The sequence below is a fragment of the Bos javanicus genome, chromosome 12 (genome assembly GCF_032452875.1).
Source record: "Bos javanicus breed banteng chromosome 12, ARS-OSU_banteng_1.0, whole genome shotgun sequence".
In the NCBI taxonomy this organism is placed as follows: domain Eukaryota; kingdom Metazoa; phylum Chordata; class Mammalia; order Artiodactyla; family Bovidae; genus Bos; species Bos javanicus.
In genome coordinates, this window is record NC_083879.1 from 31,857,479 (window position 1) to 32,145,836 (window position 288,358).

At 42.3% G+C, this 288,358-nt stretch overlaps 5 protein-coding genes and 1 pseudogene across 16 annotated transcripts in view; 4 read left to right on the forward strand and 2 right to left on the reverse strand.

Moving 5' to 3' along the window:
• Positions 1-1,050: 1,050 nt before the first annotated feature.
• Positions 1,051-124,133, reverse strand: PAN3 (poly(A) specific ribonuclease subunit PAN3). 10 transcript variants are annotated; one of them, XM_061434875.1, is made up of 21 exons: positions 123,531-124,128; positions 106,816-106,937; positions 106,019-106,085; positions 104,110-104,180; positions 79,547-79,708; positions 61,619-61,766; positions 32,683-32,930; positions 31,399-31,455; positions 30,083-30,187; positions 29,258-29,315; positions 25,990-26,151; positions 25,136-25,252; positions 24,947-25,048; positions 21,389-21,554; positions 19,900-19,990; positions 15,342-15,481; positions 12,715-12,844; positions 11,965-12,029; positions 6,430-6,568; positions 3,887-4,016; positions 1,051-2,552 (listed from the first exon to the last, which is right to left on the reverse strand). In XM_061434875.1, the coding sequence occupies exons 1-21, from the start codon at positions 123,982-123,984 to the stop codon at positions 2,416-2,418; spliced, it is 2,871 nt and encodes a 956-aa protein (XP_061290859.1). In that variant the 5' UTR covers positions 123,985-124,128; the 3' UTR covers positions 1,051-2,415. The 10 variants fall into 10 exon arrangements, 8 of the variants coding, with proteins under 8 accessions (XP_061290859.1, XP_061290860.1, XP_061290862.1 ...); XM_061434876.1 differs by lacking the exon at positions 31,399-31,455; XM_061434878.1 differs by having other exon boundaries at positions 1,051-4,016.
• On the forward strand, positions 84,911-87,193 carry LOC133258370 (centromere-associated protein E-like; annotated as a pseudogene).
• A 32,382-nt stretch (positions 124,134-156,515) lies between the features above and the next one.
• FLT3 (fms related receptor tyrosine kinase 3) lies at positions 156,516-226,534 on the forward strand. 3 transcript variants are annotated; one of them, XM_061434889.1, is made up of 24 exons: positions 156,516-156,674; positions 173,461-173,582; positions 179,107-179,309; positions 182,966-183,081; positions 187,998-188,127; positions 191,214-191,341; positions 192,027-192,166; positions 192,264-192,417; positions 193,674-193,842; positions 203,691-203,794; positions 204,766-204,874; positions 205,137-205,315; positions 206,810-206,916; positions 207,011-207,143; positions 207,226-207,330; positions 211,680-211,790; positions 213,493-213,646; positions 215,422-215,504; positions 217,086-217,213; positions 220,436-220,558; positions 223,179-223,290; positions 223,600-223,699; positions 224,126-224,231; positions 225,966-226,534. In XM_061434889.1, exons 2-24 carry the CDS (start codon positions 173,475-173,477, stop codon positions 226,086-226,088), a joined length of 2,925 nt encoding a protein of 974 aa, XP_061290873.1. In that variant the 5' UTR covers positions 156,516-156,674; positions 173,461-173,474; the 3' UTR covers positions 226,089-226,534. The 3 variants fall into 3 exon arrangements, with proteins under 3 accessions (XP_061290873.1, XP_061290874.1, XP_061290872.1); XM_061434888.1 differs by lacking the exon at positions 156,516-156,674 and adding an exon at positions 157,526-157,662; XM_061434890.1 differs by lacking the exons at positions 156,516-156,674; positions 207,226-207,330 and adding an exon at positions 157,525-157,662.
• A 6,538-nt stretch (positions 226,535-233,072) lies between these two features.
• On the forward strand, positions 233,073-242,415 carry URAD (ureidoimidazoline (2-oxo-4-hydroxy-4-carboxy-5-) decarboxylase). Its single transcript, XM_061434891.1, has 2 exons — positions 233,073-233,401; positions 241,703-242,415. Exons 1-2 carry the CDS (start codon positions 233,227-233,229, stop codon positions 242,038-242,040), a joined length of 513 nt encoding a protein of 170 aa, XP_061290875.1. The 5' UTR covers positions 233,073-233,226; the 3' UTR covers positions 242,041-242,415.
• Positions 242,416-250,084: 7,669 nt separating this feature from the next.
• On the forward strand, positions 250,085-257,710 carry CDX2 (caudal type homeobox 2). Its single transcript, XM_061434892.1, has 3 exons — positions 250,085-250,816; positions 254,309-254,454; positions 255,384-257,710. Exons 1-3 carry the CDS (start codon positions 250,276-250,278, stop codon positions 255,615-255,617), a joined length of 921 nt encoding a protein of 306 aa, XP_061290876.1. The 5' UTR covers positions 250,085-250,275; the 3' UTR covers positions 255,618-257,710.
• A 26,621-nt stretch (positions 257,711-284,331) lies between these two features.
• Positions 284,332-288,358, reverse strand: part of PDX1 (pancreatic and duodenal homeobox 1) — a 6,004-nt gene continuing 1,977 nt past the window's right edge. Inside the window, exon 2 of the mRNA XM_061434893.1 lies at positions 284,332-285,757. Within this exon, the coding sequence (XP_061290877.1) occupies positions 285,312-285,757 (446 nt within the window). The 3' untranslated portion in view covers positions 284,332-285,311. The remainder of the gene's footprint in view (positions 285,758-288,358) is intronic.

Sequence of the window (288,358 nt, forward strand, 5' to 3'; positions counted from 1 at the left end):
ATAACAATCCTAAGTAGTACAACGAATCCTGGATCAAACTTCATTGTACAACTATGTAACAGTGTTAACTGCATCACTCTCTTCAAAAAAAAAGTATTGATACGTTTCTGGTCAATAATGTCTGAGCAACAAAAGACATATTAATACATCTTTGGTTAATAATGTGATAACAGGCATTCAATAAAATACAGACAGGCCTCACAGTTACTGTGCTTTCTACAAACTTGAAGTTTGTGTGGCAACTTTGCATCAAATTAAGTCTAAAGGCACCGTTTTTCAACAGCAGTTGCTCACTTCATGGTTTGTGTTGGTAATTCTCTTAGCACTTCAAACTTTTTCATTCTTGCTCTATTTGTTATAGTGATCAGGAATCTCTGCTGTTACTACTGCAAAAAGACAACTTGCTGAAGGCTCAGATGATGTCTAGCAAGATTTTTAAATCAAGGTATATACATTTTTTTAGACATAAAGCTATTGATAGCGTAAATATAACTTTTATATGCAAGGGGAAACCAAAAAAATCATGCAACTCACTTTATTGCATTATTGCAGAGGTCTGAACCCACAGTCTCTCTGAAGTATGCTTATATTTAGTGAACAAGTATCCAGTTTCGATGAGTATTAACGTTTTGCCGTATTTTCATTCTCTACCCTTATATGATGTTTCTGGAGGATGTGGGGGGAAGGGCACCTGCATCTACACAGTAGACTGAGTCTGAATCAATAATGAGCTAGGTGTCATTCCTTTCACAGAAGCAGGTCCTCTCCCTTTCACAGAAGCATGTGCCATGTACTATTTAGAAACATTTGGGTGTAACTATACATTCTGTAAATAACAAATACTCATATCTGCATTTTTAGTGTCTAGAACAGGTCCAAGTTAAGCATTTAACAGATACTTGGTAAATAAATCTGCCAACATTTTATCCAAAGACCAAAAATTCCTCCAAAACACATATGAAATATTCAGCCTTTTAAGTCCTGATCGTAAGACAAACATCATCTTGTTAAATGCACTGGTACCAAAAAGGGAAAAAAAAAAGGACAATCTTCTCTCTGTAATTCTTTATTAAAAATACTGCTGTACACATAGAGACTGAAAACAGGATTAAAGATGAAATAACCCAGACCGGGGTCATGACATTAGAACTTAACACATTGGTGCTTTTCAGGGAAGTTGCTGACATCCAAATCACAGAACCAAGGTTGAAGGCAAAAACACAAAGGTGCCCTCAAAAATATTTACAATGAAGTAAACGCACTGACAGAATTTAAAATAGGTACAAAAAGCTGAAATGACCAATGTTACATGATTTCAAGGGTTGTCCTTTCTGTGCTTTTATATCTGTCATAACAGGAAGGTGTGGGAAGTTTACATCCTTAATTTGAGTACTCTCAGATATTAAAATCTTCCTATGAATTAAAAAGACTAACTTTTAGACAACCTCTTAAGTGGAATTACACTATGGAAAAGAGGGCTCCCCCAAAAAACACCTAAGCAGAACTAATAAGAGTGCTATTGAAAACCATTCCCAATAAAAACTAAATGAAAAATAAATATAAAACAAAGCTTAAAAAAAAAAAAAAGTTTACCTGACACCAGCTGTTTCTGGCTGACAATATTTTACTCGTGAAAACATATCAGTTGTCTACCTTTTATATTCAAACCAAGTCCTGAGGTTACTAGGGGCTGAAGCAAACTAGCGTTTTATGACGCCAACACTCTTGGGTGTGTGATTTGAGCCTGCCTTGCAGAGGGAAGTTTGCTGGTCTGTACAGAATGAGAAAATCAAGCCCTATTTTACCCCTGCCCTTCCTTAGCTTTCACATAACATTGGTCCACAAATTAAATTTTCAAAAAGTTCCCAGACCCCGAAACTAAAATAGATGATCCCCTTTCATTTTCAAAGAAAACAATATTGGAAAAAATCTCCAGCCCGCTTATAAATTAAGCATTTCATATTTCTTCTAGAATACAAGTAGTTCTTTTTTGTACAAAAGAATTACAATATGATTTGTCAAAAAACATATAAAAAGACAGCTGCTCTTCCTCAAATACATGAGCTAATAATGATAAAAGACCTTTGCATGTTAATGTCTCCAAGTTCTTGTTCCTTTTACATAAAAAAAGAACATTATGGTGGCAAATGTTAATTATCCTTTGAATAGTGAACATTATGTTCTTTTTAAAATCCATCCTGATCAAATGCAATAATTGATTTCCTTTTTAACTCAACAACTGATGCTACCAAACGTGGACTCAAACACACTTGTTAAAACATGTAAAGCATGTCTCTAGTCTTCAAAGCTTTTGGGTGAAGAGGTGCTTTTTCTTGATGCAAATCTCAAGGCAGAGAAAATCATTTTAAAGCTTATAAAAAGTGGACAGAGAAATATTAAAAACTTCTCTGAAAACTACAAATAGGAATAGTTATTAAAATTGAAGACTGTCACATCAGTTGCAAGTGCCTGAAGTCCCTCCCGACCTTCTGAGTTTCCACATTTCTTCATCGTTGTGTGGTGAGCACCCAGTGCTAGTAAAACATTCAGTGCTGGGAAAGGAGATAAGAGTCTTCATTACTGGTTTTTATGAAAGAAAATTCCTATGTATTTGGCAGTCTTCAGTATCTAAGTACAGGTATTTCATTGACTAGAAATTCCATGAATACCCAAGTTTGGCGACAACTGCACGTCCAAATGTTAAGAAAGTTAAGAGGAGGATAATTCCAAACTTTTGAGATTGACTGACTCAGGAATACCCCACAAAGTTATTATTATCAAAAGCACTATGACTTTGGGCTAAGCAGTGACTGCAAAGGCACAGCAGACTGTGATCCTTCCAGATCCAGGCTGTAAGACTTCAGAAAGCTCTCGACGCCAGACCACTGCTGTGTGCAGTTTGTCTTCTGAACAGTGTCTCTGCATCTGTGTCCAGTGTAAAGTACCATAGTAAAGCTGTGGTTCAAAGAACAGAACTTTATACAAAAAAAAGCAAACTGGAAAGAACCTAAAGCAACAGACTCCTGACCTTCAGGCCTTTAACACAATTTCTTAATGTTCTTTTTCTATTTAAAAAAAATGGCATAAATGTATCTGATTAGCAGGGGAACACTTTTTTTTTTTTTTTTAAAGGCTCTGGTTTAATCTGGAGCGAAGAGTTCTATATGCTCCTTCAGTGTCTGTCTATCCTCATTCAGAAAGGATTTAAATCAGCTGAGAGGGGAATTCATGCCCAATAATTCACTGATATTTTTCTGTGTTCTTAAAAACAAAACAAAACACACCAAAAAACTCTCAATCTGAACAAACAGTGGATGGCATACAGAGCTTGCATACAATACTCTTACAAGAACTATGCACTATACTGTACTTCCATGAAATCACTGACCTGGTCCGTTATGTTATTCAGGGCAACCCCTCCCCAAAAGAGCAAATTCTGCACCCCTCAGTGAACAAAAATGTTGCCCAGCATGGTTTCCCAAAAGTGTCCTTGCAAATAGTTTCCCTTAATAAGTATACAACATGGCAAAAATTCAAAGATCAGAAAAAAGTCTTTAAAAAATTAAAATTAGTGCATATACAAGTGGGGAAAAAAAACAAAAGCTGGAACATCATTCACCTAATGGTGCTCCTTGATCTAAAATAAATTCTTCACAGGTGTGGCCCCGCCGGCAGCCACAGCTCGGGGCTGAGGGAGACATTCTTTCTTTCAAGTAACAGCGCACCTGACCCAAGTGCAAGCAGCTCTGCTCATCTTCTGCGTGCTTCCCCAACGTGAGATGAGACGCTGACAACAGTTCAGCTGTAGTGCAATTTGCTATTGGTTAAGCTCCTTGGCCATATCCCGCCTATTTTTTTTTTTTTTTAAGCAAATACTACAACTGACCATTCGCAGCTGCAATCAGTTCTTGAAAAGTATTTTCAAAGCATCGCTTTAAGTCACTGTAAGTCACCACAAGTACACTCTTCTCGTCTCTGGAAATGAGGCTTATTTTTTCTGGCACACCAGCATCTAACTGAAACAGACAGACACACAACATGTGAAGTGCAAGCCTATTTTAGGACAACACGTGCAACAGTAATATATGAAAAATTTTTTAAATTGTGTCACATCCCCCTCTAAATAATCATAAATGTTTTAACATCACTAGTCAGTGTGCACACACTTTTCAACTCAGGTGTGTTTTTTAAAAATGTTGCCCTGTGTTGCTGCCTGTCTGTCTGTCACGCTTAACACTTGGGTGCAATACTTTCCATCCAGCTGATACTCCATAAAATGCAGACTTCAATTATTCCCCCAATATCTTCCAGTCTTTTGGCATCATGAATTACAGTGCAATGAACATATTTGGCTACTTAATTTTTTTCTTCTGTAGAATTACTTCCCTAGGAGAGATGGAATCAAGAAGTCTGAGGAATTTTATAGCTTAATACATACAGCCAAAATGATTTCCAAAGGACATCAAACAGCACAAATTTATGATCTGTACCAATGTACCAGTAACACCACATCAAATGAGTGCCTTGCTATTTTAATTTACCTTTTTTAATGTTTTTTTTTTTTTTTTACCTTTTTAACTAATGTTACCAAATGTTTTCATACGTTTACTTGTGTTATTTCCACTTGTGTGAATGCCAGTATGTGATCATTATCAAATCCCTATCTATCAGGATCTGGCAATAATATTTTAATGAGGCCTTTATAAAGCATTAGTAAGAATCCTGAGTTCACCAAATAACTTCTGTTAGGATTTTCACTTTACTTTTGTTAGTTTTCAATGTACATTTTTCCTTTCATTTTCATTAATTCATCAAAATGTTTAACACTAATTCTGAAGACAATAGCCTTTCAAATCATTTTACCATCTAATTTCTGTCATTTCCACCAAAATAATCTATGTAAAATTTAATTTTTGTATCACCAAAATGACCATCCATCCCTTTTAATTTATTACACTTTTTCTAAACAAAAAATTGTCACATTTTCAGATTTAGGATAAACTTATTTACTCCTCTTTTATTTACCCTGAGTTATTTATTTACTCCCAGTTATTTTATGAAATGAAACAGAATTTTCTCCAAAGCTTCAGTTATCCTAAGACTCAATAAGTAACCTTCATCTACAATGTCTGTTCGTGGCTTATTCCACAGACTCTCCCTGTCAGTATTTATTCCAATTTTACGTATTTTTACCCGCTGGTGCTTTGATACTATAGACTCTTGTTTTCTAAAATCTGGTGGCCTTATTCTCCACTTGGTGCTTAAGAAAAAATGTTTTCTCCGAAAGAAAAAGGACAAATGAATATATAAATCGTACCAGATTAGCTAAATTATACATACAGTCTTGTTCTGTCTTAATGTAGGTTACTGACAATACTCTAAAGAGTTTTAAGGAAATTCAAACATGGCAAAGTATGCTTAAAAATAAAACCCATTTTATCTGGGGATGAGCATACTGTAGCCAACAGATCTAAATCATGGGCCACAGTGGCTAGTTTCTGCTCTAATCGTTGCAACTTAGGGACAGCTTAGACCAGGGTCAGCAGAAAAGGGCTGGACAGTAAATGCTTTCAATTTCAGGGCCATATACAAGCCTCTGTTTCATATTGTTCGTTGTAGTTTTTACAATCTTTTTAAAATGTGAGAAAAAATTCTTAGCTTGTAGGTTGTCTAAAAACAGGCAAAGGATTTGGTCCACAGGCCACAGGTGGCCAACCCCTGTTTCACATACAAACCTAAACAAAGGCGAGGGTTTACCTCTGGAGACCCATTTCTCTCCATGATTACAAGTAGTTCACAAGGAAAATGCATTCCTCCCTTCCTCTGTAAATCCCATCCCTCCTAGCCCTCTCTAAAACACAAAGCTCGCCTCTTAAATAAACTTATGACATGCCTCTACCAACATGGTTCATCTAACCACCTACCCCCCCATTTATCACAGCGGGCTCTGCTGGCATGCCCTGCACTGGGCTCTCAGTTTTAACACTTGAATGACACCCTGAGCTGAGAGCACTCAATGTGACTCATGGCTGCAAAGAAAGGAATTCAACTTTTAAAGATATTTAAACACAAAAGTATTTTTGTCTTTCCCACTCATGGCCTCATATGTTGAAACAAACTACAGCTGGTAAATAAAAGACAGTGGGGGTGGGTTGGGGGAGAAGAGGCAGTCATTTTGTGACATTTGATCATAACAAAAAGGACCACCGTGAAAAATTCTGAAATTATTCATGCAGGTTTTAAAAAATACTCCCATTCTAGAAACTGCTACTTAAGTGGGAGCAGCTAATAATTATGAATAACATGCCCTGTATACTACAGCAGAGTACAGAGATGTAATTCCTTACGTCTCTCAGTATTTGTACAAGATGCAGCTCTATAAACTGGAGATCATAGCATCATAATCTTCAAACTTCAGACCCAGATTACCTTGTTAAGACAAGAAATGATATGACTGAGGTCAATCCAAGGAGCACCCGCTTCTGTCACCTGATGAAAAAGATGATCCCTAAAGAGCTTCAACAGGTACCGGTCTCCCGTCTCCGACCAGGTAGGATCCTTCTGAAACCTGAGGGAAGGGAATATTAACCTCAATAACTCATGCTTATACCACAAAGCTGTATGTTTATACTTCAGACTCAAAACCAGTTTTACTGTTGTCTACAATCAACCAGAAAGTAGGGTCTGTGTGTAGCTGTTTTAAATCAAATTTTATGTCCAGAGTGCCCATAGATTTTAAAAAGTAATCTCACTGAACATGGAAGTACATGACTACCATTTTCTACTTCTCAAAGCAATCACCCCCTTACATACTCCTACTTCACAATCCCTTCCTCACTTAGGCCCCTACCCTTAGATAAAATGGGGAAGAAAGCAAATGACCTCTTTATATAGGGTAGAGAGAGATGTCAGACATGTCTTCTGCTTTTCTGGGGGCATAAAACAGGGAAATGTCTAGGGCTGAACCAAATGGGGTAGACACTGGTTTCCTACCAACATGTGATGATGTGAAAGTGAGTGGCAAAGAGCTGGAAAACTGTCCAGATGGTCACTGTTAGTTTTCAGTGACCTATGAAACATACAGGTTACAGAAAGCTGCAATTGGATATGGAGAGAATGCTAGTTAAAAACAGGGACACAGTATAGACCAGAAACAAGAATTCACCTGGGAAGCCAAGGAAGGCTTTCCAGAGAGGGAATGGGTGCTCTCCCCAAGGAAGCATGCCTCCTGGTCAGAGGCCTCAGTATGTGCAAGGGATAGAGAAAGGAGCACCTAAACAAGAAAAGACAAGTGAGGCTGGATGGCGCTGGGGGAGAAAAGAGGATCAGAGTGCAGGACCTGAGTGAGGACAAGGAGGGGTACAAGAAAAGACAGGCAGACAGCACAAGAGGCAAGGAGGAAATTAAAAGGAAAAAAAGGCAGATCTGAAGCAAGGATGAAAAGGGAGAGGTCAGGCCATGCAGCCTTAGATCACATGTAAAAATGAGGTCTGCATTCTGAGAACAAAGAGGGAAGCCCCCACAGTCATGTGTCTGCTTTATTAAGATTACTCCAGGGTTTTTCAATTAAAAGCTGATTAAACACACCCATTTATCTCTGTTCCTTTTCAAAATCCCAGCCAACTGACAGTGTCTAAAAAAGTGTATAGACAGACAAGGACAAAGGGATCAGAAACAATAGGAGACAAAAAATAGTCACAAAAATTAAAAACGTGAAAAGCAGTCAGGTAAGCAGCATGACTTAGCAGATCCGAAAAAACCAAAAAAACAAACAAACAAAAAAAACTGAGCTCTAATGCTTTGTGGGGTGCTTGAAGGTGAAGTCAGTAGTGGGATTTCCTGTGAGATACTTCAGGGGACAAAATAAAAGTTAAATAAAAAATTTAAAAACCCACTGAGTAAAAATCTATAATTGACAGCCTCAGAGAAAAATGAATTAAATGCTGTAAGACAGAAATATTCAGAAAGCAGAAAGTTGTTGGAAATTTAAAATATCGCAGAAATTCAAAAAATTTAAAGGATTAGGGGAAAAACTCTTTAATTTTAGACCAAGTAAGTTGAGATTATTGCCTAGAAAGTACAAATTTAAAGCATTAGGAAAAAACGCTTTAACTTCAGACAAAATAAGTTGAGATTTTTGGCTACGAAGCACAACACTAAGACACAATATGGAAAACAGAAGAGAATATTAGAAAATCAATTGCAAAGGTCTAACATCTAAGCAGCGTGAATGCCAGAAAGAGGTCTGCAAAGAAACAGTAAGACAACTTCCAAGAACTAAAAGATATAAATTCCCAAGGTTAAAAGGCCCATCTGTTGATTCATCAGAATGAATCAAAAACTCACCATCACAGCACATCATTGTGAATTTCTGCACATCAATGATTTAAAAAAAGAGCGGGGGTTGTCCTAAAAGCACAGGGATGAAGAAAAACTTGGAAAGAAAATGGCTTTGAGTCTGTCTATAAGTTAAAAGACAATAAATGGAGCAGTGCTTCAAATTCTGAAAGAAACTATCATTACTAGTACTGAACTATGCATTAGAGGTACTAACACAGTCACTCAAGAGACATCAAAAGTACAGAAATGAGAAGGGAGGAAATATGACTATCATTATATGAAGACACGACTGAGAAACCCAGAAGAATCTACTGAAAAACTACCCAAACACTAGAAGTCCCATGCTACAAAATTGATAGAAATCAATCATTTTCATATATACTGGATAACAAAGAATCTAAGAAGACAGAATGGAGGAAATTCCCATTGATAACAGCAACAAGAAAAAACACCTAAGAATAAACTTAGTGTACTGTAACTAAATGAAGAACATCGTAAACTCTGAAGGATACTAAAGCAGACATCAGCAAATACAGTGACATGCCATTATCCTGGTGAAGGTAACTCCACATCTAAAAAACACAACTGCTCCTTAAGCTTACTAATAAATTTAATAAAAGAGATAAGAAAGAGCTAACACTAGTAGATTTTAAATGTCACTCATTAACATAGTGTGAAAGAGCTGCTGCCTTAATAAACCAGTGGGAAAAGCTAGACTATGCAATAAATAGCTTTTGGACTTCTGTGGGTGGTGGGGGTGGTGGTGAATTCACACCTTACATCCTATATAAATTCCAAATATATAAAAAATTTTAATATGAAAAAAAATGAAACCTTCAGTATTCTAGAAAATTCTTGATGATCCCTTCATAAGATCTTAAGAGTAGAAATGCTAACTTTCTGACCGTGACTCAAAATCCAGAAGCAAAAAGTAAATTTGATCAATTCGACTACTATAAAAATGTCTGTATTGGAAAAAACTGAGCAGAGTCAAAAGAAAGATGACAAACTTAAAAGAAAGGATCACAAAGGTCAGATCCCTCTGGCTCCTACACAGCAAAAAGACAAAGTGCAGCTGGAAATAAAGATGCGCAAAGGATTAGACAGACAGAAAAGGAAACAGAATTGAATCAGAAAGACAGGCAACGTGCTCATTGTGAGTAAATACCAAAAAACCTGTACTGAGATTCCATTTTTCATCTATCAGGTTGTCAAAAACCCAGAAGTTCGCAAAAAGTATTGCTAGTGAAAGACTCTCACGCACTGTACACTGGCAAATCCTTCTAACAGCTGCCAAATTCCAGTCACAAATTCCAGCAGGTACTGACTTCATAATCAGAGTTGGACCTATACTTGTACACACACAAAATTAAGTATGCTTAAGTCAGTCCCTGCAGAACTGCTTACACTAGCAAAAAGGCTGAGAACAACTCAAAAGGCCATTGATAAGGAACTGGAGGGACAAATTACAGAGCACCCACAGGATGGACTATTACACGGCCACTGACCACGGCTCTGTGGTTAAGACAGCACAGACTCTGGAACCACATGTTGTCTGGACTCGAGTCCTGACTTTATGCGTGACCCCAGAGGCTTTTAACCTATGCTTCAATTTCTCTATTAACAGGGAATACTGAAGTATCTGCACTACGGGCTGTTACTAGGATTCAGTTAGGTCATGTTTGTTAACTACTGAGAAGACTGCTGTGCGTACACTAAACGTTATCTGTACAAAGATTTCCAAAACACACTGTTATGAGAAAACACACTGTCGTGCAATATACAGACCCCTGTACGTAACTTACCGTTTGTACATATTTTAAAGTAGAGGGGTGATAAGAATATACAGTTGTTAACTCAGGGAACATGTACAAGAGACTAATAAAGGCTGGTAGGAGGAGTGGAGAGACTGGGGGTGTCACGTATGAAAGGTTTTTCACTGCAAACCTTTTCTACTTTTAAAGAAACTGGTCCATACGCACTATACTCAAAAGATTCCATTAATAAAAAGAATTTTCTGAGGGCATATACCCAATCGTATTATCAATAAAGTATGAAAGCAGAATAAAGATATTTTTAGACTTCCAAACACTGGGGAAAACTCCCCTTTCTCAGGAAGCTACAGAAGGATGTGATTTATTAAAGCAGAAGAGTAAACCAATGCAAAAAGCAAGAAACAGGGTGTGCAACACAGAGAGGGGACAACAAGAGGGAGAGCTCCCAGGGCAAGAGTGCAGGGAAGCCCGGGGTCTCAGCTGAGGGCGTGAGCAGGCTGGAAGGCAACCAGCCACGAGCGGGGCAGAGGGCAGAGGCCCTGGGGTAATTTTTCTAATGTGGAGGAAAAAGGGAACTGAGAGGTTATTACTCATTTGAGGCCATATGGAAGAATGTTTTATATCCGGCGGGGAGTTTAGAATGAACTGGTGGTAAATATTTTTCACTTGCTTATTTTTCTACATAAGACAAGTATTCACACCAGGAAAACAAAAAACAAAATACAAAACAAAGGAAATGTAGTCATGATTTACTGTGTGGTGAAGCTACAAACAGTATTTACCTTGCTCTAATAATGTCAACACTGAATACTCATCTCAAAATTCAGGGGTTAAGTGGTACAGTGTGTGTATGTGTCTTTAGTTAAAGGAAGGGTGTACGAGAAATACAGCCTCACCTGCCATAGGACAGTCATTAGCTGAGCTATATACACTGAAGAAAAACTGAAACACTGAAGAAAAATCAAGAAACAGCACTTAAGCACATATTTTTAAATAAAGAGATAAATGCCAGAAGAAGCAATTAAAAACTTTTAAAATGGTTCAACATATGACCACATTTTATTTAGAAAAATCGCTAGGGAAAATGCTAACTGAATCTTTTAACTTTGAAGAAAGGTATGTGAATTTAAATTTTGTCATCAAAAAAACTCCCTCAAGCAATGGTATTTATCTACCACCTATCTCTATGAACAGCAGTTAACAATCCTGAAGGGTAACTTCTACCACAGTCACCACAGCTACTGTTTCACCTTGTCTTTGGGACAGGTATGAAGCATAAACATCAACCTTGCTTCTTTGTTGAACATATAAATAACTTTAACTCACAAACAAGGCAGAACTAAACAAATGTAAGATGGTGATGCCTCCTTTCCAGTGTCACTCATGTGACAGCTGTAACAATGCACTTTAATAGAAGATAAGAGGCATGAAACAATCAGAAATATCAAAAAGATCCAATCTGACCATGGTAAAAGGAACAGGCTTCAAAAAGCAGAGAGGCAGTACTGACAGGCAGAAAATGTTCCCTTATAGGCAAACCACAACAGAGGTTTTTAACACAGTGTAGTGTGTGTGTGTGTGTGTGTGTGTGTGTGTGTGTGTGTGTGTGTGTGTGTCTCTCTCTCTCTCTCTCTCTCTCTGTGCATGTGTAATCCCTAAGGACAACCACAACCAGGGCTGTGGTTAAAAACACCACCCTAATGGCTAACAACAGGCTTAAAAGGTCACTTCACATGAGAATTCTTCTCTTTTCCCAAATAAAATCAGTAACAATAAGGTATACTCATTCTGGTTATGCAAAACAGTGCCCTTGATTGAAAACATGATGTAAAATACTGTAAATCCTTACTCCGGCCTCTCATTGATTGTTCCCAATTTTGCTAGAAGCCTAAACAGTCTTCCATTTTGAACCTCCTATAAAACATTTTAAAAAGAGAGAGAATATTAATGTTCCAGCTAACTGAATATAAAAGCAATTAAGTTTATAAAACTGGTATCCTGTACCAATATTTGCTTTAAACCATAAACCCTAATATCCCCACCTTTTGGTTACACTTTTGAATATAACATGTTCTTTTTACATACTGTAATACTCAAGAAGATTATGCAATTGTCCCTTTTATTGGATTATAGTTTTTGTGTTACTTTCAGTGTATAGCAAAGTGATTCAGTTACACATATACATGTATTCCTTCTTTTTTCAGATTTTCCTCATATAGGTTATCACAGACGAGTTTCCTGTGCTATACAGTAGGACCCTGTTGGTTATCTGTCTTATATACAGTAGGGTGGATGTAGTAATCACAAGCCTGTGATGTATTCTTCCCCCACTGTAGCTGTCTACTACTAAGACTGCATATTAAAAAAAAAAAAAAATCAAGATTGTATCTCAAGACTATAGCAAAACCATGAATGAAAAAAAATAAGACAAATGCCCAGAGGACCTGAGAAATCAAAATACTGAACACTAAGTTTGGACAAAAATATCTGCAGTCTTAGCCAGCTGCGTACTATATCCAGCACAGTAATTACTCTGTTTTACATCTACTGATACACACAGATGCAGGTGCGTACACACTCCTTTAACTACACACTTTACCTTTGCAAGGTCTTCCTCTATGACATCATTTCTCATTTGAGCAGCATCCAATTGAGTATAAAATCGAGCACCAATCATGGGCATGATGTCATTTACACTTCGCATCCTGTTTTGGTCAGTCAACAAATATCTAACCAAAATAGAGAAGGATCACTTGAATGCCAAACACGCAGTTTACAGAACAACACAACCCACAAGCACACAGGGACTGCTGCCACCAGCATGTTAGTGTGCGCAATTTCAAATTTTTTTTTCATGCAAGTCGAGTTCATTTTTAAAGCTTAATGATTGTATTTCTTTTCTCTGGAAAACTTTAAGAGCCAATGGAAAAAACTGTAAAAACGTCTCTTTCTCTCAATCTTTTACTACTATGAAAATGAGAAAGGAAAGCTGGGTATAGAGTTACACTTACCATATTTCCATTCTCAAACCCTTCTTTACAATAGTGGGAGATGAAAAGATCCAAAGGTTTTGGGAGGGGTGGTTGTAGGTGGGGAAATTTTTCCATTGGTCTTTAAAAATAGTTTTTAAACTAAAACTCAGACTTTTATTTTGGTAAGGGAAACAAGCTTCAGTGTTTTAGGAAGCTGTCTCCTGCTCTGTGACTTCATTTACCAGCTGTCATGGTATTTTTATTTCTGAGAAATCTCCATGCACTAACACACATCAGGAAAAAGAACAGTTTCTTCTATCATCATAACTAAGGCAGAAAAATACTACACGTCTCAAACGGCTACCTGTCAGAACACGATGATTATTGATCATTTAGTTTTAGTATTCTGACAGGTCAACCGTGTCCTAACCATTCCTAACAAAGCAGCTTCTAACTCTTCTGTGCTCTGCTTATAATTATACCTATTTTCTCCATAGGACTTATCTCTGTCCTGCAAACATGTTACTTGTTGATGAGTTTATTAACTCCTCCCCAGTATAATGGGGGAAGCTCCAGAAGATGGGGGATTCTACTCATCTTATATAAAGTAGCTTCAGCATATGACACAGAGTTAGGCATTCTTTTGTTGAATAAATGAACAGTTATAAATTCATGTGGACAATCTACGTCTTAGCCATTCATCTGTAATTACTGACATATTTATATCTAACTACTCACACTTAAAGTTATTGTAAGCTATGTCACTTTGGCAAGTTATTTTATATCTCCCAGCCTCAGTTTTGACATCTTTAAAATGGAGCTAGTTATGGTACCTAATTTAAAGGGTTATTGGGAGAATTAGGTGAATTAATTCATAATTCACATCAATCAGCTCAAAAGTACATGATACATAGTTTACTGCTCTGTAAATTTTGATTACTGATTAGTATGAAAGTATGACTTTCTTGTTTATTCATTTTTTATTAAGGAAAATTTCAAACATTTATAGAAGGAGAGAGAAGAGTATGATGAATCTTCATGTACCCATTACCCAGTTTCAGTAATTATTAACTTATGGCCAATTTATTACACTTATATCCTTTACTCTCACTTTTATAAAAAGGGAAAATTATAACTTGAGATTACTTAAAACACCCTAGGTGTTGCAAGCTATGGCTAGAAATCACTGCTGTGATAGTATATGAAACAAATATTTTTATTTAAGAGAAATCATCTTAGTTGATCATCAAAGGAACCAGGTAACCACTGGCTCCAGTGCTCTGTCACAAGCAGGACACTTAGGCCAGTGTAACAAAGCACAGGTGGGCAGCCCCATCCTCCGTCCCTCAGTTCCATACCACAGGGCTAGTCCAAAAAGAAACTGGATCATCCAGGGTTACACAGAAAGATCAGAAGGAACAGCTGGAAGCTAAAAGAGACTGAAAAGGATCAATAAGCTCTAATTGCTTCTAGAACATCATAGAAAAAAAATTTCAAAGGAGACTTTCTAGCATCTATTCTCCTGAATCATTTAAAATAAGAGTTCTGGTTGTCCCCCCTCCAGAATCCCCGATGTCAGACGCATCTTATAGACCATCGTGACAGCAGTCCACAGTGGACTGGGCTTCTCTTAAGCCCCAGTCATTTTAGACTTACAATCAAGGATTTCCTGGAGTATAAAGACACTGGGGGAGAAGCACAGGGACCCTGACACACATACTCTCTGAAACAGGGGTGTGGGCCACACACCACACAACTGGGCTGCAGATGGGGTTATTTCTGACAGTTCTTACAAAGATACTGACCACTCTGGAGAGTAGCACTGTCTAATGGACTTTCTGAGATGATGCAAATGTTCCATGTCCACACTGTCCACTATATGAGCCAGAAGGTACATGCAGCTTCTAAGCTCTTAAGATGTACATGGTGCTACTGAGGAACTGAATCATTTCAATTTTATTTAACTGTAATTCATTTAAATGTAAAAGGTCATATGTAGCTCGCAGATACCAATGCAGCTCTAGGGGGTCTACCCTTTGGCCAAATGTTTAAAACATTAATAACTAATTTAAACACACTGGTTTATGAACTTATTTCAAGAAATACATACTTAGCAATAAAAATAAATTAAAAATTGTTTAATTATGTTTTGCCTGATTTTAAATAGTGGAAACTAAAAATCAATAGAATCACTGTTAAAAGACTCTCATGAAAAATCTGTCTTATCTCATAAGATCATTATATTAAAACTTACAAAATCAGATTCTTCAGGTCAGAGGAGTAGTTGATTGTCACCAGTTCCATGGCTTTCTGTAAATTCTCTCGCTGAATTCCTGCCAAAGAGTTGCAAGCCAAAGCCAACACAACTTTTCCTAATGATATCAGATCTGCTTGCTGACATGAAAGAATAAATATAACTTTTAATTTTTCTTTCATAGATACAAATTTAATACACTGACACTATTGCCTGCATGGAAAAAGCATCTTTACAAAGAAGCTGAAGAACTAGGTACATGGTTCCTAGATATTGGTGTTCATCAGAATTACCTGGGAGCTTCATTAAAAAGACTCTTTCTGAGCAGCTCCACCCCAGATTCTCAGTAGGTCTGGGAACAGGCCCAACATTTTTAAAGTACCTAGGTAATTCTAATGAAAGTAGTTCTAGGGGCTACTTTAAGAAACATTCAAAACAATTCATATGCCACCTACAGAACTGCTGCTTTACTGTCCTTTTTTTTCCCCGAAATGTTTATACTTAAATAAAGCTCATATTCTTACTATGGCAGGACATTTGAGGCTGGTTACCAAACAGCTGCTTCACAGTGATCATTACATTGATGACAGGCACTTTCTTCATTCTCCATGATGCACAAAAGTGAGAGTGTATTTGAAAAGGAAGTAATTCCCTTATTCCAAACACAATGTCCGCAATACCTGATTTCAGAGCACATTCTCTAGACATCAACAATGCTGCAAACCTCCATGACAGTCCATCTGCCCTTGTTTCCAAGCAGACAGGTTTTTACACTATAGTCGATCTCTGAGCTCTGTAACCACCTCACTTCCTACCTGTTTTGTTTCTTTGTTTTAAAGATTTCTCCCTTTGAGGCCTTTCTTCCAAAAGAATGTTTAAAAGACAGCTGACTGAATAATAATAACTCCTAGAAACAGAATGGTCACCTAAGTGGCCCTGCTTGGCAGGTTAACTATCAGTAATCATGTACCTCCAAGACAATGGAACAGTTTAGAGTTCAAGGAAATCATTTTAAGTAATTTCTACAGAAAATTCACATAAATCTTCACAATCTGAGATCTCATCTGAATTACTGGACATGTTTATTTATGGAATAAATAAGTATTCCATAGAGCTTTCAAACTTAGCTTTACAATAAAATTCACCTGAGAAGCTAAAAAAAAAAAAGAAAATCACCCGGTGGCTATCCTTCCATCCTATTTTGGTGTTGTTAGTCTATAAGATCTACATATTGGTATTTTTCAAAACTTTGTAAGAGATTCAGATATGCAGCCAGGGTTGAGAGCCACTGGTTTTGTAAAAGTTTATAAATGGTGTTATTTGCAAATCAGGTTGAGTATTTCATGGCAATTGCTAGGAAACTTTAGGACTACATAGCTATCCTTAACAACATCCTTCCCAAAGAGTAAAAAATAAAAAGAAATCAAAGTCAATGACTAAAATAACATTAAAAAGTTCAAATCTAGCATTGGTGAATCTGATACTCTGAACCTAAGATCCTATAATATAATCAGTGGAAAAATTAATTTTAAGACAACTCTGAATCAATCAGGAAGAGATGCCAAGGATTCATGTCAGAGAAACTGTGTAAAACTCCGTCAGTGGCCGAGTTCGGAGATCAGGCTGGGAAGGCAGGTGCCACAGGAAGGGGCATGAATGCTGTGGCATTGTCCTTGCTCTCTGGACCCACAGCCATGACTGAACTCAGGCAGGACTCCTCTCAGTCTCTTAGATAAAGGAAATCATAAACATGCTAATTGAGAGAAATCAGTACATGGAAAAGAAAACTGTAAAAGTCCACAAGTGCTTCAATTCAGTGTCATCAGCAAAGCAAACTTAAGCTTGTTATTGTTTATTAAGTATTTCAGCAGCATGTAGCAACACATAACATCCCCACCCTCAAACAGCAAAATCTTAAGTTTAGCTCCACCCTGAATCAATGCTATAACTAAATCTCCCCCCTAGAGGATCCCCTATTACAAGACAGGAAAACAGGAAAACAAAAGCACAAAATAGCTGAAGGACCATATGGGTTTAGGAAGTCAGTCCATCTGATTCTGAGTACATCTGCCACCTTTCTGAAGCTGACTCAAGGTGGGAATACCCACCTAGAAATGAAGTATACACATCACATAATCCAGACTAAATCAGAACTGATTTTTTCAAATAAAAGAGGTTAATGAAGTCCTGCTGGACAGAGACACTGTAATGTCATTAAGCGCTCAGTAACTCTCCTTTCCTTATTCTCAGCTAAATAGTGTTCCATTTGTTATTTTTGCTTCTTACCTCCATCTGGCTTTTCCCCCCATTTGTTGAATTCTGGAGGCTTTCCCCCCAACTCATTTTCAGTTTCTTCCTGATTCTTGACTTCTTGATTTTTCTCTGATTCTATCTATGGCTCTACTTATGTCCATTTTACTGAAAGTCAGTCTCTATTCACGTGTCTGAAACAGACTATGAAAAATAGACTACAAGAAACAATACACTCCTTTCTCATGTACCCTCTTCTCTGTAAAATCATAACCCCCCCCCACTAGAAACTACCATTAATTCTCTCCTTTACCTTACTTATATAAGCTCTATGGAAAATCCATATATACACCCACTCCAAAAAAAAAGAAAGGAAACCTGATACAATCTTTGCCTTTGAAAAATAAAGGGACGCTGACAATTGGTTGAAAGTAGCCCAAGTTTATGAATGGGGGCAGCTCCTAACCTACCAATCAGTTGGCCCAAATGCTTACTTTACAGTTGTTTGTTTTGAAACTCTGGAATTGTTTTTTCTTATGAAGTGTGGTTTTTCAAGGTAACTAACGATATAATCCAAAACATAAATAAAGGACATTCGAAAATAAATGGAAAACACCCCTGCTGTGATAATTACAGAAAAACAAAATCAAACTAGTCTTATCTTTCACTAGAAATTAAAAAGAAAAAGGAACTACTCAGAATAGAGAGGAATGAAGAGGTACCATGAGGCTGCACATAAACAACACAACACCAGTTCTGTGGACAGAGGGTTTCCTAATACTTGCAATAGAGGCTGATGGCACTGATTCTAAATAATGTCTAATTTCTCTCCCAAAGTTTAGTATTATTTTCTTGAATATATAAAGATCACTAGTATTTTAACAGTCAATAATCAGTCACTTTCAGAAACTCAAAGAATATGAAGGAAAATTTTCAGAGCCAATTAGTTAGGCACTAAGTGTAAAACAGATGATAAGCAGGAAAGTAGCTAAGAAAAACCAACCAGGATAAGAAAGAGGGAGCAAATTGCCCTCTGCAGAAGAAAGCTGCTAGCGGTGGGGGCTGGGTGAGGATTGGGGGACTGGAGGGTAGCCAGATTCTTCCACATAGAGCCCACTAGATGGCACTACCAACCAGAACAGCTTGGCAGCTGCTGGGGTAGGGGGGCCAGAGCAGAGGGGAAGGAAGCTATGAAGAGCCTGCAAACAACTGAACATGACAAGAGGAGTCACTCTAAGTCTGGGTACCATGCTGTCCACTGTCCAGCAGCAAAGGAAGAGGTTTAAGCATGAACTAACCAGAATATCACACACTACTTACACTTTAATTCTCATCCTGGACTTTCCTTTTTGTTCTAAATTTGTCTCAATTTTAATAAAGCAAACTAAAATCTTTCAAAGATTTATTAAAGAAAAGAAAATGAAATGAGAAGGGCAATGGGAAGGTAAGGTATTTTCCTTGTTTCTCCATGTAAATAAGGGATTTTGCCTTACATCAAATCTCTCTAAATTAATAAATGTTCAGAAACACCAAAAACTCCTTACATGAAAACAAACAAACAAATACTGTCTTAAAATGACAACTGCACATCCTCCAAAAAATATGAATACAAACACAATGACATGAAATACTGACTTTAAATAGCTATATCACTTGCACAGAGTAAAAAGGCAAAAGCAGTCACACTGCAAGCTCCTTGCAGAGGTGGATTCTTACCTATGCCTTTCATTAATCAAGAAGTATGAATGAAATAGCTAAGAACACAATGCAACCTCAGTCCACAATATTACGATAAAGTCAGACTATAACTGAATTCTAATGTACAAGAAGTGAGTGATAGGTTTTTATTAAGGAAAAGAAAATGAATCCTTTAGAAAATAGCTATACAACACCTTTCCTTTGAAAATAAAAGTTTTGGAGTGACAGTGGGACAACTGTAAAAGTAAATACAACAGGTGTGATTTTAACATACTAAAAGTGAAAACTAAGTAAAATGTCATATACTGTATTTCATTCAGCTAGTTAGGGCTCTAATCTATGCTGAGGAGAAATTTCCTAGTCATATAAATGTATTGTCATTTGAACAACTAGTCTCTGACACTGTCACTAATTCTGTATATTACAACTTCTAAGGGCGCTACACTGAACACACCATAGTGATTAAGAAATGCACGTTCCAAGTCTGCATAGAGACCACCCCCAGAATAAACTGAAATCTACATTTAAAACTGAAATGCTTTTAAAATAAAAAAATTTATCTTAAAAAAATTCAAGCCATAAGTTATTAAATATGTTAATTCTTACTCACCTGGTATTGAGCCATTAATGCCAATGGATTATTATTCTGACTGTTATCAAATGTTAAAACATCAAAAACTCCAACACAATTTACTCGCAACCTTTAAAGATCAGAAAATTTAGAGAGAATAATTAAAATGAGACTTTTGAAAACTTACATACTAGTGGAAACTGAACATTTCTTATGATACTGGGAAGGATCTCAGCATCCTGGCCAGTCCCTCAACCTGCCCTACCCCCATGTAACCCCTGCCAGTCACCACGTTAGAGATAACGTCACAGACTTCAAGTGACAGGCCTTTGGTTGTGAAAGCCAGGAATGGATAAAGCCAGGACTGCAACTTGCACTTTTTGAGTACCAGGTCACTGCTTCTTTTCCCAAAACCTAGCTGCTTCTTTACTAGTTACGCGTGAAAAGAGAACCAGTTAGCTTCTTAACAGGTGATGAAGATATGCTAGGCACGTTCAAAGTATTTTACATGTATTAATTAATTTGGTCCTCTCAATAATCTTATGAGGCAGGTACCTTACAAATATGGAAAATGGAGATAACAATAGCACCTGTCTCATAGACTGCTGAACACACAAGTAACTTGCTGTTAGTTAAGTAACCAGCAGAGCCAGGACATGAAACCAGGTAACCTGGTACTAAGACCTTGAGCTCCTGATGCTATGCTGCCCAAGACAAGTCTCAAAATTTCAACAACTCAAATCAAACACTGATAAAGTTAAGGTCTCTGTAAAATCACTGATTCTCAAAGCATGAAACCCAATCAGCAGCAACAGCATCAATCGCCTGCTAGTTAGAAATGCAAACTCCCAGGCCTCGCTCCAGACTTCATGAATGGGAACTCTGGGGGTGTAGCCCAACAGGCTGTGCTGAATAAGCCTCTCGAGATTATGGGGACTCATGTCAAAATCTGAGACTGACAGTTCTACATATGAAACTTGTACTGACACTGCCTGATATACCCACCAACCCTAACCATACACAGAGAAGGCAATGGCACTCCACTCCAGTACTCTTGCCTAGAAAATCCCCTGGATGGAGGAGCCTGGTAGGCTGCAGTCCATGGGGTCACTAAGAGTTGGACACGACTGAGCGACTTCATTTTCACTTTTCACTTTCATGCACTGGAGAAGGAAATGGCAACCCACTCCAGTGTTCTTGCCTGGAGAATCCCAGGGATGGGGGAGCCTGGTGGGCTGCCTTCTATGCGCTCGCACAGAGTTGGACACCACTGAAGTGACTTAGCAGCAGCTAACCATACATACCTCCCAAACCCCTACAAGATCTTGGTTAATAACAAGGCATTTTATTACAAACTCAGCATGTAAAAAAAAAAAAAAAAAACTTACAAATGAACTCAAAAGTCACAGTAGTTCTTCTGGATGGAATATATGAAAATGCAGAATTACAACAAATCGTCATGCTATGTTTACTAAGCTGTTACAGGTTAGATGATTGATAAAGAAGCCAGAGTTCAAAACGCCAGTACCTTGTTTTGCCAGTTATCAGAATCTTTGTTGGGTCCATAACGCGACATGCCAAACCTGCTGTATGAATGGTACGCAGTGCAGAACTCAGCTGGACAATATATGCCCAAATAAGAGATTCTGGCAACAATCCAGCATGCTGTCTGGGCAACGGGCCATCATGTTGACCTATAAACACACAAAAAATGGCACCTTCATGTAATTAACTAAAAGACTAAAACATGCAGATCAAAAAGAATTCAAGAAACAAACCCAGATTTTCTTATGTATGATATTACACCTCAGTACTCTACTGCCAGCAGTAGCAGCGCTCTCACTGAGCTCTTTTCTGTGACCACTATAATTATTGCACAGCAGACAAAAATTATTAAAGTAAGAACTTCTTCTTAATTGTGAACCAAGTTCTAATTAAAAACAGGAACCGAAGGGATTATTTTTCTTAAACTGTGGTTAAACCTTGTCTCTATTACTGCTCAGGTGTGTGGGAACTATTCTTTCCATGGCTTGAGGGAAACAAAAGTCGCCACCAACATCTCTGTGGAGTGTTTTCTTATTGTCCTTACGCTGCCCAGCCTCTACTATTACAACCACATCCAATTAACAGAAAACATAAATGTAAAATACTGAACGTCACTTATGCCACTTATGGGTAGTAATGCTGAAACATAAAAATAATCCAGTCTACCATGAAAAGTAATCCTTTTGATTCTATCAACCTTGTAAGGGCTTCTTGATACAATTTTCTGGGTCACTGTTAATCAAGAGAAAAGGGGCCTCATAAATGTAATCTAGATTCTGTAGTTATTTCAGGGAACATGACCTTATAAATCCAAGTATTCAAATGGTTGTAAACAAACTTTTTCTGAATCAGTTACAAAAACAACAAAGTTAAATGGTTAACTGTGATGCTAATAAACAGCTCTTATGTCTTGAGACAAAATTTCCAGGGAAGAACACAATACAAAATTCAAAAACTGCTAGCCCTCAGATTTAGACAGAATTGAAGATAATACCATCTGGAAAACCATGTTAAATGACTCAAAAAGTAGCTCTAGTAATATATGTCAAGACAATGTCAAAGACAACCAGGAAGCAGTTAAATAAAGCTATTTACTAAGTGTGGTTTTTTGGGTTCCAAAATCACTGCAGATGGTGACTGCAGCCATGAAATTAAAAGACGTTTACTCCTTGGAAGGAAAAGTTATGACCAACCTAGATAGCATATTAAAAAGCAGAAACATTACTTTGTCAACAAAGGTCCATCTAGTCACAGCTATGGTTTTTCCAGTAATTATGTATGGATGTAAGAGTTGGACTATAAAGAAGGCTGAGCACCAAAGAAATGATGCTTTTGAACTGTGGTGTTGCAGAGACTCTTGAGAGTCCCTTGGACTGCAAGGAGATCCAACCAGTCCATCCTAAACGAGATCAGTCCTGGGTGTTCACTGGAAGGACTGATGTTGAAGCTGAAACTCCAATACTTTGGCTACCTGATGCGAAGAGCTGACTCAGCGGAAAAGACCCTGATGCTGGGAAAGATTGAGGGCAGGAGGAGAAGGGGACAACAGAGGATGAGATGGTTGGATGGCATCACCGACTCAATGGACATGGGTTTGGGTAGACTCTGGGAGTTGGTGATGGACAGGGAGGCCTGGTGTGCTGTGGTTCATGGAATCGCAAAGAGTCAGATACGACTGAGCAACTGAACTGAACTGAATAGGGGAAAAAATATTTGTAGCAAATATACTGCATACTTTATGCCAGATTCAATCTAGTTACTTTACCCACATTATGTCATTTTAAACCTTTTACCACAATCCCTATAAGGTATGCTATTATTATTCCCACTCTCTTATTAGTATTACTAATCTCTTTTAACATGCTATCTTTTATTTTGTTTTAAATTAACAAATTACATAGTATAAGAAAGCATTATACTTCCATCTATGTCTCTACAAATTTATACAAACATTGGCTCTTTTTTCCTTCATTTTCAATATTCATACTGGGAAAACAGAGAGTATAAATTGCTATAAAGTATATATGGTACATTTAAAGGAGTTAATACCATCAAACAATACTTTCAAATACTAGAAAATGAACTGATTTCTAAGAAAATGTAAACATACCAAATAATCAAACACCAAAAGCAGAATTAAGATTAAAAAAAAGAAAAAACTAAAAAGGAGTGCTATAAATCAGTGGTTCTCAACAGGGGTCAATTTTGCCACCTCAGAGACATTTGGCAGTGTCTGAAGATATTTTTGGTGTCACAAAGGGAGGAGGGGGTTGCTACTGGTATCTAGCGGGTACACGGTAGGGATGCTGCTAAACACCCAGCAAGGCAGAGAATGTCCCTACAAAAATAATTAATCCAGCCCCAAATGTCAACAGTGCTGAGGCTGAGAAACCCAGCTATAAATTAAAGCCAACAGTCATTTCACAGCTGTTGTTACTAAAATAAACGAACAACTACAGCTATATTTCTCTATAGGAAAAGTTATACCACATCCCTTTCAACAAAATTATGTGTGTGCTACAGATGACATGGCAAAAGGAAAAAAATGACCACACTCTGAGACCAGATTTTTAATGCAAAACAGCCATGTAACCACAGCTTGCTTCTTTCAACTGTCAGAAAGCAAAGTTACAAGCAAACAGAAATAATATATTTTATCTATAATGCCAGGCAGACTCCAGTCTTCTCTCTCCTTGCTTTCTCTCAGGATACATTCAGGAAAATCTTTAACAAAAACCTCAGCATAAAGGGTAACACTTTCCTGCCCCCAAACAAGAAAATGATACATACATTTTCCTTCCCCCAAAACAAACTAATTAATAGACATTGCAAAATGAATTTACTTTAACTCTGAAATGATTTACCCTTCAATAAGCATTTGTTAGAATGTAATTACAATGTTTTAGTTCTTTGCAATATATGAACAATAAAACAATTCTTTAAATACTAAACAATGAAAATAGTCCCCATTTAAGTAAAAGTTACCTGAAAATTTATTTTGAAGTCCCTTTAGTAACACAGAATCCTACCTTAAAGCAAAATATTTGTTCAGGGAAATAATTACATAAATAACAGAGAGTCACACTGGACTATGTAAGAGAGACAAAACAAACCAAAACAAAAAACCAAGACAAGAAAGAAATGCCAAGAGACTCATAATGATGATGCTTTGGGTGGTGAAGTTACAGGAATTATTTTTCAATTTAACGCATTTTCCAAACCATTTTACTCAGAAAGCATTACATTTTTTAAAGAAAAAACAAGAGGAAAAAAACTTTTATCATATTCTCAGCTACTTACATTTCAGATATTTACATCAGTCTTTCGTAACCCATCTTCATCTCCATCTACAGGTAACACATTATTTCCTAACTTGTTACACACTGACTCCATTTCTTTAAAGTATTTCTTTTTAAAATGCAATATGGTCTTTAAACTGAATGATTATAGGGCTAAACTTACAAGTACTTTAAAACACAAAAGTACTCTTTCACAGAGCAAAGGCTTTGTCAAACCCAGCTTTCTTGCATCGTCTCCTTACCCCACTTTCTCTTTGTGAAATAGGCATCCGCGTTGGGGTCATTGAAGTGTCTGCTCATCATGGTCTCTCCTCCAGCATGGAAATCATATGCAAACACAAGAGCTTGAAATAAAACACAAACGCTCATTACTGTAACCTGGCTTCCAACAATGAAGCCCACCAGCAGAGAGACAATTACAAGTCACTCACAAGGCTCTGAGAAAGCTTTAGTGGTAAACACTTCACGCAAGGTTACAATATTTGAGTGCTGAATTTTTTTCCACATATCAACTAATACCATGCACTTTGTGTTAACAAGACGGAAACCTGAAAAAGAGAACATTTTCTGCTTAACAGGAAATGACATCTCCCCCTTATTTCCCCAAAACGTGCCAAAAGAGCCATGTTATACATCCCTTGTTGTTTTTTAGTTGCTAAATCGTGTCCAACTCTTTTGGGACCCCATGGACTACAGCCAATCAGGCTCCTCTGTCCATTGAATTCTCCCAGCAAGACTGCTGGAATGGGTTGCCATTTCCTTCTCCAGAGGATCTTTCCAACCCAAGGATCAAACCCAAGCCTCCTGCACTGACAGGCAGATTCTTTACCACTGAGCCACCTGGGAAGCCCAATATATCCCTTGCTGCTGCAGCTGCTGCTAAGTCGCTTCAGTCATGTCCAACTCTGTGCAACCCCATAGACAGCAGCCCACCAGGCTCCCTGTCCCTGGGATTCTCCAGGCAAGAACACTGGAGTGGGCTGCCATTTCCTTCTCCAATGCAGGAAAGTGAAAAGTGAAAGTGAAGTCGCTCAGTCGTGTCCGACTCTTAGCGACCCCATGGACTGCAGCCTTCCAGGCTCCTCCATCCATGGGATTTGCCAGGCAAGAGTACTGGAGTGGGGTACTGAATATATCCCTTATGAGATACTAATTTCCAAATGAAACGATAAATGTATTTATTATCCTTTAAATTCATGTTAATTAAAAAAACTCATTCAGGAATACCTGAATAATCTCAGCCTCAATAATATGCTCCTAAAAGAGGATAAATTATCTTCCTTACCATGTATCCTCCGAAGGCAATAAGGCAGATCATCTTTGCTATTTACAGCTTTGTAGCAGGATGTAATGTATCCAAAATTACTTGATTTCTGTATCCGGTTGGGTGGTGGCAGTGGTTCTAGAGGAAACAGGCTATGGTAGCTGTCAACTTCTGTTGGGACTGCTAGAGTAATTCATAAGAAGATGACTTTAGCTTGCAGACACTCATAAATCTCTCAGATCTCAAAGAAATAAAGAAGAAACCAAATTCACAAACGACTGATATCAAACACTCTGTATTCTAGAAGAGTGTCAAGATTCATAGTGTGTCCATTCTATAGGGCACACCAGTCTCACAATCAATAAAAATAGACATAACACAACAAAAGAACTAGATTTCATGAACTCAAAAATATTTATCTTTGGTAACAGCACAACTCTTGTTTCTCAGCTCTTAGAAACAATTTGGATTATCACTTATCAATATTAAACTTTCCAATGGTATCTTATTTGTCTTTCCCTAATCATCAGTGATGTTCAACGTTTCTTCATAATTTTTGGTTGTATAAATTTCCACTTTCTTGAAATGCCTATTCCTATTTTTGGCCACTTTTCAGTTTTGTTTTTAAGGCTCTTACTAATTTGTGGCTTTAATTTTCTTTTCTTTGTCAAACATGTAAACATCTTCTAAGCTTTTTCTCTACTATAGATATCTTTGGGTTGTTTTTAACTGTAATTCAATAAAATTTATCAGTATTTGAAGAGTCAACAAACTTTGCCTCCAGTATAGGAAATCTTTCCCTACTGAAACATTAAATTTATTCATATATATTTCATAGCATGAGTTTTAAAGCTTTGTATTATCATTTAGAGATATTACACATTTTGTTTTAGACATCTTAATCTATCTGGAGTCAGTTTTTGCATGTGGTTTGAGATGATACAACTGTAATAATACAATCTTCTACCATAAAGAAAACCATTTTTCCCAGTGCTTTCCAGCCATCTGTGTCACTTCTCCCTAGCCTGTTCCAGTAGTTAATCTGTCTAGCCCAGTGCCATTACCACACCACTGCAGGGACTACAGACTCAAGCCAAGCCTGCCCTCCCCACACACCAGAACCCTAATCACAATCTTCAGAGTGTTGCAGGGAGTCTTCGACCTTCACTTTCTGATAAATTCTATCATATACTATGAAAAGCTCTGTTATGTTCAATATAATTTAAAAAAAAGAAAGACACAAAGACCAAACCTTGATTAGAAGTGGAACTTTCAGCCAATCTCCCAACCTTTCAGGGACGGGAGAAAAGCTGAAGACTGAATTAACTGCCAAGAGCCAAAGATGTAACCAACATGCCCCGACAACAAAACATCCATAAAGACTCCTCAGCAGCGGGATTCAGAGAGCTCACAGTTGGTGGGCACGATGCGGCACTGAGAGGGTGGCACACTGGGGAGGGCAAGGAGGTCCCCACCCCCATACCCAGCCCCCACATGTCTCTTGCGTGTGGCTGTTCCCTGAGTTGTACCCTTTACAATAAGCCAGTAATAGTTCATACAGTGTCTTCCTGAGTTCTGTGAGTCATCCCAGCTTATTACTAAACCTGAGGGCATCCAGTAGAAACCCCCAAATTTGTAGTTGCCCAGACAGAAGTTTGAGCAGCTTAGGTACCCCATTTCAGCTGACCTCTGAGGCAGGTGTGGTCTTATGGGATTGAACCCTTCCTTAACAATTAAACTCTTGGAACATGAAGCAGGTGTTAGTACTGTGAGTAAAAATAACTCATGTGCTTTGACTAAAATTGTCCTGAATCTATAGATTACAAAAATTGATTATCATTATGTCTTCCTATTCATGAGTATAGTATTTCACTCTATATATTTACCCTCACTTTCATGCATTATCTTGCCTGGAGAATCCCAGCAACGGGGGAGCCTGGTAGGCTGCCGTCTATGGGACTGCACAGAGTCGGACACGACTGAAGCAACTTAGCAGCAGTAGCAGCAGCAGCAGTAAATCTCCCTCACTGAGATGTTACATATCTTTTATTGTATTTATTTCTAGGTATTGATTCTCTGAAACTACTGTAAATAGCATCTTCATTTTATTTATTTTTTATTTTTTACCCTGACTAGGGCCTCAAAGACAATGCTTGATAATAAGGAAAATTCTAATATGAACATTTCAAAGGCCATGACAGAAAAGTTTCCTGCCCATCTAAAGGGGAAAAGATCAGTCTTGAAACATAACAACCAGACATACTCCTTTGAATTCTTTAGCAGTCAAGAAGATACACAGGTGACTGTGCTGAGTCCTTGATTACAACCAGGTATACTGAGATTCAGAGAAGGCAATGGCACCCCACTCCAGTACTCTTGCCTGGAAAATCCCATGGACGGAGCAGCCTGGATGGCTGCAGTCCATGGGGTCGCTGAGGGTCAGACATGACTGAGCAACTTCACTTTCACTTTTCACTTTCATGCATTGGAGAAGGAAATGGCAACCCACTGCAGTGTTCTTGCCTGGAGAATCCCAGGGACCGGGGAGCCTGGTAGGTTGCCATCTATGGGGTCATACAGAGTCGGACACGACTGAAACGACTTAGCAGCAGCAGCAGCATACTGAGACTACTGCTACAGTAAATGTATTCCTGCTGTATTATTTATAAAGTTTTGCTAAAATAAACCACATTTAATCTTGCCTTTACAGAATAAGCTAGGGAAAGAGATTTTAATGCTCTCTGAGAAACACTACAATTCAGCCAAAAAGAATATAGGTTTAAACCCTGATTTGGTCAGACAATTACTAGTCACTGACCTTAGAGGCAAGCTACTTAACCCGGCTGTTACCTTCAGTTTCCTCACAAGCGAAACAGAGGTGATAATATTAGCAAGTACACCACAGGAGCTTTGCAAAGAAAAAACTTACACACAGAAAGCCTTAGTACAGGGGCATGCCACAGTCTCAATAATAACTACAACAATCACTCCTACTTAAGTACCTATACTTTGTCAGGTTTCAAAAGATAACATTCTAGTACACAGTGAGATAAATCACAGTGGAAATTCTAAAACTGCCTATTTTTTGGATAAACTAGAATCTTGTCACATGTAGAATTATTTGAAAAACTCTAGATGACCAATGGCATCTTGCAATTCTTAACTAGATTTCAAACAAATATATTCATTAAAGAGTAATTAATTAGCTGGCTTAAAGCATAAAAACTGTGGGACTACGTAAGGATTATACTCTCCTTTAAAAGGAAGGATCAATCAACTTGCATTTTACCTGGCATATCAGCTTGATCAATTTGAGCCATTGTTATTAAATGTCTGTTTATCAGCTCCTAAGAAAAGAAAATAAGTTCATTTACATCTAAACACAGCTTCTGAAATATGGACTTTTTATTGTAACTGACTACCATAACCATTAATAGTTCTGGCATGTGCACTTTTCAATACTAATATAATGAAATAACATTTCCAATACTGGTAAAATGTCTAAATTCCAGTCCCAGGTAGACCTGCCCATAACTCTAGCTGGTTTCAAGTAGCAGTGTCACAACCCAGAGCCTACAGCTAGATCTGTGGTCAATAGTTCACTCCACAAACAATATTCTGAAATAAAAACATTTCTGAGGATTTAAGAGTAAAATAAAATCCTACATATTAAATAATACCTGTTTAACAACAACAAAATTAAATTATTTTATAAAACCTACTTTGTAGAAAATTTTGAGCTTTCTTAAAATGTTCTTTTCTAGGCCAAATTATTTATTAGCTAACAACTACAGATATTAGCAAAAATCTGTTTAGAGATCAGAAATCATTTAAATTATTTTACACACTTCAAAGGCTTTTCAATGCACAGGATGTGAGGTGCAAAATGGTGGTCCATTTAAATAGCTATTCTATGTTTTGTATTACCTGCAATTGTCTTGAAAAACACGTTTCCTTAAATAAATACATCAATTAGAATTCATAAACTCTACCTGCTTCAGTACAGCATATCTAATTAAATAATACGATTTGAAAGGAGCTCTGTTGTTTCTCCAGTTCTTTGCTAAAGAATGACAGACATCAAGTGTTTCCACTCTGAACTCTGAAAGCATACCTGTCGCAGTTCATCAGCCATGAAGAAGGAAGGTGCATTCGCTTTTGGCTGCATATAAGCAACGTGAGGTGCAGTTGGAGGATAGATGTGGTAGTTAGGAAATACCTAAGAGATAGGGAAGGGGAAAATAGAATGATCAATTTTTCTCAACTGATAAGCTTTATCATTACTGTGATAAAGTTCTAATCTTTAAATGACAATGATAAATTGATACTTTTAATCTTTATATGACAGTGAATTAAAGAGAATTCACTCAGAGAATAGCTATTATCAGCACACTTTCTAAATGAATTCAGTTTTAAAATCTTTATTGGAATAATCTATTTTTTAAACTCTAATAAGAAAGGAGACATTTCTTCAGATATGGTAAAATTTTACCTCCAATGAGAGGCACAAGTAGTTTTTTGGAAGTATTTTTAAACGGTAATTGGAAGAGAAGAAGAAAGTAGATACTAAAGGTGCTTGGGAACAGTCAGAGCATGGAGTAACTCTGCCCTGGCCGCCCAGAGAACTGCCCTCTGGAAGGGTCTCCTGCAGCCAAACTGAACAAAGTTGTTATCTAGATGCTTGTTAACACCTCAGACTAGAACAGGAAAGAGGACCAGCATCCTCTGGGTCAGCAGTGGAGGTGAACAGAAGGATGCGACAGAGTATGTACCTTCCAATCGAACTACAACAAAGCCACTAAACTCTACTGCCAGCCTCATGTCTTTGATCCTTTCATCTGGGCTCTTCCCACCACCCTGCTTTCTTCCCATCTTCCTCTGCCTCTCCTTCCCTTCACTGGTCCACAGCACAAAATCAAAGTACACCCTAAAATATCTTCTATTTTATCCTTTCATATTTAAAGCTGAAACAAACCCTTTTTTTCTCTTTTAAAAATGAATTCAGCTGATTTCCGCTGCCCTCAGATGATTGTTCTGCTCTGGATCTCAAGCAGGAAGTGGTTTTGCAATACTTGAAAGGTTTCCTTTAACTACACCTGCAAGGAGAACAGCGCCTCCTTTCCCTGGCCGTGGTTTCCTTACATCAGGTAGTACAGTTGGGCTGAACTACCTCAGGTTTACCAAGAGTGTATTTTTAAGAGCTGTGTGAAGGGTAAAAACATTGTGAAAATGTGCCATGTATAATATCCACAGAAACAGCTGAGACAGTTTTGTTACAAAAGAATCTCTTTATAGGTTAAACTGAACTTTTTTCTACAAATGTGATAAAATAAAAATGTATGTAATTACAAAATATAATAACCCCCTCCCCAAAAGCAAAACATTGATGGAATTCTTACTTGAAAGAACCAAGGAAAGTCTCTACTCTACCTCAATTATTTGACCTTCTGCTCGGCAAGCTGTTCTGTGATAATTTTTGAAAGATCTCTGACCAAAAACAAAAACAGAACAAAAAACTATTAGCTGCTTAATTATTTTTTAGAAAGCATTTCACATGATTCACAAGTATTTCCATAAATGTTTTCACATTTATTTCTCAGACGGTGGTCACTTACAGTTGGGGGATCAGTCTCAGAGACACTAAGATTCAAGAGTCACAACACGAAGGCAGAACTAGGACTCTTAAAAGAGGAAAAATAAAAATCTGTTCTCTTTCCACTCAAACTGTCTTTCAGTAAAATATGAAATGTAATCAACCAAAAATAAATCATTAATTTAATTTACGGGATCAAAATCTGCTTGCTTACTAAAATCCAAATACACTTTTCATATAAGCCTATCAGCTATGATTTTGTCCAATGTTTACGGTATAGACCATCTTTCATCTTTTAATGGAATCTGGCATTCTTATTCATGAGAGCTTCATCTACTACTTACTTTTCTATGGGTAAATAATTTCTGAACATGGACAAAATTACAAAACTGCAAAGGTACACCTTATGGAACATGACCTTCCCTCTCTGCCCGCTCCCCCCTTCTCACTGCAGTCCTTGGTGGCCCTTTGCCTACCTCTAACCAGGGCTCCCGGAACTCCTCCTTCGACCAGTGAGTGACCCACATTGGAGGCCTCCTATTGCCATGTGCTCCATCACCCAGAGTTCCAGCTATTAAATCACTGCCTCACCTGGCAAGTGTTGACCATCAGTTTGCTTTCAGTCACTACTGTTAAGAAACCATCGACTTCTCTAACTTCTCACCAGAGGTGAGTCTACCTACACTTACAAACAAGTGTCAGCAAATGGCAATCACAGCTGGCACAAGTACTAGGGGATCCCTACAGCAAGACGTGCTGTAAAGTATTAAACTAGAGTGTGAATATACAACCAGATTTGTCCAAACCTAGAGTTATTATTGGGATTCCCTGGGGGGCTCAGATGGTAAAGAATCTGCCTACAGTGCAGGAGACCTGGGTTTAATCCCTAGGTCAGGAAGATCCCCTGGAGAAGCGAATGCAAACCCAAGAGGTTTTATTACTGTAGAAACAGATTACTTTGAAGAAATAAGAGGAGATTAGAATTATCATCTGAGTTAGAAATGAGTTACCTTTCCACATCACAGTAAAAAGATACAAGAGGGGGTAACCTCCTTGTCTCTCTCATTAATAAGGAGCTGCTCTAAGGGCCCTCTCTTCTCCCTTGTTTAAAGCACACGCACCATTCCACTCAAAGGTGCTGGAGTCGTGTCTGTATAAAAGTACGTCGTCCCACCAACGGTTTCCTTTTGGATCACTTGACCAGAAGATGGTGTCTGAGAAACAGGATTATTCCCGGGCGTAGAGGCACTAGAAGGCACCATATAATTTGCTGGATTTGGAGTGTGGCTTCTTCTTCTGGGGGCAGGAGAAGTATGTGGAGTGATCTTGGGGGAATGAAGAGGAGAGGATCCAGCAGACAATGACATTCCTAAAGTAGACGGAAGAGTGAAAATTGGTTTTAGAGAAAAAAATCTGAAAACTAAAATGCAAATACTCATTTGGAAGAAAACATATTTAGCAAAATTCTTTAAGTGCAAGGAAAAAGACAATTTTATCTTATCCTAGAGAAAGCTCTGATTAATGCAAATATAAAGAATTTCTTTTTTTCAAAAACAGTCAATTCCAAATAAATTAGGAAATTTACTGTAAGAATAAGTCTCCTCCATATCAAGGTTTACATGAGAAACAATAAAAATTATTAACTTAATAAATGAATTTAATTGAAAAATGAGAAATAACTGTGGCTATAAAATTATGCCTTTTATGAAAGTCTTTCTTTTATAAAAGGCAAAATCCTTTTTTTGGTAAAGAATCATTTAAAACTGTGGTTATTAACAATACAATTACCACATTTCCTAAAACATGATTTACTATCAAAAAATCAAACTACTTAATGAGATTTATTAGATTTCTTTGGGCCAAATACATTTAACAGAATGGTTTGCAAAAGCAAAAGAAAACTTAGTCCTAGTTGAAATACATGGCAGCTTAAATACTGTATTTTTTTAAATCAAGAAGTATACTATTTTGATGCCTTTTGTCTTTAAATAGGCATACACTATAGTAGACAAATAAAATTTCTGCAGATGCATACTTAGGCCAACTGGTATTACTGTTCTTGAAAGTTTTACCTAAACACAACTAGTAAGAAAGCAATGTATGCACAGTATCCTCTATCAGGAATTTACAGTGAAGAAAGGGGAAGGACAACTGTCTTCACCCTTGAGGAAACTCCGGGCTAGCTGAGGAAGCAAGACCAGGTCACATGAGGAAGACACAAAATGACTCACAGAAACACTCAAAATATAAACCAATATACCGCAAACTACATGCATAAATGCAGATGGAATGCAAATTAAGTAAAACCAGGTAGAGTTCATCAAAGGCTTAATGGAGGTGATCAGTTCTGAGCAGACTGAAAATAGTTTCTAGAGCTACAGTTACACTTTCTGGTGGAAAAAAAAAAGTTTATCCAGAAATGATTTTCTGGCTATTTGGGGAATGATTGAAAACCTTCTTCACCTTTGGGATAATAGGCCATCTCATAATTCAAGAAAAAAGTTACCAAAATGCCTCTGGTCACAAAAATATGACTCATTAAGCAGGAGTATGAATTTAAAATACCAAGAATTCATAAAACATCAACACTGTTCTTTGAAAAGATGTAGGTAAACAAAAATAAAGTGAAAACTGAGATAATATTTATCCTTATTCTAGATAGCCCTCTGTACTTCCTACACAGTCCTGACATAATTATGTCACCTGCTTTTCTGAGCAACTAAGTGAGGTACGTCAGGTCACAAGCACCACAGTAGAGATTAGAATTTAGACATAGGGGGCTTTTTACCTGACCAAGGACAAATGTACGTAGCCAATAGCGAAGCCAGGCCTCAAACCCAAGTCTCCACACTTTCAACTTAACTCTTTCTGCTATTAACACAATGTCTACTGTACTGACATTATAACTGGTCAAGAATTTGCAAATATGTCTTAACGTCTAAAACCCTTAAAAACGTATTTATAAGGAAACCAAGCTATTAAGATACAGGCTTAATTTAGGAGGGAAAAAAAAAAACTGTTCCAGAGTTTTGCGTTTTCTTCTAACTCTGTATATTATACATTTAACTGTAGGTTAATCCATACTGTAAAAATTGGGAGGATTATTTTCAAAAGATAACTACTCCCCAATTATCGAGTATGAAACACATCTAGATAGGTTTCCTAAAGCTAATCTCTAAGCCTTTCCTAGATAATAAAGCTGGCCAAGTCACCAAAGAGTAAATTTGTTTACTACCTTTGAATTAAATAAACAGCAACAAATACAGCTACCAATTCTTAAGCACTTTTCTTGTGTCAGGCACTAAACAAAGTGCTTCACAAATACCAGCCTATTTAATCCTCACAAAGGTCCTGTGAGGTAGGTATATCATAGTCACCTCGCAGAGGAAGAAAATAACTTTTAAAAATTTATTGTAAAGGCAAATATAGATTATTAAACAAAAGAATTAAGATTCAACCTCAGGTCGATCTGATTCCAAAGCTGAACTCTTAGCCAATATCCAATACAGGTGCCCAACACCTAAGTCTTATATAGGGGTACAAGTGAAACAAAAGGTAGACTCTCTCTTTAAGGCTAAATACGTGGAAAAAGATTTCCAAAAACAAACTAGTAGAATTTACCAGTTGTAAGCAACAAGCTTTCTCTTAATCTTGTGGCTTTCTACTACAAAGTTTCAGCTCTGAAATTTGAGTTCATGTATCTGACCAGAAGCTGACTGGAATTATTTAAACACACACAAAACACAACATGCACAAATAGTAACAAGTATCACAGCCCATAAGCAGAACAAGATAACTAAATTGTATGGGAAGCGAGAAATGAAATTTAACTTCTAAACTATAGAAACATCAAATCTAGTCGCAAAGGGCAAAGCTTTGTGGCACCAAAGTGTTTTACCAACATGTTACAGAACTGAGTAAAATATGCATATTATCTGCTTGATGAGAGTTTTTCTGTCTGGTATTGTGAAGACAATAACCACAACACAATATTAACTACCCACATACAGGACTATGAAAGAAAGTGAAGTCGCTCAGTTGTGTCTGACTCTGAGACCCCCATGGACTGCAGCCTGCAAGGCTCCTCCATCTATGGGATTTTCCAGGCAAGAATACTGGAGTGGGTTGCATTTCGTTCTCCAATACAACACTATAGATGGCACAATGCAACAGAACATTACTACAGAAATGAGCAGTTAAAAATAGAGGTGAAACGAACAGATTTCATCTCTCACATGTAAATGTTCCTTTGTAAGTTCCATCTATCCTTATACGGCGGGGTAGAGGCAGGGTGCTACTTGTGGCTATTACAAGTCTGCTAATAATTAGTACTCAGTCACTGGAACACTTAGGCAAATACAGCAAAAGAGTGAGGATACCATGAGAGACAATCCGGAAGAATGAAAATCTTGATTTAAAACAATAAGCTAATTAAAAAATATTTCATTTGTGTATTTATTTTTTGCATTACTTTTGTAATTCACTCCTAAAATGATATTTTGGTGACATTATATATAATAATTACACTATAATTTCTTATTAAGTGAATATACAAACTTAGATATTTAAGTTATGCTATGATAAGCTAACTGCTTTAGAACATTTGAAAAAAATCCTTCTTAAAAGTACCAAATTCAAATAAAAGAAAGAAACAAAACAGAAATGCTCACTGGATGGATTAACTAGAGCAATTAACAAAACAAAGGGAGATATAAAAAGTTCAAGCATAACTTATGAAGGTAAAAGTATCAGTGTTTCTGGAGGACATTATTCTATACCTGAAAATTCAAAAAAAAACAAAAAGACTTTTGTAAATAATGACAGAATGCATTAAGTAAATGGCTCCAATATTAATATATACCAAACGAATATTTGGTCTTAAATACATCCATTTAAGATAATGCTAAAATAAGCATTATCTTTCCTCAACCCCAACCAAAATTATGAACACACAATATTGTGAGATAAAATATAATATCCACATTTTAAAACACAGCTGAAATAAAAAGAATAAAAACAGTAACTCCAAGAGCAAAAAATTAAGGCAAAATTATGAACTACAGGTTGTATCGTGGGAACTCTGGAAAATCACATCCTAGGCCAGATCCAGACTCTACAAGTTGAGGCTTTAATGTTCACAATGGCATATGAAACATGGCCTTCAGCACATAAAACGTGGAGAATGAAATTCAAATTCCAGTGTAAAGCTAGGAGTCTGGAAAAGCTGTACCATCAGTCCTGCTGGAGGAGAAAACGTCTACCCACCTGCCCACAGAGGCAAAAGGTAGTCTTGTCTGAGGAGAAGGCTGGGGTGGTGTCAAGAGAAATGAAAACCCAATCCCTGTACCCTGCACTGGGGCAGGAGAGAAAATTCCCAGGAGATTCCATGTTGGGGATCCTGGTGAGGGATGAGTATAAAATTTAAATTGCACTGGCAATGGACACCTGGATAAAGCACACACCAACTATTTCAAAAAACACATCTACAGTGCGTAACACACAGAGATCGATCGATCTCTGGAAAATAACTCCACGTGAAGGAACTCCAAGAATCACGTGTGTACAATACTTGATCAACGCACTGAGAATCAGAACACACAGAACAATGAATCCCAGATAACAGAAACCTATAAAGGAGATTTTTTAAAATCTACAGCTAAAATGACTAAGGTCATGAAAAAAGTGACAAACATCTCACTCACAGACACATACACACACACACACACACATCCTTGTTATTTGTTCTTCTTAAACAGAACTAGACTCGATAAGAGCAAAAAACATAACTATTAAAGGGAGAAAAAAAATTTAAGATGAGTTAAATAGAAAAGTAGACATAATCAAAGACAAGAAAAGTAAACCAGACAAGAATCTAGAAATAAAGGTTAGAAAATATAGAAGACTGGTTAAGATACACAAAAGGTAGAATGAGTTGGTGAGTTTCCAGGACAAAAAAGACCAAGAATACTGAAGAAGCAACATTCAAAGAAAAGCTTTGGGATTTTCAAGAACTAAGAAATCCTCACTCAAGAAGTACTCAACAAGAGTTCTGAACAGAATAAGTAAAGACAAACCTACTGCAACCAATCAGGTGGAACTGTTGCATGCAAAAGACAGAGAAAAAACCCTAAAAATTATAAAACTTTGTGGAAAAAAGTGAAAGTCCCTCAGTGGTGCCCAACTCTTTGCAACCCCAAGGACTATACAGTCCATGGAATTCTCTAGGCCAGAATACTGGAGTGGGTAGCCGTTCCCTTCTCCAGGGATCTTCCCAACCCAGGGACTGAACCTAGGTGTCTTGCACTGCAGGTGGATTATTTACCAGCTGAGGGTATTTTAAAAGGCCTGCAAAAAAGAACTGGAGAGAGAGCCCATGGTCATGGATAGAAAGACTATACTGAAATCTTAACGACCCTCTTCGATTCACCTAAAGATTCAATACAACTTCCCTGAAGGTGCTTCACGGATCCACAGTCTTCAAGGCTTTCCCCTCCTCTGGTACCCTCATCAACATCACTCCTTGTCATCGATGAGTTCTCTAGACCCCATCCTCACAGCAAGTTCTAGGTCAACTTTCTGAAAAATTTTCTTACTCTATAAAAATTCTCTGGATGCTCGTATTTAAAAATTATTCCCAGCATTTTGTACTTTATCTTTCGCTGCCAGGAGCACACAATTCAAACTGTCTCTGTGTAAGGAAGAACTGTGCCTCAATCCTCTCTGCATTCCCAACTACACCCTCAATGGCACGGTGTTGGCACATAATACATTTGTCAAAAAGAAAGAGGTGAAAGTTTCATCTTCTTGGTACAGTGATAGCTATGACCAGGAAATGAAGAGTGCCACCACCAGAATTATCCGAGCGTAACAAGAAGTCGGGAGGAGAAAGCAAGAGTTCATGCTGTCAAGTGGCATAGATGCCAGTCGTCCCTATTTAAAAGTAAACATCAAAAACGCAAATGCAAAAGAGAAAGAAGAATTTGAAAGAATTTGAGATGAAGGGCATTCTTCTGACGCAGCTGTCTGAGTATCTTCACACTACTCTTTGCAGATCTATGCAGCCTGGGTAAATCCAGATTACACCAGCATTTTAACTAAAATTGTAGATGCCGTTGTAACTCAAGTTGTTAACTTTAGCAAAGTTCCAATAACCAAACTAAATCCTCAGCAATAAATTGTCATGTGTGGCTACACAAAGGAGAATGGTTTAGATTAGAAATCACCAAACTATATCTCCTATTGAACAGATGAATGAATTAAAGACAGAGGAAGCATCATCTTCTTAACAAGAGGGCCAACTCTAACCCCACACAGGGCCTCATTTAAGAGAAAATCAGAATAAGGAATTTACAAGATCATAACCAGGAATATAAAAACCAAAGCAACTACTAAAGATATAATTCTTACTTAATGGATTTTTTTAAACCTAAGTCCCCAATCACACCCCCTCCCAAATAAGACAATGCACAGTGACAGCTCAAATAACAGACATTAAGTTTATATTCTAACAGGACCTTAAACATGCAACAAGTTAATAAATCCTTTTCCTTGATATTGCTTATGATGACTTAAAAGATGGGTATAAAAGGTCAACTCCAAAATTGAGCTCAGGGCGCTTTTTGCCCCTCCTGCCCCGACTTGCTCTTCAGTGATTTAGAAACAAGCTTTACTTCTTAGTCCATTTCTATCACTAGCTGCTCTTAGTAGAAGGAGAAAGTGAGTTTAAAATAAGTGTTTAATTGTAATTATTGACAGTAAAAAGTCTGGAGTTATCTGCAATTCATACACCCTGTCAAACCTCCAGGATACTCTAGGTAGCTATACTATATGCGGGACAGATTTCTACTGAATATTTCAGTAGGATATTTCTATTCTACTGAATAGAACTTCTAAAATAAAATGTTAAAAAGCTACAGAATAATGTCAGAAATGCGCTAAATTCTCCACGTGATGTCAACGACAATTGCATAAATAAACTGGTCTAAAATGTAATCCCTACAGTTTCTAAGTAAATTCAGAACAAAGTTTCTTGACTGGGGATCAGTAAGACCACGCCCATGTTCAGAAACAGATTGAAACTGGAAAGACTTGTCTCAGAGTTGCGCTCATGACCATGACTGACCACAGCAGCATGTGCATGTCCAGATCACAAGAGAACAGGGTCTAGGGGGGTTACCAGGGGCTTCCTTACACGTTCTTCTTCATGAGGCGTCACTCTTCCTCCAGGAACACACATGCAATGATCTACTCAGGGAGGGCCACCAGAGACTCCAAGGTCCACCAGGCAACCAATGTCCTCGTAGGTGACTGGTCACCCAAACACCCTCTGCCTAGCACCCACCAGAATCCCACATGCCCGGAAGGAAAGCGCATGTGTAGCACAAACCACAGTGTTTGCACAAAGGATCTAGGCACAGGAAACCACCCTAATCAGTTAGGGAACAGCAGGAACACGCCAACTCCAAGGTCCCAGACGTCAGCCTAGGGCCAACCTTGCAGGCAGGCTGTGTTAAGGACAGCAGTCTTCAGCCTGCTATGTTACCTCACTTCTGCACAGATACCCTGAGTTGTCTACCACAGTACAGTCACCACTTTTCTGTGGTAAACACTGTTATAGAGAAATATCAGGGAAAATGTGTTTCTCACATCTGAACATATGCCTCAAGGAAAAACAAGTAAGCTTTAAGTTAGGGCAATGGACTTATATTGATTCCACTATGTATGGCTCATACATACTGAGAGAAATTATATAACTAGCGATGTACACTCATGGCTAGGAAATACAGCAAAGAAAAATTAAATTTAGCTCATATAAAAAGGAGCTGAACCTATGTGTTTTATCAGCTCTTTTCTTCAGTACCTGAACTATCTAAACATACACAGTAAAAGAAAACATGTATGTTGTGGCTTATAATGAGACTTCAGCTACTAATAAATAGAAAAGGGTGCATGATATCATTAGTTGGCACATTTGTCTAGTACACTAAAACTATAGAAGCGATTCAAAAGTTTACTTATTTAAAAATTAGAGGTATATGAAACAAAACTTTATTCTCAGTAAATAACTGCTAGACTTCTAGAGTAACCCTGGGTACCACCCAGACCATGGTTTGATGCACACATTAAAAAAACAGCTGCTTTCAACAAAAACTACACACAGCTTTTGCCCCAAAAATTCTAGTTCTGGAAAGCAGCCTAAAGAAATAGTCTTAAATCCTGAAAGATATTTATAGCTACAATAAATGTATATATACACAGAGCACATACATATATAATGACCATTAAATGGTAACACTGTAATTCAACATCTTAATAGATAAGTTTCTAAAAATTGAATGGCAATTTGAAGGTCAGAGAAAACACTATCAATCAATTGAAGTTTATTAAGGTGATAAGAGTGATTTTAGGGGAAAACAGCTCTTTAACAGTGAAGTTCTCTGATATACACTAAATTTTCCCCATGACACAGTATTTAATTAAGAAACAAAGAAAAGCTGTTTGAGTACTTAATAACTTTACCTTAAAAAGCTTCTTTTAACTTTATGTTTTGAATAACCTTGAGCATGTTTATTTACATCAATATTAAAGTTATTGTTTTCATTGCCTTATAAATAAAAAATACATCATTAAAAATCCTAAACTCAAAAATCCTTAGTATTTTTGCTTAATGATAATCACTCCATTAAGTCACACTTAAACAACTATTTAAATTAAAGATAAAAAGGAATCTACTTCATAAACTGCCAGTGGTTTGAGGAGAATGTTTTACAATTTCCAATTTTTAAGCCAGAAGTAGACCAAGCTTTTCCCCTCTTTCTACAAACTAAATAACTGGTGCCTGACAGAGCTTGGGCACATAAACTCAGAGAAGGTAGAAATGAAGCTAGACTCTAGGTCCCTTGAACACTATTACAACCCACTGTAGCACTCCACACTGTTGAGTTTAACCCAAATTTAAATCCCTAAAAGTCATAAAAAAATAATACACCTAGAAGAAAAAGTTATGAGGAGGAAATGTGATTCAAGGCAGAAGAACTGCCAAATATCAGAACACATAAAATATTAAAGAAGAGGAGGATGGTACACCAGGTTTAAAGCATTCATCTGTGCAAAGCTTCTGGATTCCTAGGGTAAGCCTCTAAATTCTACCATCAATCCTAAAGAGTTAGGTACTGTAAGAAGAAACAAGTCATACGAAGCTGTGCAGAACTGCTGAGGACAAGGGTGACTCAGAAAACCTCTGAGTTTAAAGACAATTAGAATTAAAGACCTGATTAGTGTTTTGGAAGAATCCTAGCAATACAGAAGTTTAAATTTTTTTTCTTTATTAAAGTTTTTTAAAATTTCTAATGATACAAATTTCTCTTCCCTTCCTTCAAAAGGCTATTATTACACTGACAGGGTGCATTTTATGAGACATGGCATCTAAGAATCCAGAGACTACCTGGCAATAAATAATCCTTCAAGATGTTGCCAGTAAGTTCTTAAAAAGTAAATATTGCTAAATTCTGTTTTGGGAACATTTTACCATCAATTTTAAGTTACAAACTCAGGTAAGAAAACTTTAAAAGTGGACCTAAGTAAATATTTAACCGAGACAACCATCACCTAGGCATGTCTGTATGTTAAATATGGATCTAATCCTCCAACACACTGTACAAAATACAACAAACCCCACTATCCAAAAAGCAACAGGATTAGGACATGAAAGCCAAGATAATAATAGTCTGTACAGTCTTTACTTCTTTCCCCATAAAAACTCCATCATTCAGTCAAATTCAGCTTTGCAGATAATTATCAAAACTGATTAAAAATTTTATTAATCCAAAGTACCAGACTTAAGGTAGTAATACTCATGCAACTAATGAACCTAAAGCTAAAATGTGTGAAAGCTCACTTAGCTAAAGCCCAATTTTTCACTCAGACATGATCAATGATCACTTGCATTTCTACCCTAAACAATCAAAGATATTTTACAATCAATTTAAATACTAAGTAATATGCCTCTTATTTCAAATCAAACTATCAAATGATTAAAATAAAATTAACATTTATAATCCTTTAACTCTCAAACCACAGAAGTTATTTGTTACCACATGGATCATACACCTCTGGTTGAAGTATTTCCTTTATCACACCACACCCTGTTTTTAAAAGCCTCCCAAAAGACAATTCGCAGTATTCCTGTGTAATTCATAAGGGCCCAGAATATTAGGATATGAGAAATTTCTTCTCTGTAATGTTTCATTAAAACATTAAAACTTTCATGTTTCATTTAAAAAAAAAAAACCATTTAATTCAACATTATAATTATTCTCATTTCCTTGAAGATTGAGACTAAAAAATAACAATAACCTTTTAAGGTTAAACATTGCTAATTATCAAGATCACATTACAATATTAGCCATGAGCCACAATAAAAATTATTAACTAATCTAATAAAACAGATGCTAATCAAATTAAGTTCAATTTAATCCTCAGAGTTTTAAGCCACAAATGCAAACTACCTTTGCAAAGATGAAACAACCCAAATGCCAAAAGGTTTAAAGGCAAGAAATGTGTATGAACCCCACAATAAGGATAACTTGAATTCATAAACAGATTGCAAAGGCCCTCTGTGGACCACTCAGGGGCATACTAATTCTTGATGGCAACAAATAGCAGTAAAATTTCTACACTTTTAAAGAATTGTTTCATTAAGTGTGGTGATAAAACGAAAACAAAGTCAAAAAGAATACTGACGTTAACTGCCAGAACTGATTCCTTCAGAAACCCTGTTTTCACAACAGCAACCCCTCATGATTAGGGGAATTAAAAGTTGCTGAACTCAACAATCCCTTCAGTTAAACAAACAGACCCCTCAGAGCTGTCCAACGCTGCCCAAACTATCCATCCTTTAGTCGAATCAGTCAGTTTCATGAATTGTAGGATTTATCTTCAAGTCCAGTGCTGACTCAGAGGGTAGCTTGTTCCCTAGAGAAAACAACCAACAACAATCAGAACAGCTACTGCTCATAAGCTCTTTCAACAACCAAGTGGAAAGGACAACTTAATGGGTCCAAAAAAACAGTTCAACTTCCTTTCAGCTACAAGAGTAGCTGATAAACTGAAGGCATCTATATGCCATAGGCAGTTCTTGGTTAAAGCATTAACTTGGTTACAATAAGAAACGTTAAAACTAGAAAGCTTACCAGAAGAGCTACCACTCATATCAGAGGATTTCTCACCCAACAAGAAATTTGCAGGGACTGTAGGTGGAAAGTATTTCAAGAGCCAAAGCTATTACTGTGTTTTATTTAAACTTTGAAAAGCTGCCTTCCGTATGCATGTGTGCACGTGTGTGTTTGTGTGCATGTGTGTATGTGAGTGGGGGGATTAAATACATCCACCCAGAAGTCGTCTATATGTCTAGGGCAGCTTTGCTTACAGCCATACATAAAAAGCTAGTGAAATGTTACTTAATTCCCTAACACAAGGTCCTCATATTCACAGGTCAGAGAAAATATTCTGAATTAAAAGAAAAAGAGTAACATGTTCTGTCAAGACCTGCAAAGGTGAACTGCCTTCCCTATTATTTCTAAAATCAAAACTCAATATGTACAACCTGTGAACCTCAAAATATACCACAACAAAGCTAGGGGGCTTTTCCACTTCATGAGTTAGGGGGTTCTGTTTACAATAATTATGTTGTAACGCAGAAGAGAGGGAAAAACCCTCTGTAAGGCTGTAAGAAAGACAACCAAAGAACTCAAGCTACCTTCAGAAACATCATTTGTCCTTTCACATGAATTAGGTTAAAAGCTTTTCATAAAACAAACACATAACTCAAGACTGACTCCAGAGGAGGCATGAAGATGGCCACTGCACACTGTCTTGAAAACTGTATTCCTTCCTGAATACATGCATTTGACAGGTGGTGGTGGGGGGTTTTTGGTTTGGTCTTAAACCTTCCTCATTCCTCAATTCCCCAGCCTTTCTCAGAGAAAGCAGAGCTAAGTCCTAAGACACCCACTGTATGTAATGCTACTTGTCACATAGTATCCTTGGGAGAATTCACCAGATAGCAACTCAAATCATTCCTCTGTTCTGTGGTTCAGGTGAGAAGGGCAACCCTTCCAGCTTTCCTATCTTGAGTACCAGCAGACTGCTTCCCGTCAAGAAGCAGACCTTTGTGCCAGTGGTTTTCAAACTGCATTAAGCAGAACCCTAAGCTTCCAAAATTGCTCAGGGCTCTGTGAATTCTTGATTTGAATTTCATCTATTTTTTTTTTTTTTTTACTTTTAGTAAATCAACAATAAAATCACAAAAGCAGGTCCAAACTAGCATACATTCATTTTTCAAAACACTAGAGATCATCACTGACATACTTGTGCTGCGTTAAAGTATTTTCATGGAGACTACAAAATAGAGACCCTCTCTCCTGTCACTCCTGTGTATATACATGGATCTTTGATTAAGAAGCTAGTAATTGCAATAAACTTTATTTGAATGCACATGCACTCAGAAAAAGATTGAAAAAATGGGTGCACAACTTATTCATGCAAGTCATGATTTTTTTTTGTTACTGTATGATAGAAAACACACAAAAGGAGACTGAGAAATGTTTAAGACTAATTACTGTCCTTTCCCCACCAGTTTCAACTTACTATGTTCACCAAAATACCAGACTTTCTCTTCTCACTGAGTAAGTTCACGAGTAAGTTTAATAAACCTGATCTCTTTTTTTTTTTAATTTAACTTTTTTTTGGGGGGACCACATGGCAAGAGGGATCTTAGTTCCTTGACCAGGGATCAAACCTGTGTCCCCTGCACTGAAAGTGCAGTCCCAGCCACTGAACCACCAGAGAAGTCTGATCTTGTAAATGCCAGTTTTATCTGCTTTACATAATTTTAGGTTTGGGGACTATATACAGACTTCACGAGTTCTGCTGCTTTAAAACAAAAAAAGTTTGAAAGCCACTGTTCTAAGCTCTAATTAAGTTCTGGTATTCTTGGCTCATGGGTCCTCTAGGGGCAGAAATGGTAATTAAGTCTTAGGTTTCTGACGCCTGCTAAGCTCCAGCTGCCTGCTATCGGATGTGCTCCGAACCACCTGTCCAGTCCTGTCTCCTCTCCCCACATCCTGACAGCCCTCAAGAAACAATGTGCCAACCTTGGGGGTGCTAATGGAAAATAAAATTGGTAACGATTTTAAGAGAGAAGTACCAGGTACTTCAAAGACATGACGTGTTATCTCAGTGCCATTTTTCATTCATTTTCCCAAGTTCCTGCCCAATCTAACCTTTTTCGAACCTTGCCCAGTAATTTTAACTTTAAAACAAAATTCCATTCCTCTGATATTTTAGAGATAGCTGGCTCTCCACATCACACAAATGGCAAACTTCAAAAATACTTGAAAAAGATAAATGAAAAAGAAACTCCCCATAACAAAAGCAGTGACTGAGAGCCAAAGGTACAGAAATGGAACTATCCATGTGAGCTAATTAATGACAGTAGTTTCAACTCTCACGAGGAATCACTGCACATGAACACCAAGAGTTTGTTTAAAAAAAAAAAAAAATGCCAGGCTGCAAAAGATCTACCCCATCCTAGTCCCTCCAAGAGGTCTTGGAGTGCTCCCCCACAGTCAGCACTGGAGGGTGACACCTCTTCCAGCAGGAGCCTGCTCCAAGCCTACAGCTCAGCACCACACCTGAGGTTTTTTTACATTTTTTTTTACATTTTACACTTTTTTACATTTGTTCAGTTTTTACCTAACTCAGGTGGAATTACTTTTTGAAAGTTCATTGAGTGAAAAAATTCTCTATTATGGTAATAAACTGGTTAAAACAAATAGGAAACAAAAAATAAACTTCACAGGTTCTCAACTGCCTGTGTTACAAATGTTTAAAGAAATCCTATCTATCCTTTAAAACCCACCTTTTGGGTGTTTCATGAACCTTCATTCTGGATACCCTCATTCAAATCAGATAAAATCTCACCTTCCTTCAAATTTTCTGGAATTTTGAACTTTTATTTTCCTCTCAAAGTAAAGGGTAGATGTCAGAATCTCCTGTGAAATTTGTAAACATGCAGGCAATGGCAGTGCTCCAAAAATGGAGTTTCTGACCCTGCAGGTCTTCAATGGGGACACAGGAAGCTATACATTTAAAGCTCCACGGGCTAATCTGTAACTACTGATACATACGAAAGCTTACTGGAACCACTGCATGAGGTCAGGCACTGAGCAAGGTTCCAGGAATTCAGGAAATAAGATTCAGTTCTGATCGAGTGAAGTTCGTACTATACACGTAAAGCCACTACAGTGCCGAAAACTCTTCAGCTTCAGTGTTTACTCTAGCTCTCCATGTGCAATCACAATAGTGAATAAAGTGATAGAAATGCCTCCAGAAGCATTTAACTTTGGTGAAGGAAATAAATACGTATAAAACATACAGACAGAAATTTAAAAACATTAAGAGATACTGAAAACATAGAAGCACAGAGATAGAAGACAGTAATGACGACTAGCAAAACAGAAATGGCTTTGATGGGGGCAGGGGAAAAAGAAAAAAAAAAAAGAGGCATTTGATCTAATCAATGAAAACTAGGAAAAATCTCAAGAAACGGAAGGGCCATCTAAGTAGAAGAAAGCTTAGAGATGGGGGGAAAGCTGGCCATTTTCAAATACATAATCTCAACAGGATACATATTTCATATCAGAGGAGGTCCTCCACTTAGAAAAGAAAGCTGGTGGCCATTTAATAGTCATTTTCAATTTTTTCCATTCTAAAAATATTTAATAAGCTTTTAGACACAGTTCCTTCCACAAGGCAGCTTATATCCCAGTGGGCATGAAGAAGATTGTTCATTCTAATATAAAGAAGAACACAAGTTCAAACTGTGCTAAATTCTAAAAAGGAAACAAACAGGAGAACACAATGAAAGATAACGATGGGAAATTTTCCTTCTCATTAGTCAAAGGTCTTTTTCTCTGTGACACTTTAAGTCATTCTGTAAGTGACGCCTAAGAGAAGGCAAGGAACCATCCATGGAAAGAACAAAGTGAAACAATGTACACAAAGAACATGAGCCAAAAAGAAGCTGGACATATGTGAGGAAGACCAGTATGGCTGGACCTGAGCACACAATGGAAAGAGAGAAAAGATGAGATAGAAGACACAAATTATACACCACAGGAAGGCGGATTTTATTCCAATGACAATTAGTAAGCCATAAACCGATGACTTCTGCTTTTAACATGGAAAAAGAAACGCAGGGTAGGATCAATCAGACAAAACAAGTATATAAAAGAAGCAAAGATGGGTTGGTCTAAGATGGAGGCAATATATATTTGAAATATATAAATAATATGAAAGTTGAATTGACAGGATTACTAACAGACTAGCTGTAAAGATGAAGGAAAATGAGCAAAGATTAGTCTTAAATTTCTTGCTCAAGCATCTTTCTAAGCATTACAGGAGGTTTACTCAACTTCGTAAAAGCTCAGACAAGGAAAAAACCTTAACCCAGCATGTGAAATGCAGAATAATAATTAACAAATTCTGAAATGAACTGACATACCAACTGAAGTTAGGACATATTCTTCTAAAGTAATTAGGAAATTTTCATATGGCTTAACCAGCTTAGAGGGAACTGAAGCTGGGAAAATGAATTACATAGTTTAGGATCCTGGAGAAGGCAATGGCACCCCACTCCAGTACTCTTGCCTGGAAAATCCCATGGATGGAGGAGCCTGGTAGGCTGCAGTCCATGGGGTCGAGAAGAGTCGGACACAACTGAGCAACTTGACTCTCGCTTTTCACTTTCATGCACTGGAGAAGAAAATGGCAACCCGCTCCAGTGTTCTTGCCTGGAGAATCCCGGGGACGGGGAGCCTGGTGGGCTGCCGTCTATGGGGTCGCACAGAGTCGGACACGACTGAAGCAACTTAGCAGCAGCAGCAGCAGTTTAGGATCCTTGATATCTATAATTTTTTTTACTAATGTAGAAACTATACATTCTTGTGCACACAGACAATAGCTCCGTAATAATCATACCAAAACTCAAAAAAAAATGAAACCTTTTAAGACAACATATGAACATTTTCTTTTAATTATAAACATTTGGAATGGAAAGTTACTGGAGGAGGGGAGGGGACTCCTCTTTCACTTCACTGTAACAAGACCAGTGCTTCTCCACTGCCCCAAACATTCTAAAACACTGGTTCTTAACCAGAAATGGACATCAGAATTACCAGAAAGGCTTTCTAAAACAGCTCTCTGCAGAACTCTTCCCTTTTGAGGGAAAAGGAAAGAAGGATCTGAGTGAGAAATTGGAATGGCAGGTTTAGGATGGGCCCTGGTGAGAAAGACATACATTTTAAGAGCACCCTGAGAAATGCTGGTACATATCTTTCGTTCATCTTTAAAAGGTTAACACCGAACCAAGATAATTTGCAAATAATTTTAATTAGTAGTTTTTTTTAAGCACTAATATTTCAAGCCATGAGATAAATCTGTTATGGTTAGAAACATTTCATGAATGTAAGCAATAGTACATTATCTTATTATACATTAGTGTTTAAAGTCAAAATTATGAAAGCAAAAAAAAAAAAGATTACACAATTATGTTTCTTACAACATTTCTTTTTTTAGGGGGTGGGTCATGTTCTCCACTGATTTTCATTTAAATACAGTATTACTTAAATGATTTAAAAGCTTCTCTGAACATTTCCCACATGAGGCACTAATGTTATTGCCCGCAAATATTAAGTGTACACAAAATTATTTCCAGGAGTTAAGTACCAGAAACAAAACCCCTCAATAAAACAGATATGTGCAGAACTGGAGGGAAAAGGAAGGATCTGAGTGAGAAATTGGAATGGCAGGCTTAGGATAGGTCCTGGTCAGAAACACATATATTTTAAAAGTATTCAGGGAAATGTTGGTACAGACCCTTTGCCATCCTTCAATGTGTACCTTAAACCCTGTTAGTATATTAGCGAGTAGAAGAAACTTGATTCTTGTTTTTAAAGCCCCTATCAAAAGAAAAAATTGAACTAAAAATTACTTGAATAGGACCATGAAGATATCACAAATATTCTTTCTCATTCTTCTAAGAAGCGTAAAGAATCAGCATATTTTTAATTTTAGGAAAATATAAAGTAAAAAATGTTCACTGATTTACAGTAACATTTCAATTATTAAAAACTGTATTTGATTAGAGTACAAATATTCTCTATTACATAACAAAAACGGCAAGTTTCAATATACTCCAAAATATTTTTTTAAAAACATACTCTTTTTAAAAAAAAGCTATGTGGACCTAACCTATATAAATGCAACTCAGTTTCCATCTCTGATTTCCCGTCAATATCTAAAGAATTTCAGCAACTGACAATGTAATCATACTTCATTTTAGTTGAATACCTATCTGTGATAAAAGGGTATTTAGACTACCTGGATATTAGAAACACTGTAGGCATTAATAAAACTATCAAGTGCCCTAAAGCTTCCTCACAAAGTTTATTTAATCTCGTTGACCAAATTTAAGCAAATATTCTGAGTTCATGAATTTAACCTGAGTTTTATCAATCACATGCTGCTGCTGCTGCTGCTGCTGCTAAGTCACTTCAGTCATGTCCCACTCTGTGCGACCCCATAGAACCCATAGACGGCAGCCCACCAGGCTCCCCCGTCCCTGGGATTCTCCAGGCAAGAACACTGGAGCGGGTTGCCATTGCCTTCTCCAATGCATGAAAGTGAAAAGTGAAAGTGCAGTCGCTCAGTCGTGTCCGACTCTTCATGATCCCACGGACTGCAGCCTACCAGGCTCCTCCATCCATGGGATTTTCCAGGCAAGAGTACTGGAGTGGGTTGCCATTGCCTTGTCCGATCAGTCACATACTCTTACATAATATCTGATAGAGACTACAGCCTGCACAACTATTTGGCTTTCCATGTCTACACACAGTAATCTTTCATTTGGCCAACTTCAACCTTACCTTCAAGAGCCTCATTTGCATATGAGTTTTCAACAAGTAATTCAATAAATATTAGATGTGTAAACTACAGTGCCTAAATTCTAACAATGTGAATAACTTATCCAGATTTCTGCCTTGAAAACAACTGAATTACAATTTTCAGAATTATACCCTCTGGCCTGCACACTGGGTAATTTACCGGGATCACTGAAATATTTGAAAACACAGAAAAGTGACTTGCTTGCTCCCAAACTTGATAAAATTACCTGATAAAATGAACAGATAATTTAATTCAGATAAATTAGCCTCTGCAATGGTGGCGAGCTTTTAAATCCAAATACTTATATTATTTAAACAGAGTAGAACAAAATGGGAGGTTAGTGACGAAGTTAGCAACTAAACATAACTCATCTGGATCAAGAGAACCGTTTTTCCTTTTCAAGTGACCGTGACTGTTTATGACTAAATGGCATGCTTCATTCATAATGATAAATTATCTTGTACTGTTTATGAACAATAAACTTACTCCAAGATGACCATGTCTGATTATAAAAAATTATATTCACAAAAAATAAGATTAATATTAGTTAACAATGTAATTTTAACTTTAAATTTCTTTCCAATGAATAAAAACCAGTACCAGATTAAAAAGAAAAATTAAAGTCTGACTTCAAGACTGCTGCTATTGAATCAATAAACACTTATTTCTTTAACATTAATAATTTAGTTGATCTTTACATATTAAAATATAACATGCAAATAGAAGATATTTGACTACTAGTTCTAGATCCAAAGGGTTTAAAATTTTAAACAGCCACAGTACTTGTGCTATTCATTTTTCAGGTATTCTGAATAATTAATTTGCATTAGTTGTGCCCATTAGCATTACTAAGGTAGAAGAACTCCCTGTTGCCTGCTTTTACTTAGATGGTATTTGTGATCTTGGCTGAGCTTTAGGAACCCCTGTAACAATTAATTCAGCAGTTACTTATCTGATAACTTCAGTTACTCACAAGACTTGATCCAGAAAAGTAAAGTTAACCTCAGCTAAAGAATAACTTAGAGCCCCATGTACCTTATTCACAGGCAACAATTCAAGTCCTGGACTCAAAGTCTTTTTCTTATTTAAAGAAAGCAGAAGGTCAGGAGAAGAAAAGGGTTGTAAGAAGAAAGCGGATGGAAAGTAGCTCAGAGCGTAAAGTAGAGCTGCTAACTTGCTTCAGTCGTGTCCAACTCTGTGCGACCCCATAGATGGCAGCCCACCAGGCTCCCCCATCCCTGGGATTCTCCAGGCAAGAATACTGGAGTGGGTTGCCATTTCCTTCTCCAATGCATGAAAGTGAAATGTGAAAGTGAAGTTGCTCAGTCGTGTCCGACTCCTAGAGACCCCATGGACTGCAGCCTACCAGGCTCCTCTGTCCATGGGATTTTCCAGGCAAGAGTACTGGAGTGGGTTGCCATTGCCCTCTCCGTAAAGTGGAGCAGTGGTTCTCCAAGTGGAGTTCCCGGAAAAGTAATCAGCATCACCTGCAAACAACTCCCTGGCTCACTGAGACCAACCGATGAACTCAGCAGCTCTGGGGGCCGGACCCAGGGAGCACTGGGTTTTAACGGGTACTCCAGGTGATTCTGATGTGACTTCCTGGTGGCTCAAACAGTAAAGCGTCTGTCTACAATGTGGGAGACCTGGGTTCGATCCCTGGGTCGGGAAGTTCCCTGGAGAAGGAAATGGCAACCCACTCCAGTACTCTTGCCTGGAAAATCCCATGGACAGAGGAGCCTTGTGTCCATGGGGTCGCAAAGAGTCGGACACGACTGAGTGGCTTCACTTTCACTTTCTTTTCTTTCCTAGATGATTCTGGTGTGACTCAAGGACCACTGTCCTAGAGAGAAGAATACTAACAGCACAGCAGAGGCTTCAGTAAAAAGCCAGTAAGACCGTACTAAAATGGCTCAAATAAACTTGTGTCTGAGTCTGTCCAGGCACTCTAAAAGATTTGGAGAGCAGGAGAAATTACCTCCAAGGAGTCAGAGGCTAACTAGGCAGGAGGACAATGGAATGGGTGAAAAACCCAAGTACTATGTACCACTGCAACAAACTGCTCTTCACACTCTAATACACCTAAAGGGTAGCAAATGTATTCAGGTTCAGTACAACCAGTTGAGGCCCATCAAGTTGAGTATCAGTCACAACAGAAAAGGTAGCTGTGTTTGAAGAAACAGAAACTACAAGTTTTGGAAATCTTTCTTTGAAAAATTCCTGAGAATATAGTGTTTTGACAGCAAGAGCCATAAAGCTTCTTATATTCAAAAATCCAAGTATGATGGAAAGCTTTATTTCCCATGATGCAAGATAAGCCAGTTACTGCAGCTGTTTTGGTGATTTCTCTAAAGTAGATACAAATGATGCAAATAAGATAATCCCCCAAAATGTGTTTATATGAGATAACCAGAATCAACTTAAAATTCTGCATCCAAATTAGACTGGTGAATGAGTCTTCTCCAGAGAAGGAAGGCCAGCTACTTTAAAAAAAAAAAAAAAGAAAAGTCTGGATTTTGGTGGACAGTCACAGTGGAGATAGTTTTTGGATAATTTCCAGGTTTGTCTGTAACAACTTCCCACTCAGGCTTCTCCATGCTTTCCCACTTTCAGCTGACTGAAGACCAGATGCCTAAAAGCCACTTGACCTGGGTCCTTATCTACATGGAGGAGGGCACCCCACAAAACCTGAACCATCTGTCCCAGACTGTTATAAAATCAAGAAATAAATTTTTGTCATGTGAAGTCATCACATTTTGGATCACCATGTTTCAGCAGTTTACCTACCACATCACAACAGTAGGCAATAAGATTATGGCCCAGAGTAACTATGGCTGAGGGAGCATTCTGGTGACATTTTTATTAATATCCTACTCATCTGTGCTGTGCTTAGTCATTGAATTGTGTCCAACCCTTTGGACTACAGCCCGCCAAATTCCTCTGTCCATGGGATTTTTCAGGCAAGAATACTTGGAGTGGGTTGCTATTTCCTTCTCTAGGGGATCTTCCTGATCCACGGATTGAACCCGTTTCCTGTGTCTTCTGTATTGCAGGCAGATTCTTTACCCACTAAGCCATCGGGAACTGTTTTCTAAAAGGTACACCCTGCCAAGGGACTGTTAGTTACTAGTTATCATTTATAGAATTATCAGTCTAAAATCTGGACAATTACATCTCAAATATGGGAAGATGTTTATGAAATCATAAGAGAACGCCTCATTTTAGACATATCCAAGTGTACAAGATTCATGGCTGAAAAATCCAGGAGTAAACATGACCACCATCAACACATACTCCATACTTGAGTGTCTGCTAGTACTCACAGCTAGATTTTACACGCCTGTGTGCACGGGGGTTTAAAGGGATACACCACTGATTCCTCTCCTTTTACTTAGACCTTGCCCACGTGCCCTACTCTAGGGTAACTGCACATCCAAAAGGCGAAAAGAGTTCAGAAAAAAGATGACTTTACTCGTGAATATGATCAGTCAGGCTGAGAAGAATCGGGGAAAATTCAATCAAAGTGGCTGCCACCATTCCACTCCTTCCTAAAGAACGGAGGACTGCTCTTATCTGTACACGTTACACACAGCACAGTACTTCTGTCCACACTCCCACTCTCTCTTCACTGAGTGTCTATAGTGCACCATTAAGCCAAACGGTTAGACTTCCACAAGACCGGGGAAACAGAAAAAATGATCCCTGAAGCTCCCAACCTATTTGACTCAAAGGAAATCAAAAGACGGGCTTCCAACTCCCCACCTCCAGCTGAGAACCATTAATGTTTCTGGGCAGCTAGTGACACACCCTCTCTTCCCACCTCTCAGTTCATTTCAAACCTCTACAACACTTGATTCACCCCAGACCCTAACCTTTCACTGCTGAAACAAACCCTTCCCTCCACCTTGCTCCATTTGTGAGACACAGGATTTTCTATTTACACCTACTACATCAAGGAAATCCACATGCCTCTAAGAGTCCTTTGAAGTCTAGCACAAAAATCAAACGCTTCTCTCCCTTTTGCTACCTCTCATCACTGTCTTCATTTCTGTCTCTCTTTTAGTGTACCTATCTCCCAGTGATCAACATGTCACAAAACAATAACAGAATTTTAGATTAGAAAGACTTTTTAAATTATATAATATTATCTTCTTATAGAAAGGAAGATGCTAAGGGTCAAACAATATGCTGAAAGCTACACAGCTACTTTGGTAGAAGATTTGGTACCATGTTCCAAAGACAATCGAGTCCCAGTCCAACGAAAACACCCTCCCCACCACTCCCCCCAAAATAAAAAAACAGCAGGAGACGCTGCTGCAGTTGTAGATCACTGAGCCTACAGCTGACGGGAAGCCCTACCCACTCCCATTCCAGCCTTACCTCTCAGAGTTAAGGAACACATTAGTCAATACATAAGATGAAAATAGGAGGTCCACAATAAGAAACTCTCAAAGCTAACGGGGCACATGAACCAGGGATTCTCCAAGCAGTAGAGCAGTATCTACTGGCAGCTATTTTCAGCCTTACCTGACAGGTCTCCAAGCCAGCTGCAGCAGCCACATCCCCCTCTGCGCCATTAACGTCTTGCCTCAGTTTCCTGAAATTCCCAACTGGGAAGGAAATAGAGCCAGCAGGCACTCCCCACCCAGTTACGGTTCTACAGTTCTACTGTTAGTCATCGTCCCTGGGACATCACCATCTGTACCCACACACATGCACACGCAGGGCAGCCCCCACTCAGGACGGGCTCAACAGTACAGGGCAATGGACAGGCCTTTCCCAAAAAAACCTTAGGGACCCCTGACTTTTAATGGTAAACTTTTATTTTTTTAATGTAGAACACAATCCCCATTAGAAAACATGGACAGGTTTGAGTGATTCTGCTGAATAGACCTGAAAAACAAAGTAGTTACAAAAAAATGGAAACATGCAATTTAAAAATAATACAAATACTTTAACTGGTTTTTAAAATGTTTTAGCACCTCAAAACACACGGAGACTCTAGCTCTAATCAAGTTAAACGTTCAACAAACATACTCTGTTGTTCATGAGACTGTTCACCTACACTATCATGAACATACGCAGGATTTAGGAGTTCTTCAAAGACATTTACGGAATCATTAAAATTCACTGTCATTAAGAGATACCCACTAATTAAAAAATTTTTTTCTGAGATAAAAATGAAGCTTAGTTAAATAAGCATTTATTAGGCACCATCTTTAGGCTGAAATTTGTGCCAGATAAGAAATGGCAGAGTCTTCTTAAGGAATATTGTAATATGCTTAGAAAATCAAGATTGATATTTAAAACTGGTTAGAAGAATATTTTAACGGTAAACTACCTCTAATGCTATTAAGTATAAAAATAATTTTAAAAAAATCAATTCAGATGGATATATCAAAACAAACTCATGGTAGGATTATTTGACTGTCCCACAAAAATTCATTAATGAAAAATAATTACAAGGAAAATCTGTTTAGTTACATCATACAAAATATGGCAATGTTTTAGAATTACTTAAGTATTTTGTACAATTTGTATTGTCAAGTTATACTACTTAGTAAAACATAGATTTTATGCACTATGTGATTTTAATGTAGAGCTTAAAATCCACAGTGAAATTTGAAATAATGAACTTAAGATATTTACCATCTGCAAAACCATAGCTTCAATCTATTAGCAACCTATTTTCCCAATGGTACATATCCTCCCCCTAGGTGAATATCAGACAGTACAACAGGTAGGTAGACAGATCTACAGATTTAATTTACTCACACTACGTTACAGCATTATGACTTATAAGAAGTTCATGACTTTTGACCTAGACAATTTATTAATTTTAACAGGGTTTCCCCAGTTTCTCTCTTGTTGAGTCACATGAACAGATCAGTGTATGGATACACACATACAACTAGTCTAAAAAAATAACAGAAAGGGCTATAATGGAGGAAAGATTTTAAGTTATTCCATTCAACAAAAGTGAAAGACCTAGGACTAGCGGATAAAATAAGACAGAGTTTAGCTCAGCAAAAGATCTAATTGTCTTTGTTAATCAAATTATTAAAATATATACTGGGCTGCCTTGGTTAGCTAATTAATTCCTTATTATTCTAAGCGAAAAAGCAGAAGCTAGATGATAATCTCTCATGAATGCCACCTCTCAACTGGCACAAGGCTGAAACATGTAAACCCCAGAAGTTCCACCTAAACCAATGATCAAAGTCATATTATGGCATAAGTCAACTATTAATACTATGTAACTGAAATGAATTAAGACTCCATCTATTATGATATAAAACATTATAAAGTTAATGAATCACAGAACTTTATTGTAGCATAGAACTTTAAAACTAAAAAACGGAAAAAAAGATCACCTTTTGACATTATAATTATACATTATATATATTAAAAATTTAATATTTTTGAACAAGAATGATGGATATTTATTTCCCCTTGTCTTTTCCATTCCTCTTTTCCCGATACCTTGCCCAAACCAAGTAATAAGGAATATTAGCCAATTTTATCTATCAATTTGGCGCTCTTAGGAATATATAAGACACAATTAAGTATTTCAAAACACTGGATCTAAAAATATACTTTAAAATTTTTCTAAAATAATACAACTGAATTTTAATAAAGGAATACAATTATTTAATAATGATAGCTCTAGTATAATAATTAAATGCTTCTCCTAAAGTCAATCACCCACGATTCATCATAATTTACAATAAAATACATTCACAGTCCAAAAACCTGTACCATTCTCATCTTGAAGGGATGAATATTTTAAAACGCTACAAAGTCACTTATATCTCTCTTTCTCATTTCTAAATCAATAATGGCATTTTCAAATTCAAGAATTTCCTCTACCTCTCCCAAGTGTCCACACACAATTAAGCAGAACAAGAGATGCTCAATTGTGCATTAAACCACCCCATGATATATTACAGAACACTACCCAGAAATATATATACATTCCTGTCAATACCTCTATTAAAATCACCTTCAAACAAACTGTGACCAAGACTGAGGTAACTAAGTTTAAAGTCTACTATCAACTTGAAATACTCAAAGGAAAAAATCTGACAGAAATCATTCAGCAATTAGTTCACATAATAAAAATTCTTTTTCATGGCACAAAAAATTAAAGTATAAACTGTCTTCAGTATAGTCATATTTTCATTTCTAAAGGCTATTCTAAAAATGGATTGCCTAAAGCTAGTGCTCAGTGGCTCAGACCTGTCCGACTCTTTGTGACCCTATGGACCACAGCCTGTCAGGTTCTTCCGTCTATGGGATTTTCCAGGCAAGAATACTGGAGTGGGTTGCCATTTCCTCCTCCAGGGGATCTTCCCGACCCAGGGATGGAACCGGTGTCTCCTGCATCTCCTGCACTGCAGGCAGATTCTTTACCACTGAGCCATTGGGGAAGCCTCAAGCTAAACCTATTAGAAAAATTTATCTTTAAACATTACTTTAGAAGTATTCTTACTGTATCGTACTTGAGAAATAAAATTTTGCCAAGGGTGTGTTAAACCAGTGATTCTTAACTTTAGAAGGCTGTGAACCTCCAGGAGGACAATAAAAGCTGTGAACAGAGAAAATCACATATTTACAAATAAAAAATATGTATTTAATTGTTGTTCAGTCACTAAGTTGTGTCCGACTCTTTGCAGCATACCAAGCTTTCTTGTCCTTCACTATCTCCTGGAGTTTGCTCAAACTCATGTCCATTGTGTCACTGATGCCATCCAACTATCTCATCCCCTGTCAACCCCTTCTCCTCTTGCCCTCAATCTTTCCCAGCATCAGGCTTTTCCAATGAGTTGGCTTTTCCCATCAGGTGGCCAAAGTATTGGAGCTTCAGTGCCAATATAACTTGAAGAAGTTCTTGAAGACAATAAGTCAAGTGCCATATCCCAAATATTCTTATGATTACCTTTGTAGAAGATACTTAGAAATGTATCGACTGTTCTCAGGTTATATGTGCAGAAAACAACTAAACCTATAGCTCCTTCATTTCTTAAAATAAAATGTATATACAAGTCAATGGAAACTTAACATGTGCTGCATATTTTGAACACTTTTAAATACATTTAAATTTAATTCAATTTTAATTTAAACCTATTTTAAATTTTAAATTAAAATTAATTTATTGTAAATAACAAATCTATTTTAATTCAAATAACTTTTGTATAAAGTTTTACTTCTTGCATTAAAACTTTTTAAAAATACAAATTATGTTTTTAAAATGATCAAAACAAGCTTTAAAAGAACTCAATTCACTCAGGATCTTTTACTTTGTTCCAGGCATTATGTTTTTTGTTCCTTACAATATGAGGAAATACAAAATCTTAACATCTACTCAACTTTGCTCAAATATTTTTACATTTTTTGGTCAAAAAATGTATTTAAATATGTATTTTTTCATACAATAAAAATGATATTGCTCTAGCTTATGTCTGAGTGCCAAAATATTTAAGGTTTCATATTTTTTAGTAAAACAGTAATTTGACATATTTTCAAGGATAATTTCTGGAATAGAAATTGAAGAAAAGAGAAAATGAAACTTTATAACTGAAAATTATCACTAAGACGAGGAGGATTAAAGATCAATTAAATCACCACTAACACAGGTAAATGAATTCCTACGACCTTTCTTACTGTACAACCTAAAAGTGAAAATTCCAAGAACCTTTCTTAGACCTTGAAAAAAAATAGTATTTATGAGTAAGAAGTAACAGAAAACACTGAAGGGATAAAATGTTTTGCAGAAAGTACACATTTTTTTTCCTTTGTTCATCTTCACAGTGTTACGCCATTAACTAAAAAGAGAAAATATGAAGAAATAGTAAATGTAAAACCATCATCACTCCAGTATTTCGGGGAAATATTTTAGTCTAGTTGAATGTCATCTGAATAAAGGACAATTTTTATATAGTCAGTATAAAGAATTCAGGAATACCTTTAATAAAACATACTGACCTATTCCCAGTGGTTTCGGACAGTAATTATCAATCCTTTCTTAAAAGAAGCAGAATGACTATTTTAATGTTAGAGCTATGCAGAAGAGTTTTAAATTCATTTCATCCTAAACTGTGAAACCCAACTGGGACCAATGAAACACCTACCTACACACAAATTAATACCAACTGGAAAGCTTAAACAAGTATCACAGCACTGTAATTAAATGTTTTCAATATCTAAAATTCCCTTTGACATTTTACATTCATCCAATATTTTAAAAACGTAACTTTTAGCTTAAATTAGCCTGATCAAAGATGTGAACAAAATGTTTACTTATTAAACAAGGGAAGAGGTGCTGTTAGGTCAAAATAAATTGGAACTTAATTAAGAAAGCCAAAGTTTTCTGAGTGGCATATGGATTCCATTACCGTGGGTGTTTTATAAACACTGCTCAGATGTCTGGAGAATCTCTAAGAAATTTTAGCTGACATGCAGCCTATGCTCATGTAAACAATGCAAACACATCTCAATGGGAGACAAATCACAGTAGCATATTACTTACAAGTAAAACTTTAAGGCTACCAGGGATATTCAATTCTGACACTGCTCTCTAAGGAAAAAGGGAAAAGGTTTACAATTTTACCTGAATCTGAAAAGAGCCAAAGTAGAAGAAAAGGGTAAAAAGGCATAAGCAAGGAGGAAGGAGTTGCAAGGTGTATCTCAAAGACCTGCACACAAAACTACCTTCAAAGTCTCACCAGAGAGGGATACAATTCTTAGCTTACATTTAGTTAATAAAATGATCAAATGCTCATTGGGGGAAAAAAAGATGAGTAGGAAATGCGTGGGAAGGGAGGGAGGGAGAAAGAGGGAAAGAGGGGAAGGTGAGGGGAAGGAGGTATTGACAAAATCCTTGGCAACACAAGGTTACTAAGCCTCTGAATACACTTGATGTGTAACACACTAAACCTGTTCCATAAAGTTATCGTTATTTTCTTTCATTCTTATTCCAAAAACAGTCCTTGATTTCAGTATCAGTATCAAAGCCAATCATTTAGCACCACTACTGATTAGATTAAGACCTGGAGACAGGACTAGTTCCAAGCTAATCCAGATGGATCTTTTGGCTTCATTTAGCGTGTAGTATTTCACTTTGTTTCTGGTTTTGCTTTTTAACATTCAAGAATCAACAGATGACTATCCGTTAAAGGTTCTAGAAACATCATCTGGGTGGGCAGCTCAACCATTGAACAGACTTAAGATAACCCACTCAGCACTTACTATGAATTCAATATAATTCTCATACCTTACTTTTCTAATTAAGGTTCACAGCAATAGGAATGGGTAACGCTAATTATCTAAGAAAATTTCCATATTTTTATAGGACTGTTTATGCTAGGAAGCAGAATGCAAAATGTGCATGAATTTTTAGATAAAAGAGAGGACCTTCTAAGAAAATAGGGCTACTCTGAACTATGCCTCAGGACCCCTGATGTACAAGTGCACTTCTTCAAATTCCTCCGCTGCCATTTGGGGTAAACTTGGAAGAAAGTGTTGAGATGACCCCTAACCCTTCACACTGCTTTCCTGCCACTGTTTATAACACTTTACTACTACTACAGATTTATAATCAAACACCCAAAAGGCAATACATCTAAACTTTAATTTAGAATGATACAAATTATTCTTCTAGAAATTTATTTCAAAAGCAGGACCTTGTAGCACATCAATATTCAAGTTTTGATGCTCTTATTCAAGTTTCTGAGTGAAACAGCATTAGCATGCTAATAAAAAACAAGGAAATATTATGATCTGGATATTTTTTCCTCAGTAACCATTTTCTCCTTTAAATTTTGTCCTTTTAAACACAAAGTTATATTTCACTTTTATTCATTAAATTTAAATTCTGCTTTAAAATTTTTAACTACACACTTGGTCTATGGTACCAAAACCTAGAACATAAAACTCATAATGTGCTCAGATATGAACCGCTGAAGAATACAATTTCAGGTCTGGTAAACTAACAGCAAATGGTGCTTAGAGATTTGCTACCTGGGACTCACTGGAAACAGGTATTCAACTTACCTGGTGCTAATCCAGCAGCAGCAGGAGTCCCCATGGACGGGTGAGAGAACACTTGAGAGAAGGCAGACGCGTGTGACTGGGACGTGTTACTCAGCCTGGAGGTTGATCCTCCTTTGGGAATAAACTCACTTGCAGTAGGATTTGGTGTCTATTTGAAAATCAAATATAGTAAGTTAACACATTTTAAGCCCAAAAAAGACTGAATTTACTAGGTATTATTCCACAGTACTCTATTTACCAAGTAAAATATTTTACTGAAAGGATTTACAGTGCTTTTTAGTTTCCACATTTTGCAGTGGGATAATTAAATTTCTGGAAGAAAAATTTCCCATCAAATTTGAAGGTTTTAATCATTTCACTTGGGGAATTTAACTTTGAAACAAGAAAATCTGCCTTTACTGTCAAATATACATCATTATCCAACCATCCTAATACTATATTTTAGAGAACTGGGAAGTTAAAACTACCTCAAAACTGAGCAAAAAGTTTCAAATTTAATATCTTTAAACCACTTCTACCAGGATAAAGGTCAAAACTGCCTTTATTCCAAAATTAATCACCTCCTCCTTTATAAGCACTTAAGACATCTCCCCAATAATATGGTGCCACTATTTAAATAACAGTAAAGATGAGAAAAACACTTAAATGTAAGGCAAACGTGAGAGGAATCAAGATATAAGAAAAATATAATAGAGTCCCCAATGTCTGCAAGGTATGGCATGTAACTTCTGCTTTATTAAAAATATTTTACAATGAGATTACATGAGAAAACCTTCCTCCCAGTTGTACGAAGGCACATTTTACCTAGTTAAGTGGCATGGTGCCTTTGGCATGAAGAACTACTAGCACATTATGAAACTGTAACTCAAATCCATAAATGGACTATATTTCACCCATCTGAAACAAATGAATATCCTAAATATTTTTCAGAAATAGTGATCCACATGTTTAAGTATAATGAAGATTCAATGACCATCGACATTGATATTTGAATTCAACTTCCAAAAGGGTTAACCAAAGAGATAATTTAATATGTTCATACTTTAGCCCACATTTTCAGTATGTGTACACACATACACATACATATATACAAACTAAATTTAAAATACACTGAACCACAATGAAAAAAATTAATCACTTAAAGTATTTCAGAACTGATCATTAGAATGGAAAAACACATTTCCATAGAAGGCATAAAATAAAAAGATGGACTAATCACTGTACAATCCAAGGACAACTTCCTTATTTGAAATGAATGACATTTAAAATTGCCAAGTTAGAGTTCAAAATACGAGATTTGGAAAACAGCAAGTCTACAGGCTAATAACTCCATTGTAAACTCTAAAGCAAATGATATTTTACTAGTTATGTTCCAGCAAAAATTAAATACAAAGTGACAAAGTACAGAAAAAATGCTAATTTTTTATTAAAATATACTAGACAGAACCGGACACGACTGAAGCAACTTAGCAGCAGCAGCAGATAAACAGAGAACTTCTTTTACTGCCATATCTAAAATGTGAAATTCTGAAGAAAAAAAAGAATCCGAACTAAATCAAAATATATTTTCCAAAGGAAAAAAAAGTTCTCTCCTGTCAGTTATGTCTATTTTAAAATCTTCCAAATGCTCAAGTTTTCAAAAACACTGGCATCTTCTTTAAAAGTGTGGCCAATGAGCCCATGCATTTTATTGACGTAGTAATCCCTAGATATAAATGGTTATCAACAGGATCACTTCAGAGCTAAACCAGTGTGCACCAGTGAGTGCTAAAACTATTTTAGAAGAAGAAAGTCAAAAAAAATCAATCAGGTCACTTGGTTACAAGAGCTCAGAATGCCTAGGAGAGATGAGGACTTCAGGATTACAAGACTACTAGGAAACAGTCAATTTAGACAAAGAAATTTAAAGCTAATCTAATCCTGACACACAGAGATTATCTAGTTTCCATTTCATTTATACCTTACATTTACCATGAACAGGAGACTAATTACAAAGCTGAGTTTCTCTAAATCAAATCTATTTTAAATTCATCTTAAAGAGTATTTTTAAGGGATCCTATAAAGGAGAAAAAGGAGGGGAGTCTGTTTTACTTTCTCCAAATAAATTATATATAAAATGTCATTATAACAAATTATAGAGGGCCTTCAAATGTATTACAATAGAGATTATTAAAATTAACTATGAAAATTTATACTAAACTATAACTTTCAGGGATTCAACAACCAAAGATCCAAAAAACTCACCTGCAGTGAATTTTACTTAAAAAGTAAAAAGAAGGACCTAAAGACCTCCCTCCTTTTTTCCCTGATTTAAGATGGCGAGGCCTTTATTTCTCTTGGGTAGGTAGTTTGCAAGTTTATTTCAGATGAGTTTATTTGAGATGTGAGAAAAGGCTAAAGGATTTAAATGGCAGAAAAAAGAATTACACAGTATATAACACACACACACACAAAAACAAAATCTAGGAATAAGAGAGCAGACTACTATTATTAACAGATAATACAAAGTCCTCTAGCCAGATGAGAGAACTATCAAAAATACTTAATGAGAAATTACTGTAGAAAGGAGAATACTTTTTCATGATAAAATTAGTTAAAATAATAAGTGCAATAAAAAGATGTATTCTTAAAACCACTTTAATATAACTGGTTTATAACAGAAATAAGTTTTATAAAATAACAAAATAGCATAGGCACACACCTTTAACACATTAAAAAGAATATTTTTTTAGAGCTAAAGCAAAACTGGTAACTAAAACTAGTATCTTGTTAAAATGTAATCTCTGTTAACCAGAAAATAAGCAATTTATTTCAGCTTTAGGAAGTGAAGGTTATGTAAAAGAAGACTCAAGGATTTGGGTTATATAAATTTGTCTAACTTCAACAACACTAAAGAGAATGGAATAAATGAGAAGCGTAATAGTAGGGGAAAAATCAAGGTTTTATTATTCCTGCCTGATGATTTAGACAAGCCTGTCATAACTCTCCAAACGTGCTCCTATTATATTAAACTTGTGGGTTTTCTAACATACATATATTTCCATTCATAATTTATAATTTCTATTCATATTTTAAATCCTAATTTTCATTCATATCTTACACAGCTCTAAGTGTACATTTGAGGGGGAAAAAAATCAATGTTTATATAAGTCAAATAGCAAACATTCGTGCAGTAAGAATTTATCAATAGAGTTTTGGGTTCTCACACACTTAAATTCACACTGCAACTCTCACACCCAAAACAACCAAGTGCATTTAGTGAGTTCTTCAAACTGGGACCACCCCCAACATCTGGATATGACCCCTGCCTATACTCTTCAGACAGAAGTATACGAAGAGGCCTGACCTCTAGCTTGAAAAGCAATGTTGCAGTTATTAGCATTATATATATTTTAAATGAAATAATAATGCTTCAATTCACAGATCCCAACCAAAATGATAGAATATGTCCTATTTTACAAATGATGGATAAAGTTATTTTTGTTTTTTAACAAATGAAGCAATTCTTTTTTTAATTTGGCTGTACCAGGCAGGTCCTAGTTGTGGAATGTGAACTCTGGGTTGCAGCATGCGAACCCTAGGGTGCGGCATACAAACTCTTGGTTGCAGCATGTGGGATCTAGTTCCCTGACCAGAGATTAACCCAGGCCCCCTGCATTGGGAGCTCAGAATCTTAACCACTGGACCACCAGGGAAGTCCCACAGATGAAGTAATTTTTTGATGATGTTTCTAGTTTATAACTTTATGCTTTCCTACTATCATATTATTTCATGGAAACTGTTCCTTTTAAAGTATAATTCAGTATTTAATAGTCTGTTGCACTCCACTACAAACAAGAGTACTTACCAAGAACACAATAAATTAGTCCCATGAACTAAGAGACTAATTTAATAAATAGTGAAACAATAAAAAGTTCAGCCATTAATTTTTTTTATTAGAATGACAGGAAGAGGTTTATACTGAATAAAAACACAACATAAAATATTACTTAATATTTCACTGCAAACCTACCAAAAGATCTGTTGAATAAAGAAAGTTGTCTTAAGGTGATGTGATGAATGATTGAGAAATCACCACTATTTCTGAATACTGGTCAGGCTTTTTAAAAACACAATAAACTCATAAAACTGTAAAATGCCTTCCACAATGCTGCTCCTTGTAATGAACTCCATTTGCTTTACCACTTATTGGCTTCACAAGCTCCTCTCAGTAATCTTTCTACTCTCCGAATGAAATATAAATGAACTGGTAAAAGTTTCTCAACAGCTTTATTTAAATATAATGGACAGAGGATAAATCACACATATTTCAGGGTAAACTCTGTTAACTCTTGACATCGGTGGACCACCGTTACCCAAATCGAGGAGGACTGCATCCATCACGCCCAAAAAAGCTCCCGTATGTCTGTATGAAACCCATCCCTCCTGTTCCTCTCTGCTCCGCTGCTCTCAACTCCAGGCAACCTCTGATAAGCTTTTTGTCACTAAAGACTAGTCTGGATGTTCTAGAATTTAGTATGAATGAATCTTACATATGTACATATGTACTCAGTTTTTACTACCTTCTTTCACTTCACATCATTAAGATTCATCCTTTCTATGCTTTCTTTGGATTTAATTTGTTCTTCTCTTTCCAGTTTCTTAAGCTGAGATCACTCTTTCGAGAACCTTTCCAACACAGGCATTTAGTGCTATAAATTTCCCTCCCATTGCCGCTTCAGTGACACCCACACCAGTTGGCATGTTTTTATTTTCATTAAATTCAAAACACTTTAAAATTTCCCTTCCTAATTCTTCTTTGACACATGTCAAAGAAGTGTGTTATTCAGTCTCTGGATACTTGAAGATTCTCCAAAGATCTGTTGGTGGTGGTGGTAGTTTAGTCACTAAATACTATCTAACTCTTGGGACCCCATGGACGGTAGGCCACCAGGCTCCTCTGTCCATGAGATTCTCCAGGCAAGAATACTGGAGTGGGTTGCCATTTCCTTCTTCAGGGGATCTTCCCGACCCAGGAAATGAACCCAGGTCTCCTGCATTGCAGGCAGATTCTTTCCCAACTGAGCTATAAGGAAAGCCCCCAAAGATCTGTAACTGGCTTCTAATTTAATTCTACTGTGGTCAGAGAACACATTAGCATGACCTGAACCCTTTTAAATTTACTGAGATTTGTTCCAATTGGTTGTTCTATCTTGGTCAGTATTCTGTGGTCACTTGAAAAGAATATTCATTATGCTGTTGCTGGACAGAGCGTCCTACAAATAAACTGATAAGAGTTGTTAAGGTCTCCCATCTTCTTACTGATTTTCTTTCTCTTCCATCATTGACAGAGAACTGAAGCCTCTACCATTATGTATTACAGATGTGACAGTACAAATACATAACCTACCACTGCCTATCTTAGTCCGCTAGGCCCACAACAGAACAGCACACACTGAGCGGCCTGAACAACAGAAACTTATCTTCTCACAGTTCTAGAAAACCAGAGTCCAAGATGAAGGAGCCAAGAGGGTCAGTTTCTCCTGAGGTCACTCTCCTTGGTTTTCAGAAAGCCATCCTTTCACAGTGTCCTCACTGAGACAAGTGTTTCCTGTGTGTGTGAAAGCCTGGTATTTCTGCATCTACTTACAAGAACACCAATCATACTAGATTGCGGCCCATCCCTACAACCACATTTAACCTTACTTAAATCTTTAAAAGCCCATTTCCAAATACTGTCACATTAAGGGAACTTAAAAAAAAAAAAAAACAGTGAGGGCTTAAAAATGAGAATTTGGGGAAGACGTGATTCGGTACATAACAACTACTTAATACTTTTGAGTTTTAAACTACTTCAGATATAGTATAACATGGTAACAATATTAAACTTCCATTTCTCCGCTCCCAGACTCTGCTATAATCATCATATATTTTACTTCTACATATACCATAAACCCTACAGTACACTATTACCATTTTTGCTTTCAATGGTCAATTATCTTTCAAAGAAACTTACAGAATAAGGGGGAAGTTCCTTACGTTTACTTATGTAGTTACTATTTCCAGTTTTCTTCATTTCTTTGTACAGATCCAGATTGCTGAGTATTTTCTTCCTTCTATCTGAAGTACTGGGTTGGAGAATAAAGTCATTTGAGATGTTCCATAAAAGGAAAAACTGAATGAACTTTTTGGCCAACCCAATACTTTAACGTCTATTAAAGTACACATCTATTGCTGATGAATCTTTTCAAGTCTTGCATGTTTAAAAAGGTACTTATTTTGCTTTTTAAGAAATTGTAATTTTGAAGTAATTCCATCTTTCCCCAAAGATATCATCCTACATAACCAGAGTATATTTTCAAAATCATAAAATTAACAACATGTAACTGTGGAAAGTGTAACTAAGCTGCACATTTTATTCAAAATTTCACATCTTTAAATGCACTCATGGGATTGCATTCTCATATTTTTCCCAGGAATAGAATTCTAAGTTGACATTTTTTTATCTTCCTGTATTTTAATTGCTCCACTGTCTTATGGCTCACATTGTTTCCAACAGGAAATATGCTGTTATTTATATCTTTCTTCCTAAAAAGTGAGTATCTTTTCCCCGCTGGCTGCTCATATGGTGTACCTTAGTGCAGGGTGCACTTTCCCCTGTCTCCCCTGTTTGTTTTGTGCCTGTGTTCACTGAGCTCATGGATCCGTAGGCTTACCATTTTCATCCAATTTGGATGATATCTGTCCTTTTTTTTTGGCCCACTATTTCTCAAAGTATCTTTTCTGTGTGCCCTATGCTGCTTCAGGGAGTAAAACAGTGTGTCAGCTTCATGTTCTCCCATGGCTCATTTTTTCTCTGTTTTTTGGACAGTTTCTAGCACTATGTCTTTCAGTTCACTAATCTTTTTTTATACAATATCCAATCTGTCACTGCTGCTGCTGCTAAGTCAACTTCAGTCATGTCCTACTCTGTGTGACCCCATAGACGGCAGCCCACCAGGCACCCCCGTCCCTGGGATTCTCCAGGCAAGAACACTGGAGTGGCTTGCCATTGCCTTCTCCAAGGCATGAAAGTGAAAGTGAAGTCGCCCAGTCGTGTCCGACTCTTAGCGACCCCATGGACTGCAGCCTACCAGGCTCCTCCATCCATGGGATTTTCCAGGCAAGAGTACTGGAGTGGGGTGCCACTGCCTTCTCCGAATCTGTCACTAATTACATCAAATACATTTTTCATTTCAGACACTGTAGTTTTAAATTTTAGAAGTATGATTTTAATTTTTTAAAATGTTTTTCATGTCTGTACTAACATGTTTAATCTTTTCCCCAGTTTCCTGAACACATGAAATATAGTTATAAACTATTTATGTATTATGATTTTGATTTCTCAAATTTTGTTGTGCTTTCTACTAAACAGATAAATTATTTCACAACCATCCTTTTGATAATGGCAGGTATCTTTGAAGCATCAAGTCATAGAGTCTATTCTACATCCTAAATATTTCTCAAATTCAACTACAGCCCCCCATGTCACTGTCAGTACCCCAGTCTAGGCCACCATCATTCCAATGAACCAACTTGACTCCAGTCTTACTCAATTCCAATTCATTTTCTACTTTTAGCCAGGATAAAAGAAGTATAGAAAAGCAGAAAAAGAAAAGAAGAGGGGGAAAAGGAAGGAAAAATGGGAAGAAAGAGAAGGAACGGTTTTATTAATAACTTAACTGCTGAAATCCAATCAGGCTGATCAGATAAAGTCTCCACAATCTTTGACTGAATTAAATCATTAAAAGAGAAACTGAGCTAAAATGCTGATATTAATCTCAGCCATATCTACTTTTCTCAAAAACCTATGAAACTCCAGGAGATAGTGAAGGACAGGGAAGCCTGGCATACTGCAGTCCATAGGGTCAGAAAGAGTCGGACACAACTTGGTAACTGAACATCGTCATGATTCCAATCGCCCATCTTTACTATTCTTCCCTCCTTAGCGTGACAAAGGGGCCCAGGTGGAACTAATTCAAAAGATTAAAGCCTAAGGTAGAAGAGAGTGTATGTGTGTGTTGCAGGACACAGAAAAATGAATTAGGTGGAAAGGTAGAAGAGGGGATACTGATAAAGAGAGCAAAAGGCAAAAATAGGCAAGAATTTTGCCTTGATAAAATTATCTAAAAGGTATAAAAAGATGAGACCTATAGACATAAAGAGAAGCACTATTCAGAGTTATTTTTACCTGTCTTCAGTGTTCATAAATAACACAGAAGAAAGAGGAACAGGGTGAGACAGAAAGGAGAAGTCAATGGCTAACCAGAACCTCCATGTTCACATTTCTGCAAGTTTTTTTTTTTTTTTGCCTTAATGGGTTATTTCTCCATATTTCAAGCATATCCAAATATGGTCAATTTAAAATTTATCAAAATAAACAACTTCTGGGTGATTCAGAAACTGATCTATTTAAGAGCCAAGTTGCATCTTTAAAGTTAGAAGTTAACATATAACACTACTACTATTGTGAAAAATAGTCTAGAGTCACAATTTACAAATTTCCTGAAGCAAACTGGGCCTTCTGATAAAAGACCTCAATAGAGGACATATGATCTTCTAAATAAGTCAGATTCAAATTGGTGGGGACAGTGAAGGACAGTTGGTTACTAGTGCCTCCAAGAGATTCATGCCATTCTTCTTTTAAGTATAAGTTCTCCTACTAATAATTTGACTATCTTAAGGGGAAAGTTGGTAAAGAATCTGCCTGCAATTCAGGAGACCTGGGTTAGATTCCTGGGTTGGGAAGATCCTCTGGAGAAAGAAACGGCAACCCACTCCAGTATTCCTGACTGGAGAATTCCATGGACAGAGAAGCCTGGCAGACTACAGTCCATGGGGTTGCAAAGAGTAAGACACGACTTAGCGACTAAACCACCACCACCACCACCAAGGGGAAAGTAGCAGGTGTATGTCAGAACCTCAACTAGTAATAAGCCTTATGTATGAGGCAGTTAAATTAAAAAATTTCCATGAATCAGCTTACAGTCATTCTCCCTATATAAGAGTGTGAAACTACAGGCACATAGATTTCCAAAGGGGCTCACTAGTTCATCTTTCACAACCTCTGTCAGAAATGGTTAACACTGTTCTTGAGAATAGTTTGATACTATGAATCAAAATAAAACACAAACAGGAAAAAAAATCACACAAGCAGAAAAGATTCCAGTTAGCACATTTTTAAAAATGATTTTTAAAAAGGGGTGGGGGGAGGTATAACTAAAATATCTCTCAAAAAAGATCTAATTATGTACATTATGATACATACAGATTATGGTACCCATGTGTGCAGCCATTAGAAGTCATGGGAAATGATACATTTTTATTTACCATGAAAAGAAGCCCATACCACTATTGAGAAAAGATAAAATAAAATTAGGCTACAATACAGCAATTATGCTAAGTTGCTGTTTGTAACATGGTATGCATATGCCTAAAAGAAAGGGCGGGGGAGGGAGCAGGAAGGGAGGATGTTTCTATGTGCATGGGCACAGGTGTGTAAAAGGATTCTAACAATACATGCTCACTAAAATAACAAAAGAGACTGTATCTCTAGGTGGTGAGGAAACTTGGGACATTTTTGTTTCCTCCTTTGTACCTCTCTGTAGTATCTGAAGTTTTTTCAATAAGCATATATAATTTTTACAAAAACGTTTTAAGAAAGCTTAAGAGTTATAAATTATGAAGCCACATATACCATTTCCTTTTCTTTACGTATCATCATCTCTGAATCTTCAGAATTCACAGAGAATATGCAATATTCAAATTGAGACCAGGAGAACCAATGGATATAAAAAAGCAAAATCTTCATCCGGAGGACAGAAGGCATTTAAAGACAAAAATGAATGAAACGTTCCTCTTCCATTAAGTCATTTACTCGTCAGAGTTCTCCAATGACAGTAATCATTAACCACCATAGAGGCATTCTCAATATTCTATACCTAGTTAATTCTTAATACTACTCTTCCTGTTTGTCAATTATCTCAATAAAGTTGGAAAAAAATAGCATTCTCCCTAAAAGAGCCAAAAATGTCCACTTAGGTCAGTTAATGAATAGTCCAGAAGAGAGTGAGATCATCGCCACATTCCATGGAGGCAGTAATTACTCTACACAGCTATAACCATCTTGTGCACTTACGTACATCTTCTATCCAGGACTAGGTAAAAGGAAAATCTGTCACATTTCATAGAAAGATTTACTTAGAGGCATTCTCTCTAACCAAGAATCCTGCCATATTTAATAACAAAATTTAACATATATTAAGACTTTGCAAAGATTTTTCCATAATAGTATTTTATGTCATGAAACTATATATTTATCTCACCAGATAATCTTTAATTCAGGTTAATTTATTCAGTTAGCCGAATAATAAAAAACACTCGACACTGTGCTGGGCACTGTACGAGGCACTGTAGAGAACAAAATACCTGAAACACAGGCTCTATGTTCTAGAAGTTCACAGGCTGGCATTCCACAGGTACAGAATGTACCAGAACCCAACATTCACAAGAGGTCAGAACATCCATGTATCTAAAAAGATGGTAAGTACCTACACAATGCCATTCACTGCTAGCCTGTAAGTTATACATACACTAATGACCACGATGTGAAGTGCTATGGAAAAGAGCACAAATGCTTCATGCTGTCTAATTAGGTCCTAAGACCATACGTTTGAATCGAATCCTAAAAGACAAGTTTGCTGAGTCAAGACAGATAGAGGGCACTCACAGCAAGCAGAGAGCACGTTCGAAGGCAGAGGTAGGAAGCGCATGCTTCTCTCCATGGCACCGCAACCAGTTCAGGAGGTCTGCAGGGGTGACCTACCTTTCTGAGAGATTCTGATCGGACAAGAAACAAGACCAGATAGTCACCCAGGTAGTGCTTTGAAAGAAAAGAAATCGGGAATCAGGAATCAGGAAACCAGGTAAGAGATTACAACAGTAACAGTCCAGGTAACAGGTGAAAGTGAGCCTAAACTGTACCGTGCCAACACTAACAGGGAAGAGAATGTCAAGGCAGCACAATCAACAGACCTTAGTGGCCAAAGAGTGGGAGCTATGAAGACAGAAGAATCAAGGAGAGCTCACAAATTAGACAACTGGGTGAAATCAACAATCAAGACAGAGCAGACAGTGTGTACACGTGTGTGAGTGCAAGAACAGGTGTGAAGTAAAAGATTAAAAAGTATTCAATTTAGACTCAGTGACTGTTCAGTGTTACGCCATAGAGATGAGGATGTTCAGAAGCAGCTAATATTCACAGTAAGTGCGGAGGACTGAGAGGATACACACACACACAAGTCAGGTGTGACGGAGGCACTGGAGATCGCCATGTGCAGAGAAAGGAAGAGGGTTAAGAAAAGAAAGACAGAGCCAGGGAGAGCTCCTGAGGGCATGGCAAAGGACACGAGGTCCCTGGAAGACACTAATAAAGGATAGTTTCAGAGTGGAGACAACGACAGTTGCAAAGAAAGAGAATGAATGACAATGTCAGATGTGACAGAGGTCAAGTAAGTGCTGTGACTTCTGGTCACTATATACACTTACCAAAAAAGAGTCTCAACAGTGATAAAAGGGAAAGATAAAACACTGAGAATTAAGGGATGAATGCCAGGTGAAAAAGTAACAGCAATAAGTAGGAAGCAGCTCTCAAACTCTATCACACAGTTTCCCAAACGTACTGACAACAGAATATTTCCTCATGTAGCATTCCTTGGTCCTGGAAGACCAAGCTAGGAAGAAATCAATGTCAAGAAATCACTGTCCAAAACTGAAGAGGGATAAATAATGAAATAAACTGCTAAGGGGGCTAAAGACAGGTTCTGAAGGAGACAGTCAAGGAACACTTCTTTCTCTACAACAGAAGGAAAAATTGTAAGAAAGGGTATAAGTGAAAGTGTTTTCCATAGGTAGAAAGCCAACATACGAAGCAATTCACTCTCAATGACCTCTTTTTTCCCTTCTCTGAAGAACACAAGTCATTTATTCAAAAGTGATAGAGAGGATGAATGGGTGTGAGGTGAATGATAAAGGTTTAGAATAGCAGCTGAAGAGAAGAAGAGGAAAAAAGAAGAGGATCTGAGATGGGCTGTGGGTCAGAAAGCAGAACATATACTGTCATGTCATTTCAGCTATCTCACAGTTCTATAACTTTTCAAAGTCCTGAGGAATCCTGATTAGATAGACTGAAGCCTCACTCATAAATATCAATCCACTCCATCTAAAGCCCAAAGAATCCCATTTCCTGGGCATGAGACTAGAAATCTCCTGAAATAACACCAAACTCAGTAACTAAAGACTGAAGCACATGCAGTAAGTTACCAAACCTCCCTGGGTTGTAAAAGCATCAGTAACAAGCAACTAGAGTTCACAGCAGAACTTGAAGGCCAAGAGATTTTAATGTAAGCATTCTTACAAACTAAACACAAGAAATAAATACCATTCAATCCGACCACAAGGGAAAAAACACCATCAAAAGAGACACTGACAAGTATGAATCTACTAATATACCCAACAGTCCCACAGTTTTCATTCATTTCCATCACTTCAGGGGTAAGGCTAAAATAACAATAATATTAATAATTTTTGATTCATAACCCCACTATTTCCAAAAGTCAAAGACAAAATGAGTATGACTTTATGTAACACATCGTTACTTTTAGGTAAATCTTAGCATGCAATACCCTGAGAAATTTATAAAATCACACCTTTCCCATCCTTTCATTCAAGTTGACATCTAATAATATGAAGGCTGGGAACACACTGTTACCCTTCAAAAAAGCATTTTTAAAGGAATTACTTTAACTATTCAAGTGTATCAGCATCAAAATAACTCTTAAAAGACACAATATCACAGCCTCTTTCCATATATACCATAAGGCCATGCACATCTGAATATAAGCGACAAATACCACCATAAATAAATAGAAACAAACACCAAATTTAGAAGTGATGAGGTCAAACTGGAGGAATGAACACTTATTTAATATCTACTATACAAACCATAGATTCAAATAGAAATTTGAATCCTCACAACAATTCTATAAGGTAGGTGATAAAATATTTCAATCCTGAACAATGGCCTTTGAACTGTGTAATCATACTGCAAACAAAAAAAATCTCGATTTCACATACAGATTGGTCAGGCAGAGGAATGGGCAATCAACCTGGACAGAGACTAAGGAAAGATGAAAGTGAACTTGCACTTCAGTGAAATAAACAACTGCTGATGCCGAGTCTCGGTTGACCCTCCATCTACAACACCTGTTTGGTGTTCAAGCTGAGGCCATAAGAAAAACACAGAGTTTTGTCAACAACGTTGTCAAGAAATAAGACCACTACCAGGTTGAAAGACTGAAAACTATCAAGAATATACCAATAATGTTAAATTTTTAATTAAAAAAATAAAAGATCCTCTAAGATAGTAAAAGAAATCACCACCCTATGTTCTAAATCAATTATGATAATTAAATAATAGTAACATACAGTGGCTATAAATCCCAGACAACCGATGATCAATTTTTCAAAACACATAAAATTCTCAAACTACTACAAATTTCACATATTGCCTAAGAAAGGAAAATTAAACGTGACACTTAGAATCAAGCAGAATACCTTAAGGGTACAAAAATAAACATATGCCTAATCACACATACTTATAATTCAGTTGGAAAAGACAAACAGATGAAGAAGTTTAAAACAGAACGAAATAGCAGTTAAATAACATCAAGTACTGTGAAAACAGTAAAAAAAAAAAAAAAAAAAAACCACTTTTTTTTTTTTTTTAACGTGTTTGAGCAAGTATTTACAGAAAAGGTAGCATTTGAGATACTTTAAAAGGAAAAGGGAGGAAAGTTTTTTTAGGCTCAACTAACGGCAATACAGAGATAAAAAGGAACTGAGAACTGGCTGTGTATTTTGTATTATATGAGGTATGAAAGATTTCATATGATTAGAATTTCAGTGTATGTGGACAGTAAAGAGAGACAGCCCAGAAAGACAGAATAGATCCTGAAGGGATTTAAAAAAATTATCCAGAAAATAGACTGAGGGTATTAAACTATGTTAGCTGTGTTAAAGTAAAAGTAAAAAAAAAAAAAAAAGGCAAGGAAGAAAAAGATACTGTGGAATTTTAAGGAATGGGGATTACAGGCAGACAACATAGCAGGAAAATATCAGGAGTTAAAATTTAATAGATCTGGGCAAGAATCCCAAGTGTTATCACTTACAGTAAGAACAATAAGCCTTTTCTAAGTTGCAATTTACATATTTTTTAAATGGGGGATAATATGTCATTATTGTGGTAAAGCCTTAATATGATGGCAAATGTAAATTGTCCAATGTATCATCCTTCAATTAATGGGTAGTCAAACCTCAGAGGAGTCTCCTCATTATAAATGGTAGAAATGGGAAATGACAGGGTAGAAATGAAGCTATGTACTCTCAATGACTGGGATGATGATAAAGTCACTGACTCAAGAAGGAATATAAAAAGAATATAAAGCAGCAGTATATGTGAAGAAGAAAAAAACACACTTGGTTTTAGGCAGGCCGAATCTTCAGTGACAAAGGGGTACACCTCTACATGCAAAGATACCAGAAGGCACCAAGATGTGGGTCTTGAACTGAGAAGTCCAGTTATAATACAAATAAAAATTTAAGAATCTTAAATACAGGGCAGAGCAGAGAACAAGTGAGCCGAGAACAGGAGCTCATAAAGAGCAAGGATGAAAGAGAGTCAAGCATGCACAAGGGAAAGAGACTGAAATGAAAAGGTGGCCTGCAGTACAAAGTACTGGGTGAGACCGCTGGGGGTGGTGACTAAGGAGACCTCTGAAACTTTGAGGGTGTCTTGATGCCTTCTGGTATCTTTGCATGTAGACGTGTATCCCTCTGTCACTGAAGATTTGGCCTGCCTACAACCAAGTGTTTTTCTCTTCTCCACATATAAAAATTTCTGGCAAAATTTTGATCCACCAAACTACAAGCATGGAAGGGATAAATGGGTTTCAAAGAAATCAGAGAAAAGACTAGACTCTATTTCAACCCCACAGAAGCAGTAGTGGAGATCAGATAGATATTATCAATATTTCAAACAGCCATGTGAAAAATAAATATAGCCTCCACCATAGCTCCCTATTAGCTACCTCCACAGTATACGAAATTTTCAGTTTCTTTGATCCTCTAGTTAGTATAATCTGTATTTTAGAAGAATCACTGTTTAACAAATGTTGTGTGTTCAGTAGAGTCTTTAATATCACAAGATTCTGGGTAGAAAATAAAATATATAAGTAGCAAAAGGCTGGAAAATCACAGGACTCGAATTGGAGAACAAATGCAATTATGAATGATCCAGGAAGAAACTTTCAGAGGAAGTTTTCGTTGTCACTTTAGGTTTTTGTTTAGTTTGGGGTTTGGTTTGGTTTTTTGTTTTGTTTTCAGAAGTAAAAAAACTTCTTTTTCCAAAATCTGTCTTCCAAAAAGATGTTGGGTCAAGATTAAGAAAATGTAAAGAAATATCTAAAGTTCCAGAAAGAAAGGCAGTGAAGTTAACTGTCACCGAGAAAAAAAGAGATGAATCATGAGGGAAAAAAGACAAACCTTACAAATACGGTGGAGTCACACATAAGCTACATTCCGTGCCTACACGCAGTAGAGCTAGAACTATGTTACACATATGTGAAGAGATTCTGAAGCCTGACACACATGGCTTCAAATTTCTGCTTCTCCACTGACCATTGTTTAACCTTAACATTACTTAGCTTCTCTAAAAATATTTAACTTAACAATAACAACTGTCCAATAAGAGACCAAAAGAGACAAAATACATAAAGAGCTCAGTGCAGTGTCTGGCACAAGGTAACCATTTAAGAAACACAACTATAATTCTAAAATAAAATACAAATAAATATTTTTCTGACCTTAGGATTGGAAGACTTAAGCTTTGAAAGAAAGGAAACAAATGAAACAGGAAAGATGAATATATCTATAAAGATTTTTATATGTGAAAAATCTAAACTACCTAAAAGTAAACAAACATACAAAATTAAAAAGAATCCATATAGAACTGATTTATGTAAACTACTTTTCTTATAGAACAAAAAAAGATAAAGACTCCAATGGAAAAGAAAACTTCACTGACATACTCTTTGCTCTCTGAATAAACAGTACCAGGTACTCAATCTAGGAATCCACAAAGACAGTAATAGACACCACATGACTAATACTGTAAGGTACCACTGTCCCTCCAACATCAGACTAAGCTAATAAGGCATTCCTCATGTCCCTTAAAAGTGGAAAAAAAAAAGAAAAAGAACTATTTTAACTATTTGAAGCACAAAGTACTATTAGTATTTGAAGTATTAGATTCAGATAACATCAATTCAGTCTTTAACACACTGAATGCAAATCTATAACTGTGTGTTAGTTGCTCAGTCATGTCTGATTCTTCGCAACCCCATCGGGTGTTGCCCACCAGGCTCCTCCATCCATATGATTCTCCAAGCAAGAATACTGGAGTGGGTTGCCATTTCCTTCTCCAAAATCTATCACCAGCTTTTTAAATTAAAAATAAAGCATAACTCTAGCTAGCACATATTCTTATACTAACCTAATGATTTTTCAAGCTATGCTAAAAAGAGGTACCTCAAAACTACCACTGAGATAAGGGGGAAGGACAGCCGTGGGCAGATGGGGCAGTCAAGTGGCCGTGCCTCTGCATTATCCATGTGTCCCCTGAAACCAACATAAATTGGGACCCAATTTATTTTCAGGCTTTCTTTTTAAAACTGAAGACTAATTCTAACACTAACCACATCAAATCCTCTCCTGATCTCAAAAACAAAAATTCAGTAAACTATATTCTTATTCACAATTGACATATCCCAAACTTTCCACTGAAGATTTTAAGTATTTGATTATGTGGACCCCCCTGCCACTTCCCTATTTTTCCTTATATTTAAAAAAACACTACCAAAGTATCAGTGACATGTGCAGTATTTTCAGGATAACTTTTATTTCTGTGCCCAAGGCAGTACAGACACTGATATGGTATTAACATTAAACAGACCAAAGTACTATGAAACCTCTTCATAATACAAAGCTGGTGACAGAAATAAAACCAAGTTGTTAACTTTGTAATACCCTTTCTGAGTGTGATGTGTATATGTGGAGTTACAGACTTTTGGCTAGCAATATATGAAAAACAATACACTTACTCAGGGAGTTTGGGATGAAAGATATTCTACTTCCAGCCAAACTGAAATTTTGATTAGTAGAGCTATCCATTTTATACAATTACCAATGTCTTTAAATGAGACTATAATCCAAATTAAAATGGAATATGATCCAAGCTATTCAGTGGGTACTTCAGATTCACTCATATGAGAACTAGCCTGTGAGTTATAAAAATTCATTTTCATTAGCACAGAAAATGCAAAGACTGAAATGCATCTATGACAACATACTGTTGAAGTTGGTTTCAGAGCCAACACTTGACAAGCTTGTGTAGACACAATTTTTAATCTAGTTAAAAATGTACAAAAAGACAACACATAGAGCTTTCTGTTATTCGGATTCCAAATAAATGAGATTTTCTGTAATCAGTTTTATAATATGACTTTTTAATGTAGTACCCTGAACAACTTTGTGTATTAAAAATAAACTGCATTGTTAACAAAATCCAACAGGAAAAACTAAATTTAATAAAAGAACAGGAACATAAAAGCAGAGAAAGTGCAAAAAAGCCACAAAACAAAATCATAGTTAATGGGCCACTAATTTTACTTCAGTCAAAAAAAAACACCTAAGTATATCAGCTAAGCCATCCAATCTCATACCCACCACCCCACACAGACACAGAAAGCAGCCAAAATATTCACTTTCAAAAATGTCTAAAAAAAGTATTTTTACCTGTAAATTGTTTTCTGTGACTCTGTTCCACCAAACCATATTGATGGGTACTCCTGATTTACACCTGTCAGCAAGGCAGCCAATAGGGTTCTTTGCTTTTCGTGCCTTTGATCCCATCGGAACTAGCCTCTCCTCCAGCATCCCCAGGCGATACTTCCTTGGCTAGGAAAAAGAAGGAAAGAAACCAAGCCACTCCTAACAACCCCCACACTAATCTAAGCTAGTAACTAACACACAGAAGGTATCAGGAATGGTGGACTAGGAAACAAGTACAATTACTGAGACACTCCCTCTAACGTCCTTATAAGCCCCACCCACCATTCCCCATCCCCACCCCAGAACACACATCTCCAAAAGAACCCACAGTCCTAACAACAATATTACAGAAAACAACAGATGTTTTAGTGAAATCCATTATAATCTGAGTTTATTAAGACTTTAATGAACAGAAATTAACTTATCAGCAAAGTAAATGCTTTCCAAATTTTTTCCACTGGCACTTACCTATGCTCAATGCAATATGAAGAAATGGCTTCAAGGGCACAAAATACAGTCAAAAAAGTTCTTCATGCTGTATCTTTTTCTACTCCCCATCTCACTACCTTATTTCCTACTGAGAATCACTCACTTAAAAGAAGCAGCCAATTTCTAAGGAATGGACTTTTTGGGTTTTTTTTAATTTTTAAAAATAAAACTAGGGCAGAGTACCAATTGATCTGTTATAAGGCGTTCTTCAACTTGTACTCAATGAAAAGAAATGATCTCAGACCTTAAAAAAATACACAAATTTCAGTGGTCTTATAAATCTCAGTAATTTGAACAGATTGATACTAAATAAACCATCTAATAAGGGCAAGAGTCATTAGATAATATTATAATAAAGGTAGTAAATAATTTTAATAGTGGTTGGCAGGGTTTTTTATATAGTTAATAACAGTTTCCACCATCTTCCCTCTTTTAATTATAGCAGATCTATACTAAATTGCATCTTAAAGAGAAACTGCCATTTTTTTTCCTTTAAGGAAAAAAACATATATTCTTGGGAAGGTATCTAATTTAAAACTTAAAATCTGTCTTTACTCATTGTTCTGTCTCAAGACTGCAGAAGTAAATAGTTAAAATTAATTTTCTTCAAAAATTAAACTTAGAAAAGCAACTAGACTACCCATCTACCCAATAATTACAGCAGTGGGTAAAGTTTCATGAAGCCACAGTACTTCCACCTCTGTGCAATCTTGAGCCAATTCAATTACTCTCTGTGTTGACATCACAGACAACTTTTGTGAATGAGAATAGAAATATACTCTTCAGAACCAAATTACAAATGAAAGAATTTTAAAGCAAGTTACTTCTAATAACATCGCTCACAACAAATAAGGCTTTGACATACAGCAAAAATAATACAGCCTTAATTAAGCCTTCTAAATTAAGCCACTAATTTAAAATTTGTATTTTAGAAATTGGGCTAAAAAGTACCTGATCAAAAAAGTTCAACATATCAAAGAATATTTATTTAAACAAAATCACAACCCGTCAAGCAGGATCTATATAAGGACACCCAAATTCCAGTCACACATTTGAAAGCAAGAGAATTATTGCTTTATATGTTCTTTTGTTATTTAGATCCTTCATAAATCCAGACTTGTTTTTGATCCAGTTACTACTTTAGTGAAATTTATTCTTACGGTAGTTCATTAAGCAATATAGAAAAAAGGTTTAAATGAATCCGATGTATGATTCTCCCTCCCCAACAGCTCTCATATGTTTATTTTTCCAAAGAGGAATTCATTATTCCTCTCCCTCCATCCCATCACGCCCAAAACTTTTAATTAGCCCAAGGCCTTTTCTCTTAGGTAGAAGAAATCACCAAACTTGTGTCATTACAGATTTAAGTTCTTCCATAAATAGCCAGGGATTAAAGGGCTTCCCTGGTGGCTCAGAGGTTAAAGCAGTCTGCCCGCAATGCGGGAGACCAGGGTTCAATCCCTGGGTCCGGAAGATCCCCTGGAGAAGGAAATGGCAACCCACTCCAGTATTCTTGCCTGGAGAATCCCGTGGACGGAGGAGCCTGGTAGGCTACGGTCCATGGGGTCACAAAGAGACGGACATGACTGAGTGACTTCACATACAAAGTCTAATTCAAAAGTAAACTTTCCATGTGATACTGAATGAAAAGATCTAGGGTACTGATACCATTTAAATACCATTATAAGCAACAAAAGACAAAAGACACCTGAAAGAGATGGCAGCAATACAAAGCACAAAGTCAAGAAACACAATACAAAAGCAGTAACATTACAGACAGAAGTCCCATCACAGATAACATAAATTATGGTAAAGTCCCATCTATTTCCAAAGTATCTGAACTATTACTTATCCCTTGAAGGAAAATGTATTTTCAACAAAGCATGTTGAGAGCCTACTTTGTATCAAGAACTATTCCAAGTACTTGGAATACAAGGATGACTACAACACACACCTTTCCCTCCAAAAGAGGACATAACCTAGTAGGTAACAAAGTTGTGCAAACTGAACACTCACTGTGATATTAAAAATGCACATGTAATCAAGGTACCAAAAGAAGAGAGACAAAGAAGCCGTCACAGAGAGGATGAATGCCTGAGCAGTGTTGGAGGAGGAGTGTGTCTAGATAGGAAAAAAAAAAACAAAACAAAACAGAGTGAGCTAGGGAAAAAGATGTATTATAGGCTGGGAAAAATGCACTTGAGGAAGCATATAGGAACTGTGTTGTTAATTAAGAGAAAACTACAAGTTTTCAATCTATCATTAATAAAGGGCCAACCATGAGAGCAAAAGATGAGGCTTGAAAGCAATTTTTAAAACAATTATGAATTGTTTTGTATCACTTGCCAAGGAGTTTGGACTTCATTCCATGGGGGAACTCTTGAAAGCTTGTGAATGAGAATTAAAAAGGCACAGACAAATTCATGGACTCCGGCTATAATCCAGGTTAGGGTTTCCCAAACTCAGCAATACAGACTTTGGGTAATTTTCTGCTGCGGAGGGCTGTCCTGGACCACTGTAGGCCTTTTACCAGCATCTACCCTAGTCGTGACCAAAAATATCTCAGATGTTCCATAGGAGCAGGGGGACAAAACTGTCCACATCTGAGGACCACTGATGTAGGACCACGGGAGCTAAAGGAAACTGCAATGGAAACAGAGGTGAAGGGTTGGCTGGGGAAAGGGCTGCTAGCTTAAAAGCAACTATAGGGATTAAATGAAAGTTAAGGGGCTACGGGAAATAGAAAAGACTAATGGAAGATGAGGAAATAAAGGCCAAACACAATTTTATGGGAAACATTATTTTGCCCCTTAAGTGTCCTACAAGATCCAAACCCCTCCCCCAGAGCAAACAGAAGCACAACTCCCCTTCTCTTTCCCTTAGGTTCCAGTAATCCTTTCCCAAACCAATCTTGAGAACGTGATGGTCAAATAAAAAGGTATGCTTCCTGGTTGATCTCCACTCTTGACAGCCTCCTGCCAGTCCAGTCTGCTAGTTACTATGAAAGGGAAGCACTCTGAAATGTCATGTGCTATTGTTAAGTAAGTAGCTTTGCTGCTTTACCTCCTAGTAGGTCAACATTTGGAGAAGGGAAAGGCTACCCACTCCAGTATTCTTGCCTGGAGAATCCCCATGGACAAAAGTGCTTGGCGGACTTCAGTCCACGGGGTAGCAAAGAGTCGGACATGACTGAGCCACTAAGCACAGGTCAACATTTAAACATCAAAATTCCCAATCTCTTTTTGTTCCTACGATAAAATATCCTGTAGAACATACACCTTGTCTCTTTCTCTAATACATACAATTTTTACTTTTAAGTCTCAAGATTCACTACAAGTGACTGATTTTTGTCATTCTTCACAAAATCTAAATAAACAGCACAATAAGATAGTTGAAAATAGTTTTACCCTATTTTATTGGGCACTTAAAAAATAACTTAGGGCTTGAACAAAAGTTTTCAAGAAGAAAAAGTTGGAGAATGTTTCAAGAAGAAAAAGTTGGAGACTAGCACTCCTCAACTGTCATGAACACACAGAACATTCTGAAAGTGAAAGTTGCTCAGTCATGTCCTACTTTTTGTGATCCCTTGGACTATACGTTTCATGGAATTCTCCAGGCCAGAATGGACTGGGTAGCCATTCCCTTCTCCAGGGGATCTTCCCAACCCAGGGGTGGAACCCAAGACTCCTGCATTGCAGGTGGATTCTTTTACCAGCTGAGCCACCAGGGAAGGAATATTCTGGGGATCTTGTTAGAATGAAGATTCTAACTCAGAAGGCCTGGAATGAAGCATGAGACTCCGCATTTCTAAAAAGCTCCTGGGACTCCTAGTACTGCTACTAGTGTGGTGACCACCCTTCCAATAATAAAGTTCTGGAGAATGTCAGGGAAAGATTTGGATAAGTAACAGCTCATAGTAAAAAAGAAATCCAGGTCCCCCCACCCCACCCAAAAAACGACAGGAGTTCAAGTAGTTAATTAACATCCCAACTCCTACCTTGTCCTAAATACTCAGAGCCTTCAAGGACATTACTGATAACCCACAAAGCCCTGGCCCTTCAAAACTTCTGGTCCTGGTCCAGTGGTTTAGGACTAAAGGAAGTCCACTCTTATTCTTAATAAAAAAGTCTCCAGACTACATCAAAAGAAACAAAAACAAAAGCTAATTTTTAGAACTATTTCAAAAACTTAAATGCACACGCACCTTTTTTTAGTTCATTCACTTAACATTGCAGCATAAATATTTTTGCCCTCCCTAGAAACACAATGATAAGATCTATTCTCCCCCCCTAAAAATTTTACAGTCTAGCAAAAGAAAAATCTATAAATACCACTGCTTGTATAGAAAATGTGTTTACAGACCAATTTTCAGAGCACAATTCTTTAGGTAAAACTGCAAAACAGCATCATCTCTATGACACTTTACAGGTCTTATTATTATATATCATAATCTATATCATGTATCACCATCTAATTGCTAGAGAAACAAATTAAATAATAATAAACTAGAGAAATCAATGCTATCCTAGGACAAAGTTTCCAACACTCTGAATTTTAAGAATCTCAAAAACAGAATAACTGTGCTTTCACTATTTATACTCGGAAATAATGAAGGATGATTTACCTAAAGTTATGATGAATGACCCTTTTCAACAATTTACATTTTATTACTCAGAACATGTTTACATACTTGGAAAACAGTAGTACACATGTATGAAATATTATCTCCCTTCAGACAATATTTAATGAACTATTAGCTCATTGACTTTTGCATGCAGTAACAACTCAGCAACCTACCTTGTGCCACTCCTAAGAGTCTGAGGTCCACTAACAAAAACCTCTGGTCTAGAATTTACTGTGCCTTTACTTGAAAACCAACTTTCATTTCTCTTTTAAAACCTCTTCTCTATTCCCTGGGATCCAACCAGGCAGGATGGCTAAGGAAGGAGCCGTAGCTGTCTGCATGCAGGTTCGACTGCTCAATAGCAGAGAAGCAGCGCTTGGAAAAGATACTCAAGTTTACTGGAAAACTGACAATACTACAATTTATCAAGTTGATGGGAGTAAATCCTTTAATTTTGATTGTCTTTCATAGTAATGGAACAACTAAAAATGTGTATGAAGAAAATTGTGCTGTTAATCATAGATTCTGCCATCCAAGGCTAAAATGGTACTATATTTGCCTATGGGCAGACTGCTTCAGGAAAAACATATACTACGATGGGTTCACAAGAGTATTTGGGAGTAACACTCAGGGCAATTCATGACACTTTCCAGAAAATTAAGAAGTTTCCTGTAGGGAATTTCTCTTATGTGTCTCACATGGAGATATACAATGAAATCATTACAGACTTACATTGTGATACTCAAAAAATGAAGCCTTTAATAATTCGGGAAGACTTCAACAGGAATGTGGATGTGGATGACCTCATAGAAGTTGTTTATACATTAGAAATGGCTTTGAAGTGGATCACAAAAGGAGAAAAGAACAGGCATTATGGAATTACAAAACTGAATCAAAGAAGTAGTCTGTTCTCACACCATTTTTAGAATGATTTTGGAAAGCAGAGAGAAAGGTGAACCTTCTAATTTTGAAGGATCTGTCAAAGTGTCCCATTTGAATTTGGTTGATCTTGCAGGCAGTGAAAGGGCTGCTCAAACAGTGCTGAAGGTCTGTGACTCAAAGAACGCTATAATATAAATCAAAGCTTATTTATTTTGGGACAAGTGATCAAGAAACTTAGCGATGGACAAGTTGATGGTTTCATAAATTATCGAGACAGCAAATTAACATGAATTCTCCAGAATTCCTTGGGAGGAAATGCAAAAACACATATTATCTGCACGATTACGCTTGTGTCTTTTGATGAAACCCTTATTACTCTCCAGTTTGCCAGCACTGCCAAATATATAAAGAATACTCCTTATGTTAACAAGGTATCAAGTGATGAAGCTCTCTTGAAAAGATATAGAAAAGAAATAATGGATCTTAAAAAGCAAATTAGAGGAGGTTTCTTTAGAGACTTGAGCCCAGGCAAAGGAAAAAGACCAACTGGCCCAACTCTTGGAAGAAGACAACCTACTTCAAAAAGTCCACATTGAGAAAATTCAAAACCTAACAAGGATGCTGGTGACCTCTTCTTCCTTAGTATCACAAGAATTAAAGGCTAAAAAAACCCAAAAAGTCCCTTGGTGCGTTGGGAAAGTTAACAAAATGAAGGACTCAAACTACATAAATAAATTTAATATGCCAATGAACATGACAACAAAAACACAAAAGGCTGCTGTAAGTTTAGAAGAAACTGATGAATCTCTCTGTTCAGTCTGATATTTTCAGTAACACTCTTGATACATTAACTGAGATAGAATGGAATCCAGCAACAAAGCTACTAAGTCAAGAAAACTTAGAAAGTAAATTCACTTCGTGCTAACTACGATGACCTGGTATTAGACTATGAACAATTAAGAAGAGAAAATGAAGAAATGGAATTGAAATTAAGAGAAAAGAATGATTTGGATGAATTTGAAGCTCTAGAAAGAAAAGCAGAGAAAGATCAAGAGAACGAACTAAGTTCAAAAGTAGAGCTGCTTAAAGGAAGACCAGATTAAGATGCTACAGGAATATACAGACTCTCAGAAGTCAGAACCGTATGAAAATGGACTTGTCATACTCATTGGAAAACATTGAAGATCTACAACAATGAAACAAATGAAACACACTCTGCTTGATGTCAAAACTCTTGATGCCAAGAGAATCAGCATTCCTTAGAAGTGAAAATCTAAAGCTGAAAGAGAAAATATAAGAATTTGTAAGTACATGCAAGCAGATGGAAAATCGTATGCAGTTGTATCAAAGTCAGCTGGAGGTGAAAAAGAAAATCCAAGTTGATCTGGAGAATGAATTACAATCTTCTCTTAGTGAAATAACAAAACTCACCTCCCTTATAGATGGTTTCAGTGAAATAACAAAACTCACCTCCCTTATAGATGGCAAAATTCAAAAGATTTGCTCTCTAATATAGAATTGGAAAGAAAAATAACCAATCTGCAGAAAAAACTGAATAAAGCAGTTGAAGAAAATGAAGCTTTGCATAATGAAGTTAATTTGCTGTCAGAACTGAAATCCTGACCTTCAGAAATAGAAATGCTAAGGAAAAAGATACATGATAAATCTGAAGAGCTCTATACAGTAACATTAGAAAAAGACAAATTGTCTTCTGAAGTAGTTGATAAGGAAAGTAGAATTCAAGGTTTACTTGAAGAAATTGGGAACACTAAAAATGACCTACTAACTTCCCAGTTGAGTTGCGAAAGCACTGTTCAGGAATTCCAAGATGTTAAAAATCATCCTATTGAATCTGAGCAAAAGTATAATAAGAAGGTCCTTGAAGAGAATACAAAACTGAATCAAGAAATAGGAAATCTCTCTAAAGAAGCTCAAGAACTTGGTTTAGATTTGGAGGCTTTGAAGACAGAGCTCTCTCACAGAATCCAAGAACTTCAGCAAAAAACAACTGAGAATCAAGAAAGATTAAAGGAAGTGGAAGAGCTGAAGGAACAATTAGAAAGTAGAGATTCTAGGCTGCACACTGTAGAAAAGGAAAAAACACTGATTACTGAGAAATTTCAACAAACCTTAGAAGTAAAAACCTTAACCCAAGAAAAAGATGATCAAAAATAACTCCAAGAGAGCCTACAAATTGAGAGGGACCAACTCAAAACTGACATTCAGGGTATTATAAACATGAATATAGACATCCAGGAACAACTACGAAATGCTCCTGAGTCTTAGAAACACCACCAAGAAACAATTAACATGCTAAAAATGAAAATTTCTGAGGAAACTTGCAAGAATTTGCATATAGAGGAAAACTTAGGAGAAACTAGGAATGAATTTCAGGAAAAGATGGTTGGCATAGATAAAAGCCAAAATTTGGAAACCAAAAAAACCCAAGCTCTGATTATAGATGCTGAGGATAATGAGCTAACTGAGCAACAGAGAACGATGAACTGCAACAAATGTTAGAGTATTACAGCAGAAAAGGAAAAACTGAAGACTTGACCTAAGAGAAAATGTTGAAATGACCATTGAAAACCAGGAAGAATTAAGAATTCTTGGAAACGAACTTAAAAAACAACAGGATATTGTTGCACAAGAAAAGAACCATACCATTAAGAAAGAAGAGCTTTCTAGGACCTGTGAAAAACTAGCAGAAGTTCAAGAAAAGCTAAAGGAAAAGATCCAAGCATCTCAAGACAAACAAGAACAGTCCTTCAATATGAAAGAAAAAGACAGTGAGACTAAGAAAATAATGAATGAGATGGAGCAATTGAAGGAGTAATTCAAAGTCAAAGACTCAACACTACTAAAGCTAGAAATGGAAAAGCTCGAACTGTCTGAAAGACTTCAAGAAAGTCATGATCAAGTGAAAACTGTGCCTAAGGAGAGAGCTGACCTGCAGAGGCTACAAGAGTTTCTTCAATCTGAAAAGAACCAACTCCAAGAGAAATTGCAGCTAATAATTAGAAACTGAGTTGCTCACTGTCACCTGAAAGAACAAGAGGAAATTATTGGTAAACTGAGAGTGGATCTATCAGAAAGAGAAACTAAAATATCACGCATTCAACAGGAATTAGAAACAGCAAATGAATTACAGAAAAAGATGCAAGAGCTTTATGAGAAACAGTTTATTACCATCAAAGCAATCAGTGAGATTCTGGAAAAAAGGAGTGAACTGGAACAGTTAAAGGAACAGCTCAAAGCCAAAGATTCATCACTACAAAGAATAGAAAGCAACAGGCTCAAGTTGACTGAAAAACTTCAGGCAAGTCAAGAAGAATTAAAAACCGTAATTAAGGAAAGAGATGGACTGGAAAGGGTACAGGAGGCCCTTCAAAAGTAAAGACACCAACTCAAAGAAAACACTAAAGAAACTGTAGCTGAAGAACTGAAAATCAAAGCAGAAAGCTACTTACATGCTTCTGAAGGAGTACCAAGAAACCATTAATGCAAGGAATAGTTCAGAGAAGACAGATCAAGGAACAAATATCCAGAGAGTCTTAGGGAATTCAGATGCTGACTTACAGGCAAAGATTCAAGAATTTCGGGAAGAAGAACATCAATGTCTTGAGATGAAAGATGTCAGTGAGATTTGGGAAAAAATATGTGAAATGGAAAACTGGAAGCCACTTGAGGCCCAAAAGTCAACTCTAGAAAATACAGAATGGGAAAACATAAAGTTAACTCAGAGACTCCATGAAAATCTTACAGAAATAAGATCTGTTACAAAAGAAAGAGATGACCTTAGGAATACGGAGGAGACTCTCAAAGTAGAGATAGACCAGCTCAAGGAAAACCTAAGAGAAACAAGTAGAGACCTGGAAAAATGAGAGGAGCTAAGAATTGCCCAAATGAATATAAATGAGCACCAAGAAACTATAGATAAACTCAGAGGAATTGTTTCAGAGAAGATAGATGATATATCAAATATCCAAATGAAATGAGAAAACATAAATACTGCCTTAAAAGCACAGATCCAAGAACTTTAGGAGAAAAAACATCAACTTCTTAAGGTAAAAAATGATCTCAGGGAAAATATGTATCAAACAGAGCAACTGAAGAAGCAATTAGAGACCCAGAATTCAGTCCTGGAAAGCACAGAAATAGAAAACTTAAAGTTGATTCAGAAACTTGATGAAAATGTTGGAGAAATAAAATCTGTTTACTAAGGAAAGAGATGACCTAAGAAGAATGGAGGGAACCCTCAAAATGGAGTGAGATCAACTCAGGGAAAGCCTCAGAGAAACAAAAGCTAAAGACCCAGAAAAACAAGAGGAACTAAGAACAGCTCAGGTGCATCTGAAGGAGCACCAGGAAATTACTGATAAACTCAATGGGATAGTCTCTGAGAAGACAGAAGAAATATCAAATATACAAGTGGATTTAGAAAACTCAAATGCTAAATTACAAGAAAAGGTCCAAGAACTGAAAGCAAATGAACAGCGACTTTTTAAGTTAAAAGAAGAAATTAGTGAAACACAGAAAAAAATGTGTGACATTGAGCAACTGAAGAAAGAATTTAAGGTCCAGAGCTTAACCATGAATAAAATAGAAATGGAGAACTTAAATTTGGCTCAGAAGCTTCATGAAAACCTTGAAGAAATGAAATCTGTAATGAAAGAAAGAGAGAACCTCTATATGCAGGTCAGGAAGCAACAGTTAGAACTGGACATGGAACAACAGACTGGTTCCAAATAGGAAAAGGAGTTTGTCAAGGCTGTATATTGTCACACTGTTTATTTAACTTACATGCAGAGTACATCATGAGAAACGCTGGGCTGGAAGAAGCACAAGCTGGAATCAAGATTGCCGGAAGAAGTATCAATAACCTCAGATTTGCCGATGACACCATCCTTATGGCAGAAAGTGAAGAGAAACTAAAAAGCCTCTTGATGAAAGTGAAAGAGGAGAGTGAAAAAGTTGGCTTAAAGCTCAACATTCAGAAAACGAAGATCATGGCATCTGGTCCCATCACTTCATGGGAAATAGATGGGGAAACAGTGGAAACAGTGTCAGACTTTATTTTTGGGGGCTCCAAAATCACTGCAGATGGTGATGCAGCCATGAAATTAAAAGACACTTACTCCTTGGAAGGAAAGTTATGACCAACCTAGATAGCATATTAAAAAGCAGAGATTATTACTTTGCCAACAAAGGTCCGTCTAGTCCAGGCTATGGTTTTTCCAGTGGTCATGTATGGATGTGAGAGTTGGACTGTGAAGAAAGCTGAGCACCAAAGAATTGATGCTTTTGAACTGTGGTGTTGGAGAAGACTCTTGAGAGTCTCTTGGACTGCAAGGAGATCCAACCAGTCCATTCTGAAGGAGATAAGCCCTGGGTGTTCTTTGGAAGGAATGATGCTAAAGCTGAAACTCCAATACTTTAGCCACCTCATGCGAAGAGTTGACTCATTGGAAAAGACCCTGATGCTTCGAGGGATTGGGGGCAGGAGGAGAAGGGGACAACAGAGGATGAGATGGCTGGATGGCATCACAGACTTGATAGACGTGAGTTTGAGTGAACTCCGGGAGTTGGTGATGGACAGGGAGGCCTGGTGTGCTGCGATTCATGGGGTTGCAAAGACTGAGCGACTGAACTGAACTGAACTGAAGGAGAGTGGAAGAGACTCTCAAACTGGAGAGACCTACTCAAGGCAGACTTGCAAGGAACCATAGTTAGAGAACTGGAAACACACACAACTAAAAATTGTTCATATGCATTTGAAAGAACACCAAGAAATTATTGATAAATTCAGAGAGAGTTTCAGAAAAATATCTCAGATTTCAAATATGCAAAAGGATTTAAATAAATCAAAAGATGAATTACAGAAAAAGGATCAACAGAACCACAAAGAGGTAAAATATGAAAAAAATATGTGATGGAAACCAACACCTTACAGGAAACCTAAGAGAAAAGTGCTTTAGGATAAAAGAGCTTCTGAAGAGATACTCAGAGATGAATAATCACTATGAATGTTTAAATAGATTGTCTCTTGACTTATAAGAATGAAATTGAAACCCAAAAAGAGCTTTCAATTAGAGTAAAAGCAAACTTCTCACATCCATATCCACAAACCCAACAAATCCAGAAACTTCTTACTGTAAACCAGAGGTGTTCCATGGAATTTCATACAGTCGTGATGAAGCTTCAGTATGCGCTAAGCTATATTGCAAGGACAAGGGAAGAAAAACATGAATCCATCAATAAATTTGAAATGGCTTTTATTGATGAAATGGAAAAGTAAAATGAACTGCTAATGGAAATATAGCGCCTTCAACAAGATTATGGCATTATCACCCGGAGAATCAAGGGACCTCAAATTGAGCCAGACCATGGATCTACATATCGAAGAAATTCTCAAGGATTTCTCAGAAAGTGATTTCCATAGCATAAAGACTGAATTTCAGCAAGTACTAAGTAACAGAAAAGAAATGACTCAGTTTTTGGAAGAGTCGCTGAAATGCTCATTTTGATATAGAAAAGTTTAAAAATGTCATCCAGAAAGAAAATGATAGTATTTGCCAAGTGAATAACGTCTATCATAACAAAATAACTGCTATAATGAATGAATTAACAGAGTCTGAAGAAAGAAATGCTACCATAGCCAAAGAATGGGAGCATGATCTGAAATCAATGAAAGAGAACAATGAAAAACTATTTAAAAGCTACTAAACTTTAAAGCTCTCCCTGACCTCTGGTGCCCCTGTTAATCCTACACAAGACAGGCAACCTCAAGTCACATCAAGAGCTACACAGCAAGCCACAAGGAAGATTCAAGAGCTGGAAACATCACTTCAGGAAGCTAAAGAAAGTACTCTGCATATGGAGGGCAAGATTATGATGATGCAGAAAGAACTCGAGATGACTGATGACATAATAGCAAAACTTCAACGGCAAGTTAATGAATCAAATGAATGCCTTGGAAAAAACAAAAGATCCAAGTACTTCAGGACAAAGCTGCTTTTTAAGAGCTAAGCCTTATAAAGAAGAAACTGAAGATCTCAAAACGAAGCTGGTGAAAATAAGACCTGGAGAAGATGAAAAATGTCAAGGAGTTTGAAAAGGAAATTGCTTCAACAAAAGCCACTGTAAAATATCAAAGAGAACTTATAAGGCTATGGAGAGAAAATCTTAGAAGACATCAACAGGCCCAAGGTACCTCAATGGAATCAGAACATATTGATACTCAGCCTTCAAATAAACCCTTAACCTGTGGAGGTGGCAGTGGCATTGTACAAAGCACTAAAGCTCTTATTCTGAAAAGTGAATACATACAGCTAGAAAAGGAAGTTTCTAAGTTAAAGCAGCAAAATGAACAGCTAGTAAAGCAAAAGAATGAACTGTTAAGTGAGGTCAAGACATGGAAGGAGAGCAGTTAAGAGAGAGGTTCACAAAGAAGTAACTTGATCCAAAGTCTTCTAAAGTGACTGGGACACTCTCTAAAAAGAGACACTGTATATTTCTCAATGCAAGGAACCAAATGTCCAAGATCCTGTACCAAAGGAGTCACCGAAATCTTGGTTTTTTCATTACTGATCAAAGTCTTTGCCTGGAGAAGGAAATGGCAACACACTCCAGTATTCTTGCCTGGAGAATCCCATGGACAGAGGAGCCTGGTGGGCTACAGTCCTTGGGGTCGCAAAGAGTCGGACATGACTAAGCAACATGGCAGTCTTTGCCAGTACCTCCTCCAGTTCGCTATTTTGGTAACTCAGGTTTAGGCCTTTGTACAGAAGAACAAATTTCTGAAGCGGAGACCATGGATGCCCAGCCAGGTCCTTGGCACATGTCAGGAAAAGATGTGCCTGAGTGCAGGACTCAGTAGACTCTGCCACTTTTCTGGTGGCCCAGCATTCCATGTTTGGAAGTGACTGTGTTTATATCTTTATGTGTCTATCCCTTGCAGTCATGTCACAAACCAACTTAATTTCAGTTCAGTTTCCACTCTGCCACTACAACTGGAAGATGAAGGAATGGAACGAATTCCCATAATCTAGAATGGTGATAGCAATAGACCTTCTTCTTAAATGTGGTAATTCTTTAGAAGTCGAACAGTTTTATTTATTTACATGCTTTAAAGTTACTGAAGGGAAAAAAAAAACCTCTCTGATTCACAAAGGTCTTCCCTCAATTAATTAAATATCCTGGTGGCTTAGCATATTTGTTATTATGAGAACTAAATATATGATTACATTTACATTAACCATCAGTGGTTAATCTAAACCCACTGGAAAAAAATAGACTAACTGATTAAAACCATTTGAATATTTAAAATCAAATATTTAAAATTAGCTAATTTCCGTATAGACAAAGGGAACTACTTCTACTTAACTTATTAATCAGGTGTGTTAACACACCTGGACTTCAAAGGCTTCTACACCTAATTAATTTAGAACAGTAAATCTAAAACTACAAATGATTATAAATTGGACTCCAATCAATTTTCTCCATGAGTAAAAGATTTAAAAATCAAAAGCAAAACCAAGTCAACCTCAAAGATCATGTTGCATTTTATCCTGCATTCATTATCAGTACCTGTAGGCTTTTCACAGTAATATATTAGGTCCCTTCCATTTTCATTGCTTAAATAAAGCCAGTTATATATAGGATGGAATGGTGACTAGGTCTATAGAAAGTGGGTCTATGGAAAAATAGTCAGTCATTATTAAAGACTCATGGGCAGGTAAACATCTGTAAATGAAAAAGACCTTTTAACTTGTGCAGTCAATACAGAAATCATACATAGGTTGAGAAGATGAAAATAGAGGATACTGCTGGGTAAAAAGTAATCCAAATCATATCAAATGTAGCATAGCAGGAGTTATACAGACACACAGAAACATATTTTTAAGCTCTACTGAGTAAGATCTTAGGAGTAGTCTGAAATATTATTTACCCAAATTTAAGAAAGCTTAATGGAGAAGGCAATGGCACCCCACTCCAGTATTCTTGCCTGGAAAATCCCATGGACAGAGGAGCCTGGTAGGCCGCAGTCCATGGGGTCGCTAGGAGTCAGACACGACTGAGCGACTTCACTTTCACTTTTCACTTTCATGCACTGGAGAAGGAAATGGCAACCCACTCCAGTGTTCCTGCCTGGAGAATCCCAGGGACCAGGGAGCCTGGTGGGCTGCCGTCTCTAGAGTCGCACAGAGTCAGACACGACTGAAGCGACTTAGCAGCAGCAGCAGCAAGAAAGCTTAAAAGCAGTCATTACTTCTGTTTTTAAAATTCAATGTTAAAATGTAGTTTTATGCCACCAAAAATGAGATCAGTTGTTAAGACCACATTCAATCTCTAAAGATCTGGAACACCAAACTACAACTTCTTTTATTCTTTTGCTTTAGAATAGAACCAGAAAACAAGATGTAGAGAAATAAAATACCATGCCAATGTTGTTAAAACTTTTAAGTGTGAGTAATGTTGTTTTAAAGTTATTTCTACAATAAACTATGACCTGTAATGACCATAAAAATTTTTATAACAACTTTAGTCTCTTATCAAAAGCAATCATCATCCTAAAATGCCTATTTGCTTATGAGCAAAAGGTTCCCTTTTGATTTATGTGTCCCCTTACTTAAATTCAATCTTGAAATGAAGCAGAACATCTTTAGCAAGGCCCATTACCATGACTGAACTTTAAGTAGTGGTTAATCAAAAGTAATCCAACACTGAGAAACAGATAAACAGATGTTTCTAAACTGCAAGACTATAAGCAGCATAGACTAAAACAACTACCATCTGACAAGCACAATGCTCTGTGGTAAGCACTTCACAGCATTAATATTATGTAATATTCAAAATCCTGTGAGATAGGCACTATTATAATACCAACTTTAGAGATGAGAAGGAGGGTTTAGAAGAGGCTAAAATAATTTGCCTATAATCTCAAAACTAACATAAGGTCCTAAGGTCAAGCTGCAGAGCTTGTACTCAACTATGGTATTCTGCCTCAATCCAAAAAAACTTATTCTACATTCTATAATATTCCTTAACATTATAACATAATGTAAACATTACAATATTAACATTATTCTAGCTACTCCTAAAATGACCAAATTCCTAAATTAATCTTTCTTTGAATCTAATTGGCATGGATGGGGATTTTGAGTTGCAGAGACTTTATTAAGCCACTCTACCTTCCCCACTTTCAAAACACAAGGAAAACAAATCTTGAGAATTAAGTAGAGTTGGGAAAACTTACATAGTTTTGGTTAAATTCAGCTTTAAAATTAGGCTAGCATGTTTGTGCATGAGAATTCTAAACTGATCTTTACTCATTTATTCCTGACCCCTACTTCCTAAGAAAATAGGGATGAACCATCAGTAGTGCCAAGCTCTTAGCATCAGCTACAATGCTTCGTAAATACAATGCCCAGAGTAGAGTGTCAAGAAGCCAACTAGAATATCTCAGAATGATCCACTAGTTTCCAAATGCAGTAGCAAATGCAGCATGGTTTTACTAAACTGTCATTATTAGGTAAGAATCAACTCAAAATCCCAAAAGCTAAAGCTAAATAATGATTATCATCAAAAACATCGGACATGAGTTTGAGCAAACTCCGGGAGATGGTGAAGGACAGGGAAGCCTGCAGTCCATGGGGTCCCAAAGAGTTGGACACAACTTAGCACCTGAGCAGCAGCAACAACAGCATTAAATACTGCATACAAAAGCCATGCTGCTTCAGTGTTTAAATACAGTAGTAAGATAAACACCAACCAACCAGACACATCTTACAAAAAAAAAAGCCTCCAAAACAAAAACTCACGTAAGATTTTTTAAAAAATCAATAGAACAAAATTCCCTTGAAATCATCAATTTTGAAAACTCTTAACAAAAGCAAGCTGTCACTGTACAGAAGCATTAATTAAAATAAAGTTCAGAAAATATGTGGCTGAACTCCTAGCTTGCTACAACCAATTTATTCTGCTTTATCCAAGGCATACCTCTATCTAAACACAATTCTAGAAGTTTATCCTGGATGACTCTTGATTTATGAGGGAAAGAAAGTTAACTCAAAGTTGAGTCATTTTCGACAGGAACTATCATATTTATAAACAAGTTTCTAATCCAATCCATCATTTTAAGAAAGAATAGACTAATTGGGGTTAAACAATAGGATGAATGGCACATATAAGTCTGAGGATTCATATGCAGGTAAGACAGAAAATATAACTGTTTGCTAAGGGAAGCTGAATACTATAGGTCTTTAGCAATAAAAATGTTAGTGGATTCACATTCCATAAAAACAATGACAATCCTTTCAATATTCATCAGACAGGTTTTATTTTAACAAAAATGAGCTTAAGGTTTCATTCTTTTTTAATGTACTTAATAACATTAAGTATGACATTTCAGAACTAAGAGCATAAATGCTTAAGCACCTAATAAACAAAGAGTTTACAACAAATTTAAGAAGGACAGCCCAACAGAAAAGCAAGTTGAAAATGAAAAGTGAAAGTGAAGTCGCTCAGTCCTGTCCAACTCTTTGCAACCCCATGGACTGTAGCCTACCAGGCTCTTCCATCCATGGGATTTTCCATGTGAGAATACTGGAGTCAGTTGCCATTTCCTCCTCCAGGAGATCTTCCCGACCCAGGGACTGAACCCAGATCTACCACATTGTAGGCAGACACTTTACCGTGTGAGCCACGGGGGGAGTCCAAAATAAGCAAAGGACACACACACAAAAATCCAAGGTCAAAAAGCATAAAGGAGAAGCTCAACAGTTAATCAATCAATGTAATCAAATGTTAACAGTGAGGGGCTTTTGACTATAAAATGACAATGAAAGATTTCTACATCTGTTTTCAAGGCTACTGAAAAATCAGCACCCATGAGTAGAAATACAAATTTGTGCAGCATTTCTGAAAAGTTATCTATCAATTATTAAAAGCTTGATTTTGTATTATTCCCTAGAAATACAAAAAACTGTAAAAAACTGACACTGAGATAATCACGTAAATCAAAAAACAGACAGGTATAGGTCAATCAATGTTATAATCTCCTCCTCTGCGTGTTACCAGTGGTCTCTCTCCACTACTTCATTTTTCCTCATAGAAGACTCAGTGCTTATTTTGCCCTAAAGAGATTTTTGTTTTTCTCTGAATGTAACTAAATATTATCTATAGTAGTCCAAGTAAATTACCTGATTTCTCTAAATCTCCCATTTTCCAATCTGTGAAATGGAAAAAACAATGTCTCTCAAAGAACTGCTGGGGTGACTAAATGAGATAATGAAATTATAAAACATTTAATTTTATAAAAGAATTACCATATTACCTGAAACAGATATAGAAAACCACTGTCAACATAAATAAAATCAAGTTTCTGTCTGCCAAGGATTCACTGAGAAACTCCCAGATGTACTTTCACCAAATTTGACAGATATGTTTGAGAAGCTAACGGTTATGTGAGGAGTCAAAAATTCAAATGTTGGAGGAGGAGGGATCTGAATATTTTAAAGATGAACGTTCTCAGAGCAACTATAAGAGAAGGCCTTTCCAAAGGGTAACTAACACAGTCTGATCTAGCGTGAGCAGCGACTCATTTAATAACAGTAAACAATTCCCAAACAAGACTAGAAAGGTTTGGCTAACATCAAGTTTTACCAATAATAGCTACCGTTTATGGGGCATTTCTCATTTAGTCCTCATAACAACTCAACAAACCAGGTATTAAGTATAACATTTTTCTCATTTTGCAAATGAAGACACAAAAAGGTTTAAGTAAGTTTAAAGACCCAATCAGTGTAGATTAGGGGATTCAATTCAAACTGCCCGGCATACAACTTCCATTAAACCTTGACCATTGTTCAACGCTACTGAATTATTACTATTTCTAACAGTTTGCTCTTAGAGAAAAATAAAAACTCACCATGAGCTCTGAGCAAACTACAAACAGGAACCAGGATGCTCCTCTGAACTCCAACAAGTATACCATACATATCCCTAAGTCTAAAACTTGAGCACATTTCCACAGGATAGCAAGAGGAGGTGAACAGAGGATCAGTCGACTCCATAACAGAATAGCTCAGAGTGTTAATTTGGAATTCTGAACACAATTTTCCATAGGAACATTCCTGTACAACATTCATGGGGAAAAGATCCCGATATGGCTCACCTGGAAATCTAAATACTAAGTAAAACAACATCTGAGAATATATTAAATGCTTAAAAATGGTTTCACAGGTGATGCTTTGTATTGTGATACCCATTAAGATTTATTTTTTGATGTCTTCTCCATTTTCTCCTCATCCTCCCCCCTAACCCGCCCCGCCCAAGACCAATACTCGGTTTTGTGTTCAATGAGTCTAACCATCTGAAGGATTAAGGAAGGATTTACATCCCAGATTGTCTATGCCACAATCCTATAGATTTCTCCAAATTCATTTTAGCTCTTGCCAGTTTGTTAGTCCTGTTCGGTTCCCTATGTAAAAGTATGCAACATAAAAGTCACCTTTTGAAGAACATTAGAACAGAAATGTACACAAAAACTTTTAAACGTCAAAGTAATCAGAAATCATAAAATACACATCTCAGAAAACTTTGTAACAGAGATGATGAACAGAGGGAAAGATGCTCTTGAAATTGAGAACAGTGGGGAGGAGGCTCCACACTGAGATCGGGGGAATCATCCAGAGCTAGGCCAACCCCAGCCTAGGCCCAACCCAGCCTCCTCTCCTCACAAATAAGCCAGGAGCAGATACCCAGGCCTCCTCTGATCCTGCCTCCCTCATCCTAACAAAGAGCTTTACAATCAGGAACAGAAGAAATAAACATGATATTCACAAGTCTCTGTCCCACAGAATTTAACTTGGTGTTAAAATCTAAAAAACTTAAAAAGTGCAACTGTTATCCCACTACTAGAAATGTCAGTAAAATACAAATGCCCAGGTAAAAGCTGCACATTGACTGAAATGTCGTACTAAAGTACAATTAAAACAAAAGAAATGTAAATGACAAGCACCAGAGCCTTTTTGCTTTAATTTGGCAAGGGAAGAAAGCTAAATACAAAAATGACTAGATGACTAAAAAAGAGGGCAAAGTACCATGAGTGTTATACAGCAGGAAGCCAAAATTGCCAGACACAAATTCTGCAGGAACTTTTATCTCAATCATCGGTGGTCACACGGCTTAGCAAGAATAGTCAGCAGATGTCATCACGTCATTTACAAATATCTGTATTCTTTACATCAAACTTTATTTTAAAGAGACTGTCCCTGAGGATTTCTGACAGAAAATTTTACTGCTGTTCAGATCACATTTGTGATTCACAGTGGTTCTCAGGTCCTTTTCTATCATACCAATTCTCAGCTTGATCTATCTACCTTGTTGTTACGGTTTCCTCATGCACTGATGTCTAATATATTACCTCCCATTTTCAACAAAATTCCAGCTCGTGTTTTGGGGGGTTATCTCTCCCACTGAGCATACACCCATAATTCAATTTCTTCTGCCATCACTCCTGGCCAATAATAACTGTATACATTTTCAAGTAATGGTACTTTTTGTATTTATATGTTCATAATGTAGAAAATTAAAAAAAAAATCAGTGCTTCTCAAATATCAGTTGTGAAGGATCATGTTTTTAAAATTTCCTCGGAGAAGGCAATGGCAACCCACTCCAGTACTCTTGCCTGGAAAATCCCATGGACGGAGGAGCCTGGTAGGTTGCAGTCCATGGGGTCGCAAAGAGTCAGACAGGACTGAGCAATTTCACTTTCACGCATTGGAGAAGGAAATGGCAACCCACTCCAGTATTCTTGCCAGGAGAATCCCAGGGACGGGGAGCCTGGTGGGCTGCCGTCTATGGGGTCGCAGAGAGTCAAACACGACTGACGTGACTTAGCAGCAGCAACAATCGCTGACATGGGGGCAAGGTCTGCTCTGAGCCCTCAGGAGGGAGCTGGCACAGGGTCCTTGGAGTGTTAGAGGGGAAGGGGGCTCTGTGGGGGCACCTAGGGGTGTGACAGGAGGCCGTCACTCTGAGCTGGGGCAGGGAGGGGGACACATTCTGGGCAGCTAAGCCAATACTCTGGGCCCTTAGCAGAGAAGGGCCAGTTAAAGGACTCTGTTGGCCACTCCTGTCCGGTGGTAGCCCAAGGCATGACTTCCTGATAACCCATCTCAGCTGCTTTTTCTCCAAAGCAGACCACCTTCCCCCACTGACGGCCTGCCCCTCAGCAGCAAGTCAGCCACGTGGACAGCTGCCTCCTGCCATATCCACACCTTCCATGATGATAGAAGCTGACGTGTATTAAGCACACAGTAGGTGCCTACTATCAGCTCAAGAACCGTGTGCTGGCTGCTGCACTCAGCACTTCCAAAGATTGGCATAGGGGACTGCACACTTCAACCCACAAGCCAAATCCTGTTTTTGCCTGTGACCTAAGAGTGATTTTGGTGTTTTGTTTTTTTTTTAATACTGTTAAAAATATCAAAAGAAGGACCGTTTGTGACATGAAAACTATATGCAATTCAAATTTCAGTGTCCATAATAAAGTTTTATTGGAACACACACACAAAAAAAATAACTAAAATTTCCTATGCATCATGGTCCTATACATTATTCATAAAATACACGTAAACTACTAGAAAATGATGACATATTTGGATGTTGTGGTATTATCAAACTGTTACAGAAGTTTCTAAACATTTACTTTCAATGTTTTAACTTATCTTCCTAGCTGCGGTCACTTGACACACCATGAGCAGCAGTGCCCTAAGGCATATATTCTTAGCATACAGCTCTTCATGTATCTAACAACAATAAACCACCCAAACAAAGGTATTTACCCAGCTATGAATTTCTGTACTGTTTTTTCACAGCACACATTTTACTTCAACAAGTCCTTACAGAGACAAGGCCCTCAGCCATAGTCTCTTAGTTCACCTGTGATAGAAGAGATATTTTTAAATTTCCTGAAGATACCAACTCTCTACTTGCAATAAAACGATACCTTCTGCTTAGCATCTTTGCTTCTCCATATTCCTCATCTTCAAAAACCACAACTCAAACATCTTTTCTCCACAAACTCTTCTGGATCTAGAGAAATCTCTGCTATGTAGCAAGCACCTCACATTTAAATTTGTAATGATTAATACATTGCTTTGTAAATTTTTTCTAGTAGATTCATGCACTGCCTCTTGAATTAGATTTGAGGAAAGCAGAAAAAAACATCAGTTGATTCTTCTTATATGTTCCATATATAGCCCACAGTAAGACTGCTCACAATAAAAATACCTGACTGACCTGATCCAAAGAATTCACATATTCCAGAGGCAAAAATTAGCATTTGCAGCCCAGGGATTGGCCCAACTGAGATTTTCAGAAAAGTATTTATCTAACTATGAAATAGTAGTAAGTATGGCCCAAACACCTGTTTTCCAATCTCATTATGAAATAAAATGTCACTGAGTAATCATGATAGCCTGCTTAGATCACCTGCAATTATGGTTAAATATTTACAAAAATGTGAGTTACTTCCCCTAAACTACGTCATTAAACAGACATTATAAATTACAACAAAAGAACAGTCAGTCTCCATGTGTGTTTACTTCACAGCATGCAACAGTCTCATACCAACAGTTTTTCTAATACAAAGGAATTTTAAGCCTTCTCAACTATTAACGATTTAAAAACATATGCAACGTGTACCCATAGACTGCTAAGTATATAGTCCACTACTGGGGAAAAAAACTAAACAAACCTCTATGTCTCTACATATTATTTCAAATATAAATGGCAATAAAATATGGTCCTTCAAAGGTATAACATATGAATCCTGAGTTTCTAAGTAGATGTTGACACGTAGGTCCTTTCAGTTCACCCAGTCATTGAACTTTAGACATGGAAGACACCACAGCAATTATTCAGGCCATGCTCATCATTTCACAGATGTGAATATTACAGCGTAGGAAGCTGGCCCAAGGTCACAAAGCTAGAGATTCAGGATCTCAAAAATTACAACCAATGCTCCCTTCACTAGACTAATCTGCTTCCATCTGGATACATTTTAATATCTCTCCACATACAGATTTCACCTCTCTAGTAACATTTCCTTCCATTATTTCCCTTTACTAAAATAAATTTTAGGAGAATGGGTATTATAACCTCCTTTTTTTCAATCTCCAGGGATTTTTACTGCTTTTCTCAAAAATTAATGTCAGCAGCTCTAAATCATGTATTTTAACTTTAAGATGCAGTCCACCAAACCCTCATATTAGGAACACTTAAGGATTTATTTGCCATTCTACTTTTACTTTTTATTCATTCATCGGAAATGCTACTCACCACAGTTAACTGATTATTATTTTTAAAAACGTAAAAAGGCCACTGGGGGGACCCTTAAAACTACTTAGGGGCTTTTTAATTTTCCCAACACTAAGAAGCTCCAGGTAACTTGACGTCTAGGTTGTACCGGCTACCTAGCCCGTTCCTATCTCCTGCTACAGTGACAGGCTTTATCTACTGTCACTTCTCACCATCACCAATGAGTCTGCTTGTGTTCAATGTTTCTTAAAAGCATGTTGTAATTACATACTTATTCTCATCTGTTTCAAAATGGAGATAATAATAGGTACATGAGGATACTGATGTAATTTATACCTGACCCCATATTTTTTTGGTCTAGAGAACATTTTCTTGAAATTCATTGAATTTATCTAGTCTTCTTGAAATTCATTTAATTCTACCTTTTGAACAGATACTTCCTAAAAAGCACCTTAAGCTTATACCAGTTTTCTAAAATTAACATTCTTTTCTTTTTAATCTTTCTCCCATTACTTAGGAAACTGAATTAGTTGTAATTTCATAGTAATTTCCACCAAAATTTACAATCTCCTGAATATTTAGCTGCTATTCCTAACCAAAAGTACCACCTCCTCTAGATTATTATTACTATTAACATAATGATTCTCATTAAGACTCAAAGGCACCAAACTATAATAAACTAATAGAGGTACTTCAAAATCTATTCAACCTCAATTTCAAATAAAATTAAATTTCTAATATGAAGAGATTTTAAACTGTTTTTAAACAGTTGGGCCAGTTATGAAAAGCTAAAGATTAAGTGTGCCTTTTAATGAGAAATTTAGATTAGGGGAGAAATCTTTGAAATTTAGACAAAGCAGTCAGAAAATAAAAAAAGATGATTAACATGTCTACAATGGGTCACAGAACAGCAACTACAACATTAAATGTTTATCTTACAAAGAGAATGCATTAAGATTTTTTTAAATGAGCAAAAATAAGTAGAAGAATTTCATTCCTTCACATAGAAAGTCTCTATATCATACACAGAGAGCAAACAAAATTCTACTTTAAGAGATATACAACAAGGGAAAAGGTTAACAAAAGGCAAGAAGAACATTCCAGTCCTCCCCTACTTAAGAGAACACTGACCACTATGTCGGCAACACCCCCGTGTCACCCCTATGTTCCATTTAGTTTCATATAAGTGTCCAATGCACCTACCTTTCTTCTCTGAGAGATGTTGAGGGCACCAAAGTCATTAAACAAGGATGAAGCAGGTGAAGTTAGAGGATCTGGAAGGTAAGTTACATAAGTTTCCACACAGGCAACTCAGGACACCTACAAATCTAATAGACATTTAACCCAAATGCTTATAAATAATAATAAAAATCATATTCCACAATATCAAACTCAATGCTCACACACAGAAGATGTTCAAATATTTTCTGAGGGAAGGAAACACAAACTGGAGGATACTTCATTCAGCCAATATTCAGTGCACATTTATTCAGCAACTATACAGATAAGGATGTAACTATTTGCTCAGAACCAAAAGAAAAATAAAATAGAAAAAAAAAAATAATCTTAACCATGTTATTAGAAATGTGTTTATTAAGGAAGTCTACCTGTGGTCTGTGTTCCTGAGACCACGTCATAAGAAATACAAAAGGGGGAGGGGGGAGGGGAAGGTAGTCAAACAGTCAAACATAACTGAGAGATAGGGCTTGGACTTTAACAATCAAGGCCTTAAAAACCATCTACCCTGCAGAGTATTCCATAAAGTTAAGTATATCACCACATTTTTGACAGTCATCCTAAAAGGATAAGGCAAATTAAGTTTTTAAAGATGGGGCTATTAAATGTTTCAAAATACTAACACGAAATTCAAAGACTTTAAAGGTTCAAAGTTCCACTACTCTGTGGCCGGAAGTTATAAACAAAAGTGTATCTCTAAATTGTTTCTCACTTAACAAATCAAAATGAGTTTCTGAAAAGGAATTTATGATATGCACCCAAACATTTTTATATTCATTTCTGAGCTTTAGTTATTCTTTATGTTTCTCATTAAACTATCTGTGAAATCCTTAAAAAATACAGTAAATTTTCTCATTTAAAGGAGACTTAAATCTCTTTAAAATGCAATACATAAAACTGCTGCTATATTTCTCCAGCTTCTTGTGTCTGGATTTTCATGGTTTAGTCCTTCATTAGAATTAACACTAATTTAATATAATTAATAATGCAAAGAGAAAGAAGTTAATAAAATACTAAGACACTAGATTTTTATGTAATTATACATTTAAACTCTTTAAAAATAGGTATTATTCGTCTTTTATGCTACCTTTGATAGTATAAAGGACCAAGTCAGCATATAAACTCTATGGAAACACCAAAAATACTACAATGCTACACATCAGTTTCTAATAATTCAATATTAAAATATTGCTACTTTTTCCTACAGTGAAAGAAAGCTGAAATTTCCAAGTAGTGAGAGGCTTGATACACATACATAAAATATCTATCTCAAGAAACAATCAACATGCAAATTCTTCTCATTATTATAAATAACTGCTTGCACCAATACTCAATTGTAACATACTTTTTAAAAAAACATTCCTGAATTTATTTTTAAAATAGGATATAGAAAGATAAAGAAGAAACGTTTATTTTTGAATTAGGATACAAAAAGGAAATCCCGTATCAAAAGTCTTAAAAACATCCATAATCTTAAAACAGTAATTTCATGTATAACAGTGTTTCCAAAAGAAATAACTCAAAATATGAACACAGATTCATACACATAGTCCAATATTGGAGTGTAATCTTTAAAAAAAACAGAAGCAAAGTAAATTATGAGAATAAACAATAGGATTCAATTTACAATGATTGAGAAACATTCACGCTATAATTTAAAAGTATATTTAATGTGATCTTAAGTATTATTATGTATATACTTAAGTCTATTTTATGTGCGTTTATCTCCAAATTTTGTTACCTCTTAGTGTGAAGATAATAGATCATTTCTACTTTATTCCTTATATCTATAATTTTCAAAATCTCTACTGTGGACATACTGTTTTTAGAGTCAGAAATACACATACCTATGAGAGAAAAAGGGATGGAGTCTTACCGTGGCCTGCGTATGGCTTGGCACTGTCATTTAGAAGGCTTGGGGAGCTGCTACTATTGGTCATTCTCTGAAAATTAAAATATATATACATAATATCACTGAAGAATGCAGAATTAAGAATAGTCAACCGATTAGGTTTAGACTGACCCTCTTTGCGTCTACCCCTCCAACCCATTGTTCACGTCAGTGACACTCTCACCTTCCTATAATGCTGCTGCATGGATTACAATCACGTAGGCAGAAACTTATTTTACTCATTAGCCAGGTATTTAAAACCAAAGTCACAGAACCATTTTGAACTGCACTTCCATAACTTACTAGCCTGAGCAAGACACATAACTACTCAGTTTCCTTCTTCGTAAGTATCCATCTGGGGGATGTGAATGACAGAGTCGATAACTACTATCTCTCAATACGTATTATCCTTCATACACCTGATAGAGGCTATGAAATTAGGCTTGTCTCCGTTCTCTGACCATGTCCCACCCTTCCTTAACACACTCCACAGCCTCTATGGTCTCACAATCCTGAAAGGACTTCATCCCATAATCACAACACACACAGGAGGGAAACTAGCCTGTTTCTAACCATCCTCTACACACTTCAACTCCATCCTTGAAAGCTCACCTGACTTCCAACTTACAGGAGGTGGCTTATCTGTATCCTCTCTGACCTCATCACCTCCTAAAAGTCCACCTCCCACTCACCAAACGTGAGGACAAAGGAAGACTCTAGAGGTCTCCATCCCCAAAACACACCTCAGTGTCCAGGGCCATGAGAATTCACACCAACAATACCTGCATCACAGGATACTTCGTCTCCACAGGGCTTCCAAATCCATTGACTCCAATAAAGCTGGTGCTGAAATAGGAATCTGTGAGACTCGTATCAGTTAAAGCACCTCCATCCATTCCAGGAACTGAAAGAAAAGGAAAATTCAAGTATTTAAATTATTTAAAAGCATAAAAGGTTGATGTAGTTTCTCTGTTCCCAAATAAGTTTTGGGAACTTACAATAAAGTCTCAAATCTCTGTCACACTTGTTTTTATTTACTTGTTCATAACTTGAATCAAACAAAACTGGCTCAACTCTAAAAACTTGTTAAACAATGCTCAAGTTGAATAACTTTTTCCACAGAGACAGTTATTTTTATATTGCTACCTGAGAGCCACTAAGCACATGAAGAAAACAAACCACACTTGCATTTATTCCTACTTTTCTCATCAAGTTTTCTTTCTTTAACTTGCAAGAACAGGAGAAAGGAAACTACTGCAATTTCTTCTGTGAATCTTCATATACTCAACAGGACAAGTTTCCCAGACTGTTTCTCATAACATATCTTATGGAACAGACCAGCAGTTTCACATTAACTTATTCAGGAAACCAACTCAACAGTGGTTTCAATGGGACAGAGCTGAAGACAACAGACAAGCTGCCTGTCAATTCTAAGGTGGAATAATATGGAATCACTGTAACTACTAAAATAAGCCATCACATATCAACAAAGTGATGAACAATACACTTTAGATCCTATTTCTTGGTAAGTACAGTTGACCACTGAACCACACAGGTTTGAACTGCCTGGGCCCAATTATGAAAGTGAAAGTCGCTCAGTTGCATCCAACTCTTTGCGACCCCATGGACTATACAGTACATGCAATTCTCTAGGCCAGAATACTGGAGTGGATAGCTGTTGCCTTCTCCAGGGGATATTCCCAACCCAGGGACCAAACTCAAGTCTCCTGCATTACAGGCAGATTCTTTACCAGCTGAGCCACAAGGGAAGTCCAAGAATACTGGAATGCTTATCCCTTCTCCAGAGGATCTTTCCCATCCAGGAATCAAACCGGGGTCTCCTGCATTGAAGGCGGATTCTTTACCAACTGAGCCATCAGAGAATACACAGACTTTTTTTCGATAAATATATTGTAAAAATGTTTGGAGATTTATGACAATTTAGAAAATCTGCAGGTGAACCACACAGACTAAAGATACAAAAGAAAATGAAAATAAGGCATGTCATGAATGCATAGATTATATGCAGATATAGATAGTAGTCTATCCTTACATAAAGTAAGTGATACTTAATATAAAATTAACAATGTTTTGTTTTCTCACTTTTATAACTTTACTTTCAAAGAATTACAGTACCATACAGTATGCCTCTCTCCTAATTCGAGAAGTTATTATAGGTGACACATCAAACTATCATCTGATGTTTTTCTTTAAATGTAACATTTCTAACACTACAGTGAACATGACTATACAAAATCTGAAATGCTGCACAAACTTTACAACAACTCATTAATTAGTGCACAGGCTAGGCTACTATGAAGCAATCATATCCCTGACACTAAGCCACTGGAAAGCAATCCCATTGCTGCCACTTCACACCTGTAAATAACTATGAATTCCTTTTGCACATTATCTTTTCATTTTGATGTCCAGGGTTAGCAAAACAGATGATACCTACAGATTTTGTATCCTATTAAGACAGCAGTGATAAAGGTACAGACAGAAAATGACTCATCTTGTAAACATACAATGCAAACTTCCTATGTCCATCAGTACAGTACAGAACTGAAAATGTATTTGCTCTTCTTTATGATTCTCTTAATAGTGTTTTATCTTCTCTTAGCTTACTTTTTAGTGAAGAGGAACTAAAAAGCCCCTTGATAAAAGTGAAAGAGGAGAGTGGAAAAGTTGGCTTAAAGCTCAACATTCAGAAGACGAAGATCATGGCATCTGGTTACATTACTTCATGGGAAATAGATGGGGAAACAGTGGAAACAGTGTCAGATTTTATTTTGGGGGCTCCAAAATCACTGCAGATGGTGACTGCAGCCATGAAATTAAAAGACACTTACTCCTTGGAAGGAAAGTTATGACCAACCTAGATAGCATATTCAAAAGCAGAGACATTACTTTGCCAACAAAGGTCTGTCTAGTCAAGGCTATGGTTTTTCCAGTGGTCACGTAGGGATGTGAGAGTTGGACTGTGAAGAAAGCTGAGTGCCGGAGAATTGATGTTTTTGAACTGTGGTGTTGGAGAAGACTCTTGAGAGTCCCTTAGACTGCAAGGAGATCCAACCAGTCCATTCTAAAGGAGATCAGTCCTGGGTGTTCTTTGGAAGGAATGATGCTAAAGCTGAAACTCCAGTACTTTGGCCACCTCACGCAAAGAGCTGACTCATTGGAAAAGACTCTGATGCTGGGAGGGATCAGGGGCAGGAGGAAAAGGGGACGACGGAGGATAAGATGGCTGGATGGGATCACCGACTCGATGGACATGAGTTTGAGTGAACTCCAGGAGTTGGTGATGGACAGGGAGGACTGCCGTGCTGCAATTAAGGGGTAAAAAAATAAAGCAAATGTTTTTCTGGAACTCTCTTGCTTTTTCAATGATCCAGCGGATGTTGGCAATTTGATCTCTGGTTCCTCTGCCTTTTCTAAAATCAGTTTGAACATCTGGAAGCTCACAGTTTACGTACCATTGAAGCCTGGCTTGGAGAATTTTGAGCATTTCTTTGCTAGCATATGAGATGAGTGCAATCGTGCAGTAGTTTGAACATTCTTTGGCATTGCCTTTCTTTGAGACTGGAATGAAAACAGATCTTTTCCAGTCCTGTGGCCACTGCTGAGTTTTCCAAATTTGCTGACATATTGAGTGCAGCACTTTCACAGCATCATCTTTTAGGATTTGAAATAGCTCAACTGGAACTCCATCACCTCCACTAGCTTTGTTCATAGTGATGCTTCCTAAGGCCCACTTGTCTTTGCATTCCATGATGGCTCTAGGTGAGTGATCACACCATCGTGGTTATCTGGGTCATGAAGATCTTTTTTGTATCGTTCTTCTGTGTATTCTTGCCACCTCTTCTTAATATATTCTTCTTCTTTTAGGTCCATACCATTTTCTGTCGGTTATTGAGCCCACATTTACAGGAAATGTTCCCTTGGTATCTCTAATTTTCTTGAAGAGATCTCTAGTCTTTCCCACTCTATTGTTTTCCTCTATTTCTTTGCATTGATCACTGAGGAACGCTTTCTTATCTCTTCTTGCTATTCTTTGGAACTCTGCATTCAAATGGGTATATCTTTCCTTTTCTCCTTTGCCTTTAGCTTCTTTTCTCAGCTCTTCTTTTCTCAGCTACTTCTAAGGCCTCATCAGACAACCATTTTGCCTTTTTGCATTTATTTTTCTTGGAGATGGTCTTGATCACTGTCTCCTGTACAATGTCACGAACCTCCATCCACAGTTCTTCAGATTATCAGATCTAGCCCCTTGAATCTATTTCTCACTTCCACTATATAATCATAAGAGATTTAAGTCATACCTGAATGGTCTAGTGGTTTTCCCTACTTTCTTCAATGAAGTCCAAATTTGGCAAAAAGGAATTCATGATCTGAGCCGCAGTCAGCTCCTGGTCTTGTTTTTGCTGACTGTATAGAGCTTCTCCATCTTTGGCTGCAAAGAATACTCGATCTGATTTCAGTATTGACCATCTGGTGATGTCCGTGTGTAGAGTCTTTTCTTGTGTTGTTGGAAGAGGCTGTTTACTATGACCAGTGTGTTCTCTTGGCAAAACTCTGTTAGCCTTTGCCCTGCTTCATTTTGTACTCCAACGCCAAATTTGCCTGTTAATCCAGGTATCTCTTGACTTCCTACTTTTGCATTCCAGTCCCCTATAAGGAAGAGGACATCTTTTTGGGGTGTTAGTTCTAGAAGGTCTTGTAGGTCTTCATAGAACCATTCAACTTCAGCTTTTTCAGCGTTACTGGTCGGGGCACAGAGTTGGATTACTGTGCTACTGAATGGTTTGCCTTGGAAACGAACAGAGATCATCCTGTTCTTTTTGAGACTGCATCCAAGTACTGCATTTTGAACTCTTATTGACTATGATGGCTACTCCATTTCTTCTAAGTGATTCTTGCCCATAGTGGTAGATATAATCTGAGTTAAATTCACCCATTCCAGTCCATTTTAGTTCACTGATTCCTAAAATGTCAACATTCCCACTTGCCACCTCCTGTGTGACCACTCCCAATTTGCCTTGATTCATGGACCTAACATTCCAGGTTCCTATGCAATATTGCTCTATACAACATAGGAATTTACTTCCACCACCCGTCACATCCACAATTGGCTGTTGTTTTTGCTTTGGCTCTATCCCTTCATTCTTTCTGGAGCTATTTCTGCATTCTTCTCCAGTAGCATCACTCACTCACTGAAGTCACTCGGTCGTGTCCGACTCTTTGCAACCTCACGGACTGTAGCCTACAAGGCTCCTCCATCCGTGGGATTTTCCAGGCAAGAATACTGGAGTGGGTTGCCATTTCCTTCTCCAGGAAATCTTCCCAACCCAGGGACTGAACCTGGGTCTCCAGCATTGTAGGCAGATGCTTTACTGACCTGGGGAGTTCATCTTTCAGTGTCATACCTTTTTGCCTTTCCATACTGTTCACGGGGTTCTCAAGGCAAGAATACTGAAGTGGTTTGCCATTCCCTTCTCCAGTGGACGTTTTGTCAGAACTCTCCGCCATGACCTTTCTGTCTTGGGAGGCCCTACACAGTATGGTTCATAGTTTCATTGAGCTACACAAGCTCAATGCGGTCATGTGATCAAATTGGTTACTTTTCTGTGATTGAGGTTGTCATTCTGTCTGCCCTCTGATGGAGAAGGCTAAGAGGATTATGGAAGCTTCCTGAAGGGAGAGACTGACTGAGGGGGAAACTGGGTCTTGTTCTGATGGGTGGGGACATGTTCAATAAATCCTTAATCCAATTTTCTGTTAATGGGCAGGGCTGTGTTCCCTCCCTGTTGCTTGACCTGGGGCCAAACTATGGTGGAGGCAATGAAGATAATGGCGACCTCCTTCAAAAGGTCCCTGCATACACTGCTGCCCTCATGCCCCCAAACCTGCAGCAAGCCACTGCTGACCCAGGTCTCCACCAGAGACTCATGGACACTCACGGGCAAGTCTGGGTCAGTCCCTTGGGGGGTCACTGCTCCTTTCTCCTGCGTCCTGCTGCACACAGGGTTTTTGTCTGTGGCCTCCAAGAGTCTGTTTCCTCAGTCCTGTGTAAGTTCTGGTGGTTCTATGGTGGGGATAATGGCGACCTGCAAAGGGCTTATGCCATACCCAGGTTTGCTACACCCAGAGCTCCTGCGGCAGGCCACTGCTCACCCACACCTCCACAGGAGACACTCAGACATGTTTCTGGCTCAGTGTCTGTAAGTTGGGCGTGCGTTTTGTGCCGTTCCCAGGTCTGAGCAGCTCAGGCAACCAGGTGCTTGCCGAGCGCACTGTCCCAGGTGGGCTGTGCATCTTAATCACCTCCCGGGTCCAGACTACTCAGTTTCCTGGGTGTGCTGCGTGTCTCCTCTGGAGAGCTACTCTCAACCTGCAACCGGTCTGGCAGATGTTATCCACCCAGGATCTCAGGAGGACATGGTTAGCAGCTGGAAGCCTGCTCACTGTTGGTGGAAGATGCTGTCTCTGGGGCTGAAATGGTAGCAGCCCCTTGCCTTCTGGCTCTAGATGTTGCAAGCCTGCCTCTCTGCCTCTGGGCGGGGAGGGGCCGGTATGTAGCTCTCCTTTGGTATGCAACTCAATCCTTTGTTCTGTGAGAGGGCCAGGCTGTGGACAATTCTTAAAAAGATGGGAATATGAACACCTGACCTGCCTCCTGAGAAATCTGTAGAAGGTAAAGAAGCAACAGTTAGAACTGGACATGGAACAACAGGAGTACGTCAAGGCTGTGTACTGTCACCCTGCTTATTTAATTTATATGCAGAGTACATCATGTGAAATGCCAGACTGGATGACTCACAAGCTGGAATCAAGATTGCTGGGAGAAATATCAGTAACCTCAGATATGCAGATAACACCACCCTTGTGGCAGAAAGTGAAGAGGAACTCAAAAGCCTCTTGATGAAAGTGAAAGAGGAGAGTGGAAAAGTTGGCTTAATGCTCAACATTCAGAAAACTAAGATCATGGCATGTAGTCCCATCACTTCATGGGAAATAGATGGGGCAACAGTGGAAACAGTGAGAGACTATTTTGGGGGGCTCCAAAAATCACTGCAGATGGTGACTGCAGCCATGAAATTAAAAGACACTTGGTCCTTGGAAAAAAAGCTATGACCAACATCAGTCAGTCAGTCAGTTCAGTCGTTCAGTCATGTCCGACTCTTTGCGACCCCATGGACTGCAGCACGCCAGGCCTCCCTGTCCATCACCAACTTCCGGAGTTTACTCAAACGTGTGTCCATTGAGTTGGTGATGCCATCCAACTATCTCATCCTCTGTCGTCTCCTTCTCCTCCCACCCTCAATCTTTCCCAGCATCAGGGTCTTTTCTAATGAGTCAGCTCTTCGCATCAGGTGGCCAAAGTACTGGAGTTTCAGCTTCAACATCAGTCCTTCCAATGAATATTCAGGACCGATTTCCTTTAGGATGGACTGGTCGGATCTCCTTGCAGTCCAAGAGACTCTCAAGAGTCTTCTCCAACAACACAGTTCAAAAGCATCAATTCTTTGGTGGTCAGCTTTCTTAATAGTTCAAATCTCATGTTCATACATGACTATTGGAAAAACCACAGCCTTGACTAGACGGACCTTTGTTGGAAGAGTAATGTCTCTGCTTTTTAATATGCTATCTAGGTTGGTCATAACTTTCCTTCCAAGGAGCAAGTGTCTTTGAATTTCATAGTTGCAGTCACCATCTGCAGTGATTTTGGAGCCCACAGAACAAGTCTGGCTTTCCATAGAACAAGTTTTAAAGACAAAAAAAGAGTCCAGCTGAAAATACTGAGTGGTTCTCCTCTGCCAACAAGGACATCACAGACAGGTGCTGGCAATCCTTATCCCAAGGGATGAAATCCAAACTTCTTAGTCAACATTAAAAAGCCCTCAACATTCCGTTCTCAACCTATCATTATAGTATTTCCTAAAAGTTCTGGGTCTGAATTTCAGTTCTGCCACTTACTAGCCACAATGTCTCGGGCAAAATGCTTATAAAGTGGAGATTATACCATGACTTGTAAAATGAGACACGTACCATCTACCTGGCAAACTTTAATGAAACGTTACAGAAAAAAATGAAAAGTATATTTAAAAACCTGAAAAGTATCTTAAAAGTTCTTGTAAAACTCCTGATGGCTGCAACTCTATAAATCTACTAAGAAAAAATGAATTTTACATTTACAATGGGTGAATTTACAGTAGGTAAATTATATTTTGACAAACCTCCTTTTTAAAACCCATGGAGAAAACTGGGATTATTCAATCAATGGATTTAAGACAACTGTGTATCCATCAGGGAAACAACACAGATATTTCCAAAATATCAAAAATTATAATGCAAAAATATACATTCTACTATAAAAAGATCTTACAATAACTAACACTACTGAACTCTCTCCTCCAGTCAAACCAATAAACTCATTATATTTTGAAGGTCTATAGTTAGGACCAACTTAGACAGCATATTAAAAAGCAAAGACAACAAAGGTTGTTACTTTGCCAACAAAGGTCTGTCTAGTCAAGGCTATGGTTTTTCCAGTGGTCACGTAGGGATGTGAGAGCTGGACTGTGAAGAAAGCTGAGCGCCGGAGAATTGATGCTTTTGAACTGTGGTGTTGGAGAAGACTCTTGAGAGTCCCTTGGACTGCAAGGAGATCCAACCAGTCCATTCTGAAGGAGATCAGTCCTGGGTGTTCTTTGGAAGGAATGATGCTAAAGCTGAAACTCCAGTACTTTGGCCACCTCACGCAAAGAGTTGACTCACTGGAAAAGACTCTGATGCTGGGAGGGATCAGGGGCAGGAGGAGAAGGGGACGACGGAGGATGAGATGGCTGGATGGCATCACGGACTCAATGGACGTGAGTCTGAATGAACTCCGGGAGTTGGTGATGGACAGGGAGGGCTGGCGTGCTGCAATTCATGGGGTCGCAAGGAGTTGGACACGACTGAGCGACTGAACTGAACTGATAGTTCGCAACTGGGCTGCCCATGTGGCACTAGTGGTAAAGAATCCACTTGCACTGTAGGAGATGTAAGAGACATGGGTTCGACCCCTGGGTTGGGAAGATCCCCTGGAGGAGGGCAAGGCAACCCACTCCAGTATTCTTGCCTGGGAAATCCCATGGACAGAGGAGCCTGGTGGGCTACAGCCCACAGGACTGCAAAGAGTCAGAGACAACTGAAGTGACTTGGCACGCACAGTCCACAACAAGGAGTACCATCAATTCCAGCACACACACAGCTCAAGCCGTAGAATCCTCAAGACCCAGGTACAATGGAAAAAACAAAATACTTGAAGTTAGTCACTGTGTTCTAATCCAAGTTTTAACACTCACTAGCTGAATGACCTTAAGCAAAACCCACTAAAATTCATTTCTTCATCTGAAAGAAAAGCAATCACATCTCACTCACAGGGCTGTGAAAGGCCCTCAAGTGAAGCAGAGTGCCTAGCACCCTACTTCAAAAGTAATCATAAATGTTATTTTCCTCCTTCCTCATCTCTAGAATGCATTGCCCTATTATTCCAAACTGTTTTCTTAAAAACTCCACCTTTTAAGATACTGTTTATATCACTCATGTGACCAAAAAAAAGAAATCCTTTGATCCTTCATTGCTGTCTTCAACCACTAAAACATTTAATTATTCTGTAAACTGAGATTAGGAACTATTCCTGATATTTTTCTGGCATTCCCTACTCTACTGGCACATTTACATAAACATTCATATACAAGTAAGCCCTTCTTAAAAGTAGGTATTCAAATAGCTGATAAACAATACAACAGATTTTCACATCCAAGTTCTATTAAACAACCCCATGCAAATAGTATTACTGCCTCCATTTTTCTGATGGGGCAGTGCGACCTAGAGACACCAGATGACAGCACAGTGGATGCAGGCCCAGTAAACAGGGGCTCCTCCGGCCACTCAGCAAACAGTCACACCATCCTTTGCCCTACCGCACCGTGGAATGAGCACAGACTAAGCAAACGCAGCTGCCCATGAGCTCTGTTGCAGCCAGCTGCCAATTACTCATCCTTGAAAGTTTATTTAACCTAAGTCTTAGTTTCCTCCTCTGTAAAACAGAAATGGTTAATGTCTACTTTCCAGAATAAAAGACCTGAAGTTTGTCTCTCTTGACTACCTTCCCCTACCCCCCAGGGACCCCTGCCTCTGACAACCACCAATCACTTCTTCATTGTTATCTATGCGTTTGGGTTGTTTTATTGTTGTTGTTTTTTTAAGATTCCACATGGAAGTGAGATCCTACTACATTTGCCTACTTATTTTTTTTAATTTAACAAGTTTGAACAAGCTTACCGAAGACTCTATACGTTCCTTAAATATGCATATGTTATACTTTGTGTTAATTTATGTATAAGTTGGCCACCTCATGCGAAGAGTTGACTCATTGGAAAAGACTCTGATGCTGGGAGGGATTGGGAGCAGGAGGAGAAGGGGACGACAGGATGAGATGGCTGGATGGCATCACTGACTCAATGGACTTGAGTCTCAGTGAACTCCGGGAGTTGGTGATGGACAGGGAGGCCTGGCATGCTGCGATTTATGGGGTCGCAAAGAGTCCGACACAAATGAGAGACTGAACTGAACTGATACATAGTATATTAAGATGTAACAGCTTAGTACCATTACTTGTAAAAGACCATAAACAATCTAAATAGCCACTGAAAAGGACAGTACAATCACACAAGAGAATTATTACACAGTCACTATAAAGAGTAAAGTATATTCCTATGTGTAGACATGAAATAAACTAGAAGATAAGCAGTTTGGTGAAAAAACTCAAAGTGCACTAGCCTTCCATGTGTGAGCAGTATGTACTAAGGGAAATACAAACATGAGTGATCTACAAAGAACATCTCTGAAAAGGTACATAATAAATTGAAAAGAGTGACTGTCTTTTGGAGAGGGATCAGGGAGCTAAGGAAGAAGGGAGACTATTTTTCACTGTGCATCCTCTTGCACTATTTAAACTTTTAACCTGTGTGCGTGCCTGTGACTCTTCATGACCAAATGGGCTGAAGCCCACCAGGCTTTCCCACTCATGCAGCACATTTTTAATTTCCAAAGCAATATATTGTTCCTAGATTTTAAAAGCTGCAATTTTTAATGTTAAAAATACAATTAAAAGCTGGTTTTAGAAAAACGATACAAATATCTTTAATTTTTTAAAGAAAAAGATACCAAAGGACATCAAAAAAGGAAGTTTTACCAGAAGAGGGCCATTATCCACAAGCCAATTAACTCAGCCAAGATAAGAGAACATGTCCTTCCCTATGCTGAAGCTGCTGAGAGGTCAAAGATTTTTAAAGCTATTGGGAAGGAAAGAGGATGAATTCTAAAAATTGATCATAAAATAATTTGTTTCCTAGAACATAAACATTTAGAAAAACACAAACATTTTATACCTGAAGGAATTTTAAACATCATGTACTCCATACCCCATTCTCATATTCTACAGACAAAGAAATATATTCCCACATGGACTAAATTACTAGCCTAAGATCAAAGTTACTTTAAGACAGAGTACTAAAAAAAGAGAAAAAACTAGTTCTCAGGACCCCCCAGTCCAACAGTAATTCCTATACAATGAAAGGAAGAGAAAATACTGTATGTATGAATTTGTTGACAACTATATGACAACAAGCTTCCCACATGGCTCAATGGTAAAGAATCCACCTGACAATGCAGGAGACATGCATTCGATCCCAGAGTCAAAAAGATCCCCCGGAGGAGGAAATGGCAATCCACTCCAGTATTCTTGCCTGGAAAATCCCAGGGACAGACGACCCTGGCGGGCTACAGTCCATGAGTCATGAAGAGTCAGACATGACTGAGCAATTGAGCACACACTGATCGCAAATGACAACAGGGCATAAAACAAGAATTTTATCACATTCCTTTGTATAACTTCAGATCATAAACTACTTTATAAAAACAGAATATAAAGTTAATATGGAAAAACAAATGTAAGAAATACTGCTACAAAACTTGAGTGTATATACGTATGCCCATGCTATATACTTAACTGTCTCCCCCTAAATTCTCATACTGAAACCTTAACCCTCAATGTGAGTGCATGTGGAGATACGGCCCTTAGGAGTAGTTAAGGTTACACACAAAACTATTAATAATGATTAACCCTGGGCAATGAGATCAGTTTAACTTTATACACTGCTGTTTCAGTGAAAATTTTTACCAAAAAAGTTTATTAAAAACTAAATAAATTCAACCCTAAAATAAATAAATTTTTAAAATACTTCTAGGTACCATAAACATTCATACCTTTGTACACAAAAGCAGATATGCCTACAGAAGAGTAAACAACAACAAAAAGACGTGGCAGTGGAAGCACGGAATCCTAACCACTGGGCAACCAGGGAATTCCCTATAGCACATTCCCAAAATGACAAAATTATAGAAATGGAGGGCAAATTAGTGGTTGCCAGGGATTTGAAGGAAGGTGACAAAAAGGCCTCTTGAGGGTGACAGAGCTGCTCCATGTCCTGACTGTGCTGGCAGGTGTAAAAACATACACACAATAAAACTCCACAGAACTAAATTATACACATGTGTACACACATGCACAAATAAGACTCAGAAGATCTTGAAAAGGTTAAGTGGATTGTTCCAATCAGCGTGGCTGTGACCCTGCACTGCAGTTCCACAAGGTGCTGCCGCCAGGGAAATGGGGATGGGACAGCAGGCTTTCTGTGTTATTTCTTACAACTGCGTGTGACTCTACAATTATCTCAAAATAGAAAGTTAATTTAAAAAGAGAAAAATCCTATAAAAGGACAAAAATAGATGTTTTGGCCATCGTTTAGCTTCTTAGAGTCATTTCAAATGCACTTTCATGGAAAAAAGTGTTTACTCACTAACTGAATCTTACTGAGACATTAGTACAACCCTGAGTACTCCTCATAAAGCTTTAAGCTTTCCTCGTAAAACTTCTCAAGATCTAATTTTATCTTATACATTTACCTGTATTCCCCACTAGAATGTAACCTCCACAAGACAGACTTTTGTTTCATTCAATGTTGTATTCCTATCACCCTGATCAAAACATGCCACTTTGCAAGCACCATATTAAAGGAGTGAAATCAATGGTATTACAAAGTCTCTTGTTATCTACTTTGTGTATAGTCGAATAAAAATGTGTTAATCTATACGAGCTCTCCTAATGGCAAATTCCCAGTACTCACTCCTCTGTGAGCTGATTCAGGTTTGTGGGGTGAAAAGTATAATTCTGGCTTAAACAAAAACAGTCTTGCCATACACTCCAAAGTTTGCATATGAACTTCAAGGTATTCCCTGCTTTTTGCCTTTTGGACAGACAGCCATGGTTCAATCATCTGTAGCTATTTTACTGGTCTTGAAAATATACTCTCAAAAACTAGGAGGTAAAGAAATATACAGGCTAACTGTAGACTTATTACTAATATTCAACTAACAACAGCAACTAACCCTGACCCCTCACTATGTACCAGATAATGCTCTGATAGGGTTATATTCAAGCCTGTCACAACTCTGAACTAGGTACTAATATTACCTCCATGTTTAAAAATGAGAAAAATAGAGGCTTAAAAGTTAAAAACTCAAGATCACAAAGTAGACAGGAGAGCCAGGTCCATCTTAGATGTGCCTTATTCCAGAGCCTTCACTACTAATTAAATTAGCAGAACTGAAAATAAGTCTGTTTTGGTAAAATAAATCTATTGGGTTTCAAATAAAGTAACATATATAAAATACAAATACTGAGCTGCTAAAAACTGAGCATCTTGAAGATGAAAAGTCTAGCTGGCTGAGAATATTAGAATCACATCATTAAAAGGTCAAGAATCAGCAACTCAATTAAACCACCAAATCAAACCACACTGAACCTTCAGAAGATTCGAATTCCAAAAGAAATACGAAATCTCTAACACTTTAAAAAAGAATAATAAACAAACTGCTATTTTCCCAATAATCCTGAATGCCAGAATACGTTCACTACCATACCGCCTGGTCAACCAAAGAGCTATAAGTGTAATACTTCTGTACAGATAAAAAGTAGGCAACAAAGGAAAGTACAGTTCCTTTACGAGACTGAAACACCACTGCAACCAAGCATACTAAAAATAAAGCCTTTCTGCTTCAGTTTTCCAAAGCTTGCAAAGTAAGGATAAAATCTCCTCTTGCATTTACCTTTCAAGTTTTCACACAATCTGAAACACTACCAAAACAATTCAAGTACTGAAAGCAAGAGTCAAAAACTCAAAGGCCAAGAGGAGCCAGGCTTGTAAGTTACCTAGTCAGTAGTAAGGCAAAAATGGAGTCTTGCCCAGCCAACACACCTAATTCTAATATAGAAAAGAGCTGCCCTTCAAAGAAAGTCAGAAATCTGTAGTTTACTGTTAAACCTGATTTTTTAAATGTTGTCAACTAATTCAGTTACAATCCAACACATGCAAATTAAAAACATCAAATTATATCATAAATTTTAGGCACCAAAAAGGCTAAAATTATAAGATGGCTAATATCAAGTGCTGGGGAGAACGTGAAGCAACTTGAAATAACTTGAACTCTCATACTCTGCTAGACTGAATGTAAATGTGATACAATCTTTTCAGAAAACTGTCTGAAATCATCTACTTAATTCCACTCCTAACATAAATTCATAGACTTGAACCAAAAAACATGTTCAAGAATGTTTAAAAGAGTGCTCTTAATAAACAAAAATTGGAAACGTACCATCGGCCACTAACAGCAAAATGAGAATATAAAATAAGGTACATTCATATGATGTGTAACACCAGGCAAGAATGAGACTAAGAGGTTGCTCCCACATAACTGATCTTACAAATATGCTTAAAGAAAAGAGGCCCACAATGTTCTTATAGAGCTCAAAAAAAAGAATGAAAAAGTGAAAAATGAATCGACAACGTAGTTCATGAAGTCAGTGGTTACCTCTGGGAAAGGAGTGACTGCAAAGATAGGAAGAACAGAACTTCTGCAGGTCCTGATTGAGTTCTATTTCCTGATCTGAGTACTGTTATAAGCTGTTTTCATCTTGTGAAAATTCCAAATTTTATGGTCTATATACTGTTCTGTAGGTGTGTACACTTCAACAAAAACTTTAAAACACACACGCACAGCTCCAAGATACCCAAGGAGCCCAAAGGATTTCTACATGTGGACCCAGCTTATCAGAGCAGATATGTCTGACATCCCAGCTCAAGAAATAGTCCACATTCTTACACCTAAAGAAGAGCAAAGGAAACAAAGTAAAAGCAATATAAAACTGTATCAGTAGTAAGTAAAAAAAAAAACAAAACTGTATCAGTGACTCTACCTGATCAACAACAAAATTTAAATTTCTCCTAATAACAACACCTCTCAGAATGTCCTCCCTTTTAATTGCCTCATACATTTCCCAAATCAAGTGTCTCATAAAATAGAGTATAATACAGTGAAACGTAGAAACTAGATCAAAAATTAAATAATGAAGTGTAAAAAATTCAATGCAAGCATTAAATCACCAACACAATCCTGTTCCCTGATTCCTGAACAACCTAACTTGACTGGCCACTCACTGATAGGAGACAATTTTATCTCACCCAAAGGAGTCACAACCTAGACCACCCGCGAGTTACCAAGAAGCCTACAGCAGACAAGAGGAGCCTCGGGCTTCACCCAGTTGAGTTAAAACAAGTCCCACAGAATCCAACTACATAATGCAGCTACTTAATCAAGTAACTGTTAAATGACTAAACGTTGACTTCAAAATGCCTTCACAGCACTGACTGCCTGTCCTCTCAAGAACCTACCTCCCAAACACGTTTGGTTCCTGAGATATGAAATGGTCCACACCTTTGAGTCATTGCTAGTATTTCTCCTCCATCTCCAACCTCACTTGTTTACAGCCTGTCCTAACTTTCATGTCCCAAATGTATCACATCTGTGTATTACAAAATCCTAGAAATACCACATATTAAATTGAATACCTCCATTTTTTTAACATGCCTCTTTCTGTAGGTAATAAAACCACTGTTCAGTTTCTCTGCTTACTCATCAAACATAACGAATTAATCTGAGCCACAACTCAATACATCCAGCAAACTTACCTAGAAAATGCAAAGTTGCTGCTCCAACGTGATAAAATTCCACCAATAAAGTAACCATTCTGACAAAACATTTTAAGTTACAAATTAATTCTTCTTAGCATTTCACCGTCACCAAATAACATCCGCACTTAAGTCAGACCCATCAGAGCAAAAGAAACAATCTTTAAAACACACACTAACACATACACCCATCTCTAGAAAGACACTTAATAATCCTCCCAGAACAAATAACTGCTAAAGCATCAAGCCAAATACTTAAGACCATTTACAGTTTAAAAAAAAAGTTCTGACATCCAAGTTAAGCAGCCTATCAAATGAGTTTCAAATCTAGTAACTTTTTAGAATTCCCAAGGAAGTAGGATTTTCCCACTTGGTTTAGAAATGCTCAATACACTCAGAAACAAACAAGGAAAAACTCGACACACCTCTACTTCTCAAGGGCAACCTTTTGTAAACCAGATTACACTTTTAGGCTTATTATTAGAACTGCAAACTCCACTCACTATCGACGAACAAGTTACAAGGTAACAGATGACAAGTGAAGAAAGGCCCGCTGCCCTAAGAGAGCCGAATTCGAGGGCTCAGTCGCACACAAATGTGCGCGGCTCATGGCGTGGCACGTTTCCGAGGCTGCGAGCTGAGGGTTCGCTGGATACAAAGTAGTAGAAGACAAGCGAAGTAGAAGACACCTCCGGACACCCTGCAGACTCCCGCCAGCTTTCAAGAAAACTGCGGAAATGCAAGTTTGGGTGAAATCCCGACTCAGACCAAGCACGCGAGAGACGGCTGTTTGTCGGTTCGCTCCCGATTCCTTAGAAAGCATTTCCTGCCTGGAAAACCTCTCTCCCAGAAGCCTTGCACACACACACACAGAAAAAAGAAAAAAGAAGAAAAAAATTTTTTCCGCTCTTCCAATCCACTCCTGGAAGCCGCGGAGCCCGCCCCGACCGGCACACACCCACCGGGGGACCCCTCCGCTCGGCCCGGGGCGCGCGCGCACACACACTCACAGGTGCCGGCAAACCCGGCCCCTTTCCACACCCCCCGGAAGCGACACCCCCATCTCCCGCACGCCGCGGCCCATCCCCCGTCCTCCCCGCCCCCACCCACACCCCCGCCCCCCCAAAACTCCACCGCCCCCCGTTCCCGGGGAGCCGGCCGGCCCTCGCCGCCCGGGCGGGCCAAGAGCTGTGGGGAGGGGAGGCAGGAAGACGGAAGGAGGCCCCAGGCCCCGGGCGTAGGCCTCTCGGAGCGCTTAGGGAGGCGAAAGCTGAAGGGAGAGGGGGACCCCGCGGGCCAGGCTTCGGCGCCCCCTGCCCCCGCTGCCCCGAAGCCCCCCGCCCCCGGGCCACACTCACTTGCCAGCCGCGGCCCGTCGAGGACGCCACTGTTGCCACCTCCGCCTCCGCCGGCTCCGGGCCCGGGGCCCCCCAGGTCCGGCTTCTTGGGCCCCGCGGGCGGCCCGGCTCCTCCAGCCGGGACCGCTCCGGGCGGGAAGCCGGCCGCGGGCGCGCCCGCCAGAGCCAGGGGGACGCTGTTGCTATGGAGGCCGAGGCCCGGCGCGGCCCCGGCGGCCGGGTCCTCATGCAGGAACTGACACTCCTCCCCGTAGAAGCACGTCTTATCCTTGGCGTAGTAGCGGCAGTACTTCAGCTTCACCCCCGCCGCTGCCGCCGCCGCCGCCGCCGCCCCGCCGGGGACGCCCCCGACCCCCGGCGGGGCCACCGCCACTACCGCCGCGGCCGCCGCCAGCGAGGAGGACGCGGAGGAGGCGGCGGCCGAGGGGGGCGGGAGGCCGCCGCCACTGTTCATGGCAACGCCGCAGCCTCGTCTTCCGCCGCCGCCACCATAGACTGGGGAGGGAGGGACGGCGCTGCCGGGGGGCCGGAGAAAAGCCCGGGCGGGCGGGTCTGTCCCGCTGCGGGAGCCGGAGCCGCCCGGGGAGGGGGGGAGGGGAGGGGAGAGGGGAGGGAGGAGGGGGCAGGAGGGAGGGGCGGGGAGGGGGAGAGTCGGGAGTCTCTCTCACTCACTCTCGCCTTCTCTTTTCTTAAAGGGGCCGCGCGCGGGACGACGGGGTGGGTGCGCGGGCCCTCTGACAGGGACTTCGAGGGCGCGGGCTCGGGTAGTAGGGGGAGGGGAAGGGGGCGGCGGCTGCAGCGAACGGGCGGGGAGGACGGAGGGGCCGGTTTATTTTTAAATTCTGCCTCCACTCGCTCTCTCGCGCTGTGGTTCCTCCGAGTTGTTTATTCCCTTTTCCTCTTCCTGAGACGGCCGTCGCCGCTGCGCCTGCGCGCCGGGGGCGCGGGGCCTTGTGGGTAGCGGGAGCGCCAGCGAGGGAGGGGGACTCCTGGCCGGGCGTCGGTTGGACGGGCGGGCGGTGGGCGGTCGGCTGCGGCGCTTCTCCGACGCCGAGCTGGCTGGGGGAGCGTTCTCACGGGGCGACAGGCCTTCCCGCTTTCGTTTGTCCTCTTACTTGTAAAGCCAGAGCGTCATTTCTTAATTGAAACGACGAAATTTACGGAATATGATGGTCATTTCTTAGGTGGGGGGGCGCACCTGACGCCGGAGCCCAAGCCCTGCCTCTGCTGGGAGAGGAGCTCCGTCCGTTCGTCGCACTTCCGCGCCTTCACTTTTTCCCCACCCTCCTCTTCCCCCCCCCCCCCATCCCCCCGTTCCCGCTGAGGGTGAGGAGAGCTACAGAAATGATTGCCTAAAACTCCTGGGCCTTTTATCAAAAAAAAAAAAAAAAAACTGGAAGCAGAGGAGGTTGACTCAGGCAAACCCCCAGCTGAGTACAGCACCTGTTTTCTCTATTTATATTACTGAAAGCCTCCAGTAAAATATTATGAAAAAAAATAAGATGCCACCTGGGGACAGCGCTGCAGAGGCAGCCCCTGAACGTTTCAGTTCTACCTGCGCCCGGGGTTCTTTTCTCCAGTCTACTCTTGATTCGAAATTCATTTTCAAAGGATAGGGTTTTTCGCGCATCCGTTGCTAATGTTATGCTCCGCTGTATTTTAAAAAAAAGTTTGCAAGAGTTTTTAAAGAGTTGCTATGAAGGGAAAGTAGTATTTTAGTTTTTCTCCTCTGCAGTCGATTTTCTCAAAAGGCAGTTGGAAGGGAGGGGAGACGTTGGCGGTATTTGCGGCAAACAGAAGAGGTCACAGAAGAACGAAGAGAAGCCAGTGTACCACACTGCAGAAGGAGCGGGGGTGGGGAGTGCATTTCATAACCCACAAACGGGTAAACCTGGTGATGTTCCTTAGCTAAACTAGAATTAACATTGTATTACGTCTCCCTGTTTAAAAACATTTTCACATGTATGTCTGTTCAACAAATGGTTATTAATGCCTGTTACGTGTACCAGGAACTGAGCTCAGAGCTGGGGAAGCAGAAGTAAACAAGAGGCATTCTTTTCTGAGTTTCAGATGGCTTGTTTATCCTCTGGTTGGAGAGACACATGGTACACAGGCGATTACAAACCTGTGTGTTAAGTACTAACCTTATCATATTAGCTATTAGAGTGTGGGCTTTCTGGAAAGAAGTTGATACCTTATTAGCAGGAGAGGAGAACATATGCTTTGAATTGGGACATATCTGAGTTTGTAATCCAGTGCCTACACTTAACAGCTGTGTTACTTGAGGTAAGTTGCTTCACTTCTCTGTGCCTTGTCTATAAACCAGTTAAGAATGGTTAGTTGGTCACTTGGTAAGGGATAAACTAATAGTGTATATAAAGTATCCAGTGCTTAGTAAGGATTGAGTAGATTGTAGCTATTTCTCTTGGTACAATAGTATCACTGCTACTAGTAACCAATGTGTAAGTGCAGAAAGGAGCTTTGCAGGCAAAGGGAACAGCTTGAGATAAAGGCCTTGAGGTAAAAAAGAGCTTAGGTTGTTAGAATGGTGATAGTGGAGAATTGAGTGGGGGTGGGATCATAGAATCCTTCGAAGGCACAGTAAAGGACTAGACATTTTTCTTGAGGACAATAGAAAGTTATTCAGTTCAGTTCAGTTGTTCAGTCATATCCGACTCTTTGCGACCCCGTGAATTGCAGCATGCCAGGCCTCCCTGTCCATCACCAACTCCCTGAGTTCACTCAAACTCATGTCCATCGAGTCGGTGATGCCATCCAGCCATCTCATCCTCTGTCGTCCCCTTCTCCTCCTGCCCCCAATCCTTCCCAGCATCAGAGTCTTACAGGGTTTTAAAAAGTCAAGTAATGGCATAATCAGATTTCCCTTTAGAAAAAAAATTGACTTGTAAGAACTATATGATGAAAGTAAAGAAGATGAAAGTCAGGTCGCTCAGTTGTGTCCAACTCTTGGCGACCCCATGGACTGTAGCCCACCAGGCTTCTCGGTCCATGGGATTTTCCAGGCAGGAATACTGGAGTGGGTTGCCATCTCCTTCTCCAGGGGATCTTCCCTACCCAGGAATTGAACCTGGGTCTCCCACATTGGGGGCAGATACTACCATCTGAGCCACCAGGGAAGCCCAAAGAAGATGAGTTACCACCATTTTATTGATGAACAAACTGAAGGTCTAGAGTTACATGACGTTACCAGCTTGTAAGGTGCTTCCCTGGTGGCTCAGTGGTAGAGAACCCGCCTGCCAATACAGGAGATAGGGGTTCAATCCCTGGCTTGGGAAGATCCTCTAGAGAAGGAAGTGGCAACCCACTCCAGTATTTTTGCCTGGAGAATCCTGTGGACAGAGGAGCCTAGCAGGCTACAAGAGTGGAACACGAGTAGCAGCTAAACAACAGCCACAAACAGCTAGTAAATTGCAAAGCCAGGACTTGTGTTCACGCCTTCTAATTACAAAAGATGTGCCCTTTCCACCACACATTTGACTATTTCTAAGTGAGTGTGTGTGTCTATGGATGGCTAGGAAAGAGAAGTGTCAATGGAGAGACAACAGAGATTAATTAAATTCATACCATATCAAGCATATCTTTCAGACAAGCCTCTGTTGAGAATCTACTGTATACAATGTACCACGCAGGTTCTGTGCTAGGCGCTGACACACAGAGGTGTATAGGATACATCCTTTGTCCTCAAGAGTTACTGGGGCCGTGAGAGAAATGTCAAAGGTAGAGCAAGTCACCCCTCAATACCATGTTTGACAGTTTCCTATATCAAATCCCTGTGAACAAGATGGAGTAAAGTAGGCTGCAATGCTATGGTTAGGAGACTTCAGTGCTCTTTGATTAGTCAAAATGTTGAAAAAGCTGGCTTTGGAGTTCATTGAACAATATCCAGAAAGTATTGATAAGTTGACCATGTATCAACATGGTCTTTACTGACCTCCTTTGAACTCTGTTTTTAACCTATTTTATGAAAAAAACGTTATCAACCGCCTAGATGAAGAAATACATGGCAAATTTAGGAGATCTGCAATGTGTTGGGAGACCAGTGGAAATGAGATCCGTTCCATCGTTCAGTCATATCCAACTCTTTGCAACTCCATGGACTGCAGCACACCAGGCTTCCCTGTCCATCACCAACTCCCAGAGTTCACTCAAACTCACATCCATCAAGTCGGTGATGCCATCCAACCATCTCATCCTCTGTCGTCTCTTTCTCCTGCCTTCAATCTTTCCCAGCATCAGGGGCTTTTCAAATGAGTCAGCTCTTTGCATCAGGTGGCCAAAGGATTGGAGTTTCAGCTTCAACATCAGTCATTCCAATGAATATTCAGGACTGATTTCCTTTAGGATGGACTGGTTGGATCTCCTTGCAGTTGAAGAGACTCAAGAGTCTTCTCCAACACCACAGTTCAAAAGCATCAATTCTTTGGCGCTCAGCTTTCTTTATAGTCCAACTCTCACATCCATACATGATTACTGGAAAAACCATAACCTTGACTAGATGGACCTTTGTTGGCAAAGTAACGTCTCTGCTTTTTAATATGCTGTCTATGTTGCTCATAACTTCTTCCAAGGAGTAGGCATCTTTTAATTTCATGGCTGCAGTCACCATCTGCAGTGATTTTGGAGCCCAAGAAAATATAAAGTCTGTCACTGTTTCCACTGTTTCCCCATCTATTTGCCATGAAGTGATGGGACCAGATGCCATGATCTTAGTTTTCTGAATGTTGAGCTTTAAGCCAACTTTTTCATTTTCTTTCACTTTGTTCAAGAGGTTCTTTAGTTCTTCTTCGCTTTCTGCCACAAGGGTGGTGTCATCTGCATATCTGAGGTTATTGATATTTCTCCCAGCAATCTTGATTCCAGCTTGTGCTTCCTCCAGCCCAGCATTTCTCATGATGAACTCTGCATAGAAGTTAAATAAGCAGGGTGACAATATACAGCCTTGATGTACTTCTTTACCTATTTGGAACCAGTCTGTTGTTCCATGTCCAGTTCTAACTGTTGCTTCCTGACCTGCATACAGGTTTCTCAGGAGGCAGGTCAGGTGGTCTGGTATTCCCATCTCTTTAAGAATTTTCCACAGTTTGTAATGATCCACACAGTCAACAGCTTTGGCATAGTCAGTAAAGCAGAAATAGATGTTTTTCTGGAACTCTTTTGCATTTTCAATGATCCAGTAGACGTTGGCAATTTGATCTCTGGTTCCTCTGCCTTTTCTAAAACCAGTTTGAACATCTGAAAGTTCATGGTTCACATACTGTTGAAGCCTGGCTTGGAGAATTTTGAGCATTACTTTACTAGCATGTGAGATGAGTGCAATTGTGCAGTAGTTTGAGCATTCTTTGGCATTGCCTTTGTTTGGGATTGGAATGAAAATGGACCTTTTCCAGTCCTGTGGCCACTGCTGAGTTTTCCAAATTTGCTGCCATATTGAGTGCAGCACTTTCACAGCATCATCTTTTAGAATTTGAAATAGCTCAACTGGAATTCCATCACCTCCACTAGCTTTGTTCGTAGTGATGCTTCCTAAGGCCCACTTGACTTCACATTCCAGGATATCTAACTAGGTGAGTGATCATACCATTGTGATTATCTGGATTGTGAGGATCTTTTTTGTATAGTTCTTCTGTGTATTCTTGTCAATACACAATGCGATCAATGACAGATTAGGATTTGTAAATCTCCATCAACTGAAAAAAGTTCAGTAGTGCTAACAAGATGAAACCTCAAATAAATTGAGGAAAACAGAACAAACACTCTTTAATAAAGCATTGATAATACAGCATCACCCACTTCCCCCTACCCTGCATCCTCAAAGCAAGTTAACAGTGTTTTTTTAGAAGTCTTTAAAATGTACATCATTCTTATTCTACTTTGCAAATAAATCCTAAGAAGGTAACTCTAAATAACAAGTTTTATGCTACAGTGTGCTCATTGAAATATAGCATATGAAAGCCAAAAAAGAAAAGATGCAAACAATCTAAATTCTAGAACCAAGGGGAATGTTAAACAGTGGACTATTCACAAAGAACATTATGCAGCCATTAAAAAACCATGAACTGTGCAACAGTGCTTATGATAGTGTGAGTATTTAACATGATGCAAAACTGCATTTGTTGTTTTATTGTAATGATGTAAACAATAAAAAGTGTAATAGAAATAAAGATTAAAGTAACTACCTAAAAATATTAATGGTGGTTTTACTGAGGTGATAAGACAACAGAGAAGGTTCTTCCTATTTTTCCTCCACTTCCCAAATCTGTGTCATGAACAGACATTGTTTCTATAATAGAAAAATAAGTGTTAAAACTTTATTGTAGTTTAATCTTAACCTTTTAATTCTAAGGAGTGAGTATATGGGCTTTTGTTAAATTGTTCTCTGTATTTCTTATTTCATTTTGTTTTCAAATAAATTAATTTTGTGAAAACATACTGGACACTTGGCAGTTCCTTCGAAACTTTCACTAGTCTGGTATTTCTCAGGACTTCCTTGGTGGCTCAGATGGTAAAGAATCTGCCTGCGAGGCAGGAGACCCAGATTCGATCCCAGGGTCAGGAAGATCCCCTGGAGAAGGGAATGGCTGCCCACTCCAGTATACTTGCCTGTAGAATCCCATGGACAGAGGAGCCTGACGGGCTACTGTTCATGGGGCCGCAAAGAGTTGGTTTCCACTGAGCAACTAACACTTTCAAAGCATATTTCATAGAAAATTAGTTTAACAGTATGTTAACTGATACAAAGCAAAAGGTTATGTTATTGACAAAATTTGGGAAACTGAGTTAAACAACTTCTAAGTCTTTTTCAGAGCCTTTAATATGTTGATATATTATTAATATGCAGAATTTACCAATATTTTTACAACTTTTCCTTTGAGAAACATTATCCTTGTCATCTGCTTTCTCATTTTTCCTATATTTTAACATTTATCCACATTCTTCAGTTCCCCCTTTCCCAGCCCTGCTAGCTTGCTTTCTATTCTGTTCAGCCATGAAAAGGAGACTCCGCCTCATCTCAACAGAACAGGGGCCCTCCTTCCATCCAGGACCTTGCACTCGTGCTCTGAACCTCCCCTAGCATTTCCTCCGGTATATAGTCATTCTCCATCAGTGTCTTCTTTTTTCTGACCTTCTTCTTAGTATGCAAATATGTAAACTGAAATAATTTTTAAGTCATTTATTCCTTCCCATTGTGAACATCTTGTGAGCAGAAAAAATAACATTTTTCTCCTTTTTTTCACAAGGCCCGTAAACAGTCACTCCTGCTAAGAGGGCTAGCTGACACGGCTATGTAGGGGGACAATTTGGCAGTATCTATGAAATTTTTAAATATTCATACCCTATGGCTTAACAGTGCCACTCATGGTATCTCCCCTAGAAAAGTACTGTTGTGTTCAAGGAGACATACATACGATGCTCCCTTGAGGCATTGTTGATAATAGTAGAATTGGAAGTAACCTAAGTCTTCATAAATGGATTGTGTGTACCATTTTTGTGTAAGACCTATCACTGAAAAAGGCATAATACAGATACATATGTGGAATACAGCACCTTTTATGTAAGATCATTAAAACATATTCCTTATAAGGCTATATATAATTCTATACAGAAAAGAGTGGAAGGATAAACATTAAATTGCTAACAGGAAGGGACTGGGAGGAGTGATGAAAGAGGCCTTTAGCTTTATTTGTATCACTTCAGTTTACAAGAAGAATATATGCCTGCTTATGTAATGAAGAATTTATTTTTAAAATTCTCATTCAGTTCAGTTCAGTCACTCAGTTGTGTCCGACTCTGTGACCCCATGAATCGCAGCACGCCAGGCCTCCCTGTCCATCACCAACTCCCAGAGTTCACTCAAACTCAAGTCCATCGAGTCAGTGATGCCATCCAGCCATCTCATCCTCTGTCATCCCCTTCTCCTCCTGCCCCCAATCCCTCCCAGAATCAGGGTCTTTTCCAATGACTCAACTCTTCACATGAGGTGGCCAAAGTATTGGAGTTTCAGCTTCAGCATCATTCCTTCCAATGAACACCCAGGACTGATATCCTTTAGGATGGACAGGTTGTATCTCCTTGCAGTCCAAGGGACTCACAAGAGTCTTCTCCAACACCACAGTTTAAAAGCATCCATTCTTCAGTGCTCAGCTTTCTTCACAGTCCAATTCTCACATCCATACATGACCACTCCTTTTTTTGCCCTAACTTCTCTTCACAGGCAATTTATTTGAATCATCCATACATAACGATTATCTTCATCTCCTGTTCATCTCTTAATCAAGATTAATCTGATGTTTGTCCTTGCTGTGTTAATTTTTTTTCCCCCAGAGCCACCACTGGTATTAGCAGATTTATTAGTGCTTTTCTTCAGCTGTTTTATATTTCCTCTAGAATATTGAGCAGTGTTAACCATTTTCTCAGCACTCCTCTTTCTTGGGGTCCAGTCACCAGTGTTTCTTCCACCTCTGCCATTCAGTGAAGCCTGCATGGTAGGCATTGCAGAAGTATTTGTGAAATACATTTCAAGTAATTCATTTATTACAATTCAAGACAACGGATAGGAGGATATCCCCTGAGCTTTAAGCTCGCTTTTGTGAGCACAAAATGTAATGTTAATGAAACAAAAAGATACACCAGATTTGGAATTAAAATAACTGGTTTTAAACCTGGTTTTTACTACCTATACCTGTGCAGCTTTTAAGAAATCCCTTAACATCGTTCAGCTTCAGTTTCTTAATTTTTAAAATGGAACTAGTCCCTGCTTTATGGAGCTGTCCTAAGGACTGAATGATAAAATGAGAACTTCATGGCAAAAATAATCTCTCTGCCAGTAAGTAAAAATTTTTATTTGCAAAGTAATTTTAACCACCTTTCTGTATAAAATAGATCCCACTTCTGACAATTTTTATTACCTTCAATATTACTTCTTTTAGCACTCTCACGCATCTCTTATATGATGATGATGTTGGCAATTACTGTAATGATGCCTCAAATTCCGTAGTGTTTCACAGCCTGCAAAAGCATCCAGGCTTGCTCATCCCTTCTCCCAACAATCCTGTGAAACAGTTAAAATGAAGATGTTGTGTTAATATTGGGATTCTGAGACTTTGAAAAGATCTGTAAAATTTTGTTATGTGCCCCAAAATAAATCAGCTGAGACTCTTGAGGGTCCCGAGTTCTACGAGCTTTCTCCTGAACTGCAGCCATCTCATTAGAGCTTGTGTCCCCCCATTCTGGATTTTCTTACTGTTATCTTCCTCTCACCTCAGGATTAAATATATTTCTTCCTCATCCTTCATTGAAATGCATCAAATCCATATTTTGTTCCCTTAGATTCTTTTTGGTATTCCTCACGCAAGTCCAGGATTTTGAAACCCATAATTGCACACTAATAGGGAAAGAGAGTAACTTGCAAAATTTTGTGTTCTCTGGCACTAATATACACAAATGCAGCAATATTCCTATCTTTGGATGGAAGAAATGGAAGTATGTAATAATGAGATTTTTTTCTCTCTTTCAACTGATACTCTAAATGAATATTTCTTTCCAAGTAGTCACCTTGGCAAAAACTAGACAACTCTAAATTATAATGTGTTTTTGAGATTTGCTTAAGTACTCTAATCACATTTCTAAAAATATCTTCATAGTAGCAAATCTTCAATCTTAAGGGAAGATTTAATTTTTGGAAATGACTCAAAGTTATCAGAGCCAGTTATGGGAAATAAAAATTACTGAGCCAAGCCATGTTATTTGTGATTAAAGATAATGATGTCAATAGAAATAAAGCCAATATTCTGGTGAGGATCAAGAGCTGATGCTGAGAATAATTTCATAAAAAACAATGGGAGCATTATTAGAATATATAATCTTCCCATATAGTTATAAGTGTTCTGAAAGGAAAGGATTTGATTATATATTCATGATTGCTTTTTAAAAATTTTCTGAGTCTTATTTTTCACACATTTCATATCCCCCAAAAATACATTTTGTAGACAACTACCTACTCACATAGTAAGGCTGCTGCTGCTGCTGCTAAGTCGCTTCAGTCGTGTCCGACTCTGTGCGACCCCAGAGACGGCAGCCCACCAGGCTCCCCCGTCCCTGGGATTCTCCAGGCAAGAACACTGGAGTGGGTTGCCATTTCCTTCTCCAAGGCATGAAAGTGAAAAGTGAAAGTGAAGTCGCTCAATCTTGTCCGACTGTTCGCAACCCCATGGACTGCAGCCTACCAGGCTCCTCCATCCATGGGATTTTCCAGGCAAGAGTACTGGAGTGGGATGCCATTGCCTTCTCCATAGTAAGGCTAAAGAACCCTTTTTTAGGAAGGGTTCATTCTTGAGCATTGATTACTAGTAAAAAGTCTTTGGTCAACACTAAGTCATTTTCATGCTAATAAAGACTACATCCAAAATGATATACAATCCATCAATTATATTTGCTCTGGGATATACTGTGAGAATTACATTTTGTTGCAGATGGCCTCCAGGGACATTCCCCCAGCAGCAGACTTCTAGAAGCTTGTGTTAATTTGTTGTTGTTGTTGTTCAGTTGCTAAGTCGTGTCTGACCTGCACGACCCATGAACTGCAGCATGCCAGGCTTCCCTCTCCTTCACTATCTCCCAGGGATTGCTCAAACTCACGTCCATTGAGTTGGTGATGCCATCCAGCCCTCTCATCCTCTGTTGCCTGCTTCTCTCCCTTAAGTACCAATAATGCACGGGGTGGGGGTGAAATGTCATACTTTGTGAATAGTTAGGGATTGTATTAGTGACAGCAGCCCAAGTTTAAAAATTCTCCCTCAAGACATTCTGAACTGGGAACTACATGAGGGTTCAGTTCAGTTCAGTTCAGTCGCTGAGTTGTGTCCAACTCTTTGCGACCCCATGGACTGTAGCACACCAGGCTCCCTGTCCATCGCCAATACTGGAGTTTACTCAAACTCATGTCCATTGAGTCAATGATGCCATCCAGCCATCTCATCCTGTGTCGTCCTCTTCTCCTCCTGCCTTCAATCTTTCCCAGCATCAGGGTCCTTTCAAATGAGTCACTTCTTTGCATCAGGTGGCCAAAGTTTTAGAGTTTCAGCTTCAGCATCAGTCCTTCCAATGAACACCCAGGACTGATCTCCTTCAGAATGGACTGGTTGGATCTCTTTGCAGTCCAAGGGACTCTCAAGAGTCTTCTCCAACACCACAGTTCAAAAGCATCAATTCTTCAGTGCTCAGCTTTCTTTATAGTCCAACTCTCGCATCCACACATAACTACTGGAAAAACCATAGCTTTGACTAGACGGACCTTTGTTGGTAAAGTAATGTCTCTGCTTTTTAATATGCTGTCTAGGTTGGTCATAACTTTTCTTCCCAGGAGCAGGCGTCTTTACATGTGGGTAAATTAGAGCTATTTTTGAATCCCAGAATGAAATGTACTGCCTTTATATCTATCTGTAAATTGTATATCATCTTATGCTCTAACTTTTGCTCCATAGTTCTATACAAGGTTATTAGCAACTTCCTAGTACTAATCTTGTCTTAACAAATTTTTGGTGCACTAAAAACAAAAGCCTTCCCCTTTGTGGCAATTACCAGTAACTACTATGTTGTAAGATTTTTTTTAGCATGTCCATTATCCTCAACCAGAAGAGAGAGCCTTTCATTGCTGTATGGACTTAAAAAAATAGTCACAACCTAAAAGTTGAGAGTTATGTTTTATTCAGTGGGAATTTTTAGGACTCCAAGCCCTGGAGGCAGCATCTCAAGTGACCCTGAGAGAATTGCTCCAAGGAGGTGGGGGGAGGAGTTGGGTTATACAGAAGTTTGCAACAAAGGACGTGTTAAGTTTGAACAACAAACATGTAAAGTTACTTCAGTTGTGTCTAACTCTTTGTGACCCCCTGGTTTTCAGCTCAGCAGGCTCCTGTGTCTATGGGATTTTCCAGGCAAGAATACTGAAGCAGGTTGCCATTTCCTTTTTCCAGGGGACCTTCCAGAGGATGGAACTTGTATCTCTTATGTCTTCTGCATTGGCAGGCAGGTTCTTTACCACTAATGCCACCTGGGAAGCCCAAAGAGTATTGTTAATTAAGGAAAACCCAATATCTCAGGTATGAAGGACAGGGAAGCCTAGTGTGCTGCAGTCCATTGGGTCGCAAAGAGTTGGACAAGACTGAGCCACTGAACAACAACAACAAAAAGATATCTCAAGTTAAGGAATTTAGCACTTTTGTATGTGTGGGAAGATGCAAGAGGCTGGGCTCTCTGAAATCATTCCTTTCATATGAATCTCAGCTCTCTGGGGCTGGCATCCTGTGTTTTTCACATCCTCCTCCTCCAGCTCCTCAGTGCTCACCATTGGGAGTGGCTACAGCCTAGTGGCTGCCAGATAGCAGGTATTGTTCTCCTTTCTGGGCTCACTCCAGGTTCAAAAATTCACACTGGGAGAGCTGGAATCACTGATGGCTGTGACATCTTTGTTTATTGATATGGCAGGAAATATTCCATTTCTCAACTGTCATCATACTTATATACTTGTCCGTGTCGTATAGATTTTTGAGTCTTTGTAGTAGTAAAAGCAATTTGCCACTTTTACAAGTTTTCAAGGAACTTACAGACATTAATTCTTATTGTATTCCTGTGCAATACATTAAAATCAAATACAACTTTAACATTAATTGTACCTTGGAAATAACCCCAATAATCAAGTGTACCTTTGTTAACATCTCATACAGCTCCCACCAGCCTTGCCAAAGTTCCTTCGACTTAGCTAAGCCCACTGCACCATTTCTGTTGGTTAGGTAAGCACCCCTACTCTAGAAAACCACTTTAAGATTTCCACAATTCATAATAAGTCCATTATTGGCATTTTAGAGCTGATAGTTCTGTATTAATAATTGATTTTACTGTTTCAGAGATTAGATATTTGTTTCAGTATAGATTTTTTGTTTGTTTATACTCTTTGATGAAAAACTTCAAATTAGGAGACTTGCTGGAAAAGTATATGTATGCAAGCCAGACTCTTAATGAGATATGCCATTAGTAAAATAAAATGAAACTCCTGAAAGCAAGAAACTTTATCTTTTGCACAGACTGCTAACCTCCTCACCTCACATTACCTAGCACACAGCGGGGATCTGGAGACAACTGTTTATTTAGGATTTCTGATGTTTGCCTAAAGGCAAACAAACGAAAAACAAGAAGGAGAATATTAATATCAACCATAGAAAAATTAAAGCCAAAACACTGTGAAAAAGAATATTATGTAAAGATAAAGGTGGTAAACTCCACGAACTAGTAATGATAATCATGACAAACTTTTACGCACCAAATAAATATTGAATACCAAAGTCCAGAAGCACTTAACAGTGCAAGAACTTGGTTGGAAACACATGCACGTGCACACACAATTATAATAGAGTTTCATAAACCTCTTTCAGAATTTAATAGATATGTGGACAAAAAAAAAATCAAAGATATTAATATATTAATAATGTAATCAACTGGCTTGGTCTTTAGCCAAACACAGAACTTTGCACACTAGCACCAAAGTATGTATTCTTTTCATGAAACCATGGAAGATTTACAAAAATCAAGCATATATTTTGCCATAATCAGGAATCCAAAAAATGAAAGTAAAAGGATGGTAAAATGTATATAACACAAACACAGTCAAGAAAAACTTCCAGATATAAAGAAGGACACTTCATATTTCAAATTTAAAGTCATCAATAAGATTTAACAATTCCAGGGAATTCCCTGGCAGTCCAGTGGTTAGATTTCTGCACTTTTACTATGGAGGGCCCAGGTTCAATCCCTGGTCAAGGAACTAAGATAACTACAAGCTGCAGGCATGGCCGAGAAAAAAAAAGTTAACAATTCCAAATTTGTAGACATACAATATATACTCAAAATGTGCAATGAAAATTGTCAGAACTAAAGGGAGAAAATAGACATATCCTCAATCAAAATGGGAAAATTTAAACATGTATCTCAATGACAGATAAAGCAGACAAAATCAATAGGGAAAATACAAATATTATGAGCAAACTTGACCTGTTAGGCACTTACAGAACATTTACAAAACTGACCATATGCTGAGGTATAAAGCAAGTCTTACTGAATTTCAAAGTACTAAAATCATTATAGTCTCTAAGGACAATGGAACTAAACTAGAAATTAATGACAACATCAAAATATAGTTAAACACATAATTAAAGGGGAAAATATAACCTTAAATACATATATTAGAAAAGAGGCTGAAAATAATGATTTAAACAACCATTTCAAAAAGTTAGGAAAAAATTCTTATCAAATTAAGCCCAAAGAAAGTAGAAAAAAATAAATAGAAACATATACATAATAGACTCAATTGTCAAGAAAGACTAATTAAATTAATAAACCCTTTACCTATACTGATCAAGAAAATGTGAAGGCACTGATATTGGGTATGAAAGAGAGTATTTTACTACAGACATAAACATAAAATATTGTAAAAAGTTAATTAACAGAAGCTTTAATTAAATAGAGTCAGGAGACCAGAAGGGGGAGCTTTCACACCCTGCAACAATAGCAGAGCCCAACAGGAAGAAGAAAGACTGCTTTTCTTTCTTGGCTAAGACTCACCAATGAAAAGCTATGGATTCTTTGTTTACTAAAGCCATCCCAACCTCCTTTCCTGGCTTGCACCATCTTAGTTCCCCGACCAGGGATTGAATCCAGGTCCTCGGCAGTAAAAATGTGGAGTCTTAACCGCTGGACTGCCAGAGAATTCCAAAAAATAATGCTTTCATCACTGGTTAGAATTATCATCTCTTTCCACTCAGACTTCCCCTTGTGTCGAAGCATGTTGGAGATGTTCAGTTGGAGACAGAGAGATTGATTTATCTATTGCTATGTTGGCACCAACCAAAATTTCTTAAATTTTTGTTGAACTATAGTTGAATTAGAATGTTGTTTTAATTACATTTAAGTACAGCAAAGTGACTCAGTTATACAAATACATATATATATATATTCTTTTTCATATTATTTTCCATTATGGTTTATCACAGGATATTGATATTTATGTCAGTACCAATATCCTGTGGTTTTCCTGGTGGCTCAGACAGTAAAGATTCCGCCCGCAATGCAGGAGACCTGATCCCTGGGTCAAGACGATCCCCTGGAGAAGGGAATGATAACCCATTCCAGTATTCTTGCCTGGAGATTTCCATGGACAGGAGCCTGGCAGACTACAGTCCATGGGGTAGCAAAGAGTTGAATGTGACTGAGAGAATAACACTTTGACTTTCACAGGGTATTGAATACTGTGCTATACAGTAAGACCTGTTGATTATGGATTGGGCAGATACTTGTGTGGTTTGGGTTTAGTGGAATATGTTTATGGGACTCACAGTCACTTCCATGTATAATTAAGTCATTGATAATCATCCAGAGTATAGGAATGGCTTCTAAGAGGATTCCTACCTATCCATGCCAACTCACCATGAACCATGACACCAGGATCTAGGACCAGAGTTCATATTACAATATAAAGCATGCAGTATCTAGAGAACAGAGGAGAGACAAGGTTGAAAACATGCAAAGCTAGAGCCTAGTCTGTAGAAAAGTCTTCCAGCCATCGAACATGTGACATTGTAACCTGGAGGCTTTGCTTCTCATCAGCACCTGGTCAGAATGGAAGTCCTCTCCTGTCAGGAATGTGTTCAGTGTAGGGTTTCCCAAGTGGCTCAGCGATAAAGAATCTGCCTGCAATGCAGGAGAGCTGGGTTTGATCCCCGGGTGGGGAAGATCCTTGAAGAAGGAAATGGCCATCCACTCCAGGATTCTTGCCTGGGAAATCCCATGGACAGAAAAGCCTGGAGGGCTACAGCCCATGGGGGTCCCAAGAGTTGAACACGACTTAGTGACTAAACCACCATCACCAGCGCAACAGGTACAAGCATAAACAAACCATTCACTATTTTAAAAAGTTCGAGTTGGCATAAAATAGAATTTGTCGAAATTCCCATATGTGTCGGACAAAACCTCGAGCAGTTACAAACACAAGCACGGCTTGTGTGAAGTAACACGTTTTCCGCTTCTATTATTGGACTGATTCTTAATATATCTAACACATCTTTTTCATACAAACTCTGGTGGTTCTAAACTAGACAACATGTGACACTGGCACCAATGCAGTGAAATGATGCTGAAATCTTACTGCTTACATATGAAAAGAATTTCATTAACATTTTCCCAAATTTGACAATGGTTCTAAAAATTCACATGGCAAAACAATCATGAGTTGTAATGCGGAAATTCCAAACTATTAATAATTTTTTTAATTGGCTATGTTTATTAAAAAAAAACTCTGGGAATTTAGATTTATATTTTTTTAAAGAAAAATATTCTCTCTGCTTATTTAGTTTGAACCCCTAACCCATAAATGTACAAACATTTTTCTCAGAAAGTAAAAAATTTACCTGAAAGCTGAGAAAATTTATCTATCTGGCTAAACATAATCAAAATGCCAAAGATGAAAAATGCACGAGTATTTATGACTAGGGGAGTGGATGGGATTTTTTGTCATTGAGAGGGAAAGTTTGGAGCTAGTAATGATATGATGACATATATGTGTGTGTTGTGTGTGTGTGTGTATCTACCCTCAACTTTCATGGCCAGCTCAACTCTAGATGGTTGGTTTTTTAATTTCAGAAAGGAGAAAACAAACAAACAGAAGAAAATAAAAGAAGAGGAACGGAGAAAAGAGAAAAGAAGAGAGAAGGGAAGGGGTGGGCAGAGAGAGCAAAGATTCACTCTATCTTCTAAGCCTTTTAAGCCTCTGCTTTGATTCAGAAACTCAGCCTAGGCTGGTTAAAGTTCTCTTAATACTTGTGCAGTCTCCTTCACCTATAACCAGAAGGACACAAATAGCTTTAGCTTTAGGAAAGTAACTTAACTATTAAGATGACCATTTAGTACACCCTTGCTGTACCCCTCTGCTGTGTATATGCATGTGTGCTCAGTCGTGTCCAACTCTTTACAACCCCGTGGACTGTAGCCCTCCAGGTTCTTCTGTCCATGGAATTCTCCAAGCAAGAATACTGGAGTGAGTTGCCATTTCCTACTCCAGGGCATCCTCCAACCCAGGGATCAAACCTGTGACTCTTGCCTTTATTGCATTGGCAGGTGGATTTTTACCACTGTGCCACCCAGGAAGCCTGCACCTTTCTGTTAAGTATCCAGAAATAGCCTGTGTGTACTATTAGTCCAATCTATTAATAAAATGTAAACTTCTGATTTATGTCACTGACACCACAAAAGGTGGAATGTATGGGCAGGGGGAAAGGGGTGGGATCTATATGGCTCAGAAATATGTATAATCAATGTAATCATTTTTTTTGATAGAAAGGTAATATTAGTTTAAATGTTGTTAAAAGTCACTTGCCATTTTAACTCTTAAAATGACTTCATAATTCATTAGTCACATTGGTTTTCATTCCTAGTGGAGAATTTTAAATCCCCCAATTTTTACAAGAGACAAAAATACAAGTACATGAATGTCATCAAGGAATTTTAACATTTCAGAGGGACTCTCTGATGACTCAGAGTTCAAATTCCACTGTGCAGAGAATGCTGTCAGTCTTTAGGTTATTAATATAAGTAAAACACATGAAACTGAAAATATTCTGATTGTTACAAACTGATAGCTATGACTAACAATTGTGTTTTCTGGAAGAAATTTCAGGCAGTTTTTTGGTTTATCTCACAGCTAATTTTTTTTTTTTTTTTTTGCCTGCAGGGCTTTCGGGGTCTTAGTTCCCTGACCAGGGATGAACCTGGGCCCAAGCAGTGAAAGCACTGAGTCCTAATCACTGGACTGCCAGGGAATTCCCTCCTGGCTAATTTGTGTGTGAGAGAGAGAGTGTATGTGTGTGTGTGTATGCGTGTGCTCCATTGTGTTTGACTCTTTGTGACCCTATAGACTGAAGCCCAGCAGGTACCTCTGTCCATGGGATTTCCCAGGCAAGAAAGCTGGAGTGGGTAGCCATTTCTTCCTCCAGGGGACCCTTCGTGACTCTAGGATCAAATTTTCATTTCTGCCTTGGCAGGTGGATTCTTTACCACTGCGCCACCCCACTCCTTCCTTTAAAAGTTGGCTGAAGCTCACTTTCCAGACTAACCCCAAATCACACAAATCTAATCAGATGTGAATTAAGGTGCAGCCCAGGAAAGGATTAGAAGCTGCTATTAAACTGATGTAATGAAATGTAAGACTTCAAAGGTAGAGGGCTGTCGAGGTACGACCATGAAAAAGTACCAGTCAATTTCAAAGTTGTTGGCAGCGATGGTGTTCTTTGAAGGTAGACGGTTGGATGGGGATATATCACCATGATTGCAGTTGGATGGAGAGGTGCAAAGAAATGAAAAGGGGACTTCCCTGATGGTCCAGTGGTTAGGACTCTTCCAGTTTAGGAAACGCGGATCTGATCCCTGGCTGGGGAACTAAAATGCCCAGGCAGGATGTGAGGCACAGCCAAAAGATAAAAGAAAAGAAAAGGGATGAAGAGAGTCACTAGATGAGGGTACAGCTGGGTTTAGGAAATGAAAAGTTGTGTAAGAAATTACAGTTAGAAAAGGGGAGCAGTAATCAAGAGGAATACAAAATGTACTAGATTTTAATTTAAACCCCCAAACCAAAAACATGATTTGAAGAAGTGATCAGCCAAATAAAGACTGGCCTGGGTGAATTATTCTGGAAGGTACCTCCAGATTCACATCTCCTGACACCAAGCCAGTAACCTCTGATCCTAAGTACCTATGACAGCTAGCCTGAGCTTCTCTTAGCCTGATAAGTAAACTTGCAACTCTGAGAAAGTATACAGATAAGCTTTTAGATGGTTAAAAAAAACACGATGGCAAATTAGAGTATTCATATTTTTGAATAGGTATTGTCATAAATTTTGTAATCATTGTTATAGTTTCTATGTTTTGTTCATGATTTGAGATATTTGATATGTTTTAGAGAATCTGACAGATTTATGTCTTTAAGTGACATACTTAGAAATATTTAACTAATTAAATTTATAACACAGTTTAAGTATTTAAGGGAACCTGATTGTTAAAATCTACAAGTTTTGCCTTATTTTTCATGTAAATACTCCTTAAATGCTGAGGAAGTTTGATTGGATTTTATTAGGCATTTGAGGTGTTAAAAAGAAATAAATTCACTAAATGTGTGACTTATGGTTTGAAATGTCTAAGAGAATTTGATAAAACTGTTAAATATTTAGAGAGATTTAATAATAAATTATAGTTAATAATTCAATTTATAAGATAATTATTAACCAATACAAAGTAAAAACTGTTTTAAATTTTAAAACAAACTATATTAGATTTATAAATAAAATAAGATTTGTAAGTTGAGCTCAAAAGCCTCAAAAACTTAAGGAGGGTTCAGGATGGGGAACACATGTATGCCTGTGGCGGATTCATTTCGATATATGGCAGAACCAATACAATATTGTAAAGTTTAAAAATAAAATAAAATTAAGAAAGTTAAAAAAAAAAACTTAAGTCCCCAAATTTGCAAACATAACTAAATATTAGTTAAAATAAAAATAGCTGTAAAATATCCCAAAACATTGATTGATTACAGGAACTATGATTCATCCATGTGATGGAATTTCTATTAAAAAAATTTTGTAGAAAAAATCAACATGGATAGCATTTGATTTTTTTAAAAAAAACAAGCTGTAAAAGAGTATCATAAGATGATCCTATTTTCAAAAAATATTAATTTTTAAAGTCTATGTATACATACATGCTGGAGATGGAAATGGCAACCCACTCCAGTATTCTTGCCTGGGAAATCCAGGCAAGAGAAGCCTGGCGGCTACAGTCCACGGGGGACACAAAAGAGTCAGACACAACTTAGTGACCAAACAACAGCAACATACATGCACAGAGAAAAATTTGGATGGACAAACATCAAATTGTTAGTAGTTACTAGTTGACACTTACAGATATTTGTGTATATGTGTGCCCATTCCAATTTTTCTGGTATCAAACATATATACTTTTGCTGGAAAAAGAATGTTCTTTTTAAAAGAGAAAAAAATGGAGGTAATAGTGCGGAAGTAGCAACGAAGAACTAGAAGAAAGTGGTAGTCCAGGCTCCATTACACCATCATCCCTCCACATCCTTGGGGATTGGTTTCAAGACCCTCGAAGATACCAAATTTCAAGGATGCTCAAGTTTCCTACATAAAATGGCTTGGCATTTGCATATAACCTACATGCATTCCCCTCCTGTGCACTTTAAATCACCTCCAGATTACTTATAATCCTAATACAGATGGGCTTCCCAGGTGGTGCTAGTGGTAAAGAACCTGCCTGCCAATGCAGGAGATATGATAGATGTGGGTTCAATCCCTGGGTCGAGAAGATCCCCTAGAGGAGGACATGGCAACCCACTCCAATATTCTTGCCTGGAGAATCCCATGGACAGAGGAGCCTTGCGGGCTATGGTCCATGGAGTAGCAAAGACTCAGATACAACTGAGCGTGCACATGCATACTTATAGAACTCAGTTGGTGTGAGGCGGGGCTGCCAGAGTGGGCAGTCCAGGGCAAATCTAGATGGAGAGAAAGGGTTTGGCAGACTGGAAGTGACAAGGGAATGATGAGAAGGGGAGACGGTTCACTCTGGACAGAAACAGCATCAAGCATTGGTTGTGGACACCAGGTAGAACATAATGGTCTAGTTTACTATGACCGTTACTCTGGCTTATATGGAAGAGTGGTGGGAATAAAAACAGGGTACAGGCAAGGCTGTTGTTACCAAGAGACTCCCAGATACAGTGGATTAAATACATCAAAGTTCATTTCTCTCCTCAGCCTTGTAGAGTGACATATGTCACCCAGGCTTTCTGGGTTCCCTTCTGAATCCTAAATACCTTCCATATGTGGCTCCACATCCCTCGGATGCCATTTTTTTAAAAAAAGATTTATTTAGTTTGACTGTGGGGCGGTCTTTGTTGCTGTGCAGGCTCTTCTCTAGCTGGGGTGAGCAGGGGCCGCTGCCTTGTTGCAGCACGTGGACTTCTCATTGTGGTGGCTTCTCTTGTTGCAGAGCACAGGCTCTAGGGTGTGGAGGCATTGGTAGTTGTGGCTCGTGGGCTCCAGAGAACTGCTGTAGTTGTGGTGCTCCGGTTTAGCCACCCTACAGCATGTGGAATTTTCCTGGAACAGGGTTCGAACCCGTGTCCCCTGCATTGGCAGGTAGATTCTTATTCACTTACCCAACAGTGATGTCCCAATGCCGTCTTTATCTGCACCACCAAAATGCAATTAGTGTCCTGCCCATCCATGTTGCAGGTCAGAGACAAGAAAAAGCATGTAGAGAATGCAAGAAATTTCCTTTTTAAAAAAATGTTTATTTTGAAATAATTCCCAATTTACAGAAAATTTTTCGGGATAGTAAAAACAATTCCTATGTCTTCTTCACCAAGATTCTCCAGTTAATTTTTTTTTTTTTGCATTTATTCTGTTGTATTCATGCTCTCTTTATAGACCCAGAGGGACTAGTCCCTGAACACCCTGGTTTGTATTTCCCCCAAAGCACACCAAGGAATTGTTCAAACAACTAAAGAGCCTAAAGAAATATAACAGTGAAATGCAACATGTATTCCTGAATAGGACCCTGGACCAGAAAGGAAAAGAAACATTGTGGTAGATAAACTCTGAAAGATATCTGTGAAAGCTCGGCAGTGTTTGTACTAATGCTGGTTTCCTGATTTGGAGGTTTTGTATCCTTGTTTATATAGGAAGATGTCTGCTTTGGGGGAAATACAAAACAGGGTGTTTAGGGACTAGTCTCTATATGTGTCTATATGATTCATTCTTGGAAGGAACGCCACAGAAATGACTGTGTTCTTCTCAATGCAGGCATCAAAAGACACTCATTCCATGTTGATCCATTGCTGTAGGTGATATTAACCTTGATCACCTGGTCAAGTTGGTGTCTGCTAGTTTTCTCTGCTATGGAGTCACCACTCTGTAATTGACTGGTATTTTGTAGGGAGGTATTCTGTCTGTAACATCCTTCTATTCCTCATCAGATACCTACCTCCTGCTTTAGCATCCACTGATGACTTCTGTCTGAATCCACCATCTCTACAAAGGCTGCCAAGTAGTAATACATTGTAACACAAAATGTGGCACCATAATCCTTGGCTTTATGGAAACAAAGTTTTAGAGAGGCCATTGTGATCCTAGTAGGAAGGAGACAGGGTTGATGGTAGTGGGGTGACTATAACAATCTGGGTAAGACAGTTGTAAAAACGATCAGCAACTCAGGGTAGAATGGAGGGAGGGAACATAGTGAAAACATGTTTAGGACCCAGCTCCTAATCTATCAATAGATATGATGACGAACTGAATGTGAAAATTTAAGAGAAGTTACTATGAGAGTGACAGGTGACACTGGCAGCACGTCTCAGGAATAGCACATTTTGGTTATTCTGAAAATGGGTGAGGCAGGTATAAACTACAGATTGTTGCTGTTCAGTTGCTCAGTCACATCCGACTCTGCGGCCCCAGGGAATGCAGCACACCAAGCTTCCCTGACCTTCACCAACTCCCAGAGTTTGCTCAAGCTCATGTCCATTGAGCCATCCAACCACCTCATCCTCTGTTATCCCCTTCTCCTCCTGCCTTCAATCTTTCCCAGGATCAGAGTCTTTTCCAATGAGGTGGCCAACGTATTGGAGTTTCAGTTTCAGCATCAGTCCTTCCAGTGAATAATCAGAGTTGATTTCCTTTAGGATTGACTGGTTGGATCTCCTTGCAATCCAAGGCACTCTCAGGAGTCTTCTCCAACACCATAGTTCAAAAGCATCAATTCTTGGGTGCTCAGCTTTCTTTATGGTCCAACTCTCACATGCATACATGACCACTGGAAAAACCAAAGCTTTGACTAGATGGACCTTTGTTGGCAAAGTACTGTCTCTGCTTTTTATTACGCTGTCTCGCATATTACCTAACTACAGATAACCTGAATCTTTGGTGTCAAGACGGTGCTGAAAATAGATGAGATGACCAGGAAGGCAGAATGGAGACAGAAGGATTTAACACAGTGGAACACCAGCATTTCACGAGAGGAAGAAGGTAGGGGAGGAGGAGCTGGCAAAGAGGGTTAAGAAGGTTTTATCTGAGAGGTAAGACAATTCAAAGAAAGTGGCTGTAGTTAATCAGACATTAGTAGATTAACTGGCTACCACCTAAGAGAAGTCTGAAGGAATAGAAACTAACAGATTTCACCTGGGAGTTGAGAAGAGTGGAGAAAGAGAAATCCCGAAGAGCCCCAGGTAGGCAGGGAGCAGCACAAAGACCCCAGGTGAACAGGTTTGTGTAGGAAGAGTGAGAAACGCAAAACTAATTAGCATCCCCCTCTCCTCCGTCAACTTCTTGGTACTGAGCAGGGGCCACTCTTTTTATTCCTCCACAAAACAGTGTTTCCTTTCTTCCAGCATTACCTATCTGACCTCCCCTCTCACCACCCAGACCCACAGAGGAAGAGAAAACACCACGAGCTTTACTGTTACTAGACTTGCTACCAAACACATTTTAATAGCTTTAAATATTTTACCTCGAGAAACTACTAGAGAAATAAAAACAAAGCAAAAAGTGAGTGGAATAGAGGGACAGAACTCTGCAAAAGCAGCAGTAAAGCAGTGTATTAGTGACTGTCCTCTTTGAGATATAAATCAGTCCAGGACAGCTCTCACTCAGCCCCCTCCTCTGAGGATCTATGAGATGCCTGGGGAAGTTTCCTTACTTGGGTTGGGTCCTGAATCAAATGATTCCTTTTTTAAACCCAAGGTTACTTCTGCTGCTGACTCTTGCATGCAATTCTCAGTTTCTTTCTTCCTTTTTTTCTTTTTTGTTGTTAAAAAAAAAAAATGTATTTCCTGAGATAAAATTCCCATACCTTCCAAGCCACTCACTTAAAATGGACGATTCAGTGGTTACAGTATATTCCCAGAGCTGTGCAGTCATCACCATCACCTAAGTTAAGAAATGTTATCACCCCCAAAAAGAAACCTCAGATTCTGTTAGCAGTCATTGTTCATCTATAATGACACCCCCACGGCACCAGTGCTAGGAAACCACTAATCTACTTTCAGTCTCTACTGATTTGCCTATTCTGGACAACTCATATTAACGGAATCACATCATTTGTGGCCTTTTATGACTATTTTCTTTCACTCAGCTTACTATTTTTAAGGCTCGCCATGTTGTGGCATCTGTCTTTCCTTTTATCTGGCCAAATAATATTCCATTGCATCAATACACCAAAATTTTGTTTTCCCACTCATCAGGTGATGGGCATTTGGGTTGTTTCCACTTTTTCACTATGTTCTCGTTGCCAAGAACATTCATGCACAAGTGTTTGTAAGGATACACATGTTCATTTCTCTTGGGTGTGTACTTAGGAATGGAACTGCCATGCTAAGTTGCTTCAGTTGTATCCAGCTCTTTCAGACCCTATGGACTGTAGCTCACCAGGCCTCACTGTCCATGGGATTCTTCAGGCAAGAATACTGGAATGGGTTGCCATTCTTTCTCCAGGGGATCTTTCCTGACCCAGGGATTAAACCTGTGTCTCTTAAGTCTCCTGTGTTGGGAGGTGGGTTCTTTACCACTAGCATTAACTCTGTGTTTAACCTTATGAGAAACTGCCAGCCTGCTTCCCAAAGCAGCTGCACCATTTCCCAACCCACCAGCAGTGTAGGAGAGTCCTGATTTCTCTACATCCTCACCAGCACTTGTTAACTGTCTTTTTGATTCTCAGTTTCTTCTTATCAGAACCTTCTGCTTTTCTGTCTAGATGGGAGTGTAGGACCCAGCAAAACTGCCAACTCTGTTACTCCTGAGCCTTGTGGACAAGAAAAGCAAGTCCTTTTTGGGAATTCCCTGGTGGTCCAGTAATTAGGACTCAGCATGTTCACTGCCACAGCCAGGGTTCAGTCCCTGGTTGGGGAGCCAAGAACCACATAGAGCCCTATACCAAGGTCACAAGTTTGGAGCCTTATACCAAGGTCAGAGGACAAAAATTTCCAGAATTAACCAAGCTCCATAGCAACAGTTGCCATGAGCCTCCTGATCTAAACCAGCCAGTCTCCTGATGTCATATTAGGTAAAATATCCACTCTACCACCCAACGTATACCATCCTAACCAATTACCTACTACCACCCTTTCAATAGGAATTTTCTCTGTCTTCAGGCTATAAAAATCAGCTGTGAGTGTGTGTGTGAGTCGCTCAGTTGTGTCCGACTCTTTGCGACCCCATGGACTGTGTAGCCCGTCAGGCTCCTCTGTCCACGAGATTCTCCAGGCAAGAATACTGCAGTGGGCTGCCATTTCCTTCTCCAGGAAAAATTGGCTACTAGCCTGCAAAAGGTGTCAGCTCTCCCTCAAGCTGGCTCGCTGTTCTAACAGCGTCTCCCACTCTAATAAACTGTTCTCTCTTTCTGCCTCATATCTGGAAATTCTTTCCCAACCCTCACTAAGACCATGACAAACCCTGCAAGCCACATGGGGCAGCCAAAACAAAATTAACTAATTAAATTAATTAATTTTTAAAAAGAAAGAAAAACAAGTCCTTTTTTAATATCTGAAAATTCCACTGCTAGGCTTTGGGCCAGCCTACACTGACCAGCCTGGAGGAGGGCATGGCAACCCACTCCAGTATTCTTGCCTGGAGAATCCCAAGGACAGAGGAGCCTAGCGGGCTACAGCCCCTGGGGTTGCAGAGTCGCAGAGTCGGACATGACTGAAGCAACTTAGCATACAGGCACACTGACTGGGCCTCCCTGTCTTCACCCTCCCTGAGGTCCTCTTTCTCTGGCTCCCTAGGGGGAGGGGCTAGGGTGCTATCCTGTCCTCCCCGACCAATTAGTCCCCTTATTTTCCTTGCCCCTGTAGGGTTGTGGCTCTTCCAAGTCCTCTCCTCTCGGCTGCGACAATAGAGCCACTTTTGGTCTCCCCTGATATGTAAATGAATCTAAGTTCCCTCTCTCATAATCTGCTTCCCATAGGTCCACTGCTGTCTATTCCATTTGTCTGATGTATGTTAATTAGTTGAGTGTTAAGACTTTCTTGGTTTGCTAAAACTCTACCCCTTTCCTTCAATTTTGTTTTTATTTTCATTATATATTTATTTTAGCCTAAAACGGGTCATAGTATATAGTTTTGTATCCTTCTTACCTTAAACTCTTTGAAAGCACAATTTTTAAAAATTGAAGTATAGTTTATTTGGGCTTCCCCTGTGGCTCAGTGGTAAAAAGAATCTGCCTGAAATACAGGAACCACAGGAAATGCAGGTTCGAGCCCTGGGTCAGGAAGATCCCCTGGAGAAGGAAATGGCAAACTGCTCTAGTATTCTTGCTTGGAGAATCCCATGGACAGAGGAGCCTGGCGGGCTAGTCATAGAGTTGCAAAGAGTCGGATATGTCGGAAGCAACTGAGGATGCATGCACACATAGTTGATTTCAGATCAGATCAGTCGCTCAGTCGTGTCCGACTCTTTGCGACCCCATGAATCACAGCACGCCAGGCCTCCCTGGCCATCACCAACTCTCGGAGTTCACTGAGACTCATGTCCATCGAGTCAGTGATGCCATCCAGCCATCTCATCTTCTGTTGTCCCCTTCTCCTCCTGCCCCCAATCCCTCCCAGCATCAGAGTCTTTTCCAATGAGTCAACTCTTCGCATGAGGTGGAATGTGTTAATTTCTGCTGTACTATAAAGTGATTCAGTTATATATATATATGCACATTTAATATATGTACATTTTATATATACATACATCTTGTATATACATTCTTTTTCATTACGGTCTATTATAGGATATAGAGTCTAGTTCCCTGTGCTTTACACTAGGATATGGTTTTTATGCAAGCATAATTTTTAATTGCTCCCATTTTTGTGTTAACTTCCAAGTTATCCGGATTGTATCTCCTTGCAAAACAAAATATCAATTTGAAATCTATTGAACACAGCAGTTAACAACTAATCTGTAAAGGAATCATATGCATTAATTTCTAGGCATTGATTTCAAAGGAGACCAAACCAATCAATCCCGAAGGAAATCAACCCTGAATATTCATTGGAAGGACCGATGCTGAAGCTGAAGCTCCAGTACTTTGGCCACCTGATGCGAAGAGAAGACTCATTTGAAAAGACCCTGATGCTGGGAAAGATTGAGGGCGAGAGGAGAAGGGGATGACAGAGGATGGGATGATTGGATGGCATCACTAACTCAATAGGCATGAGTTTGGGCAAGTTCCAGAAGATGGTGAAGGACAGGAAAGCCTGGTGTGCTGCAGTCCATGGGGTCACAGAATAGGACATGACTGAGTGACTGAACAACATTTGATTTCAAAATATATCTCTTGTGCATTAAATTGCATCCTCCCTCCCCTGACCCCAAAATATTTTGGAGTTCTAACCCCCTATATCTCAGAGTGTGATCTTATATGGAAGTAAGTTCTTTATGGAGGTAATCAAGTTACAATGAGGTCATTCGGGTGGATTCTAATCCAGGATGACTGGTGTCCTCATAAAAAGGGGAAATTTGAACACAGAGACTGACACACACAGGAAGAAGTGAAGATGGGAAGATGAAGACAAAGAGCAAGGTGGTGCAGGAAAAGCCGAGAAATGCCAAAGATTGCCACTAAAGCCTCAGAAGCTAGGAGCACGAGGCATGGAACAGATTCCCCCATACAGCTCTTGGAAGGCAACCTACCCCCCATCTTCATCTCAAATCTCTTGCCTCCAGAACCATGAGACAATAAGTATCTGTTGTTTAAGCCATTCAGTTTGTGGTACTTTGTTACAGCAGCCTTAACAAGCGAATACATTATCTGTTGTCAACAACTATAAGATGATTATTTATATCATCTTAGACCTAAACAGCTATCACAAAATTCTGCCATCAGGGTTTTGCAGTTCCCCTGTTTGCATCTCAGAAACAGTTCCAAGGGTTATGTTCTAGGTCATCTCATTCAGGTGGGTCAGTAACATGACAGTAAAGAGTAGCTGATGACATCTAAGGAAGAATAGTTATCTTCTGCACATTCAGGATGACTTCACTGATCCATGGTTTCAAAGTCTTCCCCGCTCTCCCAAATCTTTATAGAAAATTTCTAAAAGGAGTATAACGAGTTTACTTAACTATCAGGCTTGATGTTAGTCTCGCATGGTCAGTTTGATTCCTCCACTCAAATTCCCCACGTCAAATTACTTTGAAGAAAATCTCAGACTTTATATCATTTTAAAGCAGCTTTTTTGAGAACTAATTGACATGTCCTATAGTTTGCCTACTTAGTGCATAAGTCGATGGTTTTTAGTACATTTACAGCATTGTGCAACCATTGCCATAATCTGATTTTAGAACATTTTCATCACCCCAAAAAGAAACCCTGTATTCATTGGCTGTCATTTTCTATTCTTCCCTCAATATCTCCATTTTATGTCATTTTATCCATAAATATTTCATAGACACTTATACAAAGATAGGAACTATTTTAAAAATACATACAATATCATTTAGCACACAGTAAAATTTTAAATAATGATTATTTAATATCGAAGATAAAATCTATTGTCACATTTATTTGATTATTCTCTACATGTGGTTTCACTTTGCTTAACTCAGAAGCCAAATAAAATCTTCACATTGCACACTTCAGTTGCTTGATATTCTGTTTGTTTTCTTTTAAACTGTAGGTCATGCCTCCAACTCTCTCTTTCTCTTTTTTCTTACAAATTTTTGTTGATGAAACCAGGTTATTTGTTTTATAAAATTTACTAAGGTCTAGAATTTTCTGACTATATCCTTGTGTCATTGTTTACTATGTTCCATTGTCCCAAGCGTTTCCTATAAAGTGGTAGTTGAATTTTAATGGGGTTTTAAATCCTTAAAATGATATTTGTTTCTTTAGATAAGATTTTTTCATAGGTGGAAATGTGTCAAACTGCCACCTTTGATGAGTTTTCTTTTACTATGAAATATATTATTCACTGCTATAGTGAATAAAAATTATATTTTAAGGAAGAAAATGAATATCCAGCATCCATCACAAAAGGTAAAAAGCAATAGAGTATTGCCAGTAACTAATGAAATCTCTTTTCACCCCATTCTAGGGGTAAGCATTATTTTGACTTTTTTTATTTTTGGCCACACTGGGTCTTCGATGGTAAGTGGACTTTTCTCTAGTTACGGTGAGCAGGGCTACTCTTTGTTGAGATGCGAGGATTTCTCACTGCGGTGGCTTTCCTTGTTGGTGAGCACAGGTTCTAGGAGCTCCAGCTTCATCAGTTGTGGCCCTTTGTTGTCCAGAAACATGTGGGATTTTCCCAGACCAGGAATCAAACCTGGTTCCCTGCATTGACAGACAGATTCTTATTCACTGTACCACCAGGGAAGTCCAATCCTGAAAGTTATTCTTTCACTTTCTTTATACCCCTTATGAGTATATTCCTAAAGAGAATATAGCTTTGTTTGCCTTTATTACTCTATGACCTGCTTTCTCTCCCTCTCAACATGATGCTTTTGAGATTGATCCATGCCATTTCTTGTAACCGTAGTTCATTCATTTTCACTGATATATGGTTAGTACGTTGGATGAATAAACTCCACTTTATCTTTTCGTTAGAGGACATTTGGATTGTCTCCAACTTCTTAACATTAGAAATGATAATGCTATGAACATTCTTGTCATACCTCCCAGTGCGTGTGTACAAACTTTCTCTAAAGTGTATGTATGTCCAGGGGTGGAACTTCAGTGTAAGATGTGCAGATGCTCAACATCAGCAATCGATGGCTAACTATTGTCCAAAGTGTTTATACCAATTTAGACTCCCACTAGCAGTGGACAAGAGTTATCCATTGATTCAAATTCTTGCTAATGTTTGGTATTGGCAGATTTTGCCAATTGGTGTTCTCTATTGATAAAAGACGAGTAACCCTGTACTATATGTAGTTGATATTTCAACAGAATTCACAGGAATCCTATTCCAACATTCCTTCTGCTTGTCCCTTATTTTCAGGAAACCACAGCACTTTGTATTTTTTAAGTGTCATTAAGGCATTTCACCTACAGTCATTGAAAATATGTCACAGTTTTTGAGGAGGGAGAGAGATTTGTGCAATGTAAGAGCTGGAAAGACACTCATGAGATGAAGGACTACTATGCAGCATAGCTCTGCGTAGCTAAGCATTACAGTGGTAAGAATCCTGATAAAATAGATCCTTTGTAGGGCCAGTGTGGGCTTCTCTGGTGGCTCAGTGGTAAAGAATCCACCTGCCAAGCAGAAGACGTGAGTTTGATCCCTGGCTCTGTAAGATCCCCTGGAGAAGGAAACAGTAATCCACTCCAGCATTCTTGCTTGGGAAATCCCATGGACAGAGGAGCCTGGTGGGCTATAGTCCACCGGGTTGAGAAGAGTCAGACATGACTTCGTAACTAAACAACAACAAAGGGCCCATGCAACACCCTCCATTCAGCCCAGAAACAAGCTCACTCTTCTCCCATTTCTCCCTTCATCTCATTCCTCCTGGTTGCTTCAGGTCACAGGCTCTGGAACCAAAATTTTATACAACAGTGTGCATGACTAATTGTGCAATCTAGGACTCCAATGGCACCCCACTCCAGTACTCTTGCCTGGAAAATCCCATGGATGGAGGAGCCTGGTAGGCTGCAGTCCATGGGGTCTCTAAGGGTCAGATACGACTGAGAGACTTCACTTTCACTCATTGGAGAAGGAAATGGCAACCCACTCCAGTGTTTTTGCCTGGAGAATCCCAGGGATGGGGGAGCCTGGTGGGCTGCCGTCTATGGGGTTGCACAGAGTCGGACACGACTGAAGTGACTTAGCAGCAGCAGCAGCAGGACTCCAGATAATGTTGGACTAGCTTCCTTGAGTGTCACTGTGACAAATAAATTAGGTATCATACTAGACAGAACTCTGGGTACACTTCTGGAAATGATCGACTGGCATCACCTCACCTTCTACATGTTAGCCTAGGGGGAGGGGGAAGGAGGAGGAGAGGATTGGGAGGTTGGGATTACCGGGTGCAAACCACTATATGCAGAAGAGATAAACAACAATATAGTTCCCTGGGCTATCCTATTGTATAGCCCAGGGAACTATATTCCACATCCTGTGATAAGTCATAATGGAAAAGAATAAAAGAAGAATGTATACATATATATGTGTGTATAGGGGCTTCCATCGTAGGTCAGTTGGTAAAGAATCTGCCTGCAACGCAGGAGACCTGGGTTGGGAAGATCCCCCTGGAGAAGGAAATGGCAACCCACTCTAGTATTCTTGCCTGGAGAATCCCATGGACAGAGGAGACTGGCAGGCTACAGTCCATGGGGTCACAAGAGTCAGACACAATTTAGTGACTAAACCACCACCACCATATGTATGTATACCTGAACCACTCTGCTGTAGAGCAGAAATTAAAACAACACTGCAAATCAACTACACGTCAGTAAAATAAATTTTAAAAAATAAATTAAAAATTAAAAAAATTTAAAATGTTAGACTATACCTCATACTCCAAGATTTTCAGTGTATAAAATTTGCTCTTTCTAGAATTATTTTTCTCCAACAATTTCCAGGGAGAATCAGGAGTGCAAAGAAGTCATTCATGTTTCTCCCACTTCCATTCTCACAGTTTTCTTCAGTGTACCTAAGATTCTTTGACAAAGCAGCACTATTGATTTGATTTCCTGTCCTTGAACAGTGCTCCACCCAAGCTGATCTGTTGCAAACTTGTAACCATCAGTTTCCTTGAAAGCAGTGATCAAGCTATAAATAAAGGTAATGCCTTGGATCTTGGCAATTGGAAGGCTTGCTAGCCCACTCTTCTTCCCATCACCAGCCTGCTTCACCACTTTTATTCATGTCTCACTGAACTTAATGTCTCTTTCTCTAGTTCTGTCTGACTGAAGATAGATGCTTTAAAAAAAAGTTTTTTTAACTTTCAATTGTGGTAAAATGCACATAACATAAAAGTTACTATCTTAAACATTTCTATGTGTACAATTGTGTTAAATACATGCACACTATTGTGCAACCAATCTCCAGAACTCTCTTCATCTTGCAAAACTGAAACTCTGTCCCCACCACACAACAACTCTCCATTCCCATCTCCATTCCGCATCTCCCCAGCCCCCATCCCAACCCAACCATTCTTCCTGCCTCGAGAATTTGACTACTTTAGGGAACTCATATGGATAGAACCTGTGTCTGTTTTTTTGTCGCTGGCTTATTGCACTTAACATGCCCTCAAGGTTCATCCACGTTGTAGCATGTGTCAGAATGTCTTTCCTAAAAAAAAAAACAAAAAACAAAGCATGTCTTTCCTTTCTAAAGCTGAATAAGATCCTAGCTGTATTATGTTGTTGTTCTGTCGCTAACTATTGTTGTTGTTCGTGTCTGACTATTTACCACCTCATAAACTATAGCATGCCAGGTTCCATGGGACTTTCCAGGCAAGAATACTGGAGTGGGTTGCCATTTTCTTCTTCAGGGGAATCTTCCCAGACCAGGGATCAAACTCATGTCTCCTGCATTGGCAGGTGGATTCTTTGCCGCTGAGCCACCAGGGACGCCCCAATTGTATGTATATACCATTTTTATCCATTCACTGGATTTTGTTTATCCATTAATCTATGATGGACGTGTGGGTTGCTTTCATCTTTTGGGTTTTGTTAAAAATGTTCCTAGAATATGGTTGTACAGACCATCTTTTCATCACCCTGCTTTCTGTTCCTTTGGGTATACACCCAACATTGCAAATGCTGGATCATATGGTAATTCTATTTTTAATTTTTGGAGAAACTGTCACGCTGTTTTCCACAGTGGCTGCACCACATTTCAAGTTTCTGTCATGCTCTAGGAGAGAAAATTTTCCTACTCTAGGCTACAGCTGAGGAAAAGGACTGTCTGGCCAAGAATGCACGTCAATTATCACGCTAGATTACATTAAGATTGAAATAATGAAAAGCATGGAATCGCTAGAACTTGGAGACATTATAAGCCGCGTGGTCCATTCCACTCCATTACTGGTGAGCAAGGGGTGGGCGGGGGGGGGGGGGTGGTAAGGGGGAACTCTCAGAGGATGGATGAGTGGCTTTGTGAAGGTCAAGGGCTGGTTAAGGGAAGACTCAGAGCCAACATCCTGGGCTTTCCAATCTTCAACTTATTGCAAAGGAAATAATTTCAAGTAGAAATATTATGCAATGAAGAACAAGAATTACGAGTGCAGAAATCAAAGCCCGAGATGACCTGTGTTTTGCTTTTGTTTCTATGGCTGATGTTAGCTTCCCTGATTGCCTTGGTTGACACTGAAACCGAGCCTGTTTTTCTTGCTGCCGCTGTGGACTGCATCCTGGGCATCCTAGGAGATGGAGCAGGGCGGGGGGGGACAAAGAACGTGGGTCCGCAGTTAGGATCCACCCAGCGTGGACCGCGACCCTCCGCTTGCCCGCGCGCCAGCCTGGGGCGTCCGCGTGCCGCGGGGCTGTAGCGCTCACCCTGCGGCCTCAAAGCCTCTCGCGCGCGCGGTGGACGGTGGCTGGCTTCAGCTGTCCCCACGCTCATCGAGAGGGTTCCGGGACTCCCGGCGGGGCGGGGGGTGGAGGGAGCAGGCAGCTCTGGCCATGCCTCCTCCCCGGCCAGGGGCCGCCGAGCCCCTGCGACCTCCCCGGCGGAACCGCGCCCAGTCTCCCCCTCACAGTCGGGGAGCCCCGGGCGCGGCGGAGCGCGGGCTGCGGACCACGGCGGGCACGTGGGCTCGGCCGCAGCGCTGCGCCAGGCACCGGCGCCCCGGCACAGCCCCTGCGGGTGGGGAGAGGGATGCTCCCCCCCTTTCCACTTTGCACCAGTCCGAGGGAATTTGCGGTCGGTGACGCGCATCCTTAAGCGAGCCACCTGCAGCGCGGGGCGCGCCGCGGAGGGCGGCATCGCAGGGCTGGGCCGGTGCGGCCTGGGGACCCCGGGCTCCGGAGGCCATGCCGGCGTTGGCGCGCCTGGGCGGCCGGCTGCCGCTGCTCGGTAAGGCCCCGCTCGCCCGCTCGAGCCCCCGCGGCCCCCGGCCCCCACCCAGCGCGGGCACCGGGTGCGCGCCTCCTCCGTCCCCGCCGCCGCGCGCCTCCCCGCCCCGCTCCGTCTCTCGCTCCCGCGCCCCTCCCCTCTTCCGCGCCCTCCCGACTCGCCCTGAAGTCACCCGCGGCCCCGGCCGGGCCCACCCCGCGTTCTCCTCCCGCTGGTCTCGCGTCGCCGCTCGGGCTCGGGGCCGCGGTCCCCACCGGCCGCCCCGACCCCGCGGGCGGCCTCGCCGAATCGGTGCCTGCGGGGCCCGGGCCGCCCCGCCCGTCCGCCCGCCCGGCGCGCCCGGGTTCTGGGCCAGCCGCCCGAGTCTGCGGCCCCGAGCTGGGCGCCGGGGGACCCGGACCTTGCGTGCGCCGACCCCGGTACCGCAGACTCCTGGGTGGCGTCTCCAACTCTTCTTTTGAGGTTTTGATGTCGGGAGTGAACTCTGATGGGAAAAGGCGCCCGGGTTCTCCCCAAAGCGAGTCATCTCGGGTAACGACCCCCCACCCCGCCGAATGTCGACTGGATCAATGAATAGATACTTTGGAAAATATTATGCAAACGGGATTTACATCTTAAAATACCCGCTGCCCCCTCCTCTTGTACTCGATTTTTATCCTGGCGTTAAACCCCAAGAGGCTTTTCAAGGACTCAGCTGACTGTTCCCAAATAATCTGGATAGCATAATTGTTACCGGGAAAAAAAAAATCCTCTTTAGATCCAGTTCATCTGTTTGGAAAGAGGAGAGGGTTGATTTGCGTTTAGGGTGAAGGAGGCAGAGTTTGGGGGGCCAGGAAGCCTCGGATCGTGTCCTAGTTCTGCAGCCTTGGGGGATAATCACTCACTGCCCCTGGCGGGCCTGTCCTGCTCTGTCCACGGAGGGAGTCTGGCTGTGTCTTCTCCAGCTCCCAGACCCTAGCAGTCTGTCTTGCATCTTCCGTGGTCCATGGAGAAAATACTTGCAGTATAGACGTGCAGGAATTATTTCCAGTAGCTTTTGTTTCAAATAATTCAGAATTATAGAGTTAAAATAAAACATAAGGGGGAAAAGAGTAGAAAAGCATCTTGCATTTCCTAAACATCTCTGTTAATTGGTAAATATGTACATTTTAAATGTACAGTACAATATGTTTTTCAGAGTCTATTACAAGAAGTTAGCTTTCTGTTAATGTATAACCTGAAGTGGTAAGTGGGTTTTTCAGTCACATACAAAGGCTTTGGGAAAGTATAAACATCAGTACATGCAAGTGTATATAAGCTGCATTGAATTCTTTTATATTTCAGGACAATCTCAGAAATTCCTACATCTCTCTCCAGATTTTTCTAAATGAGGCATAATTCACAGATAGAAAATATGCACACATCTTAATAGTACAACTCCATTAAGTTTTATATACACAGTGAGTGCAATGAAAGTCACTCAGTCGTGTCCGACTCTTTGCAACCCCATGGACTATACAGTCCATGGAATTCTCCAGGCCAGAATACTGGAGTGGGTAACCTTTCCTTTCTCCAAGGGATCTTCCCAGCCCAGGGATGGAACCCAGGTCTCCGGCATTGCAGGCAGATTCTTGACCAGCTGAACCACCAGGGAAGCCCTTTATATACACAGGTACCTGCCTAATCATTATTTCATGAAGATAAAGAGCAATTTGAACTCCACCCCCTCCCCCAAGGTAGCCACTATTCTGACTTTTTTTTAGAGAGGAAAAAAAGTGGTTTGAATTTTATTAGAATCACACTGGTTTAGTCACATTTACTATTCTGACTTCTGATTCCATGGTTTTTCCTGTTTTTTTGAACTACATGTAAACCAAACCATTATTATGTTTCTTTTTTTAATGTCCAGTTTCTTTCACTCAGCATTGTGATTATGAGATTCAACTTTGTTCTTAATAACTGTGGTTTTTTGTTTTTGTTTTCAATTGCTAGGTGCTATTTCCTTAGTATGACTAGACTATGCAATCTATCCATTCTATTGTTGAAGAACACTTTGTGTGTCTCCAATTTTGTGTAGTGAAGAGTATAAGACTGCTGTGAGTACTCTTTTACATGGTTGGGGACAGAAATACTCATTTCTCTTTGGATGATACCCTCAAATCAAATTCCTAGATTGTAGAGAAAGGCACATGTCAGTTTTGGTAGATATTGTCCAGCAGTTTTCTGAAGTGGTTGCACCAGTTTGCCTTCCCGCTAACAGCGTATGGAGCTCCTTGTCACATCTTTGTCAAGACTTGCCATTACAGACTTCCTTGAATGAAGCAACATAAAGTGAGAGGCTAAAAAACAAGGACTTTAAATGTTAAAAAAAAGCTCTAACTACATTGAATTATCAGATGCCATTCCCATTTCCCTTATACTGTAAGGTCTACCTTTCAAGAAGAATGATTAGGTTTTCTAAGTAGTGCTTAAAGAGTGGACACAGACTCTTCATGGCCCTAATTGCATTCTGTACTGATCATAGCTAGGAGCAAGATTTCAGGATCTCAGTAACTGTGATAACTGTTTCTCTCATTAGTGTCAGGAAATTCATATTCAGAGCTTTGACCTTCACATTTAGTTGACATCCTTTGATCTTGATGCTTATCTTACTTTGTTTGCTTGTGACCTGGTAGCCTAAGGGGAACCAACTCAGAAGGAGGTAGACGGAAGGGATGCCCAGTAAAGTTTGGATTGGATGGGGACACCAGACCTGGTGACCTGGTGTTAAGATACCCTTTCATCCTAAAAGCCTCATTCTAATCCATGCTATCCTTCAAGTTTAGACTGGCTGTTCATTTCTTCTTGGTTACTTCGAATGGATCTATAGTAAATTATCCTCTTAGGTTTCATTATTAACTACTTGGCTCCACTTTTTATAACTAAGAAGGCACTTTCATTAACCCTTTAGTTATCAGTAAAGATTTCGTTCTTGTTGAAGTTTCCTGTTGCTTAACTGAAGAACAGTTAGGTAATGAGATCTTAAGTATGGGAGAGGAAGACATTTATATTCCAGGGGGGTAAAAAGATGAAGAGGGAGCCTCCATGAGGAAGAAAAAGAAATTTATTTGACAAACTTTTACTGAACACCTATTTCAGTGCTAGGCACCATGAGGGTACAAAGATGAAAAAGATGGGGACGGGGGAACTTACATATAAATAGTTAATTCAATTCTATTTTAAAAATGCATGGTCATTGCCTTTCTCCAAGAAAACATTTCAGTACAAAGTTTGCTTTCAGTTGTTTAAACCTTCCAATACAGTTGTCATGATCCATAGATATCTGTAGGAGAAAAATAGCGTGAATCCCAAGATTTTCGTTGCCTGCTGCTGCTGCTGCTAAGTCACTTCAGTCGTGTCCAACTCTTTGTGACCCCACAGATGGCAGCCCACTAGGCTCCCGTCCCTGGGATTCTCCAGGCAAGAACACTGGAGTGGGTTGCCATCTCCTTCTCCAATGCGTGAAAGTGAAGTCACTCAGTTGTGTCTGACTCTTAGCGACCCCATGGACTGCAGCCCACCAGGCTCCTCCGTCCATGGGATTTTCCTGGCAAGAGTACTGGAGTGGGGTGCCATCGGCTTCTCCATTTTGTAGCCTAAGACTACTTAAACATGGATATTACTGGATTTAATGGTTGTGGGGATGAAAAGACTCTTCCATTTGAAATTTTTTAAATGGACTGTTCCAGAATGAAATATGGCCATTTATTTTTTTAAGATTCTAGGAAGAAGCAATTTTCCAAATGGTTCTTTGAACAAATTTGTTGGCTGCATTTTCCTCCCCAGAGAGCATCCCAGCTCAATTGAGAAGCCCACAGGATGGCTCAGCTTCATGACTTTCTCTGCAATTCCTTTTATTCCCCTCATCTTTTTCATCCTCTAATGAAACTCAGGAAGCGATGTGACAAGAGCCCTTGTCAGTGTTCAAGATTGTGATCTCTCTGAATCTTCAAATAGCCACCAGATATTGCCTTAATCTTTGGGTCAAGATTCTGATTTGGTTTAAAAAAAATAATAATCTCAAAAGTATTGTATTTTATCATTGTTCTTGATTTTGAAAAGGACCTTGAAGAGGAGTGGAATAAGAACTTGGGGGAGGGAAATCGAGGGGCTGGAAACTAGCTTGGCCTCATTTTTAATTTGCTTAGCTTGTTCTTGCTACGATGCTGTACCCTTTGCTATTCACTCCAAAATAGCAAAGTCTTGTGAATCTCGCAAGACTGAATAAAGCTTTTGGTTTTCATCAAGATGATTTTGTGATCTTATTATTTTTCAAATATTGATTTCCAAAAATGTCTTAGCTTTATCTTAGGTGGCCATAGTTCTATGGCTGAGGGTTTTTCTGTTGTTTGGGGGTCTGTGAGATTTACGTATATGTGATTGAATTACCTCTATGGCTAGATCATCCTTAAGTCTTCAAGTGATAATAGCTTTTGTAGAACCCTCTGATGATCGTTAGTTGGAATCACGCAATTCTGTTCAATGGGTCCCATCACATGTAGAGGAAATTTAAAAATAATATAAAGTACACACACACTGTTCTTTTGTGGCTAGAGGAATTGCATAAGATCCAAAAGAGGAACTATTATTATTTTTTTAGGTTAAACAGTAAAAGTATTTTTTCACTGCTGTCATTGTAAGTCCATTGGTAGCCAAGAATCTGCCATAAAATTATTTGCAGCCTACTTTAAAACAGGATATTGTCATTATTTCTTTAAACCATTATGTTTTTTAAAACTTTGATTTATTTTTTTTGGCTGTGCTGGATCTTCCTTGCTGCTCGGGCTTTTTTTCTTGAGTTGCAGCTACGCTCTAGTTGTGGGGGCACGGGCTTCTCATCACCATGGCTTCTTTTGCTCTAAAGCTCAGACTCTAGGCGCTTGAGTTCAGTACTCGTGGCAGTGGGCTCAGTGGTTGTGGCTCCCGGGCTCTAGAATACTGACTCAGTAGTTGCAGAGCACGGTCTTAGCTGCTCCTCCACACGTGGGTCCTTCCCAGATTAAGGATTGAACCCGTGTCTCCTGCAGATTCTTGACCACCAAGTTACCAGAGAAGCCCGAAACCAGTGTGTTTTGATTGTTACATACCCATTGAATTCAGTCTTCCGCTGCTTTGCTATTTGAGTTACAATGTTCCTAACATTAGGGGTTCTGTTCTTGGAGATGATGCAGTTGAATATGTTAGGGTGAGCAACACAGTCAGAAAACCTGAGTTCTTTATTCTGGCCAGAAATGTCTCTGCACTTAAGCTCCTCATTTGTGGAAGGGAGATAAGCAATATCTTACCGCTTCATCAGATAATACCTGTAGAGTGCAGCTTCATCCCCTGTCAGACAGGTGCTTTGCAGAAAGAGAGATGCCTCAAGTTGGAAGGAATCGTCAGGATTTAGTTACGTGGTTTCTCTCCTTGCCTTCTTGGACCCTTGGGAGCACCATGTGGGCCAGCCAGGTGCCACATAGTTCAGATTCCTGCTCACAGTCTAGTGTTGGGGGTGTTGGTGGCACAGGGTAAGCATGTAAAAGGAAAACTGCGGTGTAATTTTAGAAATAAGGACCGAGGTTGAGCCTCCAACACAGACTGAGAAAAGCAGGCAAGGCTTCCCAGAAGAGGTGATGTCAAGTCTTGATTAGAAAGTTAAGACTTAGGCGCTTCCCTAGCGGTCCAGTGACTGAGATTTAGTGCTCCCAGTGCAGAGGCCCCAGGTTTAATCCCGGGTCGGGGAACTAGATCCTACATGCCACGACCAACTGTTCACATGCCCCAACTAAGATCCAGCACAGCCAAGCAAATAAATGAAAGAAAGGTAAGGCTTGACAGGCGAAGGGGAGAATAAGGACTTTCCAGGCAAACAGGACAGTGAAGAGAACAGTAGAGAAGTCAGAATCACGGAGCAGACGGACTCCATAATTCCGTCCTGAGTTGCTGAGGCACAATGTAAAAGGCCCCCAGGATCAGGGAATTCTCATCTACGAAGGTGTCAACTCAGAAAATGAAGCCTGTTCAATGGGTAGCTTCCAGAGGCTCAGATGTGTGTGATGTGTAAGGAGTGTTTTAGTGGTGTGATAAAGGACCTGGATGTTCTCCTGTGGCCCAAGAGTCTCTGGAGGGAATTCAGGGGATCCATTGTGTCCTTTGGGGTGTGTGTGTATTGTGTGTATATGTGTGTGTATGTGTTTGTATATTGTGTGTGTGTGTGTATGTCTCTGTGTGTATTGTGTGTATGTGTGTATATATTGTGTTTGTGTGTACATGTGTGTTTGTGTGTATGTGTATGTATTGTGTGTGTATTGTGTTCGTGTGTGTATTGGTATGTTATGTGTATGAATGTATGTGTATATATTGTGTGTGTTTGTGTATGTGTGTGTATTGTGTGTGTATGTGTGTGTATATTGTGTGTGTGTATTGTATGTGTTTGTGTGTGTATTGGTGTGTTATGTGTATGAATGTATGTGTATATATTGTCTGTGTTTGTGTATGTGTGTGTGTGTGTGTGTATATTGTGTGTGTGTATTGTATGTGTTTGTGTGTGTGTGTATTGGTGTGTTATGTGTATGAATGTATGTGTATATTGTGTGTGTGTGTATAGTGTGTGTGTGTGTTTGTGTGTGTGTGAGGGTTAATTGCTTTCCTCAGATTTTTCAGTGTGGTCTGTGTCTCAAGAAGGGTAAGGACCAGTGCTGTAGGCTGTTTAGGGTTTGAAGGCAAGGAGTGACAGCATGTCGGAGCACTGACATGTACTCCAGAAGGACAGTTTTGGGGTCTGTGTCGAGGATGGATGTCAGGCAGACAAGACATGGCAGAGAGGACAGCGAGGAAGCAGTTGGCAGTCGGCCAGGCCAGACGCGACAAGGACTGGAGTTGGGGCAGTGGTGGAAGAGAGGCAGGGCCATGCAGAGATGTGGGGATTATCCGGAGGTCAAAATGTCATGGCTTGGCAGCTGCCTGGATGATGGGAAGTGGGGGAGAGGGAGGAGTTGAAAGTGACTTCTGGCTTTGGGGACAGTGGGTGTGCTGGCACTAACAGAGGAGGGGGTGGGGGGGGGAGAAAGGGGGGAGTTCAGTCTGAGTGTAAGGTTCCTGGGGGCCACCCAGATATATAGCCGTACACATAGGAGGTATGGATTTGAAACTCCTGAGCAAATGGACTGTCGTTTATTAAAATCATGAGAAAGAGCAGAGACTGGCGAGATGACAGCGATAAGAGTGTCCCAGGTGCAAAGAAGAGCACACAAGTCTCCTTCCCTGGACTCACACGACCACTCCTGGCTCCGCTGGCCTCCATGTATATGGGATGGGAGAGTTCCCCACACCAAGCAGTTCTTGGGAAACAATTGGATGTCCTACAGTTTAACTCAATTCTGACACTCTCTCCCCAGAGATAGCATCAGATCCCACAGGTTAAGGGCTCAGAGCCCTCTTGACCCCCATCAGATGTCAGTGTCAAGTCCAGGTTGCCACCAGCACAGGCTTGTAAGTCAGAGGTTCCCAGGACCCCCTCCTTGACTTTGATGACTTTGCTGGAACAGCTCACAGAATTCAGAAAAACAATTTGCTTGCTAGATTACCGTTTTATGATGAAAGGATATAACTCCAGGATAGCCAGGTGGAAGAGATACAGAGGGCAAGGCAAGCGGTGTGGGGAGGGCTCGGAATGTCATCCAGTTCACCAATCCGGAAGCTCACTGGATCTCTCAGTTCAAGAATTGTTATAGCGTTTAATTAGCACACTTCCCACCCTGTTTGCCCACGGGTCAGCTTTCAGCCTCACCCCTCCAACCTCTGGATCTTTCTTGGGACAACCCCCCAGCTCCTGGGGCTGCAGAGGCACCCCACCCTAAGTCACCTTGTTAGCATAAACTCTGGAGTGCCCAGAAGGGGCTCATTGTGAGTAACAACAGACACCCCTGTTGCTCAGGAAATTCTAAGGATTTTAGGAGCTTTGTGCCAGGAAAGAGTGCTTCCTAGGTGGTGCAGTGGTAAAGAACCCACCTGCCAACGCAGGTTCAATCCCTGGGTTGGGAAGATCCCCCAGAGGTGGAAATGGCAACTCACTCCAGTATTCTTGCCTGGAGAATCCTATGGACAGAGGATCCCCGGGGGCTACAGTCTATGGGGTAACAAAGAATCAGACACGACTGAGCATGCATGCATGGTCTGGGAAAGACCAAATACATTTTGATCTAAAGCCAAGTATATTTATTATACCACATGGGTCTACTGCCCTCTTTTACCAAATGAGAAAAGTGAGACCCAAAGAGGTCAAATGACTTGCTGAAGTTCGGGGTTATCACAGCAGGTAACTGACTCCTAAAACACCTGGCTCTGAAAGCCAATGGGACTTGTGTCCAAGAGACCCTAGCAAACAAAGAAACAGTTTGTAAAGGGTTTGCAAAGACTCCTTGTGACTATACCCGCAGGCTCAGTGCTGAGACAACAGACAGAAACAGCCTTCTCCCAGTCTTTTCCTTAAACAGGCCTATTTAAAAACAAATAAAAAAAACTTTTATTGAAGTATAGTTGGTTTACAATGCTGTAGCAGTTTCTAGTGAACAGCAAAGCAATTCAGTTATACATACGTGTATATACATATTCTTTTTCAGATTTTTTCCACTATAGGTTATTATAAGACAATGAATATGGTTCCCTCTACTATACAATACAGCCTTGTTGTTTTTCTCCTTTATATATAGCAGTGTGTATCTGTTAATCCCAAGCTCCTAATTTATCCCTAGCCCAGCCTTCATCTTTGGTAACAATACTTTGTTTTCTGTGTCTGAGTCTGTTTGTTTTGTAAATGAGTTCATTTGTACCATTTTTTGGATTCCACATGTAAGTGATGCCATGTGATATTTGTCTCCCACCGTCTCATACTTCACTTAATATGATAATCACTGGGTCCATCCATGTTGCTGCAAATGGCATTATTTCATTCTTTTTTATGGCTAAGTAATGTTCCGTTGTATATGTATACCTCATCTTTATCTGTTTCTCTGTCGATGGGCATTTAGGTTGCTTATGTGTCTTGGCTATTGTAAATAGTGCTCCTATGAACATTAGGCTGAATGTATCTTTTTGAATGATCATTTTGTCCGGATATATGCCCAGGAGTAGGATTGCGGGATCATACGATCACTCTGGTTTTTGTTTTTGGCCATTCCATGCAGCTTGCAGAATCTCAGTCCTCCAACCAGGCATCAAACCCAGGCTCCTGACAGTGGAAGCATGGAGTCCTAACCCTGGACCACCGGAGCATTCCCTCTGTTTTTATTTTTTTAACTAACCTCCATACTGTTCTCCATGGTGGCTGTACCAATTTATATTCCCAGCAACAGTATAGAGGGGTCCCCTTTTCTCCATACCCGCTCCAGCATTTATTATTTGTAGACTTTTTGATGATGGCCATTCTGATGGGTGTGAGATGATACTTCAGTGAAGTTTTGATTCACATTTCTCTAATAATTAGCGATGTTGAGCATCTTTTCATGTGCCTATTGACCATCTCTATGTTCTCTTTGAACAAATGCCTATTAGGTCTTCTGCCCATTTTTGATGCTTTTTCAAGAGGTCCGTTTTCAACCTAATTTAACATACATCTAGGAACTGACTGCAATTCTGCCTGAGCCTGAGGAGGCTGGATGCACCATTTACACATTTGCCCTCTGGTATCTCTCTGAAAGGAGCTTATACATGTGTCTAAAACCATGGCCTTTGTGACTGCCACCCAGAGGACACATTCCTTGATCTGGTGGCCAGCAGGACTTGCATTTGTGGGTCCCACTGGTCTGTAGTGAACAAAGAAACAGTTATTAACTGACTATCCTTTAGGGCTCAGTGCAGAGAAAGCAGACAAACACTAGCTCCCATTCTTTCCCTGAAAGAGGTCTGCTTGTGTATTTTACAAGCCACTGCCTGAGAGTTCAGCTTCACTGTGCATCTAGGTACTAATTGAAATCTTCCCTCTGTTGTTGTTGTTTTTCAGTCGCTAAGTTGTGTCTGACTCTGAGACCCCTTGGACTATAGCACACCAGGCTTTCCTGTCCTTCACTATTTCCCAGAGTTTACTCACACTCATGTCCGTTGACGCAGTGATGCCATCCAACCATCTCGTCCTGTCAGCCCCTTCTCCTCCTGCCCTCAGTCTTTCCCAGCATCAGGGTCTTTTCCAGTGAGTGCTTCTCATCAGGTGGCCAAAGTACTGGATCTTCAGCTTCAGCATCCATCCTTCCAATGAATAGTCAGGGTTGATTTCCTTTAGGATGGACTGGTTTGATCTCCCTGTGGTCCAAGGGACTCTCAAGAGTCTTTGCCAGCACCACAATTCAAAAACATCAGTTCTTCAGCACTCAGCCTTTTTTATGCTCCAGCTTTCGCATCCATACATGACTACTGGAAAAACCATGGCTTTGACTATATGGACCTCTGTCAGCAAAATGATGTCTCTGCTTTTTAATATGCTGTCTAGATTTGTCATAGCATCCAAGGAGCTATCGCCTTTTAATTTTGTAGCTGCAGTCACTGTTCCCAGTGATTTTGGAGCCCAAGAAAATAAAGTCTCCTCCCCTTTAGGACACGGGCAAATCATGACACATCCTTACTACTGGGAGCCAATAAGCACAAAAAAGGTAATTTAAGAAACTACCAAGAACTCCTTATTGCCAAATTCAGACTGAAATTGAAGAAAGTAGGGATAACCACTAGACCATTCAGATATGACCTAAATCAAATCCCTTATACAGTGGAAGTGAGAAATAGATTTAAGGGACTAGATCTGATAGATAGAGTGCCTGATGAACTATGGACTGAGGTTTGTGACATTGTAAAGGAGACAGGGATCAAGACCATTCCCATGGAAAAGAAATGCAAAAAAGCAAAATGGCTGTCTGAGGAGGCCTTACAAATAGCTGTGAAAAGAAGAGAAGTGAAAAGCAAAGGAGAAAAGGAAAGATGTAAGCATCTGAATGCAGAGTTCCAAAGAATAGCAAGGAGAGATAAGAAAGCCTTCCTCAGCCATCAATGCAAAGAAATAGAGGAAAACAACAGAATGGGAAAGACTAGAAATCTCTTCAAGAAAATTAGAGATCCCAAGGGAACACTTCATGCAAAGATGGGTTCGATAAAGGACATAAATGGTATGACCTAAAGGAAGCAGAAGATATTAAGAAGAGGTGTCAAGAATACACAGAAGAACTGTACAAAAAAGATCTTCACCACCCAGATAATCACGATGGCGTGATCACTCACCTAGAGCCAGACATCCTCCAGTGTGAAGTCAAGTGGGCCTTAGAAAGCATCATTATGAACAAAGCTAGTGGAGGTGATGGAATTCCAGTTGAGCTATTTCAAATCCTGAAAGATGATGCTGTGAAAGTGCTGCACTCAATATGTCAGCAAATTTGGAAAACTCAGCAGTGGCCACAGGACTGGAAAAGGTCCGTTTTCATTCCAATCCCAAAGAAAGGCAATGCCAAAGAATGCTCAAACTACCACACAATTGCACTCATCTCACATGCTAGTAAAGTATTGCTCAAAATTCTCCAAGCCAGACTTCAGCAGTACATGAAACATGAACTTCCAGATGTTCAAGATGGTTTTAGAAAAGGCAGAGGAACCAGAGATCAAATTGCCAACATCCACTGGATCATCAAAAAAGCAAGAGAGTTCCAGAAAAACATCTATTTCTGCTTTATTGACTATGCCAAAGCCTTTGACTCTGTGGATCACAATAAACTGTGGAAAATTCTTCAAGAGATGGGAATACCAGACTACCTGACCTGCCTTTTGAGAAACCCATATGCAGGTCAGGAAGCAACAGTTAGAACTGGACATGGAACAACAGACTGGTTCCAAATAGGAAAAGGAGTACTTCAAGGCTGTATATTGTCACCCTGCTTATTTAACTTCTATGCAGAGTACATCATGAGAAATGCTGGGTTGGAAGAAGCACAAGCTGGAATCAAGATTGCCAGGAGAAATATCAGGAACCTCAGATATGCAGATGACACCACCCTTATGGCAGAAAGTGAAGAGGAAGTAAAATACCTCTTGATGAAAGTGAAAGAGGAGAGGGAAAAAGTTGGCTTAAAGCTCAACATTCAGAAAACAAAGATCATGGCATCCGGTCCCATCACTTCATGGCAAATAGATGGGGAAACAGTGGAAACAGTGTCAGACTTTATTTTTCTGGGCTCCAAAATCACTGCAGATGGTGATTGCAACCATGGAATTAAAAGACGCTTACTCCTTGGAAGGAAAGTTATGACCAACCTAGATAGCATATTCAAAAGCAGAGACATTACTTTGCCAACAAAGGTCTGTCTAGTCAAGGCTATGGTTTTTCCAGTGGTCATGTGAGAGTTGGACTGTGAAGAAAGCTGAGTGCTGAAGAATTGATGCTTTTGAACTGTGGTGTTGGAGGAGACTCTTGAGAGTCCCTTGGACTGCAAGGAGATCCAACCAGTCCATTCTAAAGGAGATCAGTCCTGGGTGTTCTTTAGAAGGACTGATGCTGAAGCTGAAACTCCAGTACTTTGGCCACCTCATGTGAAGAGTTGACTCACTGGAAAAGACCCTGATGCTGGGAGGGATTGGGGGCAGGAAGAGAAGGGGACGACAAAGGATGAGATGGCTGGATGGCATCACAGACTCGATGGACATGAGTTTGGGTGAACTCCGGGAGTTAGTGATGGACAGGGAGGCCTGGCATGCTGCAGTTCATGGGGTTGCAAAGAGTCGGACAGGACTGAACGACTGAACTGAACTGAACTGAACCAAGAACTAAGCCTGGGTGGATGGATAAGATTTCTTCTACAAGAGGCTATTCTGTGAAGACTGGGATAATATGGCTTTTTATCTAATCCACAGAAACCAACATAGATAATCAAAGATGATGAAGAAAGAAAGGAGTGTGTTTCAAACAAAAGAATAAGTTAAAACTCCAGAAACAAACCTTAGTGAAATGGAGATAAGTGATTTACCTGTAAAAAGTTCAAAATAGGACTTCCCTGGTGGTCCACTGGTTAAGAATCCCCTTGCCAAAGCAGAAGGTGTGGGTTCCATTCCTGGTTCGGGAAGATTCCACGTGCTGTAAGGCAACTGAGCCCATGTGTCACAACTACTACTGAGCCCGCACTCTAGAGCCTGCATGATCCAACAAGAGAAGCCACTGCAATGAGAAGTTTGATAACCATGACTGGAGAGTAGCCTCCACTCTCTGCAACAAGACAAAGCCCACAGGCAGCGAAGAAGACCCAGCGCAGCCAAAAATAAATAAATAAAGAGTTGTTTTTTAAAAAAGAGTTCAAACTAACAGTCATAAAGATGCTCACTGATGCTCCCTGAGAACAATACATGAATAAAGTGAGAATTTCCACAGAGAGAGAAAGCTTAAGAAGAATGCTGCTGCTACTGCTGCTAAGTCACTTCAGTCATGTCCGACTCTGTGCGACCCCATAGACAGCAGCCCACCAGGCTCCCCGTCCCTGGGATTCTCCAGGCAAGAACACTGGAGTGGGTTGCCATTTCCTTCTCCAATGCATGATAGTGAAAAGTCAAGTGAAGTCGCTCAGTCATGTCCGCCTCTTAGCGACCCCACAGACTGCAGCCTACCAGGCTCCTCCGTCCATGGGATTTTCGAGGCAAGATTACTGGAGTGGGGTGCCATTGCCTTCTCCGTAAGAAGAATACAATAACTGAAAAATTCAGAAAAGGAGTTCACCAACCAACTAGATGTGGTGGAAGAATTACTGAGATCAAAGACAGAGCAGTGGAATTGATCCAATCAGAGGAGCAATAAGGGAAAAAAGAAAAGAGTGAAGACAGTTTAAGGAACTTAAGAGATACCATCACACTAAACTAATAGTCATTATAGGGGTCCCAAAAGACAAAGAGAAAGAGAAAGAGCACAATAATTATTCAAAGAGATAATGGCTGAAAAATCCCCTCATCTGGGCATAAGCAACAGACATCCAGGTCCAAGAAGTCCAGAGACTTCCAGATAAGATGAATGTGAAGAGACCTACTGAGACACGTTATAGATACACTGTCAGAAACTAAAGACAAGGAGAAGATCTTAAAGGCAGCAAGAAGGAAAACAGCGGAGCCTCTGTAGTACTATCAGCAGATTTTTCAGCAGAGACTTTGTAGGCCAGAAAGGAATGGCATTACATATTTGAAATGCTAAAAGAAAAAAAACAGCTACCAAGAATACCTGGGAGGAGGGTTCAGGATGGGGAACACAGGTATACCTGTGGCGGATTCATTTTGATATTTGGCAAAACTAATACAATATTGTAAAGTTTAAAAATAAAATAAAATTTAAAAATTAAATAAATAAAATAAAGAAGTAAAAGCTCAAAAAAATAAATAAAAATAAAAATACTTATTTTTTATTTATTTGGCTGTGTTGGGTCTTAGTTGCAGCATGCAGGATCTTTTCCATTGCAGTGCATGGATTCTCTGATTGTAGTGCGTGGGCTCAGTAGTTGCGGTACGTGGACTCCAGAGTGCACTGGCTTCAGTGGAGGGGCTAGCAGGCTTAGCTGCTCCAAGGCACATGGGATCTGCCCAAACCAGAAATCAAACCTGTGTCCCCTGTATTGGCTGGCGGATTCTTAACCGCTGGGCCACCTGGGAAGTTCCTAATCAGTTTTAAAGACACACGCAGACTAAAAGTAAAGGGATGGAAAAAGATACTGCATGCTCATGGAAACCAAAAGTAGAGATATCTATACTTACATCAGACGAAATAGACTTTAGCCAAAGATTGTCATAAGAGGTAAAAAGGGTCACCCAATAGAGAATATGACATGTATAAATATTTATGCACCTGCCATAGGAGCACCTAAAAAAATTAAGCAAATGCTAACAGACCTGAAGGGAGAAATAACAATGCAACAACACAAAGGGACCTCAGTACCCCAGTTTCAACAAAGGATAGATCATCTAGACATAAAATCAGTAAGGAAACATCGGACTTAAACTACGTGTTAGACTAGGTGGACCTAACAGACATTTACAGAACATGCCATCTAACAGCAGTGAATATACAGTCTTCTCAAGCTCACTCGGAACATTCTCCAGGATATTTCTGATCACAGTGGTATGAAACCAGAACTCAGCTACAAGAAGAAAACTGGGAAATTCAAAATTATGTGATGATAAAACAGCATTTGCACGTTTTGTATCTGTATGTCACGTTTTGGTAATTCTCACAATATTTCAAATGTTTTCACTATTATTATAGTTGTTTTGGTGATCTTTGATCAGTGATCTTTGATGTTAGAACTACAATTCACTGAAGGCTCAGATGATGGTTAGCATTTTTTAGCAAGAAAGTATGTTTTAGTTAAGGTATACACATTGTATTCTTGGGTATAATGCTGTTATAAGCTTAAAAGGCTACACTGTACCATAAATGTAACTTGTATATGCACCAGGAAACCATAAAGAAGAAAAAAATGGCTGGTATACAAATAACCAGTCTTCAGTTGCACTAGCCTCACTTCAAATGCTTAATGCTAAATGCAGCTAAGGACCACCCTGTTGAACTGCACAGATAAGGAATATTTCCATCCCCCAAGAATGTTCCCTTGGAAAACACTGCTCTAAGGACCTCTGCTCAAGATTGATAGTAAGACTTGCCTTTTGTGAAATTATACTTCCTGCATGCTTTCCTGTTGGCCACTTTCCCTTGATTACATTTTGTTTAATTGTAAGATGAATACATATTTTCTTTTTAAGGTGTGCATGTATCAACATCACTGCCTTTGTTTGCTTTCACAGTTGTTTTTTCCACAATGATATTCCAGACTATTACAAATCAAGATCTGCCTGAGATCAAGTGTGTTTTAATCAACCATGGAAACAATGATTCATCAGTGAGGACATCATCATCAAATCCCATGGTAAAGTAATAGTAAAATTTTAGCTATTTTCTCTGGAGACCATACTTTGTAAGCTATTGAGACTTGCTATGGCTTATGAGCTTTTCTTTTTATATATTTAAGTAACTATGCATTCATGTGGGGTATTGATGAGCATCTCTACTCATTGTTACCTGGGACTCCATCCCAACAAGAGTCACATTGTCTTTGGGCTTAGATTCTGGAAGGACAGTGATACTCAGAATGAATAAGAAACAAAGATTTCCTTTTCTCCTTAAAATAAAGCCAGGCTTCTCTCTCACGCCCCGAATCTCTAAATTTCCAACTGCCTCCTGGGTTTACATAAATAGATTTTTTCCATTTGCTCATTAAGACCCACCTATATAATTTACTTCATTTCTATTTCCCCAAACATCTTGTTTTAATGGATTTCTGTTTACAGCCCCGTCTAGATCCTAAGCTTGAAAGCTCAGCCTCACTTTGGACTGCTTCCTTTCTCTGCCCTCACATTTGGTCAGTTACCAAGTCTTATCAATTTCCTTTCTTTCCTAGTTCTCATTTAACCACCTCATATTCTCCAGTCTCCCTGCCACTTCCCTAATTCCAGCCCTCATAGTCACAATAATATTGTAAGTGCCTTCTTCCTTCTACAGTTCAGCTCAGATAGGGCTGCCGAACTTTTCTTTTCTTTTCTTTTTCTCAATTAATTTTGGGCTGCACCGAGTCTCTGTTGCTTTGCGTGGGCTTTCTCTGGTTGCAGAGGTCTGGGGCTGTTCTAGATGCTGTGCCCGGGCTTCCCTTGTTGTTGAGCACAGGCTCTAGGGCGCGCGGGCTCCAGCAGTTGCGGCACACAGCCTCAGTAGCTGCAGTTCCCAGGTTCCAGAGCACAGGCTCAGCAGTTGTGGCACACAGACTTAGTTGTCCCATGGCATGTGGGATCTTCCCCACCCAGGGATCGAACCCATGTCCCCTGCTTTGGTAGGTGGATTCTGTACCCCTGAGCCACCAGGGAGGCCCCAGACTATTCTTCTTGAGGCATAGCTACATCCTTTACAGCCTGGCTTGGTCTTCTCATGACTTCAGTCGACGTGCATATCACTCCATAGACTGGCTCTGACTCCTTCAAGTTCCACCCTTGTTTTCCATTACTCTTCTTAATACTATTCAGCTAACATAGCCTAGGTGTTTACTCAAATGAAGGAAGCTTAAATGATCAAGAAACTGAAAATATTAGAAGTCTATATACAATAAAAAGTGACCATAAATTAACCAATTCTATGTTGGAGAAGACTCTTGAGAGTCCCTTGGACTGCAAGGAGATCCAACCAGTCCATTCTAAAGATCAGCCCTGGGTGTTCTTTGGAAGGAATGATGCTAAAGCTGAAACTCCAGTACTTTGGCCACCTCATGTGAAGAGTTGAGTCATTGGAAAAGACTCTGATGCTAGGAGGGATTGGGGGCAGGAGGAGAAGGGGACGACTGAGGATGAGATGGCTGGATGGCATCACCAACTCGATGGACGTGAGTTTGAGTGAACTCCGGGAGATGGTGATGGACAGGGAGGCCTGGCGTGCTTCGATTCATGGGGTCGCAAAGAGTCGGACACGACTGAGTGACTGATCTGATCTGATCTGATAGTTTTTATTCAGTTAAGGATTCATACAAAGCTATAGTTACTCTGTTTTCTTTTATAGAGTACACATAGCACAAAAGTATAGTTTGTTTGTTTATTTACTTATTTATTTGGGTTTAAATTTTTAACAGATATTGGTGTCATTAACACATTGGCTTGTTAATAACTAAGACATTTGGTGTACATGATTATTTTAGTGCAGACAAGAAAAAATTTTACTATTATTTGCCGTGATGTTTTAAACTTTTAGTGTCTTTTCAATGTGAGAAAATAGCTGCACACATTTAAGTGCTTTCTTATAAATCACAATCTTTTTTAAAAAAATCCAAGATAATTGGTCTTGGTTTCTAGTATTAAGCTCTGTATTATCTTTTTTATGTAGAATAAATTGTACTCTTATGCAATATTCAGGATTGTATTAGGACCTAGTAGTTCCTAAACCACATCAAGCAACCATCCTAACTGTGGAAAAACTGAACTTTCGCCTTCCTGAAGCTGAAGGCGCTCCTTCTGGGTATTTTCCTGCTTCGATGTGAGATGGATTATCAGGGTGTCAGTGGCTTTTCTCAAAAGCAGTCTTGATTTCTTCCATAGTTCACGGTTCTCAGATGAGACATCTTTCTAAAACTCTTATAGTTCAGAGGTTTTTTGAAGAACCAAGCACTCTTTAGTTGACAAAGCTGACCAAGGCAGCTCTAATAAATAAGCAACTCCATCCTGAGCTGTAGCACAGTATAGCCTGGGATCAAAATAGGATTATTTTACTGTTTCCACAATTCACTTAATTGTTTCAAATCTGAGATTTCCCATCATTATCATTTCTGTTTGAAGATTAAGGTGGTGTGTCCTGAGTTTCTCCCCTACAAGGCTACTATTTTTCCTTTGTAGTTAAAAAGGATTGGGGGGAGATACAAATATTCTGTTTCTCCTCCGTTTTTCACCCCACTGATTTTAGCGTCCACTGGTGGATCTTGCCTATAACCATTATTACTGTGATGTTTTCCTGATGATGAGCTTCTTTGCCCCTTGTTCCCTAACTGGAATTAGGGAGCAACTCCCTAACTTGTTCCTAGCTGGAATCCTTCTGTGAGGAAGAGCTGTCTCTTCTCTCCATGTTATTTATTTAATCAGTCTAGACTTATAGACACTTATTTTATTGCATGGATTATAGCCCCAAACTAACACTTTATTTGGGGGCTCAGGTGTTTCCAGCTTTGGTCATTGGGAGCTACTTCAGCTTGGTTCCTGTGTCTTTTCAACATGTCCGCATAATTTTTGAAGCACACCCTTACTTTTTGGCACTACAGCATAGTTCAGGCTCATCTTGTATTTTTCCTGTGTTGGCGCTGGAACTAACCACTTCTCCAAGAAGCATTGGTTTCATGGAGAATAGTATTTAGAAACCAAGATCTGAGAGCTGAGTGTGCTTATTGCTCCTGAGCATTGTTGCTTCTAGGTTTTCTTGGCAGACACAGGTAGGATATACATGCTTGTATACTACCTGCCGCCCCCATCCATACACACTATATTTATCTCTTTATCATCTCTATCTATCTATGTATCACCATGAGTTCATGCTGATAACTGTGATTCAATTCAGCACTAAAGGGTTCATTCTACCTTTCTCTCTTTCCTCAGTTGTACTTCTCTCTCTGACAGTAAGACCCCTGGCTTTCATTATCTAAAATAATTTACTTTATTATCATTCAATAATAATATTCATTTCTGGTGTAAATGGCAGCCCACTCTAGTATTCTTGCCTGGAGAATCCCATGGACAGAGTCTGTAGCCTGGTGGACTACAGTCCGTGGGGTCGCAAAGAGTCGGACATGACTGAGGCGACTTAGCATGCACATGCTGGTGTGTCAGAGTTGCTTACCCACATCCCAGTGAGAAAAAGATTTAGCAACTAGAATACAGTGCGTGTGTGCTAAGTCTCTTCAGTCGTGTCCAACTCTTAGCGACGCTATGGACTGTAGCCCTCCAGGCTTCTCTGTCCATGGGATGCCCCTAGGCAAGAATATTGGAGTGGGTTGCCATGCTCTTTTCCAGGGGATCTTCCTGACCTGGGGATTGAACCCATGTCTCTAACATCTCCTGCATTGGCAGGAAGGTTCTTTACCACTAGAGCCACCCTGGGAAGCCCCTGGGAATACAGTACTTGTGTGCAATTCTTTTTGTCTTTAACCTCATACCATCCAAAGCATTCTTTTCCCAAGTTACTTAAGTTTGTTCCTTTCTTTCCCAATCCCTTCACTCTGATTATGTTAGTTATTTGTGATGCAGTTAAGTTCACTTGGTTTGCATTCCATTTTTAGTTCCCCCATATCCTGGTTGATGTTAATGATTTATTTTGTGAGTATCTGAAACAAGATTCTGGTCCTGAAAGCTAAAGCTATGTGATAAAAGACATACTCATAGAAATGTCATGCCTTCTTCACCCCTACTTCCAAGTTTCCTCCTTTCCCCATCTATCTCCTGTAGTGAGCCAGTCCCTTAAGGTTTTTATATTAGTCCTGTATTTCTTGTGCACAAATGAGCAGATACATGTGTATTGTCTTAGTCGCCTTCCTTGTTACCCAAAGGATAGCGTAACTGAAAGTAGAAACATTTTGAACCCAGCTTTCTTCACTTAGCATCTGCCTAGGAAATCACCGCAAATCAGTTCATGGAGCTTGTCCTCATCCTTCTCTATAACTGCATGTCCTCGATTGTGTGGATGGGCCATAATTTATTCCGTCACTCTGCTGTGTATGAGCACTTAAGTGCTTTCCTATGTGCAAGCACTTAGGTAGTTTCTAATATTTTGCAATTATAAATGATGTTCAGTCAATTGTTGGACATATAGTCCTCAAAATGGGATTGCTGGCTGAGAGGGTGAAGTGCATAATAGTTCTATTAGGTGTTGGTGAATTCCAGACCCGCCCCTAGAAGGGTGCACCAGTTTGCCTTCCTCCAGCAACGTATGAGAGTGGATATTTCCTTATAGCCTCACCAACAAAATTTTGCTAGTGTGATAGATAAGTGCTATCTCAATGTTGTTTTTTTCTGATCATATGTGTATTTGAACATTTTCTCATGTGCCTAAGAGCCATTCTTTATAACGTTTTTGTGAATTGTCTATTTATTTCTTTTTCCCTTTTCTCTATCGTGTTTTTGCTTCTGTGTCTCTCACTGTTTAAAAAAATTCTTTACCTACTAAGGGTATTAGCACTTTCTTTCCTTTATTTGTCATACGCATAGCAAATATTTTCTTCTGGCATGTCAGGATTTTGTTGTTGTTGTTCTTGGTTTACTTTATTCTGTGTTCATCTTTTAAGATCCAGCTCAGTTGCTGCACTCCACTGGAGCATCTCCACCCCCACTGTCCCCGCCTGGAAGTCACTTCTCCCTGCTCTGAAGGTCCAGAGCACTTAAATGCACCGTCCAAAGTAGTGGACTTCTGTTTATCAAGCACATCACATTTCACTTTGTTTTGTTATTTCTTCCTGTTGTTGCTCAGTTGCTCAGTTGTGTCTAACTCTTTGTGACCCCATGGACTGCAGCACACCAGGCTCCCCTATCCTTCATCATCTCCTGGAGTATGGTCAAACTCATGTTCATTGAGTCGGTGATGCTATCCAAACATCTCATCTTCTGCCGCCCTTTTCTGAATTTGGGGGTAGCACAATTCAACCTATAACAGTCTATAAAGCATTTTTAGAAATGCAGCCTAAAATTATCTGTCTTTTCCTTAGAGAATTATAACTAATATGAATTTTAGTCAGTGATATGTCCTCCATGGGTTATGATGCGCTTGGGTGTTGTATGCAGTATTTCAACATGTATGTATTTGGTAAAGTTTCCAGCTAAAAGGAAGAGTTATTAAACCTGCCCTTGTAGTAAATTCACGTTGTTTCATCGATGACGTAGGCATCAGAATCCCGGGAAGACCTGGCATGTGCGTTGAGGCCCGAGGGCACAGAGACCATCTATGAAGCGGCCACGGTGCAGGTGGACGTGGCTGCGTCCATCACACTGCAAGTACTGGTCTCCGCCCCAGGGAACACTTCCTGTCTCTGGGTCTTTAAACACAGCTACCTAAACTGCCAGCCACACTTGGATTTACAAAACAGGTAAGCGGGAGCCAGGGCGGCAATGTGTAACCACAAGGATTTTTGGAGGAATACTTTCTTCCCATTAAAAAGAAAAAAAGGCATTCTTGCTTCATTTGGAGTTTCTTTTCAGACTGCTGTAAGACGTCCATTGTAACTCTTATCTCCAGTGAAATAAAGTGAACCAAAAAATTAGTTAGGGCATGGATTCATGACATTTTATAGCAGTCAAAATGCACAGGGTAAACAACACCAAAAGTGAGTCCTAATGTAAACTATGGACTTGAGTTAATATCAGTATTGGTTTATCACTTGTAGCAAATACACCACACGTATGCAAGATGTTAGTAATAGGAAAACTGGGGGTGGTGGGGGGGATGGGGAAGGGTGTGTTCGGGATCTCTGTGTTTATGCTGTTTTCCCATAAATGTAAAATTGTACTAAAAAATAAAGTCTATTAATTTAAAAAGTTATATAGACATATATGGTATATTTAGGGCCTAAATCCCATGGACGGTGGAGCCTGGTAGGCTGCAGTCCATGAGGTTGCACAGAGTCAGACACGACTGAGCAACTTCATTTTCACTTTTCACTTTCATGCATTGGAGAAGGAAATGGCAACCCACTCCAGTGTTCTTGCCTGGAGAATCCCAGGGACAGGGGAGCCTGGTGAGCTGACGTCTATGGGGTCACACAGAGTTGGACATGACTGAAGCGACTTAGCAGCAGCAACAGCAGAAGAAGAAGGGCTTCCCAGGTGGTACTAGTAAAGGTACCAGGTAAAGAATCCACCTGCCAATGCAGGAGACATAGGAGATGCAGGTTTGATCCCTGGGTTGGAAAGATCCCTTGGAGGAGGAAATCGCAAGCCACTCCAGTATTCTTCCCTGGGAAATCCCATGGACAGAGGAACCTGGCAGGCCACAGTCCATGGGGTTGGACATGACTGAGAGACTGAGCAGCTGGGGCCTAAGAACGTAGTGATAGCTGACAAAATGTAAAACAAATAGTGAAAAGATTGTTTGAGATTTTAAAGGTGGCTTGTTTTTCAAAAATTTTATTTACTTATTTTATTTTTGGCTCCATGGATCTTCATGGCTATGCGTGGACTTTCTCTAGTTGCAGCGAGCGGGGGCTTCTCTCTCACTGTAGCGCAAGGGCCTCTCGTTGCGGTGGCTTCTCTTGCTGGATCACTCAGGCTCTGGAGTGCGGGCTCAGTGGTTGTGGCGCATGGGCTCGGTTGCCTTACAGGATGTAGATTCTTCCCAGACCAAGGGTCAAACCCAAATCCCCTGCATCGGCAGGCAGATTATAAACCATTGGACCGCCAGGGAATTCCAATGGCTTGTGTTTTCATTGTATTTTGTCTTAAAGATAAAAAAATTAGAAAATTTCTCTTCCATTCTGGTTAAAGTAGCAAAGAGCTGACTAGTTAAAGTAGTGAGAAGCTTCTTTCTGGGAATTGCTTACCTGTTTTGTTTCCTAGTATGATGAGCAGAATTGCAATGTATAATATTATGAAACATTAGAAATTGACCTCTGTGTGGTGAGCATTGGTGTCAGGGTCCAGAAACATGTCTTAGATTGACAGCAAAGCCCTGACTCTAACCCTGTGCTGACTGCAGCCCGCTGCTGTCCACGACCAAGGAGGGTAGGAAGCAGGCGGCACGGGCCATTTGAATGCCCACTTACTAATTCTACACTGCTTTATTCTCTAATTCTTGGGTTGCTCTGGCATCCCAAAACTAGCAGAGGCATTGTCTTTCTAGAAGCAATGCAGAAAACGGCCCCTCAATGACCCAAAGAGAGCTCCATGCCACCTGCCTGGGACACAGGAGAACACCCATGATTGGCTTGTACCAAGGACTCTAATTTGTTTCTGTAAGGTCAGACCAACATTGAAGTAGTTTTCAGGCCAGTAGCTATAATTCTGAAGTCTGGTTCTAAACCTTAGAGCACATTCATTTTCCTTTCCTCTTTTGAGGCCATATTACTCACTTCTCTTTTTTTGCTTACGTTTACCTTGGGGTTAAAGTAAAGCACTCTGTTATTAAGCATTTTGCCTTAAAGAAATGTTCCAGTAATTTTATTAAAATCTAATACCACATGATGTTATCACTCTGTGTGTGCTACAAAGCATGTAAATGATCATTTTTCCCACACACCACAGAATTCCCATAAAACAAAATGAAATCTCTTCTTAGAGACTAATATATATACATATATATTATAGATAGATAGATAGGTGTATAGATATATAGATATGCATATATGAAATGCCACAACAGCTCTTAGCGTGAGACCAAAAGAAAAATAAAAAATTAGGGTTCTTTTTACTCTTCTGAAAGAGTGCCTTTTTTTGTTATAGGTCAGGCAGCCAAAGTCATAGGTCTTTTGTGGGTTAGTTAACCTAGTACCAAGACATTTTTAGCAACTTCTCCATAGCAAAGAGTTACAGAAATTAAGGGCTTCCCAGGTGGTACAGTGGTAAAGAATCGGCCTGCCAATACAGGAGACACAAGAGACACGGGTTCGATCCCTGGGTTGGGAAGATCCCCTGGAGAAGGCAATGGCAACCCACTCCAGTATTCTTTCCTGGAGAATCCCATGAACAAAGGAGCCTGGTGGCTACAGTCCAGGGGGTCACAGAGTCAAGACACAACTGAGCACACACGCGCGTGCACACACACACTCACACAGAAATTAAATCTGCTCTCAGACTCATAACCAGACAGATCTGATAACCGTCTCAGAGTTTTGTATGAGATACCCAAGAGTTCACACATGGTACTAGGAATGTGAAGAGTTCAGAGAAAGAAAGCAAGCGTGTCAAAACACCTGCATGAGCAAAAAATACATATTTGTTGTTTGGTCGCTAAGTTGTGTCCGACTCTTTGTGACCCTATGGACTGTAGCCCGCCAGGCTCCTCTGTCCATGGGGACTCTCCAGACAAGAATACTGGAGTGGGTTGTCATGCCCTCCTCCAGGGGATCTTCCTGACCCAGGGATTGAACCCACATCTCTTACATCCTCTGCATTGGCAGGTAGGTTCTTGACCACTAGTGCCACCTGGGAAATGAAGGCCCCTAGGCAGATTGATCTTTACCAAGTATCTGAAAACTTAGAAATACTCACATTGAGACATCTCTCTCCTTACATCCATGTGATGTATCAGTGTAATTATTATCTCATAGGAAAATGCTTTGTGTCTGATTTTACTTGAATTCTTCCCTCTGGACGGATAGGGCACAAAACGGACTATTCTTAGTCTCAGCACATCTTGCTTGTTCCATCATGTGGTTCTGCAAACGGGGCACCAAGGCATGTGACCAGGTGACTGGCAGACAAGCCTAAGGAGGATGCTTTGTCGTTGGCAGGAATGCTGCCCTGCTACTAAGGAAGGCATCCCACCAAGTCTGTATGGTTTTGGCAGGAGTTTTTCCTCCAAGGGGCTTGGGTAGCATGAGGTGAAGGCGCTCACTCCCCAGGGAGGGACTGGATCAAGGTCAAGGTCAAACTAACAAGGCCCAAGCTGAGTGTCGGGCGCAGGATAGGAGCTTTGTTCTCCACGGAGATGAACCAGAGCTGCCCAACTGCCTTCTGACTCAGTGTGAAATTTGATGGTTTTTGTTTCACACGTTTTCCAGATTAACCAGTTCTCTTTCTTGTGTTTCAGAGGAGTTTTTTCCATGGTCATTTTGAAAATGACAGAAACCCAAGCTGGAGAATACCGACTTTTGATTCAGAGTGCAGCTACCAATTACACAGTATTGTTTACAGTGAGTCTAAGAAGTAAGTGCCATTTGCTCCTAGGTTTTCTCAATATTCTAAAGGGGTGGTTGGAATCTAAGAGCTCTTACCAGGTGCCCCAGACAGTTTAACCAGGTTTCCCTCGACATGTGGCTGAATTAATTGAACTCACTTCAACCTCCCCCATCGCCTATTGAGACTCTGCTGTGACCCACAGACTGAGGGTGAGCGCTCTTCAGAACCTCTATTTTGGGGCTCCCCATTTTTTTTCACTGACGGACAGATGACAAGGAAGAAGTGAAAAGCATTTTGACCTTAGAGTCAGAAGACCTGAGTCCTTAGTTTGGATCTGATGTGACTGCTTTGGGCGGGTCACGGCATCTTCTCTGAGCCTCAGTGTTCTGATCTGTAAAATGGGGTTACACAGACATATCTCACAGGATTGCACAAGCTTAGGCAATGAGAATGTCTGTGTCGGCTCTGTCCAGCAAGGTAGCCACTGGCCACAGGTGGCTGGTGAACATTTGAAATATAGCCAGTGTGACTGGGCACCAAAGTTGTCACTTTATTTCATCTTAATTGATTGAAAGTTGAATTTAAATAACCATACGGAGCTGGCAGCTGCTGTGTTCATTGCAATGCTCCCATTGCTATGCAGACCATCAGGAGCAAGGCAGAGTTTCTCACCCGGGGTGTTGGGGGGCCAGGGGAGGACGGGGACACAGCTGTGCAGTTGGCAAAACCACCTCTGGCATGTCTTCTGGCTTCTCCTTCTCTCCACCAAGTTCTGCCAGGCCTGGAGGTTGTGCAGACTCAGCCTTGTACCGCCCCCCCACCATGGTTTACCCCACATGACAAACGGGGCTAGAAGTGGTGCGTTCACATGGGTCCCGCTGCCTTTAGGGGCCAGGGCAGCACTCCAGAAGCTCTGGTTCATCCACTGTAAATCAGGCTCCCTGGCTGCACTTTGGTGTGACTTGCAGGGTGCAGTGCCTGTGTGTCCCGGCCCATAGCGGTGCGGGGCTCAACGACTGGAGGCTGAGCCTGGCCAGGTCTGCACTCCCAGCCTCCCTGCCCTGGGTCTTGCAGTCAGAGCTGCAAAGAGCAGAGCCATTTAGATTCCCACAAGGCTCATTTGAACGGGGCTGGGGACACGGTGTTAGGCTCCAAAGTCAGCCTGTCAGGCAAAAGCCAGGCAAAGTCAAAATCTGTCAACGTTTGTTTTGAAAAGCCCGGCAATTACTCTGATATGTAAAGAGCCAGAGCCCTAGAAGGTCAAAAGTCAAGAGGTACCTCTCATTGCTCTTTGATTTTAGTCTTGTTCCTGACCCCTCCCTAGTCCTGCACCCCACTCTGCGAGACAGGAAGCCCTCAGGTTGGAAGAGAATGAGAGATTTTTTCCTCTCTCTTTCTTTCCCTCTGTTTTTTGCCAAGTGTTGAATTTGTATAAAGTAAATGTGTGTCTGCTGTCTTTATTATACTTAGGGCAACTTTTTTTCACTTAAGATTTACAATGTACAAATGAAAAGAAAAAGATTTACAATATAAAAATAGCACAACAATCATTCAAGTAAGTTGCAACTGTTTTTAACGGTGCTGCTGGGTGGTGGGATTCAAAAAAATCAGGTGGAGTAGACTTGGCAGCAGTCAACACGAAAAAGAGGAAAGGGTTTAGTGAACCACAAGTTCAGTATTAACCAACAGTATGTTATGGTTGCTAAAAAAGGAAATCTGAACCTTGGCGGCATTCACAAAAATGTAATGTCTGGGTTAAGAAAATTCATGGAAAATTACTATTTACAGTTCTACATTTTTGCAGATGAACAGTGACAAAACAGAGCCACCAGGATAGTGAAAATCTTGGAATTCCTTACGTTAGGAGAAGCTAAGGGAATTAAGAACGTTTAGCAAAGAAAAGGAAATATTTTGAAGAAAGCAGAAGATTGATTGCAGTGTAACGTAAAGGAAATTCTTCTGATGTGCATCAGGAAACCTGGGCTAACTAGTTAAAAACATCTTCAATGGCAGTGGTCTTCCTTAACCTCAGGATGGTTTTAAATATTGGAAAGATTTTCCCATGGAAGCAAAGCTTCACTTAAAAAAAAAATTGCTCTAGAAGGTAGACTTGGGACCACTGGTCAGAAGCTACAGGAAGAGATAGTAAAAACTATGATACAATAGGAAAAGATGTTTGTAATTTACATAATCAACAAAGATTGAATAGTCATAATATGTAAAGAACTTCTATAAATCAATAAGAAAAAAAACTAGTAGAAAAGTAAAAGACACGAGTAGATATTTCACTATATAGTAAACATATTAAATTAATAGCTGAGACATGCAAATTAAGACCACAATGAAGGGCTTCCCTGGTGGCTCAGTGGATAAGAATCCACTAGCCAAGGCAGGAGACGTAGGTTCGGTCCCTGATCCGAGACGATGCCACATGCCTTGGGGCAGCTAAGCCTGTGCACCGCAACTAGTGAGCCTATGCCCTAGAGCTGAGGAGCCACAACAGCTGAAGCCTGTATGTTCTAGAGCCTGTGCTCTGCAACAAGAACAGCCACCGCAAGGAGAAGCCCATGCACCGGGAATGGACAGAAGGCCCCACTCGCTGAAACTAGAGAAAAGCCTGCTCAGCAACCAAGATCCAGCACAGCCAAAAATAAATAATAAAATAAATAAATTTTAAATTATCTTAAAAAAGACCACAATGAGATATGATTTTATACCCACCGGATGGTTGGAAACAAATCGTCATTATGCGTGGATCCACACCGTAGGGATCAGAAGTTGCACTCCGAGGTCTATTGTTAAAGGAATGTACACACCTGCCTTGGTAGAAATGCGCAGGATGTTCATAGGACCACTGTTGGTGATTCAAACTACAAGAAACACCCAAATGTCCCCTACAAGAAAATGGAACAGTAGACTGTGATATATCCACCAGTGGAACACAAGGTAGTGGTAGCAAAATGAATTAAGCAGCAGTTCAGTTCAGTTCAGTCACTCAGGCATGTCTGATTCTGTGACTCCATGGACTGCAGCACACCAGGCTTCCCGGCCCATCACCAGCTCCCGGAGCTTACTCAAACTCGTGTCCATTGAGTCGGTGATGCCATCCAACCATCTCATCCTCTGTCGTCCCCTTCTCCTCCCGCTTTCAGTCTTTCCCAGCATCAGGGTCTTTTCAAATGAGTCAGTTCTTCGCATCAGGTGGCCAAAGTTTTGGAATTTCAGCTTCAGCATCAGTCCTTCCAATGAATATTTAGGACTGATTTCCTTTAGGATGGACTGGTTGCATCTCCTGCAGTCCAAGGGACTCTCAAGAGTCTTCTCCAACACCACAGTTCAAAAGCATCAATTCTTTGGCGCTCAGCTTTCTTTATAGTCCAGCTCTCACATCCATACATGACTACTGGAAAAGCCAAAGCTTTGACTAGATGGACCTTTGTTGGCAAAGGAAATGTCTCTGCTTTTTAATATGCTGTCTAGGTTGGTCATAGCTTTTCTTCCAAGGAGCAAGCATCTTTGAATTTCATGGTTGCAGTCACCATCTGCAGTGATTTTGGAGCCCCCAAAATAAAGTCTGTCACTTTATTTTGTTTATTTGTCACGGTTTCCCCATCCATTTGCCATGAAATGATGGGACCAGATTCCATGATCTTAGTTTTCTGAATGTTGAGTTTTAAGCCAATTTTTTCACTCTCCTCTTTCCCTTTCATCAAGAGTTTTGAATTAAGCATAGCTACATGCGTGCATAACCATGGATGAGTCTTAAAAATAAGTTTGGATAAATAACTGAAATTGTGAAGGACTGCATATTGAGTGATTGCACATGTTGAAGCCCAGAAACAAGCAAACAAACCAATATACTGTCTGGGGCCACCCATCTATGTGATACAGACATTTTTTAAAGTTTGAAAATGACAAACACAAAATTCAGGATAAAATTAACCTAGGGTTGAGACATGGAGAGAAACACAAAAGTAGATTCAAAGGTATTTATGATTATTGCAATTATTAAGTAGAGCATGGATCCATAGATCTTCATTTTTATTTATTATGCTTCAAAATTTACTCTTTGTATATCTTTGATATGCATATATATACATATATAAAGTATTATAGTATTTTAAAAGAATTGATTATAAGGAAAAAGATTGAAATTTAGCGTTCTTTAAAAAAAAAAAATGGTTCCAAACTGGAAGGATCTACTCTGGGAGGTCATGAACTCCTGTCGCTAAGGGTTCCAAGCAGAAGTAGAGATGATATGATAAGCACCGTGGGGAGACGGAGGGGAAAATAGGAGGAAGGAGGAGGGGGGAGGTTCAATGTGAATAAGAGGCTAAAATAAACCTCTTAATTCTGTTTCAATTCTATCTCTGTTCGACTATATTTCTGCCTAGTTCTAGATAAAATTGTGGGCAGAAAGTGTTACTTGCTCAGTCGTGTCCGACTCTTTGTGACCCCATGGACTGTAGCCCGCCAGGTTCCTCTGTCTATGGGGATTCTCCAGGCAAGAATACTGGAGTGGGTTGCCATGCCCTTCTCCATGTGGGCAGAAAGCTGGGCCTCAAAACTAGATAAGTATGTGTTATAAACTTTATGTTATTTCTGCTCTTCTTTTTCCCATGCATATTGATATTTGTTTTTTTACCTGGCTTCCCTCTGCTAAACTTTAGTTGTCTTTGGATTCATGAAATAGCCAAAGACATTAGCTAAGAGAATAAATGCCAGTCAGCATTTCAGCCTGAGTTGAGTTTAATATATTAGTGAGGAGGGGCTATGTTATTATATATATTTGGAATGGAGTGGAAGATACTGCTAGAGTATAAGAGATTAACTTTTCTTGATGTAGAATTCTTCTTTTGAGGAGACTAAGTTGTTGTTTTTTTTAATGTTTTTCATATGAAACATTTTTAATATTAAAACATGAATAATTTATAATGCTTTAGATACACTGCTTTACACATTAAGAAAACCTTACTTTAGAAAAATGGAAAATCAGGACGCCTTGGTCTGCATCTCAGAGAGTGTTCCAGAACCGACGGTGGAATGGGTGTTCTGCGATTCACAGAGTGACAGGTATGACATGAGAACGGCTCTTGTGACTTTCTCTAATATAGTTGACATCATACTGTATGTACAAGTTATCACCATGTTAACAAGAAACATGCCCTTTTAAAGCATGATTGGTGTGGACTTCCCAGGGGGGAAGTGGGGGGCGTGTCTTAGTGAGGGGGCCTTTGGAGCTCCCATTGGTCATGTCACTGACCTGTAGGACCCTCCCTGCATATCACAGGACATGAATTAGCACCCTTAAAGTTCAGGGTTGTTGACTCTCTAACTTAAAGTTACAGGGTTGTTGACTCTGTCGGGGGAAAAAGAAAGGTCCAGGGCTTCCCTGGTGGCCCAGTAGTAAAGAACCATCTGCCAATGTGGAAGAAACGGGTTCGATCCCTAATCAAGTAAGGTGGCTCAGGCACCACAATATTGACCTGTGCTCTAGGGCTTGGGCACCACAACTACTGAGCCCACATGCAGCAACTGGCAGAAGCCCGCACGCCCTAGAGCCCATGCTCCGCAACACGAGAAGCCACCGCAATGAGAAGCTGGCGTACCCCAATTAGAGAGTAGCCCCCACTCACCACAACTACAGAGAACGCCCACACAGCAGCACAGATCCAGCACAGTCAAATTAATAAATAAAGTTATAACTGTTGTGTTTTTTTTAAAAAAAGGTCCAGACTTTAAAGTTTTTTACTTTTTACTTTTATCTTATTTGGCTGCACTGGGTCTTAGTTGGGGCATTTGGGATCTAGTTTCCTGACCAGGGATGGATCCCTGGCCCCCTGAGTTGGATGCATGGAGTCTTAGTCACTGGGCCCCCAGGGAAGTCCCAGGTCCAGGTTTTAGTGTATAATCCCCTCTAGATAAAAAAAATCCCCTGTGAATGAATGTTTAATTTGTACTTATTCCATGTATTCTGGAAGAGCAGATATGATTGTTTGAAGATGTAGAATCTACCTGGGTCTGAACCCTTCTGTACTTATACCTGTGTGGCCTTGAGTTACTTAACCCCTTGCCAGCTCATTAGAAGCGTGGGGCTGGTAGCGGTCTGTGAGGAAATGAATCGGTACACGTGAAACGCACAGAACAATTCCTGGTAGATAGTCAGTACCTTGTAAATGTGTTATACCTAAGTGTTCACAAAGTAAGGATTCATGCTGTTTGAACTAATTAAAATGTACTAAACAACTTTAATTGAAAAATGGGACTAAAGAGAAGGCGAAAAAAAAAATCAGGTTGCCAAATGATAAAACTGGGATTCCACATTTTGAAGGAAAAAGAGATTACCTATAGATATAAATGTAATGTGTGAACAGAGAAGAAAAAGATTAGAAAGCTACACACAGCAAAATAGTAACAGTTGGTCATCTCATGGTGGTAGGAATATGGGCAAATTAAAATTCTTTCCTTTGGGTTTTTCTGGATTTTCCAAAATTTCTACAATAAGCAATTATTGTTGTCTTAAAGATTAATTATTATTGGGACTTCCCTGACAGTCCAGTGGTTTAGACTCTGATCTTCCAATGTAGGGGACTCAGGTTCCATCCTGGTCAGGGGACTAAGATTTCCCTTACCACTTGGCCAAACAAAATAAACAAATTATTGTAATTTAAAAAGAATTATTGTTGTCATTTTTAAAACTCAAGGAATAATACGTAAACAACAAAGAATATATTTGACTAAAGTGATAAAGAGGAGAAAAGTGATTGTACACAGAAGCTGTATATAGTCACAGAAAGCTGTGACTATTCCAAAAGCTGTACCTGCTTTGGGAAAGGTGATAGTTAGGGAGGTGGGAGAGGGCAGGGAGAAGTCCCTTCAGTCCCCGTGCGTGTGTGCTAAGTTGCTTCAGTCGTGACTCTTTGCAACCCCATGGACTGCAGCCCGACAGGCTCCTCTGTCCTTGGGGATTCTCCAGGCAAGGATACTGGAGTGGGTTCCCGTGCCCTCCAGGGGATTTTATCAAACCTGAGTGACCTGCACTGCAGGCAGATTCTTTAGCACTGAGCCACTGGGGAAGCCCAGATCCCCAGGTGGGGCTGGCTCCTCTCAGGTGACACCACCCTCTCCTCTGTGAGCTGTGGGGACCCTGGGCACTTCTGCAGCCCTGGCCTCTCTCCCTCTCACGGCTTGTCCTCTTCAGAGCTTCAAAGATCCTACACCTTGTTGCTGTATTAAAACCTAATTGTGCTTTTCCTTTTCTCCATTTTCTTCCCCACCCCTTTTCTGTCTTTTCTCGGTTCTTCCATTCGTTTTTTCTGTTTAACAACAACCAAGAGGTCACCAGACACGAAATCTTTTTTTAAATAAATTTTTATTGGAGTATAGTTGCTTTACTGTGTTGTACTAGTTTCTAGTGTGCAGCAAAATGAATCTGACATACATGTACAAGTACCCCCTCACTTATGGATTTCAGGTCACCTCTGAGCATTAAGTAGAGTTCCCTGAGCTATACAATATGTTCTCATTTGTTGTTGTTCAGTCGCTAAGTTGTGTTCAACTCTTTTGGGACCCCCATGGACTGTAGCCCACCCGGCTACAGTCCTCTGTGGGATTTCCGGGCGAGAATACTGGAGTGGGTCGCCATTCCCTTCTCCAGGGGATCTTCCCGAGCCAGAGACTGAACCCTTGTCTCCTGCACTTTCGGGCAGATTCTTTACCTCTGAGCCACCAGGGAAGCCCATGTTCTCATTAGTTATCTGTTTTATACATGCTGTTACCTATTTTACACATGCTGTTTTCTATTTTATACATACTATCAATAGTGTGTGTATGTCAATCCCAATCTTCCAGTTCCTCCCACCCCCTTTTCCCCTTTAGTATCCGTACTTTTCTCAAAACCTTTGGCACTCTTTTATTATGATTCTCTCCAGCATTATTCTAATTAGGTGAGGTAATGAATAACTAACTAGTTCCCTTAAGAATTCCGTGGGTGGTGCGCACACCCTCAGTATGAATTGGTTTGCCTTGTGACCTGCTCCTATCTTTATTTTCTTATCAGGCTCTTAAACTCTACAACCTTTTATCTGGCTCTTCTCCTGAATACTCCCTTGTCATTTTAAAAGGTGTTTAGTCAACTGACATTTCTTTTTTAATTGCAGCTGTAAAGGAGAGAGTCCAGCTGTTGTCACGAAGGAGGAGAGCGTCCTCCATGAGTTATTTGGAACAGATATCAGGTGCTGTGCAAGAAACGAGCTGGGCAGGGAATGTACCAAGCTCTTCACTATAGGTAAGACCGTCATATCCTGTCCTTCTGTTTTCTGTGACTTTTCCTTGGAGACAGTCTGGGACTAATCATCACCCCTTAGGTCCTCACTCAATTTCAAAAATGCTATAGTTCCTTCAGGCCATTTTCAGTGTAATATTATGGATTCTTTCTGTGCTCATTTCTTCATAAGAGACTACTTAATCTCTAAAATATCCTTTTATTTTGGGATAGTTTGTAACATTTAAGATGCCACTAAAATCTTTTTTTTTAAATTTATTTATTTTATTTTTGGCTGTGCTGGGTCTTTGTTGGTGCACGGGCTTTTCTCTAGTTGTGGCAAATGGGGGGCTACTCTCTAGTTGGGGTGCAAGGACCTCTCATTGTGGTAGCTTCTCTTGTTATGTAGCACAGGCTCTAGGGCCTGTGGGCTTCAGTAGTTGCTGCACGTGGGCTCAGTAGTTGCGGCTCCCAGGCTCTAGAGCAGAAGCTCAGTAGTTGTGACCCATGGACTTAGTTGCTCCACAGCGTGTGGGATCTTCCTGGACCAGGGATGGAACCTGTGTCTCAGGCGGATTCTTTACCACTGAGCCCCCAGGGAAGCCCTGAGATACCATTAAAACCTTTATTCTGCAGAATGTTCAGGATGTATTGTGTGGTGCAGGGGGGAATCACTTTTCTTCTTACCTGGGATTTTTTCATCTTCTAGATCTAAACCAGACTCCTCAGACCACACCGCCACAATTATTTCTTAAAGTAGGGGAACCCTTATGGATAAGGTGCAAAGCCATTCACGTAAACCACGGATTCGGGCTCAGCTGGGAATTAGAGAATAAAGCACTGGAAGAGGTGAGAGGATGAGCTGGTATTCTGAAATGCAGAAAAATGAACCAAGAATCCAGGTGGAAATCACTCCATTCAAACTCTGTTTTATATTAAAATCTAGGGCAGCTACTTTGAGATGAGTACCTATTCCACAAACAGAACTATGATACGGATTCTGTTTGCTTTTGTATCATCAGTGGGAAGAAACGACACTGGCTATTACACTTGTTCCTCTTCAGAGCATCCCAGTAAATCAGCTTTGGTCACCATCCTAGGTAATGCAGCTGCGCACATAATCTGTACTCGTGTTTTTAGTTGTTTTAGTGTGGAGTGTAAGGCAGGTGCTGCAAATTCTGCTTTCAGTATAAGGTTAGTATCAAAAAGTTGAGAGAGAAATTGAATTAGGATAGCTTTGTGAAATCAATACAAGCTGCCCCTCCCTTCCTTTTCCGGTTAAACCGAGCCTGAATGCCACTGTTTTTGCTCTCATCACATTGTAATGTGACCCTCTGTTTGTGGATTTTTGTCTTCCAATAGGCTGGAAGGTTCCTAAAGACAGGAATAATCCCTTCTATCCTTGTAGTCCCAGACGTGGCTGAGAGCCAGACGCAGAATGCACCATTAATAAGCACTTGTTCTAAGAACTACCTGAGCACTGCCCCTCAAGGGCAGAGAGCAGTGGCTGAGAAAACCCAACAAATACTTGTTGTTTAGTCACTTGGTTGTGTCCAACTCTTTTGGGACCCCATGGATTGTAGTCTGCCAGGCTCTTCTGTCCATGGGATTCTCCAGGCAAGAATACTGGAGTGGGCAGCCACTTCCTTTTCCACGGGATATTCCTGACCCAGGGATTGAACCCGTGTCTCCTGCATTGGCAGGTGGATTCTTTACCACTGAACCTTGAGGAAATGGAAATTTGGGTGGGCTGTGTAGGATCTGACAATAACCCTGCTTTAAGTAATCTCAGAGACAGCAATAAATTTTTTTTTAAGTGATCTCAAAAAAAAAAGTGATCTCAGAGTAGGTGGCAGCCTTTAGCCACCTACATTGAAAATGCTGAGAAATAAAAAGATTCTCTTATCAAACTAACAAGGAAGTATTCCCCAGGGAAACCTTGTGCATATCACTGGCTAGACTGTTCTTTTATTTGTGCCCTGAGATTATTTTATGTGGCATAAGTCACGAGGAGGCCGTTCTGACTGAGGGATTGTCGGTGGGTCCCTCTGTGTCCATGGTTCACCAGGCTGGAGGAATCCTCCAACCCCTTGAAGTTGTATGCAAAATCAATAGATGTCTTTATACATTTCTCTGGGAAGAGCATCAATTATTCACATCTAATTCTGAGCGAAATCAGAAGGTGATATGCTCAGGCTTCTAACTGGGGACAGGACTCATGTGTTTCTTGTTGGGCTATCAAATCTCAGTTTTCTTGCTTAAAACTGATGAATAAAAATTTATCTTCTCAATATATTTCCATATGAATCTCATTATCTAATTTAGAAATGCATTCTTTTTTTTTTTTTTTTTACAGAAAAGGGATTTATAAACGTTTCCAAATCAAATGAAGATTATGAAATTGACCAGTATGAAGAATTTTGTTTTTCTGTCAGGTTTAAAGCATACCCACAAATCAGATGTACATGGACCTTCTCTCGAAAATCATTTCCTTGTGAGCAAAGTGGCCTGGATGATGGGTACAGGTGAGTCCAGGAGGCATCGTCATTCTTGGCCAGACTCTTCTGGTTACCCTTGAGTGAATGTGCTATCATGCTGATATGGAGGACGAGGAAGCAAGCAGCAGACTTGAGGGCACAATGACAACTCTTTAATCAGTTCAAAGAGTGTAACCTACTCACGAAAAACAGAAAGAACCATTATCAGTTTGAGTCCGGCATTTTCTGAGTCACCCGATAGTTACTTCCTATTTGAGGCTATGTGCTCCTGGCACACGAAGTCTCTCTCAGCCCCTTGGCAGATGACTGAGGAAGTAAAACCCCTGAAAAACAGAAAACGCTACCTATAGGTATATTGATTTGAGTTTTCAAAAAACAAACACAGACATAGCCCAAGGATAAATGCTGAAGGAAAATCTCATTTTCCTGAGGGTTTGTCCAACCGCACTCAGGTTTCTCTTAGGGGAGAAATTCTTCAGCCCCTCTTTGGAAAATAAAAATCAACATGTTTTTAAAGTTGAAGGATAGTTAATTTGCAATATTATGTTAGTTTCAGGTGTATAGCACAGTGATTCATTTATACACATATTTTTTGTTGTTGCGTAGTCACTAAGTCATGTCTGACTCTTTGGCAACCCATAGTTGCCACAAGACACTATGCCTATAGGCCTATATAGTCTATGGCAACCCATAGACTGTAGCCCGCCAGGCCCCTCTGCCCATGGGATTCTCCAGGCAAGAATACTGGAGTGGGTTGCCATTTCCTTCTCCAGGGGATCTTCCCGACCCAGGGACTGAACCTGAGTCTCCTTCATTAGCAGGCGGATTCTTTACCACTGGGAAGCCACCAGGGAAGCCTCTGATACATGCATATATATTCTCTTTCAGCCTTTTTCCCTTTATAGATTATTACAAGATATTGAGTGCGGTTCCCTGTGCTATACAGTAGGTCCTGTTGTTAACCTATTTTACGTATAGTAGTGGGTATATGTTAATCCCAAACTCCGAATTTATCTCTCTTTCTCCTTCCAAAAAACAGCTCTTCCTTGTATATCCTAAGGCTCTGATGCTTCTTATCTCTTAAAACTAATCCCTGGTAACAATGGTTTCAGGATAGACTGAGCTGAGAGGCATCTGTCATGTCTTAAGCGAGTCAATGGGTTTATGGTAAACCACTGATTCTCAACGTGAGTCCTTATACCAACTGTATAGTAATCATCTGGGTGGATATTAAAAAATGTGGATTCCTTGCTCCCATTTCAGACACGATGAACCAAAATTGGGGCACAATGCCCCAAGGCTACATTTTTTAAAAGAATACTGCACGGTTGATTCTTGGTCCAATTTTTATCACAATATACTGATTCTGCAGTGGTTTTCCCCATCAAAATATATTTTTCTTGACATTACAGCTGACTTGCAGGACACTTGGAGCACAGCTGAACATTTTTTCAAGGTGCCGTGTCAGGGCTTGGATTAATCTCCTTTGCTAGTTGCTAGCTGTTGACTTTAGATGCTGAAAGTTCAGTCACCAAAGAAACTACAGTCAGAAGTTGGTTCTCTGGGGTGCACCTGTTACCTTTGCTCCTTAATAACTACACTTGAGTAATCTCGGAGGCATATTGCATCCAGAGTCTATGTGTTTAATGAGAACCTCTGGTGACTCCTGTCACAGGTCTGGTCCTGGACTCTACAGTACGGGTCTATCAGCCACACGTGGCTGTTGAGAGCTTGACATTTGGTGCCAGTGGAGATGCACTGTGACGGTAACATGCACAGCAGGTTTTTAGGACTTAGTGTGAGAAATAGGCGGTAAAATATCTCAATAATTTTATCTTGATTATATGTTAAGATGCTAGTATTTTAGATATATTAAGTTCAATAAATCTATCATTACTGTTTACTCCTTTTCACTTTTTTAGGTAGCTAACTGGAAACTTTAATATTATGCATGTGGCTTGCATTATATTCCTGTTGGATGGCACAGGTCTAGGAGACGAGTCAGAGCTGAGCTCTTTTCATCTTTTTAAAAAGTGTTTTATTTATTTAATTTTGGCTGTGCTGGGTCTTTGTTGCTGTTCACCGGTTTTCTCCAGTTGCAGAGAGTGGTGGCTACTCTTGGTTGAGGTGCTCAGGCTTCCTATTGAAGTGGCGTCTCTCGTTGAAGAGCCGTGGGCTCTAGGGCATGCCGAATCAGTTGCCCCACACATGTGGAGTCTTTCCCAGACCAGGGATTGAACCCATGTCCCCTTCATTGGGAGGAGGATTCTTAACCACTAGATCACCAGGGAAATTCAAGCTCTTTTCATCTTGATTCTTCTCTGTTTCCTGATAACCATGCTATTCTATACCCCAAAGTGATTTGTAGCTGATCCTTGTTTGCTTTTTTATTTTTTAAAAAGAACTTTTGGTTTAGAAGTCAGTTAATTTTTAAAATATTTTACTTATTTCTTTATTCACCTGTGCCAGGTGTTAGTTGAGGTATGTGGGATCCAGTTCCATGACCAGAGATTGAACCCAGGCCCCCTGCATTGGGAGTGTGGAGTCAGCCACTGGACCACCAGGAAATTCCCTTGTGTGTGTTTTAAAAAGCACTCTATAATGCAGAGTTTGCATGGAACTGTCTATCCTCTCTTGCCCAAACCTCCTAACGTTCAAAGCATTCATTTTTAAAGTAATTAAGAAGGCAGCCTTTGGATGGACTCACAGTCCCCTAACTCAGGGCTTCTCAACAACAGACTGTTGACATCTTGGGCTGGATAATTCTCCACTCAGGGTGCTGGGGGTGGTGGCGGTGGAGTCTTTCTTCTGTGTGGTAGGATATTCTGCCGAGTCCCAGGTCTCCACCCCATGGATGTCAGTAGCACCACTAACCCCACTTGTGACAACCTAAAATATCTGTGGACATTGCTGGATGTCCCCTGGTGAGAAAAAGTTCCTGTGGTTGAGAACCACTGCCTTGGAGGGGGGCGTCACCCCATTGTCATACGCCCGTATTCTCAACCATCAAACTTTTGAAAGTAGAAGGCAGAGGGCCAGTCCTTCCCCTGCTAGCTGAGTTGACTACTTGCGTTTAGGATGTCCGTGCTGTCCCTTTCCCTGTTCTTTGTGTTGTCACCCAGTGTCAGAGAAGCTCTTAGTCCTACAGGATTCTCTTGCAACATTGATTCAAAGAGATAGATGATCAGTGCAATTTAGTTCAACAAATATTCCTTTAATACCTTCTCAACGGGCTCAGTGCCTTCAGGGGCTACAAGCGTGAACAAGGTGATGTCTCCCCCTCAACTCCCTCAAGTTATGCAGGCGCATTTAAGGGCCAGGGGCCACCTGGGAGGTCGCTGCTATTTGTGCTGGTGACACCTGGCACCATTCTTAAGATCTGACAGACTCACTGATTAGAGGACCGTGTCTCTGATATATATGGATCTCGGGCCAATCTAGTTAATCTGGTTTCATTCCATGATCACAACCTGCATCCCTGACCCCAAGTAGTTATCTTCAAGAGGCAGCTAAATGGATAAATGAGGGAGGATCCTGACGCCTATAGTGCTTGTGCCTTTCACCCCTAGTTCCCGGGTGATACAGTGAGCCTCTTGTGTGCTGAACCCCACTGTGGGGATGGGCCCTGGCATTTTCCTGTCTTTTTAGAAAGGCGTTGTACAATGCCTTGTGCTATTGTACAAGGCAACAGCTACTTAGTAAATAGTCAGCAGCTATTTAGTAAATGAATGAATTCATCATCACCTCCCAGAAATCAACTCAAAATGCACACTCACCATTATACTTGCTGCTGCTGCTAAGTCGCTTCAGTCGTGTCTGACTCTGTGCAACCCCATAGACGGCAGCCCACCAGGCTCCCCCGTCCCTGGGATTCTCCAGGCAAGAACACTGGAGTGGGTTAGCCATTTCCTTCTCCAATGCATGAAAGTGAAAAGTGAAAGTGAAGTCGCTCAGTCGTGTCCAACTCTTAGCGACCCCATGAACTGCAACCTACCAGGCTCCTCCGTCCATGGGATTTTCCAGGCAAGAGTACTGGAGTGGGGTGCCATTGCCTTCTCCACACCACTACACTTAACTCACTATTTATTTTACTTAAAAAGTTCTTGAAGAGCTACAATATTAATTGATGAAAATGATGCAGTGAGTGTGATGGCCCACTTGATTCACAATGCCAGGTGAGACAGAGCCTCCTTCATCATGAAAAAGACACTCAAAATATTGAATAAAAGGTGAACGACCAAAAAAACTGAGCACAAGTGCTCTCAACGTCTTCTGCTCTCTGCATGAGGCTCTGTGTTGTAATTGGGGGTGCAGACTAAATTCTGAGTTCTTTTCCATTTTTTATTATAAAAAGTTCCCAATTTACTAGTGAACTCAGAGGATAATACAGTAAGCGTCCTTTACCCACCACTCAGTTTCAACTATTTAGTCAAACTGAATTTTGCTGGTGAAGTACAGAATTTTCAACATGTGGCAGGAGAGGACTTTAGAAGCAAAGTGCCACCAGTTTTTCTGTGTAACCGAAAGGTCTCGTAATAACAGTACTCCTGAAAAAGCTTTGGTGTGGTCGTGTGTGTGCCAGAAATCTAGCAGCTTCCCCCACCTTCACAGCTTCGTTTCTCCAATTTACTTCCTCAAATATTGCACAGAGTTTATTAGGGTTTGCCTTTATGTTTACGTTTTATGAAATTGTAACTTTCCAGCAGCCCTGATAACCAGGTCCTGGGAAAAGGTTCTAGGATATTTCGTCTGTTCGTTTGCTTAATTTCCTATCTCTGTAGACTTATAAACAAATCTGCCTTAGCTTTTCCTAATTTTATGGTTAAACACACACACACACACACCCCCCAAAACAACTTATTAGGATGTTATAATTATTTAAATAGTCTCTTCTAAGAGACTCTCCTTAGGCATGACAGATTCCTGTATTTTCTTTTTTCCTGAAATATATAATTTTCCAATTCTACCAGTCTGAGTCCTGCCCACAACAGGCATTAACTGAGAGCTTCCTGGTACCAGCGGTATGGTAGAGTGTGGGTTCTGGGTGATGAGCCACAGTCCTTCTCGGGACAAACAGAAAAGCCAGCTCTCAAGTCAATAAATGATATGTGATTGCAGGACTGCATTGAGCTTTTTTGGAAGGACTGTTTTGGTTCCCTGAAGGAGATGAGCCCTGAGTGTAACAAACACGAGGAGATGTTTGCTTGTAGTGAACAGTGGGAATTTCCAAATCCTGCCCACTCAGTTGTAAGGTATTGACCAGGTCATGAAGCCTCACTGAGAACAAAAGAAACTTCTTTGAGCCCTTGCGATGTGCCAGTGTGCAAAGTCCTTTATACAGATCATCTAATTTGATCATTATTCCATTTTATGAAATATGGAAACAGGTTATGTTACTTACCCCAGACCTAGGGCAAAGTCAGTCCCTTTCATTCACTCTTATTTTCTGAAATTGTCTTAAAAAGAGAAAGGATATAACACCCACAATTCCACCACCAGAGTTTATATTTCAGCCTTTTTCTATGTAACTGCCATGATAGAAACAGAAGTATAGGTTTTTGTATAAACATGAAATTAATTGTGTCATTTTTTTAAATTGTGCCATTTGTCACCCAATTTTTCCCTTTAAAATATCATCTTTTGCTTTGTTAATAAGTGTACTATTATTTACGTGATCACTTTTATGGCTACATGGCATTCCACTTTTCAGAAGATTTTATTTTGACTAACTCCTTGATGGGCATTTACTTAAGTTTTTTTTTTCTTTGCATCTTTGTTTTAATGTGACTTTCTGACAAGGTATACCCCAGAATAAAGCTTCTAAATATCTTTTTTATTCAAAATGATTTCCAGACTTAATAAGCCTCATAGTAATGATGATCTAACGCATTTATCATGTTTACTATGTGCTAGGCATAATAATCGGAGAAAGTGATGGCACCCCACTCCTGTACTCTTGCCTGGAAAATCCCATGGACGGAGGAGCCTGGTAGGCTGCAGTCCATGGGGTCTCGAACAGTTGGACATGACTAGCGACTTCACTTTCACTTTTCACTTTCATGCCTTGGAGAAGGAAATGGCAACCCACTCCAGTGTTCTTGCCTGGAGAATCCCAGGGACGGTGGAGCCTGGTGGGCTGCTGTCTATGGGGTTGCACAGAGTCGGACATGACTGAAGCGACACAGCAGCAGCAGCAGCAGCAAGCATAATCATTGGAGAAAGAAATGGTAACCCATTCCAGTATTCTTGCCTGGAAAATCCCACGGACAGAGGAGCCTGGTGGACTACAGTCCATGAGGTTGCAAAGAGGCAGATACAACTTAGCGACTGAACAACAACTAGGCACTATTATAAGCAGTTTATGCAAAACTGCTTTAATAAAAATTTAACAAAAACTACTCTAACAACCATATAAGGTAGATACTACCTTCATTTTGCAGATAAGGAAATCAGAACAGAGAGTTTCAGTGACTTGTCCAAAGTCACACCACTGGATAATAGCAGTGTGCATTAGTCACTCAGTCACACTCGACCCTTTGTGACCCCATGGATTAGAGCCCACCAGGCTCCTCTGTCCATGGGATTTTCCAGGCAGGAATACTGGAGTGGGGTTGCCATTCCCTTCTCCAGAGAATCTTCCCGACCCAGGGATGGAACCTGGGTCTCCTGCATTTCAGGCAGATCCTTTATTGGCGGAGCCACCAGGGAAGCCCGGGTGATAGCAGAGTCAAAGCCTGTGTTTGTAACCATCACTCTGGTACTGCCTCTGGACACCAGTTCATTTCAAATGTTCAAGATTCTCACACCCAGTGTGTGAGAGAACAAACATACAGGTGTGTGCTTTGCTTATTTAGAAATAAAAGTGTGCCTCCTTTTGAAGTTTGCCATGCTTCACTATTGGGGATTTTTCTTGATTTAAAATGTTTTGAAATTTTTCTTTTATTATATTTTGGCCATGAGGCATGTGTCATCTTAGGTTCCCCACCCAGGGATCGAACCCACGCCCCCTGCATTGGAAGCATGGAGTTTTCACCACTGGACTGCCAGGGAAGTGCCCACTATTGGGTTTTTAATGATTATATTTCCCCAGGATTCTGGGCTGCCCTGAAATAAAAGCGAGCTTAGTATTATGTAGAGTGACATAAAATCAGCAGCATCTCTCCCACCCCTGTGTCTGACCGTGGACAGAAACATGTGTGGACCGGGTTCAATTTCAGCCAGACTGTGCCCGCTCCACACCCCGCTGTCTGAGTGGGCAGGGTCTCCTGATGGGGCCTCTCTCAGTGCCACGTGGAGTCCCTCAGTCTTGCCAGCCCCCGACTCTCCGGTTTCAGAAGCTCTCAGCTTCCCCAACCTGCACTTTATTATTCCCTGTCCTCCGGTTTGTCCTTCATCATCCCTTGCTCTTTGAACAAAGCCTTCTTTCTAGTGAAATTACTCCGTGCGCTGCTGGAAATACTTGTGACTTCTCAACTCCTCCCCTCTGGCTGCTAAATGAAAACTGAAAATCACCTGCATTTTGCTCGTAACAGAGGAGAAATCCCTTCTCATTTATACTGAGAATACATCTTAGTCACCAAAGGTGTTTCACCATGAACTCGTTTCCTGATCTCCCATCTCCTGCCTGCTGGCCATTTTCAGAAAAGTCCCAGGGAAAGGGGAAGTTTTGAAACTCCCTGGTCCTAACTGGTTAGTCCTCCTGGAGTTTCCAGGGGAGGGTCAGCACTGCAGTCGTTGCCCTTGAAGGGGTCAACGGCCATAAATAGGACAAGTGGACAAGCGATTGAGGAGGACCTGAATATTCAGTTTTTTGTCCGGGCTGTTTCTGTGACCAGTTTCCTGCCTGGAAGAGCGAGAGCGTTTCAGATACTATCTCATCTGTCCATGGCAAGTCAGGCTCCATTCAGACAGCACAAGAGACCTAGGAGGGAAACCGTTCAAAAAAAGATTTCTGAGACTTCCCTGGCAGTCCAGTGGTTAAGACTCTGCACTTCCAGTGTTTGATCCCTGGTCGGGGAACTAGGATCCCACATGCCAAGTGGTGCAGCCGAAGAAAAAATAAAAACAATGCAGTCTCCACTTAAAAAAAAAAAGACAAACCAGATTGCTTTGGTCTATGCAATTATCAATTGTTGTACTGGTCATTTCTTTATCAAATTGAATGATGCTTTTAGCATGGTCCCTGGCCAGCCAGTCTGGCTTCTTTTTAAATCTCTTGTTCCTTTTCAGAGTCTTTGGCTATTGTCCAGTGAGACTTACATTTTCCCTTGTGGACATACATCTTTCTCTTAAACCCTGCCTTCCTAAAGTCTGGGAGTGCATGTAGTGTTGCTTACTTTTCTCCCTTAAAGTTATAATTTGGCTTTCCCCCCATCTTTCTGTCATTTTCTACTGCAGCAACCATTTCCTTCTCATTGTCCCGAAGTAGGTCAAGATAAGAAAGTCCCCTTTCTGCCTCTTCAGCCTTCTTTTTAACGAGGCAAACAAAAAGCATGTTAGATGCTCACTTGGTAGGAAATGGAATCTCCCATCACTGTCCACAGTCAGAATTACCTTTGAGCTTCCAAGTTAAGGTTGCAGAATGTTGGCGTCAGGTAAACTGGTGCTCAGAAGCTGCTCTGTCGGTTGCTAGGCGGGTGGTTCGACTCAGGAATCAGCTGGGATTCTGGTCTCTCCTTCGTCTTCACATCTGGTCCAGCACCTGCTGCCCCTCGTGGTCCTGGTGCCTCTTGGGTTGGCTGTTTCCGCTCCCTCCCCGTTTTCCCTGCCTTCGACAACACTCCTCTTTTCACACTCTGAGCTCTCAAGTCTGACCTTTTACTTGTCTCCCACGACTTCCCACATTGCACTGTAGCTGCACATTTACCTGTCTGCCTTTGAACACTTTGTTCTGTGAGAACAGAAATCTGATTTTTCTGACTGACTGTTGTATTCTGAATTCCTCCCACAAACAGCCTGTGCCATTGATGGGAGAATGAATGAGTGAATCCATGAATGAATGAAGGACTTGCTGCGTATTTGAACAACTACTTCCAGACTTCCCTCCCATACACTTTCCTGCTGCATTTCCCTCTCAACTGAAATACTGTTCATCACTTTCCTCTCCTGCTTAGGAGTCCACAGCATCCTCTCCCTGCTTTCTCCATCAGGTCTAAATAATTAGGTTGTTTTCCAGGGTCCCTGATCAGTTGGCCTAACTTGATCCCCTGTACAATGTACCTGGTAGGTATAACGGGTAATCCCCAATACCAGATACCTGGTAGGTAAGATGGATGAGCACTCCAAGAAGATACTAGAGCCTGCTGAGACCACCCAGAGATTTCTGGACAAACTCAGTGGATCTGAGCCCTCGTCACTGTTAATTGCTATGGGAGTCAAGGGCTGGTCATAGGTCCTGCCGTGGACCAACTTCAGAGAGCTGTCCTTTCAGGAGGTTGAGGGGTCATGGGCTCTGCCACCCGCCAAGGTTTTTCCATGTTTCTGGGAAGTCAGACTAGTTTGGAATGGATGTAACCGTAGTGGCTGGAACCTTCTTGTCTCTCTTAGGAGCCCCAGCCTGGATCAGTGCTTCTCAACCTTTAATGTGCATGTGAATCACAAGGAAATCATCTTAAAATGCAGACTCTCAGTAGGTGTGTGTGGGGGGGTGGAGGGGGATTGGGACTTTGTATTTCTAACAAATTCCCAGATAATATCGAGGCTGATGCTGCCTGTTTATGGACCACGCTTTGAGTAGCAAGTGAAGACACCTCCTGTCCACTGAGCTTGAGAAACTGAAGTGTCTCCAGGGAGACTCTTCCCAAGCACACCATCGCTCATTTCAGCATCTCCTCAAAGAATCTGGCTAAGTCTGTCTTTAACTCTTTTTCCAACAGCATATCTAAGTTTTGCAACCATAAACACCAGCCAGGACAGTATATCTTCCATGCAGAAAATGATGACGCCCAGTTCACAAAAGAGTTCACACTGCATATAAGAAGTAAGTGAAGAGGGTGGGGTGAATGGAGAGAGTAGCATGGAGGCATACATTACCATATTAAATTAGATGGCCAGGGGGACTTGCTATATAAGGCAGGGAGCTCAAATCAGGGCTCTGTGACCACCTACAGGGATGGGATGGGGTGGGAGATGCGAGGAGGGTCAAGGGGAAGGGGATGTACATATACCTAGGGCTGATTCATGCTGATGTATGGCAGAAACCAACGCAATATTGTGAAGCAATTATCCTCCGGTTAAAAATAAATCAATCAAAATTAAAAAAGAAGTGAAGTAGTCAAGAAATTTTATTTCACTCTTGTGACTCCTTAATCATGTATTAACTCGGACCAGAAAGAGCTAAGCAATGGCTTAGGGAAGGAGTGTGATGAAACTGTGTTGACCTGTGGAAGTGTTCTGAAATTGTACTTTCATATCTCCTGGCTCTGTTGACACACAGACCTCTTTCTGGGCTCATCCTTTTAAGTTAAGATGCTGAGTCCATGTCCTTTCTGAAGGGGCTTTAGTGTGTCACTTTATTGGTTTTAGTACTTTGAAAGATCATGTTAAGAAAAGGCCAAAAGTCATACTACCTGCCATTTAGTTGTTTTAATAGTTTTTGTTCCTTTGGTCTATGAAAAGAGGAGAGTACCTTTCGTTGGACTTTTTCTGCAGATGCTTCTCCTGAAGCTAAGACTCATTTTAGGGTGAGCAAGTAGATAGAGTCTACACCTGCGTTCTCTCCAGGAAGGGTCTAGTGTTGGCCAGGGGGTGCTCCCCAGAGAGGTGGCAGGGCTGCCTGCACCGAGGTGACGTGACAAGGGGAAAGGACCCCCTCTTTGAGTCCTGCCTGAGACACCCTCCAAGAAGCACAACTGCTTACAGTGCACGGGCAGCCTCTATAAACCTGACTTGGAAAGCCTTTCTGAAAAGTGCATTACTCCATGAGCTTGTTTTTCCTCTTGTTTTCTACAGGGAAACCTCAAGTGCTGGCTGAGGCATCTGCAAGTCAGGCTTCTTGCTCCTCTGATGGGTACCCTATACCATCTTGGACCTGGAAGAAGTGCTCAGACAAGTCCCCCAAGTAATGAGGACCTTGGCCTCTCTTGTGTTAGAAGAACATGAAACTCTCTCTGACATACTGACGCTTTCTCGTGAATTCAGTTTAAGAAGAAACGCTAGAGCATTTCAAATGCTTACCTTCCTAGTCGACCATAATTCTCAATGATCAGATTGTTTCTGATAACCTATAATAGATGTGTCTCTTACAGACCCCATTAGAGAAACCCTCACTTCTAATCTGATGACAGCCATGCCCCTCTGACTTCTCTGCCATTTCTTTTCAGCTGCACAGAAGAAATCACAGAAGGAATTTGGAATAAAAAGGCCAACAGGAAAGTGTTTGGACAGTGGATATCGAGCAGCACGCTGAACATGAGTGAGGCTGTCAAAGGGTTCCTGGTGAAGTGTTGTGCCTATAACGCCCTCGGCACGTCCTGTGAGACAATCCTTCTGAGCTCACCAGGTAGACAGCAATCACTATTGAAACATGCCACCTTCAGGAATTCCCCACTAGAAGTTAAGCCCTGTCTTTGGCTTTTATTTGGGGGAGTTTTACAAGAGTGTGCAGATTCAGTGTGTGAGATGAGAAGGCTTTTTGAGTCAGGCAGGAATCCCCAGTGAATATACATGTTCTGTAGTTTAAGGGCAGAGTGACTTCTACTGATGTTACTGTAACTCATGAATTCAGGTAATGTGGGTAGAACCCCAAACTCCTGGTATAGTGGGCATCTACCCTGACAACCCTCGTGGCTCAGTGGTAAGGAATCTGCCTGCCAAGCAGGAGTCTCAAATTTGATCCCTGGATCAGAAAGATCCCCTGGAGAAGGAAATGGCAAACCTCCAGGTTCTTGCCTGGAGAATCCCATGGACAGAGGAGCCTGGTGGGTTACAGTCCCTGAGGTCGCAAAGAGTCGGACGCAACTTAGCGACTGAACAACAGCAACAACAAACAGAGATCCAGATCCAGGGAGACAGATTTAGTAATTTGGAATCTTTACCTCTTTCCCTTTCAGTTAATCTCCTTATTTGCCTTTTAGCCTGCTGTTTTATCATTTTTGGTTTGATATTTAGAGCCCTCTGAAATTAAGCAATTCTGAAACCTGGCCGCCTACACTAATGGTTTAGAATCACCAGCATCCCCAAACTAACTTCCCCACATTCATATGACAGCTTCATTGTGGGAACACAAGTTTCTTTTTTTTTTCAAATTGAGGTATAGTTGATTTACAATGTTGTTGTGTTAGTCTTGGGTGTACAGCAAAGTGATGCAGTTTTATATGTGTATTCTTTTTCAAATTCTTTTCCATTATAGTTTATTACAAAATACAGAATATGTTGATAGTTCCCTTTGCTGTATAGTGGGACTGTGTTTTTTGTCTACTTTATGTATAGTAGAAAAACATTCTTGATTCAGTCACACGTGTGACTTTGCAGATTCTTTTCCATTATAGTTTATTACAAGGTATTAAATATAGTCCCCTGTGCTATATACTAGGACTGTGTTGTTTATCTATTTTATATATGGTAGACAGACTTCTTCTTTTTTTTTTTTTTCTAATCTGGCTTGACTATCCTGTGGGTTTAAATAGGTGTAATCCTTAAAACCCCTAGTAAATGATTTTTTACACTGGGCTCAGAGCGACTCCCCTGACCGATCAGTGGTTAAGACTCTGTGCATCAATGCAGGGGGCATGGGTTCCAACCCTGGTCAGGGGACTAAGATCCCACATGCCAGAGGGTGTGACCAAATAAATAAAATGGGTTCAGAATCATCTAAAATTTTCTGGGAGGGAAGTGTTCTTTATATGAACATGGCCTGATTTTTCTGTGGGCTTCTGTGCATAGAGGGCTTGTAAGCATCACAAATAACAGCCCCTCAGACAGGATGTGAGAGGTTGCAGCGAGCCTGCGATCTCCGGGTTCTCACCCACTGCTCCGGGATGCTCTTCTGTTGCAGGGCCCTTCCCTTCCATCCAGGACAACATCTCATTCTATGCGACAATTGGCCTCTGTCTTCCCTTCATTGCCGTTTTAACCATGCTGATTTGTCACAAGTACAAAAAGGTAAAAGCAAAGGTTTAAAAAAAAAAAGCTGTCACTGTGTCCCATATCTAAAGAATGCCCTGTGGCTAACTGACTCATTATTTCCTCTCGGAAGCAATTTCGTTACGAAAGCCAGCTGCAGATGGTGCAGGTGACCGGCTCTCTGGATAACGAGTACTTGTACATTGACTTCAGAGAATATGAGTATGATCTCAAATGGGAGTTTCCAAGAGAAAACTTAGAATTTGGTAAGAATCAGATGTTTCACCTGTTTCCTTCCTGTGGGAAAATCCTCAGCGAAGGCTCACTCACTCACCACGTGTCTTGCAGGGAAGGTCCTGGGGTCGGGTGCTTTTGGAAAAGTGATGAATGCGACCGCCTACGGAATTAGTAAGACAGGGGTCTCCATCCAGGTTGCAGTCAAGATGCTGAAAGGTACAGAGACGCGCCAAGAGGGGAGGTGCCGCCTGCCACCTCCTCTTTTCCATCATGGTTATGGGTACTGCTTGCCCGGCTTCAAAGCTTAAAAGGGAGTGAGTTGGGGTTGGTGTCCACTAAGTCATGAATATAGAACTCAAGTCCACCTCTTCTTCCTCTCCTCTGTCTGCTTAGGTGCTTTTCAGCTTTGGGGTTACCGTTGCTACAGGCAGCTGTGTGTCTTACATGGTGACATGGGCGCCGGGTAGAAGAGGGAATCCGTGCCTTCTGTATCCCCACTCGTTTCTCACCCCTCCCTCCCAACATCCTCTGTGAGCATCATTCACTTAGCAAGAGCGCCCCCAGCTGGCTCTAAGTGATCATGAGCCCACCCTCCATTGCCTCCACCATGAACTAAGTCTAATGGGCATTTTTCTGTCCTCATGTTGCTTGAATTTTCAGCACCAGTTGGCACGATCGACGGTTCCCTCCACCTTTATGTGCTCTCTTCCTTCAGTTTCCATGGCGCTGTATTCTTCTGGTTTCCTCCCACCCTCTGACTGCTGCACTGTCCTTGGCTGCTCCCTCATCTTCTCATCCATCTCTCACGTGGAGTTCCTGAAGGCTTACTCCGGGTCCCACTTTCCTTTCCACTCCTCATACTCAAGGGCTGTCTCAGCTCGCCCATGACCTCATCCCGTGTACCAATGGTTCTCACGATTGCATCTCCCTGCTAAGCTTCGGGTTATGTCCACATGCCTGAATGTCTCCAGGGTCCCTCAAAGACAGCCTATCCAAAGTGGACTCTTCCAACCCTGGCCCTTGGTTGATACTCCCTCTCTCACCGGTTGGTTATAAGTACCAGTGACTGGCCACAGGCCACCCAGTTGGGCCAACCAGGGACCTGGGACTGACTCATCCTAGAAACCATCCTCATTGTAACTATTCCTATCAGGCTTCCTGCAGGTGCCTCTTGAGTCCATCCTCTTTTCTCTTAACCCCTGTTACTGCCTGTCTCTTCTGAATGGATGCACCAACCTTCGAAGAAGCTACTCTATATGCACTCTAACCTCCTTCTGGATTCTGAAGCCCAAGTGATGCTTCTGAAATGCAAAGCTGGTCACATAATTTTCCTACTTAACCTTCCCAGTTGCTTTCATCTTGCACAGTCCACACAGCCCAGCACGACGTGGCTGCAGCTTGCCTCTGCCCTCGCAGCTCTCAGTTCCTCTGGAGTGACATGCTCTTCCCGCCTCAGGGCCTTTGCACATCCATCCTTCCCCTTCCCCTTTCACGGCGTCACCGCCTGCTCCTCCTGTAGATCTCAGCTCAGATACCACTTCCTCTGGGAAGCCGTTCTCACGCCCCAGATGAGCTCAAGTTCCTTGCTAGATGCTATAGCCTAGCTCCCTCTGGGCTTTTCCCTCCCATAAAATTGATCACAACTATAATTACATGGCTGTTTAGTTATTTAACTAGTGTGTTAGCTGCCCCCGTAGTCTGCAAGCCTCATAAGGGCAGATCTGTATATTTTGGATGCTGTCCTCCATCTCTTTCTTTTTCTTTTTTTAAATTTCATTGGAGTGTAGTTGCTTTGAGGTTTCCTGGGGTAAAAAATCCATCTGCCAATGCAGGAGACGCAAGAGACGTGGGTTTGATCCCTGGGTTGGGAAGATACCCTGGAGTATAGGAAATGGCAACCTGCTCCAGTATTCTTACCTGGAGAATTTCATGGACAGAAGGAGCTGGTGGGCTACAGTCCATGAGGTTGCAAAAAAGTCAGACATAACTGAGTGCACACTCACACGTAGTTGCTTTGCAATGCTGTGTTAGTTTCTGCTGTACAGCAAAGTGAGTCAGTTACACATATACGTATATTTCCTCTTTTTTAGATTTCCTTCCCATTTAGGTCACCATAGAGAATTATGTCCAGTTCCCTGTGCTCTACAGTAGGTTCTCATTAGTTATCTATTTTATACATAGTATCAACAGTGTATATATTTCAATCCCAGTCTCTCAGTTCATCCTACTCCGCCACCCCTTGGTATCTATAAGCTTGTTCTCTGTGTCTGCTTTGCAAATAAATTCACCTGTACCGTTTTCCTAGGTTTCACATATAAGTGATATTGTATGGTATTTGTTTTTCTCTTTGTGACTTACTTCACTGTTTGACTGTCTCTAGATCTGTCCGTGTCTCTGCAAACAACACAGTCTCATGCCTTTTCATGGCCGAGTAATATTCCATTGTACCTCATCTTCTTTCTCCATTCCTCTGTTGATGGACATTTAGGTTGCTTCCATGTGGTCCTCTTTCTTGATCTTGGCCCATCCAGTGACTTCAGGACTTCTTCCTCATCCTTCCCACTCTGAGTTCACTTGGTTAACTCCTGTTTTCCCTCAGGTCTCAGCATAAACATTTAGTCCCCTTCCCCACCCTCCCCAAGTCTGAGTTAGGTGTCCCTCTTGTGTGGGGCAGCATGCTACATTCATTTTCCACGTGGCATTTGTTTTTTATTTTTATTGAAGTATAATTTATACTGAAGTATGATTTATAGTGCTGTATTAGTTTCTGCTATACAGCAAAGTGACTCAGTTGTACATATGTGTACATTATTTTTTATATTCTTCTTCGTGATGGTTTATCATAGGATATTGAATTTAGTTCCCTCTGCTATACAGTAGGACCTTGTTGCTTGTCCATCCTATAGATAATAATTTGCATCTGCTAACCTCAAACTCCCAGTCCACCTCTCCCCCCACACCCCTCCTCCTTGGCAACCACAAGTCTGTTCTTTATGTCTGTGAGTCTGCTTCTGTTTCATCAATAGATTCGCTCGTCCCATATGGCATTTAATGACACTATGTTCATTTACTTGTCTCCCCTTTCAGGGGGGCTCTGAGCTCCAGGAAGACAGGGGCTGTGTCTTTCTACTATTTATTCCCCCCAAGTCCTGGCACATTGCCTCCTACCCAATAGGCATTCAATAAATACTTGTTGAATGAATGAATGAAAGTCAGGTAGTGGTATATGAAAGTGCTTTGAAAAAGTTAGGGTCGTTGTAAAGTATGTCCTTTGGGTCATGAGGAACAAGACATGGACACCCGAAAGGCACGAATCCTTGTACAACATGAGGCAGCAGGAGATGGGACGCAGAGTGGGTCCCGATGTCACTCCTAGGCCAAGGAGCTGGAAATCCAGATGCTCCTGAGAGCTCACACAAGTCAAAGTAGATGTACTGAAGCTCTGGAAAAGCCGCACAAAGGCTAGCATCTTCCAGGATGAAACAATGACACCCAGAAATAACCAATCAAATCTCCATTGAATGTAAAGAAACAGAGGGGTGGGTGCCTGGAGGGCAAGATCCTGAGACCCTGCCCTGGCCTCTAGGGCTCCAGCAGCCTCCTGGCAGCGCAGGTGTCCTGACTACCTTGGCACATTGGCCTCAATAACAGGAGATCTTTAAATTCACCAATAAGTACCTCCATGCCACATTTCTAAGCAAGATGCCAAGTAAAATTTGCTTAACTATCTAGCCTTACTCCAGGGGAAATAGTAGATACATTCTAGCCTAGTCAGCAGTGATGGTCCTCATTATCAAGTAAGGAGTTTCTTGAGAACTTGGTCGGTGAGAATTGGTCCTCCCTGACCTTCTCACCAGGCTACCCAGGTAGCTCAGCAGTAAAGAATCTGCCTGCCAATGCAGGAGACGTGGGTTGGCGGGTTCAATCCCTGGGTGGGGAAAACCCCCAAAGAAGGAAATAGCAACCCACTCCAATATCCTTGGCTGGAAAATCCCATGGACAGAGTAACCTGGAGGGCTACAGTCCATAGAGTCACAAAGAGTCAGAGCCACCTTAGCAACTGAGCACTCAGGCAGCTTGCATGACCTCCTGACCATTGGATTCCTGACAAATTTAAGGTTCTAGATCTGAGGATCACAGGCTGGAACCCTCACTAACATTCCCATCTTGTCACTCTATGACTTCAACAAACCAAGAGTCAAAAAAAAAAAAAAAAAGCATGCTTCTCCCTTCAGCATATTCATTAACTTCTACTGTGGAGGAAAGTCATGTGTTATTATTTTTTTTCTTTTCTTGTTTAAGGGTCAATTCTAAAGGTTTTTATGTTGCATGCAGAGTAAAGTCCAGTAGAAAAAGCACATTATTTGATTCAACTTTCATGCTGCAATCTTTGAAATTCTGCCTTAAAACATAGTGCATTACTATTCAAAATGTTTGTATTATTGAATGTATTTTAAAACTCTTATGCAAATCTTCTCTGAACAGAGGAAGATTTTAATTTATCAAATAATCTAAAATACCTATTTTACTTCCATTTTTCATTTGTGATGCCCTGCCATTGACAGAAAAAGCAGACAGCTCGGAGAGAGAGGCTCTCATGTCTGAACTCAAAATGATGACCCACCTGGGCAGCCACGAGAATATCGTGAATCTCCTGGGGGCGTGCACCCTGTCAGGTAACCGGTTCCCACTCAGATCACCTAGAAGATTTTAGCCTGGAGACAAAGATGGTGTTTGTTGTCCTGTTTCTCTCCTTTTCTCAGTCACAGTGTGGGCCCCCAAACCCAAGTGGGATTAGACATACAGTGCTTCAGGGTTAAATGCATCAGTGTAGACAATGCCAGTCTTCACTGGGCAATGTCATGGAATTCTAACTTACTTAAAAGGAATTCCCTGGCTATCTAGTGATCAGGGGCCTTCCCTGGTGGCTCAGCGGTAAAGAATCCGCCTGCAGTGGAGGAGACACGGGTTCTATCCCTGGGTCAAGAAGATCCCCTGGAACAAGAAATGGCAACCCGCTCCAGTATTCCTGCCTGGTGAATCCCATGGACAGAGAAGCCTGGCGGGCTACAGTCCATGGGGTCGCAAAGAGTCGGACATGACTTAGGCACTGAACCATCACCACCACCAGTGGTTAGGACATGGCATGTTCACTGCCATGTCCAGGGTTCAATTCCTGGTCAGGGAACTAAGACTCTGCAAGCCTCGTGGCGTGACATGGCAAAAAAGTTAAATTAAAAAAAATAATAATAACAACATCGCAAGCACATTTTGTGTTTCTCTACCTGCCCGGGAGGTGCTTCTCCCTGGCTGCAGAGCTTGGCCACTGCCCTCACTGGGCTGCTTTAAATAAGTACAGCCATGGAGGGCCTTCAAACTCTATTCTCCGAGAATCCAGTGGAGCCCACGCTCTGATTCTCTCCCTTCTGCCTGGAATTGCCCGAACCCTGTGCCCAAATGTCACTCCTTTGGGGTCAGCCAGCCAGAAATAAGGAGAAAATGGATTTAAGAGGTGCATGCGTGCTAAGTCACTTTAGTCAGGTCTGACTCTTTGCAACCCCATGCACTGCAGCCCGCCAGGCTCCTCTGTCCATGGGATCTCCAGGCAAGAATTACTGGAGTGGGTTGCTGTGCCATCCTCCAGGGGATCTTCCCGACCCAGGGATCAAACCTGCATCTCTTGCTGTCTCCTGCATTAGCAGGCAGATTCTTTACCACTAGCAGCACCTCGGAAGCCCTTTAAGAGGTGACTAGGGATATATTCGGAGAAGGCAATGGCACCCCACTCCAGTACTTTTGCCTAGAAAATCCCATGGACAGAGGAGGCTGGTAGGCTGCAGTCCATGGGGTTGCTAGAGTCGGACACGACTGAGCGACTTCACTTTCACTTTTCACTTTCATGCATTGGTGAAGGAAATGGCAACCCACTCCAGTGTTCTTGCCTGGAGAATCCCAGGGACGGGAAGTCTGGTGGGCTGCCCTTTATGGGGTCGCACAGAGTTGGACACAACTGAAGCAATGCAGCAACAGCAGCAGCAGGGATATATTTCTCCCTCCTCAGGCAAACCACAAATCAGCATATATTTACCAAGTGGTCCCAGTGCAGGCAGCATATTATTATCCATTGTAAACTGGAGAATCCTGGGGGCCAGTGGTTATTGGCTGAGCCAAAGTGGAAGGCAAGAAGAGACAGCTTTCCAAAGAGTCTGGACAAAAAACTGAAATTGACTTTAAAGTCCAAGATGAGATAGGTTCGGAGAGAATTGTCCTCCCACTTCTCCCCACCAAGTTCTCATAGAGTGAGGTTTCTGCTACACAGATGTCTAAAAAAACTATGTGGTGTCTGTATACCTGAAATTAAAACCGTCACTATTTCAGGACCAATTTACTTGATTTTTGAATATTGTTGCTACGGCGACCTTCTCAACTATCTAAGAAGTAAAAGAGAAAAATTTCACAGGACGTGGACGGAGATTTTCAAGGAACATAATTTCAGTTTTTATCCCACTTTCCAATCACACCCTAATTCCAGGTAAGAGACTTAAAATAATACATTACAGAGCAGACAAAGTATGATGGTTAAATGCATCCCACCAGCCAGTTTCTAAGGGCCACTGTCCAGCACAGTGTGGTCTGTGTGTTTGAAGACCTAGGAGGGTCATTTATCTTTGCCATAGTTTCCCTGCTGATATGAACAATGAGGTTTCCCCTGTCCTACAGTACAGACACTGTAGCTGAACCAGTGATTTCAGCCCACTTGCACAATCACATCCTAGACATATATTCAGTTTTAGGAAAGGTGAGTAATTCAATCTGTCAGGCCTCCTGATTGACATATGGATATTGGTAGGAAGAGAGAGCGCCTTTCCCAAAGTCCCTGTTATATTCCTAGAAAGTAGTGCAGGTCCTGGGAGTATTGCACAAAAGAGCTCTAAAGTCATAAAATGGATCTTGAAAAATTAGGGTGGATTGATTGGCATAACGACGGGAGCAAAATAAAGTCGGGGTGATGTTCATCTCTGTGCTCTGCCATCCATTGGGCTCCTGAGTGGTTCGTGGTCCCCACAGGCTGTATGTAGGTTTGGCAGAATGCTCATCCTCATCCTTGGAAATTTCTTGCTGATTACTTGAACGTTGTAGCTCAGTAACACACTTCTCAGAGTGAATTCACAGGCGCTCTGATAGAATGGTCCTCAATCCCTAGTGCATTTCTATTTCCCTCCTACATGAAAGCTGTCCCTTTTTCTAGAGGTGGACTTGTTAAAGACTTTTAACTTTATGGGGGGATGTATGGAGGGTGCGTTAGAGATTCCTTGTTTCCTTGGCATGTATGTTTCAGCACATGCCTCTGGCCTTCTAGTGCTGAGACAGACTAACATCCTGAAGCCGGGGACCCCATGGAGACCCCAGGTGTGTCTTTGTGCAGCTGTCCTTGACGATTCACACCAATCTTCCCTTCTGTGTTCCTTTCTCAGTTCATATTCTTAGACCAAGAGGATTCTGTAATGTCATCTGTGTTCTAGAACAGAGTCATGTGTGACCAACACTCTGGTTAGTGACAACTGTGGTGGTCAACTCAGCACCTTCAATTCATTCCAGTCACTGGATATTAAAAACACAAAGCAATTACTTTTGGAATATTTGTGGTCTGAAATCATTAAACCATTTTGTAAAGATATGGATATTGTAATTAGAGTAAACTCTTATGCTGGAAAAAATGGAATCATTGTATATCATGCATACAGAATTCCTCAGTGAAGAGTTCTATGTTATACATAACAGAGATTCTCAGTGTTACTACTTGTTAATTTCACAGGGAAAGGAAATGAGCTTTACAAAGGCCATCTTGGAAAAAAAAAAAAAAAAAAAAAACCATGATGAAACACTTAAAGTTCTCTATAGAAGATTTGCATGGCATGGACTTTTTATAGGGAAAGTCACACTCCTTATTAGCTTCGTGATTTCAGCAAATCATATTTATCTCATCCAGCCTAATTTCTCTTTTATGAAATGTGGCTTTGACACCCAGCTTGTAGGCTTGTGGGAAGAACTGAGTGAGGTCCTCTTTGAACCAGAAGATTCCAAACAGAGAATGGGAATCACTCTTAACCTAGTTTGATGGACAAGCTCAATTACACAGATGTTTTTAATGTCCACATACAAGAAAAGGACAGGTTGATGCTATGCTTTTAATTTAAAACCCCACTTGTAATTGGAATTCATTTCTTTGATGAATTGTATATTTTAAAATAAAATCTCTACTCAAAAGAACATAAATAATGATGTAACTTTTCTTTTTTTAAATAGTATGCCAGGTTCAAGAGAAGTTCAAATACACCCGGACTCAGATCCTATCTCAGGGTTCAATGGGAATTCATTTCAGTCTGAAGGTAATATTTTATTCTAAACAGCGCTTCCAAATAGAAACAGATGCAAAAGTTCTGTGTTTACTATTATATTTTTTAAAGGTGTGTAAATGCGAAAGCATGTTTTTCTTTGCTAACATCATCTATAGACTTCATTAATGCATGTTTGCCCTAAAGGTAGTAAAAAACCATCAATGTATGTATTATGGATTTTATGTCAATGTTTCAGCTAATAAACATGAAGGGCTATTTTATTTGATCAGTCAGGTTAGTCTTTTTAAAAGTCATAAATTTATTAGAGCCACTTATTACCTAGTAAGTGGAAGTAATGATGAGTTCTGGAGTCAGATGGAAGTCAGGTTAACCCCCGGGTTCCCCCAATTTCTGGCGGGATGACTTTGAACAGCTGAGCCACAGTTTTCTCATGTGTAAAAGGGGGCTAATCAAACTTTCCTCATTGGACTCTTAGAAGGATTGACCGGAAGAACATTAAATGCACGAACAGTTCATAATATGTGGTAGATAACTGGTCGTTCTTTTCCCGACATGGCAGAACTACCTAGTGCAAAAGAAGGGCATCTGGGACTTCCCTGGCGGTCCAGAGGGTAAGACTTTGTGCTTCCAATGCAGGGGGCCTGAGTTCGATCCCTGGTCGGAGAACTAAGATCCCCCAAGCCATGTGGCGCCGCCAAAAAAAAAAAAAAGAAGAGCACCTGAGACCTCTGATTCATCACCCAAGAGCTGGAGAATTCACTCCTCTAATCAAAGAGACTCTTTAGGTGACTCTGCCTAGGCTGCATGTATGCGGATGCGTGCATGCTCAGTCGTGTCGGACTCTCTGCGACCCCATGGACTCTAGCCCCCTAGGCTCTTCTGTCCACAGAATTATCCTGCCAAGAATACTGGAATGGGTTGCCACTTGTCTTCCAGGAGATCTGGAAGTCCCAGATGCTTTTCTTTTGCACTAGGTATTTTTGCCATGTAGGGAAAAGAAAGACCAATTGTCTACTACATTTTATGAACTGTCTGTGCCTTTAATGTTCTTCCAGTCAATCCTTCTAAGAGTCCAATGAGGAAAGTTTGATTAGCCCCCTTTTACACATGAGAAAATTGTGGCTCAGCTGTTCAAAGTCATTCAGCCAAAAAGTGGGGATCAAACCGATGTCTCCTGTATTGGCAGGAGGATTCTTCACCACTGAGCTGCCTGGGAAGCCTCCTAGGCTTCACAGTACTCTGCATAAATAAGTTAATCCTGGGGCCACCAGAAAGATGATGTAACAGCTCCATTTGTACACGAGGTGCTCACAGAGATTTATAAAGTAACTTTTTTTTTAAGTATGGCTAATGTACAATATTATATAAGTTACAATATATATTGTACAGATGTACAACATGGTGCTTCACAATTTTTAAAGGTTCTGCTCCATGTATATTCATTATAGACTATCAGCTATATTTCTTGTGTTGTGCAATTTATCCTTGTAGCTTATTTTATACATAATAGTTTGTACTTCTAAATCCCCTCCCCTTATCTCGCCCTTCCCCCCTTCCATAAGGCAGCTTCTTTGCATTTTGGCAAAAATGAGCACCAGTTCTATTTTACAGATGAAATTGAATACGAAAACCAAAAAAGGCTGGAGGAAGAAGAAGACCTGAATGTTCTGACCTTTGAAGATCTCCTTTGCTTTGCATATCAAGTGGCCAAAGGAATGGAATTTCTGGAATTTAAGTCGGTAAGCTCCTTTTTAAAGGCAAAACTCACAACAACAACAAAAAGATAATTTGGAAGAAGAGGTGCTGGTTGGGTTTTTTTTTTTTTTTTTCTTGTTTATTTTAACTTGCAGCCCTTCAAGTCTGTCTTTCCCTCCTGTGCACTGTTGGAGTCACCTAAGATGTTACTGGGGCTCTTGGCTAATTGTAGTATAAAGGTCCAGGATCCCTTATTCCATGATGGCTATCCCAGCCCTTTCAGGCTGCCCAAAGTCCCCGAAACTTCCAGACAGGAGGTCCTCAGGAATCCCACCTCAATGCCACGTATAGTCGTATAGTCGTGGACAAGACAGTCACTTCAGGTTGTTCAGCCTGTGTCCTGCATTTGACCCAGGGGATGGGTGGAGGTTCAGATCCCGGGGGCACTGTTGGCCAGGCCGGCCACCCTGGCCACCTGTGTCTGCTATGAGAGCCTACTAATCCACTGGGGCTGCTACACAGACACCTCAGAGCCTCCTCATTCCAGGGACTCTACCCTAATTTTGCATTCTTTCTGTAATACTCTTTCAGTCCTGCCCTTTCTCTGACGCGTCACATGTCTGCTGCCTGTAAGCCGACTTCAGCCACTTGTCTGGCTACTTCCTCTCCTGTTTTCTTACCGTCTTACTTTCTCTTTATTTCCCCAGTTTCTTCCTCCCCCACTACCTTTTCCTTTAGTGTCTCCTAGTCTCTCCCTCCCTCTCCTCCATGCCCCTTTGCACTCTCCCCTTTTCTCCCTGAATTTGAAGAGAATAATTTCAACTTTTTTCTTTCTTTCTTTCTTTTTTTAATAATGTGCTCTCTCAGGGACTTCCCTGGTGGCCCAGTGGTTAAGACTCCACACTTCCACCACAGGGGATTCACGTTTGATCCCTGGTTGGGGAACTAATCCCACATGCCAGGTGGAGTGGCCAAAAAATTTCATAAATAAATAAATGAAAAAATTTTAAATGTGCTGTCTCTAATATAATGTATTACGTCGACTATATCCCAGGTTTAAGAAAAAGATGAACCTGGAATAAATCAGTAGCTTTGAAGGACAGGAAAAATTTCTATTCACAAGAACAACCAAACTATGAAACAGGTTGAGATAAACAAGAAACATGTAAGATCTACATGAAGAAACCTGTGAAACTTGGTTAAAGGGCAAAAAGGGAGACCTGAATAATGAGTTCTATTTTGTTCATAGAGGAGAGATTCTATGTTTAAAAGTCAGTTCTCTCCAGATTAATTCCAGTTAACCCCAATTAGAATCCCAATATTTTTTTTTTCTTTTGTGGATGTTGGGTTGGCCCAAAAGTTCGTTCGGGTTTTTTCCATAGGACGTAAAGGAAAAATCCAAATAGACATTTTGGCCAACCCAATCAATATGTTGATGTCTCTGCTTTGCTTTTCCAACGTTGGGCATCCCTGCTCTACAGTTAAAAGAATGCTGTCTCCTAATCCTTCCCCACCCCTCATCCCGGGACATATTCCTCTCCTGTCTTCACAGCGTGCTGCTGAGTCAGTCCCTTTCTCACCTCTGCATCTGCAATAGCGCTTTCACCAGTTTCTTTACACACGCTGATGGCATCTCCCTAGATGGTCCAGCCCGGTTGCTGGACCTGTTGTGGGACCCGGTTGCCTGTTGTTAGGTAAATATTCAAACTACTCACCATTGGAGGTCAAGGAGCACTGCCTTTTACCGCCGCCCCCGCCCCCCACCTCCCCGGGCTTGTTTTAATAAGAATGTTCGCAGCACATCTGCTTTTTTGGAACTCTCTCCCCTGTTTTCCCTCTAGGCAGGTCCCTCTGAGTCACCGTCACTCTCTTCCCTTTGTTTCCTCCCTACTTCTCTGGCTGCCCCTGGGTTTCCTCCGCGGCTGCGTGAATCCATCCTGCATTGCCTGCTGACCGGTGCCAGGCACCATGACAGGTGCCGAGATACAGAGGCAGGTCTTACCTCTGATGGGGAGAAAAAGAAAGCAGAGATGCTACTAGACTGAGATGAATGCTACGCTCAGTTAAGTTCTGGGAACCCAGGGGAGAAACAGGCACGTCAGACCCAAGGGTGGAGAGGCCGTGTAGAAAAGATTTTCTGAACAGAGTTCGTGCTGGGGCTGGCAGAGATTTTATTTTGTAATATTTTGGAGGAAAAAAAGTTTCTTTTTTAGTAGTTGTGGCTCCCAGGCTCTAGAGTACAGGCTCAATAGTTGTGACACAGGGGCTTAGTTGCTCCCAGATCAGGGATCGAACCTGTGTCCCCTGCATTGGCAGGTGGATTCTTTTTTTTTTTTTTTTTTTTACTTATTTGGGTGTGTCAGCTCTTGGTTGTGATAAGCCGCATCTTTGATACAGCATGCAAGATATTTAGTTGCAGCACGTGGGATCTAGTTCCCTGACCAGGGATCGAACTTGGGCCCCCTGCATTGGGAGCATGGAGTTTTAGCCACTGGACAACCAGGAAAGTCCTGGCAGGCAGATTCTTTACCATTGAGCCACCAGGGAAGCCCAGGGCTGCTTCTCATTCCAGTTCAGTCAACCTTTCCAAACTTCTAGTATTTTTCCCGAATTTTTAAAAATATATTATGCCATTTTATTGTCAAAGCTATTTTCCATTCCAGTCAGGAGAAACATGCTTGTCTCTGCCAGAAGCTCCTGCACTCTTTTTGGAGCCCAGCAGAGGCTGGGCTGCTGTGTCTCTCATTTACAGCCAGACACGCACCTGGTTTGCTTGACCTGCTTTCTCAGAACCTGGCCCCTTGGCCTCTGGGAATGTTCCCCAAGGAGCACCAGTAGCTGCAGCCACAACAGCTGACTTGTGCAAACACCGTGTTACCCATTGTGATGATTGCTCAGGACTCAGTAAAGAGAAGATGTCTCTATGATCTGCCCTGCCATCATCTGTAACTCCTGTGGGCTTAGTTGCTCAGTCGTGTCCGACTCTTTGCTACCCCGTGGACTGCAGCCCACCAGGCTTCTCTGTCCATGGGATTGTCCAGGCAAGAATACTGGAGTGGGTTGCCATTTCCTCCTCCAGGGGATCTTCCCAACCCGCAGATCGAACCCACGTCTCCTGCAGCTCTTGCATTGCAGGCAGATTCTTTACCATCTGAGCCACCAGCGAAGCCCTCTGTAACTCCTACTGAACTTGAAACGATAGGAAAGATTGTCCTCTGTGAAAACATACAACCGGGTAAATCACACTCCCATCTCGTTCTTTCTAGTGTCTTCACAGAGACCTGGCAGCCAGGAATGTCCTGGTGACCCACGGGAAAGTGGCGAAGATCGCTGATTTTGGGCTGGCTCGGGATATTATGAGTGATTCCAACTACGTCATCAGGGGAAATGTGAGATTCCTGTTTCTTATGTAGTTTTATCCTGTTTGGGGGGGAGTTTTATTTTACTTAATATAATTTTATTCTTTTTTATTGAAATATGATGGAAAAGAATACGAAAAAGAATGTATATATACACATATGTATATGCATAACTGAACCACTTTGCTGTACAGCAGTAACACAACATTAGTTATTGAAATATAGTAGAATTATAATGTGTTACTGCTGTACAGCAAAGTGACTCAGTTATGCATATATATATATGTATATAAATGCATTCTTTTTCATATTCTTTTCCATCATGATTTATCACAAGTATAGTTCCCTGTGCTCTACATTTTGTTTTGTCATTGCTAATCTAAATATCTGCACTCACAGTAGTGCATTTGTGATTTATGATAACTTCAGAAAACTTCCTCCCAGCAGTCTACTTCCTTATGCTTCCAAGGTTTTTCTGCAGCATCAGGGACTATTCCATCTGTAACAAAAGTTGAACAAAATAGCATCACACCTATCAATTAGGGCCTTGGAGTGCAGTCCATACTTAAAAAAAAAATCTTGTTACTTGTGCTCATTTCATTTCCTTTAGCTATTAAGTGACTATTGTGTTATACTTTCGATCATGAGAATAGGTAATCATTACAAGACAGCATTTACAATACAACATATAAATTAAACATTAAATATACATTTTTAAAAGGCATAGTATTTAAATCAAATGTTAGTTGCCGAATATTTGTCATCCTGTTACTGTTATGCAAGGAGACCTAAAACATCAGTGATGTTTAAGTTTGTGTCTGATTTGCGACCCCCATGAAATGAGGCCCACCAGGCTCTTCTGTCCATTGGGATTTTCCAGGCAAGGAAACTGGAGTGGGTTCCCATTTCCTCTTCCAGGGGATCTTCCCAACGCAGGGATTGAACCCTCAGGCGGTTCAATTCTCCTGCAGGCAGGTTCTTTACCACAGACTCACCTGGGAAGCCATAACATTACTGAATCTGCTTGTTTAAAAAAAAACTGAGGATATGTGTGTTACTTATAAGAGAACTCCTAAAAGTACTCCTAAAAGATGATAAAATGGTGTATAGCTGAACGAATATGGTTTTTAAGAGTTACAATACCTGGATTTCAGCTCCTCTTCTTTCTGGCTATTCATTTTTATGATTTCTATCTGCTTTATTGTCCCTACTCTTGAAGTAAGAATAATAACAACAAATGCTGGTATTGTGGTTACCGGGTGCTAAGTGCTATTCTAAGTATTCCAGGTATTGACTCAGTCCTCAAAGTACCCGTCTGTGGTTGAGAAACGTCACCTGCTGAATATTGCACCGCACACGGGTTAGATCGTGAATGGTCTAAGCCACACAGTCTGTGCACAACCACAGTGATTCAGTGTTTCCCATGAGGATTACTCACTACCTCATAGTGCTGTGGGAATAAACTAACAAAACCAGCAGGGAAGAAAGTGTCTGTGGAGGGGAAACATACAATAAAGGTTACAAATCAAATTAAACTGTGTTCCCACTAGAATCAGACACTCAGCTGAGTTTGGATCTCTGCCTCCCTTATTGTAGCTGCAGTCATAAATAGGATGAACTAATGGCTTTAAAGTCCTCAACCTCCTAGCTGGTGGTTTCTTAAGCAGGAAAGCCAATTCCATTTGGAACCACAATTAATTCCTTTAATGAGTCAAAAGAACCAGACTGGCCAGCTTGATTCTCCCAGCTCATCCTTTTGAAAAGAATTTAAAACAGGGTTTCTTTCTCGAGCTTTGCTTTTACTTGGCAGATTAAACGTGCTCAGTGAAGGGTTCTCAATCCATGAAATGGAGAATGCTTCAAAACTCTCAGCCCCAGGAACCTATCTGTCCCTGTGTCTTGATTCTAATCTGAGGCTACACGCATTTGAAACTCTGCTTTCAAGCCACTGGGAGTGACTAAAGCCGCAGACGCCAACTGGTGTCATTTCTGCAAGCCCCGTGTCATGTGTGCTCTCACCGCATTCCTGTGGATGAGATTTCCACTAAGATTCTTCCAAGAAATGCTTTGACAAAATATTCCACTAATTCACCGGCATCCACTTACCTATGGGGAAGTGACTGGCTGCTCCTCACTGGGGGGAGGGAAGGGAGGGAGGCGGGGATCGGGGAGGGAAAGTCTACTGGAAACCTACCAACCCCAAATGCAAGCTTGAGTTTTAAAGAAATCAAAAGTTTTTTTGTCTAAGGCTAATGTGTTACAGTATTAATCTGACAGTGAGAAACGTCCCCTTGGGAAATAAGATTTTCTCAGGGAAGCAGTAAGAGTGCCCTTAGGGAGAGAATGGACTTCCCTGGTGGCTCAGACTGTAAAGAATCACCTGCAATGCTGGAGATGTAGGTTCGATCTCTGGATCAGGAAGATCCCCTGGAGGCAGGCATGGCAAAACCCATTCCAGTATTCTTGCCTGGAGAGTGCCGTGGACAGAGGAGCCTGGCGGGCTACAGTCCATGGGGTTGCAAAGAGTCAGACTGGCCAGAGCGACTAACACTAGGGAGAAAACAAAGGTGATCATCTCACTAACTGGAGGAAAGAAGGGATGTTTATTCGTGGAAAATTCACCACCAACCTCTGCTTGGGTTTTATTCAGGCCCGTCTGCCTGTGAAGTGGATGGCCCCTGAAAGCTTGTTTGAGGGCATCTACACAATTAAAAGCGATGTCTGGTCGTACGGAATATTACTCTGGGAAATATTCTCGCTTGGTAAGACTTGCAGTTCCCTGGGCTTCTGCATTCTGTGCCCTCTGCACCCCTCCCCCACTCCTATTTCAAAGGGTGGAGGAAACGCCCCTTCCCAGAGCTCCCCCCAGTCTTAACTTCTGTTGCAGCCTGAGCCCCTTTATGTTTATCGCTGGTGTCTGTCTGTCTGTCCTATAACCTGCTCTCAAGCAGGACCATGGCTTCTGCCAGGAGCCCAGCACCTCGCAGTGCTGGTCCAGGAAGCGAGGATCTGTGTGTCTGCTGATTGAATAAATGATAAAGAAATGGTCATACGCCCTCCTGTTTTTCCAGGTGTCAATCCTTACCCTGGGATTCCCGCTGATGCTAACTTCTACAAACTCATCCAGAGTGGGTTCAAGATGGACCAGCCATTTTATGCCACGGAAGAAATGTAAGTACAGGTTAGGCTGAGAAGTGGCTGAAATTGGAAATGTACAGTCTGTCTAGCCCCCAGCCCATGAGAAAAAAAGTAAAACTCCTTAGCATGAAGTTCCCATGGTTCCTCTTAAGAAAAGAAAAAGAAATTCTTCCTTTTGGTTTCAGGAATTTCTGAACACAACTGAACCTTTTCCTGGGTTTCAGTTTTTACTTGAGGGACCCTTCTCCTGAATTCTGGTCCACACTGTATTTGTCCAAAGGCATCATCTAACTTGTCCTTTCTGATATGAGTTCTGAGTCTAAGACAGTACTTGCCTCAGGACAAACACGCCATAAATAAGTCGGTCCGCAGTAATAAATGGTGCTTTGTTAAGTGGAAAGTCACACATTTTGCTTCATTCAGATTTCCTGTCTTGCTCCTGTTCTGTTGTCTTTGCAGATACTTTATAATGCAATCCTGCTGGGCTTTTGACTCCAGGAAACGACCATCCTTCCCTAACCTGACTTCATTTTTAGGGTGTCAGCTGGCAGATGCAGAAGAAGCGGTAGGTAGCAGTACAGTATTTCATAAAGAACTCCGTCACTCAGAACTCTCATGGCTGATTTGCTAATCACTAAATTTAGTTACCAAGCTGCCTTCCTCATCGCAATTGGTCTTGATCACTCCTTAAAAGTTATATGGGGTTAGATATACTTATGGACAAGTGTTTTAAGGGGAAAAAATTTTTAAATGGCTTTTCCTGAAAATGTCAATCAATTGATTAAGAAGTTAAGTGCTTTTACGTGACCAGTGCAGAGGACAAGACCAGAAAATAGAACGTAATCCCTATCTTCAGAAGGTACTGAGCTTTCCTAACTCGACAGCAAGCCTTCACATGGAATAATGTACAACTCAATCAGGTAAGAAAGAGCACAGGCCTGGAGTTCTGGGAGCCCAGGCCTCCCAGATGGTTCAGTGGTAAAGAATCCGCCTGCCAATGCAGGAGACACAGGTTCCAGCCCCGAGTCAGGAAGATCACCTAGAGCAGGAAACGGCAACCCACTGCAGTATTCTTGCCTGGGAAATCCCATGGACAGAGGAGCCTGGTGGGCTACAGTCCATGGAGTCGCAAAAGAGTCAGACATGACTTAGCAACTAAACAACAATTTATCCCAAAGACAGACAAGGTCATGTGTGCACTTTTCCGTTGGTCGGCTATGACCAGTTCATCAAAAGCTTAATTATGGTACATGAGTACTGTGAAACCCTAGGCTGCCGTTAAAAAGATGAGAAGTGCCCATGTGTAGTAAATAATGAAAAGATGTAACACATGTAACATAGGAAGGACATATTAGTAGTTCTTAACAAGGATCTACAACAGACTCTGCTGTCCGAGCCTCCTGAGACAAAATTGTGTTTGAACAGCTATCTACTGTAACGGTGATTTCAGCTTTTTTTTTTTTGTCCATGTATCTGTCTATATTGCTTAGGAGGCCAAAGGAGAAAGGGGTGGCAGAGAATGAGATGGTTAGATAGCATCACCGACTCAATGGACATGAGTCTAAGCAAACTTGTAGAGATAGTGAAGGACAGGGAAGCCTGGTGTGCTGCAGTCCATGGGTTCACAAAGAGTCAGACACAACTTAGCGACTGGCCAACGATTGCTTAGTTTATCTATATGAATGTGTATTAATGTTACAGAGAGACAAAAAAGTGGAGCTGTTTTCATTTGGACAAAAATTTTAAAGTCACTAAACTCCCAAGTGAAAACCAAGAAATCTGTTCTCTGTATTTATTGTATAAAGAACAGATCTCTTTGGGGGACTTTCTCTTTTTTTTTAATTTATTTTATTTGAAATATAGCTCATTTACAATGCTGGGTTAATTTCTGCTGTACAGCAAAGTGATTGAGGTATACACATATATGCATTCTTCTTCGTTTTCTTTTCCATTATGGCTTAATCATACGATGTTGAATACAGGGCCCCGTGCTGTACAAGTAGGACCTTGTTGCTTTACACAAATGGCCTTTCTGTTTTATGGTTTTTCTGCATGGCGTTAGCATTTCTAGATTGAGATTCTATATCTAAGAGAAGAAGCAATAATGAAATAAAATATTTGACTATGACTTGATTTCTCCCTTAATAAAAGGACCGCATTTGCTTTGTCCATTAATATATAGACTATCCTCTATGATCTATATGTAATAAAAGCAAGTAACAATTTGCACTGTAGACGTGTGACTCGGCAGTCTTAGTCATTAGGTGGTGATGTGTGTCCATCTCTTTCCCACACACAGATGTATCAGAACATGGATGGCCGTGTTTCAGAGCGTCCTTCTGTTTACCAAAACAGGCGACCTTACAGCAGAGAGGTGGACTTGGGGCTACCCTCTCCTCAGGTTCACAGTGAAGATTCCTAGAGAAACGATTTAGTCTTAAGGACCTCATCCCCCCTGCCTACCTTAAACAGGCTGTGTAGATTACCAAAATAAGATTAATTTCATCACTAAGTGAAAATATATTCTCAACTGCTGCTTTGCTGGACTTTTCTCTAGAAGCTCTCTGTATTTACTCTTGTTTCCAAAGGGACTTTTGTAAAATCCAGTCATCCTTTGCACAAGGCAAGAAGAGCTGATAACGTTACCGAAGCATCTACCTTCATCCAAAGGCCTTCCCAGGCTGGCTTGAGTGAAAATTGTCTACCTGAAGTATAGTATACTCTTGTAAATACAGAAGACAAAAGCATTTTGCTAAGGAAAAGCTAATATGATTTTTTAAATCTGTTTTAAAATAATATGTAACTTTTTCAGCTATTTAGTGATATATTTTATGAATGGAAATAAAATTTCTACTATAGAAATGTTCATTATTGAGTTGTTTACATGGCAGATTTAGAGTGAGAGTTAATGGGAGTCCTGAACCTCTGAAACCCTGTGAGATATGTTGCTTGTGCCTGTGTGTATTTTCCTTTGAAGAAGGCTGATTCCTTCATCAGATTTTTGAAAGGCTCCATGACTCCTGCCCCTAGACTGGGTGAAGAACAGCTGATGGTCATGAGCTTTACAAAAAAAGGTGTCATACACTGTAGACCTCCAGAGCCTACTTCCTTTTAGAAACAAGAACACAAAACAACATAATGCTGAGATTCACTCATGATGTTACACGGAGTTGTGATTATACAATTAACACTATTTACTCATTTTCACATGATGACATTTGAAGTTTTTAGGGCTTGGGTGGGGTCATGGCTTCACAGATAAAAAATTCCTCATGCTATTATCCTTAATAACATAACTTTTGTATGTACCAACTAGGATATTGAAAAGGCAATCTTTTCTTAGGGAGGATGGCATTTATTTTATCTTTTAACCTTATTTTGTTGAAGTATAGTGATGAGAAGGTGATGGCACCCGACTGCAGTACTCTTGTCTGGAAAATCCCATGGATGGAGGAACCTGGTAGGCTACAGTCCATGGGGTCACAAAGAGTCGGACACGACTGAGTGACTTCACTTTCACTTTTCACTTTCATGCATTGGAGGAGGAAATGGCAACCCACTCCAGTGTTCTTGCCTGGAGAATCCCAGGGACGGGGGAGCCTGGTGGGCTGCTGTGTATGGGGTCGCACAGAGTCGGACACGACTGAAGCGACTTAGCAGTAGCAGCATAGTTGATTTGCAATGCACTGTTAATTTCTGCCGTACAGCAAAATGATTCAGTTAATTATTTACTTATTCTTTTTCATTGTGGTTTATCACAGTTTCCTGTGTTCTACAGCTAGACCTTGTTTATCCATATTCTCTACGTAATAGTTTGCATCTGCTAATCCCAAACTCCTAATCCAAGGAAGGATGGCATTTCAAAACCTTTTAGAAGAGGGGGTGGGGGAGGGAAGGACTGGGAGTTTGGGATTAGCAGATGCAAACCAGTATAACAGGATGGATAAGCCACAAGATCCTGCTGTATAGCACAGAGCACTATATTCAACATCCTGGGATAAACCGTAATAGAAAAGAATATGAAAAATAATATATGTGTGTATGACTTTTCACTTGGCTCTACAACAGAAATTAATACAATATTTTAAATCAAGTAGACTTCAATAAAATTTTAAAAATAAATAACCTCTTAAGGGAAAATGAAATTAGATTCTTTTTAAACCCAGCTCTTAGCACAAAGTCAGCTTTCGTTTGGGTCAAGTTTTGTCCCGGACATGACTACACATTTTAAAAAGTGTCAGAATACAACTAATGATTCCCGGAGTTTGCGGCCGGGGTGTCGCTCCCTCCTGGTCAGCCCCTGCCTCCCAGCCCTTGTAGGAGTCTTGCCAGTAGGTGGCACCCTGGCACTATTCTTTTCATCACCGCAGCCTGGCCGCCAGGACTCCAGGCCTGCCTCCAGAAGAGCAAATTTTAAGAAGCAGAATTAAAGAAAAAGCCAACCCGTTGATTAGAGGGAAGAATAACCCTCTATGCAGATGACTTTGTTTATTCCCCTCTGTGGGAATGACGGTCCATTTTATGTGCATTATTTACACCGGTAGTGGGGCAGCCTGGGGTCGGGCTCTCTCCTGGGACCTGAAATTTACCACTGCCTTCTACACCTTGCGTTCATCTGCCCCAGAATGTACTTCTGACCATATTCTTGGAGCACCTGCTCTGCTTCATGCTGTCTGAGCCTGGACTGGCTTCCTGTCCTGAAAACAAAGGCTCTGTTTCTTAGAGATTTCCAGGAGGAAGAAAAGCACCCTGAGGGGCTAGTCTATAGCAAGAAGATGCCTAGGTGACCTCACTACCACCTCAGCGCTCCTCCCACCCCTTGAGTTCCTTCCTGACCTTGCTTCTCACTCTTCAGCTCTTCATGAAGGACCACTGGCTCCATAGCGTTTGTCTGAACTCACCTGCCATGCCCACTATCCTTTCCATCAAAATAAGTGACTTGTCAGAATTAACATTTGTTTTCCCAGATGGCTCAGTGGTAAAGAACCCACCTGTCAAAGCAGGTGACATAGAAGACGCAGGTTCTGATCCCTGGGTCGGGAAGACACACGGGAGGAGGAAATGGCAGCCCACTCCAGTACTCTTGCCTGGAGAGTCCCATGGACAGAGGAGCCTGGCGGGCTACGGCCCAGGAAGTCACAAAGAGGCAAACACATCTTAGCGACTAGACAACAACTGTCTGTACCACCCTCAGCAACTGGAAAAAAAAAAAAAAAGAGGGGCAGTTATCACCTGGAAAAGCATATTTTTTTTAGCTCCTGGAGACCCAACATGTATTAAAATTCCAATTATCTTAAAGAAGCAGAAAAGTCTCTGCTGATCTTTTTCTGCAGTAAAATATACATAATATAAAATTTACCACTTGAGCCACCTTTTAAACTGATGTATAGTTGATTTACAATGCCTTATTTTCAGGTGCAAGAAAGTGATTCAGTTACATAATGTGTATATGTATATGTATTCTTTTTTCAGTTTATTTTTTCTTTTATATTAGAGTATGGTTGATTAGCAATGTTGTATTAATTTGAGGTGTACAGCAAAGTGACTTAGCTACAGATATGATATTCTTCAGATTCTTTTCTATCATAGGTTATTACAAAATATTAAATATAGTTCCCAGTGCTATAAGTAGGTCCTGATTTCTTTATTTTATATATAGTAGTGTATATACCTTTTAGCCATCTTTTAGTGTACAGCGGAGTGGTATTAATTACATTCACATTGCTGAGCAACCATTCTCACCATCATTTTCAGAACTTTTTCATCTTCTCAGACCAAAGCTGTCCCCCTTAGACACTGACTCCTTATTCTCTGTGTGCCCCCCCCCCACCAGCCCCTGGCTCTTGTCCTCTTTTCTGCTCTTCTGAATTTGGCTACTCTGGGAACTTCATATAAGTGGCATCATGCAGTATATGTCTTTTTGTAACATAATGTCCTCAAGGTTCACTCTGATAAATTCTGTATATTATACTGATTTGTCCATAACACTATTCCAGAGCTGTGCTGAAGGTGTCACATGGATTTTCTCATTTAATAAACTGGCTGGTAGGAGCTTGTTCCGTGACAGTTTAACACTGAAACCAAAGCTTAAGCTCGAGAAGGTTAAGTCACTTAGTTGGCTCCACCAAGATACTAACTGCAGACCTGACCCATCCCCGATGCCTGCCGCTTCCTCAGACCTCAGCGACCACTCTGGGCTCCTTCAGCCAGAACTTCACGTTGCTTCAGCTCAGCCAGTGGAAGGAGTCTGGTGAGAGGAGGATCACAGGAGCTCCAACTCCCAATTTGTCTCAAATTTTAAAAGTAGGTTCAAGAAAGCAATTTGCCTTCCTGGTGTATCCTATTGAGAAAACGTCTGCCTATCCAAAAAAAAAAAAATTATCTCCCTAAGCTCTGCTCAAGGAAACATAAGCGTTGTCACTGAAGGGAACAGACGCTTGAAACAGTTCAACTGAAAAAAAAAAAAAAGAAATAAAAATTTGACTGTTTAAGAATTTTCTCCATGGACTGCTAAAAGTCTCTTACCTTGAAAGAAAAATTATAATAAACTCAGATACAATAATACATTCAGCCCAGGACATAAGAATCATATCTTACAGGTTAAATGGAAATTATGAAGCTACATCTCTCTATAAATTAACTTTAGAAAATAACAGCTTTGGAATGCTCCTGATGGTTCAGTGGTTAAGACTTTGCCTGCCAATGCAGGGGTTGCCGGTTTAATTCCTGGTTGGGGAGCTAAGATCCTACATGTCTTGAGGCCAAAAAAACCAAATCATAAAACAGAAGAAATACTGTGACAAATTTAATAAAGTGTTTAAAAATGGTCCATATTTTTAAAAATCTTAAAAAATAAATCAATAAAGTAAAATTTAAAAAGAAAATAATTGCTTTATCGATATATAATTCAAATACCATACAATTCTCTTACATATACTATACAGTTCAGTAACTTAACTTTTTGCTAGGGTGAGAATGCCCTGACCTCTGACCACTTTGCTGCTGCTGCTAAGTCGCTTAAGTCGTGTCCAACTCTGTGCGACCCCATAGACGGCAGCCCACCAGGCTTCCCCGTCCCTGGGATTCTCCAGGCAAGAACACTGGAGTTGGTTGCCAGTTCCTTCTCCAACGCATTAAAGTGAAAAGTGAAAGTGAAGGCACTCAGTCGTGTCCGACTCTTCTCGACCCCATGGACTGCAGCCTACCAGGCTCCTCCGTCCATGGGATTTTCCAGGCAAGAGTACTGGAGTGGGATGCCATTGCCTTTACATTTCTTCAATTTGACTGGAGGAGTCAGACAACATTAACTGAGCCCAGGGTCCTTTGGTGGCCTAGCTGGCCAAGTTCCATATCAGGAATTTGGTTGGATTTTGGTGGGTTTTGTGATCAGTCGTGCCCAGCTCTTTGTGACCCCATGGACCTGCCAGGCTCCTATGTTCATTGGATTCCCCAGGCAAGGATACTGGAGTGGGTTGCCATGCCCTCCTCCAGGGGATCTCGTGTGCCCTACATCTCCTGCATTGGCAGGTGGATTCTTTACCACTGCACCACCTGGGAAGTCAGTTGCTTCAGTGTCCAGGACTGTTTAATACCTTAACCCTAAGGCTTCCTCGGAGAAGGCAATGGCACCCCACTCCAGTACTCTTCCAAACAGCAGAGCATAAGGCTTCCTATTTTAGTAGGCTGTTTGGAGTTCCATTGTTATACAACAGATAACACCAAATAAAAGGTTAGGCTCCTGGTCTCTGCCCCAAATGCAAGGCCCTTCCCACTGTGCATATCAGCATTTCCATGAGCTAAGAAGTTTCCACTTGCAAATTCAGATGTCTATCTCTCCCACTGCTTCAGAGGAGCTGAGAGCCGCCAGGCTCCAGGCCCAGGCTGCCAGTGCCTGGGGCTTGGTGGGGAAGAAGGACCCTTTGTGTGCAGAATAACAGGCGGAGGAAGGTAAGGGTCATGCACAAGGAGGGGAACCCTTTTTCCCTTGCCTTCTGCTCTGTCTTCAGTTCCCCAGTCCTTTGCTCACTCCGGGGACCAGGAGGGGAGTAAGACTTGCAAGGGTTGCGAGGGGCTGGGGGTGCAGTTGCTGGACAGACCTCACCCTCCCTTCCTGACAATCAGCTTTGAGGGTGCTGGGGGAGGGAGATGGGAAAGAAATTCACACTGGCTGTTATCCTGTCTGCAGGGAACCTGCGGGGACAGGAAAGAGCTGTGTTGGCTCTGGTGGCAGAAAGGACAGCAGAGGATGTTCTGTGGCTGGTCCTCTGCAGACTTCCTGCAGTCAACATTGTGTCAGCCGACACCTCTGCAGTGTGATGTTAACAGGAGCACTCTGCTAAGCTAACTTGCTTTATCTTTGCAAAAATCCCATCAGGCAAATACTTGTATTATCCCCACTTTACAGACAAAGAAACTGAGGTTCAGAAAAGTTTAATAACTTGACGAATGCCAACTAGCAGGGGGCAGAGCCTGGATCCAAGCTCTCCTGGGACCAGGCCCTCCACACTGGGCTGCCTGCCTAAAACTTCACACATGATACAGCATCCAGTGTGTGTTCACATATCTATGCAACATATACGACAGGCAATACATATCAGCTCCCCTAGTGGTTCAGTGGTAGAGAACCCGCTTGCCAATGCAGGAGACATGGGTTCAATCCCTGGGTCAGGAAGATCCTGGAGAAGGAGTTGGCAACCCACTCGAGCAAGGGAAATCTCATGGAGCCTGGCAGGCTACAGTCCATGGGGTCGCAAAGAGGTGAACACAACTTAACCACCCCATCACACACACACACACACACACGCATATGATTGTTGTTTAGTCACTAAGTCACCTTTGACTCTTTGCGACCCCATGGACCATAGCCTGTCAGGCTCCTCTGTCCATGGGATTCACCAGGCAAGAATACCGGAGTGGGTTGCCATTTCCATATCCAGGGGAGCTTCCCAACCCAAGGATTGAACCTGGGTCTCTTACATTGCAGGCGATCTCCTGTATCATTGTAGGTTGATTCTGTACCAACTGAGCTATCAGGGAAGCCCTGCGTGTGCATGTGTGTGTATGGGTGTGCCTATACATATTTATCTTCCTCCGTATTCGAAGACATGGCCTGTAATTATGGTACTTCTGGCACCAGACTTACCCTCTTTGAAAAGCAAAGTTCCTTGACTTCTTTGCTGTCAGTCCTTCAGTCATGAAACAAATACAGTAAGCAGGCAGGCTAAAATGTTAATGGCACCAGAAGGCTAACTGGCTTGAATGCTGAGGCTGAATATGGTCTCTGCCTGCTTGGATGGTGGGAAGAGTTTGGCTGGACACGTTTCCCCCTCTGCAAGATCTCTGCTCCCTGGATTAGACCTTAAGCCCGTGTTGGTTGATTGCACAAGAACTCTGGATCTCTGCTTTTCCCAGAGGCATTTAAAACATGCCAAGCTGGTGTTGCAAAAAAACAAAACAAACCAAGCCTGTGCATTCAGCAAATATAACTCGACGAGCAGAGACGTGTCAGTCATTCACCCAGAGGGGAGCCCAGTCTTGCCACCGCCACTGGAGCACAAGCCATGGACATTGAGAAGGTCAACTCCATGGACTTTGGAGAATTTGTGGATGTGTTCGGAAATGTCATCGAGAGGTGTCCTCTGATCGCAGCCGCGGTTTGGTCCAAGCGCCCGTTCTCTGGCTTGGGAGATTTAGAGAAGCACTTTTTTGCCTTTATTGATGGTCTTCCACTGTCAGGTAAGGTTTTGGGTTGGACGCTGACAGAGGGATTTCAGATGTGCTTATCAAAAAGATAGGGGAGGCAATTCCCTGATGGTCCAGTGGTTAAGACTCAGGTTTCACTGCCAAGAGCCTGGGTTTGAACCCTGATTGGGGAGCTAAGATCCCACAAGCCATCAGTTCAGTTCACTCAGTCATGTCTGACTCTTTGAGACCCCATGGACTGCAGCATACCAGGCTTCCCTGTTCATCACCAACTCATGGAGCTTACTCAAACTCATGTCCCAAAAGCCATAGTGTGGCCAAAAAAGATTTCTTTTAAAATGGGGGGAGGGGAGGTCTTGTGGCTGTTTTTATTTTTAAACACAATTTTTAAAGGTTACTTTCCATTTAGTTATTACAAAATATTGGCTGTATTCTCCGTCTTGTATGATATATTCCAGAGCGGATCTTAGACCCAATCGTCTCCACCTCCCCTCCCCCATCCATAATGCCCCTCCCGCCCACCCCACCCCCCACTGGTAACCTCTAGTTTTCTCATCTGTGAGTCTACTTCTTCTTTGTTATCAAACTGTTTTGAGATATTTGAGCCTAGTTGTTTATCCCTGGTATACACATTTACTTATTTTTGCTGTAAGGCTTGGTGAGTTTCTTCAGACTTCTGCAAAAGAGAGTCAAGTCCTTGCAGTGTTAAGCAGACAGTAGAGTAAAAGAAGGTTCCTTGGCTCAGGTAAACTGGCTGTTAAATATTAAAGCTCTGGGGTTACCAGGAAAGAGGAGGCAACCACCTCCTCTGGCCTCAAAGCTGCTCAGGGACCAAAGGTCACGCTAGTGCCCGCCCCCACACCCCACCCCAGCCCTGCGTTGGCTTTGGGAATGTCCCGTATGCTGGAGAGGAGACTGCTCCCTATCGGACTATCTGAGGAGCCTGGGGGGAAAGAGAGAATGGCTGATGTTTTACCAGAAAGGGCCGGTTTGGACTAGGCGGCTAAGGGAAGTAGAGTCCCTCAGGTCAGCGGCTCCCTATGGGTGTGAGGTGGAGGGGGAAAGACAGAAGTCTCAAGAAATCCCTCTGGAGAAAGAGGTAGAAAATGCCAATTTCCTTTGGGTGGAGAGAGAAAAGGAGGCCCTTGGGGGTGTAGGGTGGGGAGAGGAGGGAAGTTTGGGGCCAGGCCAATCCCAGGTGAGTCAGAAGGACACACGGCCTCCCAGGGGTTCACAGGCCAAAGGTCAGCGGCTGAGGCTGCCTCCCGGGCTGTCCTCAAGGTCCCTGGAGAAGCCTGGACTGGCTGAGGGACCTCGAGGGGACAGGCTGTCTTCACAGAGGGGCTACCACAGGTAGCTGGGCTGTAGGTGCGGTGCTCTTCTGCACAAGTCCTGGCCTGTGAGCCCAGGGCTCTGACACCCGGCCCCAGCGAGGTTTCCAGAGGTCAGAGGGAGCCTCCCAAACAAGGGGCTCCTTTATTTCATTTTAGGTACATTCAGGAAGAGAGGAGGATGGGGGATTAAACCAAGCTGACAGGAATGTGGAGGCCCTGACTTCCCTGTGGTCCATTGGTGAAGACTCCGAGCTCCCAGTGTAGGGGATGGGCTTGGGTTTGATCCCTGGTCAGGGAACTAGATCCCACACCTGCCGCAAGTAGGAATGTAGGGGCCCTGTTGACCCTCACGCACTGCCTGTCCAAAGCTGATCCTGCAGCCCCCCTACCCCCACCCCCACCCCTCAACCCCCTGCCACAGGCCAGCTGGCTGCAAACACGAGGGACCCACCGTATCTGGGCCAGTGTGAGAATCCCATCCCACCCCGTGGACAGAACACTGGAACATGATCGAAGTTTGCCAAGGGAATGAATGAAATCGTTCCTAAGGGGATGTTGAAAGATGGTGGAGCCTGGCATTACCCTTCCCCACACACTTTAACTGGGGTGACTTTCCAAGCGGTCACTGGGACAAAACCTCTGGAGGGAGTTGGAGCCACCTGGGCGTTTGCTTGCTTCTGCACTCCAGGCAGTTCTTTGAGGGACCTCTCTGCTGGTAGAGCTTGCTTTTCAGCCCTGTGCTGGTGGCCACACTTGCCTGGGGCAGCTGGGAGTGCAGCCCTCTCTAATCACTTTCCTCCTATCTAATCATCTTCATGGCATTAAGCAAGCAGAGTTAGTGGTGGAAATAATGATGACAACCCCTAAAATGCATTTTCCCCTTACTATTGCTGTCTTTTAAGCACCTTTCCCAACACTTGGCATTTACTAACTCCCTTAATCCTCATAATAATCCTATAAAATAAGGATTATCATTAGTATCCCCATTTTACAGATAAGAAAACTGAGACAAACCCTGATAATCAACCCAACAGCTTTTGAAGAATTTTCTGGAAATTCAAAGGCAAAATCTAGAAACAGTTTCTAGGGACTTCATCTATTCATTCACTGATTTATTCAATAATGTTAATGCTTGATGTACCAGATATTTGGGGTTTTATTTTTATTATTATTATTTTTATCTTTTTTTTTTTTCTTGGCTACATTTCTTGACTTGCAGGATCTCAATTCCCAGATCAGGGATTGAACCCCGGGCAGCAGCAGTGAAAATCCCATCAGGGAATCCCACCAGGGAATTGCTGGGTTTTATTTTTTTAAGTTTTTTTTTTTTTTTTAATGTGGACCATTTTAAAAGTCTTTATTGAATTTGTTACTATATTGCCTCTGTTGTTTGTGTTCTGGCTTTTTGGCCAAGAGGCATACGGGATCCTAGCTCCCCAACCAGGGATCAAACCCACACCCCATGCATTGGAAAGTGAAGTCCCCACCATTGACTGCCAGGGAAGTCCCCTCCCCTACTAATTTATTTTAAATTAGTTTTTAAAATAATCAAGTAAAAGTCTAGCTTTTCTTCTTGGATGTTTGCTCACAACCCCATAGACTATAGCCCCCCAAGCTCCTCTGTCCGTGAAATTCCCCAGGCAAGAATACTAGAGTGGGTTGCCATTCCCTGCTCCAGGGGATCTTCCTGACCCAGAGACTGAACCCATTTCTTCCTGCATTGCAGGCAGATTCTTTCCACTGAGCCATTGGGGACGACTTACTCCTTAGATAGTAAACAACAAATTGGGTGTAACAGAATCTTTGAATCCTAAAACTAAAAGGGACCTTATAGAGATGTTCAGGTTATGATGATCTATCTGGTCAAAGATTTGTTTTAGATGGTCTAAGAAAACATTCTACCATTTAAAGAAAACGGAAAATTCTGTTTCAAGAGTAAGCCAAGATTGACTATTCATTTCGGAGACACTATGGTGATTACTGACCAGTAGGTGGCAGTATAGGACTAATATTTAGCTCCAAAACTAATTGGCAAAATACCTTTTCAAGCCAATCAGTTCCTGATTCCCAAGCCAGAGGAATGACAACAATAAAGGGAAGAAGGTTCACATGCGCGCGAACACACACACCCACACCCACCCCCCCCCCCCACACACACACGGCCAATAATGAACAAATTCAATAGTGATTTGTATTAAACATCAAAGAGCAATAAAAATGTCATAACAGTTAATCATGCATCTTTCTGTGGTATTTCAGAATAGCAATAATGCCATGATTCATTACTTAATATTTATTTCAGAAGATAGTTGTTGAAAGCATCAAAGACTTGGATACTGATAACTTCCTTCAATGCAGGCTATAAGGTATTTATATGAGGCTATTAAGATGTGTTCATTCAGTCAAATATACAGCACTTTCTCCCCAGAGTGTCAGTCAATAAACACTTGCTAAGTGCCTACTCTTCCCTGGGGAATTGTCCCCGGCCCTGGAGATAGAGCCATGAACAAGACAAGTCCCTGCCTTCAATGAGCTGACATTTCAGTGAAGAGATGCAGGATTAACATACATAAAAAGGATCATTTCAATTCTAGAAACTAGGAGAACATTTGTATTAGGATAGAACATATGTAATAAAAGAGGTCTTTCTTAAGAAGTGACAAGAAAGACCAAGGCAGTTGGAGAATGGTGGAGAGTGGAGAGATGTGAGGAAAGGGGTCAGGTGGAGGGCCTGCTGCTGCTAAGTCGCTTCAGTCGTGTCCGACTCTGTGCGACTCCAGAGACGGCAACCCACCAGGCTCCCCCGTCCCTGGGATTCTCCAGGCAAGAACACTGGAGTGGGTTGTCATTTCCTTCTCCAATGCATGAGAGTGAAAAATGTAAGTGAAGTCGCTCAGTCGTGTCCGACTCTTAGCGACCCCATGGACTGCAGCCTACCAGGCTCTTCCGTCCATAGGAGGGCCTGCAGTAGCAGTAAAATCGAGAGGTGATGGTCAGGTGGACTAGGGTTGCAGCAGGAGAGATGAAGAGATGTGGCTGGATTTTCAGGAAGAATTTTAGAGTTAGAACCAATAGGTGTTTTTGATAGATTTGTGGCAGGAAGGCAGGTCAGAAACAAAGAGAAATGAAGGATTGTTGTGTTGTTTAAGTTGTGTCTGACTCTGTGACCAGACGGACTGTAGCCCGCCGGGCTCCTCTGTCCATGGGATTCTCCAGCCAAGAAGACTGGAGAGGTTGCTATTTCCTTCTCCAGGGGATCTTTCCAACCCAGGGATCAAACTTGCGTCTCCTGTGGCTCCAGCATTGGCAGGCAGATTCTTTACCACCGAGTCACCTGGGAAGCCCGAAATGAAGGATAACACCTGTATTTTTTATATGAGCAACTGAGTGGGTGGTGGTCTGTTTTCTGCAACGAGGAAGAGTTCAGCACTGAGAAGACAGGATGGAGAATGGGAGCTTGGCAAGGCTGAGATGCCAAATAACCATCCAGGGGACAATATTGAGTGTTCAGGTGGCTCATAACAAAGGAACTCAGGGGAAAGCCGAGGACTAGACTAGACCCAGGTGTCATGAAATAATCCATGGCATTTGAAGCTAGGGGGCTAGATGAGAACACTTAGGGCATCCATGTGAATCAGAAGGGAGAAGGTGTGAGGACTGAGTCCGGGAGCACTTGTGTCGCTGATCTGGACCAGTGATGAGAATAAGTGATGATGGGAATCTTCCAAGGAGAGAGGGCCAACCACATGACATGCTGCCAAGAGGCTGAGAGAGAAGAGGCCAGAGCACTAGCCATTGGCTTGAGCAAGCTGTCTGTCGCCTGTGACCCGAGGAGTGCAGCCTGGCAGGCCGGTGGGGCTGGAAGTGTGATGGGGTGAGACTGGGAGGTGGGGAGAGGAAGTGGGGATGCCGAGGAGACAATCCCCTGGAACAGCTGTGCTGTGAGGAGGAGCAGAGAGGCAGGGAGAAACTAGAGGACCACAGGCAATCAAGAGAGGGCGCTCCTTTTGTTTAGGGGTTGAGTGCTTCTAGGGCCGGTTTGTGTGTTGATGAAGTGGCAGTGATGGTGGGCAGGCCGGGGGGCGGGGGGGGGGAGGGGGGGTGGGGTGGGGGTGTGGATTGATGGTTGAAATTGTAGCCTTTGACATGGAAGGAGGCGCTGGCTCCCAGAACACAAGTGGAGAGAGAGGTTGGCCCAGGCCATGCACCGGACAGGAGGGAGGGTACACCAGCTGGGACAGTGTGGGGACACTGGAGGACATTGATGGGCTTCCAGGCCGACCCCCTGCTCTTCAGCGGCCACCACTGTCTGCTAATAAAATGAGGACTGTCGGCTCCGTGCCAGGAACTCTTCAAGGGGCAGAGATTCTTGGTCTGTGGTCGCAGCAAACAGTGTCTGTCCACACCTGCATCTCCAGACCGTGCCATGCCAATGGCAGAGGCGGTGCTGTCTCAGATTTTAGGAGCGACTGAAGGACAGACAGTACTGAAAGGCCTGAAGTGAGACACCCAGCCAGGTTTGGACAGTCCAGGCAGGGGGACTGCAGGGCTGAGGTGGGGAGGTGGGGAGTACCCAGGCGTGGTCTCCAACCTCCTACTGGGGCTTAAGGCCACTGGGGATGCAGCACTGGAAGGGGCAGAGAGCTGTCCGGCAGGAAGGATTGGAAGGGGCGTATCAGTGGTTTGGGGCAATAAAGATGGAGTCCTTGGGTCAACGGGCTCAGGTTCTATTTCTCCAGAGCTACCATTCCCTACCTGCCTCCCCTGCCTCCCTGCACCATCTTCCTTTACCTACATTTGACTGCTCTGTGTGTGTGTGTGTGTAAATCCTCTTTTCTGATCTCTTTTCTTCTCTTTGCTCTGCGCTTCTCTCATCCCCCTTGTCTCCTGCCACCAGAGGAAAACACGCTCAGTCCTGGGCAAACATTAACCCCAGGTGATGTTTTCAAGAGAGGGAAGAGCCCAACGGAGTGAGAAGCCAGGTGTCAGGGCCAGAAAGAAGAAGCAGGTCTGGGATGCGGGCGGCCACCCACAGGACCAGGGTTCTGCTTGGGGCCACCGGGGGACAAACCCAACCCCCGGCCAGGTCCTCCTAGCAAAAACCTCCTTCCCTGCACTGGAGCCAGGCCTCTGCAGAGTAAGAAATGGGGGGAGGGTGGGGTGGGGAGACGCTGAGTTCAGTGAGAAGGCGGGGTCCCAGCCCCCTTACCTCCTCACCCCTTTGAAAATCTGAATAAACAAGGATGGGGTGCAGGGCAGGCGGTCAGGGCCAGTGAGCCTCCCAGACCCCCGCCGCCCACGCCCATTTGGGGGGGTCCAGACTAGGTGGGTATGGAGCGGATTCAGGGGGCGCCCAGCCTCAGGCTTGGGCAGCCTCCACAGCACAGCCGCCTTCCAGCCCAGGGCTGGGGGCGCCCAGGTAGGGACTTTATCACCTACGTTTTTCGCATCACCCGGCTGCGCTGGACACGGGGACCAAGCCCCCCAGTTTTGCAAGGCCCAGGAGAGGTATTCTAAAATGGGGGGTATTGCCAAAATGGGATTACTGGTGACCTGAGTTTCATTTTAAACTACCTTTAATCTTGAAGGGGCAGTCAGTGCTCCAAAACCAGTGGTTTGGAGTCCAGGAGCCCCACGCAAGCAGCTTCCTGGCTCAGTGACCTTGGGCAGGTCAGCTACTCCTTTCTGAGCCTCTGATGAAGCCTCTCTTCAGTGCAGAAGTTCCCCCCACCCCAGTTCTCCCACTTCTCAGGACACAGGTCCACAAGCCAACAATCCCAGTCATCCTTTAATTGGGCAGAAACTATAAGATTTAAGCAGGGAGAGTTTATACCCTAATTAAAGGAAGAGTCAATCAGTGATCCCCTCCTTTCCAGAGGAGCCCCGCACCTGTCCTCAGCCCCAGGGACAGAAGCTTCCAGCCGCAGGGCAGCCCAATTACACTGAGTTTACTAGGGCAGGTAATATGGCTATTTATTGAAAAACTGCTAGCATCAGGTGCTGTGTGGGTAAGTGAATTGTCTCCAATCCTTGCCACTCCTCAGCAAGCTAGGTGTCATCAGCCCCATTGTTCGCATCGGGTTCCCTGTTTAGCATATCTGAAGTCTTGCCCAGCCCCACGGATTCTAAATCTCCCTTTAGAGAACTAAGTAAAATGATTGGCTAGGGCTCAGGAAAACCCCCCTGGATTAGGACTTGAAATCGCAGGACTCACACCACGGGTGGCCAATTTCAGGCCAGTGTTCGGAGATGAGGAGAAGCTGCCTTCCCAGGAAAGGTTGTTCTCCAAGAATTGTTTTGAGATCTACCGTGGGAGAAGGGAAACGAGCCTCAGTCACGGTGGGTGGTGAGTGGTGCTGTTTTCCTAAAAGGAGGAAGCCACTTTCGTTCAAAGGGCCGTAGGATTCGGCTGGAAATGGGTTTCTTAGCAGTTAATCATCTGCAAAGCTCTTTGCACGCCTGATTTCCAGAAGCTCAGAGCTCACACTTAGGGTCACAAAACCCTGGGCATTTATTTGCCAAGCTCCAAGGATGTTATCCCTGTGGATCCTCCCCGCCAGTCTCCTTTCCAGAGCGAAACCCATTCCGTGGCTTTTGCAGGAAGTCTTCAGGCCCTTGTGTCCGGCCCTCTCCGACATCAAAGCCCCCCTGAGAGCAAAGGACTTTGAAAAGATACGAAACGCTCGGGTTCCCTTATCGCGTCCCCGCTCCCTCCCGAGCAAGTCGTAAATTCCGAGCCTCCGCGGCCGCTCCCCGCCGCTCTGCTGGCCCCAAGGTCTCAAAGGACAGACTTGTCACTTCCCGCCCCGCCCCCGGGGCCCCGGCCGAGGCCGAGTGAAGCGGGGTTGGAGGGGCGCAGGGTTCAGGACTAGCTGGAGGGGGCGGGTGCACTGGGCGCCCCGAGGTGCCCCTCATCACGTTCCGGGACCCTGCTTTTCTCCGAAGCCCTTCGGGGCGCGATAACACCCTCCCACCGCCGTATGTCTGTGCTTCTCCGCAGGCCAGGAAGGCGTCCTGCGCTGCCACCCGGAGCTGGCGGGCCGCCAGCTGCCGTGGGGTCGGCTCACCGCCGAGTCGCAGCGGGAGCAGAGCGCCGCGGGCCTGCAGAACCTGGGCGCGGCCGAGCGGCTCCGGTTCACCGAGCTCACCGCGCAGTACCGCACGCGCTTCGGCTTCCCCTTCGTGCTCGCCGTGCGCCTCAGCGACCCAGCGGCGGCGCCCCGCGAGCTGGCGCGCCGGCTGCGCTGCCCGCCGGCGCAGGAGCTGCGCACCGCCTTGGGCGAGGTGAAGAAGATCTGCCACCTGCGTCTCGCCGACCTGCTCGGGGAGCAGCCGTAGCGGCCGCGCCAGCAGAGGACCCCAGGACGCACGTCGGGACGCACCAGGGCCGCGGGCGCGCGCGATGCGCTTGGAACGAAGTCCACCCCCGCGCACGGAGGCCGGGGCGAATCGAGACAGTCGCACGAATAACGAGCCCTTCTGTCCCCGTCCCCACACGCGCACCCTTTGCCAAAATATCTGTTGATAGTTTCGGGCTTTGCCACCGATGTATCCAGCTCACTGCTCCAATTCTTCACTCCCGTTGCGGCCCGTTGACACCACCTGCCTATGCGGATTCCAAAGCGCTTATCCAGCTCGTTTTGGCCCCGCACCCTCTCCTGCTATACCCCCAGCCGCAAAACAAAACGGACAAAAAAGGAATCTTATTCTCCAGTGGTTTGTCTGTTTTTTTTTTTTTTCCTTCTTCTTCTTCTCCCACCTTAGTTGCTGCGCCGACACTTCCATGAGAGTGGAAGGAGTCTCTCTGAAACTTGGACAAACACCGCGGAGCTTGAGCTGGGACTGACAAAGCGGCCTGCGGGGATGGAGGGCGGGAGAGCGCCCCCACGGGGGCCGGCGTTGCGGAGGCACCCGGTGGGGGCCGGCAGAAAAGGCTAGGAGTGGGGCTTCTCCAAGCTGGATGGCCCTGAAGGTCCGGGGCCCTATAGAACTGATAAAGCGGGGAACGGAGGAAAATCGGTTCTGGCCAGAAGAGGCCGGACCCGGGGTTCCAGAGCCCCAGAGAACTGGTGTCTAGTGTGTCTGCTCACACAGCAGGAGCCCACCACCTTTCTCTCTCTCCCAGTCACACCCACCAGAAGGTCCAACAAACCCCAACAAGCGCTCCTTAGGCTTCTGTTGGCAGAGGAGAAACAAGCCATGCCATTCTCCTCACCGCAGAGGGAGTAAGACATGAAGGCAGAACTGGCCCTTCTGAAGACACGAACCTCCGTTAGTGACCAGCCGGGGTCTGCAGGGCAACAGGAGCAATAAAATCTTTCCATAAAAAGCAGGACAGCAGCACCTTTGGTTGGGGGCTAAATTCCACGGAGAGAAGCCACCATGGTAGCACGGGAATTTTAATCCAGGAACCCTGCTCCCCTTTGCCAACTTACAGGTGTTGCCTGCTAGTGGTGAGGGTGAAGGCCGGAGGCTGGGGACAGCAGTAGGTGGGGAAGCCAGGAGGTGAGCTGAGGCCCCACCGTCGCTGTTGACCAGGATCTCCCCTGCCATGGGCTGGCAGCAGGGCCAGGGGAGTCCCCAGAGCCTTCTCTGGATGGGGGAACACCAGGTGTCTATTACAAAGGACCTGGGTGCAAAGGTGGGGCCCCTGGGCCTGGGGATAGACGCCTGCCTCCCTCTTGCGGGGGTAACCTGGGGGCTTTCCTGACACAAGCAAGAAACCTGCTGTTTGACAAAGAAGATTTTCTGGCCCTGGATACAAGGACCAAGGGCTGGGCCTGAGACTGAAAATAATAAACTATATTGAAGGGACCCTGCCCAACCCTAGGGTGAGCCCACCTCTTAGAGGGACCCCCATATAAATATGCTCAGGCTAGGACAAGTGGGAATCCCCAGGGCCGGATCCAAAGCCCTATTTTTAGAGGTGAGGAGCTGCATTTTGCTGGGCTCAGGCACCATCTGGTGTCTACTATTACACTGTTAACATTTTGAGGGCTTAAAGCTTGTTTGCAAAATTGTTTGTTTCTTCAGGAGGGCATACGGGGTGGGGGAACGTGCTGAACCCGCCCCTTCAAAGGAGCTGGGGGAGAAAGGGGAGAGTCTCTACCTAAGCCCCAAGCGCTGGCAGAGGACGGGTTGCGGGGGCACAGGGAAGACCCTGGACACCCCACATCCACCTCCGTCCTGCGGGCGGCTCTCCAGAGGCTGCCAAGGTCTGGCAGGGCAGTTTTCTTCTGCCACATCTTGGCTCAGATAGTGGTATCCTGGGCTTGGGCATGCTTTCTGGTTTCTGTGTTCCCAGTGCGCAGGATGCGGGAAACGAACCAAACGGACAGCGGAGGCATGCGGACTCGGACTCGGGCCTCAGCAAAGCCACCAGCCAGGACCGCTGGGTGGCCGGGAGATGTCGGGGAAGAGGGTGCAGAAGTGGTGGTGCAGTTTCCGGGGTGAATAGTTAATACCCGTACTTAACTAATTCATTAAAAAAAAAAAAAAAAAAGCACGACGGCAACTCTAAGAAAAGTCGGAGAGCAAAGAGCTGATTTCAGTTTCAGTAACTCTTCAACCCCTCCACACACACTGCCTTCCGAGATGGTGCTGCTTCACCCACTGTCACTCCCCCTTGAAATGTTCAAGACCAACCGGCAAGCGTTGCCGCAAGCCCCAGGAGAATGCTCCCGCTGGGAACTGCCGAGCCCAGGTCCCACTCACCTATGTGATGGGAAACTGAATGGGTGGCCTTTTCCCGCCACCCATACAAGTACGACCCTCTGGGGCCGTGTGTCCAAAAAAGGTGCAGGGACACTGCTGGGGAAGTAGAGGACGGTGAGAAAGACAAGCTGATTTCTTTGCATTCCCTTTACTCATTTTGAATTTGACACATTTCCAGGGGTCAGCCACAGGATGTGGGTTCCCTTTCAAAAAATAAAGATGAGCTCTTTTACAGAAAGTAATTTACTGTGGGATAGATGGATACTTTTGTTGGCAACTGAAGAAACATCTGGATGGAGTTCAATTCAAAAAACTTATACACTGCAATTAGCAGGTGCCCCTGAAAGGGAGAAATATAATAAATAGGACTTGGAAAGCAGAATTGTCACAACAGCTCAACCTGATTGTTTTCAAACTATTTGGTGCGTGGGGTGGGGATGGGGAGTTTGGCTTCCCCCCTCCCGCATGACGCCAGTCAGTTTGGGGTTGGGGAGGCGGTTTCCAGGGTGGCACCCGAAGCCTTAGTAATTATTAACATTTGCACAGAGTGCTCCTGGTTACAAAGAATGCACCTGTATATAGCTCATTTAATGTTAGTGACCGGAACAGCTAGCTGTGTGACCTTGGGAATGTCACCCAACCTCTCTGGGCCTCAGAGTGCTCCTTTGTAAAATGCAAAGGCTACAGACATGAACTCCTTTGTCCCACCCCCACCCCCACAACCCCGCACCAAAGTTCCCTGGTGGCTCAGACGGTAAAGCGTCTGCCTACAATGCGGGAGACCCAGGTTCAATCCCTAGGTTGGGAAGATCTCCTGGAGAAGGAAATGGCAGTCCACTCCAGTATTCTTGCCTGAAAAATCCCATGGACAGAGGAGCCTAGTAGGCTACAGTCCATGGGGTCGCAAAGAGTCGGACACAACTGAGCGACTTCACTTTCGACTTTCCTCTTGAGAGAGTAGCTTCCAATGGGCCCGGTAACCCAAGGAGAGCTGCACCCTTACCTGAGCCCCTTCTCTCTGCCACGTACAGCCTGCTGTGTAGGGCTTCCCGGGAACATATTTTCATATGACAAACAAAGGTCATCACTTTAGGCATGAGACATCGGTAAGGGAACAAGCGGTAACTCCGCGCCAAAGCCATGTGATAGCATTTAAGTGTTGCTGGCCTGGGGGCTGGGTATTCTCCACAGTGAGTGCTCCCTCTCAGGCTTTCAATTCTTGCTCTGTGCTCACGCATCACACAGAATTAGACCAAGTCGTACAACATCCACAAACTGATTCTAGCAGGGTGGGTTGGGAGGGTGGGGGGAAGAAAATGGGCAACCACCATTTATTCCCATAATTTGCAGCCAGTGGGCAAAACCAGATTTCTGCACCCAAATATCAGCCCTTCATCTGAGGCTTTTTATTTTCCTAGCTCTCCTTGAGCGGAGGGGGGAAAAAAATTATTTCTTGCCCTGGATGAGAAAGCTCACTGTTTTATCCACTCTCCTGCACTCTGAGTGTTAAACATCTAGCCCACCGATGACCTCCCACAATTTCAGAAACTCTCCCGCAGGTAGGCAGGACCAGAGACTCAGTTTGCTTGGGGGGAACATTCTTGACTCCCTTGGGTGGGGACGAGTCTGTGAATGAAGCCGGGCAGCTGTGGGCAGCTGCAGCCCCTCCCTGCTGTTCAGGATGAACACGTTGTGCTCCTTTGTGGCCTGATGGAACTGAGCAGGCGGCGGACTCTGGGGAGACCCTACAGAGAGGACACTGTGACTGAACTCCCTCCCAGAGATGTTAGCAGAGCTGCAGGGCAGGATTTCTTGGGGGGTCAAACCACCCCTTATAGAGGCTTCCTTTATGTGAGGGGATTGCTGACTTCGTGCCGTTGTTGGCCCCAAAACTCTCCAACTCCAAACTACACAGCGACCGAGTAGTTTTTCCCACAGCAGTGTAGACTGCCAAGCTGAATGGTTTTATCAGACAACACTCTCTTCCTTGTTGCTCTTCCTTATTTCTCCTGGGAATTCAGGTCAGTGCAGGTTGAAAGCTTCCTGTGCAGGGCAAGAGAGGGAGTTTGCAAGGGCAGCGCTCTTTGGATCATTTCCTTGATCTGAAAGGGTTTCAGAAAGTAGGTTCGCTTGCTAAGGTGGAACAGACAGCCTGCCCTACCTAGGTGTCAAGGGTCACAGGTGCCCCAGTTCCAGGAGCCACAAATACGGGGGAAAGCAGAGTTCCCCCCCAGGCTGGAGCAAACACTGGGGACCTTTGAGCAGAGAGGCAGCCCTGTCAATGATCTGTGGATTCAAGGAGTGTCTCATCTCCCTGGAAGAATGGCCCGCCCCTTCCGGTGCCTCCTGCTCCCCACCCGGCTCAGTGCCCCTGCCCTTGCCAGCAGCCAGGATTCTGGAAGCCCGGACCCTCTCGGAGGAATGTGGAGTGGCCCTGACGCTGTCAGTAACAAAGAGACGTCCCTTTGATAACCTAAGTGGAGCCTGCCCCGGAGTCTTCTGGACCCTTTTATTTACCTGGTTTCTTTCTTCCCACCCTGTCCTGCCCTAAGCAGCCTACTCAAGCTCCATGGGGTCACAGCCTCAGGCCCAGCCCCACCCCAGCCCCAAACTTCCCTATGACTTGGAGACCCAGGTACTGGTAGGCTGGGCTAGAGCCTTGAAGAGTGAAGGCTGGGGACAACCATTGAGGGTGATTCTCAGCTCAAGCCAAGAGGCTCTAAGAAATGCACCAGGCACCTTGGTCTCTGCTGGAGGCCTGTCCCACGTGGCACCTGCACTCCCCCAGGGCCACACACCTGCACCCAGAGGCCCGGAGGAGCTGCCTCCCCTCCCCCACCCAGAGCAGGTTTCCAGGGGTCAGGAACCCGACAAAGGGCTCTCAGAGGCTAAGCCATGGTGATGAAAAGACACCAGGCTCTCTTCCCATCAGCCACCTTGCACCCCTCCCTGATTGCTCCCAACAGCCTGCCCCTGCAGGAACCCAGATGGGCCCCCTCTTGGCTGAGGGAGCAACCCAGACATGAGGGGATATTTCTACTCCAAGGAGCTTGTCCAAGGACATCATTATTGCCTCCTTTCTCCTCACCCCCAGCCCAGGGCCCAGAACCATGGAGGGACAATGCTACTGCCATGAGGGCCCATTTCTTCATGAAGGACACCAGCCAGTGTCCTCTCTCCAGGCGTCACACCCCACACGCCAAGTGAGCATGGGCCTCTCTGAGATCTGGTGTGACCCCTGGGGCCAGATCAACCCAGGCCGCTCCCAAAGCATTTGGGCAGGCAGGCCAGGGCCCTTTCTCCAGGGCAGAGCGGAGACACAGCTGGAAAACCGGGACAATTAGCCAGCGGCCGGCGGCCATAAAAACGCAGGAAGCGGCCACCGCAGGGTGGAGGGGGCTGGCTGTCCCCAATAAAGCGATTGTCCCAAAGAATGCCCACATTCCGAAGACTTGGGCGCAAGCCTGGGCCTCAGCTTCCAGAGCTGGAGGCTTGGGAGGGGGCTGCGGGGGTGGCGGGGCGGGGGTGGGGGGAGGTGGAGGCGGAAAGAAGGATTGTGTCTCCCAGGAAGAGGAGGAAGATGTTTGCTAGATCAAACGTCTGCAATGCTCCCACCACTTAACCTCCCACATCCCGGCCTCATCCAGGTCCACAGACTTCCCACCCCCCCAACCCCGTGATCCCCCTCCCAACTCAGTGACTTGGATTCTGTAACAGGCTTTGTAATTTGTTTCCTATTTTATTTCTCAAGAGGTCCCATGACACTCAGTTATCCGGGCCAGGCCCGGGGAGATCCACAAGGATGATCTGCCACAGCCTTCACCAGTTGATTGCCCAGTTTGTTACCACCCGCCCTCCTCCATTGTAACCTCTTTCCTTAGGAAACACAGAGGACAGGAGGGACCAGCAAGGAGGAGATCCGAAGCCCTGATCCTGCTGGGGCCTGGCCTCTCGGAACTCTGCGGCCAGCCGGCTGTCCTCTGTAAAGTGGAGAAGATGACAAGACCCGCTCTATTCCCGATCTGGGGAGATGTGAAGATCTAGGAGATAAAGGACACTGGATGGAGCTCCAGAGATCACACGAGGAAGTGACAAACACCAGAGACTGCTCGGCGGCGAGAACCGACAAGGGTGGATCTGCAGGAGAGCCACTGCGCCCCGCTGGTTCCCGGAGCGCTCAAAGCCACCCAGTCCGCCTGCGCAGCCCACTGCCCGGGCCGATCCTCAGATCCCAGGCTGGCAGCGCCGTCTGGACTCGGAGCAGACAGAGGTAGACTGGCAGCCGCAGGCCCCACTCCCCGCGGTCGCTGAATTGAGATGGGCACCTGCCCGAGCGAATCTGGTCGCCCTGAGCTCCTGTCCTCCGACTTGTCCTGGCGGGTCCCAAGCCAGGCCATGCAGTACAGGTCCCCAGGGCCGCCACTTCCAGCCCGAGACACAGTGCTTCCAAATCCAAGACCCTTCCCCACTTGGGGCTTTTCAGAAACAATCATCAGTGATGGCTCGGGGGTCTCTTCCCATCCCCTGGAGATGAAAAACTATTTTCTCTGGAGAAATGTTTTACTTTGCAAATGAGAATGGTTTTAAGCCATTGGTATGTTGTATGGCATATATATACCTAGGTAGACATTAGCAGAAATCCTGGAGTCCCTTTTCCTGATTTTAAACCACGTATTTAAGTATATAAACATATAAGTGTAATTTGCTTAGTTTTCACAGGCAACAAACACACCAGGACCCAGCTCAAGAAACACCAGAACTCTAGCGAACCCTCCTGCTCCCCTCCGTTACCGCCCTCCCAGCAGCCTGACTACTACCACTTTCTTCTTGGTTTGCAGTCAAGATTTCTGAATTTGGAGTGTAAATGCTTTTTCAAAAAAATTAATAGCTTTAATTTGAGTCCCAAATGTGAGATGAACTCGGAGATATGACTTTCAACTAGGGTCTTAATTTATCTCTTGTGGAGGGCCAGCTGTTTCCCTAGGGAAGAAAACAAATGATCAGCGGTGACAGTTGTTTGAGGGGCACAGTCAGCCTGGCCAGGGGCACAGAGGGGAAAGGAACAGGCTTATTTCTCCGGGCTCCACCCGTCACCTCCCAGGCTGGCCAGAAACTCTGTCATCAAAGCAATGGCTTCCCTTTTTCTCTTTGGGATGGAAGGAGCTTCTTCTAGACACCCCCTCCCTTCCCTGCAAATGCAAAAACACAACTCCTCGGTTCCTAAACCCCGATTCCCACCAAGATAGCTCTCCCCACCCCTCCACCCCCTTTTGCAAGTCTCTTGATTTCATTCTTTGAACCTGTGATTGGAGGTTAAAGTGCACCAAGGTTGGAAGGAGGAAGCTCTTAACAATAAAGGTTTGAATATTTAGCTGTGATGGGTCGCAGCCCTCTCGAGAGCTCCCCCCCTCCTCCCTAATCTTTTAAAATGCAAATCGTGTTTCTAGGGGTTGTGCGCCGGGTGCGCGCTGCGCCTCGACGTCTCCAGCCATTGGTGTCTGTGTCATTACTAATAGAGTCTTGTAAACACTCGTTAATCACGTAAGGCCGCCGGCCTGGGGCTCCGCACGCCAGCCGGTGGCGGGTCTTCCCCGCCTCTGCAGCCTAGTGGAAAGGAGGTGGGAGGAAAGAAGGAAGAGAGAGCGGGAGGGAGGGAGGGAGGGAGGAGGCAGGCCCGAGGCAGGGACCGCCTCAGAGGCAGAAGCGCCGCGAGGAGCCGGCGGAGCTTCGCGGGCCGGAGCGCAGCCACCCGCCGTTCCGGCGCCCCCTCGCCCCCTTCGCCAGCGCGGCGCCCCCCGGCAACCTCCAGCGTCCGTCCCTGGGCAGCATGGTGAGGTTCGCCGTCGGGCCCTCGCCACCATGTACGTGAGCTACCTCCTGGACAAGGACGTGAGCATGTATCCCAGCTCCGTGCGCCACTCCGGCAGCCTCAACCTGGCCCCGCAGAACTTCGTCAGCCCCCCGCAGTACCCGGACTACGGCGGATATCATGTGGCGGCCGCGGCCGCCGCCGCCGCCAACCTGGACAGCGCGCAGTCCCCGGGGCCGTCCTGGCCTGCCGCCTACGGCGCCCCGCTCCGCGAGGACTGGAACGGCTACACGCCGGGGGGCGCGGCGGCCGCCGCCAACGCCGTAGCGCACGGCCTCAACGGGGGCTCCCCGGCCGCCGCCATGGGCTACAGCGGGCCAGCCGATTACCACCCGCACCATCACCCTCACCACCATCCGCACCACCCGGCCGCCGCGCCCTCCTGCGCCTCCGGCTTGCTGCAGACGCTCAACCCCGGCCCCCCCGGGCCGGTCGCCACCGCCGCCGCCGAGCAGCTGTCGCCCAGCGGCCAGCGGCGGAACCTGTGCGAGTGGATGCGGAAGCCCGCGCAGCCGGCGCTGGGCAGCCAAGGTGAGCTGGCGGGCGCCGGGGGAAGGCGCGGTCCCCGCGCGTCCGGGGACTCCGCGCAAGGGGGGCGGGGCGGGGCGACCGCGTCTAGGGGGCTCTGGACCCTCCCCCCCTGGGGGTTGCTGCTCTGGACCCTGAGTAGGGGATAGCGGGGTCGGGAGTGGAGGTCCTGGTCTCAGGAGCCGCGTTCAGTGTAAGGCAAAGGGGAGGCTCCCTCCTTCCCACCGCCCTTCCTTCGTAAGGTCGGGTCCTCAGACCCTCGGGAGACTCCCGGGAACGTGGCGCAGCGCGGCTGCAGCGCAGTGATCGCGTCCGCCCGGCTTGCTGCCGCCCGTCCTCCCTCGGTGCGCGGCTACCCTGCAGCTCCCCAGGGCCGGGCTCTAGGGGCACACCGTCCTTCCCTGTCCCGGCCACTCAGGAAGAGCAAGGGACGGGGGTCCGGGAGGGCGGCGCGGTCGCGCGAGGGACCAGGTTTAGCCATTGGAGCCAAAGGTAAGGATCGGAGCTGCCGCGCTGGGGAAACTGGGCGAAGCTGCCGAAGCTGAAAGAAAGTGTTGGTCCCGGGAACGAAGTGGGGAAGAGGTGCGGCGCGGGGGTTGGGGGAGCACCCGGGTCTTCAGACCTTTGATCTGCGCAGGGGTCATTTCAATCAAAAGCCGGAGGGCTGGGACTGGACGCCCCGGGAGTCCCCTCGTGTCTGCAGAGGGAGAAGGGGAGGCAGGGGTCGTGCGCGCTCCGCCGCTGCTCTAGACGGAGATCGTTTCTCCGGAACCTTCCTCCCCAGGGTCTGGTATGTGTGCGCGTGTGAGTGTGTGTGTGTGTGCGCGCGCGTGAGTGTGTGTGCGTGTGTGCGCGCATATTCGTTTAACGAGCTTGCCCCAGAGATGTCTCTGCAGAGATCCCGGGTTGGCGGGACTGAGCAGGCTCTTGGGCTCCGGGTCTGCCCCGTCTGGCGTCTGAGTGTGTCCAGTGGGGAAGGAGCTCCAGTAGGTGTGGTGGGAGAGTCCTGCTGGCTCCGCTTTCCCTCCGTGAAGTCTTTCCCAGCCCTCTGCACTTCCGCTTTTTCCTCTTCCCTCCTTTCAGGCCCAGCCCGGCTCGCATGCAGGTTATGGCCACTTTGCAGGGGTTTTATAGCCGATTACAGCCGCATAAATCAGAGTAGCCGTTGGGGGCTGTCTCCCGGGATCGGTTTTTTGCGTCACTGCGCACAAACCGGGACCCATCACCGGGGGGAACTGCGGCGGTCCGGGGAGGAGGCCTCGGGGCCGACCTGGAGGGTCAGCTGGGTCCCTTCCCCCGAGAGGAGGCGCGCTCGCCTGGACAGAGAGCGCGCCCGATGAAGGCCCTTGGCTATCCTGAGCCTGCCTGGGGCGCCGGCCCGCGGGGCCGGGCCGGGATCCTTGGTGCGTCCCAGGAGAATGCGCGCTGAGCAGGCTCGGGCGGGGGGGAGAGGGAGGCGTGCCACCGGAGCCTGGGCCGCGGGGTCAGCGGAGGAGAGGCCGCTGTGAAGTCCTGCGCCAAGGTGGCAAGGCCGCAGTCGGCGCCGGGCGCCCTTGTGATGTTAATGTGGGGCGGCCCGCCGGCCGGAGCCCGACTCCTCTGCGGAGCCTCATCCGTCAAGGGGCGAGTGGGGAAGGGGGGGCGGGTGGGACCAGACCCAGTCCGCTTTGATATACACCTTCCCATCCCTGCCATTGTCTCTTTTAGGGCCCGGAAAGAGGGTGGTGACTTTCGCAGTCAATAATGAATTCTGACAAGTCCCTCTCATCTCTCCCCTACTGCAGCCCCCTCCTTGGTTCCCAGGGGGTGCGGGGCATCTCCAAGGTCCTCGGGGCGCGAGCTGCAGAGCACACTGGGGCCTGGTCGCGCTGCCCCGGCCTCTCCGGATACTGAAAGGACAGCCCCCAGTCAGAGCCGCTCCCGAAGGCCCCAAGGCGAGTCCCGCTCCTGGAGAGTCCGGCTCGGAGAACTCCCCTGCGCCCGGCTCTCCGGCCCGGGGAGGTGTCCTTTGTGGCTCCCACCTGGCCCCCGTACACCATCTGCGTGGTGATCTAGTCTGATCCTCAGTTTGCCCCTCTGTACACAGGGGCCACCACCGCGGGCGGGCTGGGGGCGGTAGCGCAGGTTCCCAGGACGTGTCAGCTGCCTTTCCTTTCCCGGCGGGCGCAGGGTCGGGGCCACCGCGCGCATTCAAATGCGCCCGCCGCCGTGTTGATGTTAATGCGCCTGGCGGGGAGGGGGATGAAGGCCGGCCCGCCATTTGCTCAGTAGTGGTAATTCAAACAGAACGCGGTTGTTATTAAGGCATTGAAAGGGCTTTTCTTTGATAAGATCGCCTTGTCCTGCATTGTTTGAGGCTGTGTTCTCCTTTCAGCGGCTCCGGGGAGCTCCCTCTGATCCGGCCTGTATCTTCCCAGGGCGCTTTTGTTGTGGTTTGCAAAGGGTTTTACCTGAACAAAGTCGGCCTGCGGGGCATTAAACACCTCCGAGCAACTCCCCAGACCCTTTAGATCTTTCTGCAGCCCCGGGGCACCGGGCGATTGAACCTGTTCTTTTGGGGAGAAGACCCCGACCTGGGGCCGAGCGAGAACAGCTCTTGAGTTGGGGAATTCTGCCGAGGGTCGACCCGGGACAGACTCGGTGGAGACGCGGGGCTCCGGCCTGCTCTGACTCCAGTCGCACTATTTGTCAAGGCCCTTCAGTAAAACAATCAATGCAAGGTTTAATATGTTGACTCAATCCAATGAGCAGTAGATCACTGGTTAGGATAGCTCTGGCAGGGTTTGCAGCAGAAATAAATGGAGGATTAAAAAGAAAAGTGTGCCAACCCAGTTTCGCCCAGGTATAGAGCGTCCCCAGCGAGAGGAATTATCGGCCTGCTAGACCCCTGCTTAGAATTCCACCGGATACGCTGGTGAGCCCGGGTAGGGGGGCGTGTGCGGTTTCTAGTGACCTGAGGGGACAGCTGTCAGCTGCTGCACCCCCTTTCCACTTCTAATAAAACAAACAGAAAGGGAATCCTCCCCCCACCCACATACCCACAATCCCAGCTGTTTTTACTGTGAGCTTTTTTTTTTTGAACCTCTGATGGGCCTGGAAATCTGAATATTCCCAGGACTGTTTTCCTTTTGGGCCTCATCAGCTCAGGTGCTGTATTTGCTTTACAAAACCCCAGATGGGGTTCTGCTATCACCTGTATGTATTTTTCAGTTCAGTCGCTCAGTCGTGTCAGACTCTTTGCTACCTGTATGAATTTTTAGTTTCTCTTTAATTTTCAAAAACCACTTAATTCCAAGACTAGGTTAGTTGTCCTGAATAGCACCCCCGCACACCCTCTGGAGGGGGTCTTGTCAGACTCAGCAGGAACCAGCCAAACCGCGGCCCCCCAGGGCGATGGAGGAAGAGAAATGGTTCCTGGGTTAGGGAGGTTTGTCATTACCCATGACTGATGGGCTGCCCGGCAGTTCTCGGGGCTAACTTTGCCTTCCTCCACAGTGAAAACCAGGACGAAAGACAAATACCGGGTCGTGTACACGGACCACCAGCGTCTGGAGCTGGAGAAGGAGTTTCACTACAGTCGTTATATCACCATCCGGAGGAAAGCCGAACTGGCCGCCACGCTGGGGCTCTCAGAGAGGCAGGTGGGAACCCTCCAGGGCCCCGTCACCAACTGGGAGGCTCCAGTGGGGAGGGTTAGAAGGCAGGCCCCAGGATCCACCCAGTTCTGTGGGCAGATTAAGCAAGAGAATCGAGAGACTTTTCCTTCTAGATGCTTTTTTAAAAAGGCTTCTTCCATGTCTACTTGTCTTTTTAAAAAACATATGTATATTGTGATTTTTTTTTTTCTATTTCGGGGGACCTGGGAGGTAAAACACACACACACACGCACGCACACACACACGCACACACACACACACACACACACACACACACAAACTGAGTGTAGTTTAATGCAGAATCCGATTTGGGTCAATAAAGACTTATTCTCTTTGTACCCAGTTCTTTATTGGGGGAAAAATTAATGTAGGATACCAGCCTCTGTCCAGAAAAACTATGGAGGGGTGAGGCTTAGCTCCTGAATGCTCTAGATTGTCAAATTCACAGTCAGGAAACCCCTCATTAAAACTCATTCTCAGCCCCAAGGCAAGGACTATTTCATTTCCGTTTAGCTTTGAGAGGCCAAAGGTTGTCATTTTGAAGTACATCTAGCCCTAGCCTCCTTGCTTGGTGTAGAAAGGACCTGGCAGTTTCTGTCTTCCTTAGTTCTGAGACTCTGAACTTTTCCAGTAAAGTTGTAGATAAAGGTTGCTCTGGAAAGAAACCTGAGGAACAAAGAGGGAGAGAGAGGCACTTCCCTCTTGAGACTGCATGGAGCTTGGGAGAAGCTCCAGCACTGGGCTGTTATATGGGCTGTCCAAAAAGCTGGGTGATGGGCTGCTGTCCTTCGGGTGCAGTGGGGACCTCTTTGGCTGGAGAAGGAGGCATTGGATCTAGTGTCAAATACTGTCCCTTTATGCTTTCGCTGTCTTCTTCACCGCCTTCTGTTTTTCTCCACCTTTTTCATTTCCAGGTTAAAATTTGGTTTCAGAACCGCAGAGCAAAGGAAAGGAAAATCAACAAGAAGAAGTTGCAACAGCAGCAGCAACAGCCGCCCCCGCCTTCTGGGCCACAGCCTCCCCAGCCACAGCCAGGTCCGCTGAGAAGCGTCCCAGAGCCCCTGAGCCCCGTGTCTTCCCTGCAAGGCTCAGTGCCTGGGGTTCTGGGGCCAGCTGGGGGGGTGTTAAACCCTACTGTCACCCAGTGACCCGCAGCGGCCTGCAGTAGCAATTCCAGGCTGAGCCATGAGGAGCATGGACTCTGCTAGAACCCTCAGGAAAGACCCCCTCCCCTCTCACTCACTAATGTTTACCAGCTGACCTAGCCCTCCGAGCAGAAACAAACGGGGGCCTGGGGGAAAGACGACTGTGGTTGGGGGCCTCAAGGATGACATTCTCGTAGATTGCGACTTTTTCCGTTCTGACTCTTTCTGCCAAGTGAGGAGATGGGAAAAGACACCTGGGCTTCCTTTAGTACTGGCGGGCACGCTGCCTGGACTGGCGGAACAGACCAGCCTTTCAGCCCCCTGCTCCTCAGCTCTTGGCCTCCCAGATCTGCAGGACACGTCTCTGGTTGGAGCTAAGGCGGGAAAGGGGCTCAGGGGACTGCCAGGGATGGAACCAAGATGGTTAGGTCCACTAACTGCCCTCCAAGGTCCCCCTGGCCCTTCTCACCTCTAGGGCAGGCAAGACTTAAGCTGCAGAAGTCAGAGGCAGCTGAGATGGAGACCTGGGCCCACTGAAGCGTGCAGAACCCCCAGGTCTTTGTCTTTCTTCTCTTCCCTTCCCAGTGCAGGAAAGGCTTGGCTGGCGTATGCGCGTGGTCTATGGTAGTGTGAGAGGGTGGTTGCTGGACTCCAGGCCTGACAAGCGGGGGGTGGCCCTGGACAGGGCCTTGTTTAGAATGCCTGTCACCAGAGCCTCTCTGGGCTGAATGTATGTCAGTGCTATAAATGCCAGAGCCAACCTGGACTTCCTGTGATTTTCACAATCTTGGGGCTGATGAAAAAGGGGGAGTTTCTGTTGTTGTTGCTGCTGTTTGGGTTGTTGGTCTGTGTAACATCCAAGCCAGCATTTTAAAAGCCTTCTGGATCCATGGGGAGAGAAGTGATATGGTGAAGGGAAATGGGGGTGGGGGTGGGGTGGGGGGTGGTATTTGAACACAGTTGAATTTTTTTTTTTCTAAAAAGAAAAGAGATAAAGGAGCTTTCCAGATTTCAGATTCTGTATTTATCGCCTATCAGGTTTTGTTTGAAATTGTGATTATTTTTTAAAGAAATGAAATATCCTTTCTCCTTGCAAGCTAGAATTAGGAAAATCAGGGCGGGGGTGGGGGGTGGAGAAGGTTATCTGGACAACCTCATTTTACCCCAGAGCACCAGAAGCCCGAGGGAGCGGTTTCTGAGACCTGCCCTGCCCCCAAGCCGAAGCCCAGCCTTGCCTTGTGGAATGCGTGGTTCTCCTGGGGGTGCCTGTGGGCAGGACACGCAGCTGAACGCCCAGCTGCTTCTCAGCTAGGGGAACGGTGGGCAGTGGGCGCGAGAGAGCCCCTCACTGCGTCCCGTCAAGTCCACACGGAGGCCATCACCTTCAGTCCCTTCATCGGTGAGTCTCTTCTCCCCAGGGTGCCCAGCATTCAAGTGAAAATCCTCGATTCTATTTCCCCAAGGCAAAGTTTCCGCGAACGTGCGTACTAAGTTGCCCCCATGGACTGTAGCCCGCCAGGCTCCTCTGCCCATGGAGATTCTCCAGGCAAGAAGACTGGAGTGGGGTGCCATCCCCTCTTCCAGGGGAATCTTCCTGGTCCAGGGATCGAACCTGCGTCGGCAGGCGGGTTCTTTATCACTAGCGCCACCTGGGAAGCCCAAGTTCCCACGACCGTGTTCTGTAAATGGCCTGTCTTGTTCCGTGCTGTTTCCTTTTCCCCGCCTTCCCTCCCCGGTCTCTCCCCTCTCCCGGATAAGAACTGGGAACCCAGCAAAGGGTTCGGCTGGGCACGGGGCTCCTGCCCTTGAGGTTTCTGGTCCTGGAAGCCGCTGAGCCGGGCGCGCTCGGCGGCCGCGGGGCCCGGGAAAAGGGGCTGTGTCCCCCACGCGGCCGCTCCGGGCCGGGATCGGCGTCTCCACCGAGGGAGGAGGTGCCCCGAGGGCTGGGCTGGACGGGCCGCGTTGCGAGGCAGGAATGCCCCCTGCAGCATCGCCCCGATTCCGCGGCGCTTCCGGGAGGCGCCTTCCCCTCGGCGCCTGGGACCCGGAGGCTGGGGGCGGGAGGCCGCGTGCCAGGCCCGGGGCGGGGGCGGCCAGGCAGGCGGTGGTCCCCGGGGGCCCGGCGCGGTTGCTATGCGTTGCCGTGAAACGCCTGTCAATAAAGCCTGTTTGGACAGTGGAGCGCGAGCACAAGGGTTGTTTGCTTAGTGGTTAGAGGTCCAAAAGTCGGCATGGTCCCGCCGCGAGCGATCACACGGCCTCCTTTTCCCGGGGAGCGGGCCCCTAGCGCCGACGCCCGCGCGTCCGGAGGGCCCGCCGGGACCCCACTCGGGGAGGCGGGTTGCCCGCCGGTTCTCCCCGCCCCCGCCGCCTGCAAGGCCGGGAATGAGGGCCGCGCCCCGCTACGCCGAGACACCGCCCCGAGAGCCAGCCCCCAGGGAACCCACGCGGGGACGCGGCGCGAGGGGGCAGTGCGGCCGGGAGAGGCCTGGGGAGGCCGGCGTCCTGACGTCAGGGTTCATTTGTGAGCTGAGGGCGGCGCGGGTCCGAGCGCCGCGGGCGCTGTGCAAGAGGATCACAGGGGCGAGCCCCTGGGTCCCCTCGGCGCCCTGTCCCCGCTCCCGCCGCCAGGGAGCGCGCGCGCCCTGGGAAGAGCCGAGGTCCGGCCCACACTGCTAGCCGCCTCTGCAGGAAAGGGATGCAGTTGAGACCCAAGGGTGCAAGCCCCAGACCTCTTTCTCTTAACCCGCTGCTCCCAGACCCGCGTGGAGAGCCTTCCCGCCGCGGCCACGGGCCCAGGGAAGCTAAGTGCACACGGGGTCAGGTGCAGAAAATTCTTGGATCTGGTGCATGTTTAAGAAAAGCAAATTTAGGGGAGGGGAGCTGTCCACTCTTCTAAAAAGGTCTTTTGGGGGGACTTCCTTGGTGATCCGGTAGTTAAAACTCCACGCCTCCACTGTTAAAAGCGCGAGTTCTGTCCCTGATCGGGGAACTAAGATCCCAGGGTGCCCTACTCCCCCAAAAAGTCTGCACAAGACGTTTCTTTAAAAAAATTTTACAGAAATATAGGTATGATATTAATTTACGGGAAGAGCGAGAACTTAGGATAAACAAAGGGGGGAGATGCAGCAGTATTGTGGAACTCATGTAAAAAAGAAGGTATATATGTAGAGAAAGCAGGCCAAGTCTTTCTTTTTCCTGTAAACAATTCATAATTTTATCATATTCATCTCATAAAGTTAACAAGATAGGCTGCTAGTTGAAAGCCACAAAAGTTTCAGTGAGTTTCCTTGCTCTCTGATACTATCAGGCAGGAGGCTGACAATGATCAAGAATATTGATCTTAAATAGAAATCTAAACACATAAACAGCAAAATTCTGGCTGTTGTTATTGACAACCACCTGGGAGGAAAGGAGCAGAAATAAATCTCAGCTACAGAATCTTAGGAAGAGATTATGGGTTTTTAAGAGCACTATTCACAACTTGTTTTAGAATCAGTTTAAGAACCCTGGGAAGATTACAACCTCCCAGCCACCACTTCCTCATCTGTAAATGGAGATCAAATGCAATGTAAGCAGATGCAAGTTATGGGGTTACACTTATGATTAGACCCCAATAATGACATGAACGCCTCCTCTTTTTTTTTTTAGTCATGAACCGTCTTCTCTGAAGTGCTCAAGGGTCCTTATAGTTAATGTTTGAACAAGGATCATTTTTCAAATCATTAGAGAATTATTACCTTCCAGAAGTTTTCCTCCTGTATTTAGCTCTGCTTACTTTGTCAAAATAGCCTCAAGTCTGTTGTCTTTTGATTTCCACTGCTTAAGTGTCTGCACAAACTCTCAAGTGGCAAAACATGAACATTCCAGATGAGAAGATGAGTTATGGCTCTGCCCAGCTTACCTGTCCTTTCGTCTACTAGGTAAGATGGACCCACGCACTTCCAGTTGTATTTAGGAGACTCAGATTAGTTGAGGATATCAATCAGAATCCTTTAACCCAGAAGAGGCACAGAGGTAGACACTCTTCCTCAGTTCAGTTGAGTTCAGTTGCTCAGTTGTATCTGACTCTTTGCAATACCATGGACTACAGCATACCAGGCCTTCCTGTCCATCACCAACTCCTGGAGTTTACTCAAACTCATGTCCATTGAGTCGGTGATGCTATCCAACCATCTCATCATCTGTTGTCCCCTTGTTCTCCCGCCTTCAGTCTTTCCCAGCATCAGGGTCTTTTCCAATGAATCAGTTCTTCGAATCAGGTGGCCAAAGTATTGGAAAGCATGCCCAAGCCCAGATGCTGTGGGTTCAATTCTTCAAGCCTTCCCTTAAAGTCATTTAATATGAGCATTTTCTTCTAACACCCATAATTTTCCCTTACACAAAAACTATAGCAGCAGATTTTGCGTTAAACTAGTATTGCTTTGGAGGATAAGGAAAACATTCATATCTAAATAATGTAGGTTACCTTGTATTTTAAATCAGCATTTAAATTATTTTCTTAAATTCTATTTAGACTATACAATCTTCCAACCCCCATAATTCTCACATTTAAAGTTTTTTTTTTTCTGAGGCGGGGGTGGATTTTTCCTTTTGCCTCCTCCTCTTCTACAAGAGTTGACTATGATTTTAGGAAATCAAGCAGGTTTTATTGCTAACTGGGACAAGCCAAGTGGGGGGGCCAAAACAATCACTAAATATTTTCTTTACTTATACGCCAGAGGAAATACACACTTCTTCTATCATTCACTTCTTGAAGGTTATGAAATTAGATCTAGGAAAATACCCTCAAATTCCAAATAAAGAAAGTAGAATCTGTCAATTCTAGAGATTATAGCCACATTTACTTTGACATTCTTCTTGGAGGTATCAGTTTAGAGAAGGTGGGAACAAGTACATAGGTGACCTTTCAGGTTTGTGTCTCTACTACTCAAACATTTATTTTAACAACAGTTTTTTTCAAATTGAAATTTGTCACTAACCTTGGTTGATACAGATAATATCAGTTAAGTTCCCAGAGCTCCAAAGATAATGACTGGTGTGGGCTTCCCTGGTGGCTCAGACAGTAAAGAATCTGCCTGCAATGCAGGACACCTGGGTTTGATCCCTGGGTTGGGAAAATCCATTCGAGAAGGGAAGGGCAACCCACTCCAGTATCCTTGCCTGGAGAATCCCATGTACAAAAGAGCCCGCCAGGCTACAGTCCATGGGCTTGAAAAGAGTCAAGACACCACTAAGTGACTAATGCTTTCACTTATTCTTCTTTATTTAGGATCCTGGTGATTCTGTGCTTGAAATCTAATCTATAAACCAGAACACCACCAGTTTGATCCATGAGGAAGAGTTCCCTGACATTCAGTGATAATCAAACAGTCTCCCCTACACACACACTCACACGTACTTAAAATAATATTCAGGTCATGTACTGGGTTTATGGGTCAAGTAATTTTATTGGTAAGAAGGAACCTAGGCATTTCATGCCCCCCCCCCTTTTCATGATCAATACCAGAACATTTTTTTTTTCCATTGCATGCCTTTTAATATCCGTGTTTTAATTTCTAGGAAAGAAATTCTTTTCTAATTGTTCATGTGTTATCTCAGAACTTTCAGGACAGTCTGCTCTCATAAAACTTTGTATCTGCAGTATGGCAATAATAGGTTTTATACAAGGGGTAGTTGATAAATTCCTGTCCAATCTCAGGAAAGCAAACAATGAAAAACAAAGTAGGAGCTAAAGTCATTGTAGTATACGCAAACAATGGCTTGTTGGTTGGCACCTGAATAATTTTAATTTACTGACAATTAGTGGAATCAATGACAAAGATTGAGTATTAATACCTAAACCACAGATTAGGAGCTGTAAAAATTGACGTGGGCAGGCTCTGTCTTTTACTCATGAAAGACAGTATATATTCTTTCACTTTGTGTATCTAGTGTATTAAAAACAACAACCAGGACAAAATTCAGTGGCTCTAGATCCTATTTTTAGCTCTCCCTCTTTTCTAGGCAAAACTCTGGTAGGGTGTATGTGCCCTGCTAGAGGCAAACAGAAGAAAGACACAATTAATTGAGAACAAAAGAGACCATTGTCCAATACATAGCGATATAGAAGCATACATGGAGGACAGAAGAAAAAAAAGACTGCTATCTGGAATCTACATGTATTAAAAATAAAAAGCATAACGTTCCTGCTCAAACCACCTTACTGAAAAGAATGCAGATTTCAGAAATCCAAATTCCTCTAGTTATTTTCACGTGTTCCTGTTATTACAGTTTTCATCATAGCTGTGAATCTCATATAACCGCCTTTATACTTTTAGATACCTGTGAGTGATATATTGTTAAACACAATAGATGTTGATTCAGAGTGAATCAACACTCTGTTGGTCCTGATGTTCAGCCAACAACCAGCATGTATTCCTCATTTCTAGGGTGAGAGTCTTGAAACTCACCCACGTGGTTATGATAACTGTGCAGGGGGTGGAGACATGGCCAGAACAGGGAACCAGAAGGCAACACTACCAGACAATCGGGCCGTCTGAAGCTGTTTAGGGAATAAATTTTTAGAGGGACATGTATTAGCGTATTAAGCTGGGCGCTCCTTTTACAAATGTCAAGCCACACGGGACAGGCAGCAGGCTCCTCCCTTAGTGGGAACTTTTAGTTAGTTCCCACCTCGCACCTTTATCTCAGAGAATCGATTGCCTGGATTCGAGTCTTTGCAAATGTTTTAGACAGAAAAATAAAAAGCAAACCTTGCTCATGCATATAGACAAGTCGTCTGAAACAGGCTTGGGGGTAGAAGGTGTTCGGCCAGGTATGGAGGCGTCGGTGCGCGGCCCCAGCCATCAGGGAAGATGCGCTCAGGTGGCCGGGGCCTCGCCGCTCCCCCTGCGGCCCGGGCTCATAGATCAAAGTGGCGAACCCCTGCCCCAGGCAGCCGGACCTCCAGGGGGCGTCGGGCGCAGGTGTAGCGTCTCCCCGCCCCGGACGCCGCGCCGGCTCCTCGCCCGGCGGGGAAAGGCAGTCTGCTGGCGTCCGGGCGCCTCCGGAATGGAGGCGCAGCTAGGACCCCGCGGGGAGATTCCAGGCAGATTCCTTTTCTTCTTCGGAGCATCTCGATTTCCACCGCCGCCTGGTCGTCAGGGTGAAATGGGTTCTTGATTTTTCAATGCGCGCCCGCTAGGAGTGGGGCGGTGCTGGGCCCCGGGCTCCGGGAGGGCGCGGCGGCCTCCCGGTGCTTCCTGAGCGCCCCGCGCGGGAGGGACTTGACCTGGAAGGTGAGGTGGGAGGCGGGCGCGCCCAGCTCCGCGCCAGGCCGGGCAGGCGCCAGGGGCCCGGCAGGCGGCGCTGCTGCTCCGGCGGAGCGGCCGGGTCCCGGGTCGCCGGCGGTGCCCAGCGCCCGAACGGGCGGGGCGGGTTGTGGGGTCACGGCCGGGGCGGCCCTCTGTGCCTCTCCCGCCTCCCCGCAGAGGGGCGCGGGCCCGGGATCCACGGCCGGCGGGATCGCGCGGCACCGCGGATGGGGACAAGCCCACCCTTCCCGCCTCTTCGGGCCGCGCGGACACCTTGCCCCCGGGCCCCCTTCCCGGCGGGGCGAAGAGGCCACATCCCCAGGAGCCGCGGGCCCGGTGGATGCCCCCCGTCCTCGAGCCTTTTCTCGCAGACGGATGTGTCCCTTGTCTGCCCCGCACGGGACTCCAGAGAGCGTCCAACTTAACGACTAGTGAGGGCCGATCCCCGACCCGGGCCCGCTTTGGGGGATTGGGGGAGGGCGGGATCTTTCTGGATCTAAATAATTTACTCGCGGCTAAATAATTTACCCAGGGTTTTCCCCTCCTGCCAACTCCCTCCCCTACACCCCTGCTCCCGACTTCCTGCTTTGTGCAGCCCCGGGGAGAAAAGGGCCAAGTCTACATAAAAGTTAATATTAATAGCGGTGGAGGCGACGGCAGGTGCTTCTCCAGACCTCTTCGTCCCCTCTCGCCCCCTCCTCCTCCAAGCCCTGCCTCCTCCTCCAAGCCCCTTTTTAAAAATTGGAGATGGGCCTTGTGCCTGGGGGACCCTTTCTGAAATAAGGGCTCTGGGGTGAGCAGCCTGTAGCCACGTTCTTTGTAACTTGTATCCTCCTTGCAGTCGTCCTGGACGCGGAAAGTGGCAAAGGTCGGGCGTGCACCCGGCGGCAGCAGCCCCCGCGCGCCCGGTTCGTATGCAGAGCACCGGGTCAGATAAGCGCGCAAGCGAGTCAGCAGGTTTGACGGGAAAGATACCCGGCAGGAAGGGGACGGGCTGAGCAAACTCACGGGAGGGGTGTGTGTTGGGGGGAGGGACACAAAAGTTACAGGCGCAAAAAGCCTGAACTATGGAGAGAATTCCTAGTAAAGCCACGAACACATTTTTCTAACGCGGTGGCAAAGGATGCCAATAGGCTGTCCTTCTCATCGCAAAGCCTGGCTGGGTTTAAGTTTTTACTAACGCCAGTTGAGGCTTTCCACAAATAGTTCCTTCCAACAAATTTAAACAAGGCAGAGATGTGGGAAAAGTTAAAACTCCCGCCCCGCTTCTTTCATTGGGCTTTCCTTGTAGCTCAGCTGGTAAAGAATCCTCCTGCAATGCGGGAGACATGGGTTCGATTCCTGGGTTGGTAAGATCCCCTGGAGAAGGAAAAGGCTACCTACTCCAGTGTTCTGGCCTGGAGAATTCCATGGACTGTATAATCCATAGGGTCGCAAAGAGTCGGACACAACTGAGCGACTTTCACTTCCTTCAATCCCTTCCCTCTGGGGTACCAATGTTAACATCCTGGGCTACATCAACCCAAGAATTTTTTGTGCTTAGGCAAACATGTATCACATCTTACAAACTTATATCTCATTTTTTGTTCTTCCTTTGTCTCTCCTTAAAAAAACATTGAAGTCATACTTTTCTTTGTGACTTGCTTTTATTAGTTAATAATACATCTTGGGGGCTTCCCTGGTGGCTCAGATGGTACAGAATCTGCCTGCCAATGCAGGAGAGGATACCTGGGTGGGGAAGATCCCCTGGAAGAGGAAATGGCAACCCACTCCAGTATTCTTGCCTGGGAAATGCCACAGAAGAGCCTGGCAGGCTGCAATCCCTAGGGTCGTATAGAGTCTGACTGGACTGAGCACGCACACACAGAGTAGATTTACAATATTGTGTTAATTTCTACCTCCCCTTCAAAACAGCAGGAACTGATTAAACAACAACAAAGATATCAAGGGCATTTCCCCAGGTCATTATATGTAAATCCAATTGACTCTTTTAAATGGTTGCTGCATTGTAAATTTAGATGCCGGAACTTTACTCATTCCTTATTCACCAATTTCTTTGAATGTTTATTTTGTTCTAGGTGCTGGGAAACAGTGTTAAGAGCACAGATAAAATCTTAGGTCTTGGGAAGCTTACATTCTAGAGGGTAGAGACTGAAAACATTTTTTTTTTCAACTACTTCCCTCCTACTGATGGATATTTATGTTGCTGTCAGCATTTTCTATCATAAATGGTACAAGGGTAAGCATCTTTTTACATATATGCTTTTGTATATTTGTATTTTTAAAGGCTAGATTACTCAAATTGGAAATCCTAGGTCAGAGAAAATTATCATTTTAAGCTTTTTTCATTTTTTAGCTTTAATAAATATAGGCATTGCTTCCCAAAAGGGTTTAACAAGTCACAGTACCTCCCAGCTGCCTATAAGTGAATTTGCCTTTCTCCATGGCCTCTTTGCACTAGAAATTATTGCTTACACTTTTTAACTCTGATGGACAGAAAATGGTAACTAGTTCAATTTTATGTTCCGTAATTTACTAAGCATATTTTCTTTTCTTTTTTTTTGCATTTCTTTGTGGTCTGCTTGAATCTATTATTTTCTAGTAAACAGATGGAAAAGAAACAGTGTTTATGCATCCCAGGCCTTGTGCTTGATCCTTTAAATTATTTCATTTAATCTTTGCAAATGAAATAACAAGCTCCAGGAGATGGTGAAGGACAGGGAAGCCTGGAGTGCTGGGGTCGCAAAGAGTGGGACACGACTGAGCGACTGAACAACAACAAAATCTTTGCAAAACCCAACGTCTAGCCCTATGAGATAGATTATGATCCAGGCCTTTCTGATGCCAAGTGTGTGTGAAAGTGTTAGCTGCTCAGTTGTGTCTGACTCTTTGCGATCCCACGGACTATAGCCCGCCAGGCTTCTCTGTCCATGGAATTTCCCAGGCAAGAATGCTGGAGTGGGTTGCCATTCCCTTCTCCAGGAATAGAAGAACCCAGGGATCGAACTCAGGTCTCCAGCACTGCAAGCAGATTCTTTACTGTCTGAGCCACCAGCGAAGCCCTTCTGGTGTTAAACACCGTGTTATTTAAGCCACCATTGAGTCTGCTCTTTGAATGTGGCCCACTTTCTAAATATGAAGGCAAAGGAAGAATCATAAAATGGTACATAATTATCAGAAATAGCATTTTCAAAATTTAAAAGCAAATTAAAAGTGACAAAAGTATTTGCTACAAAAATGTCTGTGGATTGTTTTCCTTGATATATACAGAATTCAAAGCAAAATAATAAGAAAAATTCTAGACTGCTAATGAAATATCATCAAATAACTTAATACTTAAAAAAGTCTAATACTCAGTGCTGGTGAGAGAAAGATATGGAGGCACTTTCTATACTATGATAAAATTGTAAATTGATATGTCTTTGGCAATTTGGTAATATATTTTAGAAGTCTTAAAATACACTCAAGTTTAGTAATTCCATATCTAGAACTAATCTAGGGAAATAACCAGAAATAGGGAGTTGGAAACAAATGTCCAACATTAATATTTTGAGCAACTAAATTATGGTATACCCATTTGGTAGAATATTGTGTAACCATTAAAGCCACTGTTTTCAGTATTATTTCATGTTTTTTTATTTAAGTTTTCAGAGTGTTTAGTAATCTGAGGAAATTTTTTTTTTTTTTTGGTCTCATACATCAAAAAAGGCAGGGCACAAAAGAATTATACAGTGTGCTCTTCTGTGTACTTATGTATCTAGGCTGAAAAATGGCCGTCTAAAAGACATCAACAGGCCAAACTCTGGAAACTGTGACTGTGTGGCAAAAACCACACAAGCCAAGAAAATGACACTGAAATCAAAACGAAACCAAATACTAAAACCGAGAAATCCCACCCCAACAATCGGTGCAGATATGATTAAATTAAGGACCTTGAAAGGGAGAGATTACACTGGATTATTCATATAGGCCCTAAATGCCACTGTCAGCGTCCTTTTCAGAGAGGCAAAAGTAGATTTCTCTCTTACACACACCTGAAGGTGATATGAAGCAGCAGTGAGAGATCTGAGGCTGGCCTGGGAGACGGGATTGATGCAGCTGCAAGCCAAGACACATCAGCAGCAGCTGGAAGAAGCGAGGGTTAGACCGTCACCCACAGTGACGCACCTTGCTCTCAGCCTGGTTTTGGACTCTGGCCTGAAGAACTGTGAGAGAATAAATTTGTTGTTTTAAGCCAGCACATATATGATAGTTTCTTACAGCAGCCACAGGAAACTAATATGGTGGTGTCTCTTCTGTTGTATCAGAAGCAACTTGAAATTCAGTGTCATACAGCAGGTACTTTGTTATGTCCATGGATTCTGTGGATCAGGAACCCACATAGGGTACAGCAAGAATGGCTTATGTCCACTCCAGAATGTCAGGACCCTCAGGAAGACTTGAGTGGCTGGGGCAGAAATTATCTGGAGGTTGCTTTTTTTTTTTCTTCACATTTTTATTTCTTTGGTTGCACCATTCAGCTTGCAGGATCTTAGATCCCTAACCAGGGATTGAACCTGGGTCACCGCAGTGAAAGTAATGAATCCTAACCCACTGGACTACTCGGGGAATTCCCTGAATTCTTTTATTCAGGTATTTGGTGGGTAGGCTGAAAGGAGCCAAAAGTTGGGATCACTGTGGATGGTTAACCTCTTCCTGTGGCTTGTACTTCTTCCCAGCAAACTTAAAAAGTATAAAAACCACTTTTTCCATTGTGGTGCAGAGCTCTGGAAATCTGTGATCCCAGTGAGCAGGAGGGAGGCTCTGTGCCTATTATGATCTACCTTTAGAAGTCACTTTAGGGCTTCTCTGGTGGCTCAGTTGGTAAAGAATCCACCTGCAATACAGGAGACCCTAGTTTGATTCCTAGGTTTGATTCCTGGAGAACAGATAGGCTACCCACTCCAGTATTTTGGCCTGGAGAATTCCTTGGACTGTATAGTCCATGGGGTCACAGAGAGTCGGACACAACTGAGTGACTTGCACTCACTTTTAGAAGTCACACAGTGTCATTTTCAATCCATTGGTTGAAGAACTGACACACTTCTCAAATTGAAGAGGAAGAGAATAAATGTACCTCTCTATGGGAGGAATGTAAAAGAATTTGCGGCCATATTTTCAAGTTAGTTCCGTGCCCACAAACTATTTACATTCCTCATGTGCAAGTTCTCTCCTCCTGAAGTTTTATCTTTCCTACTAAGGCATTGGGTTCAGGCTTGGGTGACAGGGGCCCCTGATACAAATCAGGTCCCGGTGGATGTTGGTCTCCTTGACTTCAGCTCTTTCTTTGGGTTTCGTTCCACTTAATCTGAAAACTGATGAATTAGAGACAAGTTTTCTGTAACTTCTCCCTCAAATAAACCCTACATATTAATATAATCAGGGCTTCCCAGGTGGCACTAGTGGTAAAGGACCTTCCTGCCAATGTAGGGGATGCGGGTTGGATCCCTGGGTTGAGAAGATCCCCTGGAGGAAGGCATGGTAACCCACTCCAATATTCTTGCCTGGAGAATCCCAGGACAGAGGAGCCTGGCAGGCTACACTCATAGGGTCTCAAAGAGTCAGACCTCTCTGAGGTGACTAAGCATGCATGCGCTAATACAATGGTGGGACAAGTATAGGATAACTGCTATAGATACTCCTGTTCTAAAGTGGAGAAAATAGAAATGCATAGCCATCACTGGTATGTATTAATTAGAGATTGACCCTTCAATCTCTCTCTTTAAAAAAAATCTTAACAATTTAGTTGTTGAAGAAAACAGGTTTATTTGTCCCATGGAGTAGTCTACACTCTGGCTTGCTGATTATACTGTCATTAGTCATTGTATGATTATATTCATAAATATAGAAATATATTCCCCATTTCTGAGATAAATGATAAATGGAAGTATACAACATATATGAAGAGTTATTCTTTGAAAACATAACTGTATCTCTTAGCCAAAAGTGTGGAATCCAAACAGGCCTCCTGAAATCTCACCAGAAACTATATTAAAGTGGATCAGAGCATAGAAGTGGTAAATAAAGTGGAAAGTGTAAAGAAATCCATGGACCATGTTGGTATCAGGGGAGGGAAAAGAAAGAATCATATGCATTGGGAAATTATAACCTCAACAATGAAAATCCAGTAAGAAGCAAAAGGACTGGATGGGAAGAAGGGAGATGCTAGTTGCACTGAATTCCTTCATGCATTCATTCCTGTAACGACTCCTCTATTTGCTAAGCACCAGCCAAGCACAGGACTGTATGTTGTGTGTCATAGCACTGGTAGAACAACTAAAGGAAAGTAAAAATGAAAGAAAGAAATGCTTGGGAAAGAAACATGGAGACTCTCCGTACACTTCCCTGGAAGTTTATTTGGCTTAGCGTGTTCCAGAATTGCGGGTTAGGAGTGGGATGCACTTGGCTTTCTTGGATGATGGACTCTTGTCAGAGTTGATATGAGAGGTGTGATATCTATGCCAAGGGGGACAATGGCAAGCTGACTAACGGCCCCAAGCAAGGCTGGGGGTCCTAACCTGGAGCCCGAGAGGTGTTGCGGTACAAGGTGAAGGGACTGTGGTTAAGGATCTTGAGATGCGGACAACCATCCGGAGCATCACGAGGGTGTTTATGTGGGGAGAGGGGAGATTTGGTGACAGGTGTGCTGACTGTGGAAGCTGTGGCTAGTGGGGTGGGGGAAGGGGCGGGAACCCAGGCATGCAGGCAGCCTCCAGAGCTGGAAGGGCTTCCCAGAGGACCACGGCCCCCAGACCTGTGTTTAGACAACAGTTTAGACGTCGACCTCTAGAACTGTTAGAGGTTAAGTTTGTGTTGCCTAAAGGATGAGATGGTTAGATAGCATCATCGACTTGGTAGACATGAATCTGAGTGAACTGGAGATTGTGATGGATGGGGAAGCCTCCTGGTGTGCTGCAGTCCAGAGGGTTGCAAAGAGTTTGACATGATTTAGTAACTGGACAGCAAAAACAAAAGCCACTAAAGTTGTAGTAATTTGACAGCAGAAATACTTTCAAAGCGGCTCTAGAATTCCCCTGTGTCTTTTCTCTGTGCTCTTTCTTGCCCTCCAGGTCTTGGTCCATTCTCCTCTCTCTGCATGGAACTTCCTCCCCTCTCTCCAGCTCACTTCCTTCAAACTCTGTCAAGGTTCCCCAGATCCCCCAGGCCTGGTGTTCCCTTTCTCTGCATTCTCTGCATAAATCTGTGTGCAAGCACCATCGCACTGTGTTACAACACACCCTTTCCCTTGTCTGACTCTCGCATTTGATGATGGACTTACTGAAAGTAGGGATCCTACATTTTCTCTTTTTCTACCCCGAGTAGGGACCTCCCTATAGCTCAGATGGTAAAGAATCTGCCTGCAATGCGGAGACTTGGGTTCCATCCCAGAGTCAGGAAGATCCCCTGGGGAAAGAAATGGCAACCCACTCCAGTACTCTCGCCTGGAGAATTCCATGGACAGAGAAGCCTGGTGGGCTACAGTCCAAGGGGTCGCAAAGAGTCGGACACAACTGAGTGACTAACAAAATTGGCACAGGGTCTGATAAATAGTAAGCAGTTCATCCAAGTTTATGGAATAAAAACCAGCCATGAAACAGGAAACCACAGTAAGGAATCACACATAGGAAGCCATGATAAAGACGACTCAATCCACAGTCCTGGGATTCTCCAGCAGGGGTCTGACAGGCACAGAAGGGTGGGGCTGTGTCTTCCCATCCCCACACCCTCCCACCCCTGGAGGTGACCTTCCCTCCCCCAGGCATCTTGATCTTGACCTGTCCAGGCTGCCAGCTTCCTTAGTCCCAGGGCTTCCCAAGTGCTTTGCCTCTCCTTGTGGAGGGTTCCACCTCTGAGGATGATGAATGAGGTGGAGAAGGGTTTAGGGCCTCTGAGAGCAGTCCCTGCTGCAATGTGATACATTTGTTGCACTTTTTGTAGGAGAAGCAGACAATTTAGAAAGGGTTCTTTTAAATCATGTCCACTTCTGGACACAAAAAGTAAGCTTCAAATAAGAAAAAGGTTTAGAAATCATCTGTTATCTCTGCTCTCAATCATGAATAACATTAAAAATAAGTATTATTAATGTTAAAATGAGTATCCTATGGTCAAAAATATAAAAAATGCAGAAGAACCTAAAGTAAAAGAATACCCAGTTCCATAACCCAGAGTTAGCTACTTAGCAATATTTGGTTATATATTTTTTAAATGTTTATTTATGTATTTATTTGGCTGTGCCAGGTCTTAATTGTGGCATGAGAACTCTTAGTTGTGGCATGCGTGCTTGCTAAGTTGCTTCACTCATGTCTGGCTGTGGGCTATCCATGGACAGGCTCCTCTCCACGGGATTCTCCAGGCCTTTCCCTTCTCCAAGGGGTCTTCCCAACCCAGGGATCAAACCCAGGTCTCCACATTGCAGGTGGATTCTTTACCAGCTGAGCTATCAGATCAGATCAGATCAGTCCCTCAGTCGTGTCCGACTCTTTGCGACCCCATGAATCGCAGCACGCCAGGCCTCCTTGTCCATCACCAACTCCTGGAGTTCATTCAGACTCACATCCATCGAGTCAGTGATGCCATCCAGCCATCTCATCCTCTGTCGTCCCCTTTTCCTCCTGCCCCCAATTCCTCCCAGCATCAGAGTCTTTTCCAATGAGTCAACTCTTCGCATGAGGTGGCCAAAGTACTGGAGTTTCAGCTTTAGCATCATTCCTTCCAAAGAACACCCAGGACTGATCTCCTTCAGAATGGACTGGTTGGATCTCCTTGCAGTCCAAGGGACTCTCAAGAGTCTTCTCCAACACCACAGTTCAAAAGCATCAATTCTTCGGCACTCAGCCTTCTTCACAGTCCAACTATCACATCCATACATGACCGCAGGAAAAACCATAGCCTTGACTAGACAGACCTTTGTTGGCAAAGTAATGTCTCTGCTTTTCAATATGCTATCTAGGTTGGTCTTAACTTTCCTTCCAAGGAGTAAGCGTCTTTTAATTTCATGGCTGCAATCACCATCTGCAGTGATTTTGGAGCCCAGAAAAATAAAGCCTGACACTGTTTCCACTGTTTCCCCATCTATTTCCCATGAAGTGATGGGACCGGATGCCATGATCTTAGTTTTCTGAATGTTGAGCTTTAAGCCAACTTTTTCACTCTCCACTTTCACTTTCATCAAGAGGCTTTTTAGTTCCTCTTCACTTTCTGCCATAAGGGTGGTGCCATCTGCATATCTGAGGTTATTGATATTTCCCCCGGCAATCTTGATTCCAGCTTGTGTTTCTTCCAGTCCAGTGTTTCTCATGATGTACTCTGCATAGAAGTTAAATAAGCAGGGTGACAATATACAGCCTTGACGTACTCCTTTTCCTATTGGGAACCAGTCTGTTGTTCCATGTCCAGTTCTAACTGTTGCTTCCTGACCTGCATACAAATTTCTCAAGAGGCAGATCAGGTGGTCTGGTATTCCCATCTCTTTCAGGGAAGCCCATATTAATGTAAAGCAACTCAAAGTTCTCAACAACAGTAATATAAACAAACAACAAAAATTCCACAGATCAATTAATTTCTCCAAAACAAACCCTTAGTCTTGTTTTCACAAATGGCTAAACCTCTTGCATGGGGGACATGCTTATAATTGTACATGGGCCATATGGCTTCACAAACCCTCAGATATTTGATTTATAGTGGATGAGGTTAGAGGTTAATGGAATTGATGAGGACTCTTCTAATATGTGTTTGGTTACTCCACAAATACTTGCATTTTTAAATAGTGAAAATAACACAGCTAAAATGAGCTTTTCACCTGCCTTTACTAATTACTGGCTGAACTAAGACACCTGGAGTCTTGAGTTTCTGGCCCATTCCTCATCCCTGAGGAAATGACAACTACATGGCACCCTAAGTGACAGCCTGATAAATAAATAGTATATGTGAAGTGATTTTATTTAACCTCCAAGGTTAGATAATGTTCAAGGTGAAGCCATAGAATTTACCTGTCAATATGGGACTTAGTTGTGACTGTTTTCAAGAATCTGATCTTTGTGGCTGATTTATTTTCTTTAAACATACTTTGTGTTTCCAGAATCAGCTACAAGCTGGCTTTGGAAAAGCAACCTCCTTACTTCCAGGAGAAATTGGTTACAATTTGCAAAACAGGTTGAAAAGTTAACATTTGAAATGGATTCCATATTTGCCTACATAGCTCAGTTGGCAAAGAATCTGCTTGCAGCACAGGAGACCCAGGTTTAATCCCTGGGTCAGGAAGGTCCCCTGGAGCAGGAAATGGCAACCCACTCCAGTATTCTTGCCTGGAGAATCCCATAGACAGAGGAGCCTGGTGGGCTACAGTCCATGGGGTCTCATGAATCAGACATGACTTAGCGACTAAACCACCACCACTTACATGACAAGGGAGAAGATACAGATCCCACAACAAACTACAGTGAGAACCTTACAAAATTCACTCACGTGTTCCACCCTTGCTATGACTCAACTCTGTGCTCAGATTTTGTTCCTGGGAAAATTTTTAAAAAATTATATATTTACCTTTTCCTTCCCAATATCTAACACAGGAAAGTTCATAACAGGCCTGTAATTGTAGGACATGAATCTGAGCAAACTCCGGGAGATAGTGAAGGACAGGGGAGTCTGATATGCTGCAGTCTGTGGGTTCCCAGAGTCAGACCTGACTCAGCCAGGGAACAGTTGTAGGGCAGAGGTTTTTTGTGTGTGACACTGACTGCTTTTGTGTGTGTGGGTGTGTGTGCTGTACTCTGTAGCATGTGGGATCTTAGTTCCCCAGCCAGGGATGGAACCCACACCCCTTACATTGGAAGCACAGAGTCTTAACCACTGGACCATCATCAAAGTCCCGAGACTGAGTGATGGATACTCTGGTTAATTTGTATTTTCATCCATTCATTCAGCAAGTCTATCCTGAAGACTCTGCACCTGCCAAGATGTTGTGCTGGGAGCTGGAAGTGCACACGTGTGGTCCATTGGCTCTCATGAGTCTCTCTAACCTCAGGCTCCCCTGTTGAGCATTCGCTGGGAGGCTGAAGCCTACATTTCCCAGAAATCTTAGGAGCAAGGCCAGTGGGCACAGTTAAGTTTCCACCATCGAGATGCGCTCATGTAGTATCTGGAAGACAGAGAGAGAGGGCAAGCGTCTTTCTTCCTGTGATAGTCACGGCTGACCCATCCTGTGAGTGCTTCGTGGTCACATTCCACACTCCACCGTTTGGCCATCGTCTTCTCGGATGTGGGGCTGCCATGAGCTGCCACAGCCCCCACATGGGGCTGGAGGTCAGCAGCCTCCAGACCTCTCCTGACAACCATGGTAAGAAGACCCTGAAGCCAAAAGTCCAGGGGAGGCTTGTCTTTCCATGGCATTGTGAGTGCTGAGTTTGAAACACTTCAAGTGGTTTCTATTTTCATACTGAATCTTTTCAGATAAAGAAATAGGGTTGCCCTTAAGAAACTCACTCCCTATTCGAGGAGAAAGACCATGCCAGGTAATGAGGAAGATGATAAAGGTGTGAATGCAAAGGTACCATGGGGATAATGGGTGGGAGCAGGGCCTGGGGAAGCGGTGTCCGAGGTGTCTATTGTGCCGTGAGTGCTCAGTCACTCAGTTGCGTCTGACTCTTTGTGACCCCATGGACTGTAGTCCGCCAGGCTCCTCTATCCATGGGATTCTCTAGGCAGGAATACTGGAGCGGGTTGCCATGCCCTCCTCCAGGATATCTTCCAACCCAGGGATCAAATCCACGTCTCCTGCATCTCCTGCATTGCAGGTGGATTTTTTACCACTGAGCCACTGGGGAAGGGGTGTCCCAGGCATCCATTACTGCACTGCAGACGTAGGGGTCCATGACACTCACAGTTGTTCCCATTGACTGGGCTGGGCAGCTCTGCCGACCTCACATGACTGCAGTCAGATGGTGACTGGACTGGGGTTTTCCAGAGGCTCTGCTGAGACACCCCAAGGCCAAGGCTTCTGTCTCCATCTGTCCCAGGGCAGCTCCTCTCCACACAGCCTCTTCACATAGCCTCATCAGCGAGGTGGCTTCCAAAAGCACATATGCCAGGCCTTCCTCTAGGCCTGAAACTGGCACAACATCCATTTTACTGCAGTTTTCTGGTTCAAGTCATTGGCCCAGCCCAGCTGGAGTGAGCCGGGACTACACCAAGATGCAGAGACAAGAAACATGCTTCACAGGCGTCACAGAAATGAGCTGCCACAGAGGGACGCTCTGGAAGTCCATGGAGAAGTCCATGGAGAATGTCCAGTGCTTGATGAGCTAGCGGACTTGACAGAGAACCCAGGTCCTGCTCCAGAGCCCGGCAGAGCTATTACTTGATAAACCTCAGTGTAAGGAAGGGTGGGGGAAAAAAGGGAAGGCAGGTGAGCACAGGAAGGGTGAGTCGGTAGCCTTTTCAGTCGGAGGGTAAAGAACGTTGTTTAGAGGCAGCCCTGGGGGTTCGGGACCCACACAAGTACTGATGGACTCAGAGAACCAAGGGGCCTGAGAGTCCAGCCTGAGGGACCTGGACTTGACCTTCAGACTATGGAGGCCCATGAGCAGCTCTGCATCATGGAGAGGCACGACCACATCCCTGTGTCCGAGGAGCCCTTTGGCCTAAGCCAAGTGTGGGGTGCACAGGGAAGGTGCTGCCTGAGCCAGTGAGACTCCTGCAGTGGGAATGGTGAAGATGGAGGAGGGTGGGGTGGAACCAAGGCGGTGAGGAAGCTGAGGAGGAGAGAGACTTGAGAGTCCTGGAGGGGAGAATGAACAGACCCCAATATTCTATGATTTAGATGTGCCTAAGAGGATTTGAGGGGCTTCCCTGGTGGCTCAGTGGTAAAGAACCTGCCTGTCAATGCAGGAGATGCAAGAGACACAGGTTCAATCCCTGAGTCAGGGAGATGCCCTGGGAAAAGGCAGAGCAGTCCACTCCAGTATTCTTGCCTGGGGAATCCCATGGACAGAGGAGCCTGGTGGGCTACAGTCCACAGGGTTGCAAAGAGTCAGACACAACTGAAGTGATTTAGCACATGCATACACAAGAGGATTTGAATACATAGAGGACATTTATCATAATATGGGACATTTCCCTCCATATATTTTTATTATAAAAGAATAAACTATATGGGACTTCCCTGGTAGCGCAGTCAGCAAAGAAACTGCCTGCAATGTAAGAAACCAGAGTTCCATCCCTGGGTCAGGAAGATCCCCTGGAGAAGGAAATGGCAACCCACTCCAGTATTCTCACCTGGAGAATCCCGTGGACAGAGGAGCCGGGCGGACTACAGTCCATGGGGTCGCAAGAGTCAGACATGACTTAGTGACTAAACCATCACCACCATGAAATACACTGAAGGGCCATTTCCATGCCAGAAAGTAATTTTTACATACGTTATTTAACCCTTACAACAATCCTGTGAGATGGGTATTTCTTCCAATTTACCAATGAAAAAGCAGACTTAAAGATACCCAGTCATTTGACACACAGTTCAGAAGAGCGACAAATGGTGAAAGCAGAAATAGAAGCCAAGGTTGGGAGACACAGTTTAGCTTTTAGTTTTCGAACAGACAAGGCAAACAATACCTTGTACAGTGTTCACAGCCTGATGAAAGTAAGCAAGTTTGTCCAAGCAAACTTCCTTCTTACACTAAATCCCAGCATGAGGGCTGTATACAGCAATGAGTACTGTTTATTTTGGGGGTTTTGCAGAAGGCACCAAGTTATGATGTCAAGTTTTCAATGCAGATTCTTGGTAAGAGTGGTGGAGACATCAAGCTGTCCCCAGTATGTGTGATACCCTTCTTTCTTTAATGCTGCCCCCTCCCGTTTTTAACTAGACAAACAACCACGTAGAATGGAGACTGTACTTTCCAGCCTGCTGTGCAGCCACGTGGTTTCATGTAACTGAAGTCTTGTTCATGACGTGTAAGCAGGTGTGGTGTCACTTCCTTGCAGTGTCATTCAAGAAAAGGGGGCAGTATTCCTTTTCTACTGTTGCAGACACATCACTGCACAGCAGCACAGAACAACACAAGTGTGTTACCTCTCATTTTCTGCAACCAGCAGGTTTCTCTGCTCTGGGTTTCACAAGGGTCAAGGTCAAGTTTCTGGCCAGCTGGGCTCTGCTAGGGAGGCTCTGGGAAGAACTCTGGTCGCTGGCAGAATCCAGGTCCTGTGGTTGCAATACCGAGGTCACCACTCTCTTGCTGACCTTCACCTGGGGGCAGCCCTTAGCCCCTGGAGGCCTCTGGCCAGCCCTGGCTCGTGGGTCCTGCACCCCAGAGCTGGCAGTAGCACCTGCCGTACATGGAATCTGACGCTTCTGCTGCTGCATCTCTTGGAATCCAGCTGGAAAAAGCTTTCTGCTCTTAAGGTTTTGTATGATTAGACTGGGCCCACCAGATAATCCAGGATTAAGTTAAGGTCCCCAGCTTAACTCCATCTGTAAAGACCCTTTTGTGCTACAACGGAACACAGTTTCAAGGGATTACGAGGTGGACATCTCTCAGGGATCAATACTCCACCCATCACAGGGGCCTACCCTTTGTCCTTGTTTCTTTTCTCCTGATGCTTAGAAAGTGGGTGTTGTAGCTGGAGGGCCCTATGGAACCATGAAATGGGGACAAATATAGCAGTATCAGAAAGGGAAGTCAGAATAACCTGTGCTGTGCTCAGTCAATTCTGTCGAGTCTGACTCTTTGTGACCCCATGGACTGTAGCCCACCAGGCTTCTCTGACCATGAGATTTTTTCCAGGCTAAAATACTGGGGCAGATTCCCATGCCTTCCTCTAGGGTATCTCCCCATCCCAGGGATCGAACCTGCATCTCCTGCATTGGCAGCCGATTCTTTACCTACTGAGCTACCTGGGAAGCCTGGGCCCCAGGCAACTCTGGAGCAATATTCCAGTCCTGAATCACCTGTCTCCACACTTCCATATAGGAGAGAAATTAATTTCACTCTTCAACCTCGGATATTTTGGGTTTCCAGTAGTCACAGCCAAACCTAACCACACAGTAACATCAAAGGAAATGACTTATTAAGGAGGTCTGGGACAATCACCTATCTTGGGGAGCCTGGGGGCCCCTAAACAAATTCCCCTTTGTCAAGACACTTTCTTTGGTCATCAGACGGTACCTAAATTAGTTAAAACATATGTGCCTTACACATACTGCTAGATAACTGGGGCATCAGTACTGTCCGAAGTGTAACTTCAGCATGACTGGCTTCTGCCTCTGTGATAGAGTTGGTGGTTGATTTTTGCTTCTGTCTGGTCATCACCAATGTGGTTTTTCAGTCCACACACTCTCTTGTGAAGATTCGGGATGAGACCTAGCTCCCCATCAGAGGGAGGCTCTGAGGTCCCAGATAAAAGGGCACACATCTGTTTCGTGTCACTTGTTGTCACCTCTGAGGTCCACTGAGCAAAGTGCTGTCCTTGCTTAAGTGAGATGTGAATGATCTCAGTTTCTGGAGGAAACACACCAACCACCCATGAATGTACTGTACACACATGATCACCCATGTATGCACTCTACACACATGATTTCATTTAACCCTCAGCAATCACATGAGGATGGGCTTCTCAAGTGGCTCAGGGGTAAAGAACCCGCCTGCTAATGCAGGAGACATGGGTTCAATCCCTGGGTGGCAAAGATCCCCCAGAGGAGGGACCGGCAACCCTCTCCAGTATTTTTGCTAGGAAAAATACCATGGGCAGAGAAGCCTAGTGGGCTACAGTCCACAGGGTCAAAAAGAGTTGGACATGAATGAGCATGCATGCAGATTGCAGATCAATCATAAGAGGTGTCATTATCAGTAATTCACAGAAAAGTAGACAAGCTCAAAGGGATTAAGTTATTTTCCCTCATTCAGAATTGCCACAAATAGTAGATGCAAAAAGAGAAGTTAAACCCTGACCAGAGCACTGAGAAACAGCACTGTTAATCTCTGTATTTCTCCAGATATCCTTCCCTCTCTCCTCCACTGGATCTCAGGATATTGGGCAGCATGAAAGCTGACTTGCGCTTTATAACTTCTGTGTATTCTTGTGTCTCCTCATCAAGAGGAGAAATAATCTACTGTACTTCTGGTCTAGCAAATTAGACTTTCAACATTAAATTAAAATAATATGTTTGTTTATTATAATAAATTCAATTGTATTTTCTATTTGTTTTTAAACCTTGGAGCTTATTTTATACCTTTTATTGCATTTCTAGATATACATTTATTGCATTTCCAAGGTGGAAATAGTTCCATGTAATATATCAGTTTCAAATTAGCAGTATTTCCAGACATATCTAGACATGTGAAACTTATGAATTTTTAAGAGCATGTGTAAATAGGATAAATGGTTTTTCAAATTCTCATTCCCTTGGGTGTAAGACTAATTGAGAATTCAGAAAAATAACAGATTTTCAATTGCTATAAATTAATCACAGTAAAAACACTGTTACAACTTTATGTGTGTAATTATGACTAGATGTGAGAGTTCAGTGTGTTCTATGATACAGGTAAGAATCTTGACTGCATTCTGATAAAGGCATATATTTAAGGTGTCCACATGTTCTGCATTTAGGGAAAGACTCTAAGCAACTCTACTGGAAAGTGAATTATAGGTTCTTCCCCAGCAGGCTAGTGGTTGACTCCGTGCTCACAATGCAGGAGGCCTGGGTTCCATCCCTGGTCAGGGAATTAAGATTCTGCATACCACATGATGCGGCCAAAAAAATAAAGACTATAAAAGTCATTGCGTTTCACTTATAAAGAAAAATAATTTCAACTTAAAAAGAAATAAAATTTGATTACACCTATTCTCTTTCATGATATATAAACATAGCACAGTTTAATAAGGGAACTTGGCATTGATAGGTAATCACTACGTAATCCAAAAGACCCATATCAGTCACTTTCACTCTTAAAACAGCTACTGGTAGCCACTGTTTGTAGAGCCTCACCTCTTTTTCCTACTAGGAGTCAACGGAAATCACTCCCTGTGGCTCAAGCCATCCTCCGGTGGTAATTTCCTGAAAGCTGGCTGCCGGTTGAGAGGCTCCATCACTCCCAGTTCTGGTGCCAGGAAGCCCTTCTGCTTCCTGCTGCACTGCCTCAGTGTCCCGTTAGTTTCATTGCTCCCACATCTAGCTTGTCAGAATGGCTTTGAGTAAAATTTGATTAGTGTCAACTTCCCTCTTCTGACCCTTCAAAGTACTGGATTTTCAGGATGGTTTCTCTGTCTTTGAAGTATGAAAGATTCAGTTGTGAACGTTTTTCTTAGAAAAACAATTTCAATTCCTTAGGCAATCGTGCAATACTTGAGCCATCAGCCAGCTTCTACTCAAGTCCCCAACATGTGTTCTTCTGAAGACTGATTTTCCTGCCCGAAAACACTGTGTCAACACAAAATTGACACAATTACCTGAAGGGCCAGTTTGCGTCAGAAGCAATGTCCTCAGGCTGTCCTGGGTCGGGGGAAAAAAGTGTATAGGAAGGTGTCCCTGGTCCCTACACACACACTGATCAGTGCCATCACTGCAATCCACGTAAGACACTTCCTAAACACACGCACACAAATGCACACAGGCCAACGGACAAACCGAGAAATGAAGATGGAAGCTCACCCTAAGGCATATGCACACCTACAGAGAAACAGATCTGGAGCGAAAGAAAAGGAGGAAGAGAATGGGAATGAAGGAACAAAGGCAAAGGGCACTGTAATAGATTTCACCTCAGCAAATGCACTGAACAGAATTAGCTGAAGGAGAGCATATGCAGAGAGTGACAGCGCTGGCCTAAGAGGGTCAAGATTAATCTGGGAAATCAACACAGCCTTTGTTGTGCAAAGGGAGAAATTAGAGGAACCCGAGTGACTCCTATTTACCGTGATAAATTCACCGATAATCAATCCAATCTGCGTGACTGTGAGGGACATCAGGAGGACAGGTGACCCCGCTTTCCAAAACTGGGTGCTTTCAGGGCAAGCACTGTAGGCGCCGGCCCAGAGGAGGAGCTCAGTCAAGAGCGCATTTAGGCGCCAGGCCCGGATCTGAAGGGGCGAGAGAATTACAGATGCCACACCCCGAAATCACCTCGATTTCATTTGTGGTTATCGTGTGGTATGAACTTGGCTTTTAATGTGAGAACTTCTTGGTTAAACCGTTAGCAAATCTACGGGAAGGAATAATACCGCAAGAGAAAAGGGGATTTTTGAGCACTGTGGCCCCGTACCGAGATCCCGATGCTCTGCACCGGGAGGCCCGGGGTTCAACACGTCTCGCGCCCTCCCTGGCTCCTGGTGGTGGTGGTGTGGCGCGGGACCAACGAATCCGGGAGGGCAGCTGTGGCTGAGCCTGGACGGTGCCGCGGCTCCACGATGGTACCTCATGGCGGACGGCAGATTCCGGGCGGAGAGGTGGGGTCCGCGGTCCCGCGCGGATGCCCTGCGCCGGGCAGCGGGCGTGGATGCTCAGACCTGCCCCGTCTTCCTCCGCGCCGGGGCCGCTGTCCGGGCGCCCGGGCTCCGAGTGTCCACCGCGAGGACGAGCGCACCGCTCCCAGGAGCGGAGGGAGGCCGCTGGCCCCACCAGGGAGGTAGGTACCGCGGTCACCGTGGGTCCCGGCACCCGGCGGTCCCTTGAGCCCCGGCCGGCTGACTTTTTTCGGGCTCCAGGGAGGGCTTGTCGTCGTTCAGGCCTCCTCACCCGGGGGACCTGGGCCGCGCGGGGTTTCGTCTGGCAGTTCCGGGCGTCTTCAGCCGGCGGTTCGCATCCGCCAGCTCACGGCCGAGGGCGGCCACGCGGACTGGGAGCGCACGTCCAGCCACACTCGGGTCTGGACCTGGGCGGCCGGGGGTGTCGGACCCCGCGCCCCATCCGGTCAGGTGAGGCCCCGCGTGGCTCCGACGGAGCTCGTTCCCCTCCTCGCTGTCTTCCAGGCCCACCTGGTGAGTCGGGCCCGCCCTCCGCCGCCTCCTTGGATCTCCAGGGTCTCCTGGGGGGCTGGCCTCCACTGGCAACAGCATCTCCTCTCGGCCTCCCCCAACACTGCGCTGGGCCGGCAATAAACTTGAAAGACACCATCTTATTTCATCCTCGCGTTGAGCCCATTATATTCCAGAATGTTAGTCGCTCAGTCATGTCCGACTCTTTGCGACCCCGAGCCCATGGACTATTGTCCACCAGGCTCCTCTGTCCATGGAATTTTCCAGACCAGAATACTGGAGTGGGTTGCCATGCCCTCCTCCAGGGGATTTTTCTGACCCAGGGATCGAACCCGGGTCTCCTGCATGCTTTACCGTCTGGGAAGACAGAGGAAACGGAGAACTCAGGGATTTGCCCCTGGGCCCGCGTAGCTAAAGGGATAGAAGGTGATTGGAGACCGGGGAGGCAGAAGTGAAAGCCGGGCTTCTTCTGCGCGGAGGCGTCGGCCCGGTGAAGCTGGAGGCCGCAGGCAGGCCGGAGGCAGACCGCGCTCTCCACTCCCGAGCCGCCCCGGCGGCCGGGGCTTCTCCTTGGGATGCGGAACCCTGGAACCCAGAGTCCCCGCGGGAAACCTCAACATCTCCTTGGTCTCTGAGCTCAAATCCCCTTACCTCCACCAACTGGGAGGCCGAGCTCCAGAGGGTCCGCTCTCCGCAGTATCTCCTCCCCAGAAGACAGCTGCCTGGTCAGGGATGCTGCGGGCAGTCTTAAGTGTATTTACGAGGCGGGGCGGCGTGAAACTAGGACGCGCGCAGTAAAGGTCAGTGGGTACGTGACCAAGAGGGGATCTGTCGAAAGAGAGAGGCTGTGGGGACCCGCAAAGAACTGCAGCTGTAGGTCCCCAGAAAACGACCGCCGTTGTAAAACAACCATTTTACAGGGATAACTATTTTCTAGACACTGAATTAAGCGCGTTGCTTGTGTTCTTTGGTGAGGTGCGTCCACGTTTCAGATGAGGAAGCCCAGGCACGGGGAAGTGGAGTCATTTTATCAGAGTCGCAGCCGGTGTTTGAGGGACCCCAGGTCCGAACCCAGAGGTGCTGGACTCGCGAGCCCAGGCAGGTGCACAGAGGCTGCAGGGCGAGGGCACTGCCTGGCCTTGTGAGGTGTCTCACTGACGAGGAAGAGGTCCTTTCTGATCCACAGAACCTGCTTTTCTTTGGACATTGCGACTGGATTTCTCTCAGAAAAACAAAAAGCAAAACAACCCAGTGACAACAAAACAGCAAAACAAGCAGAAGCAAAAACCACCAACGAAACAAACCTTTCATCTTTTTGCTAAAGAAAATATCATCGACTCTTGGGCGTGAGTCCATGTCTCAGGACCGTCCGGTGGGAACGCTTGGGAGGCGCCTTCAGGCACGCAGCTGGGCCAGCGGCCCGTCCAAGGGTCGTGGCGGGGAGCGGGTGTTTGGAGGTCGGGAGCCCATAGAACTGCGGCCTGTGTGCCCACAACACAAACCTCCTGGCCCCCGGGCTCCAGGGGCGGGAGACTCATCCAGGACCGCCAGCTCTGGGCGTTTCTCTGACCGCCTGGGTGCCAGCGGTGCAGGGAGGCAGCTCTGACACTGTACCTATTCATGGACAGCCCCCCATCTCCAAACCCCCCATCTCTGGTGCCTAAAAAATTAATTCATCTTCAGAAGTGACTCCTCCAGTAATCTTGCCTGGGAAATCCCATGGACAGAGGAGCCTGGTGGGCAAAGAGTCAGACACGACTGAGGGAGGGGCAGGCGCTCGCTAGAGGCCCCAGAGCTTTTGATGGCAGAGCCAGCACTGTGGCTGAGGACTCCCGGCTCCCAGGCCTCTCTCACCAGATAGGAGCCTGGAAAACTAGTCTAAAATACGCCTGAGGGCTTTCCTGGCGGCTCAATGGTAAAGAATCGCCCCCCTGCCAAAGCAGGGGACGCGAGTTCCACCCCTGGTCTGGGAAGACTGCACGTGGCAGAGCAGCTGAGCCCATGCATCACAGCCACTGGGCCGGGGTCTCAAGCCCGGGAGCCGCAGAACTGAGGTCTGTGGGCACCAGAGCCCATGCTCCGCAACAAGAGGAGCCACCGCGGTGAGAAGCCCACGCCGCCCCCACTGGAGAGCAGCCCCTGCTAGCCGCAGCTAGAGAAAAACCCAGGCAGCATGAAGAGCCTGCAGAGCCATAAATAAAATAAAAAAAAAAAAAAAAAGTGACTCCTAACTTTAAAATAAATCTGAAAATCCACCTACTGATAGGCTTTCTCAACCTCATAACCCAAAGGTGGTGTCTTAATTACTGACTTTTCTCTGGTTAGTGCCAAAGAAAATATGCTGCTTTAATTTTTTTTTTAATGAACTGGAATCATTGCTCCACAAAACGGGTTCGATACAAAGCAAGGGGAATCAGTCATGATCTCTTCCCAATTATCTGTATTTATTTATCATTTCCCACAAACATCACCTCAACACGAGACCCAGACCCTGAAACAACCAACTGACCTGGAAACCACAGACCTGTGAACTGTGAGGTAATTTAAAAACTTTAAATAAAAATAGCCATTTTTTTCCCCCAAGCTCCCCAACCACATAAGCTTTCATCATCTCTGAGGATGTGGAAATCACACTCTCCATAGTTTCCAAGGTGAATCAGGCCCCCCTGCTTACCTCCGCAGTCTTCCCTGCCAAGAGACCAGGAACTAAATGCACACCCACGTATCTCTGTTCAGCAATTGATCAGGGGGCCTCTTTCTCCCCCAAACCTCCAGGTCCCTCCCACCTCACCAAGGGGGGGGGGAGGGATGGGTTGTACATAGGAACAATGGGGTTACCCCTACCCGCTAGCCCTGCTGCTACCCAGCGACCCCTTGGAGGCGGTCTCTTCTTCAGAGAAAAGAAGTGGAGTCCGAAGGATGTGCAGTGAGGTGCCTGGTTCTGATGAAAAGATTAAAAGAGAAGAGGAGGAAACGGGCATCCATTTCACTAGGTCTTTGAAACCTCGAATGTTTCCTTTCAGTTATTTCTAAAGATAAAGGCAGAGGGACCTTTAGAGTAAAAATGGCTCTGTTTCCGGGCAGATGAAGGGGCTCCAGCCGGCTCGCCTGCTTGTGTTGGGGCAAGGTTCCTATCTGTATATTTTTTATGGTCTTTTTGAAGAGTTGGCTTCTCTAAAAAGAGGTTCAACAGCCCAGACGTTGCCAGTCCCAGCAGTTTCACACGAAGGGGCCCCGGACATTACAGAGAACGTCTCTTCTCCAGGGGGAGGGGAGCAGCGTCTCCCCACGGCTTCCCAGTGGTCATGGGCGCCTCAGAACCCCCGAGTTCTCCCCTGCAGCCTGGACCGGTGGTCACACCCGGGGTCCTGGGTCCGCTCCTACCGCCTGGGCGAGTCTCTCACCGAGATTCTTGCGGTCGCAGGGGCGCGACACTGGAAGGCTGCGGCGATGCGCTAAGGCCTGGCGGCAGGCGGCCCTCTCGGGCGGCGGCGGGGCCCGCGGGCGGCACGGCACCCCCAGGTGGCGGCGGGGGCGGCAGCGCTAGCAGCTCCTCGCCCGAAGTCACCGCGCAGTCCTGCTCAGGCTCCGCGTCCCCACCTCCCGCCGCCGGGGGTCCGCAGCTGCGCTTCTTGTCCTCCTCCTTCTTCCACTTCATGCGGCGGTTTTGGAACCAGATCTTAATGTGCCTCTCGGTCAAGTTCAGCATGACGGCCAGCTCCACGCGGCGCGGCCTGGAGATGTATTTGTTGAAAAGGAACTCCTTCTCCAGCTCCAGCAGCTGCGCGCGGGTGTAGGCGGTGCGTGTCCGCTTGTTCTCCTCCGGCTCTGCTGCGTAGGCACCGCCTGCGGGCGACACCGCACGTGAATGTGGGCCCCTCCACCCCTGGCTCCTGCCGCCTGCTCCCACCCTTGCAGCCCGATCCTTCGGCTCTGGCCCTTTCCCAGCCGCTCTGGCCGCAGAGGTCCAACCATCTGTCCATGAGTACAGTCTGGGGCTCAAAGGCCTTTACTAGTAAGGCTTTTCTTGGAGGTCCTTTATTTCCCAGTGGCTCTAACAACCAGTGGTTCTAGAATCACCCTGTTTGGGTTGATGCTGATTAAAATGCACAGAGTGAAAAAGTGAAAGTGTTAGTGGCAGAGTCCTGTCCAACCCCACAGACAGTAGCCCACCAGGATGCTCTATTCACGGAGTTTCCCAGGTAAGAATACTGGAGTGGGTTGCCATTCCCTTCTCCAAGGGATCTTCCCTTCCCGACCCAGGGATCAAACCCGGGTCTCCTGCATTGCAGGCAGATTCTTTACTGTTTGAGTTCCCAGGGAAGCCCAAAATGCACATAATAAGAATCTAAAGGAACTGGATTCTACAAAGGCAAAAAATGTCTTTAAATAAGGACTTAAAAAACCTTTCTGATGATGACTTGTAGTAAGAAATGTATTTCAAATCAATTCACACACTGATATATAATTGACATATAAAGTATCTAGGACATTAAACCAAACTTTACCACATACGATGCTGTCTAATTTTCCCTATTGTTTACTGGGTTGTGCTTAGTCATGTCCAACTCTTTGTGACCCCATGGCCTGGAGCCCACCAGTTTCCTCTGTCCATGAGGATTTTCCAGGCAAGAATACTGGAGTGGGTTGCCATGCCCTGCTCCAGGAGATCTTCCCAACCCAGAGATCAAACCCAGGTCTCCCACATTGTGGGCACATTCTGGAGTTTACTAGTTCATTAAAAAATAAATAAAGAGGTCTCAACACAGTAAATGAATTTCACCAACAAATGGATGCACCCTTCAGTTGGAAAGACCTTGAGCTAATAAGAATCTGGAGGTTATGACATGTATTGTTGTATCTCATATGTTATATCACATATCTCTCTATAGAGTTATGTTGTTGTGATCAGCACCAACTCAAGAGCTGGTAGATTCTCTGCATTTGTTATTCTGATCTCGGCTGGGCCCCTGCCCTGGATCAGAAGGGGAACCATTCTGAGCCCGAGGGATGGTCACTGTCATCAGCCCCAGCCTCTGCATCCAGGGCCTGAAATACTGGCAGAAATGAGAGGAGAGACTCCTTGGGAGGGGAGGCTCAGTCCTGACCCCCTACTGGGGATCTGGGTACCCCACTGGGGAGGTGGCAGTGGTGGGTGGTAGAGGAACCCCAGGCCAAAGAAGAAACAGCCAGGCCCAGCCCGGTGGATTAGCGCAGCTCACCGCGGCTGCGAGCCTCCAAGTCCTAATATTTTCCTTTCTGGATGAGACACCAGCTGCGCCAGGGCTGTGGACTCTGGGGCTGTGGGTTCCACCAGAACACCAGGAACAGGCCAAAGTCATCATTTCCTTCGTAGAGCAGACATTTCTCCTATGCCTGTCCGCTAGAGTTGAAAAGCTAGTGTGTGTGTTTGCTAGGAGGGTTAACCACCCTGTACAACCCGCTAGGGTTTTCCCCCAGACTGAAAGGGGGTGCCCAGAAGCCAAGGAGTAGGCTCAGGTCTGAGTCAGCGGAGTCCTGCTTGCTGGGGACATCTCAGAATCTTAACACTTCAAGCCTTTCTTGGTTTTCGAGAAAAATGAGGGAGCCATTTTGATGTATGGCAGAGACCAGCACAATATTGTAAAGCAATTATCCTCCAATTAAAAAAATATATTAAAAAAAAAAGAACTCCTTCAGAGTCCGTAATCTTGCAGGGCTTGGGCCCGTTTTCACCAGCCTCACCACAGTGCTCTGAGAGGCTCCAAAGGGCCCACTAACTCAGGGACCCTGGTGTAGGATGGGCTTCCCGCAGTGGCTCCGCGGTGAAGAATCCGCCTGCCAGTGATGAGGGGTTGATCCCTGGGTTGGGAGGATCCCCTAGGGGAGGACATGGCTACCCACTCCAGTATTCTTGCCTGGAGAATCCTACGGACAGAGGAGCCTGGCGGGCTACAGCCCGTGGGGTTGCAGAGTCGGACACAACTGAGTGACTGAGTGAACATGAAGGTGTTGGATGGAGGCTGCTGGTGGTCAGAAAAGGGAAGAGGTCAGTTTGTACCTTTCTCTGAGGCATGGGAGGTGGGACGGTATTTAGGGGCAAGCCCACCAGTAAGGTGGATGTAGTTCCTTTTTTAGGTTGAAGGTTTTGGAAGTTCCTATTGTTATTAATAATCATACCCGATTGATCTGTGAATAAAAGCCCTTTGGGTCACTTCTTTCTCCCTAGGGGCGTGAAGCCCCTCTAGGAGCAGCCAGGCAGGGGTCACAGACCTTGAATTTGGGTTCCTTCAGAGTTTCCAGGGAGGACTGAGCTGGTGCAGCAGCATCCTGGCTGGAGGGGGGCCCTCCCCCAGGTCGGAGGGCCCGCTGGCACAGGTCTCTCTGACCTTAGTCCTCCAATCCAGGAATGTCATCCTTCCAGAGCTCCCCCCATCACCTCCGCTGCTATCTTTCCTTCAGGTTTTA

What these genes read in the sequence shown, in the direction of transcription:
- PAN3 (XM_061434875.1), bottom strand. Translation starts at nt 123,984, where the DNA reads ATGAACAGTGGCGGCGGCCTCCCGCCCCCCTCGGCCGCCGCCTCCTCC. An exon ending in TTGCCTTCGGAGGATACATG is followed by an intron (nt 25,253 to 25,989) that starts GTAAGGAAGATA and finishes TCTCTTTTTCAG; the next exon opens with GTTTCCGTCTTGTTAACACA. An exon ending in TCATTTCTTGTCTTAACAAG is followed by an intron (nt 4,017 to 6,429) that starts GTAATCTGGGTC and finishes TGTCTGTTTCAG; the next exon opens with TTAGATGCTGGTGTGCCAGA.
- FLT3 (XM_061434888.1), top strand. Translation starts at nt 157,620, where the DNA reads ATGCCGGCGTTGGCGCGCCTGGGCGGCCGGCTGCCGCTGCTCG. An exon ending in TACCAAGCTCTTCACTATAG is followed by an intron (nt 191,342 to 192,026) that starts GTAAGACCGTCA and finishes TTCATCTTCTAG; the next exon opens with ATCTAAACCAGACTCCTCAG. An exon ending in TGGCAGATGCAGAAGAAGCG is followed by an intron (nt 224,232 to 225,965) that starts GTAGGTAGCAGT and finishes TCCCACACACAG; the next exon opens with ATGTATCAGAACATGGATGG.
- URAD (XM_061434891.1), top strand. Translation starts at nt 233,227, where the DNA reads ATGGACATTGAGAAGGTCAACTCCATGGACTTTGGAGAATTTGTGGAT. An exon ending in TGATGGTCTTCCACTGTCAG is followed by an intron (nt 233,402 to 241,702) that starts GTAAGGTTTTGG and finishes GCTTCTCCGCAG; the next exon opens with GCCAGGAAGGCGTCCTGCGC.
- CDX2 (XM_061434892.1), top strand. Translation starts at nt 250,276, where the DNA reads ATGTACGTGAGCTACCTCCTGGACAAGGACGTGAGCATGTATCCCAGC. An exon ending in GCCGGCGCTGGGCAGCCAAG is followed by an intron (nt 250,817 to 254,308) that starts GTGAGCTGGCGG and finishes CTTCCTCCACAG; the next exon opens with TGAAAACCAGGACGAAAGAC. An exon ending in TGGGGCTCTCAGAGAGGCAG is followed by an intron (nt 254,455 to 255,383) that starts GTGGGAACCCTC and finishes TTTCATTTCCAG; the next exon opens with GTTAAAATTTGGTTTCAGAA.